A 243793-nucleotide genomic window follows, 5' to 3' on the forward strand; every position below is an offset into this window, starting at 1 on the left:
TACGCCATTGCTTGACACAGTCAGTCGATTAAATATCTAGACGTAAGGTTTCAAACCAATATGAAAAGAAATGAGCACGTAAGGACTATGGTAGCCAAGACGAATGGTCGACTTCGGTTCATTAGGAGAATTATAGGAAAGTCTGGTTCATCTGTAAAGGAGACAGCATATTGGACACTAGTGTGATCCATCGTTGAGTATTGTTCGAGTGTTTGGAATCCGCACAAGACCGGATCAGAGGAACTAATCGAAACAATTGAGAGAGGGGGTGCTGGATTTACTACCGATAGGTTCGAAAAACACATAAGTACTACGGAGATGCCTCGGGTAAATGAAACGGGTATCATTGGAGGGTGCTTTTGGAAGCACACAACTGAGAAAATTTAGAGAAACATGATGTAGCTCAAAACTATAAATTGGGATTTGGTTCCATATTGCATAACTGGGCCCAATTTACCCAAGACTATTGGCTCATATTCTGGCGAATGGTATGTTGTAGCCCCCTCTCTCCCATTTGCAGGACACAACATAATAGCGATGAAAATTTATTCCATCGACATGATTCTCTAGGGCTACGTGTCGGTAGATTTCCAACTCAGAAGCATGTGTTAGCGATGTACACTGCGTTATCTAATGTCATCTGTTCTGCCTTCACGTTCGTCAGTGTCGTTGACACTGAGATGGGATCTACACGGATGTTGTTGTGCCTCAAAAGACGTCGGAGCTGCACGCGAGGCGCACAACAATGAGATGCCTGGGCGAAGGCCTCAGTCGGCGGGGATCTCGTTAGGCCGGGTTCCTGCCATTGTTCCAGCCTACACTAGGACTGGGCGAGCCTTGAGGTAAGCAGCCCATGGTTCCTCCTTTCTAACAGGAGAAAATTAGGAAGCTCAAGAAGGATATATATATATATATATATATATATATATATATATATATATATATATATATATATATATATATATATATGACAAAAAAAAGACGCATCACGAAGAAGCTACGCAAATTAGTGAAAAATAAGGAAATTCAAAACTGTGAACTTTGGCGGCCTATAGGTGAACGTATGACGCTTCTAAACATTGATGGTGGTGTCTGTTCTATATCGTGTCTCCCTACCACTTTCGCGCAACAACGCTCTGAGCATGTTTTTTAGGGAATTGACTAGTTTGAACCTGGGACCTGTTGCTGGTAAGGAGACGCCAGACCACACATGACATGTAGAGTTCAGAAGAGTTCAGTGAGACTAGCGATGATATAACCAAATACTTAATGATTTCAGCGTCAGCTCCACTGCACTCCCTGTAAAAGAATCTTAATACTAACTAAATGTAGTGGAAGGGGTTCAAGGCTTTCCTATTTTTAGTTAGCTGGTAAAATAACGTCGAAAAAGCAGTTAAGTTTACCATTGGAAATTTTATTCTACTCACAAAACATCGTTCATAAATTGCACTATTGATAAAAGGAAATGTTTTAATACAGGATGGTACAAACCAACTGCGTTCAACAAAAACGTGAACGAATATTCCCTGAATGGGTTTCCAAGTTCTACAATGGATCGAAGGATGACCTATGCCATATCACATCTATAATCTAGGTTTAAATTAAGTTTCACAAAAGAGAAAACTATCAAAATGGTCTACAGTGACCCTCAATTATCTTTAATTACTTATCTAACTTGTCGTAAATTACAGTGGCTGATGTGGCTTCTCAATAACTATATAACAGAGAAATCATCGCGTTTCAGATTTTTACTTCAAGTGGCAAATGTGAACACCATGAGCTTTAATTTACGATCGACACTAGTATTACGCAAAAAGCGGGTGTAACAAATGAGACTTCTGCAGTTCTGAGTGAAGCTTTATGCGCTGTTGCGCGGCATCGCGTGCATTCATTACCTTGTCGGTGTTCGTCAGGGGGGCGGCGGCGGCCGGCGCAGCTCCGTCCAGTTCGCCCTCTCGGAAACAACTAACTCCTAACTTCTCCTTACTACAATTTACCGAAGTTGGTTTAAAAAAAACTATGTGGCTGTGTTTTGATCTGACCAATCAGGGTCTCAATGTTAACCTTAAGCTCCGCCTACAAAAATTCTGTCTATCCAATGTTTTTAAATTTTGCAGCGTAACAGAGACGCGAAAAAGTCTCACGCTAAAACCTGCAGCTGGTGTGGTCCTTTTAGCGTTGTCGTGAGATCTATACTGTTCTTCTGGAGGGCTCTATCTTTTAACATGGGCTGGGGGGGTGGTCCTAACGTAACAGAGACGCGAAATAGTCTAACGCTAAAACTTGTGGGTGGTATGGGCCTTTTTTGTGTTATCGTAAGATCTATACTGTTTTTCTGGAGGGCTCTAGCTTTTAACATGGGCTGGGGGGTGGTCCTTGACCTAACAGAGACGCGAAAAAGTCTCGCGCTAAAACTTGCGGGTGGTGTGGTCTTAGCGGTAGGCTGGCGACGTGGGTGTCCGTCCATCCCTTATCGTAGGGCCTTCTAGCTTTACGCGGTTCTGCTCTCGGCTTCTGTTCTCGTTTCCCCCCTCGAAACTGCGTCTGTCTCGCGGTGGGAAGGTATGACATGCATTTCGCCATTCTTGTGTTAGTCTGTGGTATTCCGTTTGCTCACTCGTTGCTCGTATTACTTTGGCTAATTTAATGTCACGATTTATTCGGAGCTATGTGACATACTACTGGATTTGCTTATCATGTCAGGGTTTTCATGTAAGGTGTTGGATTTGCCTGACACCTTACACGCTGGAGAGAAGTTTCACAGTGCAGCTGGCAAGGATAATAAATAAGGCACTTATCGATACCAGGGCATGAAGCCTTTGCGAATTTCAATCCGTGTACTCACTTGGTCACTAACTACACCTTGCAGACAGGCAAGCAAACAATATAGGCAGATGTCAGTATTTGAGAGAGGACGTGTAGCTAAACTGAAAGAAGTCGCTTGGAATAATCAACAAATAGCTCGACATTTGAATTCGAGCAATGCCACTATCCTGTCAGGGTAAAAGCAATAAATAAAATAAAGAAAAATAAATAACGCTGGTTTGCATTTGTTTGCTTTTCACTTTCACAAACAAGTTTGGAACATATAAAAGAATATAACTTGGAACCTCTTACTGTGGATGTGACGTGAGTCCACCAGTTGACACCTTAAATGCCATAATATCAACGCAACGGCTTGAAGCCGGTCGATCGTCACCAGAAAAGGTGAGGTCCATTTAATTTTCTTGAATGGTTCTCGGACGTTACTTGGGATGCTGCCATGGAAACTGCACAGTATCAGAACGAGCACATGCTTTTCATTTTCAGGTCAAAATGTGGAGCAGCTGATTTTTTGAAATATTCCGCAGTTTCCACAACTTTCGATGTTACGCCTGAGAACCATTGTAAAAGTTATTTCGTCGGAGAAACCTCAAACAACGCTTCATTTCATCTTCCGCATTGGGTTCTGCTTACGTGTTACCTTACAAAGGATAAAACAATACCTAACACACACTACAACTATCTGAAAAATAAATGAGGAAAGAGATCTATATTTCGTAATAGAAATTCTTTTTATAAACTGAACAGTGTACAACAATCCCTTGGTTTTTATAATGCTCCTCCCACCATTATTCTTTAACACGGCAGCTGAACTGAACTCGCAGCCGACCTACGCACACTCACTCATCCAAATACATAACACTTATACGTGTCAATTTATATAAGTGCAAACAGGAAGTAGGTCAGGAAGCTATGCTAGAATATTAGCACTATATACCTGTGTCGTTACCAGGAGAAAGAAAAATGGCGTTCTACGGATCGGAGCGTGGAATGTCAGATCCCTTAATCGGGCAGGTAGGTTAGAAAATTTAAAAAGGGAAATGGATAGGTTAAAGTTAGATATAGTGGGAATTAGTGAAGTTCGGTGGCAGGAGGAACAAGACTTCTGGTCAGGTGACTACAGGGTTATAAACACAAAATCAAATAGGGGTAATGCAGGAGTAGGTTTAATAATGAATAGGAAAATAGGAATGCGGGTAAGCTACTACAAACAGCATAGTGAACGCATTATTGTGGCCAAGATAGATACGAAGCCCACACCTACTACAGTAGTACAAGTTTATATGCCAACTAGCTCTGCAGATGATGAAGAAATTGAAGAAATGTACGATGAAATAAAAGAAATTATTCAGATAGTGAAGGGAGACGAAAATTTAATAGTAATGGGTGACTGGAATTCGAGTGTAGGAAAGGGAAGAGAAGGAAACATAGTAGGTGAATATGGATTGGGGCTAAGAAATGAAAGAGGAAGCCGCCTAGTAGAATTTTGCACAGAGCACAACTTAATCATAGCTAACACTTGGTTTAAGAATCATGAAAGAAGGTTGTATACGTGGAAGAACCCTGGAGATACTAAAAGGTATCAGATAGATTATATAATGGTAAGACAGAGATTTAGGAACCAGGTTTTAAGTTGTAAGACATTTCCAGGGGCAGATGTGGACTCTGACCACAATCTATTGGTTATGACCTGTAGATTAAAACTGAAGAAACTGCAAAAATGTGGGAAATTAAGGAGATGGGACCTGGATAAACTGAAAGAACCAGAGGTTGTACAGAGTTTCAGAGAGAACAATTGACAGGAATAGGGGAAAGAAATACAGTAGAAGAAGAATGGGTAGCTCTGAGGGATGTAGTAGTGAAGGCAGCAGAGGATAAAGTAGGTACAAAGACGGGGGCTGCTAGAAATCCTTGGGTAACAGAAGAAATATTGAATTTAATTGATGAAAGGAGAAAATATAAAAATGCAGTAAATGAAGCAGGCAAAAAGGAATACAAACGTCTCAAAAATGAGATCGACAGGAAGTGCCAAATGGCTAAACAGGGATGGCTAGAGGACAAATGTAAGGATGTAGAAGCTTATCTCACTAGGGGTAAGATAGATACTGCCTACAGGAAAATTAAAGAGACCTTTGGAAAGAAGAGAACCACGTGTATGAATATCAAGAGCTCAGATGGAAACCCAGTTCTAAGCAAAGAAGGGAAGGCAGAAAGGTGGAAGGAGTATATAGAAGGTTTATACAAGGGCGATGTACTTGAGGACAATATTATGGAAACGGAAGAGGATGTAGATGAAGACGAAATGGGAGATACGATACTGCGTGAAGAGTTTGACAGAGCGCTGAAAGACCTGAGTCGAAACAAGGCCCCTGGAGTAGACAACATTCCATTAGAACTACTGACGGCCTTGGGAGAGCCAGTCATGACAAAACTCTGCCAGCTGGTGAGCAAGATGTATGAGACAGGCGAAATACCCTCAGACTTCAAGAAGAATATAATAATTCCAATCCCAAAGAAAGCAGGTGCTGACAGATGTGAAAATTACCGAACTATCAGTTTAGTAAGCCACGGCTGCAAAATACTAACGCGAATTCTTTACAGACGAATGGAAAAACTGGTAGATGCAGACCTCGGGGAGGATCAGTTTGGATTCCGTCGAAATGTTGGAACACGTGAGGCAATACTGACCTTACGACTTATCTTAGAAGAAAGATTAAGGAAAGGCAAACCTACATTTCTAGCATTTGTAGACTTAGAGAAAGCTTTTGACAATGTTGACTGAAATACTCTCTTTCCAATTCTAAAGTTGTCAGGGTAAAATACAGTGAGCGAAAGGCTATTTACAATTTGTACAGAAACCAGATGGCAGTTATTAGGGTCGAGGGGCATGAAACGGAAGCAGTGGTTGGGAAAGGAGTGAGACAGGGTTGTAGCCTCTCCCCGATGTTATTCAATCTGTATATTGAGCAAGCAGTAAAGGAAACAAAACAAAAATTTGGAGTAGGTATTAAAATTCATGGAGACGAAGTAAAAAGTTTGAGGTTCGCCGATGACATTGTAATTCTGTCAGAGACGGCAAAGGACTTGGAAGAGCAGTTGAACGGAATGGACAGTGTCTTGAAAGGAGGATATAAGATGAACATTAACAAAAGCAAAACGAGGATAATGGAATGTAGTCAAATTAAATCGGGTGATGCTGAGGGAATTAGATTAGGAAATGAGACACTTAAAGTAGTAAAGGAGTTTTGCTATTTAGGAAGTAAAATAACTGATGATGGTCGAAGTAGAGAGGATATAAAATGTAGACTGGCAATGGCAAGGAAAGCATTTCTGAAGAAGAGAAATTTGTTAACATCGAATATAGATTTATGTATCAGGAAGTCGTTTCTGAAAGTATTTGTTTGGAGTGTAGCCATGTATGGAAGTGAAACATGGACGATAACTAGTTTGGACAAGAAGAGAATAGAAGCTTTCGAAATGTGGTGCTACAGAAGAATACTGAAGATAAGGTGGATAGATCACGTAACTAATGAGGAGGTATTGAATAGGATTGGGGAGAAGAGAAGTTTGTGGCACAACTTGACTAGAAGAAGGGATCGGTTGGTAGGACATGTTTTGAGGCATCAAGGGATCACAAATTTAGCATTGGAGGGCAGCGTGGAGGGTAAAAATCGTAGAGGGAGACCGAGAGATGAGTACACTAAGCAGATTCAGAAGGATGTAGGTTGCAGTAGGTACTGGGAGATGAAGCAGCTTGCACAGGATAGAGTAGCATGGAGAGCTGCATCAAACCAGTCTCAGGACTGAAGACAACAACAACAACCTGTGTCGTATAATGAAGTGTTGTTCACCTTTTGATTCCACAGTGATGAACTTATGGAGTGGGTATTCACAAAGAGCCTCGGAGAATGAAGTATGATACATACCACTGAAAATATACTTTCTCGTTAATCAGCTGAAAATTTACATTGGCTTTCAGCCGCCTACAGAATTTAACAATTTCGTATATACGAAACAACCAAGAAAATATGGTAAGTGTTCGTTTAATTCCGCCAGCGAGAATGCTTCTAAATAAATAGCCTATCGTGCCAAATAAATGGAAGAAGACTTTATACGGACCGACTATAGAAAGGGATACAACCCGTCGCCTTTGACCAATTACGTCATAGTTTACTCATACATATTAATGTCTTTATTTTCGAGCCATAGATAATAAATCGTGTGGCGAGACGTCATCATTGTTAACTGAAATAAATGAATGTGTTTTTAACAGACAGGGCTAGGCATTGCATACGATTTTTGTCGATTGTGTTAATTTAAATCATTCGTTCGTTCCAGTTCATTCCGTACTTGTTTCCATTCTTAGTGAGTCTGAGATATTTTCGAAGACTCGTTTTTCATTCTGCGCAATTTTTACTTTCGTTTGTAGGCATCGATTTATCTGCTGCTGTGAGTATGAAAGACCCGAAGCAGTGTACGTCAACTGCAGTACAGAATACAAATTTTACAGTTGTTGCTTTTTTTGCTTTCGCTAGCACTAGTATTACAACGATATTTTTCAGTCAATACTAGGTTCTATCGAAGGCGAAAAGACCGACGTACGAAAAATTTGTATCCCGTATTTCAGTTGATCTGCATAGGTCAGTTAGAGGATAAGATACTAGTGCTAGCGAATGCGAGAAAGTCGACATTCGTTAAATTTGTATCCTGTACTGCAGTTAACCTACACAGATCAACTCAAGTTCAGGATGCAACACATATATGTGAAATGAGGTATTCAATGCTAAAGTCACTTTTGTCCCCTTTTTTTTATTTCTTTTTTTTCATTAGTATCCTATTCTTCAGTTGAGCTATATAAGTCAACTGAAAATAGGATACTAGGACACAAAGAAGCGATATACTTAACATTATGTTCGAAATGCAAAATGGCTAAGCAGGGATGGCTAGAGGACAAATGTAAGGATGTAGAGGCTTATCTCACTAGGGGTAAGATAGATACTGCCTACAGGAAAATTAAAGAGACCTTTGGAGAAAACAGGACCACTTGTATGAATATTAAGAGCTCAGATGGAAACCCAGTTCTAACCAAAGAAGGGAAAGCAGAAAGGTGGAAGGAGTATATAGAGGGTCTATACAAGGGCGATGTACTTGAGGACAATATTACGGAAATGGAAGAGGATGTAGATGAAGATGAAATGGGAGATACGATACTGCGTGAAGAGTTTGACAGAGCACTGAAAGACCTGAGTCGAAACAAGGCCACTGGAATAGACAACATTCCATTGGAACTACTGACGGCCTTGGGAGAGCCAGTCCTGACAAATCTCTACCATCTGGTGAGCAAGATGTATGAGACAGGCGAAATACCCTCAGACTTCAAGAAGAATATAATAATTCCAATCCCAAAGAAAACAGGTGTTGAAAGATGTGACAATTACTGAACTATCAGTTTAATAAGTCACAGCTGCAAAATACTAACGCGAACTCTTTACAGACGAATGGAAAAACTAGTAGAAGCCGACCTCGGGGAAGATCAGTTTGGATTCCGTAGAAATGTTGGAACACGTGAGGCAATACTGACCCTACGACTTATCTTAGAAGCTAGATTAAGGAAGGGCAAACCTACGTTTCTAGCATTTGTAGACTTAGAGAAAGCTTTTGACAATGTTGACTGGAATACTCTCTTTAAAATTCTGCAGGTGGCAGGGGTAAAATACAGGGAGCGAAAGGCTATTTACAATTTGTACAGAAACCAGATGGCAGTTATAAGAGTCGAGGGGTATGAAAGGGAAGCAGTAGTGGGGAAGGGAGTGAGACAGGGTTGTAGTCTATCCCCGATGTTATTCAATCTGTATATTGAGCAAGCTGTGAAGGAAACAAAAGAAAAATTCGGAGTAGGTATTAAAATCCATGGAGAAGAAATCAAAACTTTGAGGTTCGCCGATGACATCGTAATTCTGTCAGAGACAGCAAAGGACTTGGAAGAGCAGTTGAACGGAATGGATAGTGTCTTGACAGGAGGATATAAGATGACCATCAACAAAAGCAAAACGAGGATAATGGAATGTAGTCGAATAAAGTCGGGTGATGCTGAGGGAATTAGATTAGGAAGTGAGACACTTAAAGTAGTAAAGGAGTTTTGCTATTTGGGGAGCAAAATAACTGATGATGGTCGAAGTAGAGAGGATATAAAATGTAGACTGGCAATGGCAAGAAAAGCGTTTCTGAAGAAGAGAAGTTTGTTAACATCGAGTATAGATTTAAGTGTCAGGAAGTCGTTTCTGAAAGTATTTGTTTGGAGTGTAGCCATGTATGGAAGTGAAACATGGACGATAAATAGTTTGGACAAGAAGAGAATAGAAGCTTTCGAAATGTGGTGCTACAGAAGAATGCTGAAGATTAGATTGGTAGATCACATAACTAATGAGGATGTATTGAATCGGATTGGGGAGAAGAGAAGTTTGTGGCACAACTTGACCAGAAGAAGGGATCGGTTGGTAGGACATGTTCTTAGGCATCAAGGGATCACTAATTTAGTATTGGAGGGTAGCGTGGAGGGTAAAAATCGTAGAGGGAGACCAAGAGATGACTACACTAAGCAGATTTAGAAGGATGTAGGTTGCAGTAGGTACTGGGAGATGAAGAAGCTTGCACAGGATAGAGTAGCATGGAGAGCTGCATCAAACCAGTTTCAGGACTGAAGACCACAAGAATAATAACATGTTCGAAATATAAATGTACGTGATATATGTCTACCATCTGATTTCTCTATCCTGCATTTCTTTGTTCCTGAACATTCGTCTTTGCTGTTAAGTCTGTGCAATACATTATCTCTGGTAATTTCTGACGTCATTCGTCGAAGCCGACAGGTTGTATTCCGTTCTTCAGTAATCCTGATGTAGTTGTGTAGATACATTCATCGGCGTATGCGATTACTGTGTTCGAAATGTGTTGCCAATAGAGTTGATACCAAAGGAGTAATAAATTTAAACGTCGTGCATGATGCGGCAGTTTTTCATACATCTCAGTGTTTTTGACGCCGTATCTCCTGATCTATGTGCCATACAATGATAGAATTTTGTACGTACATTCAGTGGCATATCTGGATACTGTCTACATACCGTGTTGAGAACAGCGGTAGTAGAAAACAAGTAATAATCTAAACGTGGTGTTCAATGCAGCAGTTTTTCGCGCATCTCAGTGTTTATGACGTCATATCTCCTGATCTATGTGTGCTACCATGATATAATTTTGTACGGGCATTTAGTGGCATACGTGGATACAGGCTGCGAAACTTTTGCGAGTATACTTAGTAACACAGACGTAATACATATAAACGACATGCATGATACAGCAATTTTTCACATCTCGTTGTTTCCATACAGGAATGGGTGAACACAGCACCAAGAAGAAAGCGGTCGGCCTAGAGAGACGACGCAACAGTCGCCAGAGAGGCACCGGCAGTTCCGGATTCATCATCGTCGTCCTCGTGACGTGCAACTGGCGCTTCAGTGGCCACAGGGACCGTTATTACCCGGCTCTCAGGAAGGCGGGCTGAATTCAAGGCACACCTTGCGCTGACTGCCATTCACGTCTGTGCACTAATAAGCGAGTTTGCAATGTTGTCGCTCACATTCTCCTTGAATCTGATTGACTGGAATAGAACTATCTTCAGTAATGAATGCCGCTTCGAAATGACTCCCGATGAACAGCGTAGAAGTTTTGCAGAAGCCCCGGACAGCGGTGGGGTACCGACTTGACTGCCCCCGCCATACGGCTGGGGTTCCATTTCACATCACAGCAGGACCACTTTGGTTGCCACCTGCAGAACGCTTACAGCACGGCTGTACGTCGACGATATTCTACGTCCCATTTCGTTGCCATTCGTCGTAAGCCATCCTGAACCTACTTTTCAGAAATATAATGCCCGCCTTCCCGAGGCGAGAGTTTCTACTGATCGTCTTCGTGCCTGCCAAACCCTACGTCGACCAGAAAAGTCGCTAGATTCCTGTACTACTGAGAACGTTTGTAGCGTTATGAGCAGGGCCGCGCAACCAGCTCGGGACTTTGAGAACCTAACACGCCAATTGGACAGAATTTGGCACGATACCCCTCAGGGGGACATTCAGCAACTCTAAAATCAATGCCAAGCTGAAGAAGTACTTACATAAGGGCCAGAATGGACCAAAGCATTATTATTTTGCTCAATTTGTGAAGTTCTTTCTCTTGAATAAATTATCCGACTTCTCTATAACTGTAATCTTTTGGTTGCAATGTACGTCATATCTACCAATTTCCTTCTCTGCCTCGTGATGGCTGGGTGTTGTGTGATGTCCTTAGGTTAGTTAGGTTTAAGTAGTTCTAAGTTCTAGGGGACTGGTGACCTAAGATGTTAAGTCCCATAGTGCTCAGAGCCATTTGAACCATCTACCAATTTCCTTCCCATTCGTATAATTCCTTCGTGGTGCATCATTACTTTTTTGTGATGGTAGTGATGTCATCATCATCATCATCATCATCAGTAGCAGTAATACTAGTAGTAAAAGTAGCCCTGATATCAGTGAGAAAACTCTGTGTCGATGTGCTGCTTTATTACGTGGCCCAGTCAGTAATTAAAGGCCATGTTTTTTCTGCTCCATAAGTTGACAGCACTGCATCAACAGCGACAAATATCAAACTCACTGCTCTTCATTTGCGTTAGCTGTGACGGCTCTGTAAATAGCACTATTCGTAATGCTTTCGTAACATTCTAGTATGAGTGCCCCGTTGATTTTATGCGCCAACGAAGAAATTAGTAGAGAGACTGGTTTCCTCAACTCTGGAAGGATAAAGCTACTTAGTTTATGCTCAGAATGGATCTGCACTGTGGTGATAGCTGTCTTAGAGAACGGAAAATTTACGAGTGGACACGTAACTTTAAAGGTGGACGCGTGTATCTGCAAATATCACGTGTTTCTTGGTAAAAAGGCCTTTTGTGTCAAGGTGCAAGATGGTGCACAGCTGATGAAGTACGGCTTAACAGCCCACAAGTTATGTAACCAAAAACATACAGAATTTAGTCTTCATAAATCTCTGTAACTGAAGAATCAACAATATGTTAAAGTAGCTTTAACATTTTATACAGCACTTAAATATTTAGAATCTCGTAATATTTACAAACTCTGCACATCCTCATGTCCCACAACAAAAACAGCAGAAAAAAACCGAATCTACTTACGGTGGTCTCTAGGGCACGGTCCTTCACGCGACTCTAAAATTTGTCACCACATTGACACACCGACCAGGAAACGTCATGCGTTCCTATGCACACAGTCTTCCAGGTACAACACTTTCCGCTCATGTACACTATCCTCCAGGTACAACACTCTCCCCTACTCCTAAATGTCAACAGTGAACAGCGACAGTCACTGTGTGTTACTGCAATATCGGAAACACACTACTAAAACTGAGAGGCAAGGTTTCAAAAGGTATGATTTTGCTTCACGATAATGTACGCTCTCAATTCAAAAGATAAACAACCAGCCATGATGAAAAGTGGATTTTATAAACTTATCTGCCGAGAGTGACAGTCTTGCTCTACTGGACGGACTTGGAGGTCAGTCTGTACTAGGGTCACAGAACACCATTCCTACATTTTTATTGAATGAACAAACTCAATCAATTATTCACCCCTTTTAGACAATATTGTAATCCGTACATAGAGGTACCTTGATGCCATTATTCACATAACAAAAATTCCTCTTCTGTGCATAGCTTTAATTCAATGTATCTTTAGTCCTAATTATTATGAATGCTGTTCTAATGAATTTTGTAAATCCATATGTAATTTTGTGAGAGCTCTCAATAGAGATAACTTTCACAGTTTAAGCCAAGGACCGATATATTAAAAAGTTCGCTTGTTTAACTTTGCCTAGTTTTCGTTTTTGGGATCAGTTATGTACTAGAAAATGTGCTTATAACCCGAAACCGTACAGTAATAATAAAGTCTGTGAAACAAGACTAGAAAACTGTTTTGTTTAGTTGATACACTACAGTGTTTTACAAAGAACCCACATTTGAATCAACTAAAACGACAAAATAAATATGTATTAATTTCAAGCTTCATCTAGGATCACAATTATTGTCTTGATTACGTGTGTAAGATCTATGTCTTTGGACCTCTGAAGTGTCATCGTTAGGCCTCCTATACGTTAAAATTTTAGGAAACCGGTAATTATTAGCACCTGCGATATGGACTGATATTTTGGCGATGTAAAAGCAATGGACAAAAAGAGCAAGCAGCGTGGCTCCCTGATATAGTGGAGTGAAAAGCAGCACTGAATACTCATCATGAATGAGAGAGAATTCCACACTAAATCAAGCACTAGCTGTACCAAAGCGAATAACACACTCACGGGAATTACATACTGTTATAGTTTCTAGTACTGTAATGCACGCAAAGCCCAATAAAGTTATGGAGTTGGAAGGTGCATCTAACAGATAAAATAATTAATATCGAGCGAGATATCAAGTTTATTAAAGTCACAAACACAGGCAAGCCGACCAATACCTAGTCCAAAGAATGAGTTCAGCAACAGGAAATCGAAGCAGTCTCCAAGCAGAGTCCATACGTAAACCGTCCTCAGGCCCAGACACAACTGAGCAGCGATGCTATGATACGCAAGCAACTGTGAACGCAACACACTGAAAGTTCCTGCTAATTTGTCCCGCTGGACGTATTTCGTGAAGGCGCCGTCTGAAGGCTGTTTGCAAGACTCCGTTTGACACCATCGGAGAGTCGGGAGGATATACAAAATACCTGGGAATGCTGGCTCATTCTTGAAATACAAAAAATAGATATTAAACAGCAGTATATCTATGGGCTAGCTCTATAAGACAGTTTTTTACTGCACAGTCACCGTCTGTCCACTGTTTACCCTTCACATGCTCTGTAACTGTAACTGTCTATGACTGCTACACAGGCATGCATAGGATGCCTATGCAATCAGCCACTTGCAATTCTTATATAGTCTAACAGGTATCGAAGTTTTCTTAAGGGGAGTACAACGTCAAACGGGTCAACTTGTAGCAGGAGAGGCACCGCAGGACATTTTAATTTCCACTGTCTATACTTTTACAAATAAATTCATAAAACTTTGTCAGCATGATCAGGAAGGATTCAGGATTCACACTCATAGCAGTGGAACTTCAAAAACATAACAAAATAATTTTTTTACATGTGAAATTTCATCATTTTTTTCACTTACTATTGGCTGCATTTGTTGCTGTTGGTACACTTTTCATCATAAGTAAGAGAGATTCTTCGATGAATTTTGCACACATACAAATCATACTTACACTTGTATGAAACTCTAGAATTTATTTAACTTATGAAAAACGAATGGGCTCTTACATGTATTCGATTGGAGACAGATCTGGTGGTATAGCAGGCCAAGACACTCTGTACAGCACGTTGGGCTACAACAACAGAATGTAGGTGAGCGTTATCCTGCTGGAAAACACCCCTGGAATGTGATCATGAATGGCAGCACAACATGTCAGATCACCAGATTGACGTACAAATCTGAAGTCAGGGTGCATAGGATAACGACGAGAGAGCTCCTGCTGTCACACGAAATTTCACCCTAGACCGGAACTCCAAGTGTAAATCCAGTGTGTCTAGCACGCAGACAGGTTGGTTGCAGGCCCTCCTCTGGCCTCCTCCTAACCAACACACGGACACCACTGGCACCGAGGCAGAACCAGCTTCCATCAGAAAACACAACTGACCTCCACCATGGCTTCCAATAAGGTCTCGCTTGACACCACTGTAGACGCAAATGGCGGTGAGTTGGGGTCGGTGGAGTGCACGCTACAGGGCGTCTCTCTCGGAGCTGATCTAGAAGTAAGCGATTTGTAAGAGTTCGTTGTGTCTCTGTCGTGCCATCTGCTGTTCAAATTGATGCTGCGGGCGCAGTGCAATGTGCCACAGCCGTACGCCGAGCACGATGGTCTTCCCTCCCGACAGTGCCACATGGCCGTCAGGAATCTGGTCTTCTTGCGAGTGTACATTCTCGTGACCATCGCTGCTAACAATCATATACAGTGGCTACATTCCCGCCAAGTCTTTCTGAAACATCGCAGAAGGAACACCCAGCTTCTCGTAGCCCTATTACACGACCTCTTACAAACTCAGTGAGGTGCTGATAATAGCGTCTTGTCGCATTAAAGGATTTGTTGACTAACACCAACTCACCGGGTCCAATCTCAAAGGTAACTAAAGATCAAGACCGTTACAGAGTGTATTTAAAGTAAACGTGATTTGCATCCTCATGTTAGCGCTACTGGCGCCATCCTTATGCAAGTGACGCGAAATTTGGATAGACCTCATGTTTCAGATGTACACTCATGCTCATAAATTAAGGATAATTGTAGAATGCGGCGCCACACAACGTGGCACTACACAAAACTGGCGATAATAGCATAGGCACATAGGAGACACACACGACACAGATCTGTAAGTCCACGGTATTGGTGCTAAGTTGAGAAAACCCTCCAGAAACACATGTGCTACAAAACGCCACTGTTTCCTGAGCATTTAGCCCAACATCAGTATGGGATATGATCACCATGCACACCTACACAGACCGCACAACGAGTTGGCATACTCTGGATAAGGTGGTCGAGAAGCTGCTGGCGTATAGCCTCCCATTCTTGCACCAGTGCCTGTCGGAGCTCCTGAGGTGTCTTAGGGGTTTGAAGACGTGCAGCAATTCGTCGACCGAGAGCATCCCAGACGTACTCGGTGGGGTTTAGGGCTGGAGAAGAGGCAGGCCACTCCATTCGCCTAATATCTTTTGTTTCAAGGTACTCCTCCACGATGGAAGCTCCGTGGGGCCGTGCATTATCATCCATCAGGAGGAAGGTGGGACCCGCTGCACCCCTGAAAAGCGGACATACGGGTGCTGAATGACGTCCCGATACACCTGACCTGTTACAGTTCCTCTGTCGAAGACATGCAGGGCTGTACGTGCACCAATCATAATCCCACCCTACACCATCAAACCACGACCTCCATACAGGTCCCTTTCAAGGACATTAAGGGGTTGGTATCTGGTTCCTGGTTCACGCCAGATGAAAACCCGGCGAGAATCACTGTTCTGACTATACCTGGACTCGTCCATGAACGTAACCTGGGACCACTGTTCCAATGACCATGTACTGTGTTCTTGACACCAGGCCTTACGGGCTCTCCTGTGACCAGGGGTCAGTGGAATGCACCTTGCAGGTCTCCGGGCGAATAAACCACGTCTGTTCAGTCGTCTGTAGACTGTGTGCCTGGAGACAACTGTTCCGGTGGCTGCGGTAAGATCCGGAGCAAGGCTACCTGCAGTACTCCGTGGCCGTCTGCGGGCACTGATGGTGAGCTATCGGTCTTCTTAAGGCGTTGTACACTGTGGACATCCCGTATTGTAGCGCCTGGACACGTTTCCTGTCTACTAGCATCGTGGCCATAATCTTGAGTTCACACTTTGTGGCACACGGAGGGCCTGTGCTATGACCTAATGTGTTTGACTAGCCTCCAGTAGCCCTAGTATTCTACCTCTCATAACACTATCAATATGTGTTCTTTGAGCCATTTTCAACATACAGTCACCATTAGCACTTCTGACTATGTCTGCAGACTTACTCGATGCACCGTACTCTGACATGCACCAAGACACCTCTGCGTATGTGGACTGCTGCCAGCGCCACCGTGCGACGACCGCAGGTCAAATGCACCGCATGGTCACACCCCGAGTTGATTTAAACCCGCAAACCGCCCACCAGAGCGTTGTTTCACCACGTATCAACATTATCCTTAATTTATGAGCGTGAGTGTAGAAACACACCAACCAACTTTAGTTTATGTCACACAACTTCTACCTGGCGTTTCATCTGAATAAGGCCCTTAATTTTATGGGGTCCTGGATATAGCGGTAAGTATGCTCCAGCGTGGAGTGGAGTGGCTATTAGGAATGGTCCTAAATACGTTTGTCCTTTTTTATTCTTTTTGTTGTGCCTGTCTACGACTCAACGTCTCCTCTACACTCTCATCTATACGGTGAGTAGCAGTTCTTTTCCTAATTTATGTAATTGGGACGTTGGGAGCAGATACCACCTCCCTCCCGTCGCTGGCTACGTCTCAGCTCAAACGTTCCCTTCTTCTCGTCAGCAGTACTCATGGAATGCCGATACGACGTGCGTGGGCGGCAGCGGTGCTCCGCTTTCCAGCAGGAAGGCGAGGGACTCCCACAGTTTGCTCCCAGCGCTCACATCTTGCTTGAGAGGCCGTGCCTCAATTTACTTACTGCGCGAGTAGCAGCTTCAAGGATGACACTACAGACTCGACCGGAGGAGAGGGTTCAAAATCTCGTCTGCACATGGTGATCGTATGGTTACGAAGCCACCTAGTTACATATGCTATAGATCATTTGAACGATTCGTCTATCGAAATGGTGTGGGACGAGTCAGGGTACAGGAAATACACTATGTGATCAAAAGTATCCGGACACCCCCAAAAACATACGTTTTTCATATTAGGTGCATCGTGCTGTCACCTACTGCCAGGTACTCCAAACCAACGATCTCAGTAGTCATTAGACATCGTGAGAGAGCAGAATGGGGCGCTCCGCCGAACTCACAGATCTCGAACGTGGTCAGGTAATTGGGTGTCACTTGTGTCATTGGTCTGTACACGAGATTTCCACGCTCCTAAACATCCCTAGGTCCACTGTTTCCGGTGAGATACTGAAGTGGAGACGTGAAGGGACACGTACAGCAGAAAAGCGTGTAGGCCGATCTCGTGTGTTGACTGACAGAGAGCGCTGACAGTTGAAAAGGGTCGTTATTTGTAATAGACATCTATCCAGACCATCACACAGGAATTCCAAACTGCAACAGGGTCCACTGCAAGTACTATGACAGGCAGGAGGTGAGAAAACTTGGATTTCATGGTCGAGCGCCTGCTCATAAGCCACACATTACGTCGGTAAATGCCAAACGGCGCTTGGTGTAAGAAGTGTAAACATTGGACGACTGAACACTGGAAAAACCTTGTGTGAAGTGACGAATCACGGTACACAATGTGAGCTCCCAATAGCAGGTTGTGACTATGGCGAATGCCCAGTCAACATCATCTGCGAGCATGTATAGTGCCAACAGTATAATTCGGAGGCGGTGGTGTTAGGGTGTGGTCGCGTTTTTACGGAGGGGGCTAGCACCCCTTTTTGTTTTGCGTGCCGGCCAAGTTGGTCTAGCGGTTCTAGGCGCTCAGTCCGGAACCGCGCGACTGCTACGGTAGCAGGTTCGAATCCTGCCTCGGGCATGGATGTGTGTGATGTCCTTAGGTTGGTTAGGTTTAAGTAGTTCTAAGTTCTAGGGGACTGGTGACCACAGATGTTAATTTCCATAGTGCTCAGAGCCATTTGAACCAGCCATTTGTTTTACGTGGCACTATCACAGCACAGGCCTACAATGATGTTTTAAGCACCTTCTTGCTTCCCACTGTTGAAGAGCAATACCGGGCTGGCGATTGCATCTTTCAACGCGATCGAGCACCTGTTCATAATGCACGGCCTGTGGCGGAGTGGTTACACGATAATAATAACCCTGTAATAGACTGGCCTGCACAGAGTCCTGACCTGAATCCTACAGAACACCTTTGGGATGTTTTGGAAAGCGGACTTCGTGCCAGGCTTCACCGACCGACATCGATATCTCTCCTCAGTGCAACACTCAGTGAAGAATGGGCTGCCATTCCCCACGAAATCTTCCAGCACCTGACTGAACGTAGGCCTCCGAGAGTGGGAGCTGTCATCAAGGCTAAGGGTGGGCCAACACCAATTGAATTCCAGAATTACCGATGGAGTGTGCCACGAAGTTGTAACTCATTTTCAGCCAGGTGTCCGGTTACTTTTGATCACATAGCGTATATACATAATCAGTGTTAATATTAATCATCATCATCATTTAAGACTGATTATGCATTTCAGTTCATGATCCCCTATTCAGTGCTAACATTGGTGCCTCTTCTGATGTTAAGCCTATTACTTCAAAATCATTCTTGATCGAATCCAGGTACCTTCTCATTGGTCTGCACCGACTCCTTCTACCCTCTACTGCTGAACCCATGAGTCTCTTGGGTAACCTTGCTTCTCCCATGCGTGTAACATGACCCCACCATCTAAAACTGTTCGCCCTGACTGCTACATCTATAGAGTTCATTCCCAGTTTTTCTTTGATTTCCTCATTGTGGACACCCTCCTGCTATTGTTCCCATCTACTGGTACCTGCAATCGTCCTAGCTACTTTCATATCCGTAACCTCAACATTGTTGATAAGGTAACCTGAATCCACCCAGCTTTCACTCCCATGCAACAAAGTTGGCTGAAAGATTGAACGGTTTACAGATAACTTGGTCTTGGTACTGACTTCCTTCTTGCAGAAGAGGGTAGATCGTAGCTGAGCACTCACTGCATTAGCTTTGCTACATCTCGCTTCCAGTTCTTTCACTATGTTGCCAGCCTGTGAGAATATGCATCCTAAGTACTTGAAACCGTCCACCTGTTCTAACTTTGTTCCTCCTATTTGGCACTCAATCCGTTTATATTTCTTTCTCACTGACATTACTTTCGTTTTGGAGATGCTAATCTTCATACCATAGTCCTTACATTTCTGATCTAGCTCTGAAATATTACTTTGCAAACTTTCAATCGAATCTGCCATCACAACTAAGTCATCCACCTATGCAAGACTGCCTATTTTTTGTTCACATATCTTAATCCCACAAGCCAGTCTATTGTTTTCAACATATGATCCATACATAATATGAGCAGCAGTGGAGACAGGTTGCAGCCTTGTCTTACTCCTGAAACTACTGTGAACCATGAACTCAATTTATCGTCAACTCTAACTGCTGCCTGACTATCTATGTAAAGACCTTTAATTGCTTGCAAAAGTTTGCCAGGTATTCCATAAATTCGTAGAAAAGACAAAACTTCCACCTAGGACACGGTCATACGCCTTTTGTAAATCTACACCCCTGGAAATGGAAAAAAGAACACATTGACACCGGTGTGTCAGACCCACCATACTTGCTCCGAACACAGCGAGAGGGCTGTACAAGCAATGATCACACGCACGGCACAGCGGACACACCAGGAACCGCGGTGTTGGCCGTCGAATGGCACTAGCTGCGCAGCATTTGTGCACCGCCGCCGTCAGTGTCAGCCAGTTTGCCGTGGCATACGGAGCTCCATCGCAGTCTTTAACACTGGTAGCATGTCGCGACAGCGTGGACGTGAACCGTATGTGCAGCTGACGGACTTTGAGCGAGGGCGTATAGTGGGCATGCGGGAGGCCGGGTGGACGTACCGCCGAATTGCTCAACACGTGGGGCGTGAGGTCTCCACAGTACATTGATGTTGTCGCCAGTGGTCGGCGGAAGGTGCACGTGCCCGTCGACCTGGGACCGGACCGCAGCGACGCACGGATGCACGCCAAGACCGTAGGATCCTACGCAGTGCCGTAGGGGACCGCACCGCCACTTCCCAGCAAATTAGGGAAACTGTTGCTCCTGGGGTATCGGCGAGGACCATTCGCAACCGTCTCCATGAAGCTGGGCTACGGTCCCGCACACCGTTAGGCCGTCTTCCGCTCACGCCCCAACATCGTGCAGCCCGCCTCCAGTGGTGTCGCGACAGGCGTGAATGGAGGGACGAATGGAGACGTGTCGTCTTCAGCGATGAGAGTCGCTTCTGCCTTGGTGCCAATGATGGTCGTATGCGTGTTTGGCGCCGTGCAGGTGAGCGCCACAATCAGGACTGCATACGACCGAGGCACACAGGGCCAACACCCGGCATCATGGTGTGGGGAGCGATCTCCTACACTGGCCGTACACCTCTGGTGATGGTCGAGGGGAGACTGAATAGTGCATGGTACATCCAAACCGCAATCGAACCCATCGTTCTACCATTCCTAGACCGGCAAGGGAACTTGCTGTTCCAACAGGACAATGCACGTCCGCATGTATCCCGTGCCACCCAACGTGCTCTAGAAGGTGTAAGTCAACTACCCTGGCCAGCAAGATCTCCGGATCTGCCCCCCATTGAGCATGTTTGGGACTGGATGAAGCATCGTCTCACGCGGTCTGCACGTCCAGCACGAACGCTGGTCCAACTGAGGCGCCAGGTGGAAATGGCATGGCAAGTCGTTCCACAGGATTACATCCAGCATCTCTACGATCGTCTCCATGGGAGAATAGGAGCCTGCATTGCTGCGAAAGGTGGATATACACTGTACTAGTGCCGACATTGTGCATGCTCTGTTGCCTGTGTCTATGTGCCTGTGGTTCTGTCAGTGTGATAATGTGATGTATCTGACCCCAGGAATGTGTCAATAAAGTGTCCCCTTCCTGGGACAATGAATTCACGGTGTTCTTATTTCAATTTCCAGGAGCGTATAAAGCATATATACAATTCCCTGTTCCACTCATAACACTTCTCCATTATTCGCCGTAAGCTAAAGATCTGGTCCTGACAACCTCTAAGAGGCCTAAACCCACACTGATTTTCATCCAATTGGTCCTCAACTAATACTCGCACTTTCCTTTCAACAATACCCGAGAAGATTTTACCCACAACGCTGATTAAAGAGATACCTCTGTAGTTGTTACAATCTTTTCTGTTTCCTTGTTTAAAGATTGGTGTGATTACTGCTTTTGTCTAGTCTGATGGAACCTGTCCCGACTCCCAGGCCATTTCAATTATCCTGTGTAGCCATTTAAGACCTGACATTCCACTGTATTTGACGAGTTCCGACCTAATTTCATCCACCCCAGCTGCTCTATTGCACTGCAATCTATTGACCATTTTCTCCACTTCCTCAAATGTGATCCTGTTTCCATCATCATTCCTATCCCATTGTACATCGAAATCTGAAACATTACTGATCGTATTTTCACCTACATTGAGCAAGTCTTCAAAATATTCTCTCCATCTGCCCAAGGAATCCACAGAATTCACCAGCAGTTTTCCTGACCTGTCCAAAAAACTTGTCATTTCCTTCTTACCTCCCTTTCGAAGTCTGCTACTCACACTGCAGAATGGTTTTCCAGCAGCTTGACCCAAAGTCTCCGACCTGTTTCCAAAGTCTTCCCAAGATTTCTTCTTGGATGCTGTAATTATCTCTCTGGCTTTATTTCTTTCTTCAACATAACTTTCTCTGTCTACCTGGGTTATAGTATGTAGCCATTTTTGATACGCCATCTTTTTCATTTACAGGCTGCTTTGACTGTGTCATTCCACCAAGCTGTTTGCTTCATTCTACCTTTACACACTACTGTTCCAAGACATTCTTTAGCCACTTCTATTACTGTGTCCCTGTACCTTCTCCATTCCTTTTCCAATGACTGTAATTGACTACATTCAACTAACTGGTACCTTTCTGAGATCACTGTTATGTACTTGTGCCTGATTTCCTTATCCTGAAGTTTCTCCACTCTTATCCTCCTACATATGGACCTGACCTCCTGCACTTTCGGTCTCATAATACCAATTTCACTGCAGATTAAATAATGATCAGTGTCATTAAAGAATCCCCTGAATACACGTGTGTCCCTCACAGCCTTCCTGAATTCCTGATCTGTTATTATATGGTCAATGACAGATCTGGTTCCCCTACCTTCCCAAGTATACCGGTGAATGTTCTTATGTTTAAAAAAAGAATTTTGTGATTACTAAGCCCATACTGGCACAGAAATCCAAGAGTGGTTTCCCGTTCCTGTTGGCCTCCATATCCTCTCCAAATTTACCCATAACCTTTTCATACCCTTCTGTTCGATTTCCAATCCTGGCATTAAAATCACCCATGAGCAGAACACTGTCTTTGTCCTTTACTCTAACAACTACATCACTGAGTGCATCATAAAAGCTGTCCATCTTATCTTGATCTGTCCCTTGACAATGTGAATATACTGACACAATCCTAATTTTCTTGCTACACACTGTCAAATCTATCTACATCAGTCGTTCGTTTACATACCTTATTGCAACCACGCTGGGTTCCATTTCTTTCCTGATGTCAAGCCCTACACCCCATTGTGCTATTCCTGCTGCGACTCCTGACAGGTAAACCTTGTATTCTCCCACTTCCTCTTCTTTCTCACCCCTTACCCGAATGTCACTAACAGCTAAAACGTCCAGCCCCATCTTACTTGCAGCCTCTACCAGCTCAACCTTCTTCCCAGAGTAGCCCACATTGATATTAATAGCTCCCCATCGCATTACCATTTGTTTGCCAAGTCGTATCTTAGGAGTCCCTGGTTTGTCAGTTAGAGGTGGGACTCCGTCACCTCCAAAGGTCCGAGGCATTTTGCTCTGATTGTTGCCAGCATCATATTTAAAGTATCGGGGAAGCAGGTTGCTAGCCTTACTTGCCTTGAGTCCCACTGAGTTTTACCCCTAACGGTTGACGGACTAACCGGTGGATTTGGTAGTCTTTGCCGTATGAACACAAAGGTGACCACGACTCAGAATATGTCTGAGATGCCCAGCCTTCTTCCAAAGTAACTGGTATCCCGACTGACGGGACCACTTACTTGGCCACTCATACGTTGCCCATGGTTCATGAACTAGGACATGACAACAAGAACCCACACCATGAACCACAATATTAATCAACACAGTTTTTGAGGCCCTGCGTATGCAACTACACTTAAAAACGAGATTTTTGCCTTAATTCGTCAGTGGAGCAGAAGGAATTGACCGGGAAAGTGATTTTAAGTTATATTTAAAACTTGCTTTGCTATCTGTCAGATATTTTAGGCTGTTGAGCAAATCATCAGAAATTTTTTGATGTTGCATAGTGACATCCTTTCTGAGCTAGTGATAGCAAATAATGATGGGTAACAAAGGTCACTTTTCTGTCTAGTGTTGTAGGTATGGACATCACTATTCTCTTCAAATAATGGTGCATAGTTATGATTAATTTCATATATATAAATATATATATATATATATATATATATATATATATATATATATATATATATATATACTCCTGGAAATTGAAATAAGAACACCGTGAATTCATTGTCCCAGGAAGGGGACACTTTATTGACACATTCCTGGGGTCAGATACATCACATTATCACACTGACAGAACCACAGGCACATAGACACAGGCAACAGAGCATGCATAATGTCGGCACTGGTACAGAGTATATCCACCTTTCGCAGCAATGCAGGCTGCTATTCTCCCATGGAGACGATCGTAGAGATGCTGGATGTAGTCCTGTGGAACGGCTTGCCATGCCATTTCCACCTGGCGCCTCAGTTGGACCAGCGTTCATGCTGGACGTGCAGACCGCGTGAGACGACGCTTCATCCAGTCCCAAACATGCTCAATGGGTGGCAGATCCGGAGATCTTGCTGGCCAGGGTAGTTGACTTACACCTTCTAGAGCACGTTGGGTGGCACGGGATACATGCGGACGTGCATTGTCCTGTTGGAACAGCAAGTTCCCTTGCCGGTCTAGGAATGGTAGAACGATGGGTTCGATTGCGGTTTGGATGTACCGTGCACTATTCAGTGTCCCCTCGACCATCACCAGAGGTGTACGGCCAGTGTAGGAGATCGCTCCCCACACCATGATGCCGGGTGTTGGCCCTGTGTGCCTCGGTCGTATGCAGTCCTGATTGTGGCGCTCACCTGCACGGCGCCAAACACGCATACGACCATCATTGGCACCAAGGCAGAAGCGACTCTCATCGCTGAAGACGACACGTCTCCATTCGTCCCTCCATTCACGCCTGTCGCGACACCACTGGAGGCGGGCTGCACGATGTTGGGGCGTGAGCGGAAGACGGCCTAACGGTGTGCGGGACCGTAGCCCAGCTTCATGGAGACGGTTGCGAATGGTCCTCGCCGATACCCCAGGAGCAACAATGTCCCTAATTTGCTGGGAAGTGGCGTTGCGGTCCCCTACGGCACTGCGTAGGATCCTACGGTCTTGGCGTGCATCCGTGCGTCGCTGCGGTCCGGTCCCACGTCGACGGGCACGTGCACCTTCCGCCGACCACTGGCGACAACATCGATGTACTGTGGAGACCTCACGCCCCACGTGTTGAGCAATTCGGCGGTACGTCCACCCGGCCTCCCGCATGCCCACTATACGCCCTCGCTCAAAGTCCGTCAGCTGCACATACGGTTCACGTCCACGCTGTTGCGACATGCTACCAGTGTTAAAGACTGCGATGGAGCTCCGTATGCCACGGCAAACTGGCTGACACTGACGGCGGCGGTGCACAAATGCAGCGCAGCTAGTGCCATTCGACGGCCAACACCGCGGTTCCTGGTGTGTCCGCTGTGCCGTGCGTGTGATCATTGCTTGTACAGCCCTCTCGCAGTGTCCGGAGCAAGTATGGTGGGTCTGACACACCGGTGTCAATGTGTTCTTTTTTCCATTTCCAGGAGTGTATGTTTATGTATATATATGTGTATATGTCTAGCTCCTTGAAGAATTACTTACATGGCATCCATGAGTGAACACCATTTGTAGTTCTTACTACTCGCTTTTATGCAGTCAGTACTTTTTTCATAAGTGCTGAATTACCCCAGAAAATCTTTCCATAAGAAATTATTGAGTACAAACATGCAAAATATGTCAGGAGGTTAATTCGTTTGGTTCCAAGATTAGCAATTATACAAAGAGCAGAAGTAACTGAATTGTTTGAGAAACTCAGTAATATTCTTCTGCCAGCACAGACTTTCATCAATGTGGATGCCCCAAACGTTTAGAGCATTCTACTCTATTTACTGACTTTTGATCATATGCTACATCCAATGTTGGTAAGATACAATTTTTGTAAAGAACTGAATGCAGTGTGTTCTTTCAAGATTTAGGGAAAGTCAATTTTCTGAGAATCATTTTGTAATTGTTTTGAAAATATCATTTACAATATTTTATGTTGATTTCTCTCTAATGCGATTTATTATAACACTAGTATTGTCTCCAAAAAGTACCAATTCTTCTTGTTGAGTGGTAAGTAGAAGTTCATTCACACATATATATAAGGAATGGAAGTGGACCCAAAATTGATCCCTGTGAGACTCCTTTCGTGATTTCGTCCCTGTCACTAAAATTTTCTACCCTTCCAACATTATCTGCATTATTCAGAACAACTTTTGCATTCTGTTTGTTAAACATAGCTCAAACCGTCTGTGCTTAAAACCATAGAACTTGAGTTTTTCTAAGAGAGTAACATGATCTATAAAATAAATGCCTTGGAAAGATAACACGAAATACCAACTGGCGATATTTTACTATGTAAGGCTTGTACTGTTCGATGAGTGAATGTATAAGTAGCTTTCTGAGTCGAGCAACCCTTCTGGAATCCAAACTGTGGTGTGCTAAATAAGTTGCTTCTACTTGACTACATTTCTTTTCCGAATATTTTGGGAAAAAGATGTCAAAAGGAAACGGGATGGTAACTGTTTAAGTATGTCTTGTTACCTTTTTTATGAAGAGGTTTAACAATTTTATATTTTAACTTGTCTGGAAAAATTCCCTGTGCCAGTGATATGATATAGATATCACTAAGGGAATTACTTAAGTTGGAAGAACATTTCATAATTCTGTCTGGAATTCCAGCAATAAGCCATGAGCATTTGTTTTTTTAGTATTTTTACCATTCTGTTACTTTCAATGAAAGATGTGGGTGCAACTTCTAACTGTTAAACGTTTTGTGGAATGACATTTTAACATTCTCTATTGCTTCTTCAAGCGAATTATTTAATCCTATTTTTATATACTAAATTTAGGAAGTGATTGTTATAAGCACTCGCAACTTGTAAATTACCAGTCGCAGCTTTATCATTTGATCTAACTGACATGGTACCTTGTACACTGACTCACTATCCTCTCGCCCATTTGACAATATCCCATGTAGTTTCAATCTTATTATCTGTATTATTTATTTCTATCAAGACATACATTCTTCTGGACATTTTAATGAATTTCCTTAAAATACTTCATGCAGGTAATGTCAGATCTTGAGTTACTCTGATCTTTCTATAAAATTTCCCTCTTCCGCTTACATGAGATTTTAATTCCTTTAGTTGTTCGTGGCTTATTCCTTTTCCTTTCTTTTAAATAGATCCTCTGGACAACTTTTTCGAAAGCAATTTCTAATATTGACACAAATTTACTATGGAATTTCAATATACAGGGTGAATCACTAACTATTGCCACCTAGAATAATTCCGAAAGTATGATAGGAGGTGAAAAGTTTGTGGGACAAATGTTGCACCGGACAATGCGGGCCATAATTTGACGTTGGTTTTTTGTTGCTAGGTGGGCCGTGTCATAGATATGAAGGTCAACTATGTTTTTTTGTTTAATGGTATGTTATAGTTCGGTACTTATTTTCTGATAAGGCTGTCGCGACGAATCCAATGATGTGTAACAGTAAGGTCTTTGAAGATCAACGAAGGTCAAAAAGGTGACATGAGAGTCCATTTAAAGAAGGTATTCGAAGTTATGACCATTGGTGTCAATGCAGTGCTGCAATCTTCTTAGCATAGATTGAGCGGTATTGCTTATCACATCAGGACTTACCGAAGCACATCTTCTGCCAAGATGACATGTTCAGTGTTGTTTGTTTTATTCAGGAGTGTCTGTAAGTCTTAGTGGTACAGATCTGCAGATCTGTTTCTTCCTCTGGTGCATAGGTACCTACAACTGTTAGATGGCCTCTATCAAATTTCAGTCTTATTGTGATGATCTATTTGTTTACTAATGCATACTGTAGTATGTTACCTTCCCATTTTCTGTCTATCAATACTGCCATTACACCATATGCTCTATGTTCAGACGCTAGTCTCCTGTATAACGTATATTTGGCACCTTTCAGCTTTTTTCGTTCTGTGTAATGACTGCTATATAGATATTACATTTCGTTAAACTAGGTCTCATGTGTCTCTAGGCCCTGTACATTCCATGTAACAACATTTAGTATGTCTGTTATTCCGTAATTCTTAACCTTTTCCTTGCCTGGTCGTCGTCTATGTTTTACGGTTTTTATCCAAGCTGATTTTGAGGCTTGTGAGTATGAAGATTTTTACATGGATAGGCTACCAGATTTATTACATAGCCCCCAACTTGGAGGACCAGGCTTTGTCTTAAGGATTTGCTGCCCAAGAAAGGTTGGCATCATATCGCATGTGGAAATCATTCTCCCCCATGGCAAACAAGATTAGAGAAAGAAAATGAAGGATACCCTCGGATCTTGCAACCCAATACCGTCGGGGTCGAAAAGAACTATAGTTGGCCGAGAGAGGCCGACAGAAAGGAAACCAGACGAAGTCTGACAGAAGTAAGCGGAAGCAATGTCAAAATTGCCTGAAGACCCATGTGGTTGCCGGCCACATACTGGTCTCTCAGGCTTCGCTTACCCTACCAGGAGCATAGCCTCCGCCTACACAGCTCAACAGCTCATTGTGACACACCAATCTCCCCACCGACGTTAAAGTGGCAGTCCAAGGAGTTGGCAAGACATCTAATGATCAATTCCGAATTTCGTAAGGGTGTCCGGATTTTTTTGACTAGATATAGTATTTTTTCTGGGACAACTCTACTGAAGCTCTGTTCTTCTCGTACTCTACTTTTATTTATTCCAAAACTTCCAGGTGACGAACTGTTTTTAACCGGAAAAAACCAACGCCAATGGAGCCAGCTAATCGTTGCAAACATCACACTCATGTTGTGAACTACCAGAGCAAAACTATCCTCCGTGCGTCCACTACGCGCCCTGTAAGTGTGCATCTTCCAGCTGCGAGAGCTAAAGAAGAAGTCTTTGGTGAGAGTCCCATTCCATGACCAGCTGAAACAACGAATGTTTGTGCCAGCCTATCATGGGCCGGCACCTCCATCAACCTTTTAAAACACCATTAAATCATCCAAGATAACTTTGCTTGACACCGGCTCTCTTTAGTTATTTGTCTTGAATTTTAGAAACACTTATTTTAATAAATACACTCCTGGAAATTGAAATAAGAACACCGTGAATTCATTGTCCCAGGAAGGGGAAACTTTATTGACACATTCCTGGGGTCAGATACATCACATTATCACACTGACAGAACCACAGGCACATAGACACAGGCAACAGAGCATGCACAATGTCGGCACTAGTACAGTGTATATCCAACTTTCGCAGCAATGCAGGCTGCTGTTCTCCCATGGAGACGATCGTAGAGATGCTGGATGTAGTCCTGTGGAACGGCTTGCCATGCCATTTCCACCTGGCGCCTCAGTTGGACCAGCGTTCGTGCTGGACGTGTATACCGCCTGAGACGACGCTTCATCCAGTCCCAAACATGCTCAATGAGGGACAGATCCGGAGATCTTGCTGGCCAGGGTAGTTGACTTACACCTTCTAGAGCACGTTGGGTGGCACGGGATACATGCGGACGTGCATTGTCCTGTTGGAACAGCAAGCTCCCTTGCCGGTCTAGGAATGGTAGAACGATGGGTTCGATGACGGTTTGGATGTACCGTGCACTATTCAGTGTCCCCTCGACGATCACCAGAGGTGTACGGCCAGTGTAGGAGATCGCTCCCCACACCATGATGCCGGGTGTTGGCCCTGTGTGCCTCGGTCGTATGCAGTCCTGATTGTAGCGCTCACCTGCACGGCGCCAAACACGCATACGACCGTCATTGGCACCAAGGCAGAAGCGACTCTCATCGCTGAAGACGACACGTCTCCATTCGTCCCTCCATTCACGCCTGTCGCGACACCACTGGAGGCGCGCTGCACGATGTTGGGGCGTGAGCGGAAGACGGCCTAACGGTGTGCGGGACCGTAGCCCAGCTTCATGGAGACGGTTGCGAATGGTCCTCGCCGATACCCCAGGAGCAACAGTGTCCCTAATTTGCTGGGAAGTGGCGGTGCGGTCCCCTACGGCACTGCGTAGGATCCTACGGTCTTGGCGTGCATCCGTGCGTCGCTGCAGTCCGGTCCCAGGTCGACGGGCACGTGCACCTTCCTCCGACCACTGGCGACAACATCGATGTACTGTGGAGACCTCACGCCCCACGTGTTGAGCAATTCGGCGGTACGTCCACCCGGCCTCCCGCATGCCCACTATACGCCCTCGCTCAAAGTCCGTCAACTGCACATACGGTTCACGTCCACGCTGCCGCGGCATGCAACCAGTGTTAAAGACTGCGATGGAGCTCCGTATGCCACGGCAAACTGGCTGACACTGACGGCCGCGGTGCACAAATGCAGCGCAGCTAGCGCCATTCGAAGGCCAACACCGCGGTTCCTGGTGTGTCCGCTGTGCCGTGCGTGTGATCATCGGTTGTACAGCCCTCTCGCAGTGTCCGGAGCAAGTATGGTGGGTCTGACACACCGGTGTCAATGTGTTCTTTTTTCCATTTCCAGGAGTGTAGAACACACGCAGTTTAAATGCAGACCTGTGCTTTGTTGACACGGTTTTTGACAGACACTGGCGCTTTTCTGTTTTAGGCGCACTAAGCAATATCTATGTGCTGCTTTACGCTTTGTTTTGCACCTGTTGTGCAATAGAGGGTGCATAGCATCGAGGGACCATCATGAACTGGTCTGCGGAGTGTATATCTATCCAGTACTTCAAAAAGTAAAATTTAGCCACGTTCTGTGTTGTGTTCCTTGCCTCCATTAAATAACTTTCAAGGAGGACTCCTGCAAGGAAGTCTGTATATTGGAGGAGGCGCCCTGGTGTTCTATACTTGTTTAAATTACGCCTAAATGTGACCCTAGATTCACAGGATATGTGAACTGTACCGAGCTCCTATAGAAGCACTTTTTGCCGTTTGGCCCAAATTTTAGCGAGTGTCTTAATCTTTTCGACCCTGTCTCCCAGCATAACAATTTTCATGTTCTACTGACTAGAGCGGTGGCTGTTGGGTTTGTCGAATTTTACACATCCAGGCCGCAAGAGCTAAGCCCGGTGAAAACCAGAGGGGCCTTGTGAAACACGCCAAACACCTGCTGCGATAACTCCCGGACCTGGTGAAGCTGCGTAAGCAGCTGTGGCAGAACTGGCTGGAAAACGATGTCTACTGCTTCCAGAACCTTCTCCAGGTGATGTCAGAGCGAACTGCAGCTGTTCTCGAGGTTAGTGGATGTGTTTCACGCTGTAAGGACCAAGGCGCCGAATTTTGATGTCAGTGAGCCAACATACTTTGCAAGAACAAAAGAATGAGTAGTGGACGATACTTGCTGCTTTAATTCTGAGTAAATCATATTTCAAAAGAAAAGTTTCTACTTCTCAAAAGCGTGGAGTGGGAGTAATATAGGATGGTCGTTGGGAGATCCACTACGGAGACTCCTGCTTCAGAAGTTAGGTATTTTAACTACTGCTTAACAATATGCCCTAGAAAGAAAAATTCTGTCAATAACAACAATTCTAGAAGGAAAAATGAGCATTAATCTCGATGAAAATTGACTTTAGTTCGTAAAGAGATGAAAAATTATAGATTACTTACTTCATGATGTAAAACGCTTGACAGAAAGCAGAACTAGATTTGAAAGAAAGCTATTGATGTGCAATTCCTCAGTCTATTGACTAATCTCTGTTTAACAACTTGTAACTTACCTAGTGTAATAAATTACACACTTATGTTACTGAAAGAAATGCTTCTCACTCTCATATAGACTCAGCATCAATGCATGAGAAAAATAATTAAGAAATTGTGCAAAAAGTAGAGCTCAGATTATCAGTGGTATAGAACAGGGGCTTCAAATGAGTCGTGGAGAAAGGCAAGAGTATCGTTTACGTCAGTGACTGTTTACTATGTACAATGAGAAAATCAACAGGAATTACATTCAGTAGCGAAAAATACATCTAATCAGATTTGCAAAGAACTCAATAAGTATTATTTGCAGATTCAGAGAAAGAAAGGAATATCCCAGCAATGTAAGAAATAACGAAACTATAGTAATAAGAATTAGGAAAAAATATTAGAGAACAACATGGAGACGAAAGATTGATGGCACTAAAATTAATCAATTAAAATAGCCCTGCCATCATGGAAGCAGAATTAAAGAAGATAACAGATGTTCAGGAGAACTGAAGAACAGCATTGCGGAAAGATATAAGTAATAAGAACACTCTCATAAACACACAAGCGCACAAATAGAAAAATTCGTCACGAAGACATTAGTGTAGAGCGCACGTCTCTATGGAAGTGAAAGCTGGACATTGGGAACAGAAAAGAGCAGATTGAAGGCAAAAGTAATGAGGATGTGACAGAAAATTACCAGGAAGAGCTGCATGGCAAGAAGAACAAATCTGTACTCACTGCAGGAGGTAAAGGAGGATGGAAATCCAATAAGAAAATATAAAGAAGAAAATGAAATGTATATGGCATATCCTTAGTAACAAAACGTTCCTCATAAATATACCTGAGGATGAGGTACATAGCAAGAATCCAGGGTGATAACCGAGAAAATGGCACTTCGATGATCTCAAGATCAGAACAAGTGATAGATAAAAGCAAGTGAATAAATAAATGCTCCCATATGTAAATAATCAGCATCCAGCATATTTAAATATTAATTATGTTAAACAAATTCACAGCGAACTCCGTACTCGTCATCCCGACACAGGGAATAAACGGTAACTCACTATATATTCCTGATATATTATCGGTTGGAGCAGCGACGAAAGCAATCAGAAAAACTATTTGTTTTAGCCTATAGTAGCAGTTCTCTTTATTTTTGTCTACTTGTTAACGGTTTCGGTAGAGAATAGCGTCTTCAGGCCGTCTTATGCTCAAAAAGTCACAGTATATAGATAAAGAAATAAGTACTAAATATTATCTGTCAATAATAGCAAAGGTATGGCATAGAGCGGTAAATCTGAAATATACACTACTGGCCATTAAAATTGCTACACCACGAGGATGACGTGCTACAGACGCGAAATTTAACAGACAGGGAGAAGATGCTGTGATATGCAAATGAATAGCTTTTCAGAGCTTTCACACCAGGTTGGCGCCGGTGGCGACACCTACAACGTGCTGACATGAGGAACGTTTCCAACCCATTTCTCATTCACAAACAGCAGTTGACCGGCGTTGCCTGGTGAAACGTTGTTGTTGATAACTCGTGTAAGGAGGAGAAATGCGTGCCATCACGTTTCCGACTTTGATAAAGGTAGGATTGTAGCCTATCGCGATTGCGGTTTATCGTATCGCGACACTGCTATTCGCGTTGGATGAGATCCAATGATCGTTAGCAGAATATGGAATCGGTGGGTTCAGCAGGGTAATACGGAACGCCGTGCTGCATCCCAACGGCCTCCTATCACTAGCAGTCGAGATGACAGGCATCTTATCCGCATGGCTGTAACGGATCGTGCAGCCACGTCTCGATCCCTGACTCAACAGATGGGGACGTTTGCAAGACAACAACCATCTGCACGATCAGTTCGACGACATGGTGTACTCAATGATGAATCTGGGTGCACGAATGGCAAAACGTCATTTTTTCGGATGAATCCAGGTCCTGTTTACAGCATCATGATGGTCGCATCCGTGTTTCGTGACATCGCTGTGAACGCACATTGGAAGCGTGTATTCGTCATCGCCATACTGGCGTATCACCCGGCGTGATGGTGTGGGGTGCCACTGGTTACACGTCTCGGTTACCTCTTGTTCGCATTGACGGCACTTTGAACAGTGGACATTAGATTTCAGATGTGTTACGACCCGTGGCTCTACGCTTCATTCGATCCCAAAACCTACATTTCAGCACGATAATGCACGTTGCAGGTCGTGTACGGCCTATCTGGATCCTGAAAATGTTCGACTGCTGCCCTGGTCAGCACATTCTCCAGATCTCTCACCAACTGAAAACGTCTGGTCAATGGTGGCCGAGGAACTGGCTCGTCACAATACGCCAGTCACTGCTCTTGATGAACTGTGGTATCGTGTTGAAGCTGCATGGGCAGCTGTACCAGTACACGCCATCCAAGCTCTGTTTGACAGAAAATGGTTCAAATGGCTCTGAGCACTATGGGACTTAACATCTGTGGTCATCAGTCCCCTAGATCTTAGAACTACTTAAACCTAACTAACCTAAGGTCATCACACACATCCATGCCCGAGGCAGGATTCGAACCTGCGACCGTAGCAGTCGCGCGGTTCCGGACTGAGCGCCAGAACCGCTAGACCACCGCGGCCGGCATTAAGGACAGAGGTGATTGTTCTGGGTACTGATTTCTCAGGATCTATGCACCCAAACTGCATAAAAATGTAATGAGATGTCAGTTCTAGTGTAATATATTTGTCCAATGAATACCCGTTTGTCATCTGCATTTCTTCATGGTGTAGCAATTTTAATGGCCAGTAGTGTATGTGTAACCCCTTACCCCTGGCACAGAGTCGTCACACGCACTAACCCAGAAAGGTGAGTCAAATACTGAAAGTAAACGTCAGTGCTAAGCTGTAGACAGGAGCAAATTGCAGCCAGCAGTGATAAGAGTGCCCCCTGTGTATAGTGACTCCTTTATTCTTCAGAAAGACTCACACGATAAAAAAAATAACTAAAGAATAAAAAAGGGAAAAATTTGAAGTTTACAATAGTACATAACAAAACAAAAGATCAGATAATAAAACAATCCCCATTGTAATAAAATATTTGAATTAAAAATAGTAAGTTCAGGTAGACATGTTTATATTCACCGCTTGTGTGGATTTATGTCATTAAACGACATCGATATGAGCACGAAATATTTTATCAAGAAGTTTCGTCATAATAATAGCATTATAGATCTAAAATCCCGCACGGTCTAACGCGCTGCTTCTAGAGCGGGAAGGCGTCTGCCGGTCTCCGACACGAATCCGCTCGGAGGATTAGTATCGTGGTCCGGTGTGCCGGCCAGCCTGTGGATGGTTTTTAAAGCGGTTTTCCATCTGCCTCGGCGAATGCGGGCTGGTTCCCCTCATTCCGCCTCAGTTACACTGTGCCGGCGATTGTTGCGCATACACTGTCTTCACGTAGGCGTACACCATCGTTACCCTACCACGCAGACATTTGGGGTTACACTCGTCTGTTACGAGACGTTCCCGGGGGAGGAGGTCCACTGGCCGAACCGCACAATAACCCTGGGTTCGGTGTGGGGCGGCGGTGGGGTGAGTGGACTGCTGTAGCCTGTTGTGGGGTTGTGAACCACTGTGGTCTACGGCGGCTCGAAGCCTCTCCGTCGTTTCTAGGTCCTCTGTTCAATACGCAATACACAATACACACAATACATTGAAAACACGAAATTATTTTGAAAAGTTATCCAGCTTCCAGCAGGGACTAGCGGGACAGTGTGTCTACGTATTACTCTGTTTCTGTCACTCGACGATCTTTGGCGGCTCTTCCAGGGCCATGTTTATTCCAGCAGGGTCTACGCATGCGCTTATGCTCTCGGCGACTCGTATGTCGTGTGCATTTGTGAGAGGTTGAACTGATGGGCTTTGGTAGTAGGAATAGGCCACAACAATGATTCATACAATCGTGTCGTGCTGTGAATATATCCTACTTTAGCACTGTAATCCAATAATTACGTTGTAGCACTGGCAGTGCTGTGTATCTATGAGTGATGGACATAGTTACGTGGTGCATCAGCAATTTACATACTTGCCGACGGTGTGTACGTTTACGTAGGCACACTGACAACCGACAATGTCTTTGTCGGGAAATATAAGAAAGAAATATGTATATTTTTTGCTATAAAACGAATATCAATAACAGATCTTATGTCAAATACGTTCTCACAGCTTGTAAATCAGGTCGTGTACATTTTAAAATCTTATCCTTCTAGGAAACACCTGTACGAGTTGGTGGGCAATAATATCGCATAATAGTCAATTTAAAAACACAAAATAAACTTGAACCTTGAAAATAATGTAAATCACGTGGTTAATTAATTTGAGTGGCTTAAAATCTCATTCCTTTCTCTGAAAATTGACTTTAATGGGCTTGGTCCCTTTAACTCTGAACCCTCCAGTTAAAACTGTAAGACTACCCTCCTTTTATCCATCGTAGACACCGTTTCTTCCGCGACTGTACCGCCTCGTAGAATAAAGAACAACCGTCTTCAATCACAACCATGATTTTAATTCAATGCACGAAGTATACCGAGCTCTGGAGCTTCATCTTCAGTTGCTCTGACAGTCTACATCAGTTATTTTCGATTTAGGTTAATTTTGATACTGGTAAGATTACAGTAGTATACTACAAAGTGGCACATTGTGAATGTAAATATTCAAAACAAAGGCATATCAAAACTACTGGAAACCTAATCGAAAATAATTGATGCAGACTATCAAAGCTTCCGAAGATGAGTCCCCAGGGCTCGAAATACACAGTGCGTTGAAATAAAAACACGATTGTGACTGAAGGCGATTGTTCTTCGTTTTACCATAATAACAGCATTGTAATATCGGGTGTTACATTTGAAAAGAAAAACTTTGTAGTCCTATGTGCCAGTTAAAATGTACGCCAAGTTCCTATCTTCACTAATTCAGAAGATATAGTCTTGTGAATTCGTACGAATATTTTTTAATACCCTTCATGTAAAGGAATGGTTTTTATTACGGTTGTTGTTATTGTCGTCTTCAGTCCAGAGACTAGTTTCATGCAGCTTTCCATGCTACTCTATCGTGCAAGCTTCTTCATCTCCCGGTACCTACTGCAACCTACATCCTTCTGAATCTGTTTAGTGCATTCATCTCTTGGTCTTCCTCTACGATTTTCACCCTCCACGCTTCCCTCCAATACTAAATTGGTGATCCTTTGATGCCTCAGAATATGTCCTACCAAAAAATCCCTTCTTCTATCCAAGTTGTGCCACAAATTTCTCTTCTCCACAATTCTATTCAACACCTACTCATTAGTTACGTGATCTACCCATCTAATCTTCACTATTCTTCTGTAGCACCACATTTCGAAATCTTCTATTCTCTTCTTGTCCAGACTAGTTATTGTCGACGTTTCACTTCCATCCGATGGCTGCGGTGGTCTCTCGGTTCTAGGCGTTCAGTCCGGAACCGCGCGACTGCTACGGTCGCAGGTTCGAGTTCTGCCTCGGGCATGGATGTGTGTGATGTCCTTAGGTTAGTTAGGTTTAAGTAGTTCTACGTTCTAGGGGACTGATGACCACAGATGTTAAGTCCCATAGTGCTCAGAGCCATTTGAACCATCTTCCATACAAGACTACACCCCATTGCCAGTCTACATTTTATATCCTCTCTACTTCGACCATCATCAGTTATTTAGCTCCCCAAATAGCAAAACTCATTTACCACTTTTAGATCTAATTTCCTAATCTAATATTCTCAGCATCACCCGGTATAATTCAACTACATTCCATTATCCCGTTTTGCTTTTGTTGATGTTCATCTTATATCCTCCTTTCAAGACACTGTCCATTCTGTTCAACTGCTCTTCCGAGTCCCTTGCTGTCTCTGATAGAATTACAATGTCATCGGCGAACCTCAAAGTTTTTTTTTCTTCTCCATGGATTTTAATACCTACTCCGAATTTTTCTTTTGTTTCCTTTACTGCTTGCTCAGTATACAGATTGAATAACATCGGGGAGAGGCTACAACCCTGTCTCACCCCCTTCCCAACCACTGCTTCCCTTTCATACCCCTCGACTCTTATAATTGCGATATCTGCTTTCTGTACAAATTGTAAATAGCCTTTCGCTCCTTGTATTTTACCCCTGCCACCTTCAGAATTTGAAAGAGAGTATTCCAGTCAACATTGTCGAAAGCTTCCTGTAAGTCTACAAATGCTAGTAACGTAGGTTGCCTTTTCTTAATCTTTCTTCTAAGATAAGTCGTAAGGTCAGTATTGCCTCTCGTGTTCCAACATTTCTACGGAATCCAAACTGATCATACCCGAGGTTGGCTTATACCAGTTTTTCCATTCGTCTGAAAAGAATTCGAGTTAGTATTTTGCAGCTGTGACTTATTAAACTGTTAGCTTGGAAATTTTCACATCTGTCAACACCTGCTTTCTTTGGGATTGGAATTATTATGTTCTTCTTTAAGTCTGAGGATATTTCGCCTGTCTCATACATCTTGCTCACCAGATGGTCGAATTTAGTGGGGGCTGGCTCTCCCAAGGCTATCAGTAGTGCTAATGGAATGTTGTCTACGCCCTGGGTCTTGTTTCGACTTAGGTCTTTCAGTGCTCTGTCAAACTCTTCACGCTTTATTACGGTATATCCACAATTTTTGCTTTTGAAGCGTCTAACTACATCTGAATGAAACACAATTTTCGTACCATAAGCGTTTCGCCTTTATTCTCTGGAAGACATCTTCAGTGGCACGTTGTGTGGACGATTTCCCACATGTTATTTTTTTTCCATTTTTGGTACTGCTCCTCTTCTTACAATAGCCACTTGGGGTTTTTGTTTTCCACATTTCACAGCACTAGTGACTGAACACTTTTTTTTCTCAATAACAGCACCAAAAAGGTAACGAAAACATAGCATATAGAAAATCGCCCATGCAACGTGCAGCTGAAGATGCCTTGCAAGGAATAAAGGCGAAACGCGTATGTCACGAAAGTTGAGATTCAGTCAGTTGTAGTTAGACGGTCCAAAAGTACACTACTGGCCATTAAAATTGCTACACCACGAAGATGACCTGCTACAGACGCAAAATTTAACCGACAGGAAGACGGTGCTGTGATATAAAAATGATTAGCTTTTCAGAGCATTCACACAAGGTTGGCACCGGTGGCGAGACCTACAACGTGCTGACACGAGGAAAGTCTCCAACCGATTTCTCATACACAAACAGCAGTTGACCAGCGTTGCCTGGTGAAACGTTGTTGTGATGCCTCGTGTAAGGAGGAGAAATGCGTACCATCACGTTTCCGACTTTGATAAAGGTCGGATTGTAGCCTATCGCGATTGCGGTTTATAGTATCGCGACATTGCTGTTCTCGTTGGTCGAGATCCAATGATTGTTAGCAGAATATGGAATCGGTGGGTTCAGCAGGGTAATACGGAACGCCGTGCTGCATCCCAACGGCCTCCTATCACTAGCAGTCGAGATGACAGGCATCTTATCCGCATGGCTGTAACGGATCGTGCAGCCACGTCTCGATCGCTGACTCAACAGATGGGGACGTTTGCAAGACAACAACCATCTGCACGAACAGTTCGACGACGTTTGCAGCAGCATGGACTATCAGCTCGGAGACCGTGGCTGCGGTTACCCTTGACGCTGCATCACAGACAGGAGCGCCTGCGATGGTGTACTCAACGACGAACCTGGGTGCACGAATGGCAAAACGTCATTTTTTCGGATGAATCCAGGTTCTGTTTACAACATCATGATGGTCGCATCCGTGTTTGGCGACATCGCTATGAACACACATTGGAAGCGTGTATCGTGATCGCCATACTGGTGTATCACCCGGCGTGATGGTATGGAATGTCATTGGTTACACGTCTCGGTTACCTCTTGTTCGCATTGACGGCACTTTGAACAGTGGACGTTAGATTTCAGATGTGTTACGACCCGTGGCTCTACGCTTCATTCGATCCCAAAACCTACATTTCAGCACGATAATGCACGTTGCAAGTTCTGTACGGCCTTTCTGGATACTGAAAATGTTCGACTGCTGCCCTGGCCAGCACATTCTCCGGATCTCTCACCAATTGAAAACGTCTGGTCAATGTTGGCCGAGCAACTGTCTCGTCACAATACGAAAGTCACTACTGTCGGTGAACTGTGGTGTCGTGTTGAAGCTGCATGGGCAGCTGTACCTGTACCCGCCATCCAAGCTCTGTTTGACACAATGCCCAGTCGTATCAAGGCCGTTATTACGGCCAGAGGTGGTTGTTCTGGGTTGATTTCTCAGTATCTATGCACAGAAATTACGTGAAAATGTAATCACATGTCAGTTCTAGTATAATATATTTGTCGAGTGAATAGCGGTTTATCATGTGCATTTCTTCTTGGTGTAGCAATTTCAATGACCAGTAGTGTAAAAATTAGCAATATACCGTGATATCACACGCAACTGAGGAAGATAGGACTACAAAAGTTGGGGATGGTTTTTATAAACGTAGCTTTATGTTTGAGTTGCAGGAGGCGGTAGAGCCGGCAGCCGGGGCGCCCCCACCTCGGTGTTGCTAGCCGAGCAGTGGCAGGGGGGGGGGGGGGGGGGGGGGGAGCGCGGGGAGAGCCGGGCACAGAGGCTATAAGAGGGGCGCGCCAGCGGCCGCCGCACTCCACAGTCTGCTGTGCGCGTGTTCGTTCTCTCCCTCTGGCACTGTGCGCGTGTTTACCTGCACCCGGACCTGGCCGCGCCTGTCGGGATATCCACCGCCTGCCAGCGATCTCCACTCGGTGAGTACGCGGCGCCGCCCAATCTCCACGCCCGCCCGCGACTCCACGCCGCAGATTCACGACTCGCAAAGCCGGCCCTAGTGGAACGCGACACGAGACTGGGCCTCGCACGCGCCACGCGGTCGAAGTGGGCTGCCGCGGCCGGACTCCCGAGCGAGTTAAGGGCGGCTCGCCTCGCTCTCGTCGCAACACTCGATGGTGGATTAACACTGTGGACGGTGTGTGCTCGTCTGAGGGTGTGTAGCGTTCGAATCTCTGGATAACGTGCGCTCGTCGTTTCTGCGAAGAAGGACGCCGTTTGTGCTCAGGAACTGCCGCCCAGCAGACAATGTATTACACGACAAAACGAGCCGTTGCGTTTGCCACAGCAGGAACTAACTCCGTCACATTACTGCGTACGAGCACGCTCCAGTTCAAAGTGGTGCGCGTCCTGACAAGGGAATCTCCCCATCGCACCCCCCTCAGATTTAGTTGTAAGTTGGCACAGTGGAAAGGCCTTGAAAAACTCAACACAAACCAATCGGGAAAACAGGAAGAAGTTGTGGGGAACTGTGAAAAAGTAAGCAAAATATACCAACTGAGTAGTCCATGTGCGAGATAAGCAACATCAAGGATAATAGGAGCGCAGGAGCGCCGTGGTCCCGTGCTTAGCGTGAGCAGCTGCGGAACGAAACGTCCTTGGTTCAAGTCTTCCCTAGGGTGAAAAGTTTACTTTCTTCATTTTCGCAAAGTTATGATCTGTCCGTTCTTTCATTGACGTCTCTGTTCACTGTAATAAGTTTAGTGTCTGTGTTTTGCGACCGCACCGCAAAACCGTGCGATTAGTAAACGAAAGGACGTGCCTCTCCAATGGGAACCGAAAACATTTGACCGCAAGGTCATAGGTCAACCGATTCCTCCACAGGAAAACACGTCTGATATGTTCTATACGACACTGGTGATGGCATGTGCGTCACATGACAGGAATATGTTGTCGACCCACCTAACTTCTACACTTGGCGAATGGGTAAAAAGGTTCTTCTACCTTGCCCGATTTAGGCTTTCTTGTGGATGTGATAATCACTCCCAAAAAGTGATGAAAATATAAGCGTTTGTCACATAAACTGAAAACAAAACGTTAAACTTTTCACCCGAGGGAAGGCTTGAACCAAGGACCTCTCGTCCCGCAGCCGCTCACGCTAACCACGGGACCACAGCACTTCTGAGCTTGTTCTGTCCTTGGTGTTCCCTATCTTGCTCATGGACTGCTCAGTTTGTATATTTTGCTTATTTTTTCATAGTTCCACACAACTTCTTCCTGTTTTCTGGATTGATCTGTGTTCACTTTTTCAAAGGCCTATCCATTGAGCCAACTTATAACTAAATCTGAGGGGGGTGCGTTGGGGAGGTTCCCTTGTCAGTGGCAATTCTGACGGTAAAGAACGCAAAAAGTGCAAGTAAAATGCAATAGTTGAGTAAGTCAACTGGGAGTCAGTTACTTAAATATTCTGTTGACAATGTGGATAAATGTTTTTTCCTAGGTAGCAATTCCTGCGATATTACGAACGAAAGTGCTAGTTCTGCAAGGTCCGCAGGAGAGCTTCTGTAAAGTTTGGAGGGTAGGAGACGAGGTGCTGGCAGAAGTAAAGCTGTGGGGACGGGGCGAGAGTCGTGCTTGGGTAGCTCAGATGGTAGAGCACTTGCCCGCGAAAGGCAGAGGTCCCGAGTTCCAGTCTCGGACCGGTATACTGTTATAATCTTCCAGGGAGTTTCAAGAATTGGGGAAAAATTCACAGCTTTTAAATTGCTTATACCGTTCGAACAGACCACGAAGGCCCAATGGTACCGACCGGCCGCCTTGTCCTCCTCAGCCCGTAGGCATCACCGGACGTGGATACAGAGGGGCATGTGTTCAGCACATCACTCTCCCGCCTGTTGTGAGTTTACGTGACCGGAGCCGCTACTTCTCAGTCAAGTAGCTCCTCCGTTTGCCTGGCAAGGGTTGAGTGCTCCCCACTTTCCCTACAGACCAGGACGGTGTCCCATCCGACTGGTAGCCAGGACAGACGGCGCTTAACTTCGCTGAGGTGACAGGAACTGGTGTTACCACTGCAGCGAGGCCGTTGAGGCTTTTAAACTGTAGCAATTACTAATGAAACGGGCTTTTACACGCAACACATGAATTTCTATTTATGCATACAGACTCTCTTTGCGTTTTTAACGAGGTATCTAGAATGCTTACGTGAACTGGTTTAAATACAAAAATCAGTATGTGAAAACCAAAAATCTTCCAATACCCCAGGACACCGACCGAGGACGCCTTGTTAAAAGGGATGCAGAAACAAAACTTCGTACGCTGCATGCAAAAAGGAGTTTCCTTTCTTACTACTACAATTTATATTGAGCTGCTGCAAAAAATGGCTCTCACAAGAAACTTATCCGTTACTTGTATCTCCTAGAACGGAGCTCCAAGTGTATCCAGGAAGCAGTGAGAAACATTGTTGTGTTGATGGGATTTTAATAGAAAGTTTCAAGAATAATAACAAGTTGCCAGAATAAACGAGACTGCATACTTCCAAAGAAGACATACTAGATTACATTTTTCCAAAAAAAAACGAACATTATTTCATTAGTTTATTCACGCAAAACAGAGACTCAGACACCTTGCTATGTGAATAAACGTTGTCACAGTATAATCTGTGAAGAATGTTGACAAACAAAAAGTGCTGATATCAGTGTTCAGTTGATGTCCTATGCACACGTTAGAGTAAGGACGTGTAGGGTGCACGCACTCAACTTGTAACAACGCTGTGTACGCAAGTACTATTTCAGCTACTTGTATTTCTGTTGTAAACACGACTGTTTTGCCACTATGACCAGTTCTTCAGTTTACTTTGGCGTGTAATACGTGTTGACGGAATGTCAGTCCACGTGTGCGAGTCGAGTGAAGGCAATAAGCAAACAGAATACAGCTCGCCCTTCCCGACGGAGAGACATCGCAGTAAGCGAAAGTAGTATCTGGCGGCCGCAAAGAAAGTGTGATAGGGCGTAGCTGTTCGCAATATACATCAATTCTCTGGTAGATACCATCTGTAGGTTTCTACGGCCGCTTGCAGGCCGTGTAATTCTACACAGAAAGGCTGTTAGAAAAAGTCTTACGAAATACAGGAAAGCTGCAACTTATCAGCGCTTTGTGTAGAGACCGGTAGCGACTCGCGACAAAAGTATGCGTATCACAGCCGAACTATAGCTGCAATCAATCACAGTTGTCAAATATCTGGTGCATGCATTCCTACTGATTTCTGGTGGAACGATCACATTAAATTGATTGTGGGGAAGCCATATGTTTAAACTGATATTAACTAGCTTACTCCTCAGGAAGGGTCGTTCATATGCGTAGGACATCGTGTGCAGAAGTCTTGCCCGACCCATTGTTATCGTTCGTCAGCTAGGGGCCGATACTTGTAACTAACTTGTATATAAGGAAAAGATAGGAAGTCGTTCAGAAAAGAGTCGCATCATCCGTTACGGATTTGCTTATTCTGACCGAAGACTATCAGAAATGTTCGACAAATTCCGGTGGGAAGATATATTTCAAACTTGTGCGTTACGAAAGGATTGGTGTTAGAACCCTGAGAGCGAACAGTTGATGGGGAAAGAACATATTTCATGTTGGTACAGATATCTCTCGTGATAGTCATGGAGGTAACATTAGATATATTCGGGTTTTTCGCGCATAGGAGTCCCGGAATAGAATGGGAAGGAGCCAAAATGATGGTACCACAGTCCACAGTTTCTTATCTTTTCTACGCGCCTTGGATCGACTTTTTCCGCCTTGCGGAGGATATATCTGGGTTTATATTTTTCAGCTGGGTCGACTTTTCCGCTTTGTAGAAGACATAGCCGGGTTTATATTTTTCAATTGGATCGACTCTTTCTGATACAAGAAATCTGACACTCTATTACGATTTGATTTATAGTTTATGTGTCACACAGGCCGAATTAACTCCTATAACGGCTCTATGACATCGACATCGTCAGAAGCTTTGCGCTGGCTTTGCTGGATAGCGATGTAAAAGTAACTGAGCCACGCCCTTTGTTTAAGGCAGTATCTCAGCACTCGCGCGGCAGACTTAAGGGAAACCAGTATGTAAAAGTTAAATGACGAAGGTCGTACGGGAGACGTATTACCGCTCCTACGGGTATTTGTAGTTTCTACGAGATGAGAATATTACGATTAGTTATTCGTGACTTCATGCCAGACACACTGGGATGTTATCACCGATAAAACAATACAACATGCATAACAAGAAGCAAAAAAAAGGGGTAAATAAAGAAGTGTGAGTCTGGTTCGATGGCTTGTTAGCTAAGTGTCTCGCTACCAATTCAAAAGTCTAGGTTTCTACCCCAGCTAGCCAAAGCTCGGTTCCCTATCATGTTTCGTAAATTTGATTTCTCAGGGTTGAAAGTATACGCTAATATTCCAGTAACATGGATGCGTAAACGACCGTTAGCAACATTTTTGGATTGAGTCCCAATCTAAATAGGCTCAAATTTCACCCATTGCTCATTGCTGACGAATATGGTATGTACATGAAGAGTGGGGCATCAGCACATTTTGCTGATGATATGAGACGACGCGACATCTAACGCGACAGTATTAAAGAGATTCGACCGCACACGGAGGCTTTCCGGCAGTCGTTCTTCCCGCGAACCATACGCAACTGGAACAGGAAAGGGAGGTAATGACAGTGGCACATAAAGTGCCCTCCGCCACACACCGTTGGGTAGCTTGCAGAGTATAAATGTAGATGTAGATGTGAAACAGGTAGTTGTGAATAAAGTACCTTCATACAGATTGGCATTTGGAAACACCTCATAATTTTTGGGTTTTAAATTGTTATAATTTTATGGCAGTTCGAATGGTTATGGAGTGATGAGTGTTTTTTATTGTCAGATCTAAGTCAGCCGCCATCAAATTGCGCAATTATTCAGAAAGTTAATGTCTCGTTTCCGCTTTAACCTCATGAAAGAAGCCCTGACACAATATCAGCGATCCGATGTTTCGCTTCGCGACTGCAACATTAGCGAGTACATCAGGGAGAGAGCTCTTTCTCCGAGAGGCAAGTTAACTGCGGAAGTGACTGTTAGGCAGAACGTGACGTCGCTGGATTCGCGTTAGGTGCCGAGCTCTGCCCTATCTTGCACCGCTCAGGCCAAAATGACCTGTTTCAATATGTCATGAAGTATTTCGAGTAGCTTCAGGCAAAAAAGGAAAGTGGCCATCTACGTGCGTTTGACAACACAAGCAGTACTTAAAGTTGGCACTGAAGAGACACAAATGTAATGCGACGGGTATGGTCAGCGCGGAATCAGCGCGGACGTATGACTCGTAGCGTGGAATGACTTCTCCAAGCGATAGAAAGTCGAATTAGCATGTGACTGAGGTACTGATGAAGGCACACGACGGTACTCATTGAGAGAAACCTGAAAAGCGTGCTCTGCACACGGAGGAGGTCGCTTTCAAAACTCTCTTCCAGCGAAATGATTGAGCAGAGGTGGGTTTGTGGGTTGCGTGTTCCGTTTTACAACCAAAGATTTGTGAGGATCGAAAGCGAATGCGCACGTCGTGAAGCATTTGCTATGTTGGTACGACTGTAGAATACATGTGCGACGCAGTTCGGTGGATTCGCAAATGGCAATACTTTACTTATAAAGTTACTAGAAAAACGCGCTTACGTAACTTCATATAAGAATCTCATCCCGTCATTTATCACACAGCACAACTGCAAAATAGTAGTATTTATGACATAAACAGAGCGATTGGCATATACATTTTCGCAGTTCAAATAGCGAGTGCAGCACAAGGGAAACTGAAAATCACCGGTACGCGGTACCGTCTACTTTGCACAGGAGGGAAGGGACAGGCTGTCTCTAAATCCCCATTAGAAACTTTGTAAAGCTCTACTGAAAATCAAGTAAGTACCATTCTGTAAACAAACAAATGTCTTAAATGTACCTATTGTGAGATACAGGAACATTAGTGTTGTATAATTCGTTTCATTGTATCGTCGCTTTAGAGTGAAAGATCAAAGAACACTTGTAACCAATTAGCGAATGGGCAACGATGTCGAACGCAAAGTAACAGATGAATCGTGCAGCATTCGGCTGTCAGGCACTCGGTGTCTCTGCCTTCACTGCATCGTTTCGCGTAACCGCTGTAGCGTTTAGTGTTAGACATTGCTACCAAACTAGTTACAGATATAATGATTGCCACAGTGGTGGGAGAGCGGAGTGCGCTATTTCACAAGTTTGCTGGTGAAGAAGACATCTACTTGGTAACTACAGTAGAATATCGAAGTATTTAATGGGAATTTAGAAGCACCTTATTAGTTAGGAAGTAGTAACTGCAGAAGATGGGCAACACATATGACAAATTCTCTGCCTCGTGATGACTGGGTGTTGTTTGATGTCCTTAGGTTAGATAGGTTTAAGTAGTTCTAAGTTCTAGGGGACTGATGACCATAGATGTTAAGTCCCATAGTGCTCAGAGCCATTTGAACCATATGACTAAATACTCATGAGAAACAAAGGTGAAACATCTTCTTTCACTAGATAAGCGTAGAAGTACAACTCAGTTCCGGAGAAATCAGGATCCGTAACTCAGAAGAAGAAGTGACCATAAATCCCGGTTGGCTGACCGACTTCATCAACTAGGCATTCGTAACTCCACTCTGGAACCATTATGATGATCTTAGCCTACGCGATTCTCATCGGTACTTCTCTCGACTTGACTATTAGAAATGTTGCAGTCGCTGAAGAAGTCATTTGCAGGAACAATTCGTGGGCACCACTGCCGAATTTTATTTTCGTTCAGTTTCTTTTAAGGAACAGTATGTATTGGCCTACGGTGCCTTGTTGCGCTTTATTAAAAACTAATGAGTTCCGCAGGTCAGCGTTTGGTTTGATTACCCGAGTCATTTTTCTGCTCCAGGTTGTTTGCCCTTATCCTCTTCCGACTTGAGGACCGTGTCACGAAACAGCTATAGGGTTATACACAGACGTATTGTAATTAATAGTGACAACTGACACGGTTGAAAATATATGACAAGCAACAACGTTCGCCGGCCGTAGTGGCCGTGAGGTTCTAGGCGCTACGGTCTGGAACCGAGCAGCCGCTACGGTCGCAGGTTCGAATCCTGCCTCGAGCATGGATGTGTGTGATGTCCTTAGGTTAGTTAGGTTTAATTAGTTCTAAGTTCTAGGCGACTGATGACCTCAGAAGTTAAGTCGCATAGTGCTCAGAGCCATTTGAACCAACAACGTTCCGGTAAACTTGTGTCCACAAGTGATCCGTTAACGAGATAACATCCAATAAGTGTCCAGGAGCTCCAGTGACTTCAAGGTGCTGTACAGTCCTAATTAGTACAAACGTATTAGAAATGTAAAATTGTCGATTGTGTCTCCATCTAATTGTGCCAACTTTCACCCATGGACTATCTTAACAAGAAATACAACGGTGCTTCAGCGCGTTATATGCGAAACAATTTACTGTACACTTGGCCCTACTGCAGGCCGTGCTCCACCGGTGCAACACTGGGCTCGTCCTGTAGTGAGTTTCAGACACACACGGATTATCTCGCATCGGCAGCAAGGCTATACTCTTCACTTTAGAGATGACGAAACACAGAAAAAACCTGAAAAATGAGATCAGGTGACGGTGGTGGCTAAAGAAGTGGCTTTGCACGACCTATTCGTGATCTCCTCGGGAGGTATAAGTAGGGGGGAAGCAATATATTCGATACCTCATCCAGAAACGCACCCTCTCGAAACCTGGACAGCAAGCTACACCGCGATGCAGAGCGCCTCTCTTGCAGAGTCTGACACTCGAGTTTGCTAAACATCTCCGTAACGCTATCACGCTTACGAAATAACCCTGTGACGAAACGCGCCGCTCTTCTTTGGATCTTCTGTATCTCCTCTGGCAACACGACCTGGTATGGATCCCACACTGATGTGAGTACCCAAGTATAGGTCGAACGAGTGTTTTGTAAGCCACCTCCTTTATTGATGGACTACATTTTCTAAGGACTCTCGCAGTGAATGTCGTATGTCAGTATAGACGCAGCTTCAGGTTTTATAGTAATTATATTTTCATAATTTCGGAGTCCCAGCATTCTGGAAATTATCCACGTTATGAGTCAAACCACATTGGTGAGTTGTTATAATAAAATTGAGTACACTCAAATGACGATTGTCAAAAATGTAAACACAGTATGACTGCTGACACAGTCAGACCGGATAGCACCCCATAATATATATTGCAGGATTCGGTAGACACCAGCTTCATAAAACTGGTGTAAATATAACTTAAAATCCTGTATTATGTGCGTACATCTGCCGTATTGCTGACAGGCCGATGTGGTGAAAGAAACCCACTTCTGTTCTACCTGCATTGGTTTTTTACAACTGGTGTCTAGCGTATTCCCTAATATATCCCACGTGGTGTTATCCGGCTTGGCTGATTCAGCAGTCATGCTTTACACATATTTGGCAAATATCTTTTGGGTGTACCCAATTTTATAACGACAACCCACCAACGTGGTTTGATTCTTAAGATGGCTAACTTCCAGAGCGCTCGGACTACGTAATTGTCATTCTACATTGTAACTGTGATACCTGAGCTTCTCCTGGCGTAAACTACGTTCAAAGTACTTACGGGCATTCAGCCAGGTTGAATTTTCGACAACTGCCGATATTTCGGCGGATGCACACGCGACTACAGCAGCCTGGCAAATCTGCTATAGCCGAACATTGTTTGGACACTGGTCACCCCATGTGGTATAATAATACCGAGATATTAGCATGCACGTCCGGCTATTGGGATAGTGTGATTAAGGAGTCTGTTGAAATTAAATTGGCTAGCAACCTTGTGAATAGGGATGGAGGCTTTTGTTTAAACTCGGCCTGGAATCCTGCTCTTTCACTTGTTAAAAAACATAGGGACAGAGTTAACGTTTCCTCAACTACCAGTCCATAGTTTCTTACTATCGATAGCTCTGACTTCGTTCATCTTTGGTGGCTTTTGTTTTGGCGTGTGTTATCTTTTCTGTTAGACTCGCAGAACCGAGCTCTCGTGTTTTCTGCACTTCGTCTGGTCGTTGCAGTTAAGCCTTGAAAATGGCGGAGTGTGCATCCGCCGAAATATCGGCAGTTGTCGAAAATTCAACCTGGCTGAATCCCCGTAAGTACTTTGTACATTGTAACTGTTATACGAGGGTAATCCGGAAAGTAAGGTCTCTTATTTTTTATAAGTACATAGACCTGTTTATTTCTACGATGGTTTACATCAGTTTACAGCTTGAACATTTATCTATTTTTCTACATAATCACCATTTCTGTCGATGCATTTTTGTAGACGCTGTGGCAGTTTTTGATCGCCCATGTCATACCAGCTCGCCTGCTGTTCAGAAAGCTATGAACCTCTTCTTTCACCTCGTCGTCAGATCTGAATTGCTTTCTGGCCAAGTGCTCTTTTAACCTTGGGTACAGGCGATAGTCACTGAGCGCCAAGTCAGAACTATAGGGTGGGTGGGTGATTATGTTCCACTGAAATTGTTGCAGGAGACCAACGGTTTTTCGAGCGATGTGTGAGCGAGCGTTGTCATGGAGAATGCGTACGCCCTTGCTCAACATTCCTCTTCTCCGGTTCTGAATTGCCCGTTTGAATTTTTTCGGAGTCTCACAGCGTTAACTGTGGTCACAGTAATTCAGCTCCGACGACGAGGTGAAAGAAGAGGTTTATAATTTTCTAAACAGCATGGCGGCGAGCTGGTATGACATGGGCATACAAAAACTGCCACAGCGTCTACAAAAACGCATCGACAGGAACGGTGATTATGTCGAAAAATAGCTAAATGTTCAGGTTATAAACTGATGTAAACCATTGTAGAAATAAACAGGTCTATGTACATATAAAAAATAGGAGTGTTTACTTTTGGGATTACCCTCGTAAAACCTGAAGATGCGTCTTCATTGACGTGAAACCGGTAGCTGCGAATAAAGCACCTTTATACAGCTATGCGGCTTTTGGAAACACGGCATCACTCATGACTCTTAATTATTGTAAGATTTATGAAAACTTGAATGGTAAACAATAGATAAAAAACAATAAATGAAAAAACAATAAAGCTTTCACTGTAATAAAAATCTGAAACTTGTCGTGTTCATCCTATATCAAGGAAAAAATCAAAGATCCGTGATAATTGCAGACGACGCTGTATCGGCTATCACAGCCTGGAGGAGGTAGCTTCTTAAAATGACTTGCATATATCGTTTGTGGTGCCAGTGTGCATCGAAAGGTACGGGGAAAGACAAGGAAACATATCCACAAAGAACAGTAGGATATATGAAGTAGGTGAGTTCACATATCTCGGTGAAAGCTTACAACTGGACAGCTAACTGTGGAAGAATCACGGAATTGGAGGTGGCGCTACTGTAGCCGGATGTGTCGATTGCTGGTCAGCGCTGGCCTGTGACCTTGCGGGCAGGGCTCGGCTCTCGGGTTACCTGCGGGCAGCTGCACTGCTTCCTGATCGCTGGACCTATCCGTAGTGTGGAGCGCGGAGCAAATCTTGGTATACTAGGCGGGAGTGATCGATGGCTCTATAGTGAAGACTTACATTTTGATTCCCCTCATTACAACGTCACAGAGAAAGCTGCAACGTAAAAATAAACGAGAGGTGTACACAGATTAGAGATTAGATTAGATTAGTTTTTTGTTCCATAGATCCGTGCTGAGGAGATCCTCATGGATGTCGAACATATCAATTTTTTTTAAGCTGAAATAACAATACTGGTATTATGAGTATCTACAATACATTATTTTTTTAAGCTGAAATAACAATACTAATAGTATGAGTATAGACAATAAATCATTTGTTTCTATTAAAAAATTCATCAATGGAGTAGAAGGAGTTGGCCACTAGTAAGTCTTTCAGGCTCCTTTTAAACTGATCTTTATTTGTAACTAAATTTTTTTATGTTTTCTGGCAAAATATTGAAGATGAATGTTCCTGAGTAGTGGACCCCTTTTTGAACTAAACTAAGTGCTTTTAAGTCCTTGTACAGATCATTTTTGTTCCTGGTATTCTATGTATGAACTGAGCTGTTTGTTGAAAAAAAAAAGAGATATATTATTTAGGACAACATTCCGCTTTTAACCTGCAAATGCTTGGCTGTTAGCCAGGCAGAGAAGCTGCCGCACGTTATCAGTAGAATGGGCAAGCTGCTTTACTCCCATCCAAGCCAAGCCATTTCCAAACCAAGCAAACTAAAGAAGTCCTGCTTGCTTGTCCGTCTTACCGCTGTGCTAAGCTACGCAGCAGGTATTTCTGTACGCTTTTATTGTAGTGTTATGAGTAGCGTTCGGAAGTTGATGAAAAATATTTTTACCCGAGTATCACAAGACGAGACGCAAGAAATACACTCCTGGAAATTGAAATAAGAACACCGTGAATTCATTGTTCCAGGAAGGGGAAACTTTATTGACACATTCTTGGGGTCAGATACATCACATGATCACACTGACAGAACCACAGGCACATAGACACAGGCAACAGAGCATGCACAATGTCGGCACTAGTACAGTGTATATCCACCTTTCGTAGCAAGGCACGCTGCTATTCTCCCATGGAGACGATCGTAGAGATGCTGGATGTAGTCCTGTGGAACGGCTAGCCATGCCATTTCCACCTGGCGCCTCAGTTGGACCAGCGTTCGTGCTGGACGTGCAGACCGCGTGAGACGACGCTTCATCCAGTCCCAAACATGCTCAATGGGGGACAGATCCGGAGATCTTGCTGGCCAGGGTAGTTGACTTACACCTTCTAGAGCACGTTGGGTGGCACGGGATACATGCGGACGTGCAGTGTCCTGTTGGAACAGCAAGTTCCCTTGAGGGTCTAGGAATGGTAGAACGATGGGTTCGGTGACGGTTTGGATGTACCGTGCACTATTCAGTGTCCCCTCGACGATCACCAGAGGTGTACGGCCAGTGTAGGAGATCGCTCCCCACACCACGATGCCGGGTGTTGGCCCTGTGTGCCTCGGTCGTATGCAGTCCTGATTGTGGCGCTCACCTGCACGGCGCCAAACACGCATACGACCATCATTGGCACCAAGGCAGAAGCGACTCTCATCGCTGAAGACGACACGTCTCCATTCGTCCCTCCATTCACGCCTGTCGCGACACCACTGGAGGCGGGCTGCACGATGTTGGGGCGTGAGCGGAAGACGGCCTAATGGTGTGCGGGACCGTAGCCCAGCTTCATGGAGACGGTTGCGAATGGTCCTCGCCGATACCCCAGGAGCAACAGTGTCCCTAATTTGCTGGGAAGTGGCGGTGCGGTCCCCTACGGCACTGCGTAGGATCCTACGGTCTTGGCGTGCATCCGTGCGTCGCTGCGGTCCGGTCCCAGGTCGACGGGCACGTGCACCTTCCGCCGACCACTGGCGACAACATCGATGTACTGTGGAGACCTCACGCCCCACGTGTTGAGCAATTCGGCGGTACGACCACCCGGCCTCCCGCATGCCCACTATACGCCCTCGCTCAAAGTCCGTCAACTGCACATACGGTTCACGTCCACACTGTCGCGGCATGCTACCAGTGTTAAAGACTGCGATGGAGCTCCGTATGCCACGGCAAACTGGCTGACACTGACGGCGGCGGTGCACAAATGCTGCGCAGCTAGCGCCATTCGACGGCCAACACCATGGTTCCTGGTGTGTCGGCTGTGCCGTGCGTGTGATCATTGCTTGTACAGCCCTCTCGTAGTGTCCGGAGCAAGTATGGTGGGTCTGACACACCGGTGTCAATGTGTTCTTTTTTCCATTTGCAGGAGTGTATGTACTCACTTTGGGTGGATTTTATTTGTCCTTTTTTTCCTTTTTGCCGTGTTTCGGGATTATTTATTTCAATATGAACTGTTTTCTCTGCAACTTTACGTCCGCAACTCGTGGTCTAGTGGCTAACATTGCTACCTTTGGATGGCGGCCGCGCGCTCACACATCGCTACTGGGGGAAGCATTAGGGGAGGGGGGGGGGGGGGGATGGTGCGGGGTCCAGGTACGCGGAGTATGTTACGGGTGGCAGCCATTGTTTTAATCATCGCCTCGAAACTGTAAAGTTGCATGGTTAATTTTTTGTTTGTTCGAAGGCACACGTCTGCAGTCCTGGTACCCAATGCAATCCCCACGTCACAGTACCTTAACATGTCGCAGTACCATCACAGTACCAAGTGAACAAATGTACTGCCGCGTCGTACTTCGCTTTATGAAAGCGTTATGTCATTTTATTTTGGTTCCAGTTCAGCGTGCTACGGCGGAGTGGTACGGGCATTTCATTTATAAGGTGCGGGGGTTTAGGTTTTGCTTATTCTTCAATTGAGAACATTGTGTGAGATGAAATGACAAGTTTAATGTCGCATACTTCTCACCACATTACATCTTTTCACAAAGTTTTTCTACTCGCCTACATAAAAACAGCGCAATGGATAACGCATGTTGCCAACATCGAAAAGTGAAATAAGTTTATAAACAACAATGTTAAGTATTAACTCTCTGAAAGAACATTAATCCTAAGCACAATATTATGAAAGTTTAATTGGAAGTTTCATTACAATAATGCTAAGCACAATAATACAAAAGATTATTTGGACGTTTCTTTACAAAATTGCTCCTACACATACCTTATGATGTTGGTCAGCACTACGCAAATCGTCCGATTGCGGTTCAAAGTTCTGTACTATTTAGGATGACAAGTCTACGGTGGATGGTTAGTCAAGTGACAAATTTGAGCGCAAGGTTACCCAAGGCCGCTCGGCTTTGCAGTGGACGCAAGCTGGTGAACCAATACAGTTAACGCCGCTTTACGCGGTATTTACCTTAAGCTGCGTCTTGCTGCTGTCTGCAAGGCCGCTCTCTCCACTGAAATTCCTACAAAACTAATCTGGCCTTTGCTGAACTTTCCAGCAGAAAGTTTCCATATGTTTCTCGTTATGCGAGAAAACATGTACTCAGCACCAGTCTTATTATGTGGCGATATACAGGGTGTTTCAAAAATGACCGGTATATTTGAAACGGCAATAAAAACTAAACGAGCAGCGATAGAAATACACCGTTTGTTGCAATATGCTTGGGACAACAGTACATTTTCAGGCAGACAAACATTCGAAATTACAGTAGTTACAATTTTCAACAACAGATGGCGCTGCAAGTGATGTGAAAGATATAGAAGACAACACAGTCTGTGGGTGCGCCATTCTGTACGTCGTCTTTCTGCTGTAAGCGTGTGCTGTTCACAACGTGCAAGTGTGCTGTGGACAACATGGTTTATTCCTTAGAACAGAGGATTTTTCTGGTGTTGGAATTCCACTGCCTAGAACACAGTGTTGTTGCAACAAGACGAAGTTTTCAACGGAGGTTTAATGTAACCAAAGGACCGAAAAGCGATACAATAAAGGATCTGTTTGAAAAATTTCAACGGACTGGGAACGTGGCGGATGAACGTGCTGGAAAGGTAGGGCGACCGCGTACGGCAACCACAGAGGGCAACGCGCAGCTAGTGCAGCAGGTGATCCAACAGCGGCCTCGGGTTTCCGTTCGCCGTCTTGCAGCTGCGGTCCAAATTATGCCAACTTCCACGTATCGTCTCATGCGCCAGAGTTTACACCTCTATCCATACAAAATTCAAACGCGGCAAGCCCTCAGCGCCGCTACCATTGCTGCACGAGAGACATTCGCTAACGAAATAGTACACAGGATTGATGACGGCGATATGCATGTGGGCAGCATTTGGTTTACTGACGAAGCTTATTTTTACCTGGACGGCTTCGTCAATAAACAGAACTGGCGCATATGGGGAACCGAAAAGCCCCATGTTGCAGCCCCATCGTCCCTGCATCCTCAAATATACTGGTCTGGACCGCCATTTCTTCCAAAGGAATCATTGGTCCATTTTTCAGATCCGAAACGATTACTGCATCACGGTATTTGGACATTCTTCGTGAATTTGTGGCGGTACAAACTGCCTTAGACGACACTGCGAACACCTCGTGGTTTATGCAAGATGGTGCCCGGCCACATCGCACGACCGACGTCTTTAATTTCCTGAATGAGTATTTCGATGATCGTGTGATTGCTTTGGGCTATCCGAAACATACAGGAGGCGGCGTGGATTGGCCTCCCTATTCGCCAGACATGAACCCCTGTGACTTCTTTCTGTGGGGACACTTGAAAGACCAGGTGTACCGCCAGAATCCAGAAACAATTGAACAGCTGCAGCAGTACATCTCATCTGCATGTGAAGCCATTCCGCCAGACACGTTGTCAAATGTTTCGGGTAATTTCATTCAGAGATTACGCCATATTATTGCTACGCATGGTGGATATGTGGAAAATATCGTACTATAGAGTTTCCCAGACCGCAGCGCCATCTGTTGTTCACAATTGTAACTACTGTAATTTCGAAAGTTTGTCTGCCTGAAAATGTACTGTTGTCCCAAGCATATTGCAACAAACGGTGTATTTCTATCGCTGCTCGTTTACTTTGTTTTGCCGTTTCAAATATACCGGTCATTTTTGAAACACCCTGTACATGCGCATGGTTGGAGCAGCGTGCATATTTTAGTGCCCTCTCAGTTCTCGCAAGAAAAATTAACTAATTTGGCTGGTTCGTTTCCCCACAGTTGGAGCTAAACGTTGCTGCAGCTAATTTTAGCTGGAGTGCAGCCGCTGTGAACGCAGTGTCCACACCAATTTCTTCTCTGCATCGTATGGAGTGTTAAGCACTCCGTTCTGCACTTGACACCAGTTGAGAGAAGAGTCTCCTCCCTAATTTCTCTCTTGTCCTACTCATGGCAGAACTGCCTCCCTCCACGTAGGTTCCTTTTTTACGTCACGACTTTTTTCGACCAATAGGATCGTTCCTCTTGTTGTGTAGAAATACTCTCTACCAATAGCAACGTCCCTTCCATCAATATGCGCCTAAACGTCGGTAGTTTTCTCCTTCTTAGTGAGTTTCCGCCAATCGGACGTTTTGTGCCCGTCCTAGACGCCTGAAGTACATTGACCTTTCCGTGTGTCGCACTCGCCAGACGAAAATGCGTCACTTGCTTTTGTTCGTCTCTCGTTGGAATTTCGGAACGCAGTTTTCTAAAGTTTCTTCTCTGCCCTTGTACCGATGCCCTCGCTACAGGCGGCCCTGCAGCTTGAATCACCTGGCCCTGGTTCGCTGTCCTCTTTCCTGCCACCCCTTTAAGTGGTTGCTCGGTTTTGCTACGCTCGGTTTTGCTACGCCATTCCCGAGCCGGCTTTTCAAAACTAAAAACGATTCGACCTGCATACCCTGTAATACTTTCTACTCAAAGACATGGATTGTATAGTAATGGCGCGTTAATTACCGTCTATTGACTGCCATCCCTTTTTGCATTACATATTGATAGGCAAATGTTCTCACAACTGTCGATTTACGTTAGGTGTCATCTTTACCTTATTGCGATTTGTAAATGTCTCATATAAGGTGCGAAGCTGACCATTTATTCTGCCACCTTACACATTATATACCAGGACTGCAGACATATACCTGCAAAAATAAAAAATAGTATTGTCAGCTTATTTTTTCGAGGTGTTAATCAGGACTTTATGACTACCTCTCGTTTCCTTATGCTAAACGTTTAGTGACTGAGAATAACGATTTGCAGTACGATAACAGCGTTCAGGAAAGAAAGCTTGTGAAAGAGATTTCGGGTCTCGTGGAATACCTGAGCAAGAGGCGGCTTTTGAGAGTGGAGGAGTGGAGATAGTTCTCGCAATCTGCTTCTTGCCAGTTCTCCTCGGAAGGAGGTTCCGTGAAAGAAGATTAAGAAATAGTTATTTATTTGCACAAGTTAATAATCAGTGTCTTGACTCGGTGTTGACATTGGCAGTCGAGGATTCGCACAGTAAGGAGCATTCAGCCCGCTCGACGTAGCTGACACCACATTCTCCGTTGCTGGCCGGCTGCTGTTACGGCTGTAGCCGCTGCGGTGGCTCCAGCGCTGGTCATAGCGCGACACCGCGGCACTGAGGGAAGGCAGCGCGCGTGTCGGACTTGACACTCGCCGATATGGGAGCAGCTCTGTCTCCTCCCGCTCACCGTCAATTTTCTTCATCTGTTGAACAGCGATGACGGTTGGCGTGTAATCTGGCCAGCCGTAGCATCGGGAACGTTGGTGTCTTGGTGCCTCGGCAATAGGGAAGACAGCTGGGTGCACGCATCTGTGACAGTGGCAGGCTGTCGTGTTGAACTCAACGACTAGAGATCAAAGAGAGGGAGTGATGGTTCAAATGGCTCTAAGTACGAGGGTCGGTCAAAAAGTAATGCCTCCCATTTCTTTTCTACTTAAAAAAATTAAGTTAAGTGAAAAATTTGAATTTGGCGCCATTCCTCAAACCTTCTTCTGCAATCCACTGCAGTAGTAACTTTCTGTGTCAACAGGTGGCAGCACAGCAGAAGTTTGTAAGATGGCCGACATCGATGTTCGTTTGAGACAGCGTTGTGTGATTGAATTCTTGAATGCAGAAGGTGAAACGCCCATACGCATTCATGAAAGACTGAAGAAGGTGTATGGTGTTGTGACAGTGGATGTCAGCACTGTTGGACGATGGGTTCGTCGTTGTAAGGAAGCTGAAGGGCAAACACCGTTGACTGACGAAAAGCGGAGCTGCAGGCCGGTGAGTGCAGTGACTCCACACAACATTCAGCAAGTTGATGACATCATTCGTGGTGACCGTCGGGTGACTGCAGATGAAGTGTGTCGCATTATTTCTCTTAGTAAAGGCAGTGTGATCACGATTATTAAACAATTGGGGTACTCAAAAGTTTGTGCACGGTGGGTTCCAAGAATGTTAACCGATCAGAATAAAGAGGCAAGGAAAACAATAGCCTCCCAACACTTGCAGCGCTTCCATTTGGAGGGAGATGAGTTTCTGAAAAAAATTGTAACCAGGGACGAAACATGGGTGCATTTTTTTGAACCCGAATCAAAGAGGCAGTCAATGGAGTGGCGTCACACAAGCTAGCCGAGGAAGAAAAAATTCAAAACTGTGCGATCGGCAGGGAAAGTTATGGCAACAGTTTTCTGGGATACAGAGGGTGTGATTCTGGTTGATTTTTTGGAGCAGGGATGCACAATAAATTCTGTTCAATACGTCACAACCCTCAAAAAACTTAAAGCACGTCTTCAGCGAGTTCGCCCAACAAAATCAATGGCACATGTTCTTCTTTTGCATGACAATGCAAGACCACACACCAGTCGTCACACCTCTGACGAGATTGTCAAAATTGGATGGGAAGTTTTGCCTCATCCCCCATACAGCCCTGACCTGGCACCATCAGACTTCCATCTGTTCGGGCCACTAAAAGAAGCTCATCGTGGGATTCATTTTGAAGATGAGGAGGCCGTCAAAACATCCGTGCGTCAATGGCTTAGGAAGCAGAGCTGTGATTTTTACCGTGCTGGGATACATGCCCTTGTTCAAAGATGGACCAAAACTGTAGAGATGGGCGGAGATTACATTGAAAAATGACAAAATGATCCTCAATGTTGTGGTTTTCAACCTATGTAATTGCATTTAAATTTCCTGACAATTAAACGTAGAAAAAAAAATAGGAGGCATTACTTTTTGACTGACCCTCGTACTACGGGACTTAACATCTGAGGTCATCAATCCCCTAGAACTTAGAACTACTGAAACCTAACTAATCTAAGGAAATCATACACATCCATGCCCGAGGCAGGATTCGAACCTGCGACCGTAGCAGTCGAGCGTTTCCAGAATGTAACGCCTAGAACCGCTCGGCCACTCCGACCGTATCGGTCGCGTGGTTTCGGACTGAAGCGCCTTGAACCGCTCGGCCATTACGGCCGGCTGAGGTAGTGATCTCTCTCCATAGTGCCCGTCGTTGCAGAGTAGCGTGCAGGATACCTACAACAGACTTGTGCCGAGCGTCACTTCACTGTAATCCGGGAATCCAGTGCGGATGTTATGTATGCTTCGATCTGTCTGCTTTACGAGCTAAAATGCTGCAAGCATTTGCTTAACCAGTTTATCGTACTATAGGACTGGATCGTGAAAGCTCTCGGTATGCGTTGACGTTTAGCAATAGCGTTTCTTTCATCACATGAGGAAGGCGAGGTGATCCTGCCTAGCTGCTCCGCCTCAGTACATGTCTGCCGAGATTCGCTGTCTGGCTCGCCGGAAGCGCCGACGTTGTGTTTTCCCCCTGACCCACTCTCGGTGGTGAAATGTTATTCATCGTGCCCTGCCCCGTGTGGACACCACCTTAATGTAAGCTAGATAGCTGAAATTTTGAAAATTTTTAACGGTTTGTTGCGTTGTACAACGTTAGCACGCAACACCTGTTAGTCGGTAATGAATGCCTTCGATTTGCGACACGCCTCTCACTGACTGCACCGGCCAGTCCGAAACCCACTAGAGCGCCTGTCAGTTCGAACGAAACGGAAGGCTGCGTGGCTGTAAGACTTTAGTGGAATGACCGCCGGAAACCCGATGTCCTGCTGCTCATGGTCTGTGGTGGTGAAGCAGCAGGAAGCGGAGTGCAGCGGCGAGCAGACACTTGCCGGGAGTCGCCGCGGGCGGCCGGACCGCTACGCGCCCTGCCGGAGAGGAGAGCGGCTGACCTTGCGCCGGCCGTGTCCTCAGGCCGAAGGTTCGCCGCCTCAGCCGTGCGGCCCGTCACCGACTCGCAGCCCCGTCACCTCGCCCTGCCGCCGCTGCAGCGCTGCAGTCGCCGCGACCCGCCGTACCGCCCCTTGGCCCGCCCGTGTAGGCTGCTTCACCACCGTTCTACAGGGTGGTCCACAAATATCTCACGAAATAAGCGACAAACGAAAAAACTACAAAGAACGAAACTCGTCTAGCTTGAAGGGCGAAACCAGATGGCGCTGTGGTTGGCCCGCTAGATGGCGCTGCTATAGGTCAAACGAATATCAACTGGGTTTTTAAAAAAATAGGAACCCCATTAAACTACATATTCGTGTGGTACGTAAACAAATATGAATGTTTTAGTTGGACCACTTTTTTCGCTTTGTGGTGGATGGCGCTGTAATAGTCGCAAACACATGGCTCACAATTTTAGACGAACGGTTGATAACAGGTAAGTTTTTTTAAATTAAAATATGGAACGTAGGTACGTTTCAACATTTATTTCGGTTGTTCCAATGTGATACATGTATCTTTGTGAACTTATCATTTCTGAGAACGCATGCTGTTACAGCGTGATTACCTGTAAATACCACATTAATGCAATAAATGCTCAAAATGATGTCCGTCAACCTGAATGCATTTGTCAATACGTGTAACGACATTCCTCTCAACAGCGAGTAGTTCGCCTTCCGTAATCTTTGCACATGCATTGACAATGCGCTGACGCATGTTGTCTGGCTTTCTCGGTGCATCACGATAGCAAATATCCTTCAACTTTCCCCACAGAAAGAAATCCAGGGACGTCAGATCCGGTGAACGTGCGAGCTTCGACGACCAATCCACGCCGGCCGCGGTGGTCTCGCGGTTCTAGGCGCGCAGTCCGGAACCGCGCGACTGCTACGGTCGCAGGTTCGAATCCTGCCTCCGGCATGGATGTGTGTGATGTCCTTAGGTTAGTTAGGTTTAAGTAGTTCTAAGTTCTAGGGGACTGATGACCAAAGGTGTTAAGTCCCATAGTGCTCAGAGCCATTTGAACCATTTGACCAAGCCACCTGTCATGAAATATGCTATTCAATACCGCATCAACCGCACGCGAGATATGTGACGGACATCCACCATGTTGGAAGTTCATTGCCATTCTGTCATGCAGTGAAACATCTTGTAGTAACATCGGTAGAGCATTACGTAGGAAATCAGCATACATTGCACCATTTACATTCCCATCGATAAAATGCGGGCCAATTATCCTTCCTCCCATAATGCCGCACCATACATTAACCCGCCAAGGACGATAATATTCCACTTGTCGCAGCCATCGTGCATTTTCCGTTGCCTAATAGTGCATATTATGCCGGTTTAGGTTACCGCAGTTGGTGAATGACGCTTCGTCGCTAAATAGAACGAGTGCAAAAAATCTGTGATCGTCCCGTAATTTCTCTTGTGCCCAGTGGCAGAACTGCACACGACGTTCGAAGTCGTTGCCATGCAATACCTGGTGCATAGAAATATGGTACGGGTGCAGTCGATGTTGGTGTAGCATTCTCAACACCGACGATTTTGAGATTCCCGATTCTCGCGCAGTTTGTCTGCTACTGATGTGCGGATTAGCCGCGACAGCAGATAAGAGACCTACTTGGGCATAATCATTTGTTGCAGGTCGTGGTTGACGTTTCACATTTGGCTGAACAAAAAATGGTTCAAATGGCTCCGAGCACTATGCGACTTAACTTCTGAGGTCATCAGAATTTAGAACTAATTAAACCTAACTAAACTAAGAACGTCACACACATCCATGTCCGAGGCAGGATTCGAACCTGCGACCGTAACGGTCGCTCGGTTCCAGACTGTGGGGTTGAACACTTCCTGTTTCCTTAAATAACGTAACTATCAGGCGAACAGTCCGGACACTTGGATGATGTCGTCCAGGACACCGAGCAGCATACATAGCACACGCCCGTTGGGCATTTTGATCATAATAGCCATACATCAACACGATATCGACCTTTTCCGCAATTGGTAAACGGTCAATTTTAACACGGGTAATGTATCACGAAGCAAATACCGTCCGCACTGGCGGAATGTTACGTGATACCACGTACTTATAGGTTTGTAACTATTTCAGCGCCATCTATCACAAAGCGAGAAAAGTGGTCCAACTAAAACATTCACGCATATGTGACAAAAAATGGGAGTTCCTATTTTAAAAAAAACGCAGGTCTGAATGTGATCGTCTGATGTTCGAAGCAGGTCACCTTTTATTTTAATAAACTTTCCTTGCGATCTAGACGGTTCTGTAATTAATTATCGAGCCTCAGATTGGCCTCCAAATCCACTGTTGATTTCCGTAACTCAGTTTCCACTGTAAGAGCCATCTAGCGGCAGTTTGAAAACTTTCCCTTTCGGGAAACATTGTAACTGTGTAAGCGGAAGTGGACGTTCCAGGTCCTTCGTGCTGGTGGGCTGCTGTAAGCAGCCAGCAGGTTGCCCGAAGATTCTGCAGCAAGCAGACGAAAGCCTCGTCCAGCCCAGGGACGCAGCTCGCGCGCGCCTAGTGCACTTGTTACATATTGCTCAATAGTACCTCTAGAGTAACTCGGTATAAAGCGCTTATATATATCAAAAGGTTGTCCTCGATCTAATTATTGCGAGTGGAAACAAGGGGACGAAAGCGAGTTCTCTCGCACTACATATTCAAAACGTGAATGTACTTACGCAGGACCAGAGGCCTGCGAGTTAATTGCGTAGAGCCACGTAAGCTACTGCGAATGCGTGCCCCGCTTGATTCTGAAGATCCTCTTGCCCTTTTACGCCTCCCGCTCAGTTCGAAATTTAGTCTCATTCTTCGCCGCAGTAGTTCTAGAAGATTAAATGCAGCTTGTCCTTGCACTTAAGAGATGTGAAATTGACGTGCGTAAATTTTACCTCAGAATCTATTGAATTTTCACAGCATATTTGGCGTACCTCTTATAGAGGGGCTCTGATTTATCTCGGGTGATTAAGTCTTAGTTCACCAACAGCCCATACAAACTCATATGTACCTAGTAAAAGTCATCGAGCAAGTAGACGGCACACAAAGGGGCCTAAAAATATACATCATCTAGTAATTCGCCAACTACTTCAGTTAAATAGCCCTGGATGTTCTATTCATTCTCAGCGTGGAAAGAGACCAGCCCTATCACGACTACTAAATTCGTACCTCCCACAGAGTCTCTTTCTAAGAATAAAGAAACTGTCACTGTCACGTAAATGTTTTTTCACGTAACAAAGAATGTACCTGAACAATAATAACTTCAGAGCAAACTGCACAGCGATAAACACAGTTCAGTCCAAGTACCAGTCACAACTGTTAAATGTTGTAAATCAATGGCGTTATATTGCGTCCCTTTTCATAGAGACACTGCGCTAATGACTGACTGTAATGAATTGATATTATTTCAATTGAATTCCTATCAGCCAAATCTGGCCTGCAGCAAGATTGAGGCCTTGTGTCACAGACAGTAACAGGTACAGCTGGTAGGTGCCGTCGCCATAGGGAAAGACATCGACCCTGAAGGACTGCAGGTCGTCCGCAGTGGTGTTCACGTAGCCCACAACTGTCGGGGACCTTCGATTACTTCCAGAGATCCCATGCAAGACCAAGCGAATTACCACTGTAGTGTTAGACCACGAAGCAATGCGTGCTCAGATTCGTCGTTCGCCTGGATCACACAGCGTATCCGGACACGATCTTCTACCTGGTGTAACAAGGAACGTGCTGAATCCGACCAGGCGATAAGATTCCGTTGATCCAATATCGATGAACCCGTGCCTACTCCAATTGCAGTTGACGAGTTTGTAGGGTCTACGTGGCAACAGGTAGGAGTCGTCTGATGTGAAAGTCGTGTTCAACAATGTGCTCCGTACGACGAACTTCCGCCTGCACCGGCATTCTGCATTGTCGTTAAGTCCTGCGACAGGCGGGCGCCTGCGTTGCTTTACAGAGCCGGCACTCGTCCGACCTCGACGTTTTGTGATGAGTTGTGGGCTTCCGATACCTTGTGACCTACGTGTAGCATGACTTCCTGAGCCACTTCCCGTTGATGGTCACGACAGCAGCACGCGAACAGCCGGCCATCTCAGCCGTTTCGGCGATTGTTCTTGCGAGGCGTCGGGTCGTAACAGTCTGCCCTTTGTGAAAGTCATTTGTATCAGTGTACTTTTTCAATATCGCGAGCCGTATCGCTGCTATAATGAGTCGCCATTCACCTCTGCTCCGCTTACATACTTTCCTAACAACTTCACGTACCAGTAACGCCACTCAGTCTCGCTGCGGGCTGTGGTCACAACGTTTTACTGTTTTGAGTCATCAGTGCAAGTCTTGCGTCTAGCAAGTTTGGTTAAAATTGTTCCAGGCGATCCAGTGTTACGCTCGACACACACACACACACACACACACACACACACACACACACACATACACACACACACACATTTTTTTTAAATTTACTGGTTGTACCTTAATTAACAGCGAAATGTGAAACGGGCGAAACTGAACGTTAAGGTAAACAAAAATATCCCAATTAGTCATCACTGAGTTCTGTGTCAATTATTATCCCAGTTAGTACAAAAGGATCTGAAATGTATACTTGCCGATTAAGTCCCTATCAATTGTGTATTTTTTTTAAAAAATGGTTCAAATGGCTCTGAGCACTATGGGACTTAACTTCTGAGGTCATCGGTCCCCTAAAACTTAGAACTACTTAAACCTAACTAACCTAAGGACATCACACACACCCATGCCCGAGGCAGGATTCGAACCTGCGATCGTAGCGGTCTCGCAGTTCCAGACTGTAGCGCCTAGAACCGCTCGGTCGGCGTGTTAGTATTTCATCCATGACCAACCTTAACAAGACATACAATACTGCTTCCGCACGCTGCAAGCTACAATTTATTGTACACGCCAATTCCCTTTTAAGGGAGGTGTTCCACACGTCGCTCTCGCGTTTTGGTCTAATACGGCACTTGTTTCTTAGTCAGTGCTAAACTGTGCTTTCCTTTGTTAGCTACTAATGCAATATCACAACACTGGAAGTTATAAGACAAATGTTGGTGTTGGGGCAGCAACCAGCCACAAATTTACTTTCAGTTCCTTTATTCAAAGGATACCGTTACCGGTTTCTAATCGTAATGATTCATTTTCAGACGGTTTACACACATTCCTTATCACATGTGGTACGTTTTTTACAGATTAATTGTCGTGAAATGTCGGTTTGGGGTGTTTGTTTTCATAACATTCGTCCAACTGATGTGGATACATTCCCACTGCATTCTTATTGCTGCACACGTAAATTTTACTCACTGAACTCTTTAGATTTCTCACTGATAAGATTGCTACTACGCACCACATGTTTTGATACATACTGATACACACAAAGAGCTTACAAACATGTCATCATATGACGAAATTGCACTGGAAGTTATATTTTTGAGATGCTAAAAATTAAATTCTATAGACTCACGAACACGGATCTCTTCCATTACGCAGGGAAGTTTTGTCATCCAGTTGCAACAAAAACTCACCCTTTCGTGCAGTCTTTCCTTTCCACGGACCTCTATTGCAAAAAGGTCTTCTTGGCACAAACACACAGAGTGACCATTTACTGCTGGATGAGGTGGTGCAGTGCTTAAGACGTTCGAGTGCCGTTCAGGAAAAGCGATGCTCAAATTTCCGTCTGCTTTTCCTAGTTTAGGTTCCTCGTGGTTTCCCTAAATCACCAGATGTCAGTGCTACGGCGACTCATTGAACAAGATCACAGGGTATTTCCATTTCCTTCTGAATTAAACAGTCTCGTTTTCCAAATCGGATTAGTTCAATTACAGTTTTTATACTTCCTAAAGCAGTCCGCAATAACGTCTTCAGGACTTAAAAGTTCCGACAGTCTGTAGCCTTAACTCTTGAAGACAAGGTCAGTGACTGCTGTTGGAACTTCGAGAAATATAACTTAAATGTCACTTCTTTAAAATGGAGAGAATGTTATTGGTTCAAATGGCTCTGAGCACTATGGGACTTAACTTCTGAGATCATCAGTCCTCTAAAACTTAGTGCTACTTAAACCTAACTAACCTAAGGACATCACACACATCCATGCTTGAGGCAGGATTCGAACCTGCTACCGTAGCAGTCGCGCGGTTCCGGACTGAAGCGCCTACAACCGCTCGGCCACCGCGGCCGGCGTACCATGAAGTGATGATTGCTGTACAGGCAGATGAAAACACAGCGACCGTGGCTGGTGCTGTAGTATCACTCCATGATCTCGTGTGGTTGACGCCAAACATCCACACACTCGTCCAGCTGAAGTAAGAGCTGACCTAAAGACAGTTTTCAGTTCGCCGTTAGTGCACTTGTTGAGGTCGTTGCATAAGCCGAGTGTCTGTGGCCCACAAACCTGCGACAGCTGCTGGTGCCGCTGTGAAACGAGGCAGTAGGCCAGCCACACACACGTGTGTGCCGCCTGCTGATTCGGGAAGTTCTCCACATAATAGACAGATGGCAGTGTTGTAATGTAACTTTAATTTTTATGTTGTTATATATTGCGCAGTAGCAATATCAAATAGCTTCATCCCCACAATTATTTTGGTTGTAAGCTTTTCAAAAATAGTCCCATTTTACGTGTTTGTTTCGAATGAAAAAACTGGAATACAATGTCAAACTAAAATTATTTGTTTTCAGTTGGTTTTCACCGCTATAAATTAATGCAAAAGTGCTGAAGGCTTATGAGTAGGTTGGTTCTATATTTCCCTCAACTGCTGCCGTCCCTATATCAAAACTCATTATTCTTCCCTAGGGTAACTTGAATCGTCACCCGCTCACAGATCATGAAATCATCACGGAGACCTACGCCTCCTATTAGCTTAGCCCGCTTTACTCCTTCCAAACTAAATGAAGTCTACAACACGACTCACAATACATACAGCCACCGTTAGTTCATTTCGATATACAGTCAACATCTTTCCGACAATATCCTCTCCAATAAGACAGTGTTACCGAAAGGTCGCATGTAGTATTACCAAGGGTGACACCATAATAACCTTCATAGAAAAGAAAGATATCACATCATTAGTACCACGACGTGAATTGATTGCTCAATAATTATATTTGTGTTACTTTAACTTTTATTAGGAAAAGCCTGAAAAGCGACAACTTGGTCGCTGGTCGCTGCCAGCAGGTGGGCACCAAAGGGAAAATGCAAATAAGGTTAAATAAATAAATGCAGTTCCCAACTATTACAAAAAAAAACTAAATTCAAAAGTGACCGTACTTCGCTTGAAGGTGAGTACCCTAGCGGGAATCCCATAGCAACAACCACAGATGAAAATACTGGGAAATTGTAAGTTGTAAGCTAAGAGGATAAAATGTTAAGCCACTTTCGACTCACAACGCATACAGCCACCATTAGTTCATTTCGATATACAGTCAACATCTTTCCGACAATATCCTCTCCAATAAGACAGTGTTACCGAAAGGTCGCATCTAGTATTACCAAGGGTGACACCATAATAACCTTCATAGAAAAGAAAGATATCACATCATTAGTGCCACGTCGTGAATTGATTGCTCAATAATTATATTTGTGTTACTTTAACTTTTATTAGGAAAAGCCTGAAAAGCGACAACTTGGTCGCTGCCAGCAGGTGGGCACCAAAGGGAAAATGCAAATAAGGTTAAATAAATAAATGCAGTTCCCAACTATTACAAAAAAAAACTAAATTCAAAAGTGACCGTACTTCGCTTGAAGGTGAGTACCCTAGCGGGAATCCCATAGCAACAACCACAGATGAAAATACTGGGAAATTGTAAGTTGTAAGCTAAGAGGATAAAATGTTAAGCCACTTTCGTTAGAAGAGCTCAGTTGTTGGTATGAAACATTGGAGATGCCGTTTCAAAGGCGACAGGTGGTCACGTGACCTCCCACAGCTGAATTAAGTCACGGCAATTCGAAGCCGGTCAGTTGTGCGCCTTCGGTACAGTAAGATAGGTGACGGAATGGCAGAAAGAAGCTGTCGTGTTTCCACATGCCCATGACCAGACCGCAAATGACGTTGTGTGATTTGTTGGTGTTATCGGTGCGAGCCTTCCAATTTGTCTACAAGGAATTGTGTACCACTCGTAGCACATCGCCTAGAATAGTGGTCGTAAAAAAAAGAGGGCTAACCACAGGGAACCGAGACGAGTGGGTGCCTTGTCAAGACAATCGACATCTGTCTGGACAGGAACTGCTGGTATTAGCGGTTATAGGTTCATCTCAAACAGTTTTGGAGAGAATAAAGCAAAGAGAACTGGTTGCCATGTGCTAGTTCACAGTGCCAGATAAAGCTGCAAGCCATCAGTGGGCCAAACAACACAGGACCGGACAGTAGCAGACTGGAAACGTGGAGAGTATTCCAACGAATCGCTATTTTTTCTCTTTGGAAATCACGCGAGGCGTCGAAAGTACTAAGGCCCGATGATGCGTCAAATCCTCAGTGTGCGGACGCAGTAGACCCCATAAGGGGTGGCAATGTGGTGTTGTGAAGGTGTTTTTCGTTCCGTGACCTTGGACCCATTCATTCAGGTCACCGTGAACATGAATCAGGATGTTTTTCTCACCATTCTCGATGGCCAAATGTCCTCACCTCCGCATCTTGATGACGAGTGCGCAGTACACTCTCGCATCTTCCAAGATGACAAAAGCCGTTATCATAGCGCTGCAACCGTAGACTTCTGGTCTTAAGAGCCGTCTGCGACGCTATCGTACTATAATAATACCTCCACTAACAGTTTATCAGTTCAAAAATTATCACGTCGAGCGCTCAAAGTATGATCTTTTTATTGCGCAACTAAAAGGTATTACTGCATCAATTGATTACAGTCACTGAAAAAAATTAACAATAATATCACTTATCTTGTATTTGCAATCCAACGACGATCTCGCTCTGGCTTTGGCTCGTAAATAAAAATGTTGTCTAGGTATTATGACTATCGCTGTTGGTGCGAAAGGCACTCGGATGTTAATTACGTCGACATGACGAACTTACGAAGACAATCTTTCAGGATTAATTTGATGATTTATGTTTTTCATTGCCATGGGCTTCATACTTTTTTAAACAATGGTCGCTTGAAAGTAATTCTTGACACTCTCTTTTCACAAAAATTCACATTTATTAAACTTTTTATACTTTCACATGTTCAGAACATTACTTCATCATACAATTTCGAGCCGTTACTGCTCTTAATAAAATTCACAACATTTTTCATTGTCCACAACTCAGACTCATCTTTTCATTTCCAACACAAAGTCAAGACTGTTCATATTCAACACAAAAACTTGTCTAACCTGTACACTTCCGCGCCAGAAGTCACAAGCCAGCATCAAAGATATCAATAAGTATAAAGATATTCACACTAGATATTGTATCGATTTCAACATCTCAAAATATCGACGTACATACATACAAAAATGAAACCAAATTGGAATAAAGTGAAAAATATGAGACATTGCGTAGAAAAATATTCATTAATCTCTGGTATCGAAAAATAGGGTTGGCTGGTGGTAATGGTTTCGCAAATAAGGAACCATTACAGTACCTCAAATGGGCCTGTAAATTGTTCGATCTTACTCCATGCCATATGTGTTGCACTATTTCGATCAGCGGGTAAAACTCAGCATTTGGAACTCTACGGGAACCGATCACGAATCAGTGGCTTCATGTGGATATGATATACCTGAAGAAACTTGTGGATTCTCCTCCTCGTCGCTTCGCAGTGTAATGGTGCTTGAGTTACGTAACCATAGCGGCACCTCGCCTCAACCTCTCGATACCAGCAATATTCTACTGTGTTTCCGTAAAGTAGTTAACATATTTCTGAGGCAACATTCAGATTTGATTTCATTAATGTAGAGGTACTTTGATACACCGATATGTTTATATTGCAATGAGATTATTCTTATGTGTGTTCTTTGTTTTGTCACTATGCTCTTTGACGTACTTGTAACTCTGATTTTTGGGTGTGTAAGCGGTTATTAGAGAGAGTCAAGTCTTGGTCGTCATGTTGAAAAGACGCAAATTGTCAGTTTATGAAATGTGAACTTTAGCAGTGAGGAAGATATTTTCATGTATGTTTTATATTGTGAAGTGATGTTTTGTGAGTTACGTGATATTGCAACAAAAGTAATAAAAAAGAAGTGCATCTTAAATTCAGAGTGCTGATTACTATTTTACATCACCATTGTCCTAACTTGCAAAAGTTTAATCTTCAAGAATGGTTTGTGAAGCGCATCTATAAAACTTTTGAATATCGCAGAATAACACCTAGGCCTCTTTACACCTAGATTTTCGACGATTGAGCCATGAGTTCACAACGAGACCAGCGTGGGAAACACGAAAAGATGAGTGACTAGTTTATTCACTATTTCATGAAATGACTTTATTAACTGTGCTGTAATGACACCTGCCACATAATGTAACATTGTTGGTGCCTGAAAATGCAATATTTAGCAGCGTGAGCAACACTACAATCATAATTAAATTTTACCTTTGTTGTGGTAAGGTTGTTAGAGCTGGTGACGATTTGTAGTGAGAAGTGCTTGAAATAGCTATCGCCATATATGTTGTGTTGGCAGAAGAGCCAACACCGTGTTACTAGTGGAGGCCGAAATGCACGCGTTTTAGCTCACGCAGGCTGGCGTGAGGAGGGAAGGACTATACTGACGTGAGGTCTGGACCATGAGAAGGAATGAGAATTCAGAAAGCGGACATAATTAGTTTGATACTTAACTTTAATCCATTTATGATGAACGTCGCTCTTGACGGTACATGATTCACAATATTATCTGTTCAGAATACATTCATAGTAACTGAATATGGCACCTTGCTAGCTCGTAGAAAATGACATAGCTGAAGGCTATACTGAACTGTCGTCTCTTCAAATGAGAGCGTATGTAGACAGTGCACTATCGCTAGTAAAGTCGGCTGCAAGACACTTTTAATTATTTTTCAATTCAATTCTATTCAATTTTTAAAACATTATGTACAAAACTGTAACAGTTAAGCTTTTTATTCTTGTAAATATGCATTTCTGTATTTGTTTATTCAATTATGTGTACATTGTCACTATGTGTTGTCGATGGCTAAATTGAGTACACACTCAAAGTCCAAACAAAAAAACAAAAAAGTCGGCTGTACTGCTGGGGCGAGTGCTAGGGAGTCTCTCTTAGACTAGACCTGCCGTGTGGCGGCGCTCTGTCTGCAATCACTGATAGTGGCGACACGCGGGTCCGACTTATACTAACGGACCGCGGCCGATTTAAAGGCTACCACCTAGCAAGTGTGGTGTCTGGCGGTGACACCACAATAAGCACGTCAAAAGAAAGAAAACTGAACGCGTTGCCGACTCAACAATCTACTCCAGGACACGGTACACTCCCTATCCACTCAGTACAGTTGCTGTATACTACATGTGCACGTACTCAGTGTTACACGGATTCCAGTTTGCCGAAGCGCTAATAAGCGGAGCGTGCTTTCTTTTCTACGGCCTGCAGCTGCGTCACAAAAGTGTGCATCTCGCTTTCTCAGTCCCCACGTGGCCTGTACGGAAAGGTTTGCTCGCGCGTGGAAGAAGGACGCGGGCCTGTGCCACCTCCGCCGCCGAGGCGTGAAATCCAGCCGCGGGTGCTGGACCGCGCCTGCAGCTGCCGCGAGAAAATGGATCAGCAGCCGCTGGAGAAAGCAAGCGAGCGGCCGGCGGCAGGCGAAAGCGTGGCCGGGGCTGTGCGAGGGCGCCGGGCCCGTGCGAGCCGCAGTCCGGCCTTATCTGTCCGTGCAGAGGGCCTGCTGTCGGACTCGTCGACGCCGTCACGTGCACTGTGGTCGCTCAGACCGTGCAGACACCTGCTGCCACTTTCCAGGCTCTGCCAGTGTGGACCTCTGCAGAACAGTATCGTCTAATGTAAAAGTGATTTTAATACACTACTGGCCATTAAAATTGCTACACCAAGAATGCAGATGATAAACGGGTATTCATTGGACAAATATATTATACTAGAACTGACATTTGGTTACATTTTCACGCAATTTGGGTGCTTAGATCCTGAGAAACTACCAGAACTACCACCTCTGGCCGTAATAACGGCCTTGATATGCCTGGGCATTCACTCAAACAGAGCTTGCATGGCGTGCACAGGTACAGCTGCAAATACAGCTTCAATACGATACCATAGACAAGTGACTGGTGTATTGTGATGAGCCAGTTGCTCTGCCACCATTGACCAGACCTTTTCAACTGGTGAAAGATCTGGAGAATGTGCTGGCCAGGTCAGAAGTCGAACATTTTCTGTATCCAGAAAGGCCCGTACAGGACCTGCAACATGCGGTCGGGCATTATCCTGCTGAAATGCAGGGTTTCGCAGGGATCGAATGAAGGATAGAGCCGCGGGTCGTAACACATCTGAAATGGAACGTCCACTGTTCAAAGTGCTGTCAATGCGAACATGAGGTGACCGAGACGTGTAAGCAATGGTACCCCATACCATCACGCCGGGTGCTACGGCAGTGTGGCGATGACGAATACACGCTTCCAATGTGCGTTCACCGCGATGTCGCCAAACATGGATGCGACCATCATGATGCTGTAAACAGAACCTGGATTCATCCGAAAAAATGACGTTTTGCCATTCGTGCACCCAGGTTCGTCGTTGAGTACACCATCACAGGCGCTCCTGTCTGTAATGCAGCGTCAAGGGTAATCGCAGCCACGTTCTCCGAGCTGATAGTCCGTGCTGCTGCAAACGTCGTCGAACTGTTCGTGATGATGGTTGCTGTCTTGCAAACGTCCCCATCTGTAGACTCAGGAGACGGCCGGAGTGGCCGTGCGGTTCTAGGCACTGTAGTCTGGAACCGCGAGACCGCTACGGTCGCAGGTTCGAATCCTGCCTCGGGCATGGATGTGTGTGATGTCCTTAGGTTAGTTAGGTTTAACTAGTTCTAAGTTCTAGGGGACTAATGACCTCATAAGTTGAGTCCCATAGTGCTCAGAGCCATTTTGTTGACTCAGGGGTCGAGACGTGGCTGCACCATCCGTTACAGCCATGCGGATAAGATGCCTGTCATCTCGACTGCTAGTTATACGAGGCCGTTGGAATCCAGCACGGTGTTCCGTATTACCCTCCTGAACCCACCGATTCCATATTCTGCTAACAGTTATTAGATCTCGACCAACGCGAGCAGCAATGTCGCGATACGATAAACCGCGATAGGCTACAATCCGACCTTTATCAAAGTCGGAAACGTGATGGTACGCTTTTCTCCTCCTTACACGAGACATCACAACAACGTTTCACCAGGCAACGCCGGTCAACTGCTGTTTGTGTATGATAAATCGGTTGGAAACTTGGGGTGTTGCGTATGACCTCCATCGCAGAGGCGATAAAAGAAGGGACGAAATGTGGGGTATGGAAAGGGGGAGGGAAGGGGGTGGACGTCGACCTTCCCGTCGTGTGACACGTCCACGAGAGCGTTGGGCGAAATTGTTGCTTATTTTGGTGCCATTGTTGATGTTGTTGTTGTTGTTGTTGTTGTGGTCTTCAGTCCTGAGACTGGTTTGATGCAGCTCTCCATGCTACACTATCCTGCGCAAGCTTCTTCATTTCCCGGTAATTACTGCAACCTACATCCCTCTGAATCTGCTTAGTGTATTCATCTCTTGGTCTCCCTCTACGATTTTTACCCTCCACGCTGCCCTCCAATACTAAGTTGATGATCCCTTGATGCCTCAGAACATGCCCTACCAACCGATCCCTTCTTCTAGTCAAGTTGTGCCACAAACTTCTCTTCTCCCCAATCCTATTCAACACCTCCTCATTAGTTATGTGATCTACCCGTCTAATCTTCAGCATTCTTCTGTAGCACCACATTTCGAAAGCTTCTATTCTCCTCTTGTCTAAACTATTTATCGTCCACGTTTCACTTCCATACATGGCTACGCTCCATAAAAATACTTTCAGAAACGACTTCCTGACACTTAAATCAATACTCGATGTTAACAAATTTCTCTTCTTCAGAAACACTTTCCTTGCCATTGCCAGTCTACATTTTATATGCTCTCTACTTCGTCCATCATCAGTTATTTTGCTTCGCAAATAGCAAAACTCCTTTTTCTACCTTAAGTGTCTCATTTCCTAAGCTAATTCCCTGAGCATCACCCGACTTAATTCGACTACATTCCATTATCCTCGTTTTGCTTTTGTTGATGTTCATCTTATATCCTCCTTCCAAGACACTGTCCATTCCGTTCAACTGCTCTTCCAAGTCCTTTGCTGTCTCTGACAGAATTATAATGTCATCGGCGAACCTCAAAGTTTTTATTTCTTCTCCATGGATTTTAATACCTACTCCAAATTTTTCTTTTGTTTCCTTTACTGCTTGCTCAATATACAGTTTGAATAACGTCGGGGAGAGGCTACAACCCTGTCTCACTCCCTTCCCGACCACTGCTTCCCTTTCATGCCCCTCGGCTCTTATAACTGCCATCTGGTTTCTGTACAAATTGTAAATAGCCTTTCGCTCCCTGTATTTTACCCTGCCACCTTCAGAATTTCAAAGAGAGCATTCCAGTCAACATTTTCAAAAGCTTTCTCTAAGTCTACAAGTTCTAGAAACGTAGGTTTGCCTTTCCTTAATCTAGCTTCTAAGATAAGTCGTAAGGTCAGTATTGTCTCATGTGTTCCAGTATTTCTGCGGAATCCAAACTGATCTTCCCCGAGGTCGGCTTCTACTAGTTTTTTCCATTCGTCTGTAAAGAATTAGCGTTAGTATTTTGCAGCCGTGACTTATTAAACTGATAGTTCGGTAATTTTCACATCTGTCAACACCTGCTTTCTTCGGGTTGGAATTATTATATTCTTATTGAAGTCTGAGGGTATTTCATCTGTCTCATTGGCATTGTGTGTGACATTATTAACCCAACTTTCACCTCACTCACAACTCCTGAGCTGCGGGCCTTGTTGCACGTGTTGGCACCTCGGTGTTTGAAGCATCACCGCGTCTGAGGGTGATGTCAAAGGACACCACTGTTTTGCACTGATTTAGAGGAACGTTATAGGCACCTTTGAGACAAATTTCAAACTTATGAGTCCCAATGTGAGACAATTATGGGGTTTCGAAAAAGTGACACTTTTTTTTCGCAGCTTATGTATCGGTCACATTTCCCCAGACTGTCAGCTGCATACTCTGAAACTGGGCGCAGTAGGTCTCGTACGGAAAAACTCCAAGGTCACGTGGGAGTGTGGACGTCGGGCTTAGTTAGCAGCAAGTACGGCTAGTGCAGCCTGCCAGCGCTTCTCCCCGTGTTGGCAGCTGGCTGCTGCTGGCAAACAGCCACTGTCGGTGAGCAAACTGCGGCGCTGTTCTTACGAAGGCCACGTCCGGAAGCTGTGATGCTTCCAGGCGGATGACGACATCTTCATCAGAGCTACCTTCCCTGGGAACCGGAGTCTGCGGGGCATCACCATCTGTTCTTGTGGCCGGAGGTCAGACCGAATTTATTAGCTTTGTCGGTGCTACAGAATGCTGAGACAGGGTAGTCGTCGAAAATTCTTCTTCTCCTCGTTGCAGTCTGTTGGCAGCAAGCGCAGGCTTCGAGGCTGAACTTAGTTGGAATCAAGAATACGATAACGTCATCTATAGACCGTATATTTATCACCTTCTTTACAGCTCAGTATCAGATGAACGAAACTGGGATTATAATTTAGTCGTCTAGCAAGAATGAGAAAATTTCAAATCCGCCGTCGGTCTCCCGACGATGATATACATCCAAGAAGACGTATTTCATAATTATTTTGTACACCTGTGCAACTTTGACAAGAGACGAGAAAAGTTCATGAGCAAGAAAGAGAGGTGAATCATATACCCGATAGTTGAATAAAGTGCGAGATCCGTAGTCAGCAGGACTTACAGATTCCACTTTCCCGTACATTAATGGGTGAGACACTGGTTTCAAGTGCAAATCATATAGTGCTGTTTGAAGGTTCACCTTCACACGAGAGAGTGCCGCTTCTTCCAGATCGGGAGTCCGTACTGTTCGTTATCCAGTTCGGACGTCGAATTGTGGTACCAATTCCCCTGTTTCCGTTGACGGATGCATGGTATGTATCGGATTTCACGTGTGCCGGTACTTGGCCTCATGTAACCGCAGAGCTTCCTTACAGTTTCAATTGCTTGCCCACACGCGCCGGCCGGTGTGGCCGTGCGGTTCAAGGCGCTACAGTCTGGAACCGCGTGACCGCTATGGTCACAGGTTCGAATCCTGCGTCGGGCATGAATGTGTGTGATGTCCGTAGGTTAGTTAGGTTTAAGTAGTTTCTACGTCAAGGGGACTGATGACCTCAGATGTTAAGTCCCATAGTGCTCAGAGGCATTTGCCCATGCGCGAAAATGAAATCTGCTGATTCCGTATCGCTTTTTATCCTAGGTGAGGATTTTACACTTCAACGTATCACAGACTGCAGTTTTAGAGATCTTTTGTATTAGACTGGTCCGCACAGGTTCATCATGTTTGTTATTTACAATGCCATTTCACCATATACTTCAAACTGTAAATCCAAACTGCAGCCCTTGAGAGTTTCATGTCCAACTTGGCTGTATCGGTGTGCATATAATGCTGTCTGCAGTGCATTGGTGCAGTTTCCTGTCCACGATGCTCATAATGTACGCCTACAAGTTGGTCGTGTTTACTCTCCCTACAGTATTCATAATTAAATACTTCATAAAACGGTTCTTTACATCTAACAAACAACGATTCTTAGATTCTTAAACTCCCCTGGCACAGTTAACTTTCGACATATCAGTTTCCAGAATACATATTACGACTGTTGTTCTGTAAATAGATAGTTTTAACACCGACTGTAGAAATTTGGAAACTGAAGAATTTGCTAAATGAAATTATAATTTTCTTGATACCATATTGCCTTCTCCTTTTTTTATATCCCATTCTGCATCACCTTCATTATGTTTACTCATTGGAAATAAAAATGGCACTACAGCTCACATAACGAGGGTATATGATATTGCTTTCAGCCCAGAGGCCTCAGAGTGCTGAAGCTACCCTGCCATTTTGCAGAAAAAAATCAGTTCACATCAATGAAAAGTCATAAAAATTAGCGATTGAGCTCAGGAACTTCGGGGCAAAATGAGTTATGTACGGCCATTTGAGTTACCCTCACCACCGTTTCGACAAAGAAAAGAATGAGTTCAAGGTAATTAAACTTTACGAAAATAGGACTCGGCAGGATTTGAACCTGATGCCACCAGGGCAGATGGAAGAACAGTTGAATGGAAGGGATGGTGCCTTGAAAATGTGTTAACAGATGAACATCAACAAAAGTAAAACAAAGGTAATGGAATGATGTCAAACTGAATCAGCCGATGCTCATAGAATAAGATTAAATGATGGCCGTAAGTAGAGAGGATTTAAAATGCGAACCGGCAAGCAAAACATTCATGAAAAAGGGGAACTTGTTAACATTGAATATGGATTTACGCCTGAGGTTATTTGTCCTTGGAGAAGCTTTGTGAACGTTGACAATAGACAGTTGAGACAAGGAGAGAAGGCACGTAATTGAAACACACACATCAAAAAAAGTTTTGCATCACCCTGGTTCCGAGAACTCCTGAAGGTAGATGTTGACTGTGGATATTGTATCAAAAACACAGTCCCTTTGACTGTTTAGAGATGTTACTAAACTCGCCCAAAGATTTAAACAACCATGCATCGCAGCGCCTATAAGACGGAGGGGGTCCGGCAGCCGATCAGTTCCAGTAATTCTACCAAGGAGGAGGTACACGGCTCGTGTTGTCTGTTATTCATCCATGCCTAGACGGTCAATACCGCTGTTCGATCGCGTCCGCATTGTTACTTTGTGCCAGGAAGGGCTCTCAACAAGGGAAGTGACCAGGTGTCTCGGAGTGAACCAAAGCGATGTTGTTCGGACATGGAGGAGATACAGAGAGACAGGAAGTGTCGATGACATGCCTCGCTCCGGCCACCCAAGGTCTACTACTGCAGTGGATGACCGCTACCTACGGGTTATGGCTCGGAGGAACCTTTTCAGCAACGCCACCATGTTGAATAATGCTTTTCGTGCAGCCACAGGACGTCGTGTTAACGACTCAAACTGTGCGCAGAAGGCTGCATGATGCGCAACTTCACTCCCGACGTCCGTGGCGAGGTCCATCTTTGCACCACGACACCATGCAGCGCGGTACAGATGGGCTGGAGAACATGCCGAATGGACCGCTCAGGAATGGCAAACGTTCTCTTCACCGATGACTGTCGCATATGCCTTCAACCAGACAATCGTCGGAGACGTGTTTGGAGGCAACCCGGTCAGGCTGGACGCCTCAGACACAATACACCAATGTGGGGGTTCCCTGCTTTTTTGAGATGGCATTGTGTAGGGCCGACGTACGCCGCTGGTGGTCATGGAAGGCGCCGTATCGGCTGTACGATACGTGAATGCCACCCTCCGTCCGATAGTGCAACCACATCGGCAGCATATTGGCGAGGCATTCGTCTTCATGGACAACAATTCGCGTCCCCATCGTGCACACCTTGTGAATGACTTCCTTCAGGATAACGACATCGCTCGACTAGTGGCCATCATGTCCTCCAGACGTGAAACCAATCGAACGTGCCTGGGAGAGACCGAAAAGGGCTATTTATGGACGACATGACTCACCAACCACTCTGAGGGATTTACGCCGAATCGCCGTTGAGAAGTGGGACTATCTGGACCAACGGTGCCTTGATGAACTTGTGAATAGTATGCCACGACGAATACAGGCATGCATCAGTGCAAAAGGACGTGCTACTGGGTATTAGACGTAGCGGTGTGTACAGCTATCTGGACCATCACCTATGAATGTCTAGCTGTATGGTGGTACAATATGCAATGTGTGGTTTTCATGAGCAATTAAAAGGGCGGAAATGATGTTTATGTTGATTTCTATTCCAATTTTCTGTACATGTTCCGGAACTCTCGGAACCGAGGCGATGCAACACATTTATTGATTTATGTATGTTATGCAGGAAGAATGCTGAAAATTGTATGGCTAGCTCGAATAACTAATGAAGAGGCATTTGAATCAATTTGGGGAAAAAAGAAATTTATGGCAGAATTTGATTGAAGGAGGGAAGAATTGATAGGACACGCCCTAAGTCACCGACGAACAGTCACCCGGTAACAGAGGGAAGTGTAGGGGCAAACATTATAGGAGGCGAGTAAGGCGTAAATACAGCAAGCTGGTACTCCGCCTTCCCTTTCCCTGTCTACCTTCCCGTATAATTCTCGGAAATATGCCAGTCAGACAGCTTCTAAGTTAACTGTGCCGCAGTAAACACAGACAACCCAGTGATAGTCCAGTATTTGACTGCCAGATCAGCTCATCCAGTCACATTTCTGAATTTGTCCCTAAGCCATATCTCCTGCTTGGGAACAGGTCAATTAGAGAGCTCCCTACAGCGAGGACAGTCAGCGCAACACTGTCATGTAGTGGTGTTGATAATTGGCTGATGTCTTAGATGATGCCTCTATGGAGCTGGGCATATTCGTGCAATTGCTAATACTTGTTCGTTTTCCATATTCCGGGGGGTGGGGGTGGGGGTGGGTTTGGGGGGGGGGGGGGGGGAGGAGGAGACTATGAAGGGAAAAATTGAATATGAGCAGTTTCAGGTCCGAGTACTTATTCAGACATGAAGAGGCTTGTACACGATAGGCTCTGAGCGCTATGGGACTTAACATCTGCGGTCATCAGTCCCCTAGTACTTAGAACTACGTAAACCTAACTAACCTAAGGACATCACACACATCCATTCCCGAGGCAGGATTCGAACCTGCGTCCGTAGCGGTCACGCGGTTCCAGACTGAAGCGCTAGAAGTGCACGGCCACATCGGCCGGCTTGTACACGATAGAGCTGGATCAAACCAGTCTTTCGATGAAGACTTCAGCAAGCAACAATCATCAAGACACAATTACAAAAGCGAGGTTGAAGCTCTTGAGAAGAGGTGGTGGAGACAGAGATGGCGTAATGGCAACGGGGATGTCTGCGCCAAGGCCATCCTTCATTTTAAAATTCTCAATGCCATGCTTTTATCTGTCACCCCTGCAAGTTTGTACCGACATCAGAAGAATGCACATTATTCGAGGGTCACGTCGGTTAAAGTTCCAGTTACGGGAAGCAGTCGCCCAAGTGCCAGCAGAGACCTTACCGCGCCTCTGACAATGTCTGTGGTGTTGGTCAGCACGGCGTGCTAACGGACCAGCCCGTAGCCAATCCGCGCGCGAACTTCACCGTCCGCAAATAGGCTGTGGCCAGCGAGCGGAGCAAATGGCACGAGTTAACGCAAGACGGCCGCGGGGCGCCGGGTACGGCAGAGTAAGGACGCGGGAAGCGAAGGCGAGGCGAGCGATGGAAAGGCGGAGCGGAGTAGAAAGTGCCCGGCGGCCACGCCCACGGCAGCAGGGCTGCTCGCCGCTGCTGCTCCGGGTGGCCGCTCTCTCAAGCTGCTGCGCCTCCACCTCAAGGTCGCAGCACCGTCTCACCCTGACCAGGGTAACTTTGATCTCCAGACACATTCCGGCACTCGATAAAGTGACTGAAGTCACAGTCGTACACTTTCACTCTCTATCACGGGTGTTGCTTGCCTGCAGAGTACCAAGCAGGTCCTCCTCGATGCAAAACGCTGTTATATTTATTCACTCAAGTAGCCGACGAACCAAAACATTTGAAGTACTGCCCGCCGCTATGTACCGGGTCATCAAAAAGTCAGTATAAATTTGAAAACTGTATAAATCACGGAATAGTGTACATAGAGAGGTACAAATTGACACACATGCTTGGTAATACGTGGGGTTTTATCAGAACCAAAAAAAAAAAAAAAAAAAAAAAAAAAAATACAAAAGTTCAAAAAAAGTCCGACAGATGGCGCTTCATCTGATCAGAATAGCAATAATTAGCATAACAAAGTAAGACAAAGCAAAGATGATGTTCTTTACAGAAAATGCTCAATATTTCGACTATCATTCCTCAACAATAGCTGTAGTCGAGGAATAATGTTGTGAACAGCACTGTAAAGCATTTCCGGAGTTATGGTGAGTCATTGGCGTCGGATGTTGTCTTTCAGCATCCCTATAGATGTCGGTCGATCACGATACACTTGCGACTTCAGGTAACCCCAAAGCCAATAATCGCACGGACTGAGGTCTGGGGACCTGGGAGGCCAAGCATGACGAAAGTGGCAGCTGAGCACACGATCATCACCAAACGACGGGCGCAAGAGATCTTTCACGAGTCTAGCAATATGGGGTGTTTTTTTTTTATTTGGTTCTAATAAAACCCCTTGTCATTCCAAGCAGGTGTGTCAATTTTTACCTCTCTATCTACATTACTCCGTGGTTTATTAAGTTTTCAAATTTATATTGACTTTTTGATCACGTGGTATATTGCTACCAGGTGGCTCTGTGGGCACGGGAAGCAGTAAGGGAAGAATACAGGGTGACCCAAGAGGAATGCTCATTATTCAGAGATATGAAAGGAATGATCATTCGAAGGAGAAAAGTCCAGCACACGTGCATTCTAAAGTGCATACCTCAAAAATCTATAAACAATTTTCATCTTCGATATTGAGAGAGAAATCTCTTCTTCTGCAAGCTCTTTGCTTTCCATCTTTTGGGAGGAGGTAGTACGGACCAAAAAATGAAAAAATTGTCTCGTAAATATGGGCTCTAAAAGGCATACCTTAAGAGCTATGACCACTTGTTCAGTAGAATGGATGTGCTTCATGGTACGAAAGACGAAGAAGTGCTCACAGATCTTAAGATACGCATTTTAGACCCCATGTTTACTGCACTTTCTTGCTTCTAATCACGTCCCTGTATATTGACCATTCCTCCACTGACAGCCAATGTAAGCGGAGTAGACACAAATGGGGAATGGTTCTTGCAACGATAGGGGCCGCATATGCAACTGACGTAATAGACGTTGGAAAACGGCAGATTGTTATGGCCGGTCGCCTGGGAACGGACATCTCGGAAACGTCGAAACTGCTCTGCCGCTCGGGTGCTACTGTCGTGAGCATCTACGGAAAGTGACTGAAGGACGGTGAAACGACGAGAAGCCGACGACGTCTTCTTCACGTCCCACCACAGAACATGTAGGTTAGAGGCTTGCTCGCTCTGTGAAGCGGCATAAGCACCGATCTGTGACACATCTGTGGGAAATTCTGGTGCACGAGCAATTGTTTTGGAGCTCACCGTTCAGTGCACTTTGATGGACATCGGGCTCTGCAGCAAATAGTTCCTACATTTTCCCACGTTGACCCAATGACACGGTCAGTTACGATTGCAGTTTAAGTATGGGATCGTCGAGACTGTACCTCAGATCAACGGAAACGCACTGCCTGATCGGATAAATCACGTTGCTAGTTACAGCATGTCGATTATCGTGTCCAGATACGTTATCATCCAGCAAACGACTTCTAAAAACGTGCACTGTGCACCACAGCAACGGGATCTTCTAGTTGGATAAGTCCAATTGCAGAAAGTTGTTATGTATAGTGCTTTGATGAGCATATGGTGTACTCACGCTGATGTATTGACCAACAAATTGACCTGATCTGAATCCGATGCAACACTTCAAGGGTGTTGCTGGATGCCACCGTAAGTAATTTACATGAACTGGATGACCGGTGCGTAGACATCTGATGTCACGCATCTCCGTAAATCCACCAAGGAATGTCGAATCTGTACCATATAGACTTGCTGCTGTATTACGCTCCGTAGGTGGTCCAGCACGCTGTTTATACTGTTTCGGCTCATTGCAATTTCAGAGTGGATTGCGAATCGGACGTGGTTATGATGAGTAACAAAGCCGACTGACCGACATCTCATCCAGTGCCTTCCCATGGCTTTTGGCCGCTTAATGAAATTTCACCAGATCTTTGCTTCTCTTCTGTATCCTTGCTCCGGAATGATTTATCACTTTGCAACCTCTAAGGTTTACTCGATTGCTAGTTCCTACAAAGTGTCGAAGGGTCTCTGATAGGTTACGACCGCGTGAATGCTGCGCTACAGTAAAGCAAACTATATAGAAATTGCAGCGTTTTCGGTTTAGCTGTCGATAACAGGGAGACTGGTGCATCAGGCTCCGATTCTGCAGATAGCATAGGTAGTCGCGCTGCAGACCGTGGAAATCGGGGCAGGTTTTGAAGGTGACGGGTCTAGGAGAGCGGCTGACTCAACCACCCAACAGCCGACGTTGTCAGCATTCCTCTGCGCTGACCATTTCTGCTTATAATCCGTGTACGCCGTGAAGCCGTCGTGCTGTGCGTCATCAGGCCACCAATCTGTCACGAAGTGTCCGCCGAGACTCACCAACTCGACCCGCTCGCGGCTTCAACCCGGATGTCTGCCTTTCACGTAGTGCTAAGCGGAGTGGGTGGTCCGCTTTATGGAACTACCTGCAGCTCCTCACGCTCACCGTTTCTCTCTTTTCGCCGAACTCCACATTGCCCTAGAGAAGACTGTCTCTAACAAGGACTTGGTTATTCTAAAATAAGTCGTCATTTACGACTAGAGAGGTTAAATGATCGGTGTTCGCGAGGAAAATAAATAATGATTAATTTTGAAACATCATGATTCATTTACACGTACTTTCAGATTGCATGTGTAGTAAAATTTAAATGTCGTGCGACTAGGGCCTCCCGTCAGGTCGACCGTCTGCCGGGTGCAGGTCTTTCGATTTGACGCCACTTCGGAGACTTGAGCGTCGATGGGGATGTAATGATGATGATTAGGACAACACAACCGCCAGTCCCTGAGAGCAGGAAATCTGCGACCCAGCCGGGAATCGAGCCCGGGCCCTTGGGATTGACATTCTGTCGCGCAGACCACTCAGCTACCGGACGCATGCATAGTAAATTGTCAGCTTTTCCTAGAGTAGCGCAGGCGCCGCAAAGAAAGCATTCGGATGCCAAAATTAGTAACAATTCTCAAACAGAGGAGTATTTTCCCGCTTACTCACAGTTTGTCACTTCATCGTGACACGAATATAATTACTACTACTACTACCACTGCTGCGACGCGGGGTAGCCGCGCGGTCTCGGGCGCCTTGTCACGGTACGCGGCTCCCCCCGTCAGAGGTTCAAATGGCTCTGAGCACTATGGGACTCAACTTCTGAGGTCATCAGTCCCCTAGAACTTAGAACTAGTTAAACCTAACTAACCTAAGGACATCACACACATCCGTGCCCGAGGCAGGATTCGAACCTGCGACCGTAGTAGTCGCGCGGTTCCGGGCTGAAGCGCCTAGAACCGCTCGGCCAGTCCGAGGTTCGAGTCCTCACTCGGGCAAGGGTGTGTGTCTTGTCCTTAGCGTATGTTAGTTCAAGTTAGATTAAGTAGTGCACAAGCTTAGGGACCGATGACCTCAGCAGTTTGATCCCATAAGACCTTACCACAAATTTCTAATTAATACTTTTTTTTTTTTCGGACAATGTGACGGGTGTCCTGTTAAGTCCATACCGTCGTGTTGATCTCATAAAAACTTCGTTATGAAGTTAACGGCGACGCTCTGCAGTAACTGTTAACTGCAACACCAACTTCATTTTCGAAGAGAGAGTGAGAGGTGGGAGAAGTGGTGGTCGTTCCGGGATCAGCAGAGCACAGCGGCGAAGACGCGGCGAGAGCCGCTTCTTAAAGCGCCAAACGCTTATACTTCCGTTCCCCATTTGCTTGGCCAGACTGTCTGTAGTTGTTTCTTAGTAATGCGAAGTATTTCAAATCCGGCTTTGCAACAGAAGAAAATGCGTATATTTGTCACCAAACGCGTTTCGTTCTATATAAATAAAACATAATCAATTGTCTGTAATGAAACGTATTTACAATTTGGCTTGCTTTCTAGATCGAAAAATAGTACGTTAAAAAAAGCCTTCTTGCACCCGTCTCCCTCTCTCTACCTTTCTTCCCTCCTTCCCCCTCGATTTAACTTCTTCCTCCTTCCCTTCCCCCTTTTTCTCTATTTCATAATCAACTCGTTCCCCTTCCCCTACTTTCCACTTACTGTTCACTCATTTCTGTCACCCGGCCCCTCCCCGTTTCCCACCCTCATGGCCTACTTACTATTTTGTTCTTGAACTCTATCACTAATTCATCATTACTCTTACACGCCAAATAAACATATAATAACACAGCTAAACTGCATGAAACACATACGACGAATCGCAGAGGGGGAACACCTGTAGCTCAAAGAAAAACTAGCGTTTAAGCTGGTAACGCCACTTACTAAAAACACACAGAGATATATTTAGCTAGAAAGAAGCAAACATACAGTAGTGGTGCTATTTTGTGTTGTATTTGACATCAAAAACCGCATCGTTCTGAAAACCAGTCTGGGGTTAGGCAAAAAACAAAACAGTACCAAAGGAAAGAATGCCACAAAAATGTACAAGCGGACGGTGTTTCCTGATGTGACTGAAAATCGGATACAAACTACGGAAACATCTTTTGTAAGTAACTATTTTTCGATCTAGAAAGCACCTCTATCGGTTCTCCCTTATATTCCAGTCTCGCATTGTTCGTGGAAAGAAAGATTGTCGGTATGCCTCTGTGTGGGCTCTAATCTCTCTGATTTTTCCTCATGGTGTCTTCGCCAGGTATACATAGGAGGGAGCAATATACTGCTTGACTCCTCGGTGAAGGTATGTTCTCGAAACTTCAACAAAAGCCCGTACCGAGCTATTGAGAGTCTCTCCTGCAGAGTCTTCCACTGGAGTTTATCTATCATCTCCGTAACGCTTTCGCGATTACTAAATGATACTGTAACAAAGCGCGCAGCTCTCCGTTGGATCTTCTCTGTCTCTTCTATCAATCCTGTCTGGTACGGATCCCACACCGGTGAGCAGTATTCAAGCAGTTGGCGAACAACTGTACTGTAACCTATTTCCTTTTTTTTTTCAGACTGCATTTCCTTAGGATTCTTCCAATGAATCTCAGTGTGGCATCTGCTTTACCGAAGATCAACTTTATATGATCATTTCATTTTAAAACACTTCTAATGGCTGCTCCCAGATAATTTATGGAATTAACTGCTTCCATTTGCTGACCGGCTATATTGTAGCTAAATGATAAAGGATCTTTCTTTCTGAGTATTCGTAGCACATTACACTTGTCTACACTGAGGTTCAATTGCCATTCCGTGCACCATGCGTCAATTCGTTGCAGATCGTTCTGCATTTCAGTACAATTTTCCATTGTTACAACCTCTCGATATACTACAGCATCATCCGCAAAAAGCCCCAGTGAACTTCCGATGTTATCGGCAAGGTCATTTATATATGTTGTGAATGGCAACGGTCCTACGACACTCCCCTGTGACACACCTGAAAGCACTCTTACTTCAGAAGACTTCTCTCCATTGAGAATACAGTGTTATCTAGGAATTCTTCAATCCAATCACACAATTGGTCTGATAGTCCATATGCTCTTACTTTATTCACTAAACGACTGTGGGGAATTGTATCAAACGCCTTGCAGAAATCAAGAAACACGGTATCTACGTGGGAACCCGTGTCTATGGCCGTCTGAGTCTTGTGGAGGGTTTCACGCGGTCGTCTTTTTCGAAACCCATGCTGATTTCTACAGAGTAGATTTTTAGTCTCCAGAAAAGTCATTATACTCGAACATAATACGTGTTCCAAAATTCTACAACTGATCGACGTTAGAGATATAGGTCTATAGTTCTGCACATCTGTTCGACGTCCCTTCTTGAAAACGGGTTCAAATGACTCTGAGCGCTATGGGACTTAACGTCTGAGGTCATCAGTCCCCTAGAACTTAGAACTACTTAAACTTAACTAACCTAAGGACATCACACACATCCATGCCCGAGGCAGGATTCGAAGCTGCGACCGTAGCGGTCGCGCGGTTCCAGACTGAAGCGCCTAGAACCTCATGGCCACTGCGGCCGGCCTCTTGAAAACGGGGGTGACCTGTGCCCTTTTCCAATCTTTTGGAACGCTATGCTCTTCTAGAGACCTACGGTACACCGCTGCAAGAAGGGGGCAAGTTCCTTCGCGTACTCTGTGTAAAATCGAACTGGTATCTCATCAGGTAAAAACGGCCTTTCCTCTTTTGAGCGATTTTAATTTTAATAATGCTTGATAAATAAATAGTTGAACAAAGGACCTTGCCGAAGGCAGCACACAATAAAGAAATTTGAGTTTGAACCACACTGAAATCTGAGATGACTAATGAAATGCCAAAAGGAACAGTCACCACAGAGTTGTGACGCTGCATTATGTAAATTGATAGTGGAGGAGAGAGAAAGGAAGGGAAAGGGAAGGAACACGATGTCACTTGCATTGGGACTTTGTGCGAAATCTGCGGCACCGAGTGATAACGTGTGCCGGACCGGGATTCGAACGTGGGATCTCCTGCTTATTGGGCATTGTGTTAGTCACTGCGCCCTCGAGACACAGTGTCGATCGCAACTGCGCGGCCTGTCGTTGCACGGTCACCAGCCGACCTACGCTCCCAACTAGCGCCACCTGTCGACTGTCGCCGTCCAAGTCCTGTATGCCCGTTCTTTGAGATTCCCGCAGAAGGTCGAACGTGGCCGTGCATTCTCACTGAAGGTGGTGGATGCATTGCCCATCGAGCCGACTCAATTACGTGAATGCGTGGTGTTTGTTCTTTCGGACATGTCCAAAAGAACTGACATCACGTGGAATGGGCAGGTACGATACATATTGCGTAAATTGAGGTTGGAAGAGGGAGGAAGGAACTCGTGATGTGAGCTGGATCGGGGTTTTGTGTCGAATCAGCGGCGCCAAGTGAAAACGTGTGCCCAACCGGGATTTCCTCCCCTCCACCCTCAACTTACTTAAGGTGGTAGTGCTGATTTGCTTGAAGTTTTGAAGCATAAAAGGAGACAGCTGAATTTGAGTGAAGATATTACTTAACAGAATCTTCCAACAAGGTTCATAATTACGATTCCGATCCACTGAAGAAGGCGGTTCTGACGAGGGAACCTCCCCATCACACCCCACTCATATTTAGTTGTAAGTTGGCACAGTGGATAGGCCTTGAACAACTGAACACAGATCAATCGAAAAAAGGAAGAACTTGTGTGGAACTATGAAGAAAATAAGCAAAATATACAAACTGATTAGTCCATGCGCATGATAGAAAACATCAAGGAGAGTGTGAGGTCAGGAGCGCCGTGGTCCCGTGGTTAGCGTGAGCAGCTGCGGAACGAGAGGTGCTTGGTCAAGTCTTGCATCGAGTGAAAAGTTTGCATTCTTTATTTTTAAAAAGTTATGATCTGTCCGTTCGTTCATTGACGTCTCTGTTCACTGTAATAAGTTTAGTGTCTGTGTTTTGCGACCGCACCGCAAAAAAGTGCGATTAGTAGACGAAAGGACGTGCCTCTCCAACCGAAAACATTTCATCGCAAGGTTATAGGTCAACCGATTCCTCCACACGAAAACACGTGTGATATATTCTATACGACACTGGTGACGGCATGTGCGTCACATGACAGGAATATGTTGTGGACCCACCTAACTTGTACACTTGGCGAATGGGTAAAAAGATTCTACCTTGCCCGATTTAGGTTTTCTTGTGGATGTGATAATCACTCCCAAAAAAGTGATGAAAACATAAGAGTTCGTCACGTAAAGTGAAAATAAAAAATTAAACATTTCACTCGAGGGAAGGCTTGAACCAAGGGCCTCTCGTTCCGTAGTTGCTCACGCTAACCAGGGACCACGGCTCTCCTGAGCCCTCACTATCCTTGATGTTGCCTATCTTACGAATGGACTACTTAGTTTGTATATTTTGCTTATTTTTTTCATAGTTCCACACAACTTCTTCCTGTTTTCTCGATTGACCTGTGTTCAGTTTTTCAAGGCCTATCCACTGTGCCAACTTAAAATTAAATCTGATGGGGGTGCGATTGGGAGGTTCGGTTGTGAGTGTCCAGACGCGTGGTAATCTTGACGTGCGGGAGGTTTACGCGTACCTCCGAGGGTCACTCCTAAAGAAAAATTCAGTTTTCATTCTGCATGTGTGAAAGTTTTACAGTCTGTAAATACATCCTCCCGGCTTGTTTTCAACCTTAGTTCAACCTGTTGTAACTAGTGGCGCCGTCACAGCATGTCTTCAAGATGGCTGCTACACTTGACGTTCGTTAGAAGCAACGTGCTGTCATAGAATTCCTGTGCTGCGAAAACGAGACAGTGGGACACATCCACAAGAGGTTGAAAAAGGTGTAGTATGGAGATGCTGCTGTCGATCGCAGTGGAGTTAATCGTTGGGCAAGCAGGTTACGTGATGAAAGCGGGCACGGCAATATTGAGGATTGTCCTCGCAGCGGCAGGCCTCGTACTGCACACACTCCAGACAATGTGCAGAGACTTAGCGAACTGGTGACTGCTGACAGACGCGTCACAGTGAACGAATTGTCACGCTACGTTGGGATAGGGGAAGGAATTGTTTGCAGAATACTGAAAGTGTTGGCGTTAAAAAAGGTTTGTGCCAGGTGGGTTCCCAGGAAGATGACAGTGGATCACAAAGAGATAAAAAAAAGGTGTGCAGCGAACTTTTGGAACAGTACGCGAATGGTGGAGATGAATTTCTTGGAAGAATTGTGACAGGTGATGAAACATGGCTCCATCATTTTTCACCAGAGACGAAGAGGCAATCAGTGGAGTGACATCATGCAAATTCACCCAAGAAAAAGAAACTGAAAACCACACCTTCCGGAGGAAAAGTTATGGCTACGGTTCTTTTCGATTCCGAAGGACTCTTGCTTGTGGACATCATGCCAAGTGGAACCACCATAAATTCTGATGCATATGTGACGACACTGAAGAAACTTCAAGCTCGACTGAGTCGTGTTCGACCACATCGGCAAAAGCAGGATGTTTTGCTCTCGCACGAAAATGCACGGCCACATGTCAATCAAAAAACCATGGAAGCGATCACAAAACTCGGATGGACAACACTGAAACACCCGCATTACAGTCCTGACCTGGCTCCATGTAACTATCAGCTCTTTGGGAAATTGAAAGAGTCTCTTCGTGGAACAAGATTTGAAGATGATGACTCCCTTGTGCACACTGCCAAGTAGTGTCTCCAACAGATAGGTCCAGAATTTTGCCGTGCGGGTATACAGAAGCTGGTTCCAAGACGCCGTAAGGCAGTTGAGAGGGATGGAAACTATGTGGAGAAATGAAAATATTGTTCCTAAAGAATGTATCTACACACTGTTAAACTTTCAAACATGTAGAATAAAGATGGATTAAAAAAAAATAGTGTGCATTTCTTTTGGAGTGACCCTCGTAGTATCCGCATCGACCCACTTCCACGGAATTTAATGCAGGTCTATAGGAACGCATTCCGTTTGCTGTAGACAAGAAAGGAACATATCAAGCTTTAACGTCACTAAAGAGGCGAAAATGGAAGGATAATTATAGAGAGAAAATAAATAAACTGTAGATGGCAAGTTCCGTGCGAAGGTAACATCAGTGCAATTTCCTACGCTTAAGGAATTTATTGCATAACATAACGTGAACAGCAGTAAGAGAAGGATTGTGAGTGGCATTTCTGGTGTGATGAGCTAAACAGCGGAGGCAGAGGAACTGCTTGCGTGCCTTCGGCAAGGCCGCGCTCGTTTTTGCTCCTCTCTGTGGCTTCCACGCCGGGCACCGTTACTTGAGGAAACCGAGAACAAAGGCGATACTGTGGATCTTGCGCCCTCTGTAGCATTTGATCGATAGAGTGTGTCCAAGTCGAAGACCGAGTCTAAGTGTGAAGTTTGTCAGTTGCTGCAAGATTATTTTGTGACTGTGTCAACGACAAACAGAATTACGGACAGCTGTCCCAATGACGACATTGCGCTATCTGTGTCAGATCTTCTTGGTGTTCTTGTCGTGTCCACTATCAGTATACAATTTTCTCGGATCGCCGAACTTCAAGGTAATTTCAAGTTCGAGTGCGTTGCGTCATGATGTGCCTCTTTCGTCAAACCACTTACTGTCTGGAAGGCCATAATGCGCATCACACCAGAAGAACTTACTATTTTTATTTTGTTAATCGGTCATCTAAATACCATGACAACCATTACAACACTGTTGTTCTCAGTTTTTCTCTTCCCTGTCAAGTCAGACGTATATCATCTATTTAGCCGGCCAGAGTGGCCGTGCGGTTCTAGGCGCGTCAGTCTGGAACCGCGCGACCGATACGGTCGCAGGTTCGATTCCTGCCTCGGCCCTGGATGTGTGTGATGTCCTTAGGTTAGTTAGGTTTAAGTAGTTCTAAGCTGTAGGGGACTGATGACCTCAGTCCCATAGTGCTCAGAGCCATTTGAACCATTTGAACCATCATCTATTCACTGTGTCTAGCACGGCATTCGTTTAAACCTTGTAGCTCCATTTGTTTGTTTCTCACCGGTTTTTCGTATCTTCCTGTGACACACCTTTCTCCTCTGGATCGTTTTTGACATTCGTGCACCAAGGTGTTCTTGTTTTCAGTTTCAGTTAAGAGAGGTTGAAAATCCGTTTCGTCCTTTCGGAAACTTTCATTCTTCTTACGTTGTCATAAAGCCGAACTCTGCGTTTGCGCATTACGTTAGTAATTGTTTTTCTATTTTGAAATACTTTTCTTGTTTCTGTTCGTTTGTGTGGAAATTGTTTTTATAGTCTCAGCCAATTGTACAGCGTATAATGTTTCTCTATTTTCTTTCTAGTCCCCTCTCTCTCGGAGAGAATAAGCCAATCAGATGTATACAGTCACACTGGCTTTATGACGGAGGTGTGATGATAAAATTTGCTATTAATGGAAAAGCACTTTTTGTCAATTCGTGTGGTTTGGAAGGCTATTTTCATATTTCTGGCTCTTGCTTCCATATTTATCCAGCTCACTGTTTGTACTCTACTGGCCCAGATATTTCAAACTATTCAAATGGTTCAAATGGCTCTGATCACTATGGGACTTAAGTGCTATGGTCATCAGTCCCCTAGAAATTAGAACTACTTAAACCTAACTAACCAAAGGACATCACACATATCCATGCCCGAGGGAGGATTCGAACCTGGGGCCGTAGCGGTCACGCGGTTCCAGACTGTAGCGCCTAGAACCGCACGGCCACTCCGGTCGGCTCAAACTATTCACACATGTTATTGTTTTGCATCTGGAATTTAATTGGGTTGTATTGTTCTTGTTATCTGATACGAATTTTTTGAAAAGATATTTGCAAGAAAGTTTATTCTGCTACTTCTTTCAGTTCATTAATTTGTGCTGTTACTGTTTTAAAGTCTTTTGCATTTCTGGCTATACCATCCGCAAAAGCTTAACAGTCTATTTCCACACCATTCTTCTGTCGCCTTGTTTGAAACGCATTAACAATCCCAGTAACACAGGAAGAGCCGATGGGTCTTTCCTTTTTGCCGATTATCGTAAGTTAGAGCCCAGAAGCCCAGAATGCACAGCCACACCCAAACTCACTCATGACGCAGCCACTGTAAATCAGTGGCAGCAATTACGCTATAAACCGGCGAGAGTTCCTAACGATGTTAGAGGATGAACGAGTGTGGTTTTGTCAACAATAGTTGCTGGCGACGCCCTCTGTCGCTTTCGCCACCACCCACAGGACGTGGTGAAAGCTTCCTCCGCACATGTGACGCCATGTTACAAAAGGCGCGGCCCCACATACAATGTGATGCTTATTATACCCATAGCGAGTACAATGCCCTGGCAGCTCTAGCGGACGGCTTCTCTTCCTCTCCTGGCTGCGTCGAAGTTTTGACGTAAGGCGAGGGAGGCTGTTTATTATGGCAAGCACATTTTGTGGCTCCTATTGATGGTCACGGCCTCCCAAAGTGTGTTGTAGAAACTACAACATCCACCGTTCAATAAACAGACTAAAAAATATGTCTTGGAGGCCATAGTAACTAGCGAACATTGGGCATTGACGTCAGCTTACTTTGGATAAAAAGGCATCAAGGCATTCTCCATAATGAAACTGTCGACCGCCTCGCTGAGAGGAGCATTACGGAAGGACAGTTACGTCGAACACCATCTCCTTATCCGGATTTCAAGTCCACGGTCACGAAAGCTGTTTATTACGACTGGAACTATGAACAGCAAGTATCCGGGCATAGATAGCCTGTATCGCACAGGCTCTCTATACAGGCTCTCTATCCGGGCATTACAAGCGCGGCCACCTAGCGGCCAAACAACCAAACATCTCTTCTCGGCAGTGGTCCACCTCGGTGAAGTTCAGAAGGCGTCACGTGACCTCTCTCACCCGCGTAAGACTGGGGCACGGGTGTTATGCCGCCCACCTATACCGATAGAAAGTCATCGCTCCTGGACACGGTGATCAGGACACAGTTGCGATGGCAGGTGTGAACCACGTCACATCGGCGTGTACCAAGTACTCGGGCGCACTAGCTGTCTTGTACAAGAAACTAGTGGCGAGTGGCTGCCCCCTTCCCTACAAGTGCAGCTGCTTTACTTTGCCGGTTCGACAGATATAGCTGTTACTTGCTCGCGAAATATTTAAAAGACGTCGGTATCCAGGTTTGGCCTGTAAGTTATGTAGATCTTGTCCTCCCTTGGAGCCATCGCGGTTCGAAAACTGAGACGTACCATTCTCCTGTGGAACCGATCGAGTTCGAAACCTGGCTCGCAATTTTGCGTGTGTGTGTGTGTGTGTTTTTTTATTTTATTTGTATAACGAAGTTATGTTAGTATGTCACATTCTTATCATTATTTTATTGTGAAAATTGCACTAATGTTAACTTGGCGCCGTCATAAATACTGCTGGCTGTCGGGTGTTCCTCTTTTAGTGTTTTTAATTTACATTAAGAACTTATAAGTTTGTACATAGAACTATTTTATTGTTCTACTGTGGACATTCGAGTTACGTTAATATGGCATTTTTGCAACTACTGTTGGCTGTATGGTCTTTGCTGCCCAAAATCTAAATAAATAAATACAATAAAAAATCACTTGAGACGCTCTGAGGATTCCGTTTCTTTCCTGTTCGTGAACTTGTAGTTGTTTATGCCCGTAGAAGGTCCTACGTCCAGTGCTGTCGCCGTATGAGCACTTTTTTCGTCGGTCTGCTCTTGAAAACGGTTAAAAGGGCAGTGCCATCGTGGATGTTGTATAGTTTTATAATCATTTTTTATAATTTGTGATCTCTTCTAATTATTCTGTTTTAACTGTCATTCGTATTTTTTCTTTGTAAGATTTTCGGTCTGCAGTTCTTTTTCTATTGCAGATATTAGTTTGTCGCACGACAGATGAATGGATAAACGTGACGATCCTGTGCTTATCGTAGTATTCAAAAGCGCAAGTAAAATAAATTTCCCCAGTAAATTACATCTTTCAACTCAAGATTTAGGAAACAAAACTGATCAAAGTATATATACACCCAACACCTTTTTTAAAAACAAACGTACTGTTATTTTCTTTGTGATGTGCAACACCTTTTCAGAGTTGCACCATTATTTTAGAAGACACACGTTGGATTTTAATTGAATATCTGCCTGAGTTTTGCACTTCCTTCGTATATCGCTCGTCGTTCGCAGTCTTTAAGTAAATGAATGCCAGGTTGTACTCTGTTCCAAATTATACCCATTCTTTGCATTGGAGAAGCAGTGAAGCAAACCAAGGCGAAATTTGGAAAAGGAATTAAAGTTCCGGGTTGACAAATGGAAATTTTCAGGTAAAAAAAAAAAGGTCGTATGGCTGGGACCTCCTGTCGGGTAGACCGTTCGCCTGGTGCAGGTCTTTCGATTGGACGCCACTTCCACGACTTGCGCGTCGATGGGGATGAAATGATATTGATTAGGACAACAGAACACCCAGACCCTGAGCGGAGAAAATCTCCGACCCGGCCGGGAATCGAACTCCGGCCCTTAGGATTGACAATCTGTCGCGCTGACCATTTTATTTTTTTATTTTTTATTTACTTTTTTTGCGTTTTGTTCGTTGTTGATCGTTGTGTTTGGTCGTTCCGGACGTTACATGACATCGGTTCAAGTTCGTTGTTGATCCTTTCACTCAGTTTTTTTATTTTTATTTTTATTTTATTTATCTATTTATTTTTTCTTATTACAGAGGCCAATCAGCTCCCTGGCCGAACACGCTGAGCTACCGTGCCGCCTATCCACTCAGCTACCGGGGCGGACAACTTTCAGGTTTGTGAATGACATTGTAATTTTGCCAGATACCGCAAAGGACCTAAAAGATCAATTGAACTGAATAGATAGTGTCTTGAAAAGAGATGATACGGATATCAATAAGTGTAGTAAATGATGTCGAGTTAAATTAGGCGATCGTGAGGGAATTAGAATAGGAAATAAGTGGATTAGTGTTGGTAATCTGACAGCAAAATGACGGTAGCCCAAGTTGAGAAGATATGAAATATATGGTAATAAAAACAAAAGCGTTTCTGAAAACGAGAAATTTATTAACATCGAACATAGATTTTTTTAAAATTAGGAAGTTTTTCTGAAATATTTGTCTGAAGCGTAGCTTTGTAAGAAATCGAAACGTGGACGATAACAGCTGAGACAAGAAGAGAATAGAAATTTTGAAATGTGGTGCTACAGAAGAATGGTAATGATTACGTGAGTAGATGGAATAACAATGACGAGGTAGTTAATGGAACACGGGAAAAAAGAATTTTTTTGATAATGTGACTAAAAGAAGTGGTCAGTTGATAGGATACATTGAGGAATCGTCAATTTGGTAGTGGTCTGAAGGGGCAGAGATTAAAAACTGTGGAGGGAGAGCAAAGCTTCACTGCACTGTTGTTGTTGTTGTTGTTGTTGTGATCTACAGTCCTGAGACTGGTGTGATGCAGCTCTACATGCTGCTCTAGCCTGTGCAAGCTGCTTCATCTCCCAGTACGTACTGCAGCCTACATCCTACTGAATCTGTTTAGTGTATTCATCTCTTGGTCTCCCTCTACGGTTTTTACCCTCCACGCTGCCATCCAATACTAAATTGGTGATCTCCTGATGCCTCAAAACATGTCCTACCAACCGATCCCTTCTTCTAGTCAAACTCCTGTACTCCCCAATTCTATTCAGTACATCCTCATTAGTTATGTGATCTACCCATCTAAGCTTCAGAATTCTTCTGTAGCATCACATTTCAACAGCTTCTATTCTCTTCTTGTCCAAACTATTTATCGTCCATGTTTCACTTCCATACATGGCTACACTCCATACAAATACTTTCAGAAACGACTTCCTGACACTTAAATCTATACTCGATGTTAACAAATTTCTCTTCTTCAGAAACGCTTTCCTTGCCATTGCCAGTCTACATTTTATATCCTCTCTACTTCGACCATCATCAGTTATTTTGCTCCCCAAATAGGAAAACTAAGCAGGAGTAAATGGATAAAGGCTGCAGAAGTTATGCGGAAATGGAGAGACTCGGACAGGATAGACTACCGGAGAGAACTACAGCAAACAGGGACTAAAGACCATAACGACAAATAACTTATGAGTGAGTTCTAGGCACACGTTCGAGGATCTGTTCACACACACACACCCTCAGTGAAGCGCGTCTCATTCTCTTGTACAACTCATAAATGAACAAGAATTATGCAGTACGAGTGGCCTTTTTCCCTCTCGCACGACGTCCTCGCTGCATCTCCAGGTTAAGCACCATTGCGAGCCTAGTGCTGCCTGTGGCGAAACTGGCCGTCTGTTTTTACGACGGGCCAATTGACACATAAAGCCGAATCCGGGGGAAGGTCGTTGAGCGGTAGTTAGAGGCGCGCCGACAATGGGATTTGCATACAATGCGACTCGTTAGCGCCTGGGGCCGGGTTTCCACTTTCTGCTGCGTTCCGTTCCGTCCCATACATTCCTCAGCCACGACGGGACGAGCTGTGGCGAAATGTCTGAGAGTCCACGGCGGGCACTCCGGGTCTCTGGAGATGCCTTGCAGGTTGTCGACCGAGTTGGCTATTTTCTGGTGGCTCGAGGATCATTGCACAACTGCGCAGCTTTCTCGTAATGGATCACGACTGCTCTTGTTTCGCACCGTAGTCCGATCCAGGAATGATGGCGGTTCATGCATGTCGGAGCACGGGCGTGTGTTGCATTGTTGCCGATTCCAAGCTATAGTTGCGGTTCGCGCGTTCTGCACTTCAAGAACGCGTATATCTCACAAATGTTGTCTCTTGCTTCCTTGAGCATCAGCGGTGACAATTCGCAAGAAATGCAAATAGAAATTATCTGAACAGCTCGCTACGATCTTGTTTAATGCTCGCATTAAGTGCGGCATTCACAGTACTGCGTTCAGAAGACCACTGAACGCTCATTGGCTGTTGGAGTGTGTGACGTAAGTGCGCAGAACAAGCCTAAACTTGTCCGCCATCGTTCGTGACTCCCCCTACAGTCGTCGTAAGTGACGGAGATCGGTCCGATGCACTTCCACTCTCGTACAGATAAAACCTGACAAGTCGTAGGAAAATCGTGCCGTACCTCTCGTGTTTATTCTTCAACTTCTGGACGAACTAAGTCACCAGGAATGGACCCTGGAACTACCACCACAGACGGCAAATGGTCATGTAAGCAAATAAGTTGATCGACTAAAAACAATTGAATCCAATAGTGTTGACTAACAGCGTAGCATAAACTTTTTTTAACATTATGAAATAACGCGTATACAGGGTATCCTGGAAGGAATGATCAATATTCTGGGATATGACAGGAACCAGATAGAATGGTCAATAGTTAGGGATGTAAAGGGAACGCACTTTCGAAGCAAAAAGCTTTCGTAAGCATGGGCTGTAAAATACGTACCTTAAGAGCTATGTGCACTTCGTCACTTTCGTTACTGTGAAAAATATTGTCCAGCTGCTACCTCTTTGGTATTCATATTTTTGGAGGACGTAGTTTGGATTCCGTAGAAATACTGGAACACGTGAGACAATACTGACCTTACGACTTATCTTAGAAGAAAGATTAAGGAAAGGCAAACCTACGTTTCTAGCATTTGTAGACTTAGAGAAAGCTTTTGACAATATTGACTGGAATACTCTCTTTCAAATACTGAAGGTGGCAGGGGTAAAATACAGGGAGCGAAAGGCTATATACAATTTGTACAGAAACCAGATGGCAGCTATAAGAGTCGAGGGACATGAAAGGGAAGCAGTGGTTAGGAAGGGAGTAAGACAGGGTTTTAGTCTATCCCCGATGCTATTCAATCTGTATATTGAGCAAGCAGTAAAGGAAACAAAAGAAAAGTTCGGAGTAGGTATTAAAATTCATGGAGAAGAAATACAAACTTTGAGGTTCGCCGATGACATTGTAATTCTGTCAGAGACAGCAAAGGACTTGGAAGAGCAGTTGAACTGAATTGACAGTGTCTTCAAAGGAGGATATAAGATGAACATCAACAAAAGCGAAACGAGGATAAAAGAGTGTAGTCGAATTTAGTTGGGTGATGCTGAGGGAATTAGATCAGGAAATGAGACACTTTAAGTAGTAAAAAATATAAATGATTTGGCGGACAGGGTGGGCAGCAATCAGCGGTTGTTCGCCGATGATACAGTGGTGTACGGTAAGGTGTCGAAGTTGAGTGACTGTAGGAAGATAGAAGATGATAGACAAAATTTTCAGTAGTCCTAAATATGGAAAAATGTAAGTTAATGGAGGATGAGCAGGAAGATCAAACTTGCAATGTTCGGATACAATATTACTGGTGTCCTGCTTGACACAGTCAAGTCCTTTAAATATCTGGGGGTAACGTTGCAAAGCGATATGAGGTGAGAACTGCGGTAGGGAATGCGAATGGTCGACTTCGGTTTATTGGGAGAATTTTAGGAAAGAGCGGTTCACCTGTAAAGGAGACCTCATGTTGGAAGTTGGTGCGATCTGTTCTTGAGTACTGCTCGAGTGTTTGGGATCCGTATAAGGTCGGACTGAAGGAAGACATCGATGTAATTCAAAGTCAGGGTGCTACATTTGTTACCGGTTAGTACAAACAACAGGTAAGCGGTGCGGAGATGCTTCGGGAACTCAAATGGGAATCCCTGAAGGGAGAGCGACGTTTTTTTCGAGAAACGCTACTCAGAATATTTAGAGAAATGGCATTTGAAGCTGAATATAGAACGATTCTACTGCCACGAACATATACAGTACTCGCCATTACAATTGCTACACCAAGAAGAAATCCAGATGATAAAGGGTATTCATTGGACAAATATATTCTACTAGAACTGACATGTGATTACATTTTCATGCTATTTGGGTGTATAGATCCTGAGAAACCAGTACCCAGAACAACCACCTCTGGTAGTAATAACAGCGTTGATACGCCTGGGCATTGAATCAATCAGAGCTTGGATGGCGTGTACAGGTACAGCTGCCCATGCAGCTTCAACACGATACCACAGTTCATCAAGAGTAGTGACTGGCGTATTGTGACGAGCCAGCTGCTCGGCCACCATTGACCAGACGTTTTCAGTTGCTGAGAGATCGGGAGAATGTGCTGGCCAGGTCAGCAGTCGAACATTTTCTGTATTCAGAAAGCCCCGTACCGGACCTGCAACAAGGGGTCGCGCATTATCCTGCTGAAATGTAGGGTTTCGTAGGGATCGAATGAAGATCCACGGGTCGTAACACATCTGAAAAGTAACGACCACTACGCAAAGTGCCGTCAATGCGAACAAGAGGTGACAAAGACGGGTAACCAATGGCACCCAATACCATCACGGCGGGTGATACGCCAGTATGGCGATGACGAATACACGCTTCCAATGTGCGTTCACCGCGATGTCGCCAAACATGGATGCGACCATTATGATTTTGTAGACAGAACCTGCATTCATCCGAAAAAATGGCTTTTTGCCATTCGTGCACCCAGGCTCGTCATTGAGCACACCATCGAAGGCGCTCCTGTCTGTGATGCAGCGTCAAGGGTAACCGCAGCCACGGTCTCCGAGCTGATAGTCCATGCTGCTGCAAACGTCGTCGACCTGTTCGTGCAGACGGTTGTTGTGTTGCAAACGTCCCCATCTGTTGACTCAGGGATCTAGACGTGGCTGCACGATCCGTTACAGCCATGCGGATAGGATGCCTGTCATCTCGACTGCTAGTGATAGGAGACCCTTAGGATCTAGCACGGCGTTCCGTATTACCCTCCTGAACCCACCGATTGCATATTCAGCTAACAGCCATTGGATCACGACCAACGCGAGCAGCAGTGTAGCGATACGATAAACCGCAATCGCGAAAGGCTACAAACCGACGTTTATCAAAGTCGGAAACGTGATGGTACGCATTTCTCCTCCTTACACGAGGCATCACAACAACGTTTCACCAGGCAACGGCGCTCAACTGCTCTTTGTGTATGACAAATCGTTTGGAAACTTCCCCATGATAGCACGTTGTAGGTGTCGCCACCGGCGCCAACCTTGTGTGAATGCTCTGAAAAGCTAATCATTTGCATATCACTGCATCTGCTTCCTGTCGGTTAAATTTCGCGTCTGTAGCACGTCATCTTCGTGGTGTAGCAATTTTCATGGCCAGTAGTGTATAAGTTTTTCTAATTCAGTTCGGCGTGTTGATCGTGTATTTGAACTCAGCATTGGTGTAACTATATACTTATGAAATCTCCCAATGAAATGTAAGCACGCTACTTTGTGACGTGAGGTAGCTGTTCAGTACTGAGCGATTACGGAAACGTGCGTGTTCCACCGTCGCGAACAGACTGACGAGCTCTCTGTGTTCCGTCTGTCGCTCACCACTATGGGGCGCAGACAAGAAAGGGAAAGAGAGGCACAGTGGAGGCGGGCGCGCTCCAGTTGGCCGGGCCTGCGGCCGGGGCCGGCGCTGGCCTTTTTACTGGAAGAGAGCGGCGGGCTGTCCAGCGCCGTCGGCCGCGTTGCGCAAGGCGGCCCGGGGTCCGGCGTGCACCGCGCGGCGCGGCAGCTGGAGCCGCAGTGCCTGGCGTGGGCACGAGGGCCACCTGCACTGCCTGAGAACAACAGAACCGTCACGGAAGACAGCGAACAGCGGAGTGTTGCTCATACAGGGTGTGACAAAAAGGTACGGCCAAACTTTCAGGAAACATTCCTCACACACACAGAAAGAAAATATGTTATGTGGACATGTGTCCGGAAACGCTTACTTCCCATGTTAGAGCTCATTTTATTACTTCTCTTCAAATCACATTAACCATGGAATGGAAACACACAGCAACACATGTACCAGAGTGACTTCAAACATTTTGTTACAGGAAATGCTCAAAATGTCCTCCGTTAGCGACGATACATGCATCCACCCTCCGTCGCATGGAATCCCTGATGCGCTGATGCAGCCCTGGAGAATGGCGTATTGTATCACAGCCGCCTACAATACGAGGACGGAGAGTCTCTACATTTGGTATCGGGGTTGCGTAGACAAGAGCTTTCAAGTGCCCCCACAAATGTAAGTCAAGAGGTTTGAGGTGAGGAGAGCGTGGAGGCCACGGAATTGGTCCGCCTCTACCAATCCATCGGTCACTGAATCTGCTGTTGAGAAGCGTACGAACAATTCGACTGAAATGTGCAGGAGCTCCATCGTGCATGAACCACATGTTGTGTCGTACTTGTAAAGGCACATGTTCTAGCAGCACAGGTACAGTATCCCGTATGAAATGATGATAACGTGCTCCATTGAGCGTAGGTGGAAGAACATGGGGCCCAATCGAGAAATCACCAACAATGCCTGCCCAAAAGTTCACAGAAAATATGTGTTGATAACGTGATTGCACAATTGCGTGCGGATTCCCGTCAGCCTACACATATTGATTGCGAAAATTTACAATTTGATCACGTTGGAATGAAGCCTCATCCCTAAAGAGAACATTTGCACTGAAATGAGGATTGTCACATTGTTGGATGAACCATTCGCAGAAGAGTACCCGTAGAGGCCAATCAGCTGCTAATAGTGCCTGCACGCGCTGTACATGGTACGGAAAGAACTGGTTCTCCCGTAGCCCTCTCCATACAGTGACGTGGTCAACGTTACCTTGTACAGCAGCAACTTCTCTGACGCTGACATTAGGGTTATCGTCAACTCCACGAAGAATTGCCTCGTCCATTGCAGGTGTCCTCGTCGTTCTAGGTCTTCCCCTGTCGCGTCATAGGCTAGAATGTTCCGTGCTCCCTAAGACGCCGATCAATTGCTTCGAACGTCTTCCTATCGGGACACCTTCGTTCTGGAAATCTGTCTCGATACAAACGTACCATCTCGTGGTCGTGCGGTAGCGTTCTCGCTTCCCACGTCCGGGTTCCCGGGTTCGATTCCCGGCGGGGCCAGGGATTTTCTCTGCCTCGTGATGGCTGGCTGTTGTGTGATGTTCTTAGGTTAGTTAGGTTTAAGTAGTTCTAAGTTCTAGGGGACTGATGACCTAAGATGTTAAGTCCCATAGTGATCAGAACCATTTTTTACAAACGTACCGCTCCACGCCTATTGCCCCGTGCTAATCCGTACATCAAATGGCCATCTGCCAACTCCGCATTTGTAAACATTGCACTGACTGCAAAACCACGTTCGTGATGAACATTAACCTGTTGATGCTACGTGCTGATGTGCTTGATGCTAGTGCTGTAGAGCAATGAGTCGCATGTCAACACTAGCACCGAAGTCAACATTACCTACCTTCAATTGGGCCAACTGGCGGTGAATCGAGGAAGTACAGTACCTACTGACGAAACTAAAATGAGCTCTAACATGGAAATTAAGCGTTTCCGGACACATGTCCACGTAACATATTTTCTTTATTTGTGTGTGAGGAATGTTTCTTGAAAGTTTGACCGTACCTTTTTGTAACACCCTGTAGATAAGAAACAGCAAAGGGTCTAAACACTACCTTCGGGAACCCCAGAAATCACTTCTGTTTTACTCGATGAATTTCCGTCAATTACAACGAACTGTGACCTGTGTGACAGGAAATCACAGATCCAGTCACATATCTGAGACGATATTCCATAAGCACGCAATTTCACTACGAGCCGCTTGTGTGGTACAGTGTCAAAAGCCTTCCGGAAATCCATAAATATGAAAGCGATCTGAAATCCCATGTCAATAGCACTCAGCACTTCATGTGAATAAAGACCTAGTTGTGTTTCACAAGAACGATGTTTTCTAAACCCATATTGACTGTGTATCAATAGACCGTTTTCTTCGAGGTAATTCATTACGTTCGAACACAATATATGTTCTAAAATCCTGCTGCATATCGACGTTTACAAAATCAGTTTACTTTCTCACGGAAACGAAAACGCGAGAACTGTGGCTATTAGACGTTAAATTTACACGCAGAAACTCAAGAAACTAAACTATTGAAGCACACAGATGACATAATAAAATTCGCTCCTCGTTAGGAACTCGTAAACGACAAACGCGGTTACTTATCTGTTGCTGCGTCTCTCGCGGTCGGCTACTGCTGTCTGCCTCTTTTTGTCTCCGAGCGGTGCCAACGATGAGTTGCCTGTTGACACCAAAGATTACTGTACACGATGTTGGGGGTAATGGTGGCTACACTGCGGCAAGCAGCTGACGCTGCGTTGCTCTCTACAGGTACGCCTCCTGCCGTTCCCGACAACCGCCGCACAAATCGTCAGATTTTCGCTGGCGAGCTGTACACAGACCCGGCACCACTGCCAGCAATAAAGCCTCTAACCCAGCTGCGCATCGCTTTTAACTGTGCTCGGATGGCAGGCATGGGTACGTCATTCCGTGCAGCTGCAGCTCAGTGGTAGAGGTTGTTCACTGTAATGGCTGGGAAGTAGTGGCACGCCGTTCCATCGGTAATGCATTCAGTGGGCAATGAAGCTTGAGAACGTGCTGGCTAGGACAACACTTGAGTAACCTCTGCTTGGACCTAGGTCAGAACAGCACTACCATTACGCGTTATTGCGTTATTTTGTTGAAAGACGATGTCACGGACACCTCGAAGATAGGGAGCAGTAACCGGTTTCAACCCTTCAGAACTGTAACGCATGCCGTCCAAATTACCGGCTATGGAAACTGGCGGCTTTTCGCTGATGATGCTGTAGTATACAGAGAAGTTGCATCATTAGAAAATTGCAGCGCAATGCGGAAAGATCTGCAGCGGATAGGCACTTGGTGCAGGGTGTGGCAACTGACCCTTAACATAGACAAATGTAATGTATTCCGAATACATAGAAGAAAGGATCCTTCATTGTATGATTATATGATAGCGCAAAAAACACTGGCAGCAGTTCTTCTGAAAAATATCTGGGAGTATGCGTACGGAACGATTTGAAGTGGAATGATGATATAAAATTAATTGTTGGTTCGGCGGGTGCCAGGTTGAGATTCATTGGAAGAGTATTTAGAAAATTTAGTCCATCAACGAAGGAGGTGGCTTACAAAACACTCGTTCGACCTATACTTGAGCATTGCTCATCAGTGTGGGATCCGTACCAGATCGGGTTGACAGATGAGATAGAGAAGATCTAAAGAAGAGCGGCGCATTTCGTCACAGCGTTATTTGTTAAGCGTGATAGCGTTACGGAGATGCGCTCTGCATCGCGGTGTAGCTTGCTGTCCAGGTTTCGAGAGGGTGCGTTTCTGAATGAGGTATCAAATATAGTGCTTCCCCCTACTTATATCTCCCGAGGAGAACACGCATGTAAAATTAGAGACATTCGAGCGCACACGGAGGCTTTCCGGCAGTCGTTCTTCCCGCGCACCATACACGACTGGAACAGGAAAGGGAGGTAATGACAGTGGCACGTAAGGTGCCCTCCGCCACACATTTGGTGGCTTGCGGAGTATAAATGTAGATGTAGATGTAGAGGTGACATGCTCGCACCCCTTGCAATCCACGCCATGTGCGGAGCATTTATGTCGTTGCCGAGTCCGATCTGGAACCGTTCGCTCTCCTCTACACACGGATACATCCGTCGTGACTCTGTACTCAGACAAGGTGTTGGTCCCTCTTCTGTGTTCTATGTAGTCGTTGGGCACCCACTGCCGATGTCCGTATGTCAGAGGTCGTCAATTGGAGAGGCGCGCGTCTAACTGCTGCTACATGAAAAGCACAGCACCGTTCCCACTGCACTCGTCCATGATTGTAGGACTGTAAACCAGCCCATTTCCTGACTCAAGGTAAAGGGGTTGGACAAAAATATGGAAACACCAGAAACACGACACATCACCTTGCCTAATACTGTATAGAAAACCCGTTAGGATTCGAAACCGTATCCATTCTCTTCGGTCAAGATATATTCGGTCCTGTATGGCAATCTTATACCATTCGTGCTGCACAACAGCGTACGTTCAGGTAATGATGATAGAGGTGGATAACGATCACGTACCCTTCTGTCCAAAGCAGACCACAACGGCTCAATATTATTGACTGTGGTGGCCAGGGGAGATACGACAGTTCATCCTCGTGCTCACAAAACCAGTGCTGGAAGGTGAGTGCTGTGTGAACAGGAGCTGTCGTCTTGGAACACTGCGTCGTCATTGGGGAACGAACACTGTGACATAGGATAGGCCTGATGAGCCAAATGGCCAAATAGCGCTGGCCAGTAACTCGACCTTGCAGAGTTCCCATGCGTCCCATGGATACCAAGATTATCACCGAATCACCGTCGTATTTCACTATCGGGACCTAAACTCGTCCAGTAGTTTGAAGCAGTGTGCGAGAAGACACATCCCACCAAATTACTTACGTCTTATTTTTTTCCTCGGAAATCATTTCATGGAACTCTTGGCAGGACAATTTTGAATCACACAAATACATCATCATCTTTGTGACTGTGTCGGTTTGCAGTTTATTGCGATCCTTTGAGGAATGGATCTTTATGAAAGATAAGACCCTTCGACGATGGTGTTATGACCAGGAACTGCGAAGTAATATTCTGCCAATTTCAGTCATTCCGAATAAAATTCTTCATTACGATGCGAGGTCAAATAAGTTGTCCACTTTCCATGAGACGTCTTTTTTTTTATTTCCATGGATATCCCGAAATTTGCTGTCATCCAATTTTACGAGTTTTCTACAACAGTATTAGATAATACAGAGGGGTCCAAAAAATGTACCCTCTGTTTAAAAGTCCATAACTTGCAAACTAATTGACAGAGTTGTCTCACTTTGGTGAAAGTGTAGCTTAAAGTCCAACTTAAAGATATCACTTAGGTGTTCGAAATGGTCACCATTAACATCCAAACACAAACGATGCCGCCGAACTGCAGCACGAACTACTGACTGCAACGTGTTCAGTTGGATATTTGCACATGAATGTACGATGAATTCTCGAAGTTCATTCAATGTGCGTGGCTTTTGTCGATAAACGACGTCCTTTAGTGTTACCCACAGGTAAAACTCCGGAGCAGTTAGGTCTGGGGAACGTGGTGGATACTCCACAGCACCTCTACGGTCTATCCTTTTTCCTGTTAGATTTTCGTCGAGATACACCCTAACACGTATTGGTAGTGGGCTGGATCACCATCTTGTTGAAAGTAAACTCTTCCGTCTCCATCCAAGTCTCGGACGGCAGGTAAAATGGATGCATGAATCTTCTGAAGTTACACCTCACCGGTAACTGTGCCGTCAAAGAAGAATGGCCCAATCAAGCCCCGGTAAGACAACCCACACCACACATTTACTCCTGGCAAATTCCAGTTTCTCGGGCACACTGTCTCACAGACTTCTGTGGTGAGCGAGTGAATTGTTGTAATACACGACGGGAGTTAGCTGGACTTGTTACTGTTACAGGTCGTCCAGATCGTTGTTTGTGTACATCTTTAACACAGCCTTCGGCATCAAATTTGTCTCGAATGCGACGAATCGTTAAACGTGTCGGTGGCTCTGTTTGATACTCATTTCGCTATTGCCGTTGAACCTCATTAATGTTTTCGTACTTAAAATACCACTTCAAAACTGACTCCCCTTCATCGAATGTGAGCCTTGCGCCAGCCATGTTTACTCGAGTAACTAGGTGCAACTAAGAACACAACACTGACTACGTGGCGATTGACATCTGACAAAGCAAAACAACGCAATACAACGCTTGTGTGGCGATTGCCGGAACTACAAACTATTGCACTACCAAAGATGAGACAATTCCGTCAATTAGTTTGCCAGTTATGGACTTCTAAACAGTGGATACATTTTTTTGGACCCCTCTGCATATCTCTATATCTCCTTAGCCCTCCTTATACATATTATTCGCTCTTACGTTTCCATGAATTTCGTGAAATTTACTGTCATCCAATTTTACGTTTTTTCTACAACAGCTTTAGATGATGTATCTATATATCTCCTTATCCTTTCTTATACATATTCCTCTCTCTTGCATTGCTACTTTGGAACGTTCGTTAATTGTGTTTTGTTTACTTCATCACTAAAAGCCTAACAGAAGCCGGACAGGTCGGATTTCTTATACATATAGTCGGACACGACCGGAAAAAGCCAGACATATTCGGTTAAAGCCGGGCGCGTGCCAAACCAATGGGTAATAGCCTTTCTTGCGGCTGTGCTGGTCCCGCAAGGTATGCAGGACAACATGTCTGGAAGGTAGGAGATGAGGTACTGACATATGTGAGGCTATGAGGATGAGTCGCGCCTGGACAGCTTAGTCGGGAAAAGCACAGCCTGCGAAAGGCGAGATTCCGGGTTTTACTCCCTGTCCGGCACACAGATTAAATCTTCCAGGAAGCTTCAAAGCGGCGCACACTCCGTTGCAGAGTGGAAGACTCTTTCCTGCTGTCGGAAGGCTCTGCAACCGGATCAGTAGCGGAACTCTGTCCGCGGTGAGTCACGGGGACCACAAAACTGCTGGCTCTTTAACGTTACGTAACAATGCTGTAGGCCGGGCAGTTACGTACCTACGCCCTTCCTTGGCATCCGACTACAGTGACTCAGGTTCCAGGCTACCGCTTCGTGAGAGGATCTTAAAGAGTTCGTGGCTGTCACACATTCCCCACGTCAGTATTGCCTGTCACCTGCTCTGCATAAACGGGCAATACGAATTCTGTCTCGTCCCGTTTCATTCTTCTCACGTTGCACCGTTCTATTCATGGCTGCTGGAAATATTGAGAGAGGTGGCCCGTTGCGCAATACACTGAATTGAATATTTAGCAAGAGTGGCGTTCAGATTACGACCTGATGAACCTGATCCTGATCTAACTAAACACGCAAAACTGATGGGCGGCTCGGCCTCAGCGTATACAGCAGCCCAACGCACACCTACTTATTGTATCCTAACGTGCTGAGATACTTCCACCTCAGCCTAGAAGAGAAAAGTTTTAAATAATTGTGTACACCGAGCTCCAACTGTTTGTGACAAGGACCACTTGGATTCCAAGATTAAGCATTTAAAGCGCGTGTTTCCAAAGAATGGCTTTGAAGATTATATCACTGCAGTGCTCACATAGTACAGGAAGCACAGAGAGCTCAACAATTCCAACACGACCTGCCTATTGTTCTTCTTCCTTTCTGCAGCATTGTGCAGGGTCTTGGGCAGACTAACCGTAAGAATTATTATCCCGACTGGCTAAGATGATAGAAGATAGCCTGAGCCTGCTTGAGGATAATCTTGACCTTAGTGTCCCTGGAATTTATAACACCACCTTTCACTGCGGAAGTAACTACAGTAGACCCTCGCTAATCTGTCCCCAACGGGACCGAGAGCGCGATCGGAAAGCAGAAAAGATCGTATTATCAGAGGACCGCTTTTATTTCAAAAATGGATCAAATGGCTCTGAGTACTATGGGACTTAACTTCTGAGGTCATCAGTCCCCTAGAACTTAGAACTAATTAAGCCTAGCTAACCTAAGGACAGCGCAGACATCCATGATCCATGCCCGAGGCAGGATTCGAACCTGCGACTATACCACTTTTATTTACCTGTAATGACACACTAGAGTACAGTAAAATTTCAATTTTGAACTGGAAACACTGTCTGAAATATTATTCCATATTAAAACAGTAACAGCCAGCCGGGTGGCCGAGCGGTTCCGGGCGCTACAGTCTGGAACCGCGCGAGCGCTACTGTCGCAGGTTCGAATCCTGTCTCGGGCATGGATGTGTGTGATGTCCTTAGGTTAGTTAGGTTTAAATAGTTCTAAGTTCTAGGGGACTGATGACCTCCGAGGTTAAGTCCCATAGTGCTCAGTGCCATTTGAACCATAAAACAGTAATAAAACGAAAAGAAAACGTCGATACACTACAAAATCTTATACGAAAGTGTAATGTGGTGTCCGCTTAAGCAGGGCGAAAATAATCAGTAATGAGCTTTTGCTTAGCAACCGATAACCTTGATATTGCCGCTGTGTTCCGCCGTTACCTATCCACAAAATGTCTTTTGGAGCAGACGTAGAGCTTTGTTTCGATGCATTGAAAGGATGTCAAATGCATTTTTACGATCTGTATGTGATATCCAAGCCATAGGTTTACTCTCCTCGTTGCCCCGTCATAATCTTTCTCATTGTCATCGGTTCTTCATTTACAGCGCCAGTAATTTGATCGTCAGTTAATTCTTCTCTCGTTGTGCAGTCAACGTTAGTTCTACTAATTCACTCACTTACGTCACTGGGCTCAACGTCCAGTTAAAGTTTGGAAATGCCTCAAAATCGCTGGAGTGTCTTTGTCTTGAATTTCATCACTTATTGGATGGTCTGTTTCATTCTGATCCTCTTCATTCGTTTCTTTTGGTGTTTCATCTTTAATTTCATTTACTTTTTGCCACAGTTTGAACCAAGATTTTTCAAGCGTTGAAGCCAGCATTTCTTCCCAATCTCCGGCAGTTGTACAGATTACATCTTTTACATTTATTGATGTCATCGCTTGAAACAAGCTCCTGCCTACTTGTGTCATCTCTAAAATTTATTAAATGTATTTTCGACGATATTGCCTCTTCAGCCACTAACTGACCCCCCGGGTCCTGGGGTGGGCTAGACATGTTACGTTGGCAGGAAGGAATAAAGCATTTATTTCACGTTTTAAAGTTCACCTTCAGATGGATGAGATGTTGCGTTGTCGAGTATTAGGTGTTTTGTAACGGCAAGGACTTACTGGTCATAAAATAATCCTTAAAGATGTTGGATTCCATCCAAGTTGACTTTTGGTTACGATTATACAGATAGTGATGCGAAATTAATATTTTTTAATGTCTTTGGTTTTTTTACCTTTCCGATGATAAATAGTGGCATCTGCCATTAGCGGTACCACAGAGAGCAATTGTAATTCTATATTTGACAAATTTTGTTCCTGTTACAGACTGATTTCGTGTAGCAGGAGTTCTTGTAGGGAGTGTTTTATAATTCAAGCCAGATGATCAGAAGTCTGATTAACATCTTTAATTAAGTTTTCAATATTTGGAACAAATTCGTTGGCAGCTATTTTGTCATCAGACAGCTTCTCACCCGAAATAATTGCTTTTTCATTTTGATTACCATGTAGTTTTTTTCCACCAATTTAACACGCCTTCACTCGCTATAAACTTTCCATTTTCACGTAATTTTCCATACAAAATTAGTGCCTTTCCTTTTATGATTTATCCAGGCAACAGAGTTCCTTTTCTCCTCTCCTGCTCAAACCACAGTAACAAAACATTATCTACTCTTTCACCTTTAGGTCACTTTTTAACGTTACAGAGAAAAACAGTTTTTAAGCTTTGAAACCATTTTTGTGAACATTTATTTATTAATTCCAATTCAGTTGCGGTTAACATGAAGTATGCTTATTGTGCATAGTACTGACTCGTTTGTAACTAGTACTATGTAATAATAATAATAATAATGAACACCTTTTTTAAACTGATGAACATTTAGAAGCGGAAAAAACGATGGATGTTCAATTTTGTTGACACATTTCATATTCATTACCCTAATTATTTTATGTTAATGAGGTTTCTATCGTAAGGAAGTATAAGAATACTCAAATTTCATTTTCTAAGAATGTAAAACAATGAAACCTGTTCACACTTTTAAAACTCTTTCTTCAGTGAGGTAGATTCTTATAATAGTTTTTCGATGTTTCACTGGAGACAAGTTTCGCAATTTCCTGAAAAAAATATGTACAAGTTATGTTTAGAATAGAAGAACTAAGTTTAGAGAAACATGCCAGTACATATTTGAGAAAAGTGGAACTGGTAAAAATTCCGAGTAGGCTGGGCCACATAATAAGAATTCTCCATTAGCTAGTTCATCTTCTGTTTTCTTCATCTTCTTGATCATTACTGTAGTTTCCCAAGGCCCATTGTAGCTTCCTGACTTCACACAAAGGTGGATACACCGGTTCCTGTGAGATCACCAAAGTTATGCGCTGTCGGGCGTGGTCGCCACTTGGATGGGCCGCCATGCGGTGTTGCCATTTTTCGGGGTGCACTCAGCCTCGTGATGCCAATTGAGGAGCTACTCGACCGAATAGTAGCGACTTCGGTCAAGAATACCATCATAACGACCGGGAGAGCGGTGTGCTGACCTCACGCCCCTCCTATCCGCATCCTCCACTGAGGATGACGCGGCAGTCGGATGGTCCCGGTAGGCCACTCGTGGCCTGAAGACGCAGTGCTTTAACTTCTTTCAACGGTCTAGAATGTATAGACAATTTTTGTTTGTACAAATTACGAAGAGAAAAGAATTTTGCCCATTCTTTGAAAAGAGTTTGGTCACATTCAATTATTTTGAATGGGTTAGGCTTTACTCTGCAGTCTCTAATAACGGCAGCCGCGCCTTGTACCCGCGCCGTTTGAGGCGCCATGTCACGGATTGCGCGGCCCCTCCCACCGGAGGCTCAAGTCTTCCCTCGGGCATGGGTGTGTGTGTTGTTTTCAGCATAAGTTACTTTAAGTAGCGTGTAAGTCTAGGGACCGATGACCTCAGCAGCTTGGTCTCTAGGAATACACACACACACATCTAATAACGGCATACCAATCTTGAGGGACTTCAATAATTCGTTTCTGTAGAATGAGCGCCATATTTTTGTCTCGCTCCAAATAGGAGTGCCCCCTTTCAGGGAATGTCATTGTGATTTTATGTAAACGGTGTCACGTTGTTACAACGTAATGAATCTAGCGGAAAAATGTGTAATTTTTATTCTGTCCACCACAAGAGTCATAGGAAATGTGTAGCTGTTTAACTTTAGGTGGAAGAATGTTGAAGATATAGTGGTGAAACATGGATACTACTTCATCTGATCCTTTCTTTGCAATGGTTTAATCATAACAATCACCAGACGTCAGAACATAGATATTAAACAGATGTTTTGTCAACTGATGTTTTTAGTACACAATATTGCTTCATATATTTGGAACAGACAAGTTCTTTTGGAAAGCCATAGCAATAGCTTCTTCTGCGTCACATTTTGATCACCTTTGTCGGCATTTTCGTTTTCTGTCGTAGAAAGTTTTTGCTATTCTTAAGTGGAGCTCCTTTCTCACTGCCAGGTTTTTAAAATTTTTACTTTCTAGCTGACTACACTGGGATCGTTAGCTCCTGCTAAGAGTGACAGCTCTTCATGCAGTTGTTTCTCTTGTGCCTTTATTGAATCACATCCACTGCAAGTGTCTGACCTAGGATAACCAAATGAAATGTTATACTCATTGTTAAAATGCGTAAGTAGCTATCATACGAAATAGGATTGCTTGGATTAATGTCCATATACGATTTGTGTAGTCTCCTTGTACTGAGTTCCTCTGGTAAATGTGGTAAATATATTGTGGATTTTTTTTCAAGGAGTAATGAGAGCTGCGACCTTTGAGGAACTGAATACATTCATTGACCTTTAATAGTGTTTCGTTACTGATAGAATGGGGTCTGTTATAGTGTTGACCTCTTCCATCAGGACGTACCATGCCATACATTGTCAGCTGTTGTTAAATAGCTGGCAGACGTCGTAGTTGTTATACCATGAAGTGCTATGAAGGCTTTGTGGTAAACACGTTGTTCATGCAATAATTCATCTCTTTTTACCCTAACTGTCCGCAGCTCGTGGTCGTGCGGTAGCGTTCTCGATCCCGTGCCCGGGTTTCCGGGTTCGACTCCCGGCGGGGTCAGATACTTTCTCTGCCTCGTGATGACTGGGTGTTGTGTGTTGTCCTTAGGTTAGTTAGGTTTAAGGAGTTCTAAGTTCTAGGGGACTGATGACCGTAGATGTTGAGTCCCATAGTGCTCAGAGCCATTTGAACAATTTTTTTCCCGGAATTTGTGTGTGTACGAATTATTACGAAGATCCGACTCAGCTTGATTCTGATGACTCTGTCTTTGTTTTATGAAATGGGCTTTTATTAGCCCAGATAAATGTAAATTCTGAGCATTCCTATCGGGTATTCTGTTAAAATGCTTCATAATAGCCTGCCTTTCACTTTCACTAATTTTCTCAAAACATTTTAATCTACTACACTCACAGTTTTTCCCAGTTTCATGAGCGTGATTTCTCATCTTCTTAGCAGCATCCGATATTTGTCCGTACTTCTGCCTTTTCTTTGGGTTAACTTTCCACTCTGGAGCAGCATTTTCATTTGGATCCTTTGTAGAAATCGAAATAATAACACTATTGCACTAACAAAATAGCACGTCTTGGTACTATGAGCCTTCTGACAATACTAAACTTAACCCGTGTGACTCTCGAAATTATTGTCATTTTAAACAGTTAAAGTAATAACTAATCTAAACAGCACTGAAAATACCTTAAAGTGATATCCAGCACTACTAACATTGAAATACGAACATTAACCTCATTTTAATAATATTAAAATGCAAAACATTCATCATTATTTTGCAAAAGACCGCGATAATCATTATTTTTCCAGCGTCATATGATGCTAAATTTGTTTATAGCTGCTGCTACTCATTACTTTTCGAGAAAACAAATATACCAGCAGACAGTTACTCACAGGGCCGCGAAATGTTGAAGATATTTAAAAATAAAATACGAGTTTCAGAAAGTGCCAGTCATAAAATTTGCTTTCATGATGGGTTCCACGCTACATACTGTCCGACTAACAATGACGACGATTTACAAATGTAACTACACCACTGTGATAACTTGAATGTAACGTGAATGTATCGACAACAAATGTTCATTTCGTCACAGTTCCTTATTACACGTCGATTACCCCTTGGCATCAATGTGCGATAATTATTCTGCTTATTAGTATTGTTTATTTCCGAAGAAAGATGGTTAGTTGCAGGGATAAAAATGTTTCAGGGAAGAATCGAAAAGAAGAAAGGAAGTGGCGTAACTCGAACGCGGTACGCCTTTGCCGCTTGCACTAGAGCCCCTGCTGCTCTCGTATGGTATTCTAGATTTTTCGAAAATACTTGGAAAGTGGCGGTACTACAACATTATTTGTATGATCACGGTCGCAATTATGTCTGCCTGACAGAACGGTCACCAGACTGCGTTAGTGTTGTTCGTGTTCAGTGCTGTTACCAGGACTTGTAGGGTACAGAAAGGGCGCGGACGCCGTCAGATTTAAAGCGGTCTCTGTGAAAGACACGGAGTTGCTCTTGTGACACAGCGCTATCAGCACTTGACAGAGTTGGAAAGAGATCTCACTGTGCATTGGCCACCAGGTCGAACAGTGAAATATCCTAATCTGAGGGACAGCCGGATGTGAAAGGGGTACGATGTTGGACTGCTTCAGACCGCGAGGACAGGCGTATGCGTCGTCAACGTTGTGATTGTCCACGTCTGACAGCAACACGTATTATGTTCAAGTATAATGACTTTTCTGGAGACTAGAAATCTACTCTGTAGGAATCAGGATGGGTTTCGAAAAAGACGATCGTGGATCGTGTGAAACCCAGCTCGCGCTATTCGTCCACGAGATTCAGAGGGCCATAGACACGGGTTCACAGGTAGATGCCCTGTATCTTGACTATTGCAAGGCGTTCGATACAGTTCCCCACAGCCGTTTAATGAACAAAGTAAGAGAATATAGACTGTCAGACCAATTGTGTGATTGGATTGAAGAGTTACTAGACAACAGAACGCAGCATGTCATTCTCAATGGAGAGAAGTCTTCTGAAGTGAGAGTGATATCAGGTGTGCCACAGGGGAGTGTCGTAGGACCGTTGCTATTCACAATATACATAAATGACCTTGTGGATGACATCGGAAGTTCAGTGAGGCTTTTTGCGGGTGATGCTGTAGTATATCGAGAGGTTGTAACAATGGAAAATTGTACTGAAATGCAGGAGGATCTGCAACGAATTGACGCATGGTGCAGGGAATGGCAATTGAATCTCAATGTAGACAAGTGTAATGTGCTACGAATACTCAGAAAGAAATATCCTTTATCATTTAGCTACAATGCAGCCGGTCAGCAAATGGAAGCAGTTAATTCTATAAATTATCTGGGAGCAGGCATTAGGAGTGTTTTAAAATGGAATGATCATATAAAGTTTATCTTCGGTAAAGCAGATGTCACACTGAGATTCATTGGAAGAATCCTAAGGAAATGCAATCCGAAAACAAAGGAAGTAGGTTACAGTACGCCTGTTCGCCGACTGCTTGAGCACTGCTCGGCGGTTTGGGATCCATACCAGAGAGGGTTGATAGAAGAGATAGAGAAGATCCAACGGAGAGCAGCGCGCTTCGTTACAGGATCATTTAGTAATTGCGAAAAGCGTTACGGAGATGATAGATAAACTCCAGTGGAAGACTCTGCAGGAGAGACGCTCATTAGCTCGGTACGGGCTTTTGTTGAAGTTTCAAGAACATAGCTTCACCGAAGACTCAAGCAGTATATTGCTCCCTCCTACGTATATCTCGCGAAGAGACCATGGGGATAAAATCAGGGAGATTAGAGCCCACACAGAAGCATACCGACAATCCTTCTTTCCACGAACAATACGAGACTGGAATAGAAAGGAGAACCGATAGAGGTACTCATGGTACCCTCCGCCACACACCGTCAGGTGGCTTGCGGAGTATGGATGTAGATGTAGATGTAGAACGGGGGAGGACCGCCGCATTGTGCACCAAGTGCTTCGTGCCCCTCCACATATGCGCCTGCCCTCCGAGAACAAGAACCGGACTTGTGTGTCACCCCACACCATTACAGGGAGACCGCCAGTAGTGGGGCTAGGCAGCTGCTGCCCCACGCATGACAACAAAACACAAACGGCTGCGGTTGGAGTGGCACTGTGGCCAGAACGCAAGGACTGCTGGCGAATGGCGTCGCACTGGCAAGGGAACCTCCCCATCGCACCACCCTCAGATTTAGTTATAAGTTGGCACAGTGGATAGGCCTTGAAAAACTGAACACACATCAATCGAGAAAACAGGAAGAACTATGAAAAAATAAGCAAAATATACAAACTGAGTAGTCCATGCGCAAGATAGGCAACATCAAGGATAGTGAGGGCTCAGGAGAGCTGTGGTCCCGTGGTTAGCGTGAGCAGCTGCGGAACGAAATGTCCTTGGTTCAAGTCTTCCATCGAGTGAAAAGTTTATTTTTTTATTTTCAGACAGTTATTATCTGTGCGTCTGTCCAACCGATGCGATCACTTTTTGGGAGTGATTATCACATCCACAAGAAAACCTAAATCGGGCAAGGTAGTAGAATCTTTTTACCGATTCGCCAAGTGTACAAGTTAGGTGGGTCCACAACATATTCCTGTCATGTGACGCACATGCCGTCACCAGTGTCGTATAGAATATATCAGACGTGTTTTCCTGTGGAGGAATCGGTTGACCTATGAGCTTGCGATCAAATGTTTTCGGTTCCCATTGGAGAGGCACGTCCTTTTTTTTACTAATCGCACGGTTTTGGGGTGCGGCCGCAAAACACAGACACTAAACTTATTACAGTGAACAGAGACGTCAATGAACGAACGGACAGATCATAACTTTTTGAAAATAAAGAATGCAAACTTTTCACTCGATGGAAGACTTGACCAAGGACCTCTCGTTCCGCAGCTGCTCACGCTAACCACGGGACCACAGCTCTCCTGAGCCCTCACTATCCTTGATGTTGCCTATCTTGCGCATGGACTACTCACTTTGTATATTTTGCTTATTTTTTCCATAGTTTCACCCAACTTCTTCCTGTTTTCTCGATTGATCTGTGTTCAGTTTTTCAAGGCCTATCCACTGTGTCAACTTATAACTAAATCTGAGGGTGGTGCGATGGGGAGGTTCCCTTGTGAGTTCATCGATGAATCGTGGTTCTGCTGTAGCCCAGACGACCATCATGCACGGTGGCGAGCTGGGGGAGTTTCCTTTCTTCCAATGTTTTGGAGCGGTACAGCGGCAACGGTCTTAGTTTGGCAGCACAACGGTATACGATCAACATCCTGCGTCCTCATGTGTTACTTCTGGTGGGGCAGTATCACTGTGCCATTTTTCAAGAGGACAATGCTGGCCCATATCTCTATGAACTTAGTGCGTGATGCTGAGGTACTCGCGTGGCCAGCAAGATCTCCAGACCTGTCCCCGACAGAACGTGTCTGGGATCAACCGGGATGTCAGCTTCATCCCAGTGCCCGTATCCAGGGTATCAAGGACCAGTTGCAACAGCTTGCCACGGGAGAGGACACAACGAGTTGATGGCACTCTTTCCAATCTAATCAGTGCATGTTTGCGGGACAGAGGAGTACCGATTTCTTTGTAAATTTGACTCGATGGCTACACAGGATAATTGAAATGGCCTGGGAGTCGGGACAGGTTCCATCAGACTGGACAAAAGTAGTAATCACACCAATCTTTAACCATGGAAACACAAAAGATTGTAACAACTACACAGGTATCTCTCTAATCAGCGTTGTGGGTAAAATCTTCTCAGTTACTGTTGAAAGGAAAGTGCGAGTATTAGTTGAGGACAAATTGGATGAAAATCAGTGTGGGTTTAGGCCTCTTAGAGGTTGTCAGGACCAGATCTTTAGCTTACGGCGAATAATGGAGAAGTGTTATGAGTGGAACAGGGAATTGTATCTATGCTTTATAGATCTAGAAAAGGCATATGACCGGGTTCCCAGGAGGAAGTTACTGTCTGTTCTGCGAGATTATGGAATAGGAGGCAAACTTCTGCAAGCAATTAAAAGTCTGTACATGATAATCATGCAGCAGTTAGAGTTGACGGTAAACTGAGTTCATGGTTCAGAGTAGTTTGAGGGGTAAGACAAGGCTGCAACCTGTCTCCATTGTTGTTCATATTATTTATGGATCATATGTTGAAAACAATAGACTGGCTTGTGTGATTAAGATATGTCAACACAAAATAGGCAGTCTTGCATATGCGGATGACTTAGTTGTGATGGCAGATTCGATTGAAAGTTTGCAAAGTAATATTTCAGAGCTAGATCAGATATGCAAGGACTATGGTATGAAGATTAGCATCTCCAAGACGAAAGTAATGTCAGTGGGAAAGAGACATAAACGGATGGAGTGCCAAATAGGAGGAACAAAGTTAGAGCAGGAGGACGGTTTCAAGTACTTAGGGTGCATATTCTCACAGGATGGCAACGTAGTGAAAGAACTGGAAGCGAGGTGTAGCAAAGCTAATGCAGTGAGTGCTCAGCTACGATCTACCCTCTTCTGCAAGAAGGAAGTCAGTACCAAGACTGAGTTATCGGTGCACCGTCCAATTTTTCGACCAACTTTGTTGTGTGGGGGCAAAAGCTGGGTGGATTAGGGTTACCTTATCAATAAGGTTGAGGTTACGGATATGAAAGTAGCTAGGACGATTGTAGGTACTAGTAGATGTGAACAATGGCAGGAGGGTGTCCACAATGAGGAATTCAAAGAAAAACTGGGAATGAACTCTGTAGATGTAGCAGTCAGGGCGAACAGGCTTAGATGGTGGGGTCATGTTACACGCATGGGAGAAGCAAGGTTACCCAAGAGACTCATGGGTTCAGCAGTAGAGGGTAGGAGGAGTCGGTGCAGACCAATGAGAAGGTACCTGGATTCGATCAAGAATGATTTTGAAGTAATAGGCTTGACATCAGAAGAGGCACCAATGTTAGCACTGAATAGGGCATCATGGAGGAATTTTGTAAGTTGACTATGCTCCAGACTGAACGCTGAAAGGCATAATCAGTCTTAAATGATGATGATGATTTGACTCGATATTGTAATCACCACAATACCATCATCTACATCTACATGACTACTCTGCAGTTCACATTTAAGTGCTTGGCAGAGGGTTCATCGAACCACAATCATACTATCTCTCTACTATTCCACTCCCGAACAGCGCGCGGGAAAAACGAACTCCGAAACCTTTCTGTTCGAGTTCTGATTTCTCTTATTTTATTTTGATGATCATTCCTACCTATGTAGGTTGGGCTCAACAAAATATTTTCGCATTCGGAAGAGAAAGTTGGTGACTGAAATTTCGTAAAAAGGTCTCGCCGCGACGAAAAACGTCTTTGCTGTAATGACTTCCATCCCAACTCGTGTATCATATCTGCCACACTCTCTCCCCTATTACGTGATAATACAAAACGAGCTGTCCTCTTTTGCACCCTTTCGATGTCCTCCGTCAATCCCACCTGGTAAGGATCCCACACCGCGCAGCAATATTCTAACAGAGGACGAACGAGTGTAGTGTAAGCTGTCTCTTTAGTGGACTTGTTGCATCTTCTAAGTGTCCTGCCAATGAAACGCAACCTTTGGCTCGCCTTCCCCACAATATTATCTATGTGGTCCTTCCAACTGAAGTTGTTCGTAATTTTAACACCCAGGTACTTAGTTGAATTGACAGCCTTGAGAATTGTACTATTTATCGAGTAATCGAATTCCAACGGATTTCTTTTGGAACTCATCAAGTACCCTCTCAGCCCCTACAGTTTCATTTCGTCTCCTCCTCCCGTCCTAGGTGCTTCATTTTTTCTTTCAGGCTGCGTATAATCGTGTGAGAGATAAGAAAAACGGGTACTCCTTCGGGCGTGCGCTGTCTGCGTGCTCTCGATGTGGACTGGTCGGCCTTGAGGCGCGGTTCCGCAGCAGGAAGGCGCGGGACAGACCGTCCGTCGGCGGCCCTTGGCGCCTGTGCAGTGACGCTTGCCAAGTAGAGCGAGCTAGGCGCCGTACCGCGCCGGCCTCCCTATAGCGGACACACGCACATCTGCCGGCCACTGCCGCTGTCCGCGTGCGAGCGCGCCGTTCACTCCGCTCTACGCCGTGTCCGTCAGCGGCGAGAGAAACTGCGTGCCACCTGCTGACGTCCGTATCAGCAGATCTGAGACGCGGAAGCCGCGCCGCCTTTACGGTATCCCACTCTGCTGGCAACACACCAGCCGCGACCTCCACAACCTTCCCGCCCTTCTCCAGCACACCCATCTGAGGCCGGGTTCTCTGCCTGACACGGGTTTTCCGCCGCGATTTACGTGTCCGTTGTAACAAACCGGTTTTACTCGCTAAGTTATCTGCTCTTTTGTCGTATTCGTCTCTGGGTCGGCCGAACGCCTCAGCGCATTCGACAGCGCTTACTGCACCTTTCAGTATTACCACTTCAGTCTGCGTAGCATTATTGCGAAGTAACATTTCTAAAGCTAGAATGAAATTTTCTCTCTACGGCGGAGTGTGCACTGGTATGAAACTTCTTAGCAGATTAAAACTTTATGCCGGACCGAGACTCGAACTCGGGACCTCTGCCTTTCGCGGGCAAGTGCTCTACCAACTGAGCTATCCAACCACGACTCACGCTCTTCCTCACAGCTTTACTTCCGCCAGTATCTAGTCTCCTACCTTCCAAACTTCACAGAAGCTCTCCTGTGAACCTTGCAGAACTAGCACTCCTGGAAGAGAGGATATTGCGGAGACATGGCTTAGCCACAGCCTGGGGCATGTTTCTAGAATGAAATTTTCACTCTATAGCAGAGTTTGCGCTGATATGAAACTTCCTGGCTGATTGAAACTTTGTGCCGGACCGAGACTCGAACTCGGTCCCGAGGAAGTTTCGTTTCTAAAGCTGTCGAACGAACAGAAAATGTGAAGCAAGAGCATAACATTTACCAACATCCACTACTGATGCTGACATGGCCTGATTCTGAATAACAGACGACTGACTATTGATGAAGTGGGAAACCGTCATGTACATTAGTCGCGGTTCCGCTTATGAAATCACACTTAAAAGGCTCCATTTCGATAACGTCTGAGTCACATGAGTTTCAAAACATTTCAATTAATTGGAGAGGAACAGTCGACTGGCAGTCCGTCAGCAACTACCGCACCATTGTGCTAACGAAGCTGAGCCTTTTTTGAAAGAAATTATCATCGGAGATGAAACAAGGATTCCTCACTTTCAAACGCCAGAGTCTGAAATGGAATCTTCACCCAAAAAAAAAATTCAAGAGCCAAACCTCTGCAGGAAAAGTGATGCTCACAGTTTTCTGAGATTCGCAAACATCAGTTACGGAATGGTACCTGGAAAACGAGTAAACGATAACAAGTGTGTGTTATAGTGATACGTTTTGCAATAACTGAAGCATGGAATTTGAGATCGATGTCGGAACGGTTTCCTTTTTCCCTGCATGACAACGCTGAATGAAGCAGCGACTATATGACTTGTTGCTCAACTGGGAACCTTTCTCTTTCTCAAAGTATCGAAATGCTGGTGCAGATCTGGAACGAGTGCACTCAAAACCTGGGTAAACAAGTCGAAAAAGGGCTACCTGACATGGTCAGTCACTGCAGGATCCGATCTATAATTTTGTACTGCAATCTCCTTTTGAAAACTAATTTATTTGCCAAGATCACTATACCAACACAATTACTGGATTATCAGTTTCGGCAATATGTAAAGCCACCACGACTTTATACCTCGAAGTACCAAGATCTTCGTGTTCAAAGTTGTACACACTTTATGACAGAAAACCTGGCATGCCATTCTAATGTGTCACCTCTTTTAAGCGTATTGTACAGTCCTAATCTAACAGAGTGGTGTAACCATTGTATGATGTACCTACTGCTGCCTCGTTTTATGAAACTGACGATGGCAATACATATTGACGAAATCAGTAGTCCAGTAATTGTGATAACATAGCGATCTCGGCAAATAAATTGGGTTTCAAAGGAAGACTACAAAAGAAGTCGAAAATGATGTCATTATAAGTTTTGTACTGTAATTATAAGAAATTTTAAGAACTCTGTACATATACTTTTTGATTTTCGCTTGTAGCGTTAGAGTTAACGGATTCTTGGAATGCAAAGGGAAAAAAAGTGTGCCTGGTCAGACGATTGGACGCCGTGTACGGACACAGCCAAACGTCATCTGGACCACCTCGCCTTCACACTACTACAACGTCAGATAAGGAGATTCCTCGGTATCTGAAAGTATCGGGTGTCCAGTGAACTATCAAGTGGAAATGAATCTTTGACTGTAGCCATTTCGTGAATGGGGAGAGGCGTATGTAATTATTTTTATTTACATACACGCCCACACTGACGAAATTACAAAGCCTAGCACGATTAACATGTCTTCACAACCAACAAGCAGAAACATCTTCGAAAACAATTTCAATGCCCTAGTATAAAACGATAATCATAGCTGTGCTGATAGCAAAAAGTAATAAATAACTAGTAAAAATAAGATAAATAACGTTAACAAAGCGCAAAATAACCCAACGTCCAATATCTTAATTGAGGCCAAATTTTTCGCCCAATACAAGCAACGTAGTAGACTGAAATCTTTATTTGTCGCAGATACCAAACCATATCGAAATATCAGCTACACTGCAACAGGCAAACAGCTACATGTCCTAACAAGGTGTATACTTTTTTTAAATGTTGTGGATATAACGACCTGTCCCAAAACTACAGATATTATCAAGTAACCTTTACGCGTTATTCGATAGCTAAATAGAAAAAATTAAAAACGCCGTTGATGTTGAAACTTCAGTGAAGCATCCGCGGGAGAAAATTGTGTTTGCTGAAGGCAGAATCCTTCCCAAAACAAATTTAGTGTGCATATTTCCATTATGAATACTAGTAACTCACAGTACTTGAATGTTTTAAATGTTTTATAATATAGGAAGCACCAGACAATCAAACGGAGTATGACTTACTAAGAAGGAAGAAAGGAGGATAAATACTGTATTAAGTTAGGCAATATTTTCTTCTTCTTCTTCGTTTCCTCTGGAATAAACCTCTGTCCTTCAGTGCCCCTCCGTCTACCCTGAGGTTGCCACTCCATATTGTCCTTCGGCCCCCAGTATTTATCTATCCACGTAGTGATTTGTTTCTTACGATTTTCATAATGTTCCGTTCATCGATCCTGGCTACGTGTTCGTTCCATTAATGCTTTCTCTCACGTAGCCACTTGGTAACGGAGTTCACTCCACTTCCTTTTCTCGTGCTTTCACTTCTCCATCTCTCAGTTTTTTCCCAGTAATCGTTCGCAGAATTTTCATTTCCTTGCTTTCCAAAAGTGTCTTTGTATTTGATGTGCCAGGTCTTGTCTCATATTTGTATGTTGTAATTGGTCTCACTATTGTTTTGCATATTCCTGTCTTTGGATCTCTTCCTACAAATTTGTTTTTCTAATTAGTAGCATTTAAAAACGTTGCCGCTTTCTTTGATTTTGCCTTTCGACATTTCCATTGCTAGATAGTCCAAAACCAAGTTATTTAAATGTTTTTACCTGTTGAATTGTTTGTATCCACTTGCAGATTGCACCTAATTGGTTTCACAGATGTGAGTATACATTTTGCTTTTTGAATGGGTACCGAGCGAGGTGGCGCAGTGATTAGCGTACTGGACTCGCATTCGGGAGGACGACGGTTCAATCCCGTCTACGGCCATCCTGATTTAGGTTTTCCGTGATTTCCCTAAATCGCTTCAGGCAAATGCTGGGATGGTTCCTTTCCTCACCAGAGCTTGCTCTCCTTCTCCAATGACCTCGTTGTCGATGGGACGTTAAACACTAATCTCCTCCTCCTTCTTTTAAGTGGGTATGACCATATTTAGGTTTCTAGCCGCAATGATAAATACAATGTGTTTCAAAATGAATATATGGGTTTTAAGGCTTTGTAGCACATATTACATTCACCTTACAATTATAAATGACACACCAAATGAAAGAGAAACACAAACAGTTATTCTTACAATTATTCAGTGTGAACACCGATCACACATCGAGTCGATAGCCGAGTTATTCCGAAACCTTGATCCACGTGTCAGGAGTAACTGTTACAATAACAGTGTTCGGATAGATCAAAAATGGTTCAAATGGCTCTGGGTACTATGGGACTTAACATCTGTGGTCATCAGTCCCCTAGAACTTAGAACTACTTAAACCTAACTAACCTAGGGACATTACACACATCCATGCCCGAGGCAGGATTCGAACCTGCGACCGTAGCGGTCACGCGGTTCCAGACTGAAGCGCCTAGAACCGCACGGCCACACCGGCCGGCTTAGGATAGATCAACTGGTATCGGAGGCACATACACACGATCGCGTCAGATCGTGTGTGAACGTGGAGGTCATGCACAAAGTGCCGAGCCAACCGGATCCTTGCGCCCAGTCCACCGGTCGGATGCAACGTCGGTTAACCAGCATACTGAGTTACGCCAATGGGGCTCCCAAGTAAAGATGTGTGGTTCAGCTGCTTCCCACTGAGGCACGGGGGGTATTTCTGGGGTCTAAGCGTGAACGACGCGCACTAGCCCACTCGTCCTTCCATACACTTCCCAATGCGCACAGGTATACAGACAAGACTGTTTGAGTTGCTCTTTCATTTGGCGTATTATTTACAATTGTAATTTGGGCGTAATAAATGATACAACGCCTTAAAGGCGCTATGTTCGTTTTAAAACACCCTCTAAAGCCGCTATGTTCGTTTTAGAACACCCTCTATATGAAGGTTCTCAGCAAAGAAGGAAAAGCGGAAAGGTGGTAGGAGTATATAGAGGGTCTATACAGGGGCGATTTTCTTGAGGCCAATATTATGGAAATGGAGGTAGATGAAGTTGAAATGGGAGATATGATACTACGCGAGGAGTTTCACAGAGCACTGAAAGACATTAGTCGAAACAAGGCCCCGGGAGTAGACAACATTCCATTAGAACTACTGACGGCCTCGGGAGAGCCAGTCGTGACAAAACTCTACCATCTGGTGAACAAGATGTATGAGACAGGCGAAATTCCCTCAGACTACAAGAAGAATATAATAATTCCAATCCCAAAGAAAGCAGGTGCTGGCAGATGTGAAAATTACCGAACTATTGGTTTAATAAGTCACAGCTGCAAAATACTAACACGAATTCTTTACAGACGAATGAAAAAACTGGTAAATGCCGACCTCGGGGAAGATCAGTTTGGATTCTGTAGAAATGTTGGAACACGCGAGGCAATACTGACCCTACGACTTATCTTAGAAGAAAGATTAAGGAAAGGAAAACCTACGTTTCTAGCATTTCAAGACTTAGAGAAAGCTTTTGACAATGTTGACTGGAATACTCTCTTTCAAATTCTGAACGTGGCAGGGGTAAAATACAGGGAGCGAAAGGCTCTTTATAATTTGTACAGAAAGCAAATAGCAGTTATAAGAGTCGAGGGACATGAAAGGGAAGCAGTGGTTGGGAAGGGAGTAAGACAGGGTTGTAGCCTCTCCCCGATGCTATTCAGCCTGTATATTGAGCAAGCAGTAAAGGAAACAAAAGAAAAGTTCGGAGTAGGTATTAAAATTCATGGAGAAGCAATAAAAACTTTGAGGTTCGCCGATGACATTGTAGTTCTGTCAGAGACAGAAAAGGGCTTGGACGACCAATTGAACGGAATGGACAGTGTCTTGAAAGGAGGATATAAGATGAACATCAACAAAAGCAAAACGAGGATAATGGAATGTAGTCGAATTAAGTTGGGTGATGCTGCGGGACTTAAATTAGGAAATGAGACACTTAAAGTAGTAAAGGAGTTTTGCTATTTGGGGAGCAAAATAACTGATGGTGGGCGAAGTAGAGAAGATATAAAATGTAGACTGGCAATGGCAAGGAAAGCGTTTCTGAAGAAGAGAAACTTGTTAACATCGAGTATAGATTTAAATGCCAGGAAGTCGTTTCTGAAAGTATTTGTATGGAGTGTAGCTATGTATGGAAGTGAAACTTGGACGATAAGTAGTTTAGACTAGAAGAGAATAGAAGCTTTCGAAATGTGGTGCTAGAGAAGAATGCTGAAGATAGATGGGTAGATCACATAACTAATGAGGAGGTATCGAATAGAATTGGGGAGAAGAGGAGTTTGTAGCACAACTTGACTAGAAGAATGGATCGGTTGGTAGGACATGTCTGAGGCATCAAGGGATCACCAATGTAGTACTGGAGGGCAGTGTGGAGGGTAAAAATCGTAGAGGGAGAACAAGAGATGAATACACTAAGCAGATTTAGAAGGATGTAGGCTGCAGTAGGTACTGAGAGATGAAGAAGCTTGCACAGGATAGAGTAGCATGGAGAGCTGCATCAAACCAGTCTCAGGACTGAAGACCACAACAACAACTTTATGAAGACAATGGGGGGGGGGGGGGACGATGAATGTCACTCTTTATCAAAATTTTGTTTATGCTTCTGTTAGACACGTTGAAATCCATTTAAAGTTGAAAGGTATAGCTTTACTAGTAAATTCAAGGTCAAGAGTTAAGTCCGCGTCTTGTCCCAACAAGTAACTATCACACAGTTTATGTGCAGGCGCAAGGTATTGTGTCCGCCTAGGCGGGCCTCATGACGCTACGGTCAGTTCCAGTACAGCACTCGTGGCTGACGCTCGCGGTCGCGAAGTAGGGCCGAGGCAGTTCCAGATAAGTTTTTACAGTCTGACGATAATTTATGGATTTGTAGGTTTAGCTTGACGATGTCCGCTATGGACAAATGGTAGTGACTGTAATTCTGAAGAAGGTCGTGTTATCCCGACTGCAACCTAGGTAAATTCTTGGTAAACAATGCAATTCTGGATGTCGAGTATTAAAATTAAAATTTATTTTATTTTTAATAATTATAGCGAAATATAACCTTATTAGCGGTTAGATAGGATGGCCGCTCACACAAATCTTTGGCGGCAAACCACGCGTATTTCAAAATACCCTATCTGATGAAAAATGTCCGTATGCCTGTATGTAATGCTGAGCTGGCTACTAAATGTCACAACAGGGGGACCTGCCAATACAAAATGAGGCGGGGAGTGTTGTGTTCTCAGCAGAGACGCAGAAACAACAGAACGGGTCGGCCAGGACAACTCACTGACGTGCAACGTGGACCACTCATTGGATGTCGCGTCAGTGAGGTATCCAGCAGCGACATTTCAAGCTATTCAAAGCTGTCCAAGACGACTGTTGTTGATGTGACGTGAAGTGGAAAGGAAACGAAAAGCGAGTGCTAAACCAAGACAAGGGAGACATCGTGTATTGGTGGATAAGAACCGTCCAGCGCTGTGGAAGATGACTGTAAAAAATCGCTTGGAATAAACAGATGAAATCTCTTGCGAGTTCCAAAGTCCTTCCAGTAGTTCAGTTAGATCAATAACTTCATTTAAAGAGAATGGAGTAAAATGGTGGATCAGTTCCTCCCGAGGGACACATTTCCATAGTCAGCTCTAAGCGAAGCTTGAGGCGTACAAAGCGACTCAACTTGTCTGCAGATCATTTTCAACGAATGATTTGGACTGAAGAATGACGCTGTGCCCTGTGGGAGTCAGGTTGCAGGGTTTGGGTTTGACGAATACCCGGAGAACGTTACTTACCACCATGTGTAGTGCCAACAGTGGAGTAGAAAGGAGATGGTGTTACGGAAACACTTTTATCGTTTTTAGGGTGTGGTCCCCTTATTCCGCTTAACAAAACGCTAAGTGCGGAAGAACAGGACTGCTTTTTGCAGCACTGTGTACTTCGTACAGTAGAGGAACAGTGCGGAGACGACTCTGTGTGTCAGCATGGCAGTGCACCCTATACAAAGCAGCACCTGTGAGGCAGAGGTTTGTGGACAATAATATTAAAAAAAAAAAAAGGATCTAAGCACTATGGGACTTAACATCTGAGGTCATCGGTCACTTAGACTTAAAACTACTTAAACCTAACCAACGAATAGACATCACTCACATCCATGCCCAAACCAGGATTCGAACCTGCGACCGTAGCAGCAGCGCGGTTCCGGTTTGAAGCGCCTAGAACCGCTCAGCCACCGCGGCCGGCAATAATATTCCTGAAAGAGATTTTTCTGCCCACTGTCCCGACCTGAACTCAATTTAGCACATTTGGAATGAGTTAGGCCGACTTCGTGCTAGGCACAAACGTCCTACATCACTACCTTCTCTGATTTTGGCTCTTGAGGAAGATTGGGCTACCATTCCTCCACGGACATTCAGCAGAGGTCGTGCCGTCATAAAGACGAAGGGTGGACACATCTCATCTTAACGTCCACTAGGTGTCCGGAAACTTTTTATCAGATATAGTGCGTTGAGCAGCACTGTAAAAAAAATGTCGTCAGCTGGAAGGTTGGTATGAACTTCACGGTGCTTTTACGAGGGTGAGTCAAATGAAAACCTTAAATATTTTTTAAAATATTAGTTATTGTGCAGAAGTGGTACAAAGCTGTAGGACTTTTCAACATAATCTCCCCCACGCTCAATGCAACTTCTCCAGCGCTTACAAAGTGCATCAATTCCATTAGAAAAAAATTCTGTGGCAGTCCGCGCAACCACTCATGCACCACGTGGCGTACCTCTTCATCTGAACGGATCTTCTTTCCTCCCATTGCGTCTTTGAGTGGTCCAAACATATGGAAACCACTTGGGGCAAGGTCTGGTGAGTATACTGGATGAGGAAGACACTCAAAATGCAGGCCTGTGATTGTTGCAACTGTTGTACGGGCAGTGTGGGGCCTTGCATTGTCATGTTGCAAAGGGACACCTGCTGACAGCGATCCATGTCGCTTTGATTTGATTGCAGGCTGCAGATGATTTTTTAGATCTTTGTATGATGCACTGCTGACAGTGGTCCCTCTAGGCATGTAATGCCCTAAATTGACGCCTCTTTCGTCCCAAAACAGAGTCAGCATAACCTTCCCTGCTCATGGTTCTGTTAGGAACTTCTTTGGTTTTGGTGATGAGGAATGGCGCCATTTCTTGCTCACTCTCGTCGTTTCCGGTTGGTGGAAGTGAACCCAGGTTTCGTCCCCAGTAACGATTCTTGCAAGGAAGCCATCGCCTTCTCGTTCAAAGTTCCGAAGAAGTTCTTCACAAGCATCAACACGTCGTTCTCTCATTGCAGGAGTCAGCTGCCGTGGCACCCATCTTGCAGACACTTTGTAAAACTGGAGCACATCGTGCACAATGTGATGTGCTGACCCATGACTAATATGTAAACATGCTGCAATGTCATTCAGTGCCACTCGGCGGTTTTCCTTCACTATGGCTTCAACTGCTGCAATGTTCTGTGCAGTCACAACTCGTTGTGCCTGACCTGGACGAGGAGCATCTTCCACTGAAGTCACACCATTTGCGAACTTCTTACTCCATTCGTACACTTGCTGCTGTGACAAACATGCATCACCGTACTGAACCTTCATTCGTCGATGAATTTCAATAGGTTTCACACCTTCACCAAGCAAAAACCGAATAACATAACGCAGTTCTTCCCTGGTGCAAGTCGCAAGTTGGGCGGCCATCTTTAAACTGATACTGCGACGGTATGTGTGCGTCTGCACTATGCTGCCACCTACAGGCCATTACGTTTACCAACTTACAGGATAACAGCGCGAAATTTCGATTTGTTATTACAAATTTAAGGTTTTCATTTGACTCTCCCTCGTACTTGGCATGCTCCTATTGGAGATGGTGTGCCCATGGCTTCCTTCGACTTTTGAACTGACTGAGCAGTTTATCGTGTTATCCGGATCACGGTGCAACTCGGAATTTTTAATACTAATAAACATTTCCAGAAGTGACAGGTGTGAACAGTGACAAATAAAAATACTAAGAGTGACCAGGAATCGAATCCCATACATCTTATTCCACCCGCGCCCGGGTTCCCGGGTTCGATTCTCGGCGGGGTCCGGGATTTTCTCTGCCTCGTGATGACTAGGTGTTGTGTGCTGTCCTTAGGTTAGTTAGGTTTAAGTAGTTCTAAGTTCTAAGGTACTGATGACCATAGATGTTAAGCCCCATAGTGCTCAGAGCCAGAGCCATCTTATTCTACATTCTCGCACTCACCCATTGAGCCACTGAACTCAGACTGCACATTAAGCTTTAATGCGTACTATAATTAGCTGGGAAAGCCTGTTTGAACTGATGTTCAACCATCGGGTTGATTGACGCTTTTCTTGCACCTAATTGGCTATTCGTGACGCAGCCGACCACAGAACTAAAAGTTCCTGTAACCTGCAGACGTCACAGATCAGTCGTTAAGTGGATGTCCCAGTGGCCCTGAGCGGCCAGTCTGCACACTTTCACCGGCAGCGGCTCCTGGTGTGGCTAACTGGCCGACACTTTCCGCGCCCAAGGCGAGCGTCTGCAGCTCTGCCGGCCCAGATGCAATCGCAGCCACCAGCGGTGGCACGCGATGAGTTTCCACCGGGACGGCGCAAGCAGGTGTACGAATGTGCTCCCGCTCCTAGAAGTTTGCTGTCGCCGTGTCCTAAGCCCTAACCGTTAGCAGTACGGCAGACGACGCTAGCGTGGTTTCGCGAACAGCCTTCACGGTGAGTAAAACCTGTAATCGATATAGGCTCTACTATCCCGGCGCGTATTCGTTCAAGGCTTTTCGACTTTGTTTTCCTTATTTTATGTATCATTTCGTTAAGCCAAATAGCCTCCATCCCAATGTCGGTCGCTTGTCACCTTAGCCGTCTAGTGGCAAAAAAAAAAAAAAACAGTCATCCCATCAGATTTTGAAGTTTCAGACATCTCACAATTTTAAAAAAGGCTGACAGCTACAACCATTAATAAACTTTCAATAAATGATGTACGCTATCAACCTGTTTGCATAAAATTTATTGTAACAAGCCTGACCAGGTCTCAATACCACTAAAGGTATCTTCTTCAGGACGAATAAAGTCACATTGCGTTGTCACGTTAACTGTTAAAACTGTAAGCAAACATTATGAGCTAAAACGCTCGAGTCAAACAGCAGAAACTATTCGGAAGATCCTCCGTGCAAAGCAGCAAAAATTTTTGCACATTTACAGCTCGTTATAAGAGCAGACATTGAACTCAGCTATTTTTTTGTATTCACTCTAAAAATATTAATGTTAACTTTACCTATTAAAACCTATTTCCTCAGTTCAAATTTGTTTGCATCCCACTTGCACGTACGCACTCCGAGATTTCTGATTCTACGAGGGTGAGTCAATTGAAAACCTTAAATTTGTAATAACAAATCGAAATTTCGCGCCGTTATCCTGTAAGTTGGTAAACGTAATGGCCTGTAGGTGGCAGCATAGTGCAGACGCACACATACCGTCGCAGTATCAGTTTAAAGATGGCCGCCCAACTTGCGACTTGCACCAGGGAAGAACTGCGTTATGTTATTCGGTTTTTGCTTGGTGAAGGTGTGAAACCTATTGAAATTCATCGACGAATGAAGGTTCAGTACGGTGATGCATGTTTGTCACAGCAGCAAGTGTACGAATGGAGTAAGAAGTTCGCAAATGGTGTGACTTCAGTGGAAGATGCTCCTCGTCCAGGTCAGGCACAACGAGTTGTGACTGCACAGAACATTGCAGCAGTTGAAGCCATAGTGAAGGAAAACCGCCGAGTGGCACTGAATGACATTGCAGCATGTTTACATATTAGTCATGGGTCAGCACATCACATTGTGCACGATGTGCTCCAGTTTTACAAAGTGTCTGCAAGATGGGTGCCACGGCAGCTGACTCCTGCAATGAGAGAACGACGTGTTGATGCTTGTGAAGAACTTCTTCGGAACTTTGAACGAGAAGGCGATGGCTTCCTTGCAAGAATCGTTACTGGGGACGAAACCTGGGTTCACTTCCACCAACCGGAAACGACGAGAGTGAGCAAGAAATGGCGCCATTCCTCATCACCAAAACCAAAGAAGTTCCTAACAGAACCATGAGCAGGGAAGGTTATGCTGACTCTGTTTTGGGACGAAAGAGGCGTCAATTTAGGGCATTACATGCCTAGAGGGACCACTGTCAGCAGTGCATCATACAAAGATCTAAAAAATCATCTGCAGCCTGCAATCAAATCAAAGCGACATGGATCGCTGTCAGCAGGTGTCCCTTTGCAACATGACAATGCAAGGCTCCCCACTGCCCGTACAAGAGTTGCAACAATCACAGGCCTGCATTTTGAGTGTCTTCCTCATCCACCATACTCACCAGACCTTGCCCCAAGTGGTTTCCATATGTTTGGACCACTCAAAGACGCAATGGGAGGAAAGAAGTTCCGTTCTGATGAAGAGGTACTCCACTCGGTGCACGAGTGGTTGCGCGGACTACCAAAAGAATCTTTTTCTAAAGGAATTAAGCGCTGGAGGACTTGCATTGAACGTGGGGGAGATTATGTTGAAAAGTGATACAGCTTTGAACCACTTCCACACAATAAATAATATTTAAAAAATATTTAAGGTTTTCATTTGACTCACACTCGTACGATAATAACTTCATTAAAATCGCTATCCAAACCAACGCCTGTGCCCGAGACGGGGGTCGAGACAGTGACGCTTGGCTACTGAAGGTACGGCTACAACGTGGGAAGTACGTTCGTTTGTGGACATTCCGCACAAGCGCGGCAGGTGTCTAAGGTTTTAGTGTGGGGCGTTCTTTGCTTTGAATGCATCTTAGCCTCTTTCACTTTGTCCCGCTTGTAAACGTTGCCGTGTTTACAGCTGACTCCAACTGCAGAGTGAAATCAATAAAAGTAGCCACATACGCCGTAACTAAGAGAAGTTTGCTGCTGAATCGTAAATATCTCTTCCATACATATCTAATAATCACAGAAGAATTACCAATGAAGATTTTTAGCAAGATCAAAAAATCCGTTTATGATCATTCAGTACACTCAATAAAAACACCACCAAAAAGAATTTGCTACAAAAAGCCGTACTTAAATAAAACAGAAGAGTATCTAAGAGCATAAAATATCAAATTGACCCAATAACAACGGGAAAGAGGCCAATGTCACTGTGGAAATAGTCCACCCATACACGGACAATTTGGAGTTACATAAACGCTATTTGTGATTACAAATAGTTAGACTTGTAGCAGCCGGCCTCGGTGGTCTCGCGGTTCTAGGCGCGCAGTCCGGAACCGTGCGACTGCTACGGTCGCAGGTTCGAATCCTGCCTCGGGCATGGATGTGTGTGATGTCCTTAGGTTAGTTAGGTTTAAGTAGATCTAAGTTCTAGGGGACTGATGACCACAGCAGTTGAGTCCCATAGTGCTCAGAGCCATTTGAACCATTTTTGAACTTGTAGCAGACTATAGATTTAAAGGAAAAAGAGATACAGGAAGGACAAGGGAAATGTGGCTTTTGTGAAGACGGAACAGGCTATACGCCTACTCCTTGAAGTGAAGAAGAAATGTTCTACATTTGCTGTGCAGTGAGTATAACAAACGAAGTTTACTAAATGTTTCTGCGCTCCTTGTGTGTTACTCTGTAGCTAAGTAGGTACAACTGTAAAGGTTCAGGTTCAATCTTCATTTGCTCTAGGGATTATCATTTTATTTTATTTATTTATTTTACTCTTGTCACCCACTTCATATCTGCCAAGGACTTGTTCGCATTAGAAATGCCGAGTTGTAACGTGGTTTCGAATATAGGATCAGCTCTAGTTCTCCCCATAAGTGACTGCATACTCAGTTCAAAAGTCGAAGAATGCAAGGACATACTATTTCCTATAGAATCGTGCCCAGTATGGTACTATGGTGACCAAACCAGCTTTCTGACTAAGGAGAGCTTTTAGCTGCTCACATTTTTCTTCACTGCCAATGCATAATCCACTCAATATTGTTCGAAAACTTACAGCTTTTAAGTTTCCAGCCGATATTAGTATCAGATACATAAATAAGGCAGATAAGGTGGTCATACGTATTTACCATTACACAGACAATAAATTAGCTTAGCTAATTGGGTTGGGTTGGGTTGGGTTGAGTTGTTTGGGGGAAGAGACCAAACAGCGAGGTCACCGGTCTCATCGGATTAGAGAAGAATGGGGAAGGAAGTCGGCCGTGCCCTTTCAAAGGAACCATCCCGGAATTTGCCTTGAGCGTTGTAGGGAAATCACGGAAAACCTAAATCAGGATGGCCGGACGCTGGATTGAACCATCGCCCTCACGAATGCGAGTCCAGTGTGCTAACCACTGCCATTACGTCTAGAGTTCCAGTACGGCACTCGCGGCTGCGACATCGCGGTCGCGAAGTGGGGCCGAGGCAGTGCCAGATAAATTTAACTGTCTGACGATAATTTATGGATTTGTAGTTTCAGTTTGACGATGTCCACTACGGACAAACGATAGATACTGTTATTCTGAAGAAGTTTGGGTTATCCTGACTGAAACATAGATAATTTCTAGATAAACGGTGCAACTGAGACTGTTCATTATTAAAATTAATATTTATACAGTTGCTGACAGGGCCGCGAAATGTTGAAGATATTTAAGATTGTGCTTGTGTTTATTATCAAAACGGGGTCATTAATGACTGCCTTCACTAGTAGAGGTTGGAACGTCGGTGTAAATGAAACGGCAGGCGTAACTCAGGCCCTGGGTTTGTTGGTCCTCCTTCACACAGGAAGTAGCCCAAGACGGACGGTCGGTGCACCTGAGCGCTGAAGCACAATACAGCGGTGGCCAGCCGGTGTTGTAGCGGAGCCAGAAGGATAGCAGGGTAATACTTCGAAAACGCTGAATATCGTGGGCGCAGCACAGAGGAACGAGGAAGCGTTACCTCGGAAATCACGCGCACTGGGTCATTTCTGAGGATTATTACACTGAGAAGCGTAACATTGTATGAATTCCTAATTAACGAGGATAGGTATTTCCTCGCTAACTTTCCGTGCTGGACGACAAACGACTAAAATATGGTTGGTCGGCGCTCGGAAGAATCTGTGGAGAGGGAGAATATTCCGTGGTTGCGAGAATATGATTCGCCTTCTGCAGTTACGAGGGAGGGGAGCCAAGCTTTGCTGGGAAGCCAGCAGCGGAGAAAAAGATGTCTTCCGTTCCGAGCGCCCGTGTCTGACGGTGGCTCAGTATCAGCTTTGTTGCTACAGACGGACTTGTTGTCTATGCTCTCAGAAGATATCATAGTTAGAACGGTTAGGCACTGTACTGTTGTGGACTTATACGATTCTGGACTTCGCCTCTGAGGTAGGAAGTCGTCTTTGAGTACGCAGCGTTCAATGATTGAGAGCACTTCTTCTGCCTGTACTCACGTTGAGACGTTATCTCAACTCCGTCCTTGTGGCCGGGAGTTCGCGTTTCTCGTCTGTAGAACACAGAGGGGAGAATACAGTATAAGATTATACTAGTCAGAGGACCGTCATCTGCTGTCCTGGTGTCTGAAAGAGGTTTTTTTTTTAATATTCTGTGGCTGAAGTTCTTCTGTCGTCGCAAACGTGTACGAGAACCATCACTCCGACACACCGCACGCAGTACATGTGGTGATATTGCTCATTGCTTCGGTTTATTAAGGCTATAAAGCTAAAAAGCTTTGATCACGTAAATTTTGTACACCACTGTAGATCATCTTTGAAAGTAGTGTCTTCTAGTGTTTGGTAAATGATATCACTCATGTCGCATTATTTATATTAGATCGCGTAGCCATAAATAGCGGCAGATTTGGGCAATTGATCAATCGTATTAGGAAATTCATTTGCATCTCTTTATGTCCATTGGACATCGATATATAAACATTTGTAATATATAAAGGGGTTTTAATCTACAATAAATGTATAAGCAGAAACAGCATTTATGATTTTCTAGCTACTAGTTCCCTTAATCATTCATTTATGTTTATGTTGTAATTTATATGTTAAAGAGCAAGAAGGAGGAGATAATATCAGCATTAAGAGATCCTAAGATCTGCTTCCGGGGGGTAGTCAGACAGGGTCAAATCTTCATTTTCGCATTCAGTATTTTCTGTTGCGCACATTCATTTTAGACCCAACTGGAGTAGCATCTTGGTGTATGATCGAACCGATGGGCTTTAATCCATACCAATCAGTCCAGAATACTTCGACTAATATGAGCGGTCACTCTCTCTGAGAAATCGCCGAGTAACATTGATACGGGAATCTTCTTTCATTCAATTATTGAACTCGCCATACAACTGCAGTGGGCCGAAGTAATCAACGAGCCACGGGCAATTAATTAATCTCAGTTGGAGAAAGAGGGAGGGGTGGGAGACGGGGCAGGTTACCGTGAGACGTCGTGTGCGCACCTACCTGTGTGTCGTAATATTTCAACCGTGTATCGCCCTTTCTGAAGTGGAAAGTGGTGACGAGCCCAACATTCACCTAAACGAGCTGGAGAAACCGCCTGAAACCAGGCTCACGCTGGTCCGTGTGCTAGATCAACGGTCTTTAATCCGCCGCGATAATTCGAATCGGGTATGACTCAGCTCGCTATCTCGCAAGCCATGGCGCTACGTGTTAATCAATACGAGCAGGTGCAGTGACGTCACCTGAAGCTGCAAGTTGACTGTAACCAGTCACAGTTTTATTTCCGCTACTAGAGATTTCAACCTCCGTTATCTGGTGGCTTTATAGAAATTACCCAGTCACGTGTACGATGGGGGTACGACTTTCTGGGTAACCGCGGGGTTGTGTGGCAGCAGAAGACAAATAAAAAACGTTATTGTAATACGAGAATGAAAGTTTTGTGGAGGTTTCTGATTGGAAAAATGAACAGAAATATAAATTTAAGTACCTTCAGTGGTCGCAGACTCCTTTTCCCATCGTGTCTCTTACCAGACAGTGGTACACGTTTCCCAAAAGTCCTACGCACAATACCTCTCTTATTAATTGACGCAAGCCCACCTGATGATGGAGGATGAAACCTCTGTAAGGTGCAGCGGAAATAAAGTACATTGTGACTGGGAACAGTGCACTTGTAGCTTCAATCGATACAACTGTTATGGTAAATCCAAACATAACATGTCTACATTTGAAGATCAAGAGGCGTAAAGGACGCTAAGCTGAGAGGGATCCCTCTGGTTACCAATGGAAGAGGCAGTGATGGCATATTCTTCCGCGTCATCAGACTGTGCTCCAGTATCCTGTTTGGTTCTTTCTGCAACGTCTCCGAATCGACATCGTGGCGAACGGCAGCACTTATCCCTGCTCGTGATAAATGCATAGGAACCCAACAGCGAAGTAGTGAGTTTCTACTTAGCTTTCACGTGGTGTGATTTGGGCAAGCTCCGAAAACTTTGAGCTCTCCATATTTTATGAAATTACCGTTAGTACATCTTGAATGCTGATGATGCGTTAGAACAGCATTGCTGTAGTCGCTCGGAGATCGTAAATTGTGAAGGATTTTCTTCAAGCACCCTCACTAGACTCGTTCAGGCACTTCTGAATACAAGTCCACTGTTTGACTCTTTTAAATTGAGGTACCATGGTTACTGATGCGATTACGATTGGATATTACTATCGTACGAAGGTGTCATTTGGCCGAGTAGCGCAGTCCCGCTCTCCAAAGCAGATGCTGTTTCGTGCTGTCCTCTTCCTTGGGAGACGTGTACGGTAGTTATTCCATTTACAATACGAAAACGCTTTGTGGAACTTACACAACCAAGGAGGTCTGGCTCCAGTGCGCCAACAACTGTGCAACTGGATTGCGGTAATGCAGTTACCGGGCGAGTAGGCCGTAGGCCGCGGTTGCTGCAAGAGAAAGTCAACCGGTTTGCGCGCCCGTGTTTACGACACGGTCAGATCACTCCGGGAACGTCGAAAACTTGTCGCTTCTGCCTCGCCAGTGCTGGGAGTTGCGTTGGAGCTACATTTGCGTCCACAAATGACCACTGTGCGACTTAGAAAATATGCCCGCAAGGTTTGATTGCTTACCGACAGCGAGCGCAACAGGCGACTGTGTGTACTTCCGTGTATTCCTAGAGCTAGGGTCGACGTTTTTGTTTCATTTAATATCGATATATTGCTCTTAGGAATGTCAGCCTAATGTTGCAGGCACAGAAAGTTCTTCTTAGAATTCTGAATAGAAGGATGTAAGGAATGCTGGAAGAAGGAGACCACCAATATGGATTCAGAAGGGGAAAAGAGAAACGAGATGGAAATGGCCTTCTAAGGACTATTTGTGAAATAGATATAGAGAAGGGTCAAAGAAGTATTTGCGGCCTTCATAGACCTCGAAATTGTCCTTGACAGAGTGCAGTGGGATAAGCTGATGGATGTCTTGAAGAGGGAGGGAATACAAGTGGAAAGAGAGAAGACTGATTGTAAATCTGTACTTGAATCAGAAGTCAAGGGAACGAATAGGAAAACAGAGCTCGGAAGACAGCAAGGTCGGAAGAGGGCAGGGCTGTTATCAGTTGTCGATCACGTTCAACGTTAATTAGAAAGGAATACTGAACAGGTGTCTGGATCGGAAAGGTGGGTCGGAATAGCTGGTCGAAAAATATAATGGATAAGATTCGCAGATTACACTGTGATTGTTGCTGAAAATGAAGAGACACTAATTCAAATGTTAAATTACCTGAATAAAGTCTATGTAGCAGACTCTATGAAAACAGAAAAAAGGTAACTAAGGGTACGGTTGTAGGATTAATGAAAAGAAGAGCGACGTTTACGTTAGGAGCAGATGAGAGAATTGAAGGATTTTGGAAGCTGGATTAGGGAAAATATCCATCGTGCACAGGGCATCAAAATCAGAATGGCATAGGGGAGAGAGGTATTTCAAAAGCAGGAAAGATTCTTAGCTAGCGGTTTCAACATGACTTAAGAATAGACTGATGAAATGCCTGATATGGAGCGTGGCCTTGTGTGGAGCAGAAACACAGACATTCAGAAAGGAGGACGGGACGACATTTAAGGCTTCTTAAACAGTGATATGGCGCAGAATGGAGAAGATTAGCTGGACTGGTTAAATGAGCAATGAGGAGATAATGCGAACAGTTGGAGAAGAGCGTAAGATACGTGACGAATAGGAAGCTAAAGTAGATAGGACGTAATCTGAGACGAGGCTGCATTCTAGTAGGTTTTATTCCAGGGAATAGAGGGAAGGGCAAAGAAGATACCAGGTGTTGGACGAGAACAGCAGACCACAACGAGGGTACCAATGTATGACGAGGAAAGCAGAGGAGAGAGAAGCATAGAGGTCTGTGGAGTGTAAATCTGCCGAAGGGCAGACAACTAAATGACGATGATGACATTGCTGTACATCTACATTCTATACTGGCAATTAAAATAGAAATGATAGCAAGTAAATAAACTTTTCATCTTGTGGATGTACAGTTCAGCAGGAAGAATACTCTATTAAGTTTTGGGGGGGATTTGTTCGTATACCTGGATGGGGCAGTATTTACACTACTGGTCATTAAAATTCCTACACCACGAAGATGACGTGCTACAGAGCTGAAATTTAACCGGCAGGAAGAAGCTGCTGTGATATGCAAATGATTAGCTCTTCAGAGCATTCACACAAGGTTGGCGCTGGTGGCGACACCTACAACGTTCTGACACGAGGAAACTTTCCAATCGATTTCTCATACACAAACAGCAGTTGACCGGCGTTGCCTGGTGAAGCGTTGTTTTGATGCCTAGTGTAAGGAGGAGAAATGCGTATCATCACGTTTCCGACTTTGATAAAGGTCGGATTGTAGCCTATCGCAATCGCGGTTTATCGTACTGCGACACTGCTGCTCGCGTTGGTCGAGATCCAATGACTGTTAGCAGAATATGGAACAGGTGGGTTCAGGAGGGTAATACGGAACGCTGTGCTGGATCCCAACGGCCTCGTATCACTAGCAGTCGAGATGAAAGGCATCTTATCCGCATGGCTGTGACGGATCGTGCAGCCACGTCTCGATCCCTGAGTCAACAGATGGGGACGTTTGAAAGACAACAACCATCTGCACGAACAGTTCGACGACGTTTGCAGCAGCATGCACTAACAGCTCTGAGACCATGGCTGAGGTTGTCCTTGACGCTGCATCACAGACACTAGCGCCTGCGACGGTGCACTCAACGACGAACCTGGGTGCACATCCGCGTTTGGCGACATCGCGGTAAACGCACACTGGAAGCGTGTATTCGTCATCGCCATACTGGCGTATCGCCCGGCGTGATGGTATGGGACGCCATTGGTTACACGCCTCGCTCACCTCTTGTTCGCATTGACGGCACTTTGAACAGTGGACGTTACATTTCAGATGTGTTACGACCCGTGGCTCTACCCTTCATTCGATCCCTGCAAAACCCTACATTTCAGCAGGATAATGCACGACCGCGTGTTGCAGGTCCTGTACGGGCCTTTCTGGATACATAAAATGTTTGACTGCTGCCCTGACCAGCACATTCTCCAGATCTCTCACCAACTGAAAACGTCTGGTCAATGGTGGCCGAGCAACTGGCTCGTCACAATACGAGAGTCACTACTTTTGATGACCTGTGGTATGGTGTTGAAGCTGCATGAGCAGCTGTACCTGTACACGCCATCCAAGCTCTGTTTGACTCAATGGCCAGGCGTATCAAGGCCGTTATTACGGCCAGAGGTGGTTGTTCTGGGTACTGATTTCTCAGAATCTACGCGCCCAAATTGCGTGAAAATGTAATCACATGTCAGTTCTAGTAAAATATATTTGTCCAATGAATACCCATTTATCACCTGCATTTCTTCTTGGTGTAGCAATTTTAATGGCCAATAGTGTAGTATGTACATCTGTTGCTTCTTGCAGTAGCAGTCACTGTTGCCCGGCTGAGTGTCGAGACAAACTGAGCCTGGACGACAGATATGGCTACGTCATCTAACGCTAGTTTTACTCCGTTGAATCGCAGGGACCACAATTAACGCTGACAGGTACTGTGACTCTGAGAAAACTCAAACGGACAATTTAGAACCGGAGAAGAGGAATGTTGAGTAAGGGCGTACACATTCTCCATGACAACGCTCGCCCACACGTCGCTCGGCAAACCGTTGTTCTCCTGCAACTGTTTCAGTGGAACATAATCACCCAACCACCCTATAGTCCTGACTTGGCGCCAGTGACTATCATCTTTTCCCTAGGTTAAAAGATTCAGCTCCGACGACGAGGTGAAAGAAGCGGTTCATAACTTTCTGAACAGCATGGCGGCGATCTCGTATGACATGGGCATACAAAAGCTAACACAGCGTCTACAAAACTTCATCGACAGAAATGGTCATTATGTCGAAAAATAGCTAAATTTTCAAGCTGTAAAATGATGTAAACCATGGTAGAAATAAATAGGTCTATGTACTTATAAAAAATAGGAGACCTTACTTTTTGGATTACCCTCGTAGATGTGACTTCAAACGTGGACTAGTCAATGGATGTCACCTGAGTAACAAACCCATAAGCCGACCGGTGTGGCCGTGCGGTTCTAGGCGCAGGTTCGAATCCTGCCTCGGGCATGGATGTATGTGATGTCCTTAGGTTGGTTAGGTTTAAGTAGTTCTTAGGGGACTGATGACCAGAGATGTTAAGCCCCATAGTGCTCAGAACCATTTGAACAAACCTACAAGGGACTTACCGACACTTCTAAAGCTGCCCAAGTCGTTTGTTGGCGATGTGAATACGAAGTGGAAAGGCGCCAAAGAACAACTACAGCTAAACCGGGACCGTCAAGTATAGGCAGACAGTAATGATATAGCATTGAGGAGCGTCTTGGATGTTAAAAAATCGCATAAAATCGGCGGATCACTTGTCAGTTCGAAAGTGCTGGCAGCAGTCAAGCTGGCACGATGACTGTATATAGGGAGTTAAAAACAGTGGGGTGCAGTGGCCGAACCGCTCCAACCTCCACACCTCTGTAGCCAGTACTAAGCGACGACTGATGTGGTGTAAAGGGCGAAGCCGCAGGATGGTGGATGACTGGAAACGAGTGATGTGTAGTGATGAACCACGATGTACCCTGTGGCAGTCCGACAGATTTGGGTATGGCGGATGCCTGGAGAATATTACCTGCCATCGTGTCTAGGGCCATGAGTGGAGCACGGAGGAGGTGGTGTTAGGGTATGAGGATATTATTCCAGGTTAGAGTGTGATCGTCTTGTTACGGATAGGAAAACACTAGATGTGGAAGGCTACGAACACATTTTACTGCATTGTCTGCTGCAAACAGTAGATGAACAGTTCGGAGACGCTCGTAGTTTGTATCAGCGTAACAATACACCTGTCATGAAACAGCATCGGTGAGCCGATGGTCTGTAGTTAATACATTCCTCAAGTGCCCTCATCTGTCCGGAGGCCGACCTGAGCCCAGTGGAACACTCTTGGGTTGAGTTATGACGTCGACTTCTCCCCAGATCCCATCGTCCAACTTACGTGCTCTGTTTTCGGGCCTTGAGGATGAACGAGCTGTCATTCCTCCACAGGCATTCAGACAACTCATTGAAAATGTCACCAGCGGAGTTCGAGCCGTCATAAAGACAAAGAGTGGGACACACGCTCCCTATTAATGTCCACTAATAGGTGTCCGGATACTTTCGATCAGTAAGTATAGGTCTGAGCATCCAGCCTTGTTTAAACCCACTTGCGACACGAATTTCCTCTGCGTAACGCCTTGGAATTAGCCGCAGTGAAAAGCAACGCCGCTAAATTAGCCTATCTCTTTTTTCCTTTGGCTCTGAGGTTATCTTGGTTTTAGTTGGACACACATTAGACTCGGAGCGGGCCGGTGCTTCGAATTTCGCTGCGTGGCTGTCTTATAATGTGCGGCGACCTGCAAAGCGGCGCCTTCCTTTCCCTTCCCTCGGCTGCCCCGTTTCGTAACGCATACCTGCGCCACCAAGGACGGCGCACGGCGGAGGAGTAGCCTGTCGGGTCTGTCCCAGCACAGCGCAGACCCCCCCTAATACGCCAGCCACGGATCACGGCCTCTGCAGTCTATACATCTGCATCTACACTGCACGACCTTTCTCCCCTTCCCTGTTCCTTCCGGCAACTGCGAAAGAGTGCCGTATTTATCTGATTTCTTGCCGTGGTCGTACCGCGAGGCCAATGTACGACGGGATTTAAATAAGCAAGGCAACTCATTTTATCCCGGCCAATTTCGGTCGAAAAAACGCAGAATTTTTGGTGGGACCTGGAGGAATACTCCCGCTTCAGCACCTATAGTTGGTTGGGTTGTTTGGGGAAGAAGACCAGACAGCGAGGCCATCAGTCTCATCGGATTAGGGAAGGTCGGAGAAGGAAGTCGGCCCAGCCCTTTCAAAGGAACCATCTAGACATTTGCATGGAGCGATTTAGGGAAATCACGGAAAACCTAAATCAGGATGGCCGGACGGGGGGATTGAACCGTCGTCCTCCCGAATGCGAGTCCAGCGTCTAACCACTGCGCCAACTCGCTCGGTCAGCACCTATAGTTCCAATACGTTCCGACAGGTGGCGATGCTTTACATAACAGTAAAATTTGCGTCCGTAACAGAGGAGCGTTCCAAGCAGAGATTGGCGCTTGGAGAAAGTGGAGATCTGGTAGTGAACAAAAACACGGTGAGCCATTGAGCGAGGCGTCTGTCATCATCGCAACAAAGTCGCGCAAACCTGTCCGATCTCCAGCGCCGATCGGCTGCCCACAGTTGTGATTCCCGCGATGTTGGGGCTTGCGGACTCTCTTATTCGAGATGGCCGACGGACCACGATCAGACACCTCGCTGCTCGACTAGACGCCTCCATTGGAAGTGCTGACGCCCTCGTCCGCCAGTTGGGGAATTTAGTACTTGTATGATGCGGAGGTTATCGATACAGCAAGACGTTGGCTCCCACGTCTACCAGTAGAGTGGTACCATGCGATCATAAAGGCCGTCCCAGCAGTGTGCTGTAGGGCAGTCGCATTGAACGGATATTGTTGCTGTCGTGGTCTTCAGTCCTGAGACAGGTTGGATGCAGCTCTCCATGCTACTCTATCCTGTGCAAGCTTCTTCATCTCCCAGTACCTACTCCAGCCTACATCCTTCTAAATCTGCTTAGTTTATTCATCTCTTGGTCTCCCTCTACGATTTTTACCCTCCACGCTGCCCTCCAGTACCAAATTGGTGATCCCTTGATGCCTCAGAACATGTCCTACCAACCGATCCCTTCTTCTGGTCAAGCTGTGCCACAAACTTCTCTTCTCCCAAATCCTATTCAATACTTCCCCATTGGTTATGTGATCTACCCACCTAATCTTCAGCATTCTTCTCTAGCACCACATTTCGAAAGCTTCTATTCTCTTCTTGTCTAAACTATTTATCGTCCACGTTTCACTTCCATACATGGCTACACTCCATACAAATACTTTCAGAAACGACTTCCTGACATTTAAAGCTATACTCGATGTTAACAAATTTCTCTTCTTCAGAAACGCTTTCCTTGCCATTGCCAGTCTACATTTTATATCTTCTCTACTTCGACCATCATCAGTTATTTTGCTCGCCAAATAGCAAAACTCCTTTGCTACTTTAAGTGTCTCATTTCATAATCTAAAACCCTCAGCATCGCCTGACTTAATTCGACTACATTCCATTACCTTCATTTTGCTTTTGTTGATGTTCATTTTATATCCTCCTCTCAAGACACTATCCATTCTTTCCAACTGCTCTTCCAAGTCCTTTGCTGCCTCTGACAGAATTAGTGTCATCGGTCTCAATCTCTTCGTCATCTGCAGAGCTAGTTGGCATATGAACTTATACTACTGTAGCAGGCGTGGGATTCGTGTCTTTCTTGGCCACAATGGTGCATTCTCTATGCTGTATGTAGTAGCTTACCCGCACTCCTATTTTTATTCATTGTTAAACCTACTCCAGCATTTCCTCTATTTGATTTCGTATTTATAACCCTGTATTCACCTGACCACAAGTCTTGTTCCTGCTGCCACCGAACTTCACTAATTCCCACTATAACTTTAACCTATCCATTTCCCTTTTTAAATTACGGAGATTATGTTGACAAACAAGATTTTGTAGCCGAAAATATGAGGAACAATATGGTGTATTGCAATCGGGAATAAAACCAAACTACTTTCAGAAAAAAATGTATTACATTACTTATTCAACGCCCCTCGTAGAAGGAGGTAAAATATTGTCGGACCCGTCTGGAACGGCCGCGCGGGGTAGCCGCACGGTCTGAGGTGCGGCTCCCTCCCTGTCGGTGGTTCGAGTCCTCTCTCGGGCATGGGTGCGTCTGTGTCGTCCTTACCGTAAGTTATTTTAAGTTAGAGTAAATAGTGTGTAAGCTTAGGGGCCTATGACCTCAGCAGTTGGTCCCATGAGACCTTACCACAAATTACAAAATTTTTCTTCTTCGAACGTACCCTCTCGTAATTTCAACAATAGAATTCTTCGCAATTTGCGATGGCTGTCTTGTAAAGTCTGCCAATGGAATTCGTCAAGCATCTCCTAAACGTTGTGGTGCTTACCAAACGATCCTGTGACGATATGTGCCTGTCTCCATTGCAACTTCTTTACCTCTTCGCCACACGGGGTAGCCACATGGTCTAGGGCCTCTTGTCACGGTCAGCGCAGTCTGGGACATCTTGTCACGGTCAGCGCAGAGTGGGGCATCTTGTCACGGTCAGCGCGGTCTGGGGCATCTTGTCACGGTCAGCGCGGTCTGGGGCATCTTGTCACAGTCAGATCGGTCTGGGGCATCTTGTCACAATCAGCGCTGCTGCCCCTGTCGGAGGTTCGAGTCCTCCCTTGGGCATGGTTGGGTGTGTGTGTCGTCCTTAGCATAAGTTAATTTAAGTTAGATTAAGTAGTTTGTAAGCTTAGGGAGCGATGGCCTCAGTAGTTTAGTCCCACAAGACCTTACCACAAATTTCCAAATTTCTTTACCTCTTCCAACGTGAAAGAAGTCCCATTGTGACAGGTAGTACACAAGGATCGCCCGAAGATATTTCCTGAGAGACACATCTTTCGTGGAGATTATACTTCCTTTTTATTCTTCCAGTGAACCTCAACCTAACATCTGCCTTTCCTAAAATTTGTTTTGTGTGGTCAGTCCATGTCCCCCCGGACGGTTATTCTAAGGTACCTGAAGGTTGATACTGTTCCTAATAGTTTATCATTAGTAGTATAATCGAAAGCAGTGTACCAGTAACTCCCCCCCCCCCCCTTCCTCCGCCTACCCCACTCTGACTATTTAAGAAATCGAACTACCATAAGATAAGTTAATATGCTAAGTATTTGACGTTAACCATGTAAGTGACAACAAGTTTAGAAAAGGTTCGAAATTATGTTTGTAGTTTTTTGGAAGTCGCAAAGTGCTGTCGTTTTCAAACACTGGATGAGTGTGTGGTGAGTAATTTGCGTCCCGTTTCAAGGAAATCCTACTTTTTCACGCATCTCAGTTTTTATGACATTCTCTCTCTCGAACTACATGTAGTACAACGATATATTTTGCTGGTACACTCAATGATATATGAGAGCACTGTCTGCAAAATGTATTGCGAACTGAGTTACTGTTAATGTCTGATGCTAAAGTTTTACTCTATTAACAGCGAAAATGTAGCAAGCGATAAACCTTTTCCTCGTATGTTAGTACTATAGATCACTTCCCATATTAATGCGCGGTACACCACATTTATTTACTGTCAGGGTCAGCCGCCATTCCGTATAGCAATCCTCAACCCTCTGCAGGTCTTCCGGAATTCACTACAATCTCCTGTCATTGCTGCCTTGCTATAGGGAACTTCATCGTCTGCCAGAAGGCTCGTGGAGCCTCTGGCGTTATCTAGCTAAATCGTTTATATATAGTGCAAATAGTAACGGCGATAAAGCACTCATGCTCATAAATTAAGGATAATTGCAGAATGTGGTGCCACACAACGTGGCACTACACAAAACTGGCGCTAATAGCATAGGCACATAGGAAACATACACAACACACATCGGTAAGTCCAAGATATTGGTTATAAGTTGAGAAAACCGTCCCTAAACACACGTGCTACAAAACGTCACTGTTTCCTGCGCATGTACCCCGACATCAATAAGGCATATGACCACCATGCACACGTATACAGGCCGCACAACAGGTTGGCATACTCTGGATCAGGTGGTCGAGCAGCTGCTGGGGTGTAGCGTCCCATTCTTGCACCAGTGCCTGTCGGAGTTCCTGAAGTGTCGTAGGGGTTTGAAGACATGCAGCGATACGTCAACCGAGTGCATCCCAGACGATATCTTCTGTTTCAAGGTACTCCTCCACGATGGCAGCTCGGTGGGGCCGTGCGTTATCATCCATCAGGAGGAAGGTGAGACTCACTGCACCCCTGAAAAGGCGGACATACTGGTGCTAAATAACGTCCCGATACACCCGACCTGATACAGTTCCTCTGTCGAAGACATGCAGAGCTGTACGTGCACCAGTCATAATCCCACCCTACACCATCAAACCATGACCTCCATACATGTCCCTTTCAAGGACATTAAGGGGTTGGTATCTGGTTCCTGGTTCACTCCAGATGAAAACCCGGCGAGAATCACTGTTCAGACTACACCTGGACTCGTCCATGAACGTAACCTGGGGCCGCTGTTCCCATGACCGTGTACTTATGTTCTTGACACCAGGCTTTACGGGCTCTCCTGTGACCAGGGGTCAGCGGTATGCACCTTGCAGGTCTCCGGGCGAATAAACCATGTCTGTTCAATCGTCTGTAGACTTTGTGCTTGGAGACAACTGTTCCAGTGGCTGCGGTAAGGTCCCGAACAAGGCTACCTGTAGTACTCCGTGGCCGTCTGCGGGCACTGATGGTGAGATATCGGTATTCTTGTGGTGTTGTACAATGTGGACGTTCCGTACAGTAGCGCCTGGACACGTTTCCTGTCTGCTGGCATCGTTGCCATAATCGTGAGATCACACTTTGTGGCACACTGAGGGCCCGTGCTACGACCTGCTGTGCTTGACCAGCCTCCAGTTGCCCTAGTATTTTACCCCTCATAACGTCGTCAATGTGTGTTCTTTGAGCCACTTTCAACACACAGCCACCATTAGCACGTCTGAAAACGTCTGCACATTTACTCGCTGCACCGTACATTGACATGCACCAACACACCTGTGCGTATGTGGACTGCTGCCAGCGCCACCGTGCGACGACCGCAGGTCAAATGCACCGCGTGGTCATACCCCGAGGTGATTTAAACCCGCAAACCGCCCACCAGACCATTGTTTCACAATGTATCAGCATTATCCTTAATTTATGAGCATGAGTGTAGCACTCCCTTGGGACGCTCCCTACATTATTTTATGTCTGCCGATTTCGTCGTGTTCAATTCTGTCTGAGAGTGTTGAAAATGTGGTCTGATTTCCGGTAACCTCGTGTTTTGTTCGCCGAACGACAGCGCAGCGGTTCGCTTTGCAGTATCTGCCAGAGACGTTCTAGCGTGGCAGCTCGCGCATTGTCATGGGAAAAAAAAAAAACCAAAAGACCACGACAAAAGTGTACGTTAGGTCCAAAAGGGCTGTGAAAAAAGCCGTTAGGGACTCGTGATCTCTCAGGCCTCCCCAGCATGACTGATAGAAGAGGCATATTGCCTGAGCAAAATAGTGAAGCAGCCAGAAGATACTGGTGGATGTGTAGGTAACTCCGTACACCCACACACCATTGGCACGTTGCAATGCTGACAGGTAGATCGACCATCAGAGTGCATGGGTGAGTGTTGTTCGTGTTTACTGTTGTCACCAGGCGTCTTACTGTATATAAGGAGCGTGAACACAATCAGATGTTGCGTGTGGAGGACACGCAACAAGTTAGTAGTCTGCGTCGTCCTGCTCCGTTGGTCAGAGACTACCAGCAGTCAAACTGGGGAATCATCGTTCCATGCGTAAGCTGGCGTTCGGACATCCTGATTTAGGTTTTCCGTGATTCCCTAAACCGCTTCGGGCAAATGCCAGGATGGTTCCTTTAAAAGGGCACGGTAGACTTGCTTCCCCATCCTTCCCTAATCCGATGGGACCGGTGTCCTCGCTGTTTGATCCGCACCCCCGAATCAACTAGCCAGCCAACCGTAAGCTGACTTTATATCTCAACAAAAACGCCTGCATTTGGAAAGCTCCCGTGACCGGGAAGCATGGACTTCTGACAAATGGCATCGCATTCTGTTCAGTGACGGATCATGGTTCTCTACCGCCCAGGCGAACCATCGTGGGAGAGTATGCCGAAGACCTAGAGAGACGTCCCAATGTTATAATGTGTTGGAGAGGCAGAGAGGTGTTACCTATTGCATCAAGGAGCAAGGTGCGGCGAACAATGACTTCAGGCCACGTTTGGTGTTGATTGGGGGAGCTAATGTATTGCCTCTAAAGCGACAGCGTCGTTATGCTACAGGGTGGCACACGATAAGTCACCCGACTGCATTTTGATCCTACAAGTATACTATTAGGGCAACAGCTTTCAGACTGTGCGCTCATCTTCGTGCAGTTCATGGAAATTACGCCAGATGCCGTTGCGAGTTCATCGCTTCCCTTGTGAGTCCGCCATTTCAGATTTCCGCGTGGCGGTCAAAGGACGGTTGACTGTCGCACAAAAGACGAAGATTGTGTTACTGTTCGCGGCGACGAACAGCGTTACATTGACACAGAGTAAGTTTCGTCCTCATTTCGGCACCCGGTGGGCTCCCAGCCCACAGACAGTACGCAGATTACATCAAAAATTTGAAGGTTCTGGATCTGTGTTGGAGTGAGAGCGGATACATGCGTGTACCGTACGTTCGCCGCAAAACATTGAAGCATTTAGAGTGGCTTTGACTCGTAGTCCGAGTAAATCAACACGAAGAGCTAGTGCCGAGTTGGCAATTTCGCGTCGATCTGTTCACAGAATTATTCAATCCGACCTTCGCTTGTATCCGTACAAGATGACTGTGGCGCATAAGCTTACTGCGAGAGAAAAGGAGCGGAGACTGCAGTTCGCAAGGTGGGCAACCGAGCAAGACCAAGAGGCAGTGCTACACAACACATGGTTTCCTGACGAAGCTTATTATTACGTGTACTTTGTTGTGAACAAACAGAACATTCGATTCTGGGCACGTGACTCTCCGCGGATAATCCGCACGAAAGACACCTACGGGGAGGAAGTGTGGGTGTGGGTCGCGATGTCAAGCCATGGAATCGGTCCGTTCTTCTTCGATGCTACAGTAACCGGTGAACGCTATTTACAAACGCTGCGAAACCAGTTCTTTCCTCAACTCCTCGTCTTCCATTGCAGACACAGTGGTTCATGCAGGATGGAGCACGTCCCATACCGCCAACGTTGTGCTTGATTTCCGACACGAAAGACTTGGCCTTAAGATTTACAGAGCGTTATGCAGGAGGAGGAATGTGGCCGCCCCACAGCCCGGACATTAACCCTTGTGGCTTCTTCCTTTGGGGATTCCTTAAACAGAAGAAAAACCGAAAATGCAGTGCAACTTAGGGCCACCGTTGTGGAGTTATTCTGCGCCATTCCACAATATTTGTGTCGTAGAGCCGTCACAAATGCATGTGTGCGACTTGAAGGTCAACCAAACCGGCAGTCATATTGAACATGTGATTCATTAGGTTGTAAGAGGTGCGACAATAAAGTAATGAGACTGATGTGAAAAAAAAACGTTGCTTACCGTTTTAGTCAAGTTTAGTGTTGTCTCCTTCAAAGTAGTTCCCTTCTGATTTCACACACTTTTTCTAGCGCTTCTACCATTAATGGTAACGTTTCTGGAACTCATCTCCTGTAATATCCTCCAAGACCCACGTCACAGCTTTATGCACATCTTGTGTTGTTTGAAAATGGTGTCCCTTGACCGCCGTTTTGACTCTTGGAAATAGAAAAAAGTCGCACGGAGCGATATCTGGTGATTAAGGTGGCTGTGGCAGTACTGAAATTTGTTTTGAGGTTAAAAATTGCTGTACAGACAGAGCAGTATGGGATGGCGCATTAACGTGATGCAGAATCCAATTATCAGCAATGTTGGCACAGACACGAAGAATTCTTTTACGAAGTCTTTCTAAAATTTCTTTGTAGTAATATTGGTTGACTGTTTGTCCAGGAGGCACCCACTCTTTATGAACAATTCCCTTGGAATCAAAGAAGCACACAAACATGATGGTTGTCCACTGCAGCCTTCACCTTCAACATTCGTTCTGCCTTCACTAAAACATTTTGTGCCAACGAGAAACTTGAGCTCTTGACATAACCTCCACTCCAAAATCCTTCTGAAGCTTACCGTAAGTTGTCGTCGCGTTTTCACCCAATTTAACGCAAAAAGAAATGGCACACCGTTGCGCAGTATTATGCGATACCATTTCCGTGACGAGAGACACAAACGCATGTTAACTTACTACAGAACAACTCACGAGTGAGCAGTTGCATCGATAGAAGCAGCTTATGGACCAAGGTCAAAGTTATTGTGCCTACACAAGCCGGCAAGGTTGCCACATTTTGCAAAGAAAAACAGTCTCATTACTTTATTATCGCACCTCGTATTTCCAAGCTGTAGTGTTTACTTCTGCATCAATAAATCACAAATCTTTAAGAAGCTGTAAACCAAAACGGCAGTCATATTAAGCATGTGATTCATTAGGTTGTATTTTCAAGCTGTAGTCTTTACTCTAGCATCAATAAATTACAAATCTGGTCAACAACAAATGTGTTATTCATGAGGTAACTTATCGTGCGCCACCCTGTATATTTCAGCAGGGAAACACTCGCTCACACTCAGCAAGTGTCTCTGTGAACTGTCTGCGTGATGTCTCCATATTGGTCCCCGACAAAACATACGTGGGAACGGTTCGGTCCATAACCAATATCAAAGATATTAAGCACCAGTTACAAGGTTGTGCCCCAGCTTGGCTCACGAGAGGATACTACGGCTTTATGACACCTTTCCCAACCGAATCAGTGCATACAACCAGGTCAGAGGACGTGACAAGTGAGCTCGTGCAGCAGGTCCTTTCTAAACTTGACTCGGTACTGTAAACACTACAGTAACATAACACACCTGCTGAAATTATCAAGCTACTTTTTGTTTTGCTGCTCTTGTGGGTTTTCACTTTTTTTGTCAGCCTGCGTACTTTTCCCGTCTCCTCCCGACTGACACTGCCAGTTTAGTGCAAACTTTTGGACAGATGACTTATCAGTCTTCATCTGGTGCTGCGAATAGTGATCGCGGACGTGTTTCCTGTGCGGTCGTCAATCACAGTGAGAGCCGCGAAAATCGCGATACGTATAATATGATGGCGATAAGCACATCAGTCATCGATATATCTTTCATAAACATGGAATGACCTAGCGCGCCAAAAATTCAGAGATAATGAAACACTTCCGAATGACACTATTCTGTGCACTAACCTTATGTTTTCCCTATTTTGACTTAATTCAGTTAAATTAAAATCAAATTGATCCACACGAAACGAACCGGCCGTTGTGGCCGAGCGGTTCTAGGCGCTTCAGTCCGGAGCCGCACGACTGCTACGGTCGCAGGTTCGAATCCTGCCTCGGGTATGGATGTGTGATGTCCTTAGGTTAGTTAGGTTTAAGTAGTTCTAAGTTCTAGGTTAGTTAGGTTTAAGTAGTTCCAAGTTCTAGGGGACTGATGACCTCAGATGTTAAGTCCCATAGCGCTCAGAGCTATTTGAACCATTTTAAGCCACACGAAACGAGGATTCAAACAACACTCATTTTATCATCTGTTTGTTATCTCACGCATGAAATGTAAATAGCTGGGCGAGAACAGTTGGACTGCGACTGCAACAGTGGAAGGTGTCCCTTTGTTCTGGGTGTCCCCGCACACCAGTGCCTCATGAAGGACACTCGACATTTGCTGACGATCCGTCAATTTAACGGAGACGTTAAGCTTGCCAGCAGATTTTCGTGAAAGTGCGCTATGTATTCGCAGCAGACTTCATCCTCTCCGTTCCCTTCACTTCCACAGTGAGCCTTTTTGCAAAGTATTCTGTAACGATGCAAAATATGTTACTGCACTGCACAAGCACTCACAATAACAATCCACATAATTCAGATGCGTTCTTAGTTTCACTGCGATAAGGAAAGGAGAACCCTATATCTATCCAACATCTACGAAAATAGGTGCTAACGTTCGGACTGCAAGTAATGAATGTCAAGAAAAAGTATTGTTCTTTAATAGAACGCGTGACAAATTAACTACGAATTGACTGTAAGTAATTAAAAGTGTGAGGTCATCGACATGAGTACTTTCCTTTCCAAGAGAACCACCTAGATACGCACTCACGTTTCAGGTTTCCCATCATAACCAAAATGTGTGGAATGACGGGAGGGTACAGAAAGGCACTGTCAAAGTACCATTTCTTCTTGGAAAAATTACCTCTGTTGAAGGAGGTCAGTGATTGACTTATGTTTGTTTTAGACACAGTCATACCTTGTCATATAAACATAACCCGTTTCAACCTAATTTGCCTCTATTCACTATTTGTCGTGGGCAGCATTTGCTGAACAAACGTTAATTACGTGCGTTGTGAAACTGACGTTTTGTCCACAAAATGCCGTCCATGACCAATAACACCAGAAGATGGCAAACATACGTCGAAACCGTTTTATAACTGCATTACAGAATTTTATTGTGTTTGAAATAAAAATTTACTGTTTCTTCACACACTAAGGTTAGTTAACAAACTTTTTCTTCATCTTGTTCTTTAAATTGTGCATTCTACAAGGAGCAGTCAAATAACGGGCACTCAAATGAAAACCGAATACCCTCCACAACGGCCGAATGGAATGGTTCCATTCAAAAGTAATCACCACACATTTTAAGACATTTATTGTACAGGAACACGAGACGATGTGTTCCGTTTCGTAGAACGCGGTCGGTCCTGACGAATCCATAACCGCACACACTCTTCCATTTCCTGCTCTGACTGAAACCGACTTCCACGCATGACTTTTATCAAGTCGCATAAGACGTGAAAATCACAAGATGAAATATCCTGGCTGTCGGAGGGTGTTGCAGTGTTTGCCAACCAAACCGGTGAAGCGTAGCCCCCTCCGTCCGATTAGAACTGTGGGGGCTGGCGTTATCGTGCAACAGGACGGTTCCGTCCGACGGCGTTACCGGGCGTTTCGACGTTATGGCGCGTCGTAGTTCCTGCAAAGCGTCCTCATAGCGCTGCGCATTCATTGTGTTTCCACGCTGTGGAAATCGACGAGGAGAAGGCCCCTACAGTCGAAGAAGAAAGTCATCTTGACATTACCGGAACTTGTGTGAACAGCTTTGTATTTCTTTGGAGCTTTAAAAGTGGAATGTTTCCACTGTTGGCTTTGTCGTTTGCTCTCGGACTGGCGGTATGCTGTCAGACGGAATCGTACTGTTGCACGATAATGCCGACCCCACACTGCCAATCGGGCGAAAGCTACGCTTCAGCGATTTGGTTGGAAAACACTGCAACATCCTCCGTACAGCCCGTGTCATTTTCGGATTTTTGGTGACTTGAAGAAAGACGGTTTCAGTGGGACGATAAATTACAAGGATGCGCGCACACCCTCCGTACAGCACGGGTATTTCACCGTGTGATTTTCACATCTTTGGTGACCTGAAGAAAGGCGGTTTTAGTCGGACGAGGAAGTACAAGAATCGTCGCGCTTGTGGATCAGTCAACGAACGACCGATTTCTACGAAACAGGAATTGATCGTCTCGGCCCCCAGTGCGGTACGTGCCAAAGGCGTGCGGTGACTACTTTTGAACTGAACCGTCCCATGGTCCTGCGATGGCAGATGTTCATAGTTAGTGAAGATCTCCGGAAGTTTATGCACTGTAGTGTGGCGGAACAGAAAAGGTGCACCGGCTGGCATCAGGGCACTGCCGACATGTGTGCGTCTTGGTCGTGTGGCGGCGGCAAGTTGGTGATAGTAGTGTAGCTACAAAAACTATTACTTTGTACACTACTGGAATTAAAATTGCTACATCAAGAAGAAATGCAGGTGATAAACGGGTGGACAAATATATTATACTAGAACTGACATGTGAGTACATTTTCACGCAGTTTGGGTGCATACATCCTGAGAAATCAGTACCCAGAACAATCGCCTCTGGCCGTAATAACAGCCTTGATACGCCTGGGCATTGAGTCAAAAAGCTTGGATGGCGTGTACAGATACAGCTGCCCATGCAGCTTCAACACGATACCACAGTTCATCAAGAGTAGTGACTGGCGTATTGTGACGAGCCAGTTGTTCGGCCACCGTTGACCAGACGTTTTCAGTTGGTGAGAGATCTGGAGAATGTGCTGGCCAGGGCAGCAGTCGAACATTTTCTGTATCCAGGAAGGCCCACACATGACCTGTAACATGCGGTCGTGCATTATCCTGCTGAAATGTAGGGTTTCGCAGGGATCGAATGAAGGGTAGATCCACGGGTCGTAACACATCTAAAATGTAACGTCCAATGTTCAAAGTGCCGTCAATGCGAACAAGAGGTGACCGAGACGTGTAACCAATGTCACCCCATACCATCACGCCAGGTGATACGCCAGTATGGCGATGACGAATACACGCTTCCAACGTGCGTTCAGCGCGATGGCGCCAAACACGGATGCGACCATCATGATGCTGTAAACAGAACGTGGATTCATCCGAAAAAATGACGATTTGCCATTCGTGAACCCAGGTTCGTCGTTTAGTACACCATCGAAGGCGCTCCTGTCTGTGATGCAGCGTCAAGGGTAACCGCAGCCACGGTCTCAGAGCTGATAGTCCATGCTGCTGCAAACGTCGTCGAACTGTTGGTGCTTCTGATTTCATATTCTGCTAACAGTCATTGGATCTCGACCAACGCGAGCAGCAATATCGCGATACGATAAACTGCAATCGCGATAGGCTACAGTCCGGCCTTTATCAAGGTCGGAAACGCGATTGTAGGCATTTCACCTCCTTACACGAGGCATCACAAAAACGTTTCGCCAGGCAACGCCGGTCAACTGCTGTTTGTGTATGAGAAATCGGTTGGAAACTTTCCTCATGTCGGCACATTGTAGGTGCCGCCACCGGCGCCAGTCTTGTGTGAATGTTCTGAAAATCTAATCGTTTGCATATCACAGCATCTCCTCACTGTCGGTTAAATTTCGCGTCTGTTGCATGTCATCTTCGTGGTGTAGCAATTTTAATGGCTAATAGTGTATTAAGCTGCTCAGGAGGCACCCCATTTTCTACGAAACCGGACAGAAAACTCAAAAATAGCGTTATAGGAGGTTGTCTAGCTAGCCCAAACTAACTGTATCTTATTAGAAAGACGAACTGTTATGTCGTACCAAACCGTCAAGTTTGGATTTACATACCGGAATCTCGTCTCACAAATTTACGAGAACTACGTGAGTGTCTATTTGTAAGCAGCTTACTTGTTAATCGTGAACCGCGCTGCTGGCTGTCAAGGGCCCTTACTCCGCCATCAGTGACAGTGGCCGGGTGTCTGGAGAGACCGGACGGCTGGAGCGAAGTTCTCGGCCGTGAGCGAGAAGTGAGCGGGCAGCGGCTGGTCTAGTCTGGTCTTGCCGGGTGCCCCACATACTGCGAGAGCAGACCGGCAGCCCGCCCTCTGCAAATACCAAGCGGGGCGGTCTGCGGTCTGGCGGCCGGTTGCGCAAGAGGAGCGCCGTGGCATCGGCGGCGCGACTCCGGCAGCCTCCTGTCGTTACGGCTCCCTCAACCTCGCGATGCCTTACAAAAGTCGTGTAATGTATTTCAGCCGACCATGTCAATGGCTTTCCCACAGCATAAAGTACGCTACATTTCTCTTGTTGTTTTCTTTTCTCTGCACTTGTTGAAATGGCAGGGACCTTGTACCTGGGAGTAGTAATATGCCGAACCAAAATTAAAAAATGGAATATAATAATATTTATTAGACACAACGACATTTTAACATTGACAAAGTGAACAACTCAAAATAGGTCTTATGACAGTCACTAAATCAAATGGTTCAAATGGCTCTGAGCACTATGGGACTTAACATCTGAGGTCATCAGTCCCCTAGAACTTAGAACTACTTAAACCTAGCTAACCTAAGGACATCACACACATCCATGCCCGAGGCAGGATTCGAACCTGTGACCGTAGCAGCAGCGCTGTTCCGGACGGAAGCGCCTAGAAGCGCTCGTCCACGGCAGCCGGCTATGACAGCCTCTAAAAAACCGTTAATAGTTGCGGCAGTGAAAATGACAACATTTAACAAAAACTTTAAAAGTTTGTACGCATGACTTTCATATAAGTGAAACAGTAAGAAAATGAATGTTAACAAGTTCACAAGTTTGCAAACAACAGTTCACAAAACAGCTGAAAACAAATGGTGCGTTAACATAAAGCTACCAGCTCCAGTTAGCTCAGACATCGCCCGGTCCCTTCAAATCTAAAAGAGATGTCTAAAACCAGATAATCACAAATCGGAGACAGAAGACCTTACAAGGCCCTTACAGCTTTCCTAAACAATGCCTCGCCACAGTAATCTTAAATTACAGAAATTCTGTAACAGTTTAAAGGAAAACAAACAATACAAAACGGTTGATAGTTTTAATACCTGGGCTATTAAACGACATCACATAATGCAAAACATTATGTTCTTGTAAATGGATAAATACAGAAATATTACATCCAGAAGACAACCAACATTAGAATATTAAGTTCCATTTATCCAAGATGGCGGCCATGACGTCAGAGACACACCCCCCTGAGGCGTCAGAGACACACACCCCTGTGACGTCAATCAAAATGGCTGATTTTGGTGGTAACTTTGAATTTTGGCGGGAAGATGAGGCAATTGGCCTACCTCCACTAACCTAACAAAAAATGACACCAAGTTCGAACTTGTCTATTTCATATCACTGCCGCCATTCCAAAGCGCCGTTTTCAACATGGCTGCACCCAATGTATCCATCAGTGGATACACTAGGTATTATTTACCCAAAGGCGTTTTTACATTGAGGAAATAAACCAGTCCAAACTGGCGTTAAAACAGCCTCTACAAAATCGTTAATAATTGTTGTTGTTGTTGTCTTCAGTCCTGAGACTGGTTTGATGCAGCTCACCATGCTACTCTATCCTGTGTAAGCCTCTTCACCTCTGAATAACTACTGCAACCTACATCCTTCTGAATCTGCTTGCTGTATTCAACTCTTTGTCTCCCTCTATAGTTTTTACTCCCTACCGCTCTCCTCCTCCCCCCCCCCCCCCCCCCCACCCACCCACACACACACTTACCTCCAATATTAAACGCCAACCAATCCGTCTCTTGGAAACACGAAGCAAGTTACATGAGCCTCATTAATCGATTATAACACGCGCATAGCGCACGTGTACTATATCCGGGTAAAGTTTTTTCATGTCGAAATTCCTACATCCCTATTATATAAATTATTTAAATGTACATTACATCATTAAGAACAACGTTCGTTGCATTTACGGTATTAGTTTGAGATTCCACTAGAAAATTATTTCAGTGTAAAATCAAAAACCGGTCGTGGAACAAAACTAAGCATTTCTCAGCAACTGGAGGGGCTGTTCATCATTAAAATTACAAAAACTCGGATTCATACGTAGTCGTACAGACGACTGTTCTTCCCATGCACCATTCACGATTTGAATATGAAGCTAGATCATATGTGCATGGCACAACTCATTATCCTCTCAGTTCGTATGTTTTTCGCTTTTCTTTGGCACATTCATCCAGATTTACGGCTCTATCTTCCGTACTCAGGTTTACCCGTTCTCTATCGACTTACAATCAAACATCACCAAGTTGACCTCATATTTTAAAGAGAAGAAAAGCACACTTATAAGATATGAGCCCCCGCAATCCATCCCGCGCGAAAAGTCTGATAGTATGTACTTATGATCTTCTGAAGGTATAGCTTTTAAATTTTCGTGCAGACAGGTTGTCTGTCGCTCGCTCCATCTCACTGCAACTGCCTAAAGCTTGAACGCAAATAATTGTACAGTGGAACGGCAAGCAGAGCCCGTTGAAGTCGAGGGAAGAAGATGGGGCTGGACACATCTGTCCCACGTTTTCTGAAATCTTGTTCGAGAAACATGTTGTTCTGGTCGAAAATAGTAATTAATATTAGTACGTGATAAGTCAACCTCTCACACATACACATTCAATATTACTTTAACAATATTCTCGTAGTACCTCAAAATTAAAATTAATAAAATTAAGTAACGTAATCGAAAAATTATTATGAAATGAATTTAATGATTATCAATTTACAATTTAATCATGCCGATCACTTCGAAGAATAGCGCATATCCTGCAAATGTACTTCTCTTTACAAGTGCAGCTTTAATAATCAAATAAAATAACGCACAACAGTGATGAAACGCAACATAACAAGGTGCTTCAGATACAGACTAGAAACAGCACACGCTTTGACACAATGAACAGTCAACTTACCAATGTCAAACATTGTTTCACAAACCTCATACTCACTCCACTGTGCAATATTTGGCGCTCCGGCATTAGGGGGCTACAGTGGAGCGGAGTGAGTGATAAACAACAGGTGCGCGCAAAAATTTCATATCTGTACTTTGAGAATGTCACAACTGAGTACTATCAAAATTATGGCCCATATTTACACGCGATATCGATTTCTTGGTGCTGATATTTTGCAAGTGTGTTTTTTCCCCTTAAATGAAGGGTCGCATTGGACAACGCCGCTTCAAAGGACGAATACGGTACGGAAACATATCTGTGCCTCAAAAAAATTCACCTAAATATTATGATATACACATATTTGAAACCGTATATTTAAGCCCATCATGTTACGCTAAAATTTAAATAGGATTCCATTCGAAGAAAACCAAAGATGGTCTCATATCTCTGTAAAAAAAAAAAAGCACAAACATGAAATGTGATGTATTCAAATAGCCCCTATCCCTGCAATTCACTGTCCAAACGACATCTTTGTGTCTATTACGGTTGGGGAGATACAAGGGGTGTTATGACTTAGCTGCATCAACGCTGTTGTCAATTTAAAAAGAGGGAGTACGTTACATGAGCTTCTAAGTTACATTTCATGACCAAACTACACTTAAGATGTATATGCTAATGTCTGCACTTAACCGTAGCGAATCGCGGTGTCCTATTGCGACCCACCAGGAGATTTGATCGCGGAGAAAGCGGACCGCTCAGAATCAAGAGGAAGTAAAACGCCAGACAGAAAACATCTCCGGCAGCACAGCAGAAGCGGCACTGGGCCTCTTCCTGGAGACTCAACCGCAGTCACGTTCCCTACCGAGCGTTGAAGTCTCCAGCTGCGATCGAAGGATAGCTATGTACTTTATTTTACATGTCCGTCTTGATCACACGTCACTATTACCGGTTTCGTCAACTGCCATCTTTTGATCATAAAATATTCTGATGTAGTAGAAAGAGCACTTACTATGTACCTACATGTTTAGTTTGACGTTGATACTACATCAGAATATTTTATGATCTGAAGATGGTAGTAGCCGAAGCCGGTAATAGTGAACTGTAAAATTTTGTATGATTTAGACGGACCTGTAAAATAAAGTGTCAAAAACATGATCACAGACTCATTTTCAGACTTTATGTCTTCAATTGATAAGGATGACTATGTGCTGTATGGAGCGCCTTCTCTGCCAGTTTATTTTTGCGCATTGTAGGGAATCTATTCGAACGCGATGGATGCAAAACAATATTTTGGTTCTTAGTCTCAGCCTCCCCACTTATGTCATCCGATTAAATTAGAGTTGATTGAAGTTCCTATCAAACTGACTCTACGAACGTGATAAAAGTACACTACCGGATATAATATCAGAACATGTCACTGGCCTAACAGTAAATACGACACCCCGATGCAACAGTGGCCAAAACATTGATTTTATAAACGACATGATGATCCTGTCCCAAGCCCAGAAACGTTATATTGAAGATGACAGCCGGTGCGAAAGCCTACACAACAATTCTTCTGTAAAGAGATATAAGAATTTCCTGGACATTAAAACCGTATCAGTCTCGATCCTGGACTTTTGTATTCTCAGGGCAGCTCTTTACCAACAACTTGAACACGTCTCATTGGCCGATTGGAAGCTTCATTCTGCCAGCTCCTCTATGCCATCCTCCACTCACAGTTTTAATGTGTCAGGAAGTTTCGTTACAGTGCGCACTCCGCTGTAGAATGAAAATTATATAATTAATTTTCACCAATATTTACAGGAAAATCTTTTCATTTGCAGTGTTTTGTTCACAACAGTTCAGTTCTCAAGAACCTTTTTGAATTTCGATTCTTTTTTTCGGAAACACTGGTGCGCCTTGTCGAAAGTTTCCTTTGGCATTATTTCAACACCGGATAACGAAACTTTAAGCCAGCAAGCTCTCTTAATACATCTTGTCGACTGTTATACTTTCACCTCCTTGGTTTTTATCAGCTGACAACTGCAGCGAAACTTCCCAGTCCAGCAGTTCCATCGCTCCGACTGGCCACAAGTTCGAAGTTTGGAAAACCTAGAGTAGTAGTTTGTCACATGAGTAGCTTTGCAAAACTTATCAGGGTGAACACGTAATCACCACTGTTATTCGCGAGGGGAACAGTGGAAGGATAGAAACGAAGTATGCAAAATTGTTTCTAGCATTGTGAGTGTCGTGTACACTCATGCCACGCTCTCACAATCCGCTAACGTTCCTAGTGCTCAAGATGTCCTTCACTTTTCATTGATGACATCGTCGGTATCATAGAGCTAGCGTTCTCTCGCTGAATATGCATTCTGCTGTAACTTCTTAAATTTTTCCGGGGTATTTCTTCTTCTGATAATTTTCGGGTGTGCAGCCGGATCTCTTCGATATTCTGCAGCGATATTTAGGCCCAGGGACGCCCGGCCATCTTCGGATGAGTAGACAACTATCGAATCTGGGGAAATACGTCTTGGCGATAATCTAATAAATCGTGACGACGGCTTTCCACTGGGTAAAAATTGGAACCCTAGAATTAAAATAATCTGTTGACAGCCTGAGTCGACGGCGTCATTCCATACTCAGCGATTAAATCATCACTCAGTTCCACCACCGAGGGCAGCACACACACCTCGGATGTCAGACGCATGTCGTCACCTGACTCATGCACTGAAAAACACCAGCAACATTTCGCATGTGCGAGATTCGGCATAAATACCACGAATACAGTTGTCTACTCACCTCAAGATGGCCGGACGTCTCTGGGCCGAAATATCATGGCAGAATGTCGAGGTATCAGGTTGCACACCTGAAAATTATTAGAAGACGCATTCTGCTGTTTTGTTACTGACACACGGTGCCGCAAAATTCTCGGATCCGTATACGTAACTTTGACATTACAAATTTCATTAGAAATTTAATTCGTCTGATGGAAGAAGTAACTTATGCAACGCAACGAAACCAGGGCATCAATGTGCAAAGTGCGTCGAGAAGCGAAATCCGCACACGGGCTTAACGAGATGGTAACTATGCCTAATAATAGGCCTATGTTAATTTTGTAAACGACGGGGCAACGAAAATGGCGCGCTATAAAGAAAGCACGTGTGAGTTAAGTGCGTATCACAGGCACGTTTTGTCAACTTGCATGCTAATCATATGGGGCTTTGTGTGCGCCGCAAGGAGAACATTTCGTTTCGTTGGAAGCGCTGACTCGCTCAGTTTCGCACGCTTCTGAGGCTGACTCAGGCGTGGCTCGAACGATAGGTCCTGTCTGCAAAACGATGACGTAAAAGCATCTCTGATTACTCAGCACAATCTATTTCAGTTTTATTCTTGTTGGTGAAGTATTGTCGCGGACCACTGAAAGATGCCGGAACCTTCCGCGCTCTGAAATGAGTGCAGTCTTGGACAAGGAATAAATTTTCTTTTACACTGGATGTAGTAGCAGTAGTAATAGTAGTAGTTGTTGTTGTTGTTGTTGTGGCCTTCAGTCACAAAACTAGTCTGTTGTAGTTCTCTGTGCTTGATTATCCTGTGCAAGTCCCTTCACATCTGCATAATCACTATAATTGTATTACTATAATTGTATCTTTTATAGTTCATGTTTCATTATTCTGATTTTCCATATACTACTTTCTGCTATTGTTATGAAAACAATCCAGTTGAGTCACACTCAGAAACGATAAATAAGATTTTGGTTTAATGTGGACTTTGTAAAAGGAATTAAAACCTTTTTACGAAATTTGAAATTTATCGACAGCTGACGACAGACCACGTTTGGCCTTAGAGGGTATTTTCGATTGATACATATACACAATTGAGTGAAAAGTACTTCCGTGCGTGGACACTGTTCATATTTACCTAACAGGTACAGGGTGGAGCGTTTTGATGTTCCAAGAACCGACCAAACAAACCAGTTACCATAAGGACACGGAACAGCGCTAATGCGTTCAGCTCTTAATGAAGCACAATACGTTGTCACACGCGGGCGAAACGATGGTATTAACCACAAGTAAGTCCATAACACCTGTGGAGAAACAGTAAAAGTTGCTCTTTCATATGAAGTATTATTTGTAATTGTAACTTGAATTTAATAAATGCTACAAAACTTTAAAAAACGTATATTCATTTTGAAACAACCTGTACGGTTCGATGCATTATTGTTTGTAATTTCTAGCTTTCGACCATAATATTTACATTTACCTGTTGTTAAGGAGAAGTTTAATGAGAAATACGAATATAAAATACAAAAAATTAAATAGACGCTAACTGCATACGTTACAACGTAGTGTTCGCGTCTTATCTGGTATCTCACTAATGCCACAATAACGTCTATTGTATTCTAATATTTTAACAGCACTTCGTACTTTTCGTAATTACGTTATGCCGTAGATAACCCACAATTCAAGGTGAAAATGAAAAATATGTTTGTCGTTTCGGAAAAAATAATCGTTAGGAAAGTCAGCTTGTACGACGGACAGAAAAAAACGGATTACCAAAGTGAAAATGAAAAATATGTTTGTCGTTTCGGAAAAAAATAATCGTTAGGAACGTCAGCTTGTACGACGGACAGAAAAAAATGGATTACCTTGTTTCGACTCAGGTCTTTCAGTGATATGTCAAACTCTATACGCAGTATCATATCTCCCATTTCATCTTCATGTACATCCTCTTCCATTTCCATTATCTGCGACAGTGCTGCATACAAATTATCCAGTTGATAAGCAATTTAAATCAAATAAAATGGTATTTGTAATAAAATAATATGAAAACAGTCTCTTATTCGTGTTTAATAAGTTACCTTTGTAAAATATAGGAACGAAGCTAGTCATCTTTGATGGCCTTTTGGCTGTGAAGTTATGAAACGTCCCCTTAGAAAAATTATAAATGAGTGTGCTTAAACTGACACACAATGTTTTTAGCGCAACGCAAACTGACTTTCAGTAATCCCTACAAAAGAATGGCCCTGACCAACATTAACCTATACCTTTCACAAATCACTTACCTCACAAAAATCTTGGTTACTCGAACTACTGCAATACAGCGAGCGCCACTACTGCCAGCTAAATAAAAGATACTAACTACTGAAGGCACTAACTACTGATAGGCATAGTTAGCAAATGAAAGATTTCGATAGATATCAAACAATGTATTTACCTTAATAGTGTTCAAAAGTCATAATATATATAGCAGTTCATGACATCCAGTCTTACAAACTTCAAAACTCCGCCATCTCTCTCCCCACATCCACCACTGTTGGCGGCTCACCTCCAACTGAGCAATGGTACGCGCTGTTCACAGCCAACTGCCCAACACTACAATGGCAGACAACAATGCAAACTAGCCACAGACTGCACACAGCACAGCCAGTGATTTTCATACAGAGCGCTACGTGGCGTTACCAAAAAGAAAACCTAAACAGCCTACTTACAAAGTTAACGGTATCTTTTATGTTTAAGTTTCCACAAATGATGATGTTTAGCGCAAAATCGGCAAGCAATGTGAGAAACCGGTTAAAAAACGTTTCTAACGATACATCAATTAGCGTATGCTAAGAAAAAGGTATGTTGGCTTGGGAAATAGTACATATGATTTAAGCAGTGTCTTTTTCCTGGTTTTGTGAGGAGCGTTCTTTTAATCACACCTAAATATCTGTAAGTACCATTGTTGTTTCTTTTCAGAATTATTATCATGAGATAGTAAACGCTCACAAATAACTGTGAGAGTGGAATTTCCAGTCTTACGGTTTACTCTGTTCGGACGTACAGAAAACTGAGTTGTGGTATTTTTGGTCAGCTAAATGATGTGCTATATGGTAGAATTACCGGTAGTATTGGTAGCAGTGGCAGGGAAAGAAACATAAATGAATGTGTAGGTGGGAAACTGCGAGCCGACGGTTTCTCTTTGTTTTTTTGGTTGTTTGTTTTCACATAATGATAACCCCACATCATTCAGTGTTAGTCTATAGGGTATTTTATGTTCTTACAGAGTATAAATTGCATTTTTTAAGTAATAAATATTAGCTGATTGCATAACGCCTGCACTTTTGTGTAGCCAAAGCAATTGCTTCTGATTCTAGTACAGTTTACCTGTATAAGCATATAATTTGTTGCTGTTATTTTGTGCTGAACAGAACGACCTTCATCATGAAAGACACCAAGAGTTTTCAGGTGTTGTTGATAAATGCGAAAGTTGTTCATGAAACACAGAACAGGCTTTATATAAGTTCGACGAAGTATAGAAGCAAAGTTTGATATATTTTTGTTTTGTGTATTTTTTTTATTTTGCCTTTTTCTTGAGGAAATTATGTTTTCTAGCGCAGTATGATAAAACTGCACTGTTGTCTTTATTTTTATTACAACATCCCTCTTTTTCATGTTACTTGTTGTTGTTGTGGTGGTCTTTAGTTCTGAGACTGGTTTGATGGAGCTCTCCATGCTACTCTACCCTGTGCAAGCTTCTTCATCTCCAAATACCTACTGCAGCCTACATCCTTCTAAATCTGCTTAGTGTATTCATCTCTTGGTCTCCCTCTGCGATTTTTACCCTCCACGCTGCCCTCCAGTACTAAATTGGTGATCCCTCGATGTCTCAGAACATGTCCTACCAACCGATCCCTTCTTCTAGTCAAGTTGTGCCACAAGCTCCTCTTCTCCCCAATTCTATTCAATACCTCCTCATTAGTTGTGTGATCTACCCAGCTAATCTTCAGCATTCTTCTGTAGCACCACATTTCGAAAGCTTCTATTCTCTTCTTGTCTAAACTATTTATCGTCCACATTTCACTTCCATACATGGCTACACTCCATACAAATACTTTCAGAAACGACTTCCTGACATTTAAATCTATACTCGATGTTAACGATGTTAACAAATGTTTCTTCTTCAGAAACGCTTTCCTTGCCATTGCCAGTCTGCATTTTATATCCTCTCTACATCGACCATCGTCAGTTATTTTGCTCCCCAAATAGCAAAACTCCTTTACTACTTTAAGTGTCTCATTTCCTAATCTAATTCCCTCAGTATCACCCGACTTAATTCAACTACATTCCAGTATCCTCGTTTTGCTTTGTTGATGTTCATCTTATATTCCCCTTTCAAGACGCTATGCATTCCGTTCAACTGCTCTTCCAAGTCCTTTGCTGTCTCTGACAGAATTACAATGTCATCGGCGAACCTCAAGGTTTTTATTTCTTCTCCATGGATTTTAATACCTACTCCGAACTATTCTTTTGTTTCCTTTATTGCTTGCTCAATATATAGATTGAATAACATCGGGGATAGGCTACAACCCTGTCTTACTCCCTTCCCAACCACTGCTTCCGTTTCATACCCCTCGACTCTTATATCTGCCATCTGGTTTCTGTACAGATTCAAAATAGCCTTTCGCTCCCTGTATTTTACCCCTGCCACCTTCAGAATTTGAAAGAGAGTATTCCAGTCAACATTGTCAAAACCTTTCTCTAAGTCTACAAATGCTAGAAACGTAGGTTTGCCTTTCCTTAATCTTTCTTCTAATATAAGTGGTAGGGTCAGTATTGCCTCACGTGTTCCAACATTTCTACGGAATCCAAGCTGATCTTCCCCGATGTCGGCTTCTATCAGTTTTTCCATTCGTCTGTAAAGAATTCACGGTAGTTTTTTTTTTTTTTTTTTTTTTTTTTTTTTTTTTTTTTTTTTTTTTTGCAGCTGTGAGTTATTAAACTCATAGTTCGGTAATTTTCACATCTGTCAACGCGTGCTTCCTTTGGGATTGGAATTATTATATTCTACTTGAAGTCTGAGGGTATTTCGCCTGTCTCATACATCTTGCTCATCAGATGGTAGAGTTTTGTCAGGACTGGCTCTCCCGAGGCTGTCAGTAGTTCTAATGGAATGTTGTCTACTCCGGGGGCCTTGTTTCGACTCAGGTCTTTCAGTGCTCTGTCAAACCTTTCACACAGTATCGTATCTCCCATTTCATCTTCATCTACATCCTCTTCCATTTCCGTAATATTGTCCTCAAGTACATCGCCCTTGTATAGACCCTCTATATACTCCTTCCACCTTTCTGCTTTCCCTTCTTTGGTTAGAACTGGGTTTCCATCTGAGTTCTTAATATTCACACAAGTGGTCCTGTTTTCTCCAAAGGTCTCTTTAATTTTCCTGTAGGCAGTATCTATCTTACCCATAGTGAGATAAGCCTCTACATCTTTACATTTGTCCTCTAGCCATCCCTACTTAGCCATTGTGCACTTCCTGTCGATCTCATTATTGAGGCGTTTGTATTCCTTTCTGCCTGCTTCATTTACTGCATTTTTATATTTTCTCCTTTCATCAATTAAATTCAATATTTCTTCTGTTACCCAAGGATTTCTACTAGTTCTCATCTTTTTACCTATTTGATCCTCTGCTGCCTTCACTATTTCAGCCTTCAAAGCTACCCATTCTTCTTCTACTGTTTTTCTTCCCCCATTCCTGTCAATTGTTCCCTTATGCTCTCCCTGAAACTCTGTACAACCTCTGGTTCTTTCAGTTTATCCAGGTCCCATCTCCTTAAATTCCCACATTGTTGCAGTTTCTGGTTAGTAGTCAACAGTTTTCGAATAAAACCTGAGTTTTAAACATTGATAGTTTCAACATTGCTATAAATACTCTTTATTATTAAATAACAAACAGGAGGATACCTGGTCGTTTGTATATCGTCACTCAGTTTCTAGACGGTTTACTGCTACGCCGTGCGATGTATGAGACTACTCGACGGGCAGGAGACGAGCCACACGCTTACGAGAGTGTTTGTTTGCCGTTGCAGGTCGGGCGCATGGCGGCAGCGCACGCGGTGCTGCTGCGGTTGCTGGTGGCGTGGGCGCTGCTGGCGGCAGCTGCGGGGGCGGCGGCGGAAGACAGAGGGGGCGATGGAGGCGGCGGCGGAGGCGGCGGCGGAGGCGGCGCGGACGCGGCGGAGGCGGAGGAGCGGTGGAGCGCGCCAGAGCAGGAGGCTCAGCGCCGCGGCTGGCTGCCGCTGGGGGCGGCCTACCAGCCGGGAGCCGGGCTGCCGCCGCAGCACAGGTGACAACCTTCCCAAAGACTGCCACTACATTGTACAGGACGTAAAAATAAAAACGTACAGTCATGGAAATAAGTATTCACACAGTAATATTCTTCTCGGGTGTGCAGCCGGATCATAACGTAATCTTGACACAATATTTCCGCGATCCAACTGGCCGCCACCTTGAGGTGAGAGTGCTGGTACACGATCTCGCCAAAACACTTGCGGAGTGAGCTGGAAACACGAGTGAGAAAACACGACATCCGTAGTAAGGCCTCTTTGAAAGAGGTCCTCCTTCGAAAATGGGAAGGTTTCATGTTGGAAACTACAAGAAAATTGGTCCATTCCATGCCACGGAGGTTGCGAGAAGTAATACATCGGAAGGGGATCCATTCGAAGTATTAAACATGTTCTGGCTTTGTTAGAAGTGTCATTTTCTGTTGGTGTATGAATATTTAATTCCCAGCGCAGTAGAGAACTTGGCAGACGTCTTTGTATTTTGTTTTGTAAAGGCTTGTTCATTCTCGTTCTATATACCAGCATAGCTGCATTGGCGACTGGCCAATGTGTATAGTACATATCCAATTAGTGTTTTTGGTTTCGTATTGTCAATAAAGGCAGTTTACTTTTCCACGCTCTAGTGTATGAATACTTTTTCCCATTACTGCATACGAGAGGTGTTCAATAATTAATGCAATTCCGGTTGAAAAAATGCGCAATTAGTTGTGGGACATCGTGGAATATTCCCGCTTCAGCCTCTATAGTTTCATGAAGTTACAATACGTGGCGGGACTATACGTAGCCTTTAAAATGGTGTCTGCACCGGAGGTGCGTTCCAAGCAGATAGCTGTCACTGAGTTTCTCTTGGTGGAAAACCGGATTTTCGCATATATTGACGGGCTCTTGAAGAATGTCACCCTGAAAGTGAAAAAAAGACGGTGAGTCGTTGGGCAAGGCGTCTGTCATCATAGGAACAACGTAGTGCAAACCTGTACGATCTGCCGCGTGAAGGGCCGACCACACACAACTGTGACTCTTGGAATGCTCGAACGTGCGGACACTCTCTTTTGAGTTGATCGACGGATCACAACTAAACACCTCGCTGCCAGACTGTGTGTCTTTGTTGGTAGTGCTGACACACTCGTCCACCAGTTGGGATGCTCGAAAGTGTGTCCCTGCTGGATTCCTCGCCGCAAAGAGCAACGGAATTACTTGCGCGGTACGAGGCTGATCTTGACAATTTCTGTCGAACATCGTCACAAGCGATGAAACATAGGTTCATCACTTCGAGCCGGAAACAAAACGGCAATCTAAAGAAAAAGTTCAAAGTCTAATCTCAGCCTTTAAAGCCATGACGACGGTCTCCTGGGGCTCTGAAGGGGTTATTCTGTTTGATGTCCTCCCTCATGATGGAACGGTCAACTCTGAAGTGTATTGTGCTACCACCTAGTAATTGAAGAAACGACTTCAGCGTGTTCATCGCAACAAAAATGCAAACGAACTTCTATTCCAAGACAACGCAAAGCTTCGCAGAAGTCTGTGCAACCAAGAGAAGCTCACGAAACTTCATTGGATCTCGCACCTTCCGACTTCCATCCGTCTGCCCCAATGAAGAATGCTTTCTGCGGGAAACAGTACGTGGATGATGAGAAGGTCATTCATTGATGCAGCAAGATCTTGACTCCGACGGCGGCCAGTAGAATTGTACCATGCGGGCGTAGTAGTCCTCCCAGTAAGTAGGGTAAGGCCGTCGCAGTGAACGGAGTTTGTGCCGAAAAATTCTGTTTTGTGGCCAAAAGAGTTGGGAATAATATGGTGTATTGGAATCCCGATTAAAACCAAGCTGCTTGCAGAAAAAAATTGTGTTGCAATACTTATTGAACCCGCCTCATGTCCTCAGGGTCTCAGCGTTCGTTTGCTGAGTACGGGCTTGGCGACCCTGGGGTTCCTGAGCTGGGGACTGGTCAGCGCCGCCAGTCCTCTGCCACCGTAAGCTCTGGGCATGCTTCAGCGACCACCGTGCAGCGCGGCGGTGGAACCTTGTGTGTCACAGGAATGGGGATCTTGACTGACCGGATAGCGAGGATGGTATAAACTTCTATAAAAAAAAAACTCAATCTCAAGGTGTTCTGCGCCCTGATGAGATGGACTATTCATTGGCGGGCAACTTCTGGGGAACCTGCTGCACCTCAGTTGTATAAGGCATACTCAGGCACACAGGGTTCTGTATGAGTGGACCCTTATTTCCCTTATTTCGAAATGGAACCCCTCGAAATCTTCTTCTTCTCCTCCCAGCAGGAAGGGTGTACCGCCTGGGAGTTCTCACACCCTTTCATCAAAAAGAATAATAATCAACTTGTTGTCAGTAAGGGGCTCAAGAAGTCATGAATAACAATGTCTTTGTAGTGATCAAGAGGATGGAGGAGACGTTTGAAAAAGGGTCCCCCTTTTATACCATAAAGGTTTAGAAGGACTGGCTGGTACCCTAAAGTCTATTAAGCAGCTGCGCAATGGTTCCTTGTTTGTTGAGACTAACCGGGCAAAGCATGTTGACCTCTAGAAGAAGTCAAAGAAGTCACAGAAATTGGGTGAGAACGACTTCATCGTTGAGTTGCATAACTCCAGCAAAGGTTTGGTAACCTGCTGTAATATTATCGATATAGACGTTGCTGAACTCAGACAAGAATGGGTACCAAAGGGGATCATAGATGTGGAACAAAGGACACGCAAGAACAGTGGAGAGACTGAGAAGACTACCACCTTTATTGTGACCTTCAATTCTCCAACGTTATATGAACACATCATGGCAGGTTTCCTCCGACTTAGGGTTCGGCCTTATGTACCTAACCCTACGCAAAGCTTCAAATGTCATCGTTTTGTCCATACAATACTGAGATGATGGGGCAAAGTGTGCAAACGCAGCCCATGAAGCTGGGACGGACTGTCCATCTCCAGCAATCTGTATTAACTGCTGTGGAAGCCACCCAGCCTGGAGCTGAGCCTGCCCTGTTTTTGCAGAGGAACGCAAAATTCAGGAACTCAAAGTGACCACGCAGATCCCCTACGCAGGAGCCAAAAAGGACTATCAGGCGATGAAACCCCCTGTCTTTGCCTTTTCTTATGCTTCGTTGGTGCAGAAACCTGTTACTAAGGTCGACGCTTTGATTCAGACGACGTCCAGTGTTCCACCATCCACCTCTAGCATCTGAACTTGAACCTGTATGTACCAAAGTAAAGTGAAAGACATAGCGATCCAGACAGCTACGACGGAAGAGTCTAGCAATGCTTCCTCAGTGCACAGCCCAAAGGCACCCCAAAGCAGAGTGCCCCTCAACGCCAAGTTTCTTCAAAGAAAAGTGGCTCTCACCGCCCCCTTTCCCCCTCATCCCTGCTGAGAATGGGAGCAGGGAAAGGATCCCAACATTCGGTTTGAAAGCTGACCCGGGCGCCATCAGGCGTCATTCTCGCATGTCTGACAGATGATGAGGTCATCATGGATTTTGATGTCTCGTCACCATACCCAGCAGCCCTAAAACTCCACCTTGCTCTACAAGCGCCTCACCACCTTGGCGCAAAGACAGGGGTAAATCAAGACCACATTGATGAAATGGCTCCCATACTTCAATGGAATATAAATGGATACAGGACTGATCTGGCCGAACCGAGACTCCTTGTACAGGACAGACCCTTTTGCCTGTGCCTTCAAGAGGCTCATTTTAATGAGACTGACACACATGTACTTGTAGGCTACCATCTTTATAGAAACGACGACCTTACTGGTAACAGGGAAAAAGGTGGGGTTGCAGTGTTTGTAAAGGACACTTTTCACTCCTCACCTATGCCCTATGCTCCCTGCCGCCGTTGGATAAGCAGCTGCAGCACCAAGTCGTATAACCCTAGCTTACTTATTTGTTAGATAGTTTAATTAATTTCTTTGCGTGTTTTTGGGTATTTGCATTGTTTAATTCATATATTTCGGGCGTATTATAGTATTTGAGGGTTGTAGCATCGCGCCTTAGTACCCGAATAGTGCAAATTCGCGTAGTCGTCTGTCTTCTGTTTTTGTTTTGAACGGCCAGTGTCGGTTGGTCAGTCAGTGTGCTCCCTGCCGCCGTTGGATAAGCAGCTGCAGCAGCAAGTCGTATAACCCTAGCCTACTTGTTTGTTAGATAGTTTAATTAATTTCTTTGCGTGTTTTTGGGTACTTGCATTGTTTAATTGATATATTTCGGGCGTATTATAGTATTTGACAGTTGTAGCATCGCGCTATAGTGTTTACTTCGTAGATTCTTATTTAAATTGCGTGTGAGTTTCGTATAGGAGGTGCAATTTCGAGTTTTAGTTACTGTAATCGTAAATTCAGCAGATTGTAGCGCAGTCGTTAGGCATTTGTACAGGTTAGTTGATACATTCTTTGCGTGTTCCGCTTGCGTTATCTAGGCACGGACTCGTGTTTCGGTAACTGTTGTTAAACATCGATTAGAATGGACAGGGATTTCGATTGCTGTGTTCGGATGAGGGCTGACTTGGCATCCCTTCGCTCACAGCTGCAATCGGCGCTGACTTCGGTCGCGCAGCTTGAGGCTGTTGACAATGGGCACCACTGTGGGGAGCCGGACTCGGGTATCACGGGGATGTCAACCTCGTCCCGTCTGTCCCCAGATCGGTCTGCCGCTGTGGTTGCCCCGGTTGCTGCCCGCAGTGGGGCTGAGCCCTCGCCTGTGGTTGATTGGGAGGTCGTTCCAAGGAATGGCAGGCAGCGAAAGGCGTCCCCGGAGGCTCATCAGAAAGCCTCCCCGGTGCGTCTGACAAACAGGTTTCAGGCACTGTCTCTGGCTGAGCCAGATGCAGCTGCCTGCCCTGTTTCAGAGGATCATTCTCAGCCTTCAAGGTCCGGGCAATCGCAGAGGGTGGGCTTACTAGTAGTTGGGAGCTCCAATGTTAGGCGCGTAATGGGGCCCCTTAGAGATATGGCGGCTAAGGAGGGGACGAAATCCAGTGTGCACTCCGGGTGCATTCCGGGAGGAGTCATTCCTGATGTGGACAGAGTCCTTCCGGATGCCATGAATAGCACAGGGTGCAGCCAGCTGCAGGTGGTGTCGCTTTGGATCTGAGGAAATTCTCTCTGGATTGCAGCGGCTATCTGATTTGGTGAAGGCTGCCGGTCTTGCTTACGAGATGAAGGCAGAGCTCACCATCTGCAGCATCGTTGACAGAACCGACTGCGGACCTTTGGTGCAGAGCCGGGTGGAGGGTCTGAATCAGAGGCTCAGACGGTTTTGCGACCGTATTGGCTGCAGATTCCTTGACTTGCGCCATAGGGTGGTGGGGTTTCGGGTTCCGCTGAATAGGTCAGGAGTTCACTACACTCAGCTGGCGGCTACACGGGTAGCGGAGGCTGTGTGGCGTGGACTGGGCGGTTTTTTAGGTTAGAAGGCCTCGGGAAAGTGCGGGATGGGCTGCAATGTCAAAGGGTGCTTGGCAATTACAGGACGTGCTTGGATCAAGGAACAGTCGGAATTATAGTTGTAAATTGTTGTTGTAGTTGCGCTGGAAAAGTCCCTGAGCTTCAAGCGCTAATAGAAAGCACAGAAGCTGATATCGTTATAGGTACAGAAAGCTGGCTAAAGCCTGAAATAAGTTCTGCAGAAATTTTTACGAAGTCTCAGACGGTGTTCAGGAAAGATAGATTAGGCAGAATTGGTGGTGGAGTGTTTGTGTCTGTCAGTAGTGGTTTATCTTGTAGTGAAATCGAAGTAGATACTCCGTGCGAATTGGTGTGGGTGGAGGTTATACTTAACAGCCGAATTAAGTTAATAATTGGCTCCTTCTACCGACCCCCAGACTCCGATGATACAGTTGCGGAACAGTTCAGAGAAAGTTTGAGTCTCGTAACAAATAAATACCCCACTCATACGGTTATAGTTGGTGGGGACTTCAACCTACCCTCGGTATGTTGGCAAAAATACTTGTTCAAAACCGGTGGTAGGCAGAAAACGTCTTCCGAGATTGTCCTAAATGCATTCTCCGAAAATTATTTCGAGCAGTTAGTCCACGAACCCACGCGAATTGTAAATGGTTGCGAAAACACACTTGACCTCTTGGCCACAAACAATCCAGAGCTGATAGAGAGCATCATGACTGATACAGGGATTAGTGATCACAAGGTCATTGTAGCTAGGCTCAGTACCATTTCTTCCAAACCCATCAGAAACAAACGCAAAATAATTTTATTTAAAAAAGCGGATAAAGTGCCACTAGAAGCCTTCCTAAAAGACAATTTCCATTCCTTCCGAACTGACTATGCGAATGTAGACGAGATGTGGCTCAAATTCAAAGATATAGTAGCAACAGCAATTGAGAGATCCATACCTCATAAATTGGTAAGAGATGGAACGGATCCCCCGTGGTACACAAAAAAAGGACCGAACGCTGTTGCAGAGGCAACGGAAAAAGCATGCGAAGTTCAGAAGAACGCGAAATCACGAAGATGGGCTAAAATTTACAGACGCGCGAAATTTGGCACGTACTTCGATGCGAGATGCCTTTAATAGGTTCCACAACGAAACATTGTCTCGAAATTTGGTAGAAAATCCGAAGAAATTCTGGTCGTATGTAAAGTACACAAGCGGCAAGACGCAGTCAATACCTTCGCTGCGCAGTGCCGATGGTACTGTTATCGACGACTGTGCCGCTAAAGCGGAGTTATTGAACGCAGTTTTCCGAAATTCCTTCACCAGGGAAGACGAATGGAATATTCCAGAATTTGAAACACGAACATCTGCTAGCATGAGTTTCTTAGAAGTAGATACCTTAGGGGTTGCGAAGCAACTCAAATCGCTTAATACGGGCAAGTCTTCAGGTCCAGATTGTATTAGGTTCCTTTCAGATTACGCTGATACTATAGCTCCCTACTTAGCACTCATATACAACCGCTCGCTCACCGATAGATCTGTACCTACAGATTGGAAAATTGCGCAGGTCGCACCAGTGTTCAAGAAGGGTAGTAGGAGTAATCCATTTGACTACAGACCTATATCATTGACGTCGGTTTGCAGTAGGGTTTTGGAGCATATACTGTATTCAAACATTATGAATCACCTCGAAGGGAATGATCTATTGACACATAATCAGCATGGCTTCAGAAAACATCGCTCTTGTGCAACGCAGCTAGCTCTTTATTTGCACGAAGTAATGGCCGCTATCGACAGGGGATCTCAAGTTGATTCCGTATTTCTAGATTTCCGGAAAGCTTTTGACACCGTTCCTCACAAGCGACTTCTAATCAAGCTGCGGAGCTATGGGGTATCGTCTCAGTTGTGCGACTGGATTCGTGATTTCCTGTCAGGAAGGTCGCAGTTCGTAGTAATAGACGGCAAATCATCGAGTAAAACTGAAGTGATATCAGGTGTTCCGCAGGGAAGCGTCCTGGGACCTCTACTGTTCCTGATCTATATAAATGGCCTGGGTGACAATCTGAGCAGTTCTCTTAGACTGTTCGCAGATGATGCTGTAATTTACCGTTTAGTAAGGTCATCCGAAGACCAGTATCAGTTACAAAGCGATTTAGAAAAGATTGCTGTATGGTGTGTCAGGTGGCAGTTGACGCTAAATAACGAAAAGTGTGAGATGATCCACATGAGTTCCAAAAGAAATCCGTTGGAATTCGATTACTCGATAAATAGTACAATTCTCAAGGCTGTCAATTCAACTAAGTACCTGGGTGTTAAAATTACGAACAACTTCAGTTTGAAGGACCACATAGATAATATTGTCGGGAAGGCGAGCCAAAGGTTGCGTTTCATTGGCAGGACACTTAGCAGATGCAACAAGTCCACTAAAGAGACAGCTTACACTACACTCGTTCGTCCTCTGTTAGAATATTGCTGCGCGGTGTGGGATCCTTACCAGGTGGATTGACGGAGGACATCGAAAGGGTGCAAAAAAGGGCAGCTCGTTTTGTATTATCGCGTTATAGGGGAGAGAGTGTGGCAGATATGATACACGAGTTGGGATGGAAGTCATTACAGCATAGACGTTTTTCGTCGCGGCGAGACCTTTTTACGAAATTTCAGTCACCAACTTTCTCTTCCGAATGCGAAAATATTTTGTTGAGCCCAACCTACATAGGTAGGAATGATCATCAAAATAAAATAAGAGAAATCAGAGCTCGAACAGAAAGGTTTAGGTGTTCGTTTTTCCCGCTCGCTGTTCGGGAGTGTAATAGTAGAGAGATAGTATGATTGTGGTTCGATGAACCCTCTGCCAAGCACTTAAATGTGAATTGCAGAGTAGTCATGTAGATGTAGATGTAGATGTAAAACAGCACTACAAGCGGCTGCTGTTCGGATAGTGGTCCATGTTGACATCACAGTGTGCTCTGAGTATTTACCACCCCATGAGCCCCTTGACAGTGGAGTCCTCACGCATTTTCTTGATGAACTACCCTGACCCTTTCTCCTTTTGGGGGGGGGGGACTTCGTGCACACAGTGCACTATGGGATTTTAACACCACATGCCCCAAGGGTCAGGTACTTGAGGATATGCTACAAACAACAGATCTTACACTGCTGAACATGGGTCAAGCCACACATTCTGCTAAAGGTTCGTCTACAGCCATAAACTCCTCCTTCTGCTCGCCCGCTCTTCGGGACACTGCTCAGTGGGCAGTGGATGATGACCTTCATGGTAGTGACCATTTCCCTATCTGGATCCATCCGCATGATGGAGCAGGTCCTAAAAGAAAGCCACCGAGATGGTCATTCAAGAAGGCTAACTGGATGCTTTACAGGCAGTTAGCTGTTTTCGAGCAATGTGACGGCGTCCAGGACTGAGTGGATCACATAACAGCTGATGAACCCATCCCAAAGACTGTAGAAGTGCCCAGGAGGTGACCTGTCCCTTGGTGGAACGATGAGTGTCATTTTGCAATGAGGCATAGGAGGGCAGCTACGCGCAGATTCAATCGATGACCTATAGATGAGAATCTTGCAAACTTTCGAATGGTGCGTGCAAAGGTGAGGAGAAGAATTCGGGAGAGTAATCAGAGGTGTCGGCAGGAGCTCCTGAACTCCGTCAATAACTCCACATCCGCAAGAAAAGTATGGGAAACCATCAGGAGGATCTCAAGGCAGAACTCTCGACCACCAATAGCAGCTGTACGAATACAGGGGTCTCTTGGAACATCGATGAGGGGTATAGCTCAGACAAAGGCTGAATCATATAAATCCATCACAGGCGATTCTAGCCAGTATCCCTCCTTCCGTCGCTAAAGGGAGGCACAGGAGAAGGCTGATCTTGATTTCTGTTTGTAACCTCCTCCTGACTTATCGACCTTAATGACAGTAAAAATTAAACCGCGTGCACCTAATGGAAATTTGGGAAAAGCAATCGTCACCGAAGCTAATCTGTCGGTAAAGAGGGAGGAAAGGGTTACATCTAAATGAAAGGAAAAATGCAAATGAAACTGGTGGAAATTAATTTTGAAAAAGGGTAAAGTTAATAAAGAAAGTAAATGCGGTCGTTACGTTAACAATTAACTGGCGTTAATTAGATATTTGAGATTTGGGGAAAATTACGGTCGCCAGTCCTATGGACAACTACTATAATAACTGAAAAAGAAAGGTTATTGCACATATAATTAGCACTAAAAGCGTGGCAACAGGAGGTTGACACGTGTTGCGTGAAAACTGAATGTTTGTCAGAAGTAATAAATTTCGCTACACTCTGACTTAATTTAGGAAAAGAATGTATAAAACCGGAAAATTGAAAGTTAATTTACTGACTGAAATGAATAGTGAACTTTGTTTCTGATGCACTACGAAATTCAATAAAATAAGATTAGTCTTGGACTACCTCAACAATCATTTCAAAAGCTACTTGAATCTACGCAATTTAGAAATAAGAGATTTAACTTTGAACTTGAATTAAATAATTCTGAACAATTAACAACAGTAAAATTTAGTACGTACCAAGCTGAGCTGCAGTCACAGGTAAGCTAAAATACGGTAACAAAACTTGCACTCTTAATTTGTGCTTGCGCAATCTAAATATTGTAGCCAGCTATGAATGCCTTAACTGAACTTTGAAATTAAAGCAGTGAAATCGAATGATATTACTTTAATGCTGGCGTTTGAATTTCAAAGACACTCAGGTTCATTCCGGAAAAGGAAGGGACCCTGCTTGTAATGCAATTGGGACAATGAGCAACAAAGGTTCATGCTAAGTTGCTGTAATCATAGTTATGAAAATGGAACAAATTTAAAAGCTGAGGTCTGCCATACAGTTCTAAGACTTTACGTGCTTCCAGTATTCCTTGTTGGTTGGTTGATTGAAGGCTTGAAGTCGTCGATCGAGGAGGTGGCGACAGTCACTCATTGTCGGCCGTCGCTGTTGCAGAAGCTCGGTGTTGGAGGGCCTTCTTCTCGACACTGTCACCAGGCGAAACGGGCTCTTGATGTGCGCCAGCTAATGCTTCCCGTCCCCGACACCGTGTCAGAAACTATCATAGCAAGTCGAGCGTAATTACATACTGCCAAACCCCGAAAGCGCGGCAACTCGCGGGAGCATTACACAACACACCTGCTCCACCGCCCTACTCCAGCCAGACTCTGCTCTGCCCGCGCTCCACGTGGCAGAGTTAACACTACCAAAGATCCTAAACACTTTGGTTCTCCACACGACCTATCGATGTAATCATTCGATAGCATAGTTTTCCCTAGGCAAGACTCAGTGTAAAAATACAAATAGTATTTACAAAACAAACCAATTATACATCGACATAAATGCATAAATAAACATATACACAAATAGTAAAACAATTACAATATATAAAGACACAAAAATGTACTATCTTCAGGTAACAAAATAAGGAAAAAATTTATAGTATAATAGATGGAAATAGAAGGATATGCATTTCCGGCGTTACATGTTCCACCAACATGGAAGAACAGAACCAGCCTTTCTCACTGTGAGAGCTGGATTCTGCATTGTCAGATGCTTGTGATACGACCCCTGGAAATGACCTGATAACCTTCAGCATGTTGCAACAGTTGGGCCGACGGTCGAAGAAAGTCCTCATTCCTCTCTCCAATAAAATGTGGATTACGTGCGACTTTCCCAACTCGTGGAAAGAATCTATTTTAATTCCAATTTTAAAACCAGGGAAGGATCGGACGGACCCCGGTGGTTATCGTAGTATTAGCCTGACAAGCTGCGTAGGAAAGACGAGCGTATGGTCAACCGGCTCCTAGTGTGGGTTCTGGAAACCAAGTACCTACTCAGTCGCTCCCATTGTGGGTTCAGAAGGTGTAGCTCCACTCTCGATAACCTGATCCTGCTCGAATATGCAATTCAACAAGCTGTCCTTCGTAAGCAACACCTTATCGGTTCGACACAGGAACTACGACGTGGGATTGCTCAGGGTCGTGATGTTGCATTGAAGATAACAGTGATTAGAAAATGTCGAGCCATAACCAGACATGCTAAACTGAGAGTGTTCAAATCTCGGGTTTTCCCAGTTTCACCTTTATGGCGTTGAAACATGGAGAATAACTGAAGCGGACCGTAAAAGGAATGATGCCTTTGAGATTTGACCGTGTAGGAGGTTGCTGAGACTATCATGGATGAACAAACTGACCAACAAATCAATCCTTCAATAACTCATGGCGGAGAAGAGGTCGTCCAGTATTTGTTTCCAGCAAATCCTGCAGTTCATTGAACACGTAAATCGACGACAGGAGGGTAACTTGGAAAAGATGGTCATCCAAGGAAAAGTCTAAGGGAAAAGATTATAGAAAAGATCACTGAGACGAGGGACAGACCGGATAAAGGAGAAGACGCATCAAACAAGGGACCAGGTACCCCGAGATGCAGAAGACCGGGAAAATGGAGACAGATTGTTAAGAGGATTGTGTGATCGGTCACCGAATTTCAACTAACAAAGACGGAGTTTTTATGATAATGTTCTTGCTGCCACATAAGATATCGACAACAGACTCTTAGATGGCGCTGATATCAGTATAGTTGGTGCGCTATATCCAAATTCATATAAGGAACACATTATAAAAACATAACAACTGAAATGACACAGTACAAGTTCCAAAGACACTCTTTTATTAAAGAACACAAATACTGCGTTGAAGTCCGTAACAGTGCAAACTACAATTACGCAGTGCAGTCTCTATTCTGCTGTAAACATTGTCGAAGAGTGTCAGTTCCTCTTCAGTTCGATGCAGTGTGTGGCCGGAGCTGTAGCGGCTACTGTGGACACACTCGAAGACTCTCGCTGCTGGATAACTCTCCGCCGGACGACACACCCGTGGCTAGGGCGCAGTCCGTGACTCATGTAATAGCGCAGAGTGACACGACATTAGCTCCATGTTATTGGTTACTAGTGCGGAGTGATACTGCCGGCTGGTATGGAGTAATGCTACAGATGCGTACTACGGGCTGCTTGCGCACTGCTATGTTACAGTTTCGTGCTGTTGGCTGCTAGCACGGAATTATGCTACAGCTCCGTACTATTGGCTCCATGTGACGAATGACATGCAAGGTAGTCGATTAGAGAGGGCCGCTGGAATACGTACCAGCTTCGCCTAGCGTATATGCAGTACTGGTCACTTCCCGTAGTTGAAGGATAGTCTATGTGTCAGGGGTTGCCACTCAGCGTCACTTGCGTTGTACCTTTTAAAGCTAAGGCATTTCTGCACATGCACTGTGTGAGTATTGTTAAATTCTGTGGAAACTGCTTCAACACACACCATTTTATGGCAATACAAACACTCGACATTTACAATACGTACTCAAGCTTGAAATGAGTAACAGACATAGTAGCTTCGAATATATGAATGTATTCGCAGTTGCGAACACGAACGACCAGCAGCTGTATAAGGGAATGACTGCAGTGAAAATTTATGCCGTACCTGGATTCGAACCCGAATTTCCCGATTTATACGAGCACTCTGTTTCACCGCTTTCGTACCCGTGCACAACCCACGACCAGACCCAAACTTAACATATGACGTCACTCCTGCGTCACAACCTGTAATCGTACATCATCTTCATCAGTGTTCTGCCAAAAGGCAGGTTTCCACATGGTAGTTCTCCACGCTGTCTGGTATTCTGCCGTCCTTTTCAGGTCTGCATAATTTCCTCTTCCATTTATGTCGTCTATCATCTTGTATCTCCTTCTTCCTCTCAGTCTTCTGCCACAAACCAATCCTTCCAAAGCATCTGCTAGCAAGCACTCCCTTCGCAATGGATGTCCCAACCAGTTCTTTTTCCTTTCCCTTACAACCTTCAGCAGACATCTTCTCTCACCAACCCTTTCCAGTAAATACTATTTCATTACTCACTCTTTCTATCCAGCTTATTCTCTCCATTCTCCTCCACATCCACATCTCATATGCTTCTAACCTTTTTTCATCCTCTCGTCTCAGCGTCCATGTTTCTGCCCCATATAGTGCCACACTCCAGACAAAACATTTGCCAAGCCTTTTCCTTAGTCCTTTATCTAATTTGCCACATAAGAGTCTCCTCTTTCTGTTGAATGCCCCTTTCGCTATGGCAATTCGAGTTTTCACCTCCTCGTGACATCTCAAGTCTTCAGTTATTGTGCTTCGAAGATATTTAAATGCACTTACTTGGCTAATGGTAGATTGTCCTATTTTAATATTGGACAGTATGCGTCTTGTACTGATGACCACATTCTTTGTTTTTGCTGTGTTTATTTGCATTCCATATTCCACACAAGCTTCATTCAGATCTTTCAGCACGTTATTCACTGTCCGCTCACTTTCTGCCACTAATACAATGTCATCACCAAATATTCTACATTCTATTCTCTTTCCACCAATACATATTGCTCTTTTCCCAGCTAAGCCTTTCGTAATAATCTCTCCAAGGTATACGTTAAACAACAGTGGGATAGGCAACAACCTCGTCCACCATCTCGTCCAATTCTGCTTCCTTCTGACATTTCATTTCGTATTCTTATCCTTATATACCATGTATCAGTCGTCTTTCTTTCCAATCTACTCTTACATATGACGTCACTCCTGCGTCACAACCTGTAATCGTACACATACTATGTAATTCCCGTATAGGGAAGGACATTTTAGTTGAAAGTTGCTACCTGGTATCGGTAGGTAAATACGACATTACAGTGCCTGTGTTGTTAAGGAGAACGATGCAGTGTTTCTTCGTGCGTGCCCTTCCCTGCACGGGATTCACGTAACGTGTGAACGAGTACAGGCTGTGACGTAGGAACGGCGACGTACTGAGGCTCGGGAGTGGCCGTGAGTCGTGCACGGATAGGCAAAGCGGTTAAGGCTGCTGCTCGAGTAAAGCGGGAACGGGTTCGAGTTCTGGTCCGGCACAAATTTCCATTGCAGTCATTTCCTTATACAGCTGCTGGTTGTTCGCATTCGCAACTGCGTGAAATTCCGTGTATTTAATAACGGCTGCTGTCTCCTGAGTGCCTGTCCCTTCGAAAATGCACCCGTGTTCAAAAGGACATTACATCGTCCTTCTTCACAACACAGACACGGTCGTAGTAATTTTTAAATAAATATCTAGTCATTTTAAGTTTATTACTTTAATCGCAAAAAGGTTTTGGAACTGACGTGATATATTTTTCTGAGAGACAAAGAGGTTTACTGTCGTCAGTACAAAAATGTGGGTCTGGAAAGAGTCGGAAAACATATTACTTCCTTCCACACACGTCTCCTGAAACAAACACGACGAGAAATTCAGAGACATTAGAGGTCATACCGAAGTTTACAGGCTGTAATTCCCCCCCCCCCCCCCCCCGACCATTGGTGAATGTAACAGAGAAAAGAGAGAGAGAGAGGGGGGGGTGAGTACGGTATGTAGATGTAGATATCCTATGCTTTGTATTACAAGTGCTTCGTTTTAACAAGATGATTTGTAGAAAAGGCGAATGGAAACCTTGTTAAGTGATTTCTGGTTAAGTACAGTGCGTGTGTTAAGGTAACTGTGCACGCTACTCCATTTCCACCTGTGCTAGGGTACAACTCCAGCATTCGGGGGCCCGGTAAAGGAAGATATGGCTGCCAAAATCGTTAAAGGATACGTGAAAGTATTGTAAAGATGTTTAGCAAGTTTAAATGAAAACTGTAGAAAGAATCGTGACGTTGATCCACGAACTCAAGTTTTGTTGAATTTGTAGAAGACTGTTCAAAGTACAGAGGTTGGACGAAGATATGGAAGCAGCGCGAGAGATGCATGCTTGAACATAAATGCGGATGCTGGCCAAGCCTGCTGGTTGCGCTGTTGTATTTCGCCGCGAACGGTACCTATGTCCTATGTCAAAGCGGTAGGTGGATCAAAACAAAATGTCCAGACACTCTGTGACCAAAATGGTACTGAAACAGAGGATGACAGACTAAAGGCCGAATTACTAAATGTCTTCTTCCAAAGCTGTTTCACAGAGGAAGACTGCACTGTGCTTCCTTCTCTAGGTTGTCGCACAGTTGACAAAATGGTAGATATCGAAGTAGACGACAGAGGGATAGAGAAACAATTAAAATCGCTCAAAAGAGGAAAGGCCGCTGGTCCTGATGGGATACCAGTTCGATTTTACACAGAGTACGCGAAGGAACTTGCCCCCCTTCTTGCAGCGGTGTACCGTAGGTCTCTAGAAGAGCGAAGCGTTCCAAAGGATTGGAAAAGGGCACAGGTCATCCCCGTTCTCAAGAAGGGACGTCGAACAGATGTGCAGAACTATAGACCTATATCTCTAACGTCGATCAGTTGTAGAATTTTGGAACACGTATTATGTTCGAGTATAATGTCTTTTCTGGAGACTAGAAATCTACTCTGTAGGAATCAGCATGGGTTTCGAAAAAGACGATCGTGTGAAACCCAGCTCGCGCTATTCGTCCACGAGACTCAGAGGGCCTTAGACACGGGTTCACAGGTAGATGCCGTGTTTCTTGACTTCCGCAAGGCGTTTGACACAGTTCCCCACAGTCGTTTAATGAACAAAGTAAGAGCATACGGACTATCAGATCAATTGTGTGATTGGATTGAGGAGTTCCTAGATAACAGAACGCAGCACGTCATTCTCAATGGAGAGAAGTCTTCCGAAGTAAGAGTGATTTCAGGTGTGCCGCAGGGGAGTGTCATAGGACCGTTGCTATTCACAATATACATAAATGACCTGGTGGATGACATCGGAAGTTCACTGAGGCTTTTTGCAGATGATGCTGTGGTGTATCGAAAGGTTGCAACAATGGAAAATTGTACTGAAATGCAGGAGGATCTGCAGCGAATTGACGCATGGTGCACGGAATGGCAATTGAATCTCAATGTAGCGAAGTGTAATGTGATGCGAATACATAGAAAGATAGGTCCCTTATCATTTAGCTACAAAATAGCAGGTCAGCAACTGGAAGCAGTTAATTCCATAAATTATCTGGGAGTACGCATTAGGAGTGATTTAAAATGGAATGATCATATGAAGTTGATCGTCGGTAAAGCAGATGCCAGACTGAGATTCATTGGAAGAATCCTAAGGAAATGCAATCCGACAACAAAGGAAGTAGGTTACAGTACGCTTGTTCGCCCAATGCTTGAATACTGCTCAGCAGTGTGGGATCCGCACCAGGTAGGGTTGATAGAAGAGATAGAGAAGATCCAACGGAGAGCAGCGCGCTTCGTTACAGGATCATTTAGTAATTGCGAAAGCGTTACGGAGATGATAGATAAACTCCAGTGGAAGACTCTGCAGGAGAGACGCTCAGTTGCTCGGTACGGGCTTTTGTTAAAGTTTCGAGAACATACCTTCACCGAAGAGTCAAGCAGTATATTGCTCCCTCCTACGTATATCTCGCGAAGAGACCATGAGGATAAAATCAGAGAGATTAGAGCCCACACAGAAGCATACGGACAATCCTTCTTTCCACGTACAATACGAGACTGGAATAGAAGGGAGAACCGATAGAGGTACTCAGGGTACCCTCCGCCACACACCGTCAGGTGGCTTGCGGAGTATGGATGTAGATGTAGATGTAGATGTACACAATGTCCTCAACGCTGTGCAAATTTCAGTGTTGGCCAGAACAGCGTTCTGTAAGTGTAGTGTAGTTGTAAGTGTAGTGGTAAGTGTAGTTGTAAGTGCGTTATGTCGGAGCTAAGGGTCTTCGAATCTGGGCGAACTTATGGTGGTCGTATGGTCGGTGCTTCCGTAACCAAGGTGGTCGAAGTGTTTGGTATTTTAGGAGGCACCATATTGAAGATTTATAGCACATACAGGGTAAGCTGAAAAACATCATTCGCTAGATCAAACGCGGACGAAAGAGTCTGTTGAGTGGTCGGGACACGGTCACTGAAGAGGATTGTGACGAAAAATAAGAGGACGACATATGCAGTAAGTCACTGCCGAACTGAATGTCGCACTCACAAACCCTACCAACACCAAAACAATACGAAGGGAGCTCAAAAAGTAGGGAATTGCGGCGCGAGTTGGAATTCGCCAGCCGCAGTACCCGAGCTGTTCTAGGCTCTTCAGTCTGGAACCGCGCGATCGCTAAGGTCTCAGGTTCGAATTCTGCCTCGAGCATGGATGTGTATGATGTCCTTAGGTTAGTTAGGTTTAAGTAGATCTAAGTTCTAGGGGACTGATGACCTCAGATGTTAAGTCCCATAGTGCTCGGAACCATTTGAACCATTTGAGTTGGAATTCCAAAACATACGTCACTGATGCAGGTGCCTATAACAGGAAAACGTGGTGCCGAAGCCACAAAACCTGGACTGTGAAGCAACGGAAGAAAGTCATTTGGTCTGATGACTCTTGTTCCACGCTGATTTCAACTTCTGGCCTAGTTTACGTCCGAAGAGTGAAACATGGGGGGTGAGTCAGTAATGATTTGGGCAGCCATATCGTGATATTACATGGGTCTCACGGTTATTCTGTATTCTGTAAAACCGCATTACTACCAAGGTTAGCAGTGCTGGATTAGCTGCGTAGCAGGAGTTAGCAAATGCTACGGGCCCCGCGCATAGGTGTAAAAGAAAAAGGATCCATCAAGTGAGTGCACCTCAGTAGATCAGGCTTGAAAATGAACCTGTAAGGTTAGAAACTAGTCGCCTAACAAATACTTCAACTGTTGGCAGAATCATTAATAAACACTTTAAGGAATTTAAAGTTGCAGTTCCCTGTCAATGAAATGTTGAAGCTGAAGTAAGTATGAATGGTATTGATTCAAATGACTCTGAGCACTATGGGACTTAACATCTGAGGTCATCAGTCCCCTAGAACTTAGAACTACTTAAACCTAACTAACCTAAGGACATCACCCACATCCATGCCCTAGGCAGGATTCGAACCTGCCACCGTAGCGGTCGCTCGGTTCCAGACTGAAGCGCCTAGAACCGCTCTGCCACACCGACCGGCTGAATGGTATTCTACCTATCGTCCAATGGAAGGACGGGGGTGTCCAAATCTACAACGAGTAGTTAAATTTTAGCTCATTTCTAAAAGTGAGCGTTGGCCACACTAGACATTTGTTGGTTAGTTCACACCAGCGAGAAACTTACGCGGGAATTCCTTAATGTTTTCCGAGCTAGTCGTAACAACTTGTTCAATTAGAACAGGGTTCTATTGATTATCAATAAAAAGCAATTAATGGAATCTTTTAGTAAGACTACTATTACAGGCGTTCATTCCTCCTACAGAGTACTTACTTTTATTGCAGCACTTTTGATACGAGCCTTCTGGAATGAGGGTTTGCTGTCTAGTTGGTGGACTGTTGTATAATGTGTGCAACTTGACCAAAGTTTTCTAAATTTCTTTAAATAGGGATGACACTGACATTAAATACTGTCGTGGGCAAAACTATGACAACGCTACCAACGTGAGTGGGAAGTACAGCGGTTTAGAAGCACGAATTACGAGATAAATAAATACCCAGAATACATTTCTTGTCTTGAGCATTCATTAAATTTGGTTGCAAGTGCGCTGTAGAATGCAATACAGAAACATCCCTTTTCTTTGGTCTTTTGAAAGCCTTTGTATATTTTTTGCCGCTCCTACCTATAAAAGGGGTCTTTTTTTGAAGGCATTGAAAGAAACTAGTTTAGAAACACCGATATTGAAAAGTTGTCGCACAATGGGTGGTCGGCCCGAGAAGACGCTTCGAAGGCATTTGTATGTAGCTTATCGCTGTCAAGCACGTTTTGAAGTTTTGAATGACATATCTAGTAACACTGTCAAAGGCTGAGTGTCTGATCACGCTTACTGACTACTTTTGAAGATGGAAAAGTTGGAAACGGGAATAATGACAGCCAGTTGTAACGAAATCCATTCATTATATATTTATAAATCGTTACATGAGTATTTCTAAGCAATGTGGTGAAAAAAATTACATGTTCCACATCCACGAGGATGTCCTCAGCACGGATCTATGGAACGAAAAACTAATCTAATCTAACATTTTCAAATACTGAAGCAAAAGTCAAAGAGCTGACCGGCTGTGAAGAATAAAGCCACAGATTTCGAGACGACGCCAGCGAAATACGAAGTGCAATCATTTCAGCGCCTTTACTGCACTCGATGAAGATAGAGAAAATCAAACATCTTGACTACATTTCGAAATTCAGATGCTTATTGTCATAACTGACAATGTGCTGGCTGCATTAGCTGAACGCATGGAAGAATACCACGAAGCGACAAGCGCATTTGGAATACTTCGGAAATTTAGGTATTTGACAGCAGAAGAGATGTTGAAAGGAGCTCCAATTATTATCGCCAGACCCTAACTTGACGATTTGGAAGAAAGCCTAGGTGACGAACAGGTGCAGCTGAGCTGCTCAAAACAGATATGGATGCTGCTATTGACAGAAAAAAGAACAAGCCCCTGGAACTGCAGTTTTACAAAATGTTAATGCAAAAATCATTAGAATCATGTTTTCCAAGTGTAGAAGTACACTACTGGCCATTAAAATTGCTACACCACGAAGATGACGTGCTACAGACGCGAAATTTAACCGACAGGAAGAAGGTGCTGTGATATGCAAATGATTAGCTTTTCAGAGCATTCACACAAGGTTGGCGTGCTGACATACGGAAAGTTTCCAACCGATTTCTCATACTCAAACAGCAGTTGACTGGCGTAGCCTGGTGAAACGTTGTTTTGATGCCTCGTGTAAGGAGGAGAAATGCGTACCATCACGTTTCCGACTTTCATAAAGGTCGGATTGTTGCCTGCCGCGATTGCGGTTTATCGTATCGCGACACTGCTGCTCGCGTTGGTCGAGATCCAATGACTGTTAGCAGAATATGGAATAGCCACCTATTCCATATTCTGCTAACAGTCACTGGAGGGTAATACGGAACGCCGTGCTAGATCCCAACGGCCTCGTATCACTAGCAGTCGAGATGGCAGGGATCTTATCCATATGGCTGTAACGGATCGTGTAGCCACGTCTCGACCCCTGAGTCAACAGATGGGGCCGTTTGCAAGACAAAAACCTTCTACACGAACAGTTCGACGACGTGTAGAGCAGCATGGACTATCAGCTCGGAGACCGTGGTTCCGGTTACCTTTGACGCTGCATCACAGACAGGAGCGCCTGCGATGGTATACTCAACGACAAACCTGGGTGCACGAATGGCAAAACGTCATTTTTTCGGATCAATCCAGCTTCTGTTTAAGGCATCACGATGGTCGCATCCGTGTTTGGCGACATCGCGGTGAACCCACATTGGAAGCGTGTATTCGTCATCGTCATACTGGCGTATCACCCGGCGTGATGGTATGGGGTGCCATTGATTACATGTCTCCGTCACCTCATGTTCGCATTGACGGCATTTTGAACAGTGGACATTACATTTCAGATGTGTTACGACCCGTGGCTCTACCCTTGAGTTGATCCCTGCGAAACCCTACATTTCAGCATGATAATGCACCACCACATGTTGCAGGTCCTGTATGGGCCTTTCTGGATACAGAAAATGTTCGACTGCTGCCCTGGCCAGCACATTCTCCAGGTCTCTCACCAATTGAAAACGTCTGGTCAATGGTGGCCGAGCAACTGGCTCGTCACAATACGCCAGTCACTACTCTTGATGAACTGTGTTATCGTGTTGAAGCTGCATGAGCAACTGTACCTGTACACGCCATCCAAGCTCTGTTTGGCTCATTGCCCAGGCGTATCGAGGTCGTTATTACGGCCAGAGGTGGTTGTTCTGGGTACTGATTTCTCAGGATCTATGCATCCAAATTGCGTGAAAATGTAATCACATGTCAGTTCTAGTATAATATATTTGTCCAATGAATACCCGTTTATCATCTGCATCTCTTATTGGTGTAGCAATTTTAATGGCCAGTTGTGCATTTTTACGCTTTTACTTGTCTTTGATGAGCACCAGCCGCAATGGGGAATATCATTTTTCAACATTAAAGTGCATTACAAATAAGTTAATAAACATCGTGAGGCAAGTATGTTAAACGACCTCACATTAATGAATTTAGACTGTGTGATCGGGCTGAGAGACATTGATTTGACTAGTGTTGTCTCTAAATTTGCCCTTATAAAATCGTATTTTTTTTCAAAGTGCCGTTTTATTTTATATCCTAAACTTTGGGGCGTAAAACAAATCAAGGGCCTCTTCTTAGCTTTCGCTATGGACCACAACCTGGCTACATCCGGCAATGATGATTGTGTGTCTATTCTCACTGATCAGGTGCGTTCTACGGTACAGTATTTGTTCCCAAATAGTGATGCTGTGACAAGGCCCCTGTTCAGACAGCAGGACTGGTTTTGTGAGCACCAGGATGAATTGTCGCATCTCCTCTGGTCCCAAGTCACCAGATCTCAACATTATTGAGCCTTTGGGTTGCGCTTTGGAGAGAAGGATGCGTGATTGCCTTCCATCTCCATCGCTGTTACCTGAGCTTGTCACTATTTAGCAGGAAAAATGGTATAAGATTCCCTTGAAAACCATGCAGAACGAATATTTATCCTTTCCGAGACCACTAGACGCCGTTTTGAATCCCAACGGTTTTCCCACACTATGTTAGGCATGGTAGTGTGTTGGGGTTTTCGTGTTTCAGTATTTTTCTCCACCCCAGTAGCGGCGCAAAATTTCTAGTGTTTCCACCGAGGAAAGATAGCATGATTAGATGTTTATGAGCATATTCGCTCAGCAACTATACCACCGTTCCATAAGTGACTACAACAGGACAATGAAAACGTAATACTTCTCACAGACACCATCTTTTCTCCACTGTACGAGGGATAGTCATAAAGTTGTAATTATGACATTAAAAAAAAGTATCGGGATCCAACCAAGAAGCCAGCCAGTGTCGCTGAGCGGATTTGGATTGTTTGGGGGAGGAGACCACACAGCTAGGTCATCGGTCTCATCGGATTACGGAAGGTCGGGGAAGGAAATCGGCCGTGACCTTTCAAAGGAACCATCCCGGCATCTGTCTGGAGCAATTTAGGGAAATTACGGAAAACTTAAACCAGGACGGTCGGACGCGGGATTGAACCGTCGTCCTCCGGAGTGCGAGTCCAGGTGGCCGAGCGGTTCTAGGCGCTTCAGTCTGGAACCGCGCGACCGCTACGGTCGCAGGTTCGAATCCTGCCTCGGGGCATGGATGTGTGTGGTGTCCTTAGGTTAGTTAGGTTTAAGTAGTTCTATGTTCTAGGGCACTGATGACCTCAGATGTTAAGTCCCATAGTGCTCAAAACCATTTGAACCATTTGAACCGAACAAGAAACTTGGTGAAGGTGCCCAGTAGCAGCACAATATTTCTAGTGTTTCCACCCAGAAAAGATGGAATGAGTAGATGTTTATGAGGGTTCTCGGTCTGTAAGTATACCACCATACCATACGCGAATACAATAGGACAATGAAAACATAATACTTCTGACAGACACCATCTTTTCTCCACTGTACGAGGGATAGTCATGAAGTTGTAATTATCACATTAAAATAATCGAGATCCGACCAGCAAAATTGGTGACGGTGCTAGTCATCCTCTACATATCCTTTCTTCAATTCAATACAATTTCTCCAACAATGGATGACTCGGTGGAGATCTCTCTTGCAGAAGTCTGCATTTGGCTGTTAAGAAAACGTTCCATCTCGAAAGTCACCAGCTGGTCGTTCTGGAAATCCCTTCCACGCAATCTGACGAAATAGGAACTGGTCACTACGTGTCATGTCGGGATAATACAGGAGGGGGGGGGGGGGGGGGGGAATAGGGTATAGACAAAATTTGATAGTCTAAAAAGCAGATTTTGTAACAAGTACCTGTGCACATCGTTCAAAAATGGCTCTGAGCACTATGGGACGTAACTTCTGAGGTCATCAGTCCCCTAGAACTTAGAACTGCTTAAGCCTAACCAAGCTAAGGACATCACACACATCCATGCCCGAGGCAGGATTCGAAACTGCGACCGCAGCGGTCGCGCGGTTCCAGACTGTTGCGCCTAGAACCGCTCGGCCTCTCTGGCCGGCCTGTGCACATGGACGTGGAACGGTGTTGTGGAGCAGAAACACCATGTTGAACAGTTTACCATGACGTTTCGTCTTGGCAGTCTCTCATAACTCGTCATGAGAATTCGGTAGTGTTATCCTGTGATGGTTTGCTCCTGGCGAAACTGTTAGCGCCACACCATGGCAACCCCAGGTAAACAGCATCACTTTGCCCGATGTTGGTTGGGAATTCTCCTTGTCGGTGGTGGTTAACTCATAAACTTTCCACTTCTCGCTTCGGTCCTCTGTGCAAGGTCGTGGCGCTACAGACAGCCCCTCGTATATCACAGAGAATAGGCAGCTAAAGAGATCACCTGGATTGGCCTGACGGCAGCTGCAACATTCCCGCCGCTGCCTCGGGCGTTTTTACTAGGTGTGAGCAATAGCAGAATTAAGCAGGCGGCGTTCTGTGTCACGTTCAGAATGTGGAAGACGTCGATAAATGATCCACAACTGATTTTTGCTGTTTTTACTGTTGCGTCGATTGTGATACACGGTTCTTGGAGCCTTGCGGCCCCCACTGCTCTTGCGGTTTTCGTTTCTTCACGGAGAGACGGTCCGCCACATCGTCCTTCGTCATTCAGGGTGTCTCTGATCACACTGAAAGCGTCTGTACCGTCTAAGCACTGTCTCACATTGTGGCCCATTGTTGCGGCACACTTTCACCAACCCAGCACGGATTGTTGAGCGTTGTTTCCCTTGAAATACTGAAAATTAGTTAGCGCACAACTATCCAATTTATCAATGGGCTGCCTCCTTTTCTTTCAACTCATCTAGCTGTGTCCTACGGTACTACGATGCGCAGATTTCTGTGTGTACCAGAACTGCAGACACTACCTTGCATCTACATCTACGTCTACATCTACATCTGCATGGATACCCCACAAATCATACAAAATTGTCTGGCAGAGGGTTCATCAAACCACCTTCACAGTAATTCTCCATTATTCCACTCTCGAACAGCGAGCGGAGAAACGAACATCTATATCTTTCCGTTCGAGCTCCGATTTCCCTTATTTTGTTATGATGATCTTTTCCCCCTATGCAGGTTGGTGTCAACAAAATATTATCACATTCGGCTGAGAAAGTTGGCGATTGAAATTTCGTGAGAAGATCCCACCGCAAAGAGAAACTCCTTTGAGTTAATGATGTCCACGCCAAGTCCTCTGTCATGTGTCTCTCCCCTGTCGCTCGATAACACAAAACGCGCTGCTCTTCTTTGAACTTTCTCGATACACTCTGTTAATCCTATCTGGTTAGGACCCCACAAGGCGCAGCAATACTCCGAAAGGGGACGGAAATGCGTAGTGAAGGGAGTCTCTTCTGTGGATGTGTTACATTTCCTAAATGTTCTGCCAATAAAGCGCAGTCTGTGGTTAGTCTTCCCCACAACATTTTCTATGTGTTCTTTCAAATGTATGTTGTTCGTAATTGTAATTCTCAGATATTTAGTTGAATTTACGTTTTTAGATTTGATTGATTTATCGTGTAACCGAAGTTTAACGGATTCCTTCTAGCACTCATGTGGATGACCTCACACTTTGCATTATTTTTGGGTCCACTGTCAATTCCGCATCATACAGATATCTTTTCTAAATCGTTATGCAATTTGCTTTGATCTTCTGGTGCCTTTGCTAGACGAGAAACTACAGCATCATCTACGAACAACTTGAGACAGCTGCTCAGATTTTCTCCTTAATCGTTCATGTAGATTAGGAAGAGGACCTATAAGGCTACCGTGAAGAACGCTCGAAATCACTTTTGTTTTACTTTATGACTTTCTGTCAGTTAGTACGAGCTGTTACCTCTATGACAGGAAATAACGAATCCAGTCGTATAACTGAGATGGTATTCGATAATTTTATTACAAGCCGCTTGTGAGGTACGGTGTCAAAAACCTTCTGGAAATCTAGAAATACGGAATGAATTTGAAATCCCTTGTCAATAGCGCTGCACAATTCATGTGAGTAAAGAACTAGTTGTGTTTCACAAGAACGATGTTTTCTAAATCCATGTTGACTGTGTGTGTCAATAGAACGTTCCCTTTCAGGTAATTTGTAATGTTCGAACACAACGTATGTTCTATAATCCTGCTGCATATCGACGTAATTTAGTGGATTACTCCTGTTGCCATTCTTGAATAGTGGTGTGACCTGTGCAACTTTCCAGTCTTTGGGTGCGGATTTGTCGTCGAGCGAGCGGCTGTGTATGATTGTTAAGAATGGGGCTAATGCATCAGCATACTCGGAAAGCAACATAACTGGTATACAGTCTGGACCAGAAAACCTGCTTCAATTAAGTGATAGCAGCTGCTTCTAAGTTACCCATGTTGGCAGCTGTTCTTGATTCGAATTCTGGAATATTTACTTCGTCTTCCTTGGTGAAGGAATTTCGGAAGGCTGTGTTTAGTAGTTCTGCTTTAGCAGCACTAGCATCTGTAGTATTTCCATTGCTATCGCGCACACAAAGCACGGATTATGTATTGCCGCTAACATACTTTGCACACTCCCAGAGTCTCTTTGGATTTAATGCCAGGTTTCGAGTAAAAGTTTCATTGTGGAAACTTTTACAAGCATCTCGTATTGAAGTTAGCGCTAAATATCGAGTTTCTGTAAGAGATCGCTAATACTGGGGATTTCCCTTTCGTTTAAATTTGGCACGATTTTCGTTGTTGCTTCTGCAATAGAGTTCTGACCTTGAAAAAGTTTGTTTATTTTTTCACGGTGATAACTCCCTGTACAGTGGCTTGTTGTTGTGGTCTTCAGTCCTGAGACTGGTTTTATGCAGCTCTCCATGCTACTCTATCCTGTGCAAGCTTCTTCATCTCCCAATACCTACTGCAGCCTACATCCTTCTGAATCTGCTTAGTGTACTCATCTCTTGGTCTCCCTCTACGATTTTTACCCTACGCGCTGCCCTCCAATACTAAATTGGTGATCCCTCGATGTCTCAGAACATGTCCTACCAACCGATCCCTTCTTCTAGTCAAGTTGTGTCACAAGCTCCTTTCTCCCCATTTCTATTCAATACCTCCTCATTAGTTATGTGATCTACCCATCTATCTTCAGCATTCTTCTGTAGGACCACATTTCGAAAGCTTCTATTCTCTTCTTGTCTAAACTATTTATCGTCCATGTTTCACTTCCATACATGGCTACACTCCATACAAATACTTTCAGAAACGACTTCCTGACATTTAAATCCATACTTGATGTTAACAAATTTTTCTTCTTCAGAAACGCTTTCCTTGCCATTACCAGTCTACATTTTGTATCCCCTCTACTTCGACCACCATCGTTGTTTTGCTCCCCAAATAGCAAAACTCCTTTACTACTTTAAGTGTCTCATTTCCTAATCTAATTCCCTCAGCATCACCCGACTTAATTCAACTACATTCCATTGTCCTCGTTTTGCTTTTGTTGATGTTCATCTCATATCCTCCTTTCAAGAAACTGCCGATTCCGTTCAGCTGCTCTTCCAGTTCCTTTGCTGTCTCTGACAGAACTACAATGTCATCGGCGAACCTCAAAGTTTTTTATTTCTTTTCCATGGATTTTAATTCGTGCTCCAAATTGTTCTTTTGTTTCCTTTACTGTTTGCTCAATACACAGATTGAATAACATCGGGGACAGGTTACAACCCTGTCTTACTCCAGTCCCAACCACTGCTACCCCTCGACTCTGCTTTCACTCCCTGTAATTTACCCCTGCCACCTTTAGAATTTGAAAGAGAGTATTCCAGTCAACATTGTCAAAAATGCTAGAAACGTAGGATTGCCTTTCCTTAATCTTTCTTCTAAGATGAGTTGTAAGGTCAGTATTGCCTCACGTGTTCCAATATTTCTACGGAATCCAAACTGATCTCCCCCGATGTCGGCTTCTACCATTTTTTCAATTCGTCTATAAAGAATTCACGTTAGTATTTTGCAGCTGTGACTTAAACTGATTGTTCGGTAATTTTCACATCTATCAACACTTGCTTTCTTTGGTATTGGAATTATTATATTCTTCTTGAGGGGAAAGGGTATTTCGCCTGTCTCATACATCTTGCTCACCAGATGGTAGAGTTTTGTCAGGACTGGCTCTCCCAAGGCCGTCAGTAGTTCTAATGGAATGTTCTCTACTCCTGGGGCCATGTTTCGACTCAGGTCTTTCAGTGATCTGTCAAACTTTTTACGCAGTATCATATCTCCCATTTCATCTTCATCTGCATCCTCTTCCATTTCCACAATTTTGTCCTCAAGTACATCGCCCTTGTATAAACCCTTTATATACCCCTTCCACCTTTCTGCTTTCCCTTCTTTGCTTAGAACTGGGTTTCCATCAAATCTCTTGATATTCATGCAAGTGGTTCTCCTTTCTCCAAAGGTCTCTCTAATTTTCCTGTAGGCAGTATCTATCTTATCCCTAGTGAGATAAGTGTCTACATCCTTACATTTGTCCTGTAGCCATCCCTGCTTAGCCATTTTGCACTTCCTGTCGATCTCATTTTTGAGACGTTTGTATTCCTTTTTGCCTGCTTCATTTACTGATTTTTTATATTTTCTCTTTTCATCAATTAAATTCAATATTTCTTTTGTTACCCAAGGGTTTCTTCTAGCCCCCGTCTTTTTACCTACTTGATCTTCTGCTGCCTTCACTATTTCATCCCTCAAAGCTACCCATTCTTCTTCTACTGCATTTCTTTCCTCCATTCCTGTCAATTCTTCCCTTATGCTCTCCCTGAAACATTGTACAACCTCTGGTTTAGTCAGTTTATCCAGGTCCCAACTCCTTAAATTCCCACCTTTTTGCAGTTTCTTCAGTTTTATTGTACAGTTCATAACCAATAGATTGTGGTGAGAGTCCACATTTGCCCCAGGAAATGTCTTACAATTTAAAACCCGTTTCCTAAACCTGTGTCTTACCATTTAATAATCTATCTGATACCTTTTAGTATCTCCAGGGTTCTTCCATATATACAACCTTGTTTCATGATTCTTGAAGCAAGTGTTAGCTATGATGTAATTATGCTCTGCGCAAAATTCTACCAGGCGGCTTCCTCTTTCATTTCTTATGGCTTATGCAGTACAATTGTTGACGTATTAGTGCAAAGGAAGGTAACGACTTTTCCAGTGCTGGTATAATAACATAAAAGCTGCCGATTGACGTCAAGCTTCCGCCAGGCAGTAAGAAATCCGCAGTGCAGTATCGCTGTGACGCGACAACAGGTGCTGGGCGTCGTGTTGCAGGTTCGTCCCGGCAGTGAGCAGCCAGGAGGAGGCGCTCCTGAGGACGGCGCCGCTGCAGTTCCTGCCGCCACCGCCGCCTCCGCCCCCACGGCAGCAGCAGCAGCAGCAGCAGCTGCACGAGGAGGAAGAGGTGCAGCTGCTGTACGTGCCCGTGCAGACACTGCAGGAGCATGGCCGCCTGCCCCAGCCCCCACAGACCCAGCCGCAGCCGCAGCAGCAGCAGCAGCAGCAGCAGAGGCTGCCGGACCCTCAGCAGCAACAGCTGTTCTCCAGGGGCCAGCAGCAGCCCGGGCCCAGGTTCAGACAGCCAGAGCTGCAGCAGCAGCAGCAGCAGCAGCAACAACAGCAGTACCTGAGGCCTCAGCAGCCGCCCCCCGCCCCCCAGCAGCAGTACGTTAGGCCCCAGCAGCCGGCCCCCCAGCAGCGACCACTCGAGACCCCGCAGAGACAGCAGTACTCGAGACCCCAGCAGGGGGCTGCCGGGCAGGTGCAAGCGGAGCCTCAGCAGCAGTACGTGAGGCCGCAGCAGGCCGGATCCGGCCGGCAGCCGACCGACGGCCAACAGCAGTACGTCAGGTTCCAGCAAGGGAACGGCGGACAGCAGACCGCCGAGCCCCAACAACAGTACGTCAGGTCCCAACAGGCGGGGTCTGCGCGTCAGCAGGCAGACACCCAGCAACAGTACTCGAGGTCCCAGCACCCCGGATCTGGACGACAGCAGGCAGACACCCAGCAACAGTACGTGAGGCCGCAGCAGCTGGGACTGAGGCAGCAGCAGACCGACCTCCAGCAGCAGTACGTCAAGTCCCAACTGGCGGGCTCCAAACACCAGCAGGCTGACTTCCAGCAGCAGCTCGTGAAGCCTCAGCAGGCGGTCTCTAGACAGCAGCAGCAGCAGCTCAACAGCCAGCAGCAGTTCCTGCAGACAGAGCAGCGACAGCAGGCGCACAGGTTCGAGCAAGCCCCACGCACGCGCCAAGAAGGTGAGCCTGCCCTCGACATGTGAAGTAATATTGTCAGTCTACAACAAAACTTCGAAATGTTTTAACCTCAGAATCTATTCAGATACCCTTTCACAGTCTTCACTGAACTCTTTCACTGATGTGCCAAAACATTATGACCACCTGCTTAAAGCCTGTTTGTCTGTAATGGATCAAATGGCTCTGAGCACTGTGGGACTTAACTGCTGTGGTCATCAGTCCCCTAGAACTTAGAACTACTTAAGCCTAACCAACCTACGGACATCACACACATCCATGCCCGAGGCAGGATTCGAACCTGCGACCATAACGGTCACGCGGTTCCAGACTGCAGCTCCTACAACCGCACGGCCACTCCAGCCAGCTGTTTGTCTGAGTTTGGAACGAAATACATTAATGATTCTGTGTATCAGGGATGCGACAGTTTGTTGGTAGGTTTGTGGAGGTACGGGGCATTAGATGTCTATGCAAAGGTCATGCAGTTAGCGTAAATAACGGGCCGTTGATTTGCGTACGTGGTGATGGCGCCCGATAGTGACCCATATGGATTCCATACGATTTACATCAGGCGAATTTGGTCGCCGAGACATGAAAGTGACTTCACTATAATGCTTCTCAAACTACTGTAGCACGGTTCTGGCTCAGAGACACGGACAGTTACATTGCTGAAAAATGACATCGCTGTCGAGGAAGACATCAAGCATGAAGAGATGCCGGTGGTTCGCAGGTGTCAGCGTGTCTTCGATTACTACCACAAGTCCCTTGAAAGCGCAAGAGAATGTCTCCCGTAGCGTAATACTGCTCCCACCAGCCTGCAGCCGCGGCGCGCTGCATCTTTCGAGCCGCCGCTCACCTCATTGGTGGCGTTTGTGGAGACGACCGGCGACCTGGCGCGACAAAACTGTGGTTCACCCGAACAGTCGACACGTTTCCAATGATCGACGGTCGAATCCCGATGGCCCTGTCTAAACATTCATGGTGGTGTCTGTTTGTACTATATCGTGTCTCCCTACCACTTTCGCGCAACGACGCTCTGAGCGTGTTTTTTAGGGAATTAACTAGTTTGAACCTGGGACCTGTTGCTGGTAAGGAGACGCCAGACCACACATGACATGTAGAATTCAGAAGAGTTCAGTGAGACTAGCGATGATATAACCAAGTACTAAATGATCTCAGCGTCAGCTCCACTGCACTCCCTGTAAAAGAATCTTAATACTAACTAAATTTAGTGGAAAGGGTTCAAGGCTTTCCTATTTTTAGTTAGTTGGTAAAATAACGTCGAAAAAGCAGTTAAGTTTACCATTGGAAATTTTATTCTACTCTTAAAACATCGTTTATAAATTGCACTATTGATAAAAGGAAATGTTTTAATACAGGATGGTAAAAACCAACTGCGTTCAACAAAAATGTGAACGAATATTCCCTAAATGGGTTTCCAAGTTCTACAATCGATCGAAGGATGACCTATGCCATATCACATCTATAATCTAGGTTTAAATTAAGTTTCACAAAAGAGAAAACTTGTCGTAAATTACAGTGGCTGATGTGGCTTCTCAATAACTATAAAATAGAAAAATCTTCGCGTTTCACATCTTTACTTCAAGTGGCAAATGTGAACACCATGAGTTTTAATTAACGATCGACACTAGTATTACGCAAAAAGGGGGTGTAACAGATGAGACTTCTGCAGTTCTAAGTAAAGCCTTATGCGCTCAAAAATGCGGTATCGCGTGCGTTCATTACCTTGTCGGTGTCTAAGCAGCGTCAGGGCGGCAGCGGCCGGCGCAGCAGCCATCCAGCCCGCCGTCTCGGAACTCACTCTCCTCTAACTTCTCCTTACTACAATTTACCGAAGTTAGTTTAAAAAAACTATCTGGCTATGTTTTCATCTGACCAATCAGGGTCTCAATGTTAACCTTAAGCTCCGCCTACAAAAATTCTGTCTATCCAATAAGAAACGTTATACTTTTCGTGGTGGGGCAATGTTTTTAAAGTTTGCAACGTAACAGAGACGCTAAAAAGTCTCACGCTAAAACCTGCAGCTAGTGTGGTCCTTTTAGCGTTATCGTAAGATCTATACTGCTCTTCTGGAGGGCTCTATCTTTTAACATGGGCTGGGGAGTGATCCTAATGTAACAGACACGCGAAAAAGTCTCACGCTAAAACTTGCGGGTGGTAGTGGCCCTTTTTGTGTTATCGTAAGATCTATACTGCTTTTCTGGAGGGCTCTAGCTTTTAACATGGGCTGGGGGTGATCCTTGACGTACCTGAGACGCGAAAAAGCCTCACGCTAAAACGTGCGGGTTGTATAGTCGTACAGGTAGGCTCGCAGCGTGGGTGTCCAGCCCCTCCCTTATCTAGCTTAACACGGTTCTGCTCTCGGCTTCTGTCCTCGTTTCTCCCCTCGGAACTGCGTCTGCCTCACGGTGGGAAGGTACGACATGCATTTAGGTATTCTTGTGTTAGTCTGTGGTATTCCATTTGCTCACTCGTTACTCGTATTACTTTGGTTAATTTAATGTCACGATTTATTCCGAGCTATGTGACATACTACTGGATTTGCTTATCATGTCAGAGTTTTCATGTAAGGTGTTGGATTTGCCTGACACCTTACTGAATCCCGATGGCCCTGTGCCAACTGCAATCGTAACCGATTATGTTGTTGGGTCAACATGTGAACACACAGCTGTGGGTCGCTGCGGAGCTCCTTGTTCAACAATGTGGGATGACCGGTGTGCTCCGAAGCACTTGTGCGTGCACCAGCATTGCGCTCTGTCAGCAGAGGTGTCACAGATCATCATCTATCCTAATTTACAGAACAGACAAGCCTCAGAAGCCCACGTTCTGTGCAGAGTCGTGTACGTCCAACCGTTTAGCGCCTAGTGGTATTTTCACTGTCCTTCTACCTCTTCCTCGGTATTAGTTTCGTTCACAGCCTCTTCGTAAAAATAATCTGCCGTTTGTTAAAGTCGCTTATCTCAATGGATTTCTCCCATTTGCGGCCCATATCTTCGCTAGGGTGATCCCCCTTCCGTGTCTACTCGGCTTACATACCTTTGTTACCATCCAGCGTCGCGGTGGGCAGTAGTCATAATGTTTTGGCTTACCAGTGTATGTTTGTCTCTTCTTTTGAGCCCTAGTCCTATGAACCACAAACTCCATTGAACAATTCAGTTAGACACGCATTATTTGCTTCTTCACATGGAGTAATCTGTATGACATGTTAAGGTGATCTCTCCAGTCCTTCTCCTGGAAGAACTGCCGTTAAGGACTCTTTCTTGGGATATTGTCTTCGTTGTTGTTATGGTCTTCAGTACAGAGACTCGTCTGATGCAGCCCTCCATGCTACTCTATTCTGAGCAAGGTTCTTCATCTCCAAGTAAATACTGCAACCTACATCCTTCTGAATCTGTTTAGTGTATTCATCTCTTGGTCTCCCTCCACGATTTTTACCCTCCACGGTGCCTTCCAATACTAAATTGGTGATCCCTTGATGCCTCAGAATATGCCCCACCAACCGATCCCTTCTTCTAGTCAAGTTGTGCCACAAATTCCTCTTGTCCCCAATTCTATTCACTACCATCTCATTATTTACGTGATCTACCTATCTTATATTGAGCATTCTTCTGTAGCACCACATTTCGAAAGCTTCTATTCTCTTCTTGTCCAAACTAGTTATTGTACATGTTTCACTTTCATACATGGCTACACTCCATACAAATACTTTCAGAAGAGACTTTTTTACACTTAAATCTATACTCGATGTTAACAAATTTCTCTTCTTTAGAAACGCTTTCCTTGCCATAGCCAGTCTACATTTTATATCCTCTCTACTTCGACCGTCATCAGTTATTGTGCTCCCCAAATAGCAAAACTCCTTTACTACTTTAAGTGTCTCATTTCCTAATCTAATTCCCTCAGCATCACCTGATTTAGTTCAACTACTTTCCATTATCCTCGTTCTGCTTTTGTTGATGTTCATCTTATATCCTCATTTCAAGACACTGTCAATTCCGTTCAACTCCTCTTCCAGGCCCGTTGCTGTCTCTGACAGAATTACAATGTCATCGACAAACCTCACAGTTTTTATTTCTTCTCCATGGATTTTAATGCCTATTCCAATTTTTTCTTTTGCTTCCTTTACTGCTTGCTGAATATACAGATTGAATAACATCGGAGACAGGGTGCAACCCTGTCTCACCCCATTCCCAACCACTGCTTCCCTTTCATGGCCCTCGAGTCTTACAAATGCCGCCAGGTCTCTGTATGTTGCATTAATTTCAGTAAACCGTTTGAAGTACCTTCGTAATACTTAGAGTTTTTTTGGGGGGTCATCAGTCTATTGACTGGTTTGATGCGGCCCGCCACGAATTCCTCCCCTGTTCTAACCTCTTCATCTCAAAGTAGCACTTGCAACCTACGTCCTCAATTATTTGCTTGACGTATTCCAATCTCTGTCTTTCTCTACAGTTTTTGCCCTCTACAGCTCCCTCTGGTACCATGTAAGTCATTCCCTCATGTCTTAGCAGATGTCCTACCATCCTGTCCCTTCTCCTTATCAGTGTTTTCCACATATTCCTTTCCTCTCCGATTCTGCGTAGAACCTCCTTATTCCTTACCTTATCAGTCCACCTAATTTTCAACATTCGTCTATAGCACCACATCTCAAATGCTTCGATTCTCTTCTGTTCCGGTTTTCCCACAGTCCATGTTTCACTACCATAGAATGCTGTACTCCAGACGTACATCCTCAGAAATTTCTTCCTCAAATTAAGGCCGGTATTTGATATTAGTAGACTTCTCTTGGCCAGAAATGCCTTTTTTGCCATAGCGAGTCTGCTTTTAATGTCCTCCTTGCTCCGTCCGTCATTGGTTATTTTACTGCCTAGGTAGCAGAATTCCTTAACTTCATTGCCTTCGTGACCATCAATCCTGATGTTAAGTTTCTCGCTGTTCTCATTTCTACTACTTCTCATTTCCTTCGTCTTTCTCCGATTTACTCTCAAACCATACTGTGTACTCATTAGACTGTTCATTCCGTTCAGCAGATCATTTAATTCTTCTTCACTTTCACTCAGGATAGCAATGTCATCAGCGAATCGTATCATTGATATCCTTTCACCTTGTATTTTAATTCCACTCCTGAACCTTTCTCTTATTTCCATCATTGCATCCTCGATGTACAGATTGAAGAGTAGGGGCGAAAGGCTACAGCTTTGTCTTACACCCTTCTTAATACGAGCACTTCGTTCTTGATCGTCCACTCTTATTATTCCCTCTTGGTTGTTGTACATATTGTATATGACCCGTCTCTCCCTATAGCTTACCCCTACTTTTTTCAGAATCTCGAACAGCTTGCACCATTTTATATTGTCGAACGCTTTGTCCAGGTCGACAAATCCTATGAACGTGTCTTGATTTTTCTTCAGTCTTGCTTCCATTATTAGCCGTAACGTCAGAATTGCCTCTTTCGTGTCTTTACTTTTCCTAAAGCCAAACTGATCGTCACCTAGCGCATTCTCAATTTTCTTTTCCATTCTTCTGTATATTTTTCTTGTAAGCAGCTTCGATGCATGAGCTGTTAAGCTGATTGTGTGATAATTCTCGCACTTGTCAGCTCTTGCCGTCTTCTGAATTGTGTGGATGATGCTTTTCCGAAAGTCAGATGGTATGTCGCCAGACTCATATATTGCACACACCAACGTGAATAGTCGTTTTGTTGCCATTTCCCCTAATGATTTTAGAAATTCTGATGGAATGTTACCTATCCCTTCTGCCTTATTTGACCGTAAGTCCTCCAAAGCTCTTTTAAATTCCGATTCTAATACTGGATCCCCTATCTCTTCTAAATCGACTCCTGTTTCTTCTTCTATCACATCAGACAAATCTTCACCCTCATAGATGCTTTCAATGTATTCTTTCCGCCTATCTGCTCTCTCCTCTGCATTTAACAGTGGAATTTCCGTTGCAGTCTTAATGTTACCACCGTTGCTTTTAATGTCACCAAAGGTTGTTTTGACTTTCATGTATGCGGAGTCTGTCCTTCCGGCAATCATATCTTTTTCGATGTCTTCACATTTTTCCTGCAGCTATTTCGTCTTAGCTTTCCTGCTCTTCCTATTTATTTCATTCCTCAGCGACTTGTATTTCTGTATTCCTGATTTTCCCGGAACATGTTTGTTCTTCCTCCTTTCATCAATCAACTGAAGTATTTCTTCTGTTACCCATGGTTTCTTCGCAGCTACCTTCTTTGTACCTATGTTTTCCTTCCCAACTTCAGTGATGGCCCTTTTTAGAGATGTCCATTCCTCTTCAACTGTGCTGCCTACTGCGCTATTCCTTATTGCTGTATCTATAGCGTTAGAGAACTTCAAACGTATCTCGTCATTCCTTAGAACTTCCGTATCCCACTTCTTAGCGTATTGATTCTTCCTGACTAATGTCTTGAACTTCAGCCTACTCTTCATCACTACTATATTGTGATCTGAGTCTATATCTGCTCCTGGGTACGCCTTACAATCCAGTATCTGATTTCGGAATCTCTGTCTGACCATGATGTAATCTAATTGAAATATTCCCGTATCTCCCGGCCTTTTCCAAGTATACCTCCTCCTCTTAAGAGTTGTAGAGCAGCCTTTTCGTTCGACACAATCATAAATTATAAAAAACTCCTCCCGAACAGGCCATGAAGGCCCAACGGTACCAACCGGCCGCCGTGTCATCCTCAGCCCATAGACGTCACTGGATGCGGATGTGGAGGGGCATGTGGTCAGCACACCGCTCTCCCGGCCGCATGTCAGTTTCCGAGACCGGAGCCGCTAATTCTCAATCAAGTAGCTCCTCAGTTCGCGTCACAAGGGCTGAGAGCATCCCGCTTGCCAACAGCGCTCGGCAGACAGGATGGTCACCCATCCAAGTGCTAGCCCAGCCCGACAGCGCTTAACTTCGGTGATCTGACGGGAAGGCCGTTGGCATCAGCAATAATAGTCCTGAATAATATTTCGGAGACGCTTTAGGCACATAATACGCAACATGTTCTTGTTGTCTTCAGTCCGAAAACTGCGCCTTGATGCTCCAAGTTACTCTATACTGTGCAAGCCTCTTCATCTCCGAGTAACTTCTGCAACTTGAATTCCTTCTGTATCTGCTTACTGTATTTATCTGTTGGTTTCCCGCTATGATTTTTATTCCTCGGACTTCCCTCCAATGCTAGTTGGTGATCCATTGATGTCTCAGAACGTCTCCTAATAACAAATCCCTCCTTTTAGCCAAGTTGTGGCATAAATTTCTTTCCTTCTCAGTTCTGTTCAGTACCACCTCATTAGCTACGCGATCTATCCATGTAATTTTCATCGTTCTTCTGTAGCATCACGTTCCAAAAGCTTCTAGTCTCTCCTTGTCTTAACTGTTTACTGCACACATTTGATTACCATACAAGGCTGCACTCCAGCCAAAAACCTTCAGAAACGATTTCATAACACTAAAATGCTGTTAAAAAATTTCTGTTTTTCAAAAATGCTTTTTTTACCAACGCCAGTTTACATTTTATATCTTCTCTGCTTTGGTCATCATCAGTTATTTTGCTGCCCAAATAGCAAAACTCATGTAGTACTTTAAGTGTTTCGTTTCTTAATCTAATTCCCTTAGCATCACTTAATTCGACTACATTCCATTATCCTTGTGTTGCCTTTGATGATGTTCATCTTATATCCTCCTTTCAAGACACTATCCATTCCGTTCAGCTGCTCTCCCAAGTCCTTTCCTGTATTTGACAGACTTACAATGCCATCGACAAACGTCAAAATTTTTATTTCTTCTACCTGAACTTCAAATCCTTTTCCATATTTTTCTTTGGCTTCCTTTACTGCTTGCGCAGTGTTCAGATTGAATAACATTGGAAACAATCTACAACTCTGTCCACCTCCTTCACAGCCATCATTTCTCTTTCATGGCCCTTAACTCTTATAAGTGACGCCTCGTTCCTATATAATTTGTAAATAGCCTTTCGCTCCCTGTATTTTACCCCTGCTGTTTTCAGAATTCCAAAGAAATTATTCCAGTCAACATCGTCAAAAGCTTTCTCTAAGTCTAAAAATGCTATAAACGTAGGTTTAACTTCCCTTAACCTGTCTTCTAAGAGATGTTGCAGACTCAGTATCGCCTCGTGTGTTCCTACATTTCTCCGGAATCCAAACTGATCTTGCCCGAGATCGGCTTCTACCAGTTTTCCAATACTTATGTAAAAAAATCTGTGTTAGTATTTTGCAACCATGACTTATTGAACTAGTAGTTCGCATTAACCGCCCCCCTACTGACCGACCATGTGTAACAGACATGGAACTCCATTCCACAAACTGACATGCGCCACATGTACAACACAGTGCTTGCACATTTGCATGCTTGCATTCGACATTCTGACGGATACAGCGGCTATTAACGTACCAACATTTCGCATTTGCAATGGCTTATCTCGCGCTTACATTAACCTGTGATCTTGCTATGTCAATCACTTACATGTATTACCTAAACAAACGTATTCCAGAAATTTCATTACTCTACATTAATTGTTACGTCGTTAGGGACGGAGAAGAAGTTTCTCAAAGGAATCATCCCAATATTCACTATAAACGACCTTAAGGAAACACAGGAAAAGATAAACATGGACGTCCATACTGGGATTTGAGCCGTTGTACTCTCGAATGCTAATCCAGAGTGTTATCACTGCATCATCTCGCGCGGTGAGAATTATTCTAGAGTGGTTTAGGTAACTTAGGGGTGCTTTCGCAGAAGCTGGGCATATGTGGGTGTAGAACCACTGAGGAGGTCTGGATATTAAGTGGGGATGGTACAGTTTAGACCCCTTTCCAAACATTCAGTGTACTTCAGACACATCACGATATATGAATGCAACACTGCACTAGAATCTTCATTAAGAGCCATTTGCTCTCAGTACATTACATTTCCATGATGAATAAGCAGGGTCACAGGAATATTGGTATTGTAGTTGGATATTGTAGATTACGACGAATTGTCAGCTGCTTCATCAGGTTTCTTGGTTTGCACTTACTCTGGTATTGCTCGACGTTATTAGAAAGGTGTCTCAGTTAACTTGTTTTCTTTTACAACACGAAGATGGTTCTATGTACTCACTCGAATCGGTTGTTTTACCCCTTTCGGGGCAAAATTATTGAGCAGTTTTTTTAGTGAATGGAGAGCAGATAGTAGTTAACAGATAGGTATATTTATCATCCAGAATATTAGATGTACTCGAACTGTGAAAGTGAGGTCACACAACAAGGTGGGGAGTATTCTTCCCACTTCCCTTCCTTGGAGCTAAATGACAAAAACAACTTTTTCAATATATGTCATATTTATTTGATAACTTTACTTATCTTGTTACAGTGACTGTTCACAATTACTTGCCATGAAAGTTTTTGAAACATGGGTCTATGCAAAGTGGTATTTGACAATAAGTACAAACACAGCGAGTGCTCTTTTCCGCAGCATTGGTACTACAATGACGGCACATCCAGTAGGTTTCTCCTAAAATGGGCAGCCACATGACGAAAATCTTCAGGTACTTTACCCCTTTTTGCCAGAAAGACAGGTTTTTGTCCACGCCTTTTTTGGGATGAGAAGCCAGCGATGAATTGTCTGGATAGATGGATCCTGTATGTGAGCTGATCATGGTGTCCACTTTCTCTTCTACTTATTTTCCACCGGATAAAACTGTTCACTGCAGCAACGTCCACCAGGAAATAAAATATTCTGTGCTCCATTTTACAGAACGTCTGCTAATAGCATACCTTTATCGTAATTGATCAAACTTATAGACACCACCCATTATTTTGTTGTATTCTGCCACAAATTCAGGACAAGAAATCTCTGTACTAGTACCATCCTCGTTTTTCCTTTTCACTGTGGCTGTTTCTCAAGGGTCATGAACTGAGGACAGGAAAGTAACTGGACGGTTATCCATCCATTTTACTGCAGAAATGGCTCCTTTTGTTTCAAACTGGAATTCTACTCGTTCCAATTCTATGTTTTCCTTCATAAATTTGGGTAAATCAAAAGTATTTACATTATACTATAGCTTTGAGGTAAAAATCACAAAATGTCTCGCAAACAGCACTGAAAGGCTCCTCTACAGAGCAACACTCAGCTATACAATGCCTCTGCGCGAACGGCGGGAACTTCCGATTGGAAGCAGTACCCTGTCCTGTTCACTAGGTGGTAGCACCGTACAGAGGTGTGAATCCCACGGGACTAGAAGCGAGTTCACTGCAGTGGGAAGTATGTTTCCCACGGCTCACGAAAGGGTTAATAAAGAATCAAGCACAGCTGTGTAATTACATAACACGAAGTTCTCGGAATATGTCAGAGCTGTCCAATATCATTTATATAAAAATTCAGTATAAGGTATCGAGGCTGAAAAAAGCGTTAGTGGATCGTAACAAATCTAGTGGCTTGTCGAGTCGGTACCACGGGGTATCGCCGCTGTAGTCAAGATAGCGATTCCACATCTGATAGAAATACTAAGTTGTGTACGTCACTGGTTGTCTTATGAGCCACCATTTGAACTCAAGACCAGTAACACGCAACTTAACAATTCTGTATTGTAAGAAATACATTGCCCCAAAAAAAATTAGTACACTTGAACGACGTCGATTTTGATCCGATGACGGCATATGCCATCTAGGGGAAAGTAGATGTACTGATAATGGTTTCAACAACGTCAGCCAACAGATAGCGTGGTGGCATAGCTGCCAGAACAGCACACTTGTCTACCATTTAAAAGGGAATGCTCTCAGCCAGAAGGCTCTCACCCTTGACCGTCGCCTCTGCTGGACCCCCCATCTCCAGACGATCCAAGCCAAGGCACGCTCCCGATTCCGTCTCCTCAAGCTCCTTTCAAGCCGTACATGGAGTCTGGACCCCTCCACCACCTTCCACACCTACAAATCTCTCATCCACCCTATCCTCTGCTATTCCTACCCTGCCTGGATCTCCACCCCTCCTACCTTTTACAAATCCCTTCAAATCCTCAAACGCCATGCTCTTCGTCTCGCATATTGCATCTGTCTCCCCTCCCCCACGCGGTTTCTGTACGACCTTATCCTGTTCCCCCACCTCCTCCTTTTCCTCGAACGGATACGGATCCTCTACACCTCCCGTAAACTAAATCCCCCTCACCCACTTCTCTCTCACATCCTCACCCACCCCCGTCCGCTGCCGCACCTGTATTTCTACGTCCCACCTGCTCTCCATCTCTCCATCTCTCCACTCTCATTACCCTCTCCCAAGGTGGCTTCCGCCATCTCCCCCTCTCTTATGATGGCCTCCTCCCCTCCATCTACCCCTCCTATCAACTTTGATCCTCCCCTCCCACTTCCTGTGTTATTTCCTCAGGGCACCCTCTCTCCATTCTCTCTCCCTTCCCTCCCTCCTCCCTTCCTCCCCCCTCCTCCCCCAGGTTTCCCCTACCCCCCATACCTTCACTCCTCCCCCCATCTCCTCTGCCATTGGCATCTCTGCTCTCCCCTCTCCCTGCCCCACCACTTTCTTCCCCTCTTGGCGGGTCCCCGGACTCGCACACGTTAAGTGGACATTCGCGCGACGGAGATCATTGCCATCAGTTTTTCGTGTGTATGCCGTCGTGTTTGTGATTCAGTGTTTTTCGCCGCCCACGCTCCCTCGTTCACGTGTGTCGTCTAAATCATCAGTGTTTGTGCACAGTGCCGTCAGTTTTCTTGTATTTCGTCGAGTGTGAACAACTTCATGTTTTTTAATTATTGCATCTACTGCTTTTTAACTGTCATTATGTTACTTTTCTGTCTTCATTGGTTTTCTCTTTTATTGTACTGCTTGTGGCTGAAGAGCGGAGTAAAATTTTCCGCTGCCAGCCCACCTTATATGAGGTGCAAAATGACAATGCAGAAAACAAAACAGAAGGCTCAGCGTGGTGCAAACGTGTGAAGCAAGTAGGCAACCACGTCACCGAGACGCATTCATGCTTCCTACAGCCAACTGAGCGAGTTTGAAAGGGATCAAATTCTGATCTTCCGAGTGGCGGAATGGTCCTTTCTGACAATTTCCACACAGGTTGGAAGTGCTGCGTCAGTTGTGCAACGACGCTGGTGTCAGTGGTGACGTGAACATCGTCACACACATAGACGAGACTCTAGACCTCCACCGAGCAAATACCCCGCCAGTTTCGTCGTAATGTAAGGCCTGCAGTGGCAGATCGTACAGCTACCACAGTGCAGACAAGCGAGCTTGTGAGCCCACACCCGTCAACACGAACTGCTGCAAACCGGTTATGAGCAGTGGGACTGTAGTCACCCACAACACCACTAGTCCATCTTCCACTCACGCCACAGCATCGACGTGCACGGCTCGACAGGTGGCGTCCGAGGATCATTTTGAAGACGGAATGGCGCGCCATGGTCTTCACGATGAATGCAGATTCTGGCTGCACGCAAGTGACGGTCGTTTGCATGTACGACGCAGACCTGCTGAATGCTGTCCCATGCAGTGCAACTGTCCATGACACACTGACTCCACTCCAGGCCTTATTCTCTAGGGTGCGATAAGCTGCAACTCTCGTTCGTCTGTGGTGTTTCTAAAGAAGACGCTAACCATCGGTACGTGCAGAATGTTGATAGACCCGCTCTTTTGTCGTTCTTGCAACAGGAAGGTGATGTGTTATTCCAACAGGATAACGCTCGTCCGCACACTGCCCGTGAAACTCGACGTGCTTTGCGAGACGTGCAGCAACTTCCCTGGCCTCGAGACTTGTCTCCAGTCGATCACATGATGGGACGAGATGTGACTTGTCCGACTCGTCAACCAACAGTTCTAAGAGAACTATGTGAACTGGTCGAGCAGATGTGGTATACCGTATCTCAAGACAGTATTCGCCATCTGTACGATCTACTAGATGCCAGAGTCAGCGCCTGCATTTCCGCCCGTAGAGACAACGCCACTTACTAATATGGGTGTTTCAGCGTGGGTCGATACCTGGTACTTGAGAACCGTTTGTAGTGTTGATCTGTACGTGCAATCATTTCATGTAGCACAGATGAACTGTTGCATTAATAAATCGTAAGTGAATTGGAAATCTCTAAAAAGGTGTACTACATTTTTTTTTGGCAGTGTATGTGTGTTTCGATTCACTCATGAGCCGTTATGTTTTTTTCCGGGAGCACAGGCTTCGAAGCAGTAATCTTCATGTTTACCGATATGACTTGTAGAATTATTCATCGTTACTGATATGACATACAGAATACCGTATTTTGTTTAAAACAACAAAAGGAAGCGAAAAATACTTGCGGATCACATAATTATTCTACTTACAAAGTAAAAGTCTTGGGCGTCATAGAAATGTCAAAATTTAATTTCTCCTGAATTTCAGGAGAAATTAAATTATAACATGTATCTCTACCTTTGAAACGAAATACGGCAGCGATTCTGCATGACATGGACTCGATAAGTCCATGGTACACTTAGAACGTAATTCCCGTACATTACGGGCTGGTGGTCCGTGAGTGCGGAGGTTGCGTCCGGTAGCGTCCTAGATGTGTTTTATACGGTTGAGATGAGGTGAAGTTAGTAGCCTGGGTTCACTATCACGGCTCTCAAACCACTGTAGCAGGATCCTGGCCTTGTGGCTCGGACATTTACCCTGCTCATAGATGCCATCGCTGTCGGGGAACATTATGTGCTACATCATAGAATAATACATTGTTCTATGACGCAAAATGTATATTTGCATGTACTGTGCCGACTGGTTACTTTTGTAACCGTCATACTGAGACCTGAAGACGGTCTGTGAATCCGAAACCAGACACAATTTTACAAGGATATGCAATCATAAAAGTATGATCATATCACATTTATTGTAGAGTCATTGATTGTGGATTTTGTCCAAAAAAAAAATACATATGTCAATGACCAGAATGAGATTTTCACTCGGCAGCAGAGTGTGCGCTGATATGAAACTTACTGGCAGATTAAAATTGTGTGCCGGACTGAGACTCGAACTCGGGACCTTTGCATTTCGTGCATTTCGCGGGCAAGTGCTCTACCAATTGAGCTACCCAAGCACGACTCACGCCTCGTCCTCTCAGCTTTACTTCTGCCAGTACCTCGTCTAGTGCCTTCCAAACTTTAGAGAAGCTCTCCTGCGAACCTCGCAGGACTAGCGCTTCTCGAAGAAAGGATATTGCGGAGACATGGCTTCGCCACAGCCTGGGGGGATGTATTGCTGAGCCGGCCGCTGTGGCCGAGGGGTTCTAGGCGCTTCAGTCTGGAACCGCGAGACCGCTACGGTCGCAGGTTCGAATCCTGTCTCGGGCATGGATGTGTGTGATGTCCTTAGGTTAGTTAAGTTTAAGTAGTTCTAAGTTCTAGGGGACCGATGACTTCAGATGTTGAGTCCCATAGTGCTCAGAGCCATTTGAACCATTTTGTGAGGCTGAGTAATTAGCTAGTAAATAAATGAATGTGTCGTGTTGCAGGTGGGGCGCAGCAGCGAGAGGAGGCCCGCTTCCGGCAGCAGGCCAGCAGTTCGACGACGACGACGACGACGACGAGCACGGCGAAGCCGGCGCCGCACCAGCCGCCGCTGTCGGTCTTCATGGACGGCGCGGCGTCGGCGTCGTCGGGGCGCCACGACGTGCGGCTGGCGGACGTGGTGGCGGCGCTGCGGCACGCGCAGACCATCGCCGTGCTGGAGGAGGCGGGCCCGCACGCGCCGCGCGTCTTCGTGGGGCCGTCGACGCTGAGCCCGCCCGACGGCTACGCCAAGTTCGAGCTGCCCTACCTGTCGGCCCTCGAGTCGAACCGCGTGGAGCGCAAAGTGGTGGACGAGCGGCCGCCCTTCTTCGTGGCGCCGCTGAGCTTCAAGCCGCCGCAGGGCTACTCCAAGATCCCGTTCCCCGCGCCGCACGTCGGCTCCGTCGTGGTCGCCAACGAGCTGACCCCGGGCCGGGCGGACGCCGCGGGCGGCGAGGCGAAGCGCCAGCTGTCGCAGGGCTACAGCCTGCCCGCCGAACTGCCGCCCATCAGCCCGCAGCTGCCGGCGCTCGTCAACTCGCTGGCGCAGCCCCAGCAGCGACCCCAGCAGCAGCAGCCTCAGCAGCAGCAGAGCAACGTGCTGCTGCTGCCCTCCATCCCGCTGCGCGGCAGCGGCCCGGGCTCCCCTGCGGGTGGCAGACAGTTCGTCTCCACCACCGTCGCGCCTCTGCTCGACGTCCAGCCGGTGTTCCAACGGGGCAGGCTGCCCGCTGCCGACCAGTCGGGAGGTAGATTCGTCCAGAAATCCACGACCGTCTCGCCGCAACAGTACCGACCGCCACCGCAACAGCAAAAAGCCGGCCCGGCGCAGTCCTCCCAGCTGTCCGGCGAAGAAGTGGAGTACTCGGACGAGCTCGAGTACGAGGACGAGGAGGACGAAGCCGAGAAGGGGAGCCCCTACCAGCAGGCCGGCCAGGTCCGAGGGCAGAACCAGTTCTCGGTCGTGCAGACCAGCCCTTCGCCCGCGCCGCAGCAACCCGTCACCCGACCGCCGACGTTCGTGTCGACCCCGGATCCGGCCGCAGTTTCCGCCAGGGTACCGTACCGGCAGCAGCAGAGGACGCAGTCGCGTGACAGCCAGTCGGATGCGGACCGCGCCGTTAACGACGCGCAGCTCAGACAGCTCACTGCGCAAGGACATTTCCCGGCTTCGGCCGTGACGAGCCAGCCGGTACAACAGCAGCCGTCCACCACCGTAACTGCGGCACCTGTTGCCCAACAGTACCAGACACCGAGAGACCAGTACGTCGTGCAGAGAGGCCGACAAGGCCAGAGACAGTCACAAAACGCGTATCGGGGTAGTACTAACGACGAGTTCGCGATCAGCACGCAACAGCCCCTCACGCAGTCTGGAGTCCAGCAGCAACAGTTCACCCAGGACGGACAGCAGTACCAGTCAGTAGAGGCGTACCAGTCCAGTGTGGGACTGGGGCCTGCGGCACCGTCGACGGCACGCCCTGCCGTCGCATCTAGTCCGAGGCCTGCTGCCGCTAGAGGCCAGCCGCAGGCAGAAGAGGCGCCACTGTACCTCGTGCCACAGTCCGATCGCCACTCCAGTCAGATCTCCACTACGAGCCGCCCCGTCAGCTCGACAGGCCGTTCTTCTGGTCAGAGGGGTCGCTTCCAGACGAATGACTTTCCCCAGTTTGTTGCCCCAGAAAACGAACAATTCTCTGTTAGGGGGCAGGCGCAACAGGAGTCTACAACAATAAATGCCCAGCCACAATTGCAGTCACTCCCTCCAGAAGACGAGCAACGCTATTTCCCTCGAGACGAAGCAGCTCCTGAAACTGCTCGCTTCCCGATTGCACAGACATTCACTCAGGCAGGTGGCGTCAGATCGAACGCACCCAACACAGCCGACGCTAACGTCGATTCACAGTACTTTGTTCAAAATGACCAGTTCGACACACAGAGAGGCCAACAGGTCTCTAGTGGCCGCTTCCCAGTAGAATCTTCGTCACCTCAGCCCCAATCGGTAGCACAGCCATTGGGGGAACACTCTGCCAACTCTGGACTTGCGCAAGAGCAGCAGCTCTACAAGGACGACTATAATCGTCAGCAACAGCAAAGTGATGTGCTGCAGCAGCAGCAGCAGCCATACTTCTCAGTCAACGGAGGCAGTGTGCAGCCTCAGCAGACCTACGACATCGGCGGACAAGGACTCCAACAGCCCCTGCTGACACAGCCGCAGCTACCGTTCGTTGCAGAAGAGCCAACATCGACGACGACCACTTCGACAACCACGACGACGACGACAACAACGACACCTGCCCCCACAGCGGCCCCGTCCAGGAGAGGACAGTTCCGCACTCGCCAGAGGCAGAACACGGCCACTTACAACAATGGCTTCGGCAGCACCCAGCAGCGGGAGTCAGCGACGACGACCACCACTACATTCGCCCCACGAAGAACACAGTCGTCTCGTGGGCGCCGTCCAAACCACAGGGGACGCAACGGTTACCAATCCACCACAACCACAACGTCGACGACGACTACCACGACAGAGTACCCCACATACCTGTCTGGCAGTCAGCAGCCACAGCTCGACGCATACTCATCTCTGTCGCTGACACAGCAGCCATCTCTGGTGGATGCATATCAGCCACAAGGCTCCAGTTCGGCACAAGAGCTGCCACAGAAGCAACCACAGGGAGGTATCCTGAACCCCCTGGACTTTGCACCTCCCCAGCCACAGGGTGGGGTTCAGGCATCCCAAGGCAGCGACACCTTCTACAGTACAGGTGGGACAGGGGCGAGCCCATCACCTCACCCCGATGCACCAGTGGTTGGCGTACCTGCTAATACCATCATCTATCAGTCAGAGCGGCAGCAGTACTCTACACCGCGCTCTGCATCTTCCGGCAGGAATGGAGACAGAGGAGAAGAAACAAGCAATTTTCAGCAGCAGAGACCTTCTACATCTGACAGCTCTTCCAGAAGAGGGGGCTCGAATCGAAACCAGCGCTTTCGGGGGCGAGGCAACAGCAGGTTCCAGGTGCAGCAAGGAGACTATCAGGAATTTTCTAGAACTTCAGATACTCAGCGGCGTACGACAACGTCCAGGTCAGTGGAACCGGAAAATGTGCCGAGCAGAGCTGTCGCCTCTGCATCTGCTGGGGAAGACCGATACTCGGGCGCCCCTGTTCAGTACCAAACTTCAACTGAGAGTATCATCATCCCCACAGAACGTCCTGTAGCAACCTCTCCTTCATTTGCTTACGAACCCAGCTCTGAAACTTCCATCAGTCCATCAGTAGGAAGCAGGCTGTCAGAGTACCAGCCAGCCGACACGTACCAGGGTACTGAGAAACAGACGTACTCACAACAGGACGGCCAGAGCTCGGCTTACCAGCCCCAAGAGCAGACGCCGTCCAGCCCCCTGTACTCTCCGTCGGGATACAGCACCACAGAGTCTGCTACGTTGCAGCAGCAGCAGCAGGTGGCAGGGCAAGGCCAAGTGCAGTATGACAACGTGAGCAGCCAGCAAGGCGTAGCACTTCCGTCTGTCGAGGAGCCACCAGCGGGGCAGGACCAGTTTCCCAAATACTCAGCAGTGCAGAGGGGCAGGGGCAGACAGCAGCAGCAGCTGGACGCATTCCCGTTGATTTCCTACGACGACAACTCAGCCGGCGCGCAGCCGCATCAGCCACCACTGTACAGTGACGCGGCGGAGGGCCAGTACGACCCGTACAGCCGAGCGCAGTTCGGCCAAGACGGCCCACTGCAGTACGACGCGACGAGCGCGGCAGAAGCCAGCTCGACCAGCACGACCACGACCACCACCACGACCACGACCACCACCACGACGACGCCTCCGGCACCTCTGTCGGAAGACGATTTCCGGCCGACGCGCGTCAGGAGCCGAACTCGCGGTCGTACGCGTGGCAGGGCCCGCACGCAGACACCTGCGGAGCCCGAAAACTACCCCTCCGCGTTCCCGACGTACCAGCCGGAGGCGAGCCCCAGGACCACGTACCAGCCGCCGGTGGCCACCAGGCCGCCGACCACCACTACCACGCCCCCGCCCCCGCCCCCGCCGCCCCTCCCGGAGGACGACGAGGACGAGGACTACGGCTTCATCCGGCCCATCGAGACGATCGGGCAGCCGTACCGCGCGGGCGCGGCGCACCAGCCGCTGGTGTCGGCCGGCAGGGCGGCGCTCTACCGGGACAGCGACGACGTGCCGAGGCAGCGGCCGCGCTCCAGGCAGCCGGGCCGGGGGGCGGCGCCGCGGCGCCAGACCACCACGACGGCGGCGCCGCAGCCGGACCGCGTCTACACCGTGCGCCCCACCAGGCGGCCCGTGCAGCCCGTCAAGATCACCAGCGTCAGAGGCCGCATCCGCCGCCCCACCACGCCGCCCTCCGGCCGTCACCTCACCACCACCGAGGACGCCGCCGACGCCTACGAGGTCAGTTAAGGACTGCTGCTTATAAACTGTCCATACTTTCTGAGCGCTACTCACAATATTTTAACCGTCGCATCCTTTATGATTCTTCTGATTAACTAAGTCATTGTTTTTAATATTTCCAGAGCAACGACATATTTTTAAAATCGTAAATTCCACATCTAATTTTCTCTCTTAAAAATAAGTCACTGGCACCTAACACTGTTTGCTGCAAACTGGGTGCACTTAATACGAGTTACCGCTGACTTGCCAATGTTTACGTCCTGGGGGAGTTCACCATGCATTTTTTCGAAAGCTTTCTGTGCTGTCACCGCCAGACACCACACTTGCTAGGTGGTAGCCTTTAAATCGGCCGCGGTCCGTTAGTATACGTCGGACCCGCGTGTCGCCACTATCAGTGATTGCAGACCGAGCGCCGCCACACGGCAGGTCTAGTCTAGAATGAGATTTTCACTCTGCAGCGGAGTGTGCGCTGATATGAAACTTCCTGGCAGATTAAAACTGTGTGCCGACCGAGACTCGAACTCGGGACCTTTGCCTTTCGCGGGCAAGTGCTCTACCAACTGAGCTACCGAAGCACGACTCACGCCCGGTAGGAAGGTAGGAGACGAGGTACTGGCAGAAGTAAAGCTGTGAGTACCGGGCGTGAGTCGTGCTTCGGTAGCTCAGTTGGTAGAGCACTTGCCCGCGAAAGGCAAAGGTCCCGAGTTCGAGTCTCGGTCGGGCACACAGTTTTAATCTGCCAGGAAGTTTCAGGTCTAGTCTAGACAGACTCCCTAGCACTCTCCCCAATTGTACAGCCGACTTTACTAGCGGTGGTTCACTGTCTACATACGCTCTCATTTGCAGAGACGATACTTTAGCATACCCTTCAGCTACGTCATTTGCTACGACCTAGCAAGGCGCCATATTCAGTTCCTATAATTACTTCAAGAATGTATTCTGAACAGATAATATTGTTAATCGTGTACGGTCAAGAGCGACGTTCATCATTAATGGATTAAAGTTAAGTATCAAACTAATTACGTCCGCTTTCTGAATTCTCATTCCTTATCACGTTCCAGACCTCACGTCAGTGTAGTTCTTCCCTCCTCACGGCAGCCTGCGTGAGCTAAAACGCGTGCATTTCGGCCTCCACTCGTAACACGGTGTTGGCTCTTCGACTAACACAAAACTTCCAACAGTAGAAATTTTAAAAATCCGAATTGTTTCAGTGTACGATACTAAGATTTTCAATACAAAAATTTGAAATACGAAAGTGTAACGAACTAAAAATTTAATCTATGATTCAGCATAATATAAAGGTTGCCCTCACACTGCCATGGAAACTGACGTAAACTATGGTGAGGAACACGCCTTAAAATTGTCTACTTGTTTCATGTTTGCCTGATTAGAAGCAACTGCTGAAGCGCATATGCATTCAGGGCAATATTCAGGATCGTTATCTGTTATCTGAGTCGTAGTTATTCACATCATCCTCGAATTTTTACAGATCGGCTATCAAAAGCTTTTCCCTGGCTCGAACCCCGCACTAATTATTACAACTACCCGCCATGGTTTTGGCACTACCCGTCTTCTCCCCGTTAGTAGACGACGTTTTTTGTCGCATCCTGTATGAGGTATAAATCTTCGATATGGTGCCTCTTGAAACACCAAACGCATCGGCTAAGAGAGCACCCACCATACAACCTCCGACACTTTTCCCGTGTTCGGGTTCACTTAGCTCCGACACAATGTATTCACAACTACACACAACAGTGTTCCGGCCACAACTGACAATTGAAACGTGTTGAAGGCATTGCAACGGCGCTGTTCGAGGTCAAGTATAACAGCGTAACCTGCAGGGTTGGGTAGAATCTGCATTTACCAGTTGTAGAAGTATGAAACCTGAATTTCCATGTACATGGTGCTGGCCGTCAGTGCAGGGCCCGTGATACCGCATCTGCAGCCCCATCTGCTTCCTGTGACGGCTGACGACGAATGTCAACACACAGTAACCCAAGTTCCATACATCGGCGTCTGTTTCAAACCCGTAAACATGTCGAGTTTTGTGGCCCACGGACTGCACTGATTTTCTGTTATCATTTCAAGAAAACTGCTGCGCAATGGCATATAATGCTTGTCGAAGCTTTCGGCGAACATGCTCTTGGAAAAACACAATATTACGAGTTGTTCAAAACATTCAAAACTAGTGATTTTGAAGAGGGAAACGACGAGTGCGGGAAATCACCGAAAAAGTTCGAAAACAACGCACTCAAGGCCTTATTGGAAGAAAATGATACTCAGAGTCAACAGGAACTCGAGGAACAACCGAATGTGACGCAGAAAGCGGATTCTCTTCGGTTGGAAGCTACGGTCAAGGTGCAGAAAGTGGGAAAATGGGTTGCGCATGAACTGAATGAGAGACAGCAAGCAAATCGAAAGGCTACGTGTAAAATGCTGCTTGCCACATGCAAAGGAAAGACGTTTCTCCATCGAATAGTGACAGGTGATGAAAATTGATCCTAAGCGTCGTAAATCACAGGTGAATCCAGACAAACCATCGACATCCACTGCAAGACCAAATCGCTTTGGAAAGAAGACAGTGCTCTGTGTTTGGCGAGATCAGAAGTGTGTCGCCTATTATGAGCCGCTAAAACCTGGTGAAACCGTTAACACTGATCGCTACCAACAGAAAATGATCCATTTGAGGCGAGTATCACGACCGGAAAACAGAAAAAGGCCAGACAAACTCATATTCCTCCACGATAACACCCCAGCACACGTAGCAAAATGGGTCAGGGAAACGATCGAGACGTTCTTTTGGGAAATACTAAGGCATGCGATTTATTCTCCAGATTTGGCTCCGTCCGATTATCGTTTATTTGCGCCACTGGAACTTGACCTCGCTGAACAACGCTTCAGTTCGTATGAAAATGGCTCGTTGATTGGTTCGTTTCAAATGAAGAACTGTTTTGGCGTGGCATTCATAGCCTGCCGGTGAGGTGGGAGAAGTGTGTAAATAGCAATGTAGATTATTTCGAATAAAGTATTGTTTATCAGTTTCAAACAACAGACGTGTAATTATTGGAACCAAATTCCGGTTTCATACTTCTACACGTGGTATGTCGGAGCGTGCATTTTTCTCTGTTTTTCCATATTTGTGTCCGACTCTTGTACACAACTGGCCATTAAAATTGCTACACCAAGAAGTAATGCAGGTGAAAGACGGGTATTCACTGAACATGTGAATACATATTCACGCAATTTGGATGCATAGATCCTGAGAAATCGGTACCCAGAACAACCACCTCTGGCCTTAATAACGGCCTTGATACGCCTGGGCATTGAGTCAAACAGAGCTTGGATGGCGTGTACAGGTACAGCTGCCTATGCAGCTTCAAGACGATACCACAGTACATCAAGAGTAGTGACTGGCGTATTGTGACGAGCCAGTTGCTCGATTACCATTGACCAGACGTTTTCAATTGGTGAGAGGTTTGGAGAATGTGCTGGCCAGGGGAGCAGTCAAACATTTTCTGTATGTAGAAAGACCCGTACAGGACCTGCAACATGCGGTCGTGCATTATCTTGCTGAAATGTAGGGTTTCGCAGGGATCGAATGAAGGTTAGAGCCACAGGTCGTAACACATCTGAAATGTAACGTCCACTGTTCAAAGTGCCGTCAATGCGAACAAAAGATGACCGAGACGCGTAACCAATAGCACCCCATACCATCACGCCATGTGATACGCCAGTATGGCGATGACGAATACACGCTTCCAATGTGCGTTCACCGCGATGTCACCAAACATGGATGCGACCATCATGATGCTGTAAACAGAACCTCGATTCAACCGAAAAAATGACGTTTTGCCATTCGTGCACCCAGGTTCGTCATTGAGTACACCATTGCAGCCGCTGCTGTCTGTGATGCAGCGTCCGCAGCTCGTGGTCGTGCGGTAACGTTCTCGCTTCCCATGCCCGGGTTCCCGGATTCGATTCCCGGCGGGGTCAGGGATTTTCTCTGCGTCGTGATGACTAGGTGTTGTGTGATGTCCTTAGGTTATTTAGGTTTAAGTAGTTCTAAGTTGTAGGGGACTGAACACCATAGTTGTTAAGTCCCATAGTGCTCAGAGCCATTTGCACCATTTTTTTTCTTTTTTTTTGTGATGCAGCGTCAAGGGTAGGCTGCAGCCATGGTCTCCGAGCTGCTAGTCAATTCTGCTGCAAACGTCGCCGAACTGTTCGTGCAGATGGTTGTCGTCTTGCAAACGTCCCGATCTGTTGACTCAGGGATCGAGACGTGGCTGCATCCCTTACAGCCATGCGGATAAGACGCCTGTCATTTCGACTGCTGGTGATACGAGGCCGTTGGGATCCAGCACAGCATTCCGTATTCCCCTCCTGAACCTACCGATTCTATATTCTGCTAACAGTCACTGGATCTCGACCAACACGAGCAGCAGTGTCACGATACGATAAAACGCAGTAGCGACAGGCTACAATCCGACCTTTATCAAAGTCGGAAACGTGTTGGTACACATTTCTACTCCTTAGACGAGGCATCACAACAACGTTTTACCAGGCAACGCTGGTCAACTGGTATTTGTGTATGAGAAATCGATTGGAAACTTCCCTATGTTAGCACGTTGTACGTGTCGCCACCGGCGCCAACCTTGTGTGAATGCTCTGAAAAGCTAATCATTTGCATATGATAGCATCGTCTTCCTGTCGGTTAAATTTCGCGTCTATAGCACGTCATGTTCGTGGTGAAGCAAATTTAATTGCCAGTAGTGTAGCTTTAGCTGGTAAGTGTCGTCGGAAAACGGACGATGTGCGATTCGCTCAACGCGTGCTGTTTGTCCGGCAGGCGCCCTCGTGGTCGGCGTCGCGCCGGCGCCCAGCGGGCTCGGCGGCGGCGGCGGCGTCTCCGGCTCCCAGCTTTGCCGCCGCGTCCTCGGCGGGAGACTCGCTGGCGCAGCGCGGCCGCCAGCCGCAGCAGTACCTGCAGGAAGAGGCGCAGGATAAGCAGCAGCCGCCGCCGCAGCAGCCGCCGCAGCAGCTGCCGCCGCTGTCGGACGCGGTGGACGCGCCGCTGGACTACCAAGAGCACCAGCAGCAGCTGCTGGAGGCGGCCGCCTTCCGGCCGTCCGCACCCGACTACAGCCAGCCGCTGGCGGCCGTGGGCCGCGGCCGCGCCACCTTCGCCCAGGAGCTGGAGGACGGCGGCGCCGAGAGCCAGTGGGCGCCCAGCTTCCCCGTCAACGCGCTGCACCGCCCGCAGCTGCGCCCTCGGCAGCGCACCCGCCGCCCGCCGCACGCCGAGGACGAAGCGGGCGCGCCGCCTCCAGCCGCCCCCAGCACCACCACGGAGCCTCACTCCGGCGAGGGCAGCACGCGGACCCCTAGCGCGGACCCGCCGGCAAACGGCAGCACCGCGGGCTTGCAGGCGGCCGGCTCTAGTGCGCAGACCCAGGGTCACGCTGCCAACACGGAGGAGGTGCCGGCGCAGCAGAACGCAACGACGGCCACCCACGCGACAGCGGCGGATGCCGATGTCACACACACGTCCGCCTCTACGTCCACCCCCACAGCGACACCCACAACGCAGAGCACGGCAGCGAGCGCTGCCTCCACGCACAGGCGGGTACGTCTCCTCCACCTCTCATAGGTACCTTAGAGAGCGAGAGTGCCGGTAGCGGGGAGGGGGGGGGGGGGGGGAAGGTCAGCGACACCTTATGGGCACTCAAGGCCAAGGTTATCAGCACCCTTCCGAAAATGAGCACAAACGACTGTGGTTAAAACGCTTGAAAGTCATACACTGAGGTGGCACAGTCATGGGATAGTGATATGCACGTATACAGGCGCTGCAGTCTAAAAGGGCAGTTCATTGGAGGAGCTGTCATTTGTAGTCACGTGATTCATATGAAAAGGTGGGTACGTCTCCTCCACCTCTCATAGGTACCTTAGAGAGTGAGTGAGTGAGTGTGTGTGTGTGTGTGTGTGTGTGTGTGTGTGTGAGTGCCGGTAGCGGAGGGGGGGGGGGGGGCAGCGACACCTTATGGGCACTCAAGGTCAAGGTTATCAGCGTCCTTCCCAAAATTAGCAGAAACGACTGTGGTTAAAATGCTTGAAAGGCATACACTGAGGTGGCACGGCCATGGGATAGCGATACACACGTATACAGGCGCTGCAGTCTAAAAGGACAGTTCATTGGAGGAGCTGTCATTTGTACTCACGTGATTCGTATAAAAAGGTTTCCGACGTGATCATTGCCGCTCGACGGCAGTTAACAGTGTTTGAACGCGGAATGGGAGTTGGAGCTAGACACACGGGTCATTCCATTTCGGAAACAGTTAGGGAATTCAATATTCTGAGATCCACAGTGTCAAAAGTTGTAACACCCCACCCGTTGCTTGTCCGATTTTTCCGTGTGTTCGCCCCTGACAAACAACTTACAGAGAAATTGGGAGTGGAACTGTATGCAAAAATGGATAACGCTAGATTTAAATGTGGCCCTGTCACCCCTAATTAATCTGCGGTGGTCGTGTCGGCGATAAATCACACATATTTTTACTTCCAAACATGAACGATCACGAACACTTAGGGTGTTCAATGACATCAAAAACGTACACAAAAATAAAATAAAGCAAAAGGGTGAATTCAGGATCAACTACTGAAAGTAAAGGCTCTACTAAATCACAATAATTTCATTATAACATCAATGCTGAATAAAACACAATGAACAATTTACAAATTATCCTCCTAACTGGCATTGGCAGTAAATTGTGTTAACATCGGTCCAAAACGCGTTCTCTTATAACTTATGTACGAAGAACCACTACACCCCAAAATACCGCGAAACCTCTGTGGAAACAGCAGTTGTACATGATCCAACTATTTAACGTTACTCCTAACACAGGCCAAAGTGGGAGCGATCTCACCGTAATATTCCTGTAGTAGCGGCGGTCTCCGACGACGGAGGGGGCGTGCGGTCGGCGTGTGGCGTCTCGGAAAATCCTACAATATACGAGCAACAGACTGCTGTCCGTAAACTTCTCTAATTGCGACAATGTTTCCGTCAGCAATGAGCTGGCACGGCTAACGCCCTCTCAGAACGAAAGACCAAGAGGGGAGACGACTTGGCTAACCTCCTCTCAGTACGAGAGCCCAGAACGGAAGACCGCTACCGAGAGTCAAGCAAGATTGCTCTTCACCTCTGTTTTCCCACCTTAACTTTTACCGAGCGAATCACTAGAAGCTCTCAAAATACCCAGTTTGCCAGTGCCGACCAATGTAAGGCCTGGGAATAGAACTCTTTTCCACAATTCTTTTATTTCTACAAAATTTCACAAGTAGAATCCGCCCACGCCGGCTAGGAGAGAACCACAGCTGTGGGCAATATTATGTTTACTGGACGTTTTCTCGCAAGAGACCACTCGAGATTTTCCCAGCAAGATTCCCCGTTGTAGCAAACACATACTCTTGCATTGAAAGTTTTGTTATTCGTAACGCCTGGCCTGCCCCACTTGAGTTACTCGACGGTGTAAAATTAGTGGGACATAGGCGAGAGCACGCACAGGAAAGCCCGTCCAGCCATCCACTGCTCTGTTTTGGTAAACACTTGAACACCTGCAGCCGCGCGTCCCACAGAGGCTGGGGGCCACTGTGGCCTTTCTAAACGGATTACAGAACTTCCCCAGTTCACCATTCATACCGTCAGGCTGTAGCCTTCGGCGGCTAGGCGTGGGCGTAGCCGAGCTCTGTCTCGCATACTGCCTTTCCGCAAAATCTTATATTTACAAAATCGCGGAATCCTCGCGTGCCGATGCGTTTCCACATAGATTTCCTACTCCGTAATTTAGAGTATTACTCCAACAAAATCTTAAGTGTCAAGTTAAATGGACTCTTGTAAGGTGCAAGGCCGTTGCCACCTTACAGAGGATGCCGAGAATACCAAATTTTAGGCATTATCCCTCACCATGGGCAACGCTATGACTGACGGCCTTCACTTCACGACTGAAAGCAGCGGCGTTTCCATAGAATCTCAGTCCAAACAGAAATACAACAGTGCTTGAAATAATCGCAGAAATCAATGTGGAACGTACGATGAACGAATCAGTTAGGACGGTGCAGCGAAAACTGGCGTTGGGGGTTATGGCCGCAGACGATCGACGCGAATGCCTTTGCTAACAGCACGAAATCGCCTCTCCTGGTCTCGTCACTATATCGGTTAGACGCTCGATGTCTGGTAGACCGTGGTGTGCTCCGACGACTCCCCATTTAAGGTAGTAAGAGCTGATGATAGGGTTCGAGTGTGACAGACCCCACGACGCCATGGACCCAAGTTGCCAAAAAGGCACTGTGCAGGCTAGTGGTGCCTCCATAATGGTGTGGTCTGTGTTTACATGGAATGGACAGAGTCTTCTTGTCCAATTGAACCGGTCATTGACTGGAAATGGTTATGTTCGGCTACTTGGAGACCATTTGCAGCCAGCCATTCATGGGCGGTATGTTTCCAAACAACAATGGACTTTGTATGCATGACAATGCACCATGTCAGAACATTCTGGACAATTCGTGCAAATGATTTAGCCACCCATATCTCCGGACGTGAATCACATCGAACATTTATCTGGTACAATCGAGAGGTGTCAGTTCATCCATAAAATCCTGGACTAGCTACACTTTCACAATCGTGGACGTCTAAAGAGGCAGTATGGCTCAATATTTCTGCGGCGGACTTCCAACGACTTTTTTTAGTCCATGCCGCGTTGAGTTGCTGCGCTGCGCCGAGCAAAAGGTCCTCCTGCTTAGCTGTATGGTAACGTGCTCGCCTCCCACGCAAGCAGGCCTGGGTTCGATTCTCGGCTGGGTTGGAGATTTTCTCCGCTCGTGGACTGGGTGTTTTGTTGTCCTCATCATCACTTCATCCTCATCACCAGCGCGCAAGTCATCCAATGTGGCGCCGAATGAAATAAGACTTGCACTTGGCAGCCGAAGTTCTCTGAATGAGGCCTCCCGGCCAACGATGCCATATGCTCATTTCCATTTCCATTCCCGGCAAAATGAGGTCCAACACAATATTATGAGATAGTTCATGACTTTTGTCACCTCTGTGTGAAACAAGTTAGAGTAAGTCTTACGTAATTACTCTCCCAACCTCACAAACACTGTCGCCCCTCCGAGTGCACGACCTCACATCCCTTAAGATAGCATAAGTAGCGTCAGATGTTTTGAAAATTTCAATTAAAACACAAGCAATACAAGAGGAAAGCTGAAATAATGACACGGAAATATGTATCTGGCTGGTCACTTACAGAAAATATGCATGAACCAGCCACACTGATAACACATCAAAAATTCGTCCCTAAAACTTTAGGGAACAAATTGGACATTGGAGACAACTTTAAAAACTGTACCATAGTGGTGCAATTGTCAGTTAAAATAGAGGGCAAATCTGTAAGTAAGTTGGCTGCTGCCCTCTTGTCTGAGTATAAAACACAGTCAACTTAAACGTGGCGCACTGTGATCTGTAGACCACAAGCGCCAGACACTGGGGGGTCCTCCAGCCTTAGCGAGAAGCCACGCGTCATGGGGCTGTATCCTCTGTGAAGACGAGTCACAGGGGCCTCATCCCAACTATGTGATTGGAAGGAGTTACACCGTGGCCTAGCTGGGACTTCACGAGACGCGGCTTATTGCCTGTCAAGTTCAGCCACTTTTCTTCCCATCTACGCAAGACTGTACAGCAACAGTGAGTCGGTAGAATGTAGGCAGGAAAGGGGGAGGAGGGGGGGGGGTGGCACACCGAACTATCTGATTATCGTGACATCTCTGTCTTTGCATCGCTTCTATAAATGATGTCATTTCTTTCTTTCTTTTGCCCATTATTACTCCATAACTGTAATACCAGATCAGATACATCCAGCCTGTTGGCTGTACGCTTGCATAACACTAAATCATTCTCCATCTCCTTCTCGATTTCAGCACTATGAATGTGGAACAATGTATCCTGTAGCCATCGCCTTATCCAAAACCACTCTGAATTGAAGAGGATATTAAAGCTTCATCAGTTATCATCGGCGTAGCTTCCCTCTTGCTATATCCCAGATGTCTCTCTTAGGTTCAACAGTGTATTAGTATCTCTGTCACACTATGGACTATCTATGCTTTTCTCATTTCTTTCTATTACCATAGTCTTCATTCCATCTCAATCGACAATCTTACCCCATTATTTCTCGCTCTTCCTCCGACCAATCAATTTCTTCTCCATATCCTCATTTATTCCCCTGTACTGCAGCCACATGTTTCTTTTGGATGTCACTACTCACATTCGGTATTGTACGGTAGTGAAACATGGACTGTTGGAAAACCGGAACAGAAGAGAATCTAACCATTTGTGATGTGGTGGTACAGGCGAATGTTAAAAATTAGGTAGATTGATAGAGTAAGGAATGAGGAGGTTCTGCGCAGAATTGGAGTGGAAAGGATTATGTGGGAGGCACTGACAAAGAGAAAGGAGAAAATGATAGGACATCTATTAAGATATCTTGGAATTATTTCATGGTACTAGAGGGGGCTGTAGAGGGAAAGGATTGTAGAGGAAGTCAGAGATTGAAATATCTCCAGCAAATAGTTGAGGACGTAGGTTGCAAGTGCTACTCGGAGATGAAGAGGCTGGTATAGGAGAGGAATTCGTGGCGGGGCGCATCAAACCAATCCAAAGACTGTAATGACAGAAAAAACTTATATTCGACAAGAAAATAATGAGGAAATTGCTTAAATACTCGGTGTGGCAGATAAAAAGCAGTTTTGAGAGGATGTAAAAATAATTCAATCAGTTTTTCCAAATTTTATTTTTGCCAATTACATTAAAAAATTTAAGGACTTAAGTAAATCTAACTAAGGTATAAAAGTAACTCGAGCATGATTGCGTCCATTTAGGTGCAGACAGTCTTCCAGGCGAGCCTTAAATTTATTCACCATATTCCGTAGCATTTACAACGGAATTCGAACCACATCCTGACGTATGCGTTCTTTCAGTGCTTCATCTGTTTGTGGCGGGTTATCCTGAGAACCTTTACTCTTGAGGTAACCACGCAACAAAAAGTCGCACGTTGTTGAAAGAAAAAAATCACTTGTTAAAGGTGAGGCAATGACATATCCCCATTTCGAGAGTTCACGTGATTCGGAAATTAATTATTAACAACATTCATGCTTACTCTTCCCGTGTAGGACGACGCTTCACCTCGTTGAAAAATGTCTCCTGTAGATATCGTGTTGAAGAGGTTATGGAGTAAAAGAGTTTTCCAACATGTCTGCGTATTACTTTGAGGTCACTGTCACAATGTTGCGCAGATCATCTTCAAAAAAGTTGGCCTTATTATCCCTGATGAAGATATAGCACGCCACATAGTGACTTGTGACAAGAGAGGTTGCTGATGCTGTCGTCTGAGATCCACGTATCTCCAAAACAAAAAGTTCTACTTGTTGAAAAAACTGGACAAATGGAAGTGGACCCTGTCACTCATCCATAAATTACTTACAATGTCTTCGTCTCCACCAATTAAATTCAACACTTCTTCACAGAGCGGGTTTCCATTCACGTAATCTATTTCTTTAAGAACCCGAACACTTAGGATGTTGTAAGGATGATAGTGTAGATCGCTGTGCAAAATCTGTCTAAGCGTCCTACTGGAAATAGCAAGTGCTGCCGAACTGAGTGATGTGGGCTTCTTTCGATTGCAACTCTCACACGATTGATGTTTTCAGGAGTAAGCATTGCCTTTGCCTGCCCAGGCTTCTTTACCGTCGCTAAGTCTCTTCAAGGCCCCCGGAGTAGACAACATTCCATTAGAACTACTGGCGGCCTTGGGAGAGCCAGTCATGACAAAACTCTACCAGCTTGTGAGCAAGATGTATGAGACAGGCGAAATACCCTCAGACTTCAAGAAGAATATAATAATTCCAATCCCAAAGAAAGCAGGTGCTGACAGATGTGAAAATTACCGAACTATCAGTTTAATAAGTCACAGCTGCAAAATACTAACGCGAATTCTTTACAGACGAATGGAAAAACTGGTAGATGCGGACCTCGGGGAGGATCAGTTTGGATTCCGTCGAAATGTTGGAACACGTGAGGCAACACTGGCCTTACGACTTATCTTAGAAGAAAGATTAAGGAAAGGCAAACCTACGTTTCTAGCATTTGTAGACTTAGAGAAAGCTTTTGACAATGTTGACTGGAATACTCTCTTTCAAATTCTAAAGGTGGCAGGGGTAAAATATAGGGAGCGAAAGGCTATTTACAATTTGTACAGAAACCAGATGGCAGTTATAAGAGTCGAGGGGCATGAAAGGGAAGCAGTGGTTGGGAAGGGAGTGAGACAGGGTTGTAGTCTCTCCCCGATGTTATTCAATCTGTATATTGAGCAAGCAGTAAAGGAAACAAAAGAAAAATTTGGAGTAGGTATTAAAATCCATGAAGAAGAAATAACAACTTTGAGATTCGCCGATGACATTGTAATTCTGTCAGAGACGGCAAAGGACTTGGAAGAGCAGTTGAACGGAATGGACATTGTCTTGAAAGGAGGATATAAGATGAACATCAACAAAAGCAAAACGAGGATAATGGAATGTAGTCAAATTAAATCGAGTGATGCTGAGGGAATTAGATTAGAAAATGGGACACTTGAAGTAGTAAAGGAGTTTTGCTATTTAGGAAGTAAAATAACTGATGATGGTCGAAGTAGAGAGGATATAAAATGTAGACTGGCAATGGCAAGGAAAGCGTTTCTGAAGAAGAGAAATTTGTTAACATCGAATATAGATTTATGTATCAGGAAGTCGTTTCTGAAAGTATTTGTTTGGAGTGTAGCCATGTAGGGAAGTGAAACATGGACGATAACTAGTTTGGACAAGAAGAGAATAGAAGCTTTCGAAATGTGGTGCTACAGAAGAACGCTGAAGATAAGGTGGATAGATCATGTAACTAATGAGGAGGTACTGAATAGGAGTGGGGAGAAGAGAAGTTTGTGGCACAACTTGACTAGAAGAAGGGATCGGTTGGTAGAACATGTTTTGAGGCATCAAGGGATCACAAATTTAGCATTGGAGGGCTGCGTGGAGGGTAAAAATCGTAGAGGGAGACCAAGAGATGAATACACTAACCAGATTCAGAAGGATGTAGGTTGCAGTAGGTACTGGGAGATGAAGAAGCTTGCACAGGATAGAGTAGCATGGAGAGCTGCATCAAACCAGTCTCAGGACTGAGTACAACAACAACAACAACAACAACAACAAGTCTCTTCAGAGTTCCTAAAACACTTTTTAATCGCACAAGCAGACGGCACCGGACGTTTCCAATTAATGTGAAAATGGGTGCGAAAAGCACGACGTACGTGCATGTGAAGAACTACACTTTGACAGTGTACTCGCGATCACGAGGTGCCCACCACTCCACTGCCAATAAATGGTAACGCGCCGGGAACGTGGCCGACTGCACCCCCCCCCCCCCCCCCCCACACCCCTTTCACCCCACGTGCTGAGAAAAGTGTCTCGACCTTTTCAAAATCATTTTCTATTCTGTCGTGACTTAAAGTCACGTTTTAGTAGTGCAAGATATTGCTTTCTAGACTAGTTTACATTAACATGCTTGACCTGATAGAGTCACAGTTAGCGCCATGTTCTTATGTAGAGATACGTTTTAATTACATTCATTCCCAGAAGCAATGGGTGAGGCTTATGTTTCGTCAATCCTGTAGACAGGATGCGTACGCCCCACATTTCTACACGGTGCCTTGTATGGACTTCTTTGCCTGAATGGTGCCTTGCTGTTGTCGGTTGGCCTTCCCTGATTGTGGCTAAAAGAAACGAGTAGACCCGGACTCCCATATCACTTCCCTGTTGCTCCCACTCACACGTACTCATCAGCCATCTCTTATGATAGCAGTTTTTTCAGTGTGTTCTCCAGTACACACTGTTAAATTTCTTGATGGCGAAAAACATCCGGCGGGCGACGACTCAGATTCGGCACAACTTTGAAATACAGAAAGGTCTTGACCGCACAATTATTTATTGACCGTTACGCGCTTCAAAATTTCACTAGCAGACTGAAGCTGTGGAATAAAGTGTACAAGGAAATTAATGATAGCACTTTGGCACTAGTTGGAATAGACAACGGCACTGTCAAATATGCCTATATGAGATGAGATCTGTATTATATGCAGTCTATAAGCTCACTTTTGTGAGTTTTTGCTACAGTTTGATTTAAATGAAAGTACGATATTAATTGAAATTCCTAAGAAGCATACTTATGTTGTTACGTATATATTTTCTGTCGTTAATTTCCTTGTACAGTTTATTCTATTGCTTCAGTCTGATTTTGAAATGTCTGACGCCTAATAAGGAACTGTGCGATCAAGACATTTCTATATTTTAAAGTTGTGCCCAATCTGGTACTTTTTGGTGTACACCCAGCTTTCAGAAGTCCCATATATTACACTCCTGGAAATGGAAAAAAAGAACACATTGACACCGGTGTGTCAGACCCACCATACTTGCTCCGGACACTGCGAGAGGGCTGTACAAACAATGATCACACGCACGGCACAGCGGACACACCAGGAACCGCGGTGTTGGCCGTCGAATGGCGCTAGCTGCGGAGCATTTGTGCACCGCCGCCGTCAGTGTCAGCCAGTTTGCCGTGGCATACGGAGCTCCATCGCAGTCTTTAACACTGGTAGCATGCCGCGACAGCGTGGACGTGAACCGTACGTGCAGTTGACGGACTTTGAGCGAGGGCGTATAGTGGGCATGCGGGAGGCCGGGTGGACGTACCGCCGAATTGCTCAACACGTGGGGCGTGAGGTCTCCACAGTACATCTATGTTGTCGACAGTGGTCGGCGGAAGGTGGCCGTGCCCGTCGACGTGGGACCGGACCGCAGCGACGCACGGATGCACGCCAAGACCGTAGGATCCTACGCAGTGCCGTAGGGGACCGCACCGCCACTTCCCAGCAAATTAGGGACACTGTTGCTCCTGGGGTATCGGCGAGGACCATTCGCAACCGTCTCCATGAAGCTGGGCTACGGTCCCGCACACCGTTAGGCCGTCTTCCGCTCACGCTCCAACATCGTGCAGCCCGCCTCCAGTGGTGTCGCGACAGGCGTGAATGGAGGGACGAATGGAGACGTGTCGTCTTCAGCGATGAGAGTCGCTTCTGCCTTGGTGTCAATGATGGTCGTATGCGTGTTTGGCGCCGTGCAGGTGAGCGCCACAATCAGGACTGCATACGACCGAGGCACACAGGGCCAACACCCGGCATCATGGTGTGGGGAGCGATCTCCTACACTGGCCGTACACCTCTGGTGATCGTCGAGGGGAGACTGAATAGTGCACGGTACATCCAAACCGTCATCGAACCCATCGTTCTACCATTTATAGACCGGCAAGGGAACTTGCTGTTCCAACAGGACAATGCACGTCCACATGTGTCCCGTGTCACCCAACGTGCTCTAGAAGGTGTAAGTCAACTACCCTGGCCAGCAAGATCTCCGGATCTGCCCCTCATTGAGCATGTTTGGGACTGGATGAAGCGTCGTCTCACGCGGTCTGCACGTCCAGCACGAACGCTGGTCCAACTGAGGCGCCAGGTGGAAATGGCATGGCAAGCCGTTCCACAGGACTACATCCAGCATCTCTACGATCGTCTCCATGGGAGAATAGCAGACTGCATTGCTGCGAAAGGTGGATATACACTGTACTAGTGCCGAAATTGTGCATGCTCTATTGCCTGTGTCTATGTGCCTGTGGTTCTGTCAGTGTGATCATGTGATGTATCTGACCCCAGGAATGTGTCAATAAAGTTTCCCCTCCTGGGACAATGAATTCACGGTGTTCTTATTTCAATTTCCAGGAGTGTATTTTTATCGGGTACGTTCCTAACAGCACACAGAGTTCTTGCACTAATGTGAAACTAAATGTCGCTGATAGTCGTAAAAGAAGATTCGTCTGCCCACCCCTGGCTGTTAGTCTTGCTGGTCACTAGACAAGTCTGTGCGCCCAAGTACCAGATACAGAGCTGATTCACAGAGTGCTCAGTCTAGTGGTAGCTCTTAGACCGCCGTATTGATTTTAGTGAATTTGTGTAGTGGTTTGCGCTGTATCCGTCGTTAATCTAAAGCACTTGTTAAAGCATAGTCAGTCTTAATCGCTCATTTCCTTGGTCTCCTCCTTCAGTTCCAGAATGATTTTCAGCTTCAAATTTCCTGTAAAAATAAAAATGTATGTCGGATCCCGATTCTGCTCCGGAACGTTTGTGGTGTCCTGTCGACTGTTCTATTATTTTTTAATGAATAAAAACAGTATTTTATAGCCACACTGACTGTTTAAAAATCTTATTAGTTGGACAACCACTACTTGCTGTTCCGAAGTTAAGTCGCACATCCGCTCTTACATAATTATCGCTCGCATTCTAGGATATACAATACCTTTCCCGCTGCAGCGTGTGTCGATCATGTTACTGGACATTACAACGAATAATCTGTTACAAAATCTTAATTAAGGGATAGCAGCAATAGCTTCAAACTGGTAAGTTGTATATAATTGAGGACTTGTTAATTTACCTCATTTATTAATAATTATTTATCGTCGTGCAGTTGTTATTTAACAATCCCTGAGTCGATAGTACAACCAATAATATAGAAAAATATGTGCAGTTACGAGAGCAGTCTAAATTCCGTACCACTAGCTAGATTCGCACCAGCGATTTAATAACTTGATTGACAAAGACTATATTCTTTATAACAGAGATGAAGTAATCAGGCAAAAATTACATTAATTTATGTCCAAATTATAAGGACTTTTCCTTTTGCAGACAGTGCTCTTAGCAATCGGTCCATCCAGGCACAGTGCCTGAGTAGATCGGTCGGTAATATCACTGCTTGCGAAATAAGCTTCCGGATTCGAGTCGCAGTCCAGTACACTGTTTTAATCTGCCTGGAAGCTTCCCAAACAGCATACAGTCCACTGCAGAGTGAAAGATTCATTCTGGATTTTCAGCCTGACCGAATTTAAATTGATGCCGGGGCGACCGCAATTTGACAATTTATTTGTTGTTTACGTGTCTGTACATTAGTGTGGCAGGTGGCAGGGGTAAAATACAGGGAGCGAAAGGCTATTTATAATTTGTACAGAAACCAGATGGCAGTAATAAGAGTCGAGGGGCATGAAAGGGAAGCAGTGGTTGGGAAAGGAGTGAGACAGGGTTGTAGCCTCTCCCCGATGTTATTCAATCTGTATATTGAGCAAGCAGTAAAGGAAACAAAAGAAAAATTTGGAGTAGGTATTAAAATTCATGGAGAAGAAGTAAAAACTTTGAGGTTCGCCGATGACATTGTAATTCTGTCAGAGACGGCAAAGGACTTGGAAGAGCAGTTGAACGGAATGGACAGTGTCTTGAAAGGAGGATATAAGATGAACATTAACAAAAGCAAAACGAGGATAATGGAATGTAGTCAAATTAAATCGGGTGATGCTGAGGGAATTAGATTAGGAAATGAGACACTTAAAGTAGTAAAGGAGTTTTGCTATTTAGGAAGTAAAATAACTGATGATGGTCGAAGTAGAGAGGATATAAAATGTAGACTCTCAATGGCAAGGAAAGCGTTTCTGAAGAAGAGAAACTTGTTAACATCGAATATAGATTTATGTATCAGGAAGTCGTTTCTGAAAGTATTTGTTTGGAGTGTAGCCATGTATGGAAGTGAAACATGGACGATAACTAGTTTGGACAAGAAGAGAATAGAAGCTTTCGAAATGTGGTGCTACAGAAGAATACTGAAGATAAGGTGGATAGATCACGTAACTAATGAGGAGGTATTGAATAGGATTGGGGAGAAGAGAAGTTTGTGGCACAACTTGACTAGAAGAAGGGATCGGTTGGTAGGACATGTTTTGAGGCATCAAGGGATCACAAATTTAGCATTGGAGGGCTGCGTGGAGGGTAAAAATCGTAGAGGGAGACCGAGAGATGAGTACACTAAGCAGATTCAGAAGGATGTAGGTTGCAGTAGGTACTGGGAGACGAAGAAGCTTGCACAGGATAGAGTAGCATGGAGAGCTGCATCAAACCAGTCTCAGGACTGAAGACAACAACAACAACAACATCAGTGTACTGCATTATTTCGGTGATCTACGAGTAGTTTGCACGACTGTACGCCGTGTACTGGATTATTTCGGTAATTTACGAGTTGTTAGCGTCTCTGCACATCAGTGTACTGCATTACTTATGAGCATTTTGCAGGTCTGTAGACTATTTACTGTGACCTCAAGCACGGCAGGGTGAGTATTTTCTGTCAGTGCAATAAATGTACTATGTCAAATCCATCCCTAAATAGTTCCAGCAGCCCAGAACATTTGAGTTATTTTCCCGCCATTTTTCTCCGCCAGACCTCCATCTTGGATTACATCATGGGAGGGCGACGGCACCCTCTGGTGGTGGTACTGTGTACTAGGTCAGTTGGACTCTGGACCTCAGGGTGGACACACTAGATGGTGGTACTGCCTCGAATTGGTTAAAGACTGAAAAGACTTATGTCCATCCTATACAATACAGGCTGAGTCCTTTCCCAGCCAATTACTAGGAAGAGGTGCTGGTCTGATGACTTAGCTTAGTGGAGGTAGCCCAAGTCACCTATTTTCCTGCCATTTTCTTAGGTTAGTGGAGGTAGCTGTGGTGTAATGCATTGTCCTGATGGAATTTGATCTTCCAGCCATTTTCTGGGGGAGGGGAGGGCTTTAGGTTAGTGGAGGTAGCCCAACTGACCTTTTTTCCCGCCAAACTTTGAATTTCCTGCCATGATATCATTGTGACATTGCCATATGTATCACCGCCATCTTGAATAAATTTGGCAACAATGGTGAGTGGGGTAGTATGAACATTGTTCTACTACTCACTATCACTAAATGATGAGACTGTGAGCACACAAGAGTTTTTTTTTGCAGTACTGTACTGACAACTGCACATGGTCGGCTTGTTCCAATCCATTGTGTCAATCAACAGAGCTTACACAAAATAAGGTGGCAATTGCAGTGCAGAAGCTCATTTTCGTTCTGACCACGGGCCAAGCCCACCCTGTTGTTCTGAATGAGCGCCAGGCTCGCTGCCTGTCGCTCACTGCTATTCTCATTGCCTTCTCTTCGCTGAGCAGCAAGGCTTCACAGTCTTGACATCTAACAAGTGCAGGGAAAGTTCTCTTAATCAGACACGTATGATTATATGGAACATCATTACATTTATGTCGGAAAAGGCAAACAAGGAAGAGGTAATTGCATTAAAAACTGAGCTTTAAAGGGTTTTGGGAACTGCTAACTATTCAAGGCGCACAATAAAGAGGATGAAGGAGGGGACACTGTCGCATGTACATTCTAAGAAAAAAAAAAGAGCCGACGCACCACAAAGGAAATATCTGACTGGTACAGGAATCAGTAGATGTGACGTACAGTTTCAGAAAAACTGGACTATTTATTCAAGAGGTATAGCTTTACTGATTGAGCAAGTCATGCGTTGATCCGCCTCTGACCCTTTTGCAAGAAGTTATTTGGTTTGCTATTGACTGACAGATTTGTTGGATATCCTCCTGAGGGACACTGTGGATGATTCTGTCCAACTGGCGCATCAGATCGTCAAAATCCCGAGATGGTTGGAGGGCTCTACCCATAATGCTCCAAATCTTCTCAATTGTGGAGAAATCCGGCGACTTTGCTGGCCAAGATATGGTTTGCCAAGCACGAAGATAAGCAGTAGAAGCTCACCGTGTGCCGACAGGCATCATCTCGTTGAAATGTAAGACCAAGACGGTTTCCCACGAAGGGCAACAAAATGGGACGTAGAATATCATCGACGTACCGCTGTGCTATGAGTGTGCTGCGGATAATAACCAAAGGGATCCTGCTATGAAAATAAATGGCGCACCAGACAATTACTGGTTGGCTGGTGGTATGGCAGACGACAGCCAGGTTTGTACTCCGTCGCTGTTCGAGGCGTCTCCAGACACGTCTTCACTGGTCATCGGATTCAGTCCAAAGCGATACTCATCACTGACGACAATTCTACTTCAGTCAGATTCCAGGTCGAATGCGGTCAACACCACTGAAAACGTTGTTTGTTGGCACACAGAGGTCAATAGTAGCTGTTGCAAGGGGCGCCGTAAGCTCTGCCCCCTTTCTGTGAGCCGCCTATTAATGGTCCTTTCGGTCACCGAAGCACCAGTTGGAAGTCAGATCGATATAATGATGATTTCGAAATGCCTCTCTGACTATTGCCCAATCCTCGCGTATGTCGTCCTTCTAGGTCGACCACTTCGGTTCTTGACGCCGTGTTCGTCGAATAGTAGCATCGCCCCTATTCAAATGTCGACAGATTCGTTCATTACCCCAAATGGCTTCAATGAGTCCAACTACATGTCCTCTCCTAAATTCTGACATCTGCGTATGTTATTCATACGCCCTTTGTGAGACGTAGTCACCAACTGAGTAAACGGAATGAAACTCACATAGACTTAATGCCCTGCTATAGACATGCCCTCTGTTTACTGTCCTTGCCAGCTGCACAGTGAAATTGTGCTGCAGTGCCACACATACTTCTGGGACACGTAAAAGGAGGACAAGAAAAATAATTTAGCTCAGTTTCTTAATAGCATAAATAATGTTACTGCAAAGTAGTAAACTGTTTATTAAATAACTACTACAATATGACAATATAAAGTGTGGACGCTGTGTTCTTTACTGTGTAACTGTGGCGGAAACAATGTTCTGACAAACATCTGCAGAGATAAAAGACGGTTGTAAATCAATAAATGAAACAGAGACAGATACATAGCTTTCAGGGATGATAGCTATAGTGCAATCCTATCATCCGATATATCGTTTGTTGAAATCGCATGAAGCAGTTAAAAGTTGTTAATTCAGAATTCATTGCTTAAATGTTTACTTACTGTGAAATGTTAACTTCTGTTGTTTTAAAGCTACTGAAATGTTGTGTCATTGGATGTGCTTCATTTTTGTGAGATTGCATATGCATGCAGATTCGCTTTAATATGTAACTGCGACTTATTGTCGAAGTTCAGAAAGTGGTAACTTGGCCAAATTTAAGACTGTCTCACACTGCACCGTTTCTTGGAGCATTGTCTGTCCTCTTAAGCGACTGCCCATCGCCGAAATTCCCTGTAGTGTGACTTACCGACATATGTTGCTTTGCTGCTAGTCTTTGTAGCTGGATTTGGTCGTATCGTCACCAATGTGGAAGCCGGAACTGCTGCGGCATGACCTGAGACCTGGTCCCGCTAGGTTCAGCCGAATAAGAAATCGATCTTACCTCGTAACAGTAATGCGTGGTCGACTAGCTGGCCTAAATACATGCAACCTTACAGGGTATTGCCTAACAAGTTGTCAGGAGACTGACACATAGTTCCCATGTGATCACTGTATTTAATTTTCACATTGTCTCCTATGCTAAATTTTTTCTACATTTTTCTGACATGAGGGTTCATCCTGGCAGCCTAGGGTTTACATTGTTTACCTCTAGTTAATCCTTTGTTTATGCGACTATTTCTTTTTCGGTACCCTAGTGAAAAATTATAGACTTTACACATCTGTATTTAACCAATTATTTGTCATACTGACATAACCATAAGGGGACCACACCCTGCCTATCTAACCCATGTTAATTATGCAAGTGTCTGACCCATTTATGAAAAAAAAAAACTGTTTGATGCAGGAACTCAATATTTTTACTGTGTGTTACATTATGCTAATAGTCAACTGTACTAAAATCTACTTTATCCATTTTATAGTTTTTAAGAAATACTTTTTTAAATTTATTAACAAAACATATTAAGTTTTTTCTGCAGAAAATGTTTTTTTGTGAATTTCCTAATGGGGAAATATTAATGAATGTAGTACCAGAGGTGGCTTTTTATGTTCTGCAGACACTCTGAAAATTTCATTCATTTATCTATGATAGTTTCCGATATAATGGGGCATATGTACTGAAAATTTTAGTTTGCGGGAAATTGACTTTAAAGAAGAAACTTTTGAAATTTGTTACTCACAGTTAATTGAAACTGTCCTGCTGCATATGATGGCCCTTCTTTGGCCTCTAGCAGCTCTTCCAGCTTCTTTTTCACCTTCTTGGATGTTTGTCTTGCTTTCTTGGCCATATTAGATGCAGACCTGTCTGCATCGGCTATCCTCATTTTGTCGCAATGTTGCTGCCCCATGATTATATTTTCACCAGGATTAATTCCCAGCTTTTTCAGTGCCCAGCACTTTCCAATATTACCACAATCGAACGTAATAACAGCATCATGAACTCCTAGATTCATTGTAGGCATGCCTGAAAATACAGTTTTAGGAAGGCGGTTCCATATTATGGTATTGAAACATTCATTTAGGTTTTGTGTCTGCCCATGCAGACATTTCCTTAGGAGGTCAGGACGAGCCAAGTCTCTGAAAATAGGTTTATTTGCTGCAATAACAGCAGCAGGAAGAGAATGCTGGTGAGAATAAGATTCTCCAGTTGCCTGAGCCCTAATGTATTTGCACCACGAATTTTCTCCTGATTGATACAATCCATGACACCGCTTATCATCAGTAGAGGACCTATGGAAGAATATGGCCCAAGCATCTCTCTCCATTGCCTCCAGATTTTCTTTATTTCTGCTAATTGTCTGCCCAGAGTATACCTGCAAGTTTTCTATAACAACTACTCGCAATCACACTTGTACAAAAGTAACCGCCTGTTTGAAAGCGTGTTACTTAGAAACAGCAGAAAGAAAAGAATACCGACCGTTGCATTCCAAAGATAGCCAACACACTCGGGAGCAAGAAAAAAAAGTGAAATGTAGGGGATATAAAGACCTAAAATATATGCAGAGAAGTGGGTGACGCAAAAGCGGGCGTGGCAAATAAACACACGTGGTAGAAACATGCTCTTTAAATGTTCGAAAGAAAAAAATTTGTTTCAGCAAAGTCCTTTTCCGACTACTTAAATAAAACCTTAATCTATCGAAATACGGTGAAAACCGAAAATAGATTTTTTTTCGACCTGGACCACGTTGTGGTCCCCGTAATACAACCATTTGCAGAGTCGCTAGCTGTAGTTTCGAAGTGACATGAGGTGTGAGTTTGTGCTAGGCGTCAGTTGTTGAACAGCAGGTATCCTCTGCTGCACGGTGGTGGCTGAGGCCAGAGCCCCCACCGATACTGGTGTGCCTTCCATTGCTGCTCCGTCTGTGCAGATGCGTGGCAATTTATTTTTCACGCACTACTCTACATTATGCCACTGCACGATCTAATAGGAATGTTTCTTTTCACAGGGCAACCGGCGAGGAGCTTGGGTGCGAGTGCGAGCGAAGAAACGACCTCAAGACATTTTCGAGACGGCCGAGTCGCAGAATGTGGCTACAGTTGCCAATATGATTGCGGCAGTCAAAGAGAAGTCGCCGAATCTTAACGTAATTCTGAGCTCTGGCGAGATCGTGACCATCGCGGACGCTCCAGATGCGAACACCAGACACAGTCCTGCGGTTATTGTGACCGAACCGTCATGGTACGACGAAGAAAGGCCGCTCGCAGAAGAGCCGGCAGAAGTTCCAGCTGGCGGTGAGACTCTGGCACCCGTCTACCTGTGGGATGTCGCCGACACGTCGCAACCTGACGGACGTACTTCAACAGGAGAAGGTGCGTCTTCGTCAGAGCGTTTGGACGACAGTGCAGGGACATCGGGAGCGGAGGTCGCTAGCGGCGAAGAAGTGACAGAGAGGCCCGCGTCAGTACTGCCGCCGCAGTCTTCGACGCAACCACCGCCGACGGACGCCACAGACGAGGCTGTCAGTACAGACGCGCCGGTGCCGACTGTTTCGCTAGGCGGAGCCTCGGGCGAGGAGAGTCACAAGGCAGACGACAGAGCTGTTGCGGAGACACGAGTACCGAGTGAGTCGACCGACGCGAGCGACTGGACCACAGAGACTCTGCCGTCCGAAGGTGCAACGACCGAGCAGTACACGACAATAGAGTCGGAGGCGAAGGGCGCGAACACCACGGAAGGCGTCTGGAACCGCGGCGTGCCGCTGTCCAGCCTGGCGCTCACCGACCACAACCTGCGTGGAGTATCTCTGGAGGACTTCCCGGCGGAGGAGGGGGATCGGGAGAACGAAGTGCAGGAGGCGGCCGCGCCGCAGCCCGCCAAGGTCCTCCGGACCTCCACCAAGGTCTCGCACGAGACCGAGATCTGCTACCGGGGGAGGTGCATCAAGACGAGGACGGCGGAGCCGCAGGAGCGGCTCGTCAGGCGGTGAGCCGCCACCACGCCGCTGTGCGGCGCTCCTTGTCTCGAGACTGTGTGCGTGTGACCGAACGAGTGTTGTGTTGTGCCTCCAGTGCTGACTGTGTCCACACGTTATTTATATACTACCTTTTTTCAACTGACTGAATATTTAATTTGTAAAAAAAATATTTAATTCTGATTTTCAGAATGAATAATTATCAACATTTGCTGTACTCGACCGTTATTCGTACAAAGCACATTCCACAAGTACATTTGTACAAAGACGCGCCACCAGTCATTTTTTACAAGTAAATTGCTTGGCAGAGTAACTAATATGCTCATGCTGCTTTTTATTATCATCATTGCAGTCACCTGTAACAAATTGTAATGTTGTAAAAAGTAAATGAAATACACGAGGTGAAGAAATTTTATTGTGGCGTCAGCATACTCACAGTTTCTCAGCAGTCCCGAAAACGCAGTTACAATATAGCACCCACTAATTTTTTATACGTACACGCGCCTGGCTGGTAAGCAATACGACTACAGACGTAGTTTCAGCTTTGAGCACTCGACAGCGAGGTTATCTGTGCCCAACCATGTATCAAAGCTGCTTTAAACGCGCAAAACATGACCGTACGTAGGCCCTGAACTAGAACGGCGAGGTGTTAAGCTAAGGGGGACGTGGGGGTTACTCATGTTAGTTTCGTGGTGAATGACGAAATAGTTATGAGACTGTATGACAGATGGTTCTGGGTATACTTGCTACTGGCCAGTACGCATTACACATTCTGGCTTTCTTCGAGCTGATACTGAACTGATACATCAGTCTGTTTAGCTGGTCACGATGCGAGTTCTGTTGGCGAAGTTTTGGTTTCTGGCGGATGGTGAGGGGGTAGGGGGGGGGGGGTGGATGGGCGGGGGGGGAGGGGGACACCAGCTTAGAGCTTGGGTTCACCCTTGACGCAAAGTGTACTCAAAGCAATTATTAAAACACTCCATTTGTATTCGAATGCAAAGAGCATGCACTAATTATAATCCACATGTCATTAAATGTCAAAGCATCTATTGTCTAAAACATTTGAAAACGGGTATAAGCGTATTTTTCAAATCATAATGGGGTTGTTTCTGGTTAAAATTTCTACTCAGTCCATACCTGAGGCACTTTATATGTTTCCAGTTACATGTACGAGTACATTCGGGTATTTCTCATCCCACACGGCTAATGAAGTGGAGTAATAACTTCAAATATAGTACAGGAGCAGACAGCGTGCTCCTTCTGATTCAGCAATAAAACAAGCGCAGGCATCTGAAGATAGGCATAATGCCCCGAAACCAATCACGGCGGTAAAACAAAGCTTCTTAAGAGCTGTTTTTGTCTGGTTGCGTTCTTTCTTAACAGTCCTTAACTAAATAACGTCTAGAGTCCATTAAGGATAAAAAAAAATTGGACATTTCGCACATACCCAACGAAAAAGGTGCACGAGTTATGTCAGAGGAGAGTGGAGACCACGTCACGAACTTCTTATCATTGGCCACACCACGACCAATCAGTCGTTTCTCAGTGTCATGTTGTTCATAAATACATGTACGAGTACATGCAAATGACGATCTTTAGCGGTGGGATGAGCCAGTTTAGCTATACCCCCAAATTTACGTGTCTATTCCAAGATGAAAACAGGAGTCATTCAATGTAAATTACTTTTGATAAGTCGTGAACCTGCTGCACAACAGTGCTACAATTTTCTGCGCAGCAGATTCATATATTGTGTCTATCCACTGTACCAATCAAAAAATATGGTTGCTTGTCACTAAAGACGTGTTTTTGACAATAACCATTCCGATCCTTACGCTGCTGTATAGAAAACTCGAAGAGACTCACTATGTTATCGTGCATCACTATTCACGGCAGCTATAAGCAGTACGGTTTCTCTTTCAGTATTTCTGTAATACAGCCCCCCCCCCCCCCCAGAGAAATTTGCACTATTTGAACTTAAATGACTCGAAAAATAACAAAACCATGATTTTTTAAGTTACACAGATGATTACGTTATTACTGATGATGTTTTACTGTTGATGATATTGAAAATGTTCTGTATCGACAGCGTCTGCAACGCTGCGGAACAGATAGACACACATTTGTTACGGCTGCTATTGAAATGGATACACAGGCAGTCACGATTGCCTCTCTCAT

At 45.2% G+C, this 243793-nt stretch overlaps 1 protein-coding gene and 2 non-coding genes across 3 annotated transcripts; 1 reads left to right on the forward strand and 2 right to left on the reverse strand.

Moving 5' to 3' along the window:
- Positions 1–95205: 95205 nt before the first annotated feature.
- On the forward strand, positions 95206–242033 carry LOC126272492 (mucin-19-like). The gene is made up of 6 exons (XM_049975379.1): positions 95206–95285; positions 168342–168598; positions 197321–198303; positions 212820–217291; positions 222141–222917; positions 240653–242033. Exons 2-6 carry the CDS (start codon positions 168351–168353, stop codon positions 241631–241633), a joined length of 7461 nt encoding a protein of 2486 aa, XP_049831336.1. The 5' UTR covers positions 95206–95285; positions 168342–168350; the 3' UTR covers positions 241634–242033.
- On the reverse strand, positions 120655–120728 carry Trnas-cga (transfer RNA serine (anticodon CGA)). The gene has a single exon. It is a non-coding gene; the product is annotated as a tRNA-Ser (tRNA).
- Positions 217793–217868, reverse strand: Trnas-cga (transfer RNA serine (anticodon CGA)). Its single transcript has one exon. It is a non-coding gene; the product is annotated as a tRNA-Ser (tRNA).
- Positions 242034–243793: the final 1760 nt, after the last annotated feature.

Source organism: Schistocerca gregaria, chromosome 5 (assembly GCF_023897955.1).
Source record: "Schistocerca gregaria isolate iqSchGreg1 chromosome 5, iqSchGreg1.2, whole genome shotgun sequence".
Lineage (NCBI taxonomy): Eukaryota > Metazoa > Arthropoda > Insecta > Orthoptera > Acrididae > Schistocerca > Schistocerca gregaria.

What these genes read in the sequence shown, in the direction of transcription:
- LOC126272492 (XM_049975379.1), top strand. Translation starts at nt 168,351, where the DNA reads ATGGCGGCAGCGCACGCGGTGCTGCTGCGGTTGCTGGTGGCGTGGGCG. An exon ending in GGGCTGCCGCCGCAGCACAG is followed by an intron (nt 168,599 to 197,320) that starts GTGACAACCTTC and finishes GTCGTGTTGCAG; the next exon opens with GTTCGTCCCGGCAGTGAGCA. An exon ending in ACGCCGCCGACGCCTACGAG is followed by an intron (nt 217,292 to 222,140) that starts GTCAGTTAAGGA and finishes TTTGTCCGGCAG; the next exon opens with GCGCCCTCGTGGTCGGCGTC.